Source organism: Euprymna scolopes, chromosome 3 (genome assembly GCF_053919585.1).
Source record: "Euprymna scolopes isolate OS-2025 chromosome 3, ASM5391958v1, whole genome shotgun sequence".
In the NCBI taxonomy this organism is placed as follows: Eukaryota; Metazoa; Mollusca; class Cephalopoda; order Sepiida; family Sepiolidae; genus Euprymna; species Euprymna scolopes.
In genome coordinates, this window is record NC_136484.1 from 193,524,109 (window position 1) to 193,812,466 (window position 288,358).

At 34.5% G+C, this 288,358-nt stretch overlaps 2 protein-coding genes, 1 long non-coding RNA gene and 2 pseudogenes across 5 annotated transcripts in view; 3 read left to right on the forward strand and 2 right to left on the reverse strand.

Moving 5' to 3' along the window:
- Positions 1–31,251: 31,251 nt before the first annotated feature.
- Positions 31,252–169,546, reverse strand: LOC145260438 (uncharacterized). The gene is made up of 8 exons (XM_080118452.1): positions 168,491–169,546; positions 112,557–112,742; positions 108,057–108,146; positions 107,358–107,477; positions 103,429–103,583; positions 88,537–88,889; positions 83,050–83,286; positions 31,252–32,586 (listed from the first exon to the last, which is right to left on the reverse strand). Exons 1-8 carry the CDS (start codon positions 169,544–169,546, stop codon positions 32,444–32,446), a joined length of 2,340 nt encoding a protein of 779 aa, XP_079974578.1. The 3' UTR covers positions 31,252–32,443.
- LOC145265226 (U2 spliceosomal RNA) lies at positions 130,354–130,478 on the reverse strand (annotated as a pseudogene).
- LOC145260442 (14-3-3 protein epsilon pseudogene) lies at positions 169,055–171,718 on the forward strand (annotated as a pseudogene). Its single transcript, XR_013864294.1, has one exon. The product of XR_013864294.1 is annotated as a 14-3-3 protein epsilon pseudogene (transcript).
- Positions 171,719–215,329: 43,611 nt separating this feature from the next.
- On the forward strand, positions 215,330–222,060 carry LOC145260443 (uncharacterized). Its single transcript, XR_013864295.1, has 2 exons — positions 215,330–219,518; positions 221,886–222,060. It is a non-coding gene; the product is annotated as an uncharacterized LOC145260443 (long non-coding RNA).
- Positions 222,061–231,401: 9,341 nt separating this feature from the next.
- The window catches only part of LOC145260444 (E3 ubiquitin-protein ligase HECTD3-like), a 140,079-nt gene continuing 83,122 nt past the window's right edge, over positions 231,402–288,358 (forward strand). The window contains exons 1-2 of one of the 2 annotated variants that reach the window (XM_080118502.1): positions 231,402–232,172; positions 284,615–284,775. In XM_080118502.1, coding sequence (XP_079974628.1) covers positions 284,711–284,775 — 65 coding nt within the window. In that variant the 5' untranslated portion in view covers positions 231,402–232,172; positions 284,615–284,710. Of the gene's footprint in view, positions 232,173–232,289; positions 232,866–284,614; positions 284,776–288,358 lie in introns of those variants that run through there. The other variant, XM_080118493.1, reaches the window with a different exon arrangement.

Consider the following 288,358-nt stretch of genomic DNA (forward strand, 5'->3'; position numbering starts at 1 on the left):
TTTAATGCATATATAATTATATTATATATATTTTAATGCATATATAATTATATTATATATATTTTAATGCATATATAATTATATTATATATATTTTAATGCATATATAATTATATTATATATATTTTAATGCATACATAATTATATTATATATATTTTAATGCATACATAATTATATTATACATATTTTAATGCATATATAATTATATTATACATATTTTAATGCATATATAATTATATTATACATATTTTAATGCATATATAATCAGATTAATTAAATCAAATCGCACAGTTCAACTGGACAAAATATAAATATAATTAGATCATTCTTAGACAATAGAAGCATACAGGTTGTCATTGAGGGACGTACATCCAAGCAGCATAACATTAATGCAGCAGTGTCTCAGGTGTCGATCCTTGGACCATTATTATTCCTGATATTCATAAACGACCTCCCTAATAATATTGTGTCAAAGATGGGTATATTTGCTGATGATACAATGCTATCTATAACATGCATGAGGGAAGAACAGATGTACATAAATCTACGACAATGGCAGAATTGTTAGAAAATGATCCCCAGACTATAGTGGAATATAGTAAATGGATGGTAACATTTAATGCTAGTAAAACTAAGCCGCTCTCCTTTAACGCCTCTCCAATCCCCTATATCCATGAACAATAGCACCCTACCTGAAAATTCTACCTTCAAACTCTCGGCCTAACATTTGCAAGCAATATGAACTGGAACAAATACATAGAGGCTACTGCAAAGAAGGTGGTTTCCTTCTATCAAGCTAGAAGACTACTCACACCTGAGAGTATTCTGTACTTTTACAAGGCCACCATTCGCCCATGTATGGAGTATTGTTGCCACATCTGGGCTGGTGTGTCTACCACTAGTCTTAGATAGACCAAAAAACAGTTGTCAATCTAATCAGTCCCACTTTATTATATAACACACACACACACACACACACACACACACACACACACAAGTTGTCCCTACCCGGCATTGCTTGTTAGTTTATTTACTTTCCATTTGTTGAGATTTTCTTTTGTTTTTCAAAAATATTTTTTGTGTCAATCAAAGAGATCTAACTCAAATACTAAGCTCCATCTGTTTTCTCAAATGGGGATCATTTGGAAATAATTTTGACTCTGATAAAGTATTTTCTGGAACGAAATTAAACTGAATTTCATTTCATTCTTAACATGCTGTAACAATCCACACGAAAACCAGAATTAAATATTGATTTTGAAGGAAGAAAGTTATTGATGACAAACATATAAGACTGAAGATATACTCTCTAACATTCGTCAGGTATTATCTTTTAGGATACATGAATCTAATTTTATATGAGCAAAAAATTGCCACCAAAAAAAATTAGCTTGAATGAAAATAATTATTTTTCAATTTGGTTTTAAATGCGGTTATTTTGTTTTTTGTTGTTTTCATGGGATAGTTTGGTTTTAAATTTCTGTATCGATACAATTATCTCCCTTGAGGATAATTTGCTTTGTTGATAGAGGACCTGCTGATCACGTGATGCCTTAGGTGTATCAGAATTTTTGTAGGAATTTTTGACACCCCTAACACGAAACTGCGAATAAAATATAAAAATCTCGTAATTTCTCAGTTAAAAGTGGGTTATTTATTTTCTTTAAGGATTATACTTCCCAAAAAAAAACTATTAAAGTTGTTTTAAAAGTAATAGACATATTTTTTTTTTTTAAACAGTAATGAATTTTCCGAACTCAATATTTTTCAATTTTTAAACTTTAAAAATCTATCAAATTTTTTCTATTGATTCTATTTTTACGATATTTTCAGGGTCAATGTGAAATTTTATGGTCTTTCCAATAAACCGAATATAATATTTTAGACAAACGTGTTTTTTTAAGTTCACGCCCCCCCCATTTTCAAGTTTCTATTAAAAAGTAAATAATTAATTTACTCACCGAAAAGTAAATAATTAATTTACTCACAAATTGAAGAGAAAAGGTCAATAAATAATATATTAAAATTTAAAACAAAAAAAAAACGTAGTGTTTTTTAGAATTTTACCTGTAAAGTTTGAAGTTTAAAACCTTTTTTTTTAAACCACGTTATTTGTTTTTCTTTTTTTTTTTTTAATGGAACCTTGGTCCTTGCTCCTTTAATTGAAAAAAAAATTAGGGCTTGAATTACATTTTTCGAGGAGTTATAAGCTTGGAAAGACAGGGGGTCGAATAATTCACACCTCCCATTTTGAAATGTTTATTAAAAAGTAAATAATTAATTTATGTACCAAAGTCTTATATATCACAAATTGAAGAGAAAAGGTCAATAAATAATATATTCAAATTTAAAACAAAAAAAAAAGAAATGTTTTTTAGAAATTTACCTGTAAAGTCCGAAGTTAAAAAAAAAAAAAAAAATTTTTCTTTTTTTTTTTTTTTAATGAAACCTTGGTCCTTGCTCTTTTAATTGAAAAAAAATTAGGGCTTGAATTACATTTTTCGAGGAGTTATAAGCTTGGAAAGATGGGGTGGAATTATTCACTATTTTCACAAAATTTCTGACACACCTAGTGATGCCTCCCTCTCTTAGTAACATTAATTTTACTGGGGTTTGATGAGGAAGAAATAAAATAAGAGAAATATTTCAGAAACTAATTTGCAGAAGGAGCATTGAATAAGAAATGGGGTACTCCTTGTTTTGTTTGCAATCTGAATGCAATGTTAAGATGGCTTGGAGCATGATTTGACTAACAGGCCAAGGTCTTTTGTCTCATTGACCTTCTTGAGCCGAGCCGTTTCACTCTTCAAAGTAAGAGTTGAGTCGGAAGAAGAACCCATAGCAATAGGACAGCATTTATCGACATTAATATGTAAGTCTCATTCAATGGACCATTTCCAGACATGTTGAAGGCTAGACTTGTGATTGTAAATCTTACTTCTAAAGATCACATTAGATGTAATCTACCAATTAGAACACATTCCCCCCAATCACACTCAGCATATTATTAATGTAGACTTGGATTCAACAGAGAGCCTTATAGAACACAATTCCAAGCATCCATCTCAGTTGCTATACTGCCATTTATTTGAACGCTGTATATACGATTACTAAGAAGAGATATTATCCACTTTATAAGCAATTTAATTGTTAACAAGTGAGTCTTGAAATGCACATATATATATATATATATATATATATATATATATATATATGCATGCAGATTTTTTTTGTTGTCTTTTAAACGATAATATGGTTCCTAAACGTCTTCAACCTTGAAGATCTTTTTCCTAAAAAGTCGCTTACATTTTGTTTGGATGAAAATAAATATTATTTTATTTATTTATTATTTTTATTTTACTTATAAAAATAATGAATAAATAATATATATATATATATATATATATATATATATATATATATATATATATATATATATAAGAAAAACAAAAGACTAAAAAACAGCAGATTAACAAGATTAAGAAGATGCAATAGATGTGGAATCAAGTTTCAACGTAGGGACAACAATCTGGACTATTTCAAAAGAATCTTCTCTCTACCAATTATAATTAAAGCCGATGCAAAACAGCGACTTTCCGTGACGACAGGTATGTGTTTGTTTACTCGGCTGCACGAAACATCTCATTCGGCCATCTAAATAGATACACCTTACAACTAAAAGCAAAATGTAACACGATATGCAGGTGGGTTTGAATTCTGATAGAAACTTGTATCAGTTTCACTAGAAGTGCTCTGGAGAAAAGGCAGGAATCCAACATTCCCTGAGACAGTTTCATTTTCAAGGTTACTGCAGAGAAGCAATCTGTATAATAACTGCACAATATCCGTTGTCAGTTGTGAAATTATTTCTACAACGAAAAGTGCAAAAATACATTTTTATTTCTTTTTTCTTCATGGGAAAAGGTAGGTCAGAGGTCAGCTAATGAGATTGGATTCTTTTGAGAGAGAAAAATCTCGCAAGTAGATAAGGTTGATGAGCAACAACTATCGAAGGCAAGCACTAATTCCCCCTCCCCCTGAAAAAGAATTTAAAACAACTTAGCAGGTGGGTGTCAGCAATTGCTGGCAAGAGTGTGGGGGTGAGGGAACCAAGCAGTTAGTGGCACTTAACAGATACAGGCATGAACCCACTTCTCCTAGCATTTTTACATATGCAGTAATTGGAGATATCATAAACTTTTCCAAGATTTATATATCTTTGGTTCTGGTTAGCTCCTTCCATTAAATGACTTCATGTCTTGTCTGGAGCAATTTCCATTAAATGCATATATCCAATATCCACTTATACTTATAAAGTTTAAACTTTTCCGAGCTATATATTTTGTTCTTGTTATTTCCTTACATTAAGTGGCTACACTGTTTGTCTGGAGCAATTTCCATTAAATATATATATATATATATATATATATATATATATATATATATATATATATGTCGCAACACACAACTGCAACTACTATGCTGATTTTTTTCAGATTTATGTAATCATGCCCATATTCCTTTTAAAGTTGAAGAGGTCCTCTGATCAGTAAGGGCAGAATAGATTAAAAATTGACATAATAATTATATGAATGATTCTGCGCTACAAAACAGATGCTGTCAAGAACTGAGCATTCTAAAATGCTGAAAGAAATAAACGATAAGATGAACAACATCTTGGAAGTTTGAATAAAACATTTCTGATATTAATAAAAAGCAATATTTATTCAAAACAATTCCACACTCATCTGGTCTTTCTAAACGCTAAATCTTAAATTATTATCGAGTGTTTCAAACAGTGAATTGTTTAAAAAAAAAAAAAAGATAAAATTAAAATTCTACAAAATAAAAAAGGTTTGATTTTGTCTTAAATTACTTGAAGGATTTTATATTTCCAAATTTTGAGGGATTATTTGAGATTATTTATTTATGAAATTTGATTATTCATATCATTTGGATTGTTCTCATCTTGAGTGTTATTTTGACAACATTTCAATCAATGTAACCTCCGACCTTTTTCAGGTGTACATTGTCAAACTCAGGAATTTTCCTGTTAGGGAATCAATGCAGAATTTCGAATGGAACTCTTTATTTAATCCATGGGAGTAGCATGTTTTTGTTTCATCAGCCATGATGGAGTCGAAATCCTAAGTAATTGAAAATTGTATTTTAGTGTTGCCCTCACTAAGGATTGAACCATCAACCTCCAGAAGAGTGTAACTTATAGCTAAATTTTACCAAGTAATTTTTCCACTATACCATGAATCAGATATTACATTGACCAAAACGCTGTGAAATTAACACTTAAGATGAGAACAATATTTTGAAAGATCCATATAATACGTGGATTGAAGCATTTTGTTAAATAAATACTTTTCTTTTGTAAATAAAGAAAATTCAATAAAACTCGCACATATTGAACTAAAAACCATTTTATGTGATTCTTAATCGAAATCTTAATATTTATAAAGAATAAACAGATAAGTAATAAACTAATAAATATTAAACTAATAAATATTAAACTAATAAATATAAGGCAAATAAATATTAAACTAATGAATATTAGACTAATAAATAATAAACTAATAAGTAATAAACTAATAAAATAAATTAATATGAAACTAATAAATATAAGGCAAATAAACATTAAACTAATAAATCATAAACTAATAAAAAATAAACAAATAAATATGAGACTAATAAATATTAAATAACTAATAAATAAACTAAAAAATATAAAACTAATAAATATTACACTAATAAAAACTAAACTAGTAATAAAGTAATTAGTAATAACCTAATAAATAATCTCGACAATTATATAAATGCAACTTCGTCTGCTAGCGTGTGTGAGTTCGTCCCTTATAGACTCCAAAACGGCTGAACAGATTTTCTTTAAAATTTACAGAACTTTAGTATATAAGCCTGGGAGTAATCTAAGTTAAGTTTTGTCTTGGAATACCCTCAATAATTACTGATAATCGACAATCGAAACCGTTATTTTAATTTATCTATCATCAGTAAAGCCATTCTTTTCATGTCATTGCTTAGCAACAATGCTAGAACAATGGGCCGTAAAAATTCTATGGCAAAGACGTCACATTTTGTTTCATATTCTTTCCCTCCTTCGCAGTAGGGGTTCAAGCCTGTCTGCCTACTACCACTTTTTTTTTTTGTTCAACACACACCTCCAAACACCCGGGCAACCCAAGGCACCCAGACTATTAAACTAATAAATAATAAACTAATAATATTAAAATAATAAATAATATCCTAATTTTTATACCCTCCCCCCACACACATATATCTACGTTTTAAGGGGGAAATGTTTAAAAGCCCTTCCTGATAAAATCATGCTTGAATGAAATATTGGTTCAAGGTAAAACATGAATCAACTATTTCTATAACTTCCACTGTAAATATGTATGGCCTCCCTCCCTAAAAACTTGTTTTTCGAGACCAACAGCAAGATTGTTGAAGCAATGCCAGCTGATGCATATTGAGTCGGGTTGATACGACACTTCAGTTGGCTTGCGTGCGTTTCTTTTATCTTTGCTTTTTCATATGATAAGACACAATATTAATATTAAACATAAGCATCTGGGTTCGTTTGACAGCAGAGAAACTGTTTTGGGATTATCTAATGCTGAAACAAAACCAATTACAAAACATACTTTGTAAACAATTTATTAAACAAAAGTTGCTATTTTAACCATAGCAGAAGGGAAGAGCAAGTACATTTAAAAACAATGCATAAATGACTACAGATAGCTTGAACATTTTGTCTTAAGTCAGTCCTATTCAAATGCATATAAGCTTGGGACTGAAAATGATAGGAAATTTGCACAATTTACAGACTAACCCATCTTTAAAAGGCTGTATCTTCAGATCTTTTTAAGGTATTATGATGTAATTTTGAACATATTATCACAACACAATGAAGGTTTAAACAGCTGTACTAACGATCACTTCACTTGGTAACTTACAGACTTATATTTAATTTTCATTTTGACGATTTTAAGTAGAAACATAAAAACAGCTAAAAGATGTTAGCTGAGACTTCATCATCATGTGAAGTATTATTCTGATGGACATTATGCCATTATTATACCATTTGTCATGAAAAAATCCAAGATGGCGACCATAACATGATTCATAGAAATTATTAACGAAATATGGCTTGTTGCATATCAAATTCAAGCAAATTTTGTACAGATTGCAATAATGTTTTCAAGCACATTAAACTATGTCCAATCATTAAAAATCGCAGTACTGTACATATTTTCCATTAACCCTAAGTCCGAGTGGCAAGCCATCCATTGTACAAACCATTTTAAAACCATACATAATTGTCTAAAATAAAAAAAAAATACATAAGATTTATTTCCCATAAAAAAATTTGTTAACAGCCCTAAAATGTTACAATGATCCTAACATCTGAGATTATTTTATATCAAATTTTTATGTAAAATTTATATATTTCATTTCTGTCATATTTTTCATTTTTTTGTTCATATTTTTCAGTGTCTTCAAATGTAATTGCCTAAAAGAGGGAGAATCATTGATTTTGGGAAGGCAGGTGGGACAATTTAGCAGAAATAATTTACAATAAAACCCCAGAAATCTTACCCTACAGAGTGAAACGATAAAGTTGTCCACCTAAAGAAAACAATACTACAGCTTTATTTTAAAACTTTTATTGAAAAAAATCAATTCAGATAACTTGATTATGAAGTAAAGCTGACATCTAATCAATGTAGCCACCTTCAGCCTCAATCACCACCACGATACGGGTCTGGAACTGGGAGCATACAGTAAATTAGGCAGGCTTTGGTGTTGTGGGAGATCATCTTAGTGATGTTCTCAACATATGACCAAAAGAAGTAGACCAGTGGGTTCAGGCTAGGGAAGGATGTGGGCCAGTGAGTCCTTCTGAAGCCAAGCCTGGGTCTCTTTGGACTTGTGGGCCGGTGCAGAGTCCTACTGCCACACCCAGAGCCTGCCAGCGGCCACCTGATTGCACCAGGAGATCACCACACTCTTCAGCACAGGTATACTTAGTGTTGACTTTCAAGTCGACTTGGAAGATGTGAGGTGGGATGATGTATATTTTTCAGATGAGGATTGATGCTTAGTTTTTGTATTTGGTTTGTTTGAATTATTGTTCTTATTTTGGTTGTTCTTTTCCACAATAAAACAAAAATAAAGGACAAAAATAATCATGTGCGTAAATTTAATTTTTATGATTTGTATACATTAGTCTTGAAAACAGCAACGTCATAGTCAGCTGGGAAGCAGTCCTGTGTTACTATGTTTCACAGATGGGCAGTTCTAGGAAAGAAACTTTGCTCATGGAATTTCTGTTTAGGTTTATGTACATAGAGGCCAAAAAGGTTGTATCTAGATGAGTTTTTGTTATGAATATTTTATGGGAAGAAGAGGAATAGATTGAAGTTCAATTGAGCCCATGCCATGAAAATAATGATCGAGTGGAGAAAGATTAGCAACATCTCGTGAGAAAGTGCTAGTAGGAGGGAGAAGAGGACATTGTCCACTAGATTTCAAAGTCAGTTTTGTACTCTGTACAGACAGGAAAGGTTGCTCTGAGCGGAACTTCTCTAAATGTAGCAACAGTGCTCCATTTTAGGATGTATTAAACTTTTATGCAGGTGGAGGACTAACATACGTACTGGAGTGATAGAATGATTCAAACATTTTTTTTTTCATCAACTTGTGCAACGTTTTTGATGTAAGTCTTCAATTTCAGGTCAGGGTTAGGGTTAGTCCCAGAAGCTTGTCAAAGTAGGTTACTTCCTCAAGATGAGACAGCCATTCATTTTGATTGAGACACCGTGAGGATCAGAACGTCTGGATTTAAACATCTTTTAAAAATGTAGAGATATAACATATAATTGTAAGAGAGAGAGAGAGAGAGAGAGAGAGAGAGAGTGAGAGAGAGAGAGAGGCTACGCATGTACCTAGTTCTAAAAATAATACAGAATGGGGGATTCCAAAAAATTTTTTTTTTTTTTTCTTTTCTCTAAATTTGGCAATTTGCTAAAATCATTACAGAAAGACAAAAAAAAAAGCTTTCAAAACTTTTGACCACAAATGCTTTTTTGTTTGAATTAAGACAAATCACCTTTGAAAATCAAATTTCGTTGGATCTAAAAATACTCCATATCGTGGAGGAAGAAAAGAGATGGGAGAAAGACAAAGAAAGAAAGGGGAGAGAGAGAGAGGAAGACAGAGAGATGAAAACAGAGAGAGGGGGGAGATGGGAAGAGGGGGAGAGGGAGGAAGACAGAGAGTGGGAGGAGGGGGGAAGACAAAGAGGAAGGGGAGAGGAAGATAAAGAGAGAGGTGAGAGTAAAACAAAGAAAATAAGTTTCAAAAGAAAAATCTTGCCTTTATTTTTTTTTTACTTTTCTATTTTGTTATCCACGTTACCAGGCAAAAGCAGCTGCCATGCTAGTTAAACTAACAAGTTTATATGATTTAAGTAAATAAAAATATCATCCAACCAACTACAATCATTTAAAAAAAAAACAATACAAATAAATACAGTACCATAGAACATTAATTATTTCAGAAGAATCCGATGACAGATGACGACAGTGGACAGTGTCTAGCCGGCACCAACAAAATTGAAAAACATTGTCCAGAGCATTTGAAATCTTTTAATAATCAAGTGTGAATGACCTGAAAGGAGGCATATAGACTTTTAGCGAACATGAAAAGACTTACAAATGGAATAGCTTAAATGAACAAACAACATGAGGAAAATGAAATCTCATCAAAATTTCAGCTAATTGAGTACGCCATGTTGCTTGTGGGAAATGAGAAAAAATGATGACAAGCCAGGAGGAAATGGATTTAAAATCTCGAAGTTGTGAGATGTAGTCTCTGCCTGTTTGTGGTGGCTGTCGGCTGCTACAGATACCCCCTTGTTGGAAAAGTTTTCGGAAGAAAACCAAAATTGCTTATCGAAATAAAAGAAAGATTCTTTCATGTGTGTCAGTTGTAATTTAGAAAATTCGAAGTAGTGAGGATTTTGTAATATGTCCGTCCGTGACACGAGGCTTGTTGTTTGTGATTGTGTTAAAATTTGTTTTGTAGAATTGATGATTTCTTTAAATTTGAATGTTTCCAGTGGAATTGGAAGTCATTAAGTTGCTCGTTGCTAAATGCCGGTGACGAGTTGTTTTGTTGACGAGTTTACTCCGGTGGAGGTTGTGAAAAAAATAAATGTGTCGAGTGTGTTCGCCAGTAACGCTTTTTTGTTGGTCTTGACTGTTAAGTAAACGGTTATTTATTTTTTCTGTGAAAAAAAATTGTTACTTTTCCGTGAAAAGAATTTTTTTTTTTTCTTGCGAAGGGAGTGTTTCTGGTTGCAACGCCATGTGTGTAAATGGAGTAGAGTTGACCCATGTTTTGTTTGTTGTTGTTGTTATTGTTGTTGTTGTTGTATGCGAGTAAGTAATAGAAAAAGGTAGCATGTAAACTGCGAAAGTCCGAGCCATGTATTAGAATTTTTCGTACATTAAGAAAGTGTTAACTCTTTTTGTAGGCCCCTCTTTCTCCAATGGTTTACTTCTACTTGTGCAGTATGCATGCTGCAGATTTAATGGACATAAGTCCAGTTCAAACAGACAAAGGTTTATAAAAGCTAATTGTAAGAGAGAAATCGTGACAGCTAAGAAAGAATATACTGAAACTACCAGAAAACGAACCAAAGCACAGAAATTAAGAACCCATAAGTTTTGGAAAATCTACAACAGTGCTGTAAATAATGGTCAATCAACAATTCCCCCACTATCCAATAATCATGAGGTTGTTTGCATGCAACCGAGAAGGTTAACATGCTTGCCAGTCGGTTTGCCTCAACCTCCACATTGAACTCAGCAAACCAATCTCTCCTTGGCTTTTGTTTGCGGAAAGACGCCACACTAGATGATCTAAAAATTACCCTTCTCAGGTGTATGCTATCATAAAAAAACCTTGATACCTCAAAAGCATGCGGACCCAATCTCATTCCGGCTGTGCTATTAAAAAAATGCTCTGCCAAGGTTGCTCCATTTCTCTCCAAACTTTACAACAAATGCCTTAACAAATCTTGCTTTCCTGACTGTTGGAAAACTGCTTCTGTGGTACCAATTTTCAAGAATTCTGGCAAAAGAACTGATCCATTAAATTATTGCTCCATTAGCCTCCTCCCACTTTTCGCCAAAATATTTGAGCCAACAGTTAACCAAGTTCTAGTCTATCACCTTACACATGCTAAACTTCTGACCGAATAACAATATGGATTTAGACAAGCCTATTCCACAACATATATACTAACTGTAATCTCTGAATGTATATACCATTCACTGGATAGAGCAGACGAGAGTAGAGCAGTAGCCCTAGATACATCTAAGGCTTTAGACAGGGTTTGGCACGATGGTCTTCTCAGGAAAATCAGATCATACGGTATCACTGGATGAATATTTAACATAATTAAATCCTTCTTAAATAACAGAAGAATCCAGGGTGTGCTCAACAGTCATAAATCTAAACAATGATATAAATGCGGATGTGTGTCAAGGGTAAATCCTTGAATCTTTTTTATTCTTGATATTCATAAATGACCTCCCTCATAAAATTGTCTCTGAGATGGGTATATTTGCTGATGACACCATGCTCTATGACAGGCACGAGAGGAAGACAAATGAACACATATCTAAGGAAATGGCAGAAACATTTGAGGATGATCTCCAATCTGTAGTAGAATGGGGACAAAAATGGATGGTCACATTCAATACTGCCAAGACTAAGCTTGTTTCCTTCAATAATTACGAAAAACTTTCTCTACCACCAATAGCCAAAGACACATTACCTGAAAGTACTTCTTTTAAACTCCTCGGCCTAATGTTTACAGGGAACATGAGCTGGAACAGAAACATTGAGAGTAGGGCCACTGCAAAGAAGGCAAGCTCTCTCTACCGTGCTAAAAGGTTACTTACACCTGAAAGTATCATGTACCTCTATAAGGTTACCATTCGCCCATGTATGGAGTACTGTTGTCACATTGGGCTGGTGTATCTGCTGCTAGTATCTCATTCCTGGACAGGGTTTAAAAGAGAGTCACCAAGCTGATTCATCCTGAACTGTCATCTAAGCATCAGCCTCTGCCCCACCGACGAAATGTTGCATCCCTCTGCTTGTATTACAAGTATTTTAATATGAATGCTCTGATGAACTACAAGCATTTTTACCTCCCTGACGTAAATACTCCTGACAAACCCAACAAGCAGCTAAATCCCACCCCTACACAGTAGAGATCCCTAGATGTAAAAAAAGCCTTCTACTCCAATAGTTTCTTCTCCAGAACTGCTAGACTTTAAACTCCTTTCCGGGAATCTGGGAAACACGACATCAAATTCTTATCAATCAATGAATGTCCGCATTTCAAGTTATGCAATTTCTGACAGCAGACACACAAGGCAAATGTGGTTAGTTTTTTTCCTACCACAAACACCACACCTTTTTTAGGAAATAAAAATACAAAATATTTTCCACCGAAACAAATGAAATCTATTTTTAGTAATTTAATAAAACTAAATTCATGCTGATATTTTTTTCATAAAAACAAAACAAAGCAAAAAAAAAAAAAACTCTTTTCAAACAAATTTGACAACAAAGTCATTTTTTTTAAAATGTTGACAACATACTGACTGAGTTAAAAAAAAAAAAAAAAAAAAGGTAAAAAATGTTTCTGTCTAAATATTTAAATTTTTTCAATGGAGGAGGAGGAGGAGGAGTAGTAGTAATAGTGTAGAAATCTTTTGTGGTCATGATAATATTCTCCCAGGCATTACCTCTTCTTTTCTTATTTTTGTTTTGGCAATAGTAGTGTAATATCTGTTCAGTGATTCTGATACCATCCACCCAAGCATTACCTCTTCCTTGAAGTAGGAGTAAAAAGTATAGATTCATTCCTCATGATAGCATCCTCCAAGGAAAGGAATTGATTATTTACAAGGACAACTCAACAAGAACTTGTTTGCATTAGAATTAAAAACGACCATGTTATAGTCAGCGGGGAAGCAGCTCTGCAGTATTGTGTTCCACAGAGGAGCAGTTCTGGTGGCAAAAAGCGTTACTCATGGAATTTTCGTTTAGTTTTAGGCACAAATAGAGAGTAAGTGAAATTGCTGATAGCGGTTGTAGCTAGACGAGTGTTTGCCAAGAATGTTTTATAAAGGGGAACCATAGAGTGAAGCTCAATTGTTTGTATATATATATATAATTGTTAAATCGTTCTACCTAGTTTTACTGGGTTTGGAACAGACTTATAATCATTAGAACATCTAACATAAATAACATACATATTTGTATCCATTTTTGTCTTCATAAAAAAATAACAGAAAAATAATTTAATGCTGATTTGAATGAAATTAAACTCTCACCAAAAACCTGTACAGATTCCTTAAATGTGGACAAATTTAAAGCATTTTAATTGTACTCGTTCCAGTATTTTAGACCAATTTTAACAAGGGTGGGTGGGTACATGCGGTAGCATTTACACACAATTTCATAAAGCAAATATACATTTCAAAAATAGAACAGCTCCCTCCACTCTCAATATATTAACGTTATATCATTTCCAGATTTGTGAGCTAGCTTTATTTTCCTAAAATAACCTCAATCATAAAAAACTGGTTTAAAAAAGGAAACAATTTCCAACTTTTATGGCCTGAAACAATGAAAAACGTATTATGTGTGTAAAGTAAAGAAAAAAATATTTAAAATTTCAATTTTAGTTTTTATAAACAGCAATATTTATTCAAAACAATTTCACACTCGTCTGGTCTTTCTAAACGTTAAATCTTAAATTATTATCGAGTGTTTCAAACAGTGAATTGTTTAAAAAAAAAAAAAAAAAAAAAGATAAAATTAAAATTCTACAAAATAAAAAAGGTTTGATTTTGTCTTAAATTACTTGAAGGATTTTATATTTCCAAATTTTGAGGGATTATTTGAGATTATTTATTTATGAAATTTGATTATTCATATCATTTGGATTGTTCTCATCTTGAGTGTTATTTTGACAACATTTCAATCAATGTAACCTCCGACCTTTTTCAGGTGTACATTATCAAACTCAGGAATTTTCCTGTTAGAGAATCAATACGGAATTTCGAATGGAACTCTTTATTTAATCCATGGGAGTAGCATGTTTTTGTTTCATCAGCCATGATGGAGTCGAAATCCTAAGTAATTGAAAATTGTATTTTAGTGTTGCCCTCACTAAGGATTGAACCATCAACCTCCAGAAGAGTGTAACTTATAGCTAAATTTTACCAAGTAATTTATCCACTATGCCATGAATCAGATATTACATTGACCAAAACGCTGTGAAATTAACATTAAGATGAGAACAATAATTTGAAAGATCCATATAATACGTGGATTGAAGCATTTTGTTAAATAAATACTTTTCTTTTGTAAATAAAGAAAATTCAATAAAACTCACACATATTGAACTAAAAACCATTTTATGTGATTCTTAATCGAAATCTTAATATTTATAAAGAATAAACAGATAAGTAATAAACTAATAAATATCAAACTAATAAATATAAGGCAACTAAATATTAAACTAATGAATATTAGACTAATAAATAATAAACTAATAAATAATAAACTAATAAATATAAACTAATATTAGACTAATAAATAATAAACTAATAAGTAATAAACTAATAAAAATAAACTAATATGAAACTAATAAATATAAGGCAAATAAGTATTAAACTAATATTAAACTAATAAATAATAAACTAAAAAATATAAAACTAATAAATATTAGACTAATAAATAATAAACTAATAAAAAATTAACAAATAAATATGAGACTAATAAATATTACACTAATAAATATAAGACAAATAAATATTAAACAACTAATAAATAAACTAAAAAATATAAAACTAATAAATATTAGACTAATAAATAATAAACCACTAATAAAATAATTAGTAATAAACAAATAAATAAAAAAAACTGATAAATAATAAATTAATAAATATAAGACTAATAATATTAAACTTATAAAAATTACACTAATAAAAACTAAATTAGTAATAAACTAATTAGTAATAACCTAATAAATAATCTCGACAATTATATAAATACAACTTCGTCTGTTAGCGTGTGTGAGTTCGTCCTTTATAGACTCCAAAACGGCTGAACAGATTTTCTTTAATATTTACAGAACTTTAGTATATAAGCCTGGGAGTAATCTAAGTTTTGTCTTGGAATACCCTCAATAATTACCGATAATCGACAATTGAAACCGTTATTTTAATTTATCTATCATCAGTAAAGCCATTTTTTTCATGTCATTGCTTAGCAACAATGCTAGAACAATGGGCCGTAAAAATTCTATGGCAAAGACGTCACGTTTTCTTTCATATTCTTTCCCTCCTTCGCAGTAGGGGTTCAAGCCTGTCTGCCTACTACCACTTTTTATTTTGCTCAACACACACCTCCAAACACCCGGGCAACCCAAGGCACCCAGACTATTAAACTAATAAATAATAAACTAATAATATTAAAATAATAAATAATATCCTAATTTTTAAATATGCTAATAATTCCCAATGTTACAGTAATCTACAAGAATATCACAGAAACCTTCAAAAGCTGAATTCAATATCAGAATGAAGTTGAAAGATTAAACTTCTTTCTTTGAAGTTAATGGCATGAAATTTTTTTTCAGAACTAAAGGAACAAAATATTTTAAATAGATGAAAGCCGAAAGAATTCTGAACAACTTTCACACAAATTTATTTCCATAATTTACAAAAATGATAATGAGTATGAATAACTTCCTTTCTTTGAATTATAAAATTTTTTTTTTCATATTTACCAACACTACACATACCCCCCCCCCCCACACACACACATATCTACGTTTTAAGGGGGAAATGTTTAAAACTAATAGCCCTTCCTGATAAAATCATGCTTGAATGAAATATTGGTTCAAGGTAAAACATGAATCAACTATTTCTATAACTTTCACTGTAAATATGTATGGCCTCCCTTCCTAAAAACTTTTTTTTCGAGACCAACAGCAAGATTGTTGAAGCAATGCCAGCTGATGCATATTGAGTTGGGTTGATATGACACTTCAGTTGGCTTGCGTGCGTTTCTTTTATCTTTGCTTTTTCATATGATAAGACACATAATATTAATATTAAACATAAGCATCTGGGTTCGTTTGACAGCAGAGAAACTGTTTTGGGATTATCAAATGCTGAAACAAAACCAATTACAAAATATACTTTGTAAACAATTTATTAAACAAAAGTTGCTATTTTAACCATAGCAGAAGGGAAGAGCAAGTACATTTAAAAACAATGCATAAATGACTAGATAGCTTCAATAGGATTCAAACTCATAGAATTTATTCTGTGCCGTGTAGCTTTCCATTTAGAACTATCAAGCACGTCATTTGCACATGGAAGATACTGCAGGAAAACGACGCATAAAAATGTAATGCAACTACTAACGTGTATTAAATTTTAATTTCCAATTCTGCTAACCAAAGCCACTAGGAGGTCGCTAAAGACATGGAAGAGATTGGTTAATAACGACCTCATCGTGGTGGGCGGCACAAACAAAATGGCAACAGAGAAAGTTAAAAGTCATGCATAAAACATCTAATCTAAAACTTGAGCAAAAACGAAAAATAAAAATAAAAAACCGAAGGAACACCACATGAATCTAAGGAAACTGAAACTGCAAGAAATTTTATAAACTGTGATCCCCCCCTCAAAAAGTGGCATTAGCCTCAAGTGATACCACACAAAATAGTTATGAAGGGTCAAAGAGGATGGAAAGACCAAGGAGAGAGAGCACTAACCAGACCATAACTGGATGAGTGCAAGGAGGACTGGGACCTTGGGGAAGCAATACCAGACCAGTTTCTTCTTTACATCCAAGAAACTCAAATTAAACATTATTGAAAAGAGCATAAAAAAAAAGAAATTTAGTTTTTTTTTTTTTTTTTTTTTTTTAAATAAGTCTATTAGAACTGGCCATTCAAAGTATCAAAAAAGTATCACTGAACATTTTGTCTTAAGTCAGTCCTATTCAAATGCATATAAGCTTGGGACAGAAAATGGTAGGAAATTTGCACCATTTACAGACTAACCCATCTTTAAAAAGCTGTATCTTCAGATTTTTTTAAGGTATTATGATGAAATTTTGAACATATTATCACAACACAATGAAGGTTTAAACAGCTGTACTTACGATCACTTCACTTGGTAACTTACAGACTTATATTTAATTTTCATTTTAACGATTTTAAGTAGAAACATAAAAACAGCTAAAAGATGGTAGCTGAGACTTCATCATCATGTGAAGTATTATTCTGATGGACATTATGCCATTATTATACCATTTGTCATGAAAAAATCCAAGATGGCGACCATAACATGATTCATAGAAATTATTAACGAAATATGGCTTGTTGCATATTAAATTCAAGCAAATTTTGTACAGATTGCAATAATGTTTTCAAGCACATTAAATTATATCCAATCATTAAAAATCGCAGTACTGTAAATATTTTCCATTAACCCTAAGTCCGAGTGGCAAGCCATCCATTGTACAAACCATTTTAAAACCATACATAATTGTCTAAAAGAAGAAAAATAAAAATACACAAGATTTATTTCCCATAAAAAATTGGTTTACAGCCCTAAAATGTTACAATGATCCTAACATCTGAGATTATTTTATATCAAATTTTTATGTTAAATTTATATATATATATATTCATTTGTCATATTTTGCAGTGTGTTCATATGTAATTGCCTAAAAGAGGGAGAATCATTGATTTTGGGAAGGCAGGTGGGACAATTTAGCAGAAATAATTTACAATAAAACCCCAGAAATCTTACCCTACAGAGTGAAACGATAAAGTTATCCACCTAAAGAAAACAATACTACAGCTTTATTTTAAAACTTTTATTGAAAAAAATCAATTCAGATAACTTGATTATGTAGTAGATCTATTCAATGTAGCTGCCTCAATCACCACCACGATACGGGTCTGGAACTGGGAGCATACGGTAAATTAGGCAGGCTTTGGTGTTGTGGGAGATCATCTTAGTGATGTTCTCAACATATGACCAAAAGAAGTAGACCAGTGGGTTCAGGCTAGGGAAGGATGTGGGCCAGTGAGTCCTTCTGAAGCCAAGCCTGGGTCTCTTTGGACTTGTGGGCCGGTGCAGAGTCCTGCTGCCACACCCAGAGCCTGCCAGCGGCCACCTGATTGCACCAGGAGATCACCACACTCTTCAGCACAGGTATACTTAGTGTTGACTTTCAAGTCGACTTGGAAGATGTGAGGTGGGATGATGTATATTTTTGAGATGAGGATTGATGCTTAGTTTTTGTATTTGGTTTGTTTAAATTATTATTCTTATTTGGATTGTTGTTTTCCACAATAAAACAAAATAAAGGACAAAAATAATCATGTGCGTAAATTTAATTTTTATGATTTGTATACATTAGTCTTGAAAACAGCAACGTTATAGTCAGCTGGGAAGCAGTCCTGTGTTACTATGTTTCACAGATGGGCAGTTCTACGAAAGAAACTTTGCTCATGGAATTTCTGTTTAGGTTTATGTACATAGAGGCCAAAAAGGTTGTATCTAGATGAGTTTTTGTTATGAATATTTTATGGGAAGAAGAGGAATAGATTGAAGTTCAATTGAGCCCATGCCATGAAAATAATGATCGAGTGGAGAAAGATTAGCAACATCTCGTGAGAAAGTGCTAGTAGGAGGGAGAAGAGGACATTGTCCACTAGATTTCGAAGTCAGTTTTGTACTCTGTACAGATAGGAAAGGTTGCTCTGAGCGGAACTTCTCTAAATGTAGCAACAGTGCTCCATTTTAGGATGTATTAAACTTTTATGCAGGTAGAGGACTAACATACGTACTGGAGTGATAGAATGATTCAAACAATCTTTTTTTTTCATCAACTTGTGCAACGTTTTTGATGTAAGTCTTCAATTTCAGGTCAGGGTTAGGGTTAGTCCCAGAAGCTTGTCAAAGTAGGTTACTTCCTCAAGATGAGACAGCCATTCATTTTGATTGAGACAACATGAGGATCAGAACGTCTGGATTTAAACATCTTTTAAAAATGTAGAGATATAACATATAATTGTAATAGAGAGAGGCTACGCATGTACCTAGTTCTAAAAATAATACAGAATGGGAGATTCCAAAAAATTTAACATTTTTTTTTCTTTTCTCTAAATTTGGCAATTTGCTAAAATCATTACAGAAAGACAAAAAAAAAAGCTTTAAAAACTTTTGACCACAAATGCTTTTTTGTTTGAATTAAGACAAATCCTCTTTGAAAATCAAATTTCGTTGGATCTAAAAATACTCCATATCGTGGAGGAAGAAAAGAGATGGGAGAAAGACAAAGAGAGAAAGGGGAGAGAGAGAGAGGAAGACAGAGAGATGAAAACAGAGAGAGGGAGGGAGATGGGAAAAGGGGGAGAGGGAGGAAGACAGCGTGGGGGGAGGGTGGAAGACAAAGAGGAAAGGGAGAGGAAGATAAAGAGAGAGGTGAGAGTAAAACAAAGAAAATAAGTTTCAAAAGAAAAATCTTGCCTTTATTTTTTTTTTACTTTTCTATTTTTTTATCCATGTTTCCAGGCAAAAGCAGCTACCATGCTAGTTAAACTAACAAGTTTATATGATTTAAGTAAATAAAAATATCATCCAACCAACTACAATCATATTTAAAAAAAAAAAACAATACAAATAAATACAGTACCATAGAACATTAATTATTTCAGAAGAATCCGATGACAGATGACGACAGTGGACAGTGTCCAGCCGGCACCAACAAAATTGAAAAACATTGTCCAGAGCATTTGAAATCTTTTAATAATCAAGTGTGAATGACCTGAAAGGAGGCATACAGACTTTTAGCAAACATGAAAAGATTTACAAATGAAATAGCTTAAATGAACAAACAACATGAAGAAAATGAAATCTCATCAAAATTTCAGCTAATTGAGTATGCCATGTTGCTTGTGGGAAATGAGAAAACATGATGATATGCTCTAGTGCAGGGGTTCGCAACCTTACAGAGCATGAGGGCCAATGTGATTAAATATCAAAATAATTTTTCTGTGCATTTGGAGAAAACAAGTATTAAATATAATATGATTATATTTAAATGATATCATCTATTTTTCCACAAGAATATTGAAAAAAAAAAAGAAAACAAACGCATTTTACAGCAGAAAAATTAAACAAAATAATCAACAAAAAATTCATTTCTATACAGAAACGCAATTACAAATGCAAATGATTTAATAATTGTTATTATGGTTTGATTTGTTTTTATTTATATCTTGCCCTGATCGGCCAAACAAAATTGAGAGCTGAATTTGGCCCGCAGGCTGGAGGTTGCTGACCCCTGCTTTGTTCCCCGACTATGCACATGATAGATGATTTATTACTATAAGAAGAAAAAAAAATGGATAGTGATTAATGTTACTTCTTTACACCCTTCATATTTTACTATGTTTGTGTGATTGCTTAGGATTTAAGATGACTTATTTTTCTCAGTTAGTCATCAAATGATTGCCAATAATAAAATAAGTTTCAGTGAAGCTAAGTATCTTGTTACTGTTCTACTTTTTTTTTTCTACTTTTTGTTTCGAATTTCTTAAATTTTTAACGGTTCAAACTAACATGTAACTTGAACAAACATTTAAAAAAAAAAAGAAAAGAAACTCCCATTCTATAATGACAGGTTAGAAAAGAAAAAAAAAACATTGCTAAGTTAAGTAGATAAATTTCACAGAGATGATACATACTTCTCATATGTCTGTCCAATGCACACAAATAAGTCGGGTGTCTTTTCTCAAAAGTGCAAATGAACACCTTTTCAATGCGATCAATAGACAGTCCCCCCCCACCTTCCCATCATATTGTATTACAGTGGTTCTCAACCTTTTTATAACTTGTGAACTCTGCTTTATTGAATGTCTATCTCCTTTTCATTACAAATGGATTGCCGCCTTTCAAAATCATTACAACACAAAAATATAATGGACACTGCATTTCATTCATTAAAAGTAATTTTTCAGGTTGAATGTGAAACTTGAAATTCTGCAGTCTATTTTATGAGTAAATATTTTAGCTGTTAAACTTTTGCTTCAATCTATTGATTATTCAAAATGTTTGAACCCATTTCAACCCACGGATCATGATCAGTTTGTTACTGATTTTTATTACCTACTAGCAAGGCCACCTGGTGTTGTCAGGTCGTAAAGTGTGCATAAATATATTTTAATTAATACAGAAACTGAGGCATGTTCACATGAGTATTCTTTTCTAAACAAATTACTTCTTGTAAGTTAAAAAACATACTCGAGCTGAGATCGAAACCAAAACGTAAATACATTGAGTCAAGTACGATAATCATTATACCAGCTTGACACGACATTTACAAAGAGTTGTCAAAAAATCTTATTCTTAACATAAAGAAGCCATGTTTCTCAATCACACATGCACAGTCGTGAAAAAGTTAACAGATAAAAATCCAATTACCCCCACATACTAATTTGCTAATTTCAGCCCCTTAACAGCTCTTTTTTCCAGATGAAAATGTATTAAAAAGTTTTCTACATGTCTGAATACCCTATATACCAAATTTCAAGTTTGTAGATAAAAAAATCCGTTGAGTATATAGGTTGAAAATTGTCCTCACACACACACACATATTCTCACTCATATAGACATAAAAATGACACATCTTATCTTACGCCCGTCAGTCACTCAAGTTTAAATGACTTTGTACATTATGAAAATTTATTCCTATAGAATTTTTGTATGCTAACATATCATAAAATAGATATATCATAAAATAAAAATAGACATATCATAAAATAGATATATCATAAAATAAAAATAGACATAAAATTTTTGTATGCTAACATATCATAAAATACTTATCAAGAATAGTTTTAATAATATTGTCATTTATTTACTTATATACATATTTCCGTTTTTATTAATTCATGAGCAGGGAAATCCGATGTTACCCGGGATTTATTTTTTATTTATTTATTTATTGCATTTTCACCCCAAACATGGCACAAGGGAGTATCTGGGATATAATTTGCAGGGATACTATGTAGAGAGCTGAGCAGTAACATGTTTGTTTACATTACACCTAAACTTCTGCATGTCAGTACAGTCAGGGAATCAAGAACCTGGAAGGGACTTCCAAAGTCTAGCAGTCCCAGAAAAGAAACTATTAGAGTAGAACCTTGAATGATGATCAACGAATGTTTCACACTCCCATATTTTTATTGTCATCAAAATCGACGAAATTGCCAATTTTCAAATCAAATCAATTGATTGCTTGCTCTAGCTGGGGACCAAGAAATTGAAATGTATAAAGTGGTTATTATGCCAACCTTCCTAGCCACAAAGAAAATTTTATAAAAGGACGGCTAGAATCTTAAAAAGGTCTCTTGGTTGGAATGTATGAGACAGAGCATTCAATCAGATAACAGGCTATCCTGAACTCAAAATAAGAAAATTTAAACAAAAAAGTAACAAGCCGAGCATGCGGGGTACCCCTCCATGAGTGAATAAGTCTGGAAAGAGAATTTTGAGAGTGACCAAGACATAGAAGAGGAATGCTATGTCAAAGAAGGTGAATGCTGCGATGTATGTTATGCAAAGAGACTGTTTTGCTTGGTGTGCATTGCAATGATACACTTACGGCTGCGAGAAGCATTTATGTTATGATTGTGATGAATCGACAAAAGGAAAACTTGCCATGTACAGGTGGAATCCTTGAACCGAATGTTGTAAGTTTGACATTGAAGGAAATGATGGCTTTGGCATTAGGTATGTCAATCATGATGAAGCTGTATGTTGAGAGTGCTGACTGCAGTGAACCAAGTTATGTCTGTGATTGATGTGAAAAATTGGATTTGAAAAGTTCTGAATAAAAAAAAAATTACTAAATTTTTTTTTTTATTACAAAGGAGTCACCACTTATCAAGGCCCAGAGGCCACTCGAGGATAAGGGTTAATAAGTGTACAGTGTTCAATGAGACAGTGACAGTAATTGTTAGAAGTGGAAATCTGGTAAATTGGATTACTTAAGGGGAACGGCTCGAGAACTTGTTACGTTGGACTTGAAGACAACCATATTATAGTCAGCCGGAAAGCAGGCAAATGGAAAGGAGGCAAATGGAAAGGAGACAAATGGAAAGGAGACAAATGGAAAGGAGACAAATGGAAGGGAGACAAATGGAAGGGAGGCCCACAGGTGAGCAGTTCTAAGAAAAAAGCCTTGGTCATGGAATCTGTTTAGGTTTAGGCATGGATAAAGAATGGTGGAAATTATTGATAGTGGTTTCAGCTAGACGAGTGCTTCTTGTGAATTTTTGGCAAGGGGGGGGCATAGATTGGAGCTCAGACGAGCATTAGCGATGAAAATAATGATAAAGCAGAGACAGGCTCGCAACGTCTCTTCTGTGAGAAAGAGGTTGCTGTGAAGAGAAAAGGGCATCCCCCACTAGGCTACGAAGCCTATTTTGAACTCTGTCAAGGCAGGATAAGAACTTTCTAGCAGCTCCTGCCCAGATGTGGCAACAGTACCCCATCATTGGACGTCCCTGGCTCTTATATAGGTAGAGAATTGCATCAACAGTGAGATTTGTGCAAAATTTCAAAACAATTCCAGAACTGATTATTGGGAAAAGTGTGAACAAATGAATATAGAAGAAATATGAAAACTAATCCTCGAACGCATTGTCCTCTTATTCATTGCAGCGTGATCATTCTTTTAACTTCAAAAAAAGTTAAACTCGTTAAATTCATTTCAAATAAATCTCGACAGAATTCTTGAATCAGCATCTATTGCAAACTCAAACAATGTGGAGGCTTTTACAATCTTTCTCCTTTAACTTTAAACTTGTATTAAAAGAACTTAACTTTAGACACAGGTTAACTTATTTGCAGTAAAGAAAATATCTATAATTATTGATATACTAGCCAAAGTACCCGTCATTGACTGGGTTCAAAAACAGCCTACAGAAAATGGACTCTGATTTATGAAAGTATGATAGGTTATAAAAAGGAAGGGTTGTAAAGAGATAGCTTCGAATTTGGGGGTATCAAAACCAAAGCAAAATATGATGAAAGTAAAAATAAAATAGATAAACCCCATAATTTATTATACCATACCTGTTCACACTGAAACACTTATCACAATATTCTGTGGATCTATATTAAAAAACCTTGTTAAACTTTGTGAGATATTTCCATTCTGTGGAGGTCAGGCGTGAACGAACACCCCATAATTTTATTATACCATATTTCTTCAAACTGAAACATAATTATCAAAGTATACTTACGCAGATAGATATGAAAAGTCTTTATTAAAGTTTGTGCCTATTTCCATTCTATGGAGGCCAGGCGCGAACGCAGACACCACAATTTTATGCAATCCCTATTTAAATTAAAACATACTTATCAAATTATTATTATGTACATATATATCAAAAACACTTGTAAACGGTTTTTTTTTTAATTTTTTATTTCCATACTTTGTGGACCAGGTGCGTATGCAGACCCCACAATTTTAATGAATCATCATTATGCCAGATCAAACATACTCATTCCTGTGTCTCAATACATCTTCTATCATCATATCTGATCAGTTTTCTATAATAGTCAACCATATAGGAGCCTATTCGTGACCAGACATACACAGACGTTCAGCTTTATATTATAGATATAATCAATAAAAACACTAATTTCATTTGAAATTATAACAGCTATATTCATTCCAAAAAGAACAGAAATTGCATCATATTCCTTTCAAATCTATTAGCTATATTACGTCAAAAAATCCCACTATTTCAGAACGCTATATACATTTTGAACTGCTAACAGCTTTTTTTGTTCCGAAATAGAACAAAGACATTTTCACATCACAAACACAAGTATATCTTCAAATATTGTATTGGTATTTTTTAGGAAGTCTTCAAATAAAGATGAAACATTGATGAACATATAATTTGTTTTGTTCCTTTTTCATCTTTCTTTCTCTCGCTCCCATATACAGGGTGCGGCATAAATAACGCCCTTTCTTAATATCCTTTTTTTCTTTATAATATGAATGCAATTTAAAGATAAATAAAAGTAAAAGGTATATCTCAAATTTATTAAATATCTAATTCAATATCCACGTTGGTGATCTTTACAGTAATGATCTTCTGAACTAAAAAAAACGATTTTTGGGAACAAAATTAGTCAATAAAAATAAAATCAAAATAAATTTAATGAAAAAAAGGATACCAACTTTATTAACTTTAAAATTTAACTCAGATGTTCAAAATGTTCTCCATCATGTTCCATACAATTTTGAACTCTACCAGCGACACTTTTACAAACTTTTTTACACTCTTCAATGGTAATTTCATGAAATTTATCTGAAATTGCATTTTTTAATTCCTGAATTGTTTTCGGCTTAAGATTGTAAACTTTATCTTTCAATATACCCCACAAAAAAAAGTCTGGTGGCGTTAAGTCTGGAGATCGTGATGGCCATTCAATTGGTCCCCTTCGTCCTATCCACCTATCTTCAAAATTTTCATTTAACCATTCCCTAACTCTTAACCCATAATGTGGTGGAGCCCCATCCTGTTGAAAAAAAATATCAGTCTGATTTTCAACTCTTGGCCAAAATTCCGTTTGAAGCATATGCAAATAATTATTTTGATTCACAGTACCCTCGAAGAATATTGGCCCTATTAATCCCATACAAGAAATGGCAGCCCAAACTGTTACTCCTGGCGAATTAACATCCTTTTCCAAGATGATATGAGGATTCTCATTACTCCATTACACACAATTATGGCGATTGATATGCCCATTTAACTTAAAGGTTGCTTCATCTGACCACCATATCTTTTCAAGGAAAGTTATATCTTCATTAACTTTATTCAAAAAGATTTCACAAAATTGTAATCGATCATGCAAACTTTGAAGAACACGTGGAATGTAAGGTCTCATCTTTAGCTTCTTCAATATTCTGCGAACACTCCTATCACTGATTGCTAACTCTGTAGAAAGACGTCTACTGGATTTTTGAGGAGTATGCAGCAACGATTCTTGTAGTTCATTGGACTTTTCTAAGCTCGTTGCAACAACTGGCCTTCCGTATCTTTGAGCATCCCTTACACTTCCTGTGGATTCAAATTTTTTAATCAAGCTTTTGATATTTCGGCTTTGCACTCTTGGGATGTCATATTCATCTGATAACAATCTTGCAGTTTTAGCACCATTATTATTGATAATACAATTGTATTGCTTTTACTCTCTGTTCAATTGTTAATCTCATGGTTTAAAAAATACCTGAAAAAAATAAATGTTTAAGAATTAGTTAAAGAAAATATACATAAATATAATAAGATATAAAAGGGCGTTATTTATGCCGCACCCTGTATATATATATATATATATATATATATACACATACTAGCTTGCAGCCTGGCATTGCTTGGCTGTACAATAGGCTTAAACATGATATTTTAATTTATGCAAATTGCGTATGTATTTTTATAGACTCAATTCTCTATTGATTATTATATATTAATATATTAATATATTACACGGAATAATTTGTCTACTAGACTAATTCGCAAAACGAAAAATAATGATAATGTTGTTCATCAAATTCCGTTTGTGTTTGTTTACAATATCATGTCAGCTGATATTTGGCATGATGATGAATGCCCTGGAAAAAAAATCACTTCTGATTAATGTTTAGTTTTAAAATAGGAAAAAGAAATGATTTGCAGCAATTTTAAATGGTACCTCTTCTTTTATCGTAAATTAAACTCCTTAATAAAAAAAAAAAAAAATAAATAAATAAAATAGTGACATACACCCGGGCTAGAACAGAGAATCATTCGATCCGTAGTCGAATGCTCTACCACCAAACTATATCTCCAGAATACAATAAATCTGTTTTTAAAAAGAAATGATTTGCTGAGATTTTATTATCTTCCTTGCCGGTGTAACGTAAAATATTCTCCTGTAAAAATTCTTTCAATTTTCAATACTTATCAGATGAATTTCTGTACAAAACATCTAAGAACACTGTGAGACATAAATTAGCTTTTTTTGAAATTTGCAAAAGATAAGCTCAGCCGTTTCAGAACCTAGGAGGAAGAAACTCACACATACACAAAATAATATTTATATATATATATATATATATATGCGTATAAATATATACATATTTTTAGTTCAATTTAACATAAAATTGGTTTGTTCATCATTAGCAAACACTCTTCACAAAAAGTACATAACCTATTATTGTGGAAAAATAGAGCCAAAGTTGGAGAGCATGAAATTTAGTGACACAAATAAGGGTGGAGTGAGGGAGTACGATTGCCTGCTGATTACATCTGCAAGAAAACTTTAGTTGATGACTGAAGGAGAAAGGGGGGATAGGTTATGGTTAAGCAGCTATAGAATCTTTATCCCTGTTTCATTTTTTTATATAATTTGACACTTACTCAATGAGTTTAAAAAGAAAAAAAGTTTGGGCAAAATTCATTTAACACATGTATTCGTGGGAATTTTTATAGAAAGTCTGAATGATTATTGATTTTCAAAGTAGAGACAGAAGGTGAGAAAGATAGATATATAGAGAGAGAAAGAAAAGGTGGGTGTGGGAGAGAGTGTCAAAGGTGGGGGGGGGGGAGTGTCAAAGGTGGGGGGAGAGAGAGTGTCAAAGGTGGGGGGAGAGAGAGTGTCAAAGGTGGGGGGAGAGAGAGAGTGTGTCAAAGGTGGGGGGAGAGAGAGAGAGTGTCAAAGGTGGGGGGAGAGAGAGAGAGTGTCAAAGGTGGGGGGAGAGAGAGAGTGTCAAAGGTGGGGGGAGAGAGAGAGTGTCAAAGGTGGGGGGAGAGAGAGAGTGTCAAAGGTGGGGGGAGAGAGAGAGTGTCAAAGGTGGGGGGAGAGAGAGAGAGTGTCAAAGGTGGGGGGAGAGAGAGAGAGAGTCAAAGGTGTGTGTGTGGGGAGAGAGAGAGAGAGTCAAAGGTGGGGGAGAGAGAGAGAAAATCAAAAGTGGGGAGAGAGAGAGAGTAAAAGGGGGGCATCAAAGGGGGGGAAGAGAGTAAAAGGGGGAAGAAAGAGAGTCAAGGGGGGATGTGTCATGAGTAAGTTGCTGGAATCCATATTAAATAGTCAACCACCTCAGCAGGAATAACCTTCTTAGTGACATGCAATATGGCTTCCGTTCTGCTAGATTTACAGCAGATGTGCTAATGGTTATATCTCATAGGATTAGCAAATCTATTGACAAAGGCTTCCTTTCTAGGGCAATTGCTCTTGACATATCAAAGGCCTTCCATAAGGTATGGCATAAACGCCTACTTCACAAAATTTCCAGCTACAGTATAACTGGAAATGTTTTCTCAATTATTAAATCGTTTCTCTCTGATAGGCTTATAAGAGTAGTGGTTGATGGGCAGAAATCAGACGCCCACAGTATTAATGCTGGAGTCCCTCAGCGGTCAATCCTGGGCCCAACTCTCTTCCTGATCTACATTAATGATCTCCCAAAACATATACTTAAATCATTCGTTGACATTTATGTTAATGACACGACCATCTATGGCAACACATCAAAGGCCGTAAATGACAAAGTTCTCTCTGATTCTCTCTCCTCTGATCTTGAGCATGTGATACAGTGGGGGAAGAGGTGGCTGGTTACTTTTAATGCACCTAAAACCAAGCTCCTATCTTTACATCATCAACGCTCTGATCCTCATCAGGCATCAATTGAAATGGATGGCTCTCATCTAGGGGAGGCTACATGTTTTGATAAGCTTCTGGGATTGACCTTTACTACGATATTATCTCATTGATAACTGTACACGCAATAACCCTTATCCTCGAGTGGCTTCCGGGCCTTGATAAGTGGTGACTACCACATAAAAAAAAAAGGTGGGGAGAGAGAGAGAGAGACTCAAGGGGGGGGGGGGTTAAAGGGGGGGGAGAGAGAGTTAAAGGATGAGAGAGAGAGAGTTAAAGGAAGAGAGAGAGAGTTAAAGGAAGAGAGTTACGGGGGAGGGGAGAGAGAGTTACAGGGGAGGGGAGAGAGAGTTACAGAGGGGGGAGAGAGAGAGAGAGTTACAGGGGGGAGAGAGAGAGTTACAGGGGGGGAGAGAGAGAGAGAGTTACAGGGGGGGGAGAGAGAGTTACAGGGGGGAGAGAGAGAGTTACAGGGGGGAGAGAGAGAGTTACAGGGGGGGGAGTTACAGGGGGGAGAGAGAGAGAGAGAGAGTTACAGGGGGGAGAGAGAGAGAGTTACCGGGGGGAGAGAGAGAGAGAGAGTTACAGGGGGGAGAGAGAGAGAGTTAGGGGGGAGGGGTCAAAGGGGGAGAGTGAAAAGAGGATGAAAAGGAGGATAGTAACAGCAAAAATAACCAATTAAACTTATTTTCCTTTCAAACAACAACAAAATGAAATGGGGAGAAGGGTAAATATTTAATTGAACAAAGAAAAAAAGATGAAAGGAAAAGTTTGAAAATTTGTATTTTTTTTTTTTTTTATTAAAAAAATGGGTCAAAAATTAAAATAACAATAAATATTTTCAATGTACAAAATATAATGTTACCATTGTTTATGAAAACAATAGTTTTAAACGACTTTTTTTTCAGTTAATTGTTTCTCAATAAAAAGAGCATTTTTTTATAAATGCCAGAGATAAAAATCAAATCTATGATTTTCATCTTACAATCCATTAACAAAATGAATACAAGAAAAATTAGATTATTTGGATTTGATGAGATTAAGAAAAGCAAACAAAACAACTGAGTGGCGGGAGGTCCTTTTCTACAAATTCTTTTGGGTCTTATAAAAAATAACTTGATTTCTATAAAAGAATTTTTTTTACATTAGAAATATACATACATATGGAAGTTATGTTTTTTGTAATATAAGTGTTGTTTAAATTTTAAAATAAAATATGTATAAAATACGTTTGTAAGCCAATTTACAAAGCAATATTATGAAAATAAATATTTGTTCAAAATTAATATTTCAGCGATATACGCCATCCTCAGAATTTGATCCATTTTTTGTTTTTTCCTTGCAATGATGTTAAATCAAAGAAAAAACAGTAAAGAACCTGCGTGCGGGTCTGTTTGTTATTTTGAAACATTAGAAGAAATTGGTGTACGTGATATGAAAACCACAATTGTGTTTTCCATAATAGAATCGTTGTTTAAATACATATATTTCAGATGGAGAATTAATAACCTGTATTATTCGGACTACTGTTCTCACATTTCAGCCGATGTAATCTCTGACTTTCTATAATTGTCTTGTCAAACTCTGGAATTTATGCAGAATTTTTAATAGAACCCAGTGATAACTTGTTCTCATTCCGCCAGAAGTTTAAATTTGTAATCATAAAGACCCGCAACAGATGAAAATGGCAAGTAATGATCAGTCAGAAGTTACAGTCTTCTGGAGGTTGAAGGATCAATCTTCAGTGTAGGCGATATTAAGAATACAACTGCGAATCAAAATGTTTACTTGGTCATGGCTGACAGAACAAGAACCAGTCACACATGATATAACTAAGGTTTCATTTGAAGTTTCATACAGATTTGGCTTTGACAAGATGCACATGAAATTGAAGGTTACATTGTAATAAATATATTCCAAAACGCAAGTAAATTGATCAAATAGTTTTATTTTTAGATAAGAAAATCAAATTTTATGAATATCCAAAAAGTGATTCACCACCATTTTGAAAAAAAAATAAAAAAAGGTGATAACCCAACAATAATTCAAAAGATGTGAGATTTATGTTCTAATGCCTATGAATTCCCATTAATTGTTTAAAAATGATTTTCTTTATAAAAATAAAACTACTTTATCAATTTACATGATTTTTGGAATATAATATTTTTGTTTCCATCACAGGTACATACATTGCACATATATCTTTTTTTTTAATTAAGGAGAAATTCTGGACAAAAACCAAAATTTCTAACAGGACGTTTTATTTAACCCAGAAGAGGTAGCATGCTCTTGTTCCATGAGTTTTTAACTGGCACCAAAACCAACAGAGTCTATGTCACCTTTTCCTGTTGAGTGAGGTATGGCTGGTTTGGGTCTTGTGGAGTTCTACAAGGTCCACCTTCTCAGGCCTTTCTATCTTTTGAGTAGAGTAAATTTATTACTTACTGCCAAAGATGCCCTAATCAGGGAATGCCAATTATTAACAGACCAGAGTGCTCCTCCTTTAGGAATGCTGGCTTAACTCCTCCCAACTTCTGACCTTGTGTCATATCTTCCTGCGGTGGGAAGGAAGTAAATACCAGCAAGCCCTTGTTCCAACAGCCATGATTGAGTAAAAGCCTAAAGCAATTCACAATAGTATTTAGTATCACCCACATTGAGGATTGAACCTTCAACCTTGTTGGGATGGCACCCCTACAGATTCTGACCATGGACTATTCCTGACGTCACTTCCAGTGACTAAGTTCTGCTTTTCAGCAGTCTAAACCCAAGACTCAGAGAGAGAGAGACAGTCGTAACTTTACTTTGTTCTTCAGTAGAGTTCCGACTCAACTCACATCGTTTCTGTATTTTCTGTTTAATATATTTTTCATTTCCAAGTTTTATCGTTATTCTTTGCAACATTTACACCATAACAAACCTCCAGAAGAATAAAGAAGGATAATTCAGTTCAAAGTGACACTCTTCTGGAGGTTGAAGGTTCAATCCTCAATGCGGGCGATACTAAGAATACAATTGCGAATTATATGCTTCTACCTGATCATGGCTGACAGAACAAAAACATTCCACTCGGATTAAATAAAGAGTTCCGTTTGAAATTTATATAAGACTACACTATTACAAAATTCAACAAAGATTTGAGTTCAACAAGATAAACCTGAAGAAGGTCAGAGGTTAGATAAGCCGAAACATTGTGAGAATAAAACTCAAGATGGAAACTATCCAAATAATAAGACAGAAAATTAATGTTTGTTGAACATCATTGAATCGGCCAAATGATCCAATCAGATTTTTAAGAACACAATTGATTCGAAACTCAAATCATGAAAATATCATAGCCAATGAATCCAAAACGAATTTCTCTTTCTCTAAGAAAGTTATTAACGGCTGGCATTTTCCAACGTCAATTACATGTCTATTGGTCAGTTTCTGCTTCTTTGCTTCACACTCATGCCTCATTTGATCCAAAAGGTCAGCAGACAATGGTTCCAACTTGCCTGTAACCAACTCGCAGTCATCACGAAACGTTCGTTGGTGGTCGAGTGAAGAAAATTCTTTGCTTAAGTTTTGCAGATAAAATTGCAGCTGTTGCAACCAACGGGCAACTTTGGTTGCACCGAGTGACACATCAGGTAGGATGAGGACATCATCTGGGAGACGACTGTACAAAAAGTGAATAATTGCTGGAATACAACTGACCTCCCTACAGGGAAAAAAAAAAAAAAAGAAGAAAGTTAACGTTTTTTTCATAATGCATTTATGCTTAAATATTCAACTTGTTAGAATAATTTGCTCCGGAGATTTACGGATTTAGGGTTGCAGAGTTGAACGTTTTCAACAGTGTCAGACTCATAAGAATGCTAGATGTCGAGGGTTTGAATTTTAAATCCAATTTTGATCACTAAATATTAGAAGAATTTAAAATAAGGAGTTAACGTTGGATATTTTGTAATTTAGGAGTCGGACCTTATACTTTTTGACTCCACAACTGATAAAAACTGAATAATATTGAATTAGTTGGTCTCAATTAGTTGTGTTCTATAAGGTTCAGTTGAAATAGGTTAGTTTTCTGTATTTAAATTTAACATTCAGTATTGACGTAACTGAGTAATTTCCACAAGTCAATTTTTTTAGCAGATGCTGAAAGCAAATAAAAGTCAGATTTAGCATAAACTATATATCTATAAAAGTGAGAATGTGTGTGAGGACACTTTTCAACTGGTGTATAGAGTATTCAGACATGTGGAAAACTTTTTAATCAGTTTTCATCCGGAAAAAAAGAAAAAAAAAAAAAGGTCTGCTAAGGGGTCAAAATTGTAAATTGATACTGGGGGGAGGGGGGGGTTATCAGATTTTTATCTGTTTGTTAACTGTTTCACGACTGCACGTGTGCAAATCGTTTACGTTATGCTAAGAATAAGTAGGTTTGAAAACACTTTTTAAAGATTGTGTCAAGCTGGCCTAGTGGTCATTGTACATGACTCACTATCTTTAGTTTTTGTTTTGATCTCAGCTCGAGTATTTTTTATATTTACAAAAAGTGATATTTTCATGCATGTCTCAGTGTTTTTTCATTTTTCTTTTTAACTTCATTTTTCTTTTTAACTTCATTTTTCTTTTTAACTTCATTTTTTTTTTTTTTAAAGGAATTTACTGTTACGTATTAAACGTAACATTAAATTCCTTTAAAAAAAGCATTAAACTGGGAACATCTAGTATGAAAATAAAGTTTGTCGTCATCAGCTTAATGTCAGTTTTACATGCTGACAAGTAAACAACTTTTAAAAATCGACTTCCAAACTAATATCTTTGACCAGATCTTCATCCTTCTTTCTCTCAAGTTAATCATTATCACTTTCTGCCACGTTCTCCCTGGTTTTTCTTTTGCCATCTGACTTTGACCTCAACTGTATTACCCAACCCTAACCCAACAATTCTCATTGATGTTTTCAACAGGATCATCCTAACAAAATCTCCCATTTTACAAACATCTCTCTATACCGTCCAGATTTAATCCTCGCTTAAGGTCATCAGATTTAAACCTCACATCACACATACCATTTCTATCCATGCAACACATATCTCCAACCATCACTGACCAGGTTTTACTTCCATACATCACACTATACACATGCCTAGAGACTTCTTTTGCTAATGTGCTTCTAAGGAGTAATGGCAAAAAGTTCCGAATTCAACAAAAATCATTTCTTTCTTGTGCAACAAATAACAAAAGCTTAATAAAAAAAACTTATCCAAATATACATTCTCTACATAAAAAAAATTAAAGATTCTAACCAACAAAAACATTAAAATTAAAAAAAATTTAAAGATTCTAACCAACAAAAACATTAAAATTAAAAAAAAAATTAAAGATTCTAACCAACAAAAACATTGAAATAAAAAAAAAAAAAATTTCTTTCTTGACCCGTTACTCACTTTTGACACCCAGACTTCTAAGGCGATGGCAGTTAGAACAAAAACAAAAGGTTATGAATCGAGATGACAAATCAAGTTAGGTTGTTTTTTTAATTACGAGGAAACAAAAATTTTAGGATCAATTTTGTATGGAAGCCAAATCTAGAGAATATGTCATGACACAAAGTTAAAAATCACGAAAAGGCAAAAATCTGGCCTCTAAAATGTCTGTTCACAACATCCACTCAATTTATTCTTGATAAAATATTTTATTAAGAAAATTTTAGTCTCACTCTTGTGAGAGCTATTGCTCTCCAAAATAAACTTTCAGCGGACATCTTGTGTCGACTTTTCTGTACAAGAAAGTTTTATTTATTAATTGAGGAGACGATCAATGACAATCTATGGGTAAGAGCGATCAAAGCACGACGATGGTAGCGATTGTGGAATAAGACAACAAAGAGAAGCAAGAGAATCGTGCATGTCATAAAGAAAAAAGAAAACGTAATTCGCACGTTAAAAATACGACGAGAAACTAACAAATTATGACACACCCACACGCGTTTGTTGCGTGTGACAATACGAAAAAAGACAACAAAATCAATCAACATGCGAAAGTCACATAAAATACAGTGAGAAATAGCATGTATAAATTCATTTTTAGTAATGAAAACCTTGCAGATGTCTGAATAATGGTAAATGGAAAAGGAATATAAACAAAGACAAGAATTATTTGAAATCTCTTTTCTAAGCAAGAATTAATTTTTTGTGTTTAAACAGGAAACAGTTTAATTTTTTTTTTTTTTTTGGTTCTCCAACAAAAAGAGGGTGGACCTGTAAATTCACCCTTGTTCGTTCGTCTGTGTACACTTTTCTCAACTACGCCTTGGAATTTTTTTGAAATTCAGCACAAACATTAAACATGATATGAGTTAAAAAGTAACAGAACGGAGTTTCCGGGAAAACTCCAGTTGTACCCCTAGAGATGACTTTTGGGTTAAAATGGCTAAAATTGACACTTGTGCAATTTTTTTTTTTTTTTAATAAAAAAAAAAAATAAAAAAAATTGATGTCTTGGATTTTTATAAGACTTTCTGAAAAGTTGTAACTAACTGTTGCAACTGATTTCTATATAATTTTATTTGTCTATACTCCGCGATAACTCTTGGGTGTGCCCTAGGAGCTCTTTTAGGACTAATAAAAACACTCAATTTTTGGGACTATTTTACCATATCTGTCCAAAATTTTCTGTGTATGTCTATTTAGCAGTTTTGCATGGTGCTGAACTCAAATTTATATATCTTAAGGCCTTGGGGACTTTTGGGCTAAATAGTGGGAGGTGGGGGCAAATGATGGACTTAGTCATTTTTTTTTTTTTTTACTCGTCTTGTAAACATTAATAAGCTAAAGAATAAACACTGAAGAAATTTGTTGACAATACTTTGGTTATCTCCAGACAAATTGGGAATAACCAAATTATTTAGTTTTGTTTTTCTTCTGGAGTAAAAAAATAAATAAATATCACTTTATCAACAACATATAATCAGATCAAGGAAGACATCTGTTCTTTAACGATCCCACTATTTCAACTCAGACAACATTATAAGAAATTTATTTTTGTATATTACACTAAGAAAAAAAAAATTACAAAATAAAAATTTCATTACACTAAATACACCTGTTAACAAAAGTTGCACTGCTTTGAACAATTTACTCAATTTGTATCCAGGAGATCCACCCACATCAAATAAAGTTGACCAGACTTTTACCTATTCATGCGCAAATAGATTAGACAAAGCATGCATGAGTGGTGCAAGCTTTACATTGAAGCATTTACTCAGTTTGAACACAATTTGCGTAGCAATGAAACGATCTGAAAATGTATTAGGTCATCTCTCGCCCCTGTTAAAATATGTGCACAAAAAACAGGGTAAAACTAGGTCAGGACTATAAAACCAGGTTATAGAGGGCAGTGATACTTAAAGGGATCCCTAACGACAGCTTGTGTACAGAGAGAAAAATTGAAGTGAGAAAAGATTAGTGATCACTATTGATAATCGCCACCCAAGCCTATGGTCATGTGATCATCTCCTTCAACCAGAAAATTGCTACTACATGCACATCCATGGTTACGACTGAAATACCTCTATGTGCTGACTAAAAAAAGACAGTTAAAATTTAATAGCCGATAGACATAGCATTCTTACCTTTTCAAGAGCAACCGATATATATATATATATATATATATATATATATATATATATATTATTATTATTATTATATGGGAAAATTAAAAGAATAAGATCGATTCTTTAAGAGGAGACTTATCAGGATCATGCAAAGCTCAACGAATTGCTTTGGGGCTTAGGGTTAGGGTTATATAAAATATGAAGAATGAAAAAAATGCATATAGATTTATTCAAAGCTTCTTTCTTAGAACTGCATGACTGTGGAACTGTTCCATTTTCCTGCTTTCCAACTGATTACAATAAAGTCCAACGTGAACAAGTTCTTGAGCCATCCCCTTAAGTAATCCAATTTACTAAATTTCCACAAACGATTAGTACGAGATTTTCTCATTGACTACTTTAAACTCATTAACCCTTATCCTTGAGTGGCCTCCATGCTTTGATAAGTGGTGAATCCTTTGTAAAAAAAAAAAAAAAAAAAAAAAAAAAATTTTTTAAATGTTACATCAATTAGGATAAGGAAACTCTTTTTCTCTTCATATTATATGTAAAAGGTAATTTTTTTTTTTTTTTTTTTACACAGTGGTCACCACTTATCAAGGCCCGGAAGCCACTCAGGGATAAGGGTTATTGCAAGTACATTACGTTAGTGCGGAGATTTGATGAAGTGTTTACTTAAGGGGGCGGTTCATTAGGAATTAGTTAACGTTGGACTTGAACACATTCAAGTTGTAGTCAGGTGGGAAGCAGGCAGACGGAACAGAGTTCCACAGGTACGCAGTTCTAAGAAAGACGCTTTGTTCATGGAATCCACGTTTTGATTTAGGCACAGATAAAGAGTGGGGGAAATTTTTCACAGTGGATTCGGCTAGACGGGTGTTTCTCGCGAAAGATTGGCGAGGGGGGACCAGAGATTGGAGTTCAAACGAGCACCTGCCATGGAAATAATGATAAAACAAAGAAAGGCTCGCAACGTCTCTTCTGTGGAAGAGAGGTTGCAGGGTAGAGAAAAGGGCATCCCCCACTAAGCCACAAAGTCTATTTTGTACTCTGTCAAGGCAGGATAGGCTGTTTTTAGCAGCTCCTGTCCAGATGTGGCAGCAGTATTCCATCCTTGGACATACTTGGCTTTTATATAGATAGAGAATTGCATCAGTAGTGCGATATCTTCTGGAGCGGTAGAAGGATCCAACCATCTTTCCAGCGACCTTGGCAACAGACTTGATGTATGTGTTCCATTTCAGATCAGGAGTAAAGATCAAACCCAGAAGCTTGTCAAAACACGGGGCTTCTCCCAGACGAGAGCCATCCATCCCAATTGATGCCAGATGGGGATCAGAGCGTTGATGATGTAAGGATAGGAGTTTGGTTTTAGATGCATTAAAGGTAACCAGCCATATCTTCCCCCACTGAACCACGCGCTCGAGATCAGAGGAGAGAGAATCAGAGAGAACTTTGTCATTTACAGCCTTTGACGTGTTGCCATAGATGGTCTTGTCACCAGCATAGATGTCAACGAATGATTTAAGTATGTGTTTAGGGAGGTCATTGATGTAAATCAGGAAGAGAGTTGGGCCCAGGATTGACCCCTGAGGAACTCCAGCATTAATACTGCAGGCCTCTGATCCACATACAGTACTGTTTCGCTGTACCACAACTCATCAGTGCGGCTAGACATACATGTGTGTGTGGCGGATATAAAGATTCAAAATGAATTCTGGGCAAATATTCAGCTAAAACAATTGGACAAAACGTTTTTGTGCAAGTGACTTCATCCCTCCCTATATATATATATAAATGAACTCATTTTCCCCCCATCTGATTTTGACCTTAATAGGATTGAAAATCAAGACATTTCATGCAAATGTAATATGCACAAACTGCAGCACAATATCTTAGGTATGTTATAGGCCTATTACCTCTACACTTCCTCGATAATCGTGGATTCCTATATTTTTTCTGGTGAGAGTCCACAGCAAATCGGTTAGAATCAATGGAAGTTGTAAAATCTTTTCTCTCTAATAAATTCCTCCTACCCCTGCTACCACTTACACCGTTGCAGATCCGTTCACAAGGGACAGTATGAAGAAAGGCTCGTAGTTGCTTAAAAAAAAAAAAAAAAAATGGAATGGCATTTTAACGTTCCTTTTCGTTCTGTTTTCTACTGGGTGAAACATATTCGCTTTATTTTGTTTTGTAGTTGATTAAAAAAACTGGAATGAACTGGGTGAAACGCACCATTGGATTTAAGCGAATTGAAGGGTTATTTATGCCCCCCCCCACACACACACACTTTTCGCTGTGTTTTTCGTTTTTGTTTTTCCGAACACGTCCATTTTTTTCCCCTGATTTATGCTTTCTGTTTTTCCGATGTCTTTTTAAAGAAGTTTTACGTTTGTTCGCTGTTTGTTTTTTGTTTTGGTTTTGCCGATTTTTTACAGGTTAACATCGTTTTTATTTAGACAGATATTTAAACAGGGTTATTTGTTCGCTTATTCTTTACTTTACCACCACCCCCTTACGTACACACCTCTAAATAACCAGGCAACGCCGAGTACCCCCGCTAGTATGTAATAATTCTGCTTTTAACCCCCTCAGTTCGATTGTAACATTGCTGATATGCTTACACTAAATGAAAGATGTAAGTCATCCAAAATTAAATTTTAATACAACTTTGTAAACAAGCAGACAATAACCGGTCGTAGACCAAACAGTCAAAATGACCTTTTGGTACAACTCTGGCTTCAGGAAGCATCTAACCACTGAGCTGAGTGTCGTCAGTAAAGAACTCACTTTTCATCGCAACCCATCACATCACTACCCGGTCAAGAAACAGATTGTTTTAATTGCATAAAAGAAGGGAAGATGACACTTTATAACAGCATTTCTTTTGGTTGTCGTTCAATTTGTGAGGCACTAATTTATTAAGTTTTTTTGTCTTTCCAATCTATCAAGTGGTTGAAATTTTTTTTTTTTTTTTTTTTACAGTGGTCACCACTTATCAAGGCCCGGAAGCCACTCAGGGATAAGGGTTATTGCAAGTACATTACGTTAGTGTGGAGATTTGATGAACTGTTTACTTAAGGGAGTGGTTCATTAGGAATTTGTTAACGTTGGACTTGAACACATCCAAGTTGTAGTCAGGTGGGAAGCAGGCAGACGGAACACGTTATGTCTAATTCAGAAGCAAGTTCTTAAAACAGTTGTGCGTGGATTAGTTTTGACTAAGGCTCTTAAGTGATCGTTTGTCAACATCCGATGGTCAACCACTACGCTTATCATCTTCAAGACTCGTCGCCACCACAGAATTCCTTAAACCACTATTGTGCTGTGTGTTCAGTAGTAGTTCCTGGGTCAAATGATTCGTTGATATCGCAAGTTGTTTCAGCAGCTTTCCGACTTAACTTGAATTGAAATAAGAAAATTGTGCGAATTTGCTTTTTTGCCATCTTGTATTTAATGTTCTGAAAAGACGACACTTGTTTTAAAACGACTGTAATTTAAACAATTAGATAGAGCGAGACACACCCTTTAAAAATAATATATAAATAAAGGTAATGAATCCTGCTTTCCTAACTGCTGGAAAACTGCTTCTGAGGTACCAGTTTACAAGAATTTTGGCGAAAGAACCGACCAATTAAATTATCGCCCCATTAGCTTCCTCCCTCTTTTCACCAAAATATTTGAACCCATAATTAATCAAATTCTAGTCCACCACCTTACAGTTGCTAAACTTCTGTCCAACCATCAATATGGATTTAGGCAAACTCATTCTACTGCAGATATTCTTACTGTAATCTCTGAACGTATATAACGTACTGGATAAGGCAGGAGAGGGGAGGGAAGTGGTCCTAGATATATCTAAGGCTTTTCACAGAGTATAGCATGGTCTTCTCATGAAAATCAGATTCTATGGTATTATTGGACGAATACTTAACATAACTAAATCTTTCTTAAAAAAGAGAAAAATCCTGGTTGTCCTCGATGGTCATACGTCTAAACAATATGATATAAATGCGGGTGTATCTCAGGGGGTCGATTCTTGGATCTTTATTTCTGATATTCATAAATTACCTCCCTGATAAAATAGTCTCTGAGATGGGTATATTTGCTGCCGACACCACGCTCTATAACAGGCATGTGGGGAAAACGAATGAACACGTATCCAAGGCAACGGCGGAAACCCTAGAGGAAAACCTCCAGTCTGTAATGGAATGGGGTCAAATGGGTGGTAAGGTTCAATGGTGCCAAGATTAAGTGCGTTTCTTTTAATAATTACCAGAAGCCTTCTCAGCCACCATTAGTTATGGCTAAAGATACATTACCTGAAAGAACTTTGTTTAAACTCCTCGGTTTAACGTTCACAGGGAACATGAGTTGGAATATATACATCAAGAGCATTGCCAAGACTGCTGCTAAGAAGGTGGGTTCTTTTTACCGTGCTAAAAAGTTACGCCTAAAAATATCCTGTACCTCTACAAAGCCACCATTCGACCATGTATGGAGTATTGCTGTCACATTTGGGTTGTCTCTCACTTGTAGACTAGTTCAAAAGAGAGTCACCAAACTAACCTGTTTTACAATTTTAATGCTGGATGCTCTGACGAACTACAAACCCTTGTACTCCCTTGACGTAGATACACCCAACAGACAACAAAGATCCCCAGATGTAAGAAAGTCTTCTACTCTAATAGTTTCTTCCCTGATAGTAGCCCCCTACATCAAAGTGACACTGTGCCTTGTTTAGGGTGAAAATGTAATTAAAAAAAAAAAAAAAAAAAAAAAAAAGGGGTATTATAACAAAAACTTATTTGAAAATACATCATTCGAAATGAAAATAAAATTCTTCGCAACCTAATAAATGAAATAAATGCTGCCAAAATACAGATAGTACATTAATGGAATAAACTCGTAAACTAATTAACTGATTATTAATTTTTTTTAACAGCTTTAAAGTGTAAGAGTGAGTGATGTGGACTATATTATTATGATAGGTGGGATGGGTGGGGGGTCAGAATGTCACCTTCAAAATAAATATACTTACGAATTCAAAGACTACTGGAGAGATTTTTTTTAATAAAATTTGGAAAACAGAAGATATAAAAAAAATTGTAATAAGTCTTGATCTATTTTTGAAGAGAAATGTATGTGTGTGTGAGGGGGAGGTATCTACTCTTTGAAAATTAATTTACCATAAACTTTGCTCTTCATAAGGAGTAAAAAAATTAGCTTAAAAATGTCTCGATTTGGGAGTTCATTTTTACCTGTATTATTCCATCTGGTGTTATAAATCTCAATCCGGGTAATGCCAGGTACACTCGATAATTTACAATAAAATTAAATGAAAATTCTTACATTTCATAGTATTTGTCCCTTTCAAATCTGTGGAATTTTCTTATACAATCTAAGCTTAAAGTTTATTGCTCGCTTTTCAACCCCCCCCCCTCTTTCCCCCTGCATTCAATACAAAAACATAGATGTGAACAATATTGTCCCAGTTCACTATTTGGGAAAACAAAGACATTTACTTTCCGTTGTACATAAGGATACACAATGGCTTGTTTCATTTAATCTTCTTAAGATTCAGCTTGTGTCTTTCAATCATAGGTGTGTCCCTTTTTTTTGTTTTTAGATTCTTATGAATGGCTCTGCTCAAGGAGAACTCAACCGAAACTTTCTTGTTCTTTCTCAGTATTATTCTTTTTGAGTTCATGTTTTTTTTTGTTTTGTTTTTTTGTTTTGTTTTTTTTAATTTTATTTTATTTTTTTTTTAATTATTCAATTTTCACCCCAAACAAGGCACAGTGCCAGTTTGAAGAAGAGGGCTACTATCATAAGTTGCAGGGATATTATGAAGGGAGATGAGTAGCAAGATATCTGTTCACATCCATCCATTCCTTCAGACTACAGGGTGGCCCCCCAAAACAGGCCCCAACTCTAATTAGGCCCCATTTCTTAATGTTTTGTCCGAATGAAATGAAACTTTGGTCATAACTAGTTTATTATATTCAAAACATCACATCAAAACAAAATATGTTCTAGATGGCCTCCATTTAGCTTTTGTTTTTTTGGTGGGTCACTCTGCATTAACAAAATATTTTCTTTATATCTTCAACCATTAAAATAATAAAATAAATCATTAGTGAACATTACAAAACCAGAAGATGTATTTAATTTTCAGTCATAATATTTTATTCATATTTTTTATGAAATACTCATCAGAAACAAAAATATATTCCTCAGAAAAATAGTTGAAAAGATTTTGTTTTCCTTGGAATCGAAAAAAGACTCAGTAAAAAAAAAAAAAAAAAAAAAAAAAAAAATGTTGATAAAAGAAAATGGGGACATTTAAAGTTTGCAGAAACCTGAGAACACTTAATTATTGCAGTGTTTATCGGCACCTACCACAAAGAAAAACCATTGAATTCAACTCGTGTGTGGAATTAATCTTTTGCTGCCATCTTTTATTATTGAAAACTTCTCTCTCTCTCTCTCTCTATATATATATATAACTAGCAGGCCGGCAGGTGTAGCCCGGTCATAAAATACACATAAATATGATATTTAATTTATGCAGATTCTGCATTTATTATTATTAGAGCCAATCATCTACTGATTATATTGTATCCAATATAGTAAAAAAAAAATAAAAATAAAAAAAAAGAAAGAAACTGAGAAATATGCATGTGAGTATTGTTGTTTTCTAAAGAGTTCATTTCTTGTAAGTATAAAAAAAAAAAACAACTTGAGCTGAGATCGAAACCAAAACCTAAAAACAGTGACTCAAGTATGATAACCATAAGGCCAGCTTGCCACACTCTTCAAACAAAACTATCAAACCTACTTATTCTTAATATAAGGAAGTTTACATGTGAACTATTTGCGCATGCACAGTTGTGAAACAGTTGACAGATAAAAATCCAATCACCTCTCCCCCCAAGTACTAATTTTTCCATTTTGACCCCTTAGCAGCCCTTTTTTCTGGATGCAAACCGATTAAAAAGGTTTCCACCTATCTGAATAGCCTACATACCAAAATTTCAAGTCTAAAGATCAAAAATTTGTTGAGTAGATAGGTTGAGAAGTGTCCTCACACACACACACAAATTTTTTAACAAATAAAAATATGATGCACATCAACTAAAACTGATATTCTCAGGATGTGTTTATCGATGAAAACGCCATTTCAAACTGAAGCATGAGCGGACAGTCGACAGATGTATAAAGCTGCGTGAACACATCTAAAAAAGTTGGGTGTTTCATAACACGCTTTTAGTGTATTTTTTTCTTTAATTTTATTTGGGTGGAGTAATCGCACAGTTTTGGGGGTCACAATGACTTGTCACTTTAGATGTGTTGATGTTGGAGGGGAGGGGGGTACTAACGTTTCAGAAAATAACTAACCTTTTAAAAAATTTTTCTGTTTATCAATCTGAAAAATCTCTCCTAAAGAATTATTACTTCAACCTTCCCCCCTCCTTACCTTAAATTTATTTTTAACGCATAATTAAACAATACTGAACAATTATTACTGAATTATATTGAGTGGAAAAAAAGAATTATGTGAGCACAACAGCTTCCGATTGGTAAATTTTTTTTTTTTTTTTTTTCTCTCATTTTATCAATAAAACCCTAAACTCCCACTTGGAGATGAACTTGTTTGTTGTTTTTGGTAAAAAAAAAAAAAAAAAAAAAAAAAAAGGAAAACAGTAGGATGTCTATAATTAGCAATGGTTGGGAGGGCTTAAATATAATATCCTTTCTCTTATTTTTTTGGTGTATTCTTTTTTTCTTTCTTTTTCAGTATTTTTAGTTGCCCCCCCTCATCCCATCATTTACACATTTGTATATTCTTGGCACAAATAAAATTAAAACAGATTGAATGAAATGCAGAATTGTGGTGAAAGTGCATTATAGATTAGCAAGACGCTCCAAATTTATTGTCCTTGTGCTTAATTTGTTTGGTTTGCTTTATGCCATATCAGCCCTTTTCAGGTGACTTAATGCAAAATCTGATAATTTTGGAAAAAAGATTTTATGCTTCACATCTTCAAGTATTCTTGTTGTTTGGTTTTTTATGGCATCATATAAACTTCTTTTTTGGATTCGATCATTTTGGCAAAAAGTTTTTATGCTTTAAGTTCTTTATGTCTCCAAATATTTATTTACTGTGTTTAGTTTGGTGGCTTTATTTTGGGTTTTGCACAACATAATTGAGTTTTGCAAGGGCAAAAATAAAAACGATGTTTGTGTATTTTAGGTCAGGACGCCAATATCTTCAAACAACCTGATCTGGTAGCACAAAACAATTTGTTACAAAAATTTTATAGCAAATAAATATTCAGCTACTGACTAGCAACGAAAAATAGAATAGAGCAGATTTGACAGGCAAGAAAGTTGTGTGCGTGCGTGCGCGCAGTCTCTTAGAAGACAGAAAGCAAAAAATTGGTTAAGAAAAGCATCGTTACCAAGAACGCAAACAACCGCACAAAAATTGAGAGAAAGCTTAAATTTCAAAATGGCCGGTTGCCATCAAGATCCTGCACCCCCCCCCCCCGTCAACACACACACAAATTGGAGGCGGGGGGGGGGCGTTTTGGTAGAGAGAAAAGAAAAAGGAAAAACTTTTGAATAAAAATTAAATTCTTCAAAGTGGTAACAGTAACTCAAGGGAAAAAATACACAACGAAATAGAATTTCCTGAGTGTGCAACAAAGCATTGAGTATGACCTCATTATTGAATAACCTTTTGCCGGTATACTAAAATCTATATAAAGCAGAACTACTTACCTGTCTCGCACTGATAACCTGCACACTTATCAAAAACGTCTTTAAGCATATCACACACACACACACACTGGGTGAGATTGTCCGTGTGTGTGTACACACGGACAATCTCACCCAGTGAGCAAATACTGAACAAATCAAAACAAACTTATAAACCATCTCTTTAACTTAATAATTATTGCTCTTCGTAATTAGAATAGAGCTCTCTTGGCAATCAATTATGTAAACAAGTATGGAAACATAATTTCCCTTATTTCATGGTGACCCCAAACAAGATGTATTGTCACTTGAACATAAGGAGCTACTATTTGGGATCATGTCTAACAGGGGATTGTGGGGAGTTGAGTAGCCAGATGTCTGTTCACATTACATTTAAACTTCTGCATGTCAGTGCAATCAGAGAAGCAGGAAATAAGGAGGGAATTCCAAAGTCTAGCAGTCCAACTATTAGAGAAGAAAGCTTTCTGACAGATTTCAGTGAAGGGGTGGAACTTTTGTGCTTATTCGGTTAGTTGGGAGTATGTAGGCCAAGAGAGCACAAGTGCTAAGAGTTCATAAAAGCACATTTGACTTTTTTTATTAAAAAAAAAAAAATAATAATAATGTATCAATAACATGAAAATGCTTAAGTAGAAATGATCTTTTGTTTCAACTTGACAGACGTTCACTTTACTGAACTTATCAGAGAACTTACTTGGAAATTGGCCGACTCCCCCCCCCCAAAAAAAATTAGTTAGCCCATTAAAAATTCTACACATTAAGTTTCCAGAATGTTAGATACAGAACATAAGAGAAATAAGATTCTTTCTTATTGTTTAAAAATTTAATATGGCTGTCTTGATAGGTTGAAAAAAAATTGAAATGGCTTATCACAATAATGGCATACATACGGACATTTTTTGTCAATTACATTCGATAATTCGACATCAGAGAACTCATTCTGCTTCATTTGACTTCATTTGCATAAAATGTTAAGACCAAGTAATCTTCATAACGATTATTCCTAAAATATATTCAAGTTATAATTTTCTGATGTCTATCCATTTATAAATTTGAATTCTGAACTTTAACCAAAGAAGACATCAGCAACATAAAAAACCTAAGTATCAAGATTACTTAGTGACTATCATCAACGTTCCCCCCCCCCTCAAAGTGTAAGAAAGTTAAAAAAGTTTTTAAAAAAGGACAAGGAAATAAAAGGAAAAGAAATAAGAAAAGAGAAAAAGAAAAAAAAAGGAACACTTCATATTATAAGGTAAAGGATCAAGATAAGTGGAGTAATCCTGCTAAAAAAGAGTTACACTCTCTCCTACACTTACGTTTTACTTTTTTTAAGGCCAAATAGTTCTTAATGATAAAAGTTGATTATCAGTAATGGTGGAAGTTTGGCAGAATTTGATTATTAAAAAAAAAAAAAACTTGTTTACATTGGACTTGAAAACAACCATGTTGTAGTCAGTCAGGAAACGATTGATCATTCATTTCATATTGTGACCCGATGGGGACCAAGCGATGCCGAGTGACTTTGCTAGTCGACACGAATTCAGAGGAATTCGCACGGCTGAATTCTAATGATGATAATGGTGGTTTGATGTTGTTTTAAACAGAAATGTATGGGGATTTTGTCAGAAAGAAAAAAAAACAAATGATAATTGTTTTTATCTTATTGCTGTTATATATCTGTTAACGAAAAGGTTGTTTTTAACTCCTACTTTGATAAATTAACACCTCAGTGCAATGAGGGTTAAAAATTGGTATAGATAAAGAGGGAGGAAATTCAAAAGAAAAAGGAAAGGGAGTACAAATTAATAGGATAAAAGAAGAGAGGGAGAGGAAAGGAAAAAAAGAAAGAATAACTCCAAAAAGGTGGAAGGAGGAATTTGATAAAAACAAGACACTTGGCCAATTGGTGTCTTCTTTTCGCTCTGGCAGTTGATCCCTTCCCGTGGACTGACGGTAGATGAAGAACGGAGAACTTGGTAAAGGAAAGAAAACTGCCAGCCCCCAAGTTGCATGACTAGGCCAGTGTGTAACTATTATTTGTAAAGTCGAAGACAATAATCAATTCTATGTTAAGAAAAACCAATTAAGTTTTGACTTTCTTTTCTTTAATTGGAAATGCTGTTGTGAATGCAATATATTTCTCCGATAGCCCAGGTGACGGTTGGAAGCTGATTTGAAAGCGGAACCGGAGAACGACCGATGATGACAGCAAAGACAAATTCGACCACTAGACGAAACCACGGGTGACGCCACAGAAAAAACTTTTCTTATTTTAAGTTTGTGCCGAGCAAAATGAATGTTTACTCTTAAGTTACAGACTTGCATGAGTTGTCTATAAAAAAATTGGGTTTGCTAAGGGCATAATAATCGAGAGAAATAGTCAACCACCTCAGCAGAAATAACCTTCTTAGTGACGCGAAATATGGTTTCCGTTCTGCAAGATCTACCGCAGATGTGCTAACGGTTATATCTCACAGGGTTAGTAAATCTCTTGACAAAGGCTTCCTTTCTAGGGCAATTGCTCTTGACATATCAAAGGCCTTCAATAAGGTATGGCATAAGGGCCTACTTCACAAGATTTCCAGCTATGGTATAACTGGAAATGTTTTCTCAATCATTAAATCATTTCTCTCTGATAGGTTCATAAGAGTAGTGGTCGATGGACAAAAATCAGAGGCCTGCAGTATTAATGCGGGAGTCCCTTAAGGGTCAATCCTGGGCCCAACTCTCTTGATCTACATCAATGATCTCCCTAAACACATACTTAAATCATTCGTTGACATCTATGCTGATGACACGACCATCTACGGCAACACATCAAAGGCTGTAAATGACAAAGTTCTCTCTGATTATCTCTCCTCTGATCTCGAGCGCATGGTTCAGTGGGGGAAGACGTGGCTGGTTACCTTTAATGCATCTAAAACCAAACTCCTATCCTTACATTATCAACGCTCTGATCCCCATCTGGCATCAATTGAAATGGATGGCTCTCGTCTAGGAGAAGCCTCATGTTTTGACAAGCTTCTGGGGTTGTCCTTTACTCCTGATCTGAAATGGAACACGTACATCAAGTCTGTTGCAAAGGTTGCTGGAAAGATGGTGGGATCTTTCTATTGCTCCAGAAGATATCTCACTACTGATGCAATTCTCTATCTATATAAAAGCCAAGTACGTCCAAGGATGGAATACTGCTGCCATATCTGGGCAGGAGCTGCTAAAAATAGCCTATCCTGCCTTGACAAAGTACAAAATAGACTTTGTGGCTTAGTGGGGGATGCCCTTTTCTCTACCCTGCAACCTCTCTTCCACAGAAGAGACGTTGCGAGCGTATCCTTGTTTTATCGTTATTTCCATGGCAGGTGCTCATCTGAACTCCAATCTCTGGTCCTCCCTCGCCAATCTTTCACAAAAACCACCCGTTTGGCTGAATCAACTGTGAAAAATTTCCCCCACTCTTTATCTGTGCCTAAATCAAAACGTAGATTCCATGAACAAAGCTTCTTTCTTAGAACTGCACGCCTGTGGAACTGTTCCATCTGCTTGCTTCCCACCTGACTACAACCTGGATGTCTTCAAGTCTAACGTTAACAAATTCCTAATGAACCGCCCTCTTCAGTAAACATTTTCAAATCTCCACACTAACGTACTGTACTTGCAATAACCCTTATCCCTGAGTGGCTTCCGAGCCTTGATAAAAAAAAAAAAAAAAAAAAAAAAAAAAACTCAATGAGGATTGATTCTAAATTGATGTTTTCGTAGGTACCCAAGATATGTCTTTAACACTCAATCCGATAGTGGCCTGGCTCGCGTCGAGCTGATGCATGGTTTTTCTCAGTCCTAGAAGGTTCACCCTCACAAGCTTTACCTTCTCTTGAGAGGGGATTAATTTATCACTAATTGCCTTAAGTGTCACTATCAAGGAATGCCAACAGGGAGGCTCAGGCATTTTTTGTAGATCTGATTGCACTTCTGCCAGTGTGCTGGATTCTCAAAATTTTATCTAATCTCCTGCAGAGAAGGTGAATTAATATACTAACCCTATTAACTATTAAATTAACATACTAACCCTATTAACTATTAAATTAATATACTAACCCTATTAACTATTAAATTAATATACTAACCCTATTAACTATTAACAAAACTAACATAAAAGTTGATAAAAATGATTCTTTACTATGCAGATAGTCTCAAAATTATTTTTTTAACTATATAATAAAGTAAAGTCGGTTTTTATTGTCTTCATTACGGCATAGTAAGCTAATAACCAAAATGTTCATATGATAATCTGTTTCCTTGCTCAATTAACCTCATGTCCAGAAACTATACTTCATGTCTATTTTCATACATGCTCACATTTAATCCAGACTAGCAGGGGTAGCTAGTGTTGCCCGGGCCACATAAAAGAAAAAGTTGCGTTTGACTACACTTGTTAAATGATTGTTTTAATTTAATTTTATTTATTTATTTTTTTTTTTTTTTTACTGTGCAATAATTTATATCAGTTTGAAAAAAAAAAAAAAAAAAAAAATCCATTGATGTTGACTCATTGCTACAAATTCAGAATAGGAGCATGTAAGGGGGAAAAAAGTTAAGTGCTTACGATAAATAAAAAATAAAATTAAAAAAAAGAATTGTGATTTGTGTAATTAATATTTATGCATTTAACAGTAATCTAATCTTTAAATCCACCCTCAGCTAAATCAACCGCCGACAAAAAAATTGAAATAAAAAAAAATGATTTTTGTTTTAATTTAATTAACCGTCAATCTGAGTAAATAATACAAAGTACAAAACAAAAATACTTTTTAACAATATTTAAATACAAAAGCTTTTCTTTAGGCATCACCACTTATCAAGGCCAAGATATCACTCGAGGATAAGGGTTAAAGAGTGTACAGTAGAAATTGGACAATATAGTAATCGTTACTAATGGAAATTCGGTAAATTTGTTAACTCATATGGAACGGCTCATCAAAAACTTGTTTACGTTAGACTTGAAGACAACCATATTGTAGTCAGCTGGAAAGCAGGAAAATGGAAGACAATTTCAGAGGCGTGCAGTTCTAAGAAAGAAGCTTTGCTCATGGAATCTACGTTTATTATTATTTGTATAAAGAGCGAGGGAAATTAATGATAGTGTTTTCTACTAGACGGGTGTTTCTTATGAAAGTTTAGAAGCTTGTCAAAACATGAGGCCCCCCCACAAGACGAGAGCCATCCATTTCAATTGGTGCCAGATGGGGATCAGAGTGTTGATGATGTAAAGAGAAAAGCTTGGTTTTAGATGCATTAAAAGTAACAAGCAACCTCCTTCCCCATTGTACCACTTGCTCAAGATCAGAGGAGAGATAATCAGAGAGAACTTGGTCGTTTACGATCTTAGATATGCTACCATAGATAGTAGTGTCATTAGCATAAATGTCTACGAATGATGTAAGGATGTGATTTGGAAGATCATTAATGTAGATCAGGAAGAGAGTTGGACCCAGGATGGACACCTGAGGGACTGCAGCTTATACCAAAATAAACATTTCAAAAATATTATAATAAAAAACAAAACGTCCGCCATACACTAATAATTCTGAAACAACCCACTAACCAGGGCAATAGTCATGCCATGACGTTGCAAATTTATGTACTTAATGTACCCGAGAAGTGAAGCTGTTCACACATGCGCAAATGTTGAAATTGTTTTAAAAAGAGACATCAGATTCTGTGGTCGTTAAGGAGAAAAAAAATTTTTATTCTAAATTTCACAAATTATGCATTAGAGTTTAAGTTCCTGTCCTTTAAGACAGTACCAGAATCATTCTTATTCGCTTTGGATTTCAAAAGTTTTAGTGGGACATACATACATACTAACAGACATCTCTCCTTTATATAATACATTCCCAGTTCAATCAACCAAAACTTCCAAAGAGAAAGGTGGACATTTTTTTTTTACTTTCTTTTTAATATCTAAAATACCCACCACCAGTTACACGGTGATCAAATTTTCTATTGAATAATAAATACGTTTGAGAGTCATTTTTTATGTTACTGTTTCATTCAGTTATAGAACATAAGTTTTTGATTGAAATAATGACTGTGTCCAGGTCTATGGAATATAAGAATTCCAGTTTCTTTAATTTTTTTTGAACAGTTTTCATTTGAATGTGTGCAAAAGTTTAGTTTTTTTTTTTTTCATTACTAATACTTCTATTAATCTCTCTATCACAAATCTTTTCTTTTTTTCCTGTGCTTACTTTTTATTATTTTCACTGGATTGGTTGGTTGGTTGTTTTTGTTTTACGGCATATCAACCCTTTTCAGGTTATTTAATGCCGAATCCAAAGATTCGGAAGAAACATTTTTTTAATAGAATATATTTGTTGTTTTCACGTTGGTTTCTATTTAACCCATAGTTGGGACCCTAACAGGTACTACCACTCCGGGTCAGAGTGGACCTGGGAGCAATGGTAATTAAAGGGTGGCTCCACACTCCCCAAAGCCCACAAGCTGGGGCCTTACCACTGGATATAACTTAAAGTCATATCCAGGACCCCCATTGAGGGACTTTTACCCTCTGCAAGGGGGCAGTCGGCGTATTCTAATGCCCCACCGACAGGGCCATTTTCACTGGAAGTAATTCAATTATTCAAATAGTATTATCATATTGGGGGAAGAGGGGAGAAACACTTGTAAAGTTATTTCCGTTTGATGTAAAACAATTATTTTACATACACTTTAAGCATCTACTCATGATAACAATTATTTATAATATTTCTAACAAACTTTTCTTTACAAATTGGCTCAGTCTAGAAAAATTCCACATGATATAGCATATGATTTCATTCACACAAAGCAGTCAGAGTTTCGACTTGGTGACTTGATAAAAAATTTTGTTTTTTTTACTACTTGGGATTCACCACTTAACAAGGCCCAAGGGCCACTCGAGGATAAGGGCTAATGAATGTAAGGTGGTAGTGTGGTAATCATTAATGGTATAGATTGGGTAGAATTTGATTATTTAAGGGGACGGCTCAACAGGAACTTGTTTACATTGGACTTGAAGGCTATGCTGTTGTATTCAACCAGGAAGCAGGCTAGCGGAACAGGCGGGAAGGAATCTATGTTGATGGAATTTGCATTTAAGGACAAATAGAGAGTGAGGGGAATCGTTTGCAGGGTTTGTAACTAGTCTAGTGCTTTTTGTGAAAGTTTGGCAAGGGGGAACCATAGATTGCAGTTCATTTGAGCAATAAAATAACAATAGATTTAACTAAGAAACAACTTGTAAATTGCATTTGGAAGTCTTTTAGTGACTTATGCAAATATTTTATTTAAAAAGTTAAAATATTTATAAACTTATTTTACAACAGGGGATACTTCGATTTCTGGAATATTCATTTTTTTTTTTTATATGTTAATAACTGACTTTACTTATTTCAATTAAACATGTCATCATATAGGAAATAAGCCGATAACACTATCATATTTACTCCTAGAAAGTGTTCTTCATATTTCATACCTAATAATAAATTAATTTTGGTGACTAAACTATGAAATAAAATGCTTCTAGACTGAGAAAACATGTTTTAATAACATTTCAGTAGCTTAAAATCAGTATTTTATATTTTCCCAGGCAACACTAGGTTGTGCTAGTTTTTATTTTTATAAAAATGTATGAAAGTATCTCTGAAATGAAAGTATCTCTGAATTTAATAAAATACAGCACAAAATAATGAAGATTCTCTAAATGTATGCAAATTTTTATACCCCTGCCCTAACTAGACGGAATTAATATTTTTCTAGTCCTATAACTTCAGAAGCGTAAGCTGTATTTCACAATAATGGTTTGTGATTGCTTTAAGATAAACCATTTTGCATGGAGTATTGTTATCATACCTGAGCTAGTGGATCAACCACTAGATTCTTCTTGTACTGTACAAAGAATTTCTAACCTAATAGCTTCCACATTGTCTACCAAAATCCAGCCACTGCCGCATCACTGCAGTATTACATCCCTATGCTTGTTTTACAAAGTATTCCGATAATTTTATTGCACTTGTACCCTCACTCCGACATAAATATCTCTGACCCACCTGGCCATCAGCAAAATCCAACCTCTTCACTCTAGAGAACCTAATACAGCAGAAAATTTTCTATTCTAATAACTGCTCCATCAGACCACTCCCTATTTCAAATAACAGTACCAACATGTAGAAATTTAAATGTAATAACATATTGCTGCCCAACTCCCCACCCATGTTAACATCTCCTCACAAATCTGGTCCTTATTATGGTAACCTCTTGCGTTACAGTGAGAATGTGCTTGCTTGGTGTGAACAAAAAATTAAAAAACGTCCCAGGTTGTTTTTGGAGCCAGGACTAGACCAGTATTGTAGCTAGTCTAAGATAATCTGTTTTTATTTATTCGACTTGATCACATCTACACACAGAGTATTCTCCATTTCCGCAGTGTCGTTATCAATAAGAGCCTAAAAAGATCTTGATACTTGAAGACCGTTCTAACACAACCACCATAACTGATATCAGACACTTCAAGAAATTGAGTCGATTTTCAATTCGTATTATCAACCAATTAGGTCACGACATTCCTATTTTTCATATTCGATTTATACAAAAAATTTATACAAAAATCTTTACCAGAAATTTTTTAATTCTTGCTTCAATTAAAACATAAAATAAAATAAAAAAATGCCCACACCATAAATAATCGAATATCATAAAATGTTATTCCATCTCAAAACCATCCTTAGACCAATGATCAAATTCAGTTTACATGCTGGCATGTATTAGGTGACTTTCAAAAATTGACTTCCAAATTAACCTATCTCTGGTCAGGTCTTTATTTATCCCTCTTTCTCTCAAGTCCATCTTTATCACTTCCTCATTGTTTATTGGCCTTCCCTTGACCCTGCTAACTCGTCCATTCTTTTAATGCATCATTGTACACATTTACAGTAGACTCTTCCATTGGGCTATGTTGGTAACCCTCTGCTAGTTAGTCATGACACTGCTAGTTAGTCAACAAAATTCCCCAAACTTGTTCCATCCATTCCTAACCCTGACAACCATACTAACACCTACATCTTCCTGTGATTGAGGTTGTTCAGAAGTTTTGTTACTTTGTGGTATTAAAATAAAAAAATAAAAAAAACTAAACAACCTCAATAACTTCACCATCCAAATATACTTTCTCCACATCCGAGTTATCATTCATCTCCATTGTTTTACACCTCATGCATTTCACAAACTGGTTATTTTCTCTCCCACCAAAACAGTATATCCTCTGCATTTCCTGTGCTTGCAAGCACAACAAAAAAGTTCAGTTGCACCCAACAACCAACATATAGAATTGATCAAAATTCAAGTTATCTATTTCTTCTCCTTTCTTTTGTATAAAGGGCAGTTGTCCGTGTGTATGTGCATTTGTATGCCCACCTATAAGTCAAAAACTACACAATAAAAATCCACAAAGTTGGTATATTCTTGATTAACTTTACCCTGGATGAATAATATCTAAAGTTTAGAAAAAAATGATTGATTTTCTGGGCCAGGTTTCGACGCGGAGTGGGGGTGGGATGTCGGTTTTTCAGTGTTATGTACTAATTTGGAAAGAAAATGCTGACTCATTCCTCAGCAAATCTATTACAAAGCACAGTTGTCTATGTCATGCAAGAGAGGAATCGGCTGGGCAGAAGAGAAAGAGGAGATGGAAAGATAGAAAAACAATCTAAATTTGTTATTTTGAAAGCAGAAGAGCTGTGCTCTGCTCCCTTCATTATAGGGAGTCTCAAAAATAAAAAAATAGTACTCTCACTTGAACTGTTATTAGCATTGTCTGGATAATAATGGTCATCAATTTGAAAATTTGCGAATGATTCTTAAATTGTACTGGACTTTCATATTCAATTTCACTTATGTTCATAAATGTTTTATTGTCATTCGAAGTGTGAGCACATTTTTGCACGTTTCTTAGACACCATGCATTTGTAAGATTCTAAAAGTAAGGTTTCAACAAAATTCAAATTAGAAATTTATTCATCAAAGTGGATAGATATCTATAGTTGATAAAAACTTTCTTTTGTAGCTGTCGCCCAGCAATGAGAATTCCTTCTTTTACTGAAAGTAGAAGTTTATAGAGAGTTCAAATTCACATATATAAACCTGTCAGCATATATATCCTGATTAGGGGTTTAGTTTGGTTGTTTTGTTTTTACAGAATATCAATCCTTTTCAGTTACTTAATGCTGAATCCAGGAATTTTGGAGAAAAGATTTTATGCTGCAAATTCTTTTATCTGTAAATTCATGGCGTTTTGATTTGCTTTTATTTTATTTTATTTTTTTTGTGTGTAGGAAAATTGTTGTTTTTGACTTTACAGAACATGATTGAGTTTTGCAAAAAGAAAAAACAAATAACATTAATGTTTGGTGCATTTAAGGGTAAGAAAGCTAGTATCTACAGATTGGATGATAACACTAACTCTCGGTTAAAGGAGATGACATACCCCATTCCAAATGGTCACCCATCTTGTACCGGCCATTCAACCTCTCCTAACATCAGTGATCTAACAAGAACCAATGTGTCAGCAAGCTTATGTCGAACATATAGACAAGTATATCGATAGATTAATGATAAGTGTTAGTCCTGATTGTGTTTATAGCTATATAGATGAAGGGGGAAGGAGTATTACATTTGATCTTTCCCTGTAAAAAGTGGATTTCTCACATGATTACGTTGAACATCTGGTCCTTGTTTGATGAAGCAGAGGTCATGATGTCTCGTCATGACAAGAATCAGTTAAGAAACATCAAAGAAAAAGATGCAAAAAGTTAATTGTCAGTTAATGAAGTCAGTTCAGAGGTTTCACAGAGACAACTGTGAATTCATTCTCCATCTGTGCTGAGAAAGTCGGCCGTTTTCCCATATGCTGCCAGAGAGTATTCTCACCTTCCTTCAATCCGAACAAAATGAGAGCAACACTTTTTTTAATCTTATTTTTATCAAATCTAAAAATGTACACATATTTGCAATTAATCATTAATATTAGATTTTGTGTTGAAAACAAAACTTATTTACAGACACATGATTTGGAATAATTAAAAACTGGCTCAAAGTTTGAATGCACTAATCAATATTTTTAAAAATAACATTATCTACATAATGACACGCTTTTTTAAGCTTTTTTGTTTTAAATTCTACATGATTTAACCAATTTCAGATTTTAGACTAAACATTTCTTTGTGTCTATTGTATCTTTGGGCAGTTAAAACAGATATTACAAAACTTATTCATTTGATGAGAAAAATCCAATTTTTAGGCTCTGAATTTTTTTTTTTTTTTACTTATTTGTCCACAAGCAAAGTAAAACGACAACTGAGATGTAAGGAACTAGTGAGTTAGGAACCATATTTAAAGTAGGGAGTTGAGCAGCAAGACATCTGTTCACATGACCTTAACTTTCTGCATGTTGATACAGTCAAGGAAGAAGGATACAAGGGAGGGAATTCCAAAGTCTACCAGTTCAAGAGAAGAAACTTTCATGGTAGAAGACTCTCCAGCATTAAAGAACCTCTACAGTCAAGGTGCGTGATTTTTTTGCTCGTCAAGTAAGAGGTATTTATGTTGAGGACAAAAGTTCATTACACGTATCATTCTACAGGGTGGAACGATAAAATTATTCCTCTAAAAAAGTCAACATTATTTCATTTCCATTTGATGAAAACCGGTTTTCTTTTTTGTTGTTGCAAACCATCTACTAGTTGTTGAGTCGTGTACAAATCCCAAGACCGATAGGAGCCTTCGATCATGTTTGAAAGTGACACAATGTTCAACGAGCAAAATCAAACTCATGCTCTTTACCAATCCAAGTATTGACAACAGGAATATTGCCAGCACCCTCAAAATGTAAATCCAGACTTTTCAACGCTTGAGAGCACAGTTCAACATATCCAATGACCCATAATTATGGTCTTTGGTGTGGTTTCAATTGAGGGACATATCATGCCACCTCACATCTTCAAAGTTGGCTTAAAAGTCAACACCAAAGTGTACCTGGATATGTTCAAGACTTAGTTCGAGGGGGAGTGCTACAACATTGTACCCTTATCTCCCTGACCCCACTTCTCCCCCAATCTGAACCTACTGGACTACTTTGTATGTTGAGAACATCACCAACATGACCTCCCACAACACCAAAGCCAGCCTGATAACTGCTATCTGCTGAGTTCCCGCCAGCACCTGTGGAAAAGGCATGCTCCCAGTTCCAGACCAATATCAATATGGTCATTGAGGCTGAAGGTGGCTACATTGAATAGATGTCAACTCTACTACATAATCAAGTTACCTGCATTTTCAATAAAAGTTTTAAAATAAAGTTGTAGTGTTGTTTCCTTTAGGGGCGACACACTTATTGTTCCACCCTATATAAGAAAATTGCACCAATGGAACAGGTGGGGGGGGGGGTTAGTTGACAGTGCAAAACTTAAATTAGAGATTCTTTTGTAGATTATATTCGATAGAGAGAGACTTGTGGTTAATGTGCCAGCTTATATGTGGCAACATAGGCATTGCCAGTTGTGAGTATTTTCATCAAAACATTTACAAAAAGCAGGTTACGAGTTGGTGAAACAATTCATCAGCTTATAGGGACGCTTTCATAAACTTATAGGGACGTGTTCATAAATTTACAGGAAAGCTTTTATAAACTTAGAAAAAGTTTAAGCAAAAAAATAAAAACATAATTTAGTGAAACAATTAAGTAATACACCTATTTTTTAATAGAGTGAACATTGTGTTTTTTTTAAATGGTTTTGCAAATTTGATATATCAATATATCAATGAAATGCAGAAAAATCCACTAAGATGAAAATAAAATCTAATTTTGTGGATTTTTCCTATGTTCCCATGACAAAGAATTATTATCCGCTTATATATGAAATTTATTTATGAAAAACATGGATGTCTCCAAAAAAATAAAAAATAAAATAAACAAATTTTGCTGTATGTTAGACTAAATTTATATCAAAAGAATGCTTTCTTAATGGTCTTGTTTAAATCGTAGCCATTGAACGTTCAGTTGCTAAAAAAGAAAGCTCGTTTCTCTAACCCAATATTTTGCACAACAGACACACAGACACATAATTAAAGAGTGGATCTATCATCACTACCGAAGAACGACTGCTATTATCAAATGTACACGGTTGCCAGCCATGACACCTGCCTCAACACATTTTTACTATCAGCAAGTAAAAAAAAAAGAAAAAAAGAAAAAAGCCTAATGCAAAGTGTGTATGTGTGCGAACAGCATGGATCGATGAATCAATGGGAAAATTTTATAGTAAAAGAATGAAGAGCAGAAAAAAATAAAATTAAAAACATTGGGGTCACAAGACAATTTATAACGAGTTATCTCCCCTTCACTGAAAGTAAGTCTTTTCTTCCATTCAAACACACACACACACACACACACACACAATGTTGAATCACAGAAAAGCTTTGGTTTAATAAAAATATTGTTATAGAAGTTCATATGGACATAATGTAATTGTTTAAAATCAATTTAAGGGCTGACTTCTAAAAAAATAAATAAATAAATAAAAAAGTGTTAAATATTATATTTAAATGGTTTTCCTTTTTCAAATTTAATAGGGAATTTTAATTTTTGCTTAAGTAAAAAAGTTTAATTCAGTTTTAATTCAGCACTATTCCCTATAATAAAGATAAAAATAGATTAACAAATATGCATACAAGAATAAGGTCACATCCCTGTATTTAATTCCAAATTTCTTCTTTGCTTTTTATATGGACTAAATTTTAATAAAAATTAGCGGGATCTTGTGGAAATTTCATGGTAGTTTCTACATTAACTTGTATAATTTATTTGGAAAAAATATTTTTAACAGTAAATGTCAGATTCAATTTTAATAAAACATAAGCCTTACTATTCCAATATAAATGGTCAAGGTCTTTAAAACAATAAATATCTTTTTTTGAATAAAAATAATTGTCAACTAAATATTCTTTAAATTAATAAAACTTTTTAAATGCATTTATTCAAAACTAGTGAGGCAGGGGCACCCGCCTTTGTCTAAATACGCTTAAATATATTTTTATGCAGATTTCACATTTATTATTACAAGTCCAATTCTCTATTTAATATTATATTGTACCTAATATATAGTACTGATTTCAAAAGTTAAAAACAAAAAAAAGTTAAAAGAAATGACTGGAGTGCTTTCACGGAATCAAAAGTAAAACATTTAGAACTCCAGCAAAAAATAGATAAAGACTTAAAATCAAACCACTTCAAGCTATGAACGAATTTGCACGTGCGCAAAAGTAATAGAAATATGTTGGCAATTTGAAATGAACATTTTGCATTTCAACCTGCCGACATTTCTGTATATGTTATTCATCCATCTAAAAGATTTTACTTGGTGTATGATTACTATTTCCTGTTAATTTCAGTAGTTTAGGAGTTTATCGGTTAAATATCTTTACACAGACATGCACATATCTATTTTATTTACATAGATTGTGCTGTTTTAATTGACAGAGCGACACAATCTGATTTTGAAACAATCCATTTTAAAATGGGTAAAATCGGAATTGGTAATGTAATCGGATGGCATTAACATAAAAACAAAACAATCACCAACTTTGCAGATCGGATAATGTTTTTTTTGTTTTTTTAATGTGAAAGGCAATAATGCATGTACGAACATGAAACATTTATATAGATTGTTGCGCAGTTTTGTATTATAATAACGGAAAAACATTGGATTTCAATTGAAACAAACGGTACCTACATAATTATGTCTCAAAATAGTAACATATCCAAAAATTACAAAAAACGATAATGTAGAAAAATAATTATTAGTGAAAAAAGAAGCTTACTAAAAAAAAAAAAAAGAAAAAAAAAAGATAAATTGACAGGGGAGATAATTAAGTTCTGTTGCTTATGTCATGTGATGAATGTAATTCAAAATATCAAACAAATTTTATTCCTCATCCAAACTTTATTGAATACTGTTTTTCATTAATAATTATTTTCTTAACTTATCATTTTCCATAATTTTTGGATATGTTACTATTTACAACATGACAATTATGCAGGTACAATTTGATTTACTTAAAATTCATTTCTTCTTTATAATATACTAGCAGGGGGTACCCGGCGTTACCCAGGTGTTTGGAGGTGTGTGTGGTTTTGGGTAAATCAAAACTCCCTTGGGGGGTTGGGGGGGGGGGGGGGTAAAAATAAAAGGTTTTGGTAAGTTAGTATGAGGATCGAACACGAAATCTTGAGGCAACATTGGAAATTAAAGTGTGAAAAAAAAATTGTGCGACGTTAACCAGTGGGCCACCACGACAAACTAACGGTGGCCCGTTTGAATTTAAGTAATAAAAACAGAATTGAACCTGTGGCCGCAGTAAAAGTTAACTCTACTAATGAGGTTGTAGAAGTAGCGGACTAAACTTTTGCTCTGCTTCTATTTGACCTCATTAAAAATGAGGTCAAATAATAGAAGGAGCGGACTTTACTTTTGCTGCGGGGCAGCTTTTGGGTTTGTTTACCTAACTTTGACTGTTTTTTTCACCAAGATGTTGGGGAGGGGGAAACCAGCTCCCCATTTTCCAGATTGAATAGTAATTGTCTGATATATGGAGTTTGGCCCCACATTGATCAAAGCTGATTTCTTCTGGACGTTTCCCAGCACGATTGCCTGGAACGCTGCCTTAGCTTTGAATTAGTTTCGCTTTTTATACGAAAAAGCTGAACAAACACAAGATGGGCTGAAGTAGCAATAATTTTGTAAAAATTGACGTAAATAAATCTAGAGGCGACCCGCATTCCCAAATCGTAGATATTATTATATAGGGGGTATATAAACAGTTCTAAGTATTGGTGTCTAACTGTCCCGTGGAGAGGCATTGTAAATAGGAACACCATCTTGAAAACAGTTTGAAGAAAGGAAGACAATTCCAGATAATTCAAACTGTCAGGATTTATTAACATGGGGGGAGGGGGATTGGAAAAACTAATATTCGTTTAAAAATGATTTTCTTTATAAAAATAAAACTATTTGATCAATTTGTGATTTTTAGTATACAATATTTTCTTTTTGGACAAGAATATACATCATAAAGGTTTATCTTTAGTTTGGGATTTTAATATAGGGAAAATCCTGGACAAGGACTGGCTTTTCAACGATTAATGTCTCTACTTACAATGTAGTATCTGTTCTTCAGATGCGGCACTTCTATTTCTTGTTCTCTTTCGGTGGAGGAGAAATCCTTCACGACTGAGACAATTTTTATTTTTATACCTTTTCTCCACGTTAAAAAACGACCCTGGTGTCTAACTGTCCCGTGGGGAGGCATAGTAAATAGGTACAATGTTTCTATTAAATCAATTTCTGCCAGTTTAAAGTTGACAGTTTGATTACATTTATTATCACATGATTAAATTGTGGGACTTTATAGAAAGTCTTCTATTCACTTGCCTCTCCATGAGGGCAGAGTGAGACATGGAGTCAGTTTTAATGTATGGGGAAAATTCAGCTCCCTAAAAAGAGACACTGAATTGAAACTTTTTTTTTTTTTTTTTAAATTGTCTCAGTCTAGAAGGATTTCTCAATCATTGTTGTGGACAGAAAAAGCATTTTTTTAGAGGCATCGCTTATCAAGGCCTAAAGGCCACTCGAGGATGAAGGTTAACAAATGTTCAGTGGTAGTTTAGTAATCATTAATGGTGTAAACTGGAGAGAATATCAGATCAGAACTGATGCCATATTCTAAAAGTTGTTTCATGTCAACCATTGCCGCATCATTTTATGCCAAAACAAATATTTCATAGATTTATTTGTTTTGTAAATGTCGGATATTAAAAAACAATCAATAAATTAGTTTCTATTAAACCGATACAGATTAAATGTGAGATAAAATGGTAACTCAGGAGCAACTCGACACCTCAGAAAACTCCCAAAACTGAGGACTCATCATTGAATATACAGTTTTGTACCCTATTCAGAATTTTTTCTTTTGCAGAGGTGTGAGTGGAGTATAGGGTTAAGAAATAGGAAAAGAAATAAAAACAGATTGATTGCAAGGTGCTGAGATAGAGTAGATCATGAACACTTTGCTCAACGATGTTGAAGACAGTTTAGTGTTGCTTCATTTATATTGAAATCTGATATGAATTGGATAACATAAAAAGCAAGCTGATGGATTCACCACAACGTCTTACGGAAAAGCTTAAATTATTGAAAAATTGTTTGAGAATGAGGAAAATCTTAAATGATAAAATTTATCAGTGTCAATCTGATGATCAACAGTAGAAAAAAAAAAATTAGAATAGATTTACAGTTCCCTAATGTTAATGGTCTTCCTTTCCTTTTAAACAATTCGGCAAGAAACACCCATTTTACATACTGGCATGTGTTGGACAGCTTTTAGAAATTGACTTCCAAACTAAACTCTCCCTGGCCAAGTCTTTATTTAGCCCTCTTTCTCAAGTTCATCCTAACCACTCCCATATTTTCCTTGGCTTTTTCTCTGAAGGCTATCCCTACTACCTCAACTGCACTACATCTATTAAACCAAGAACTCCCATCTATTCTTTCATCATGATGGTATCAGCAAAGTCTCCTGTCCTGCACACACATCTAGACTATCCAGATTTATCTTCCTCTGAGGTCATCAGAACTAAGTCTTTTAGACTCACATTACACATCGTATCATTCTCATATGATTTCTCTCCATGCAACACATGTCTTCAACCCTCACTGGCGGGCAGGTTTCACTTCCATTCATCAGCTTGATAGACTCTTTTCGTTGACTGTTGGTTATAAATGGTAAAAGTTCTCTGAACTTACTGCATGTACTTCTAATTCTTGCTACCATACTAGCATCTGTCCACCCCTAGGCTTGAATGGCATCATCAAAAAAAATGGAACGTTCCGGATGCAAATAAACTGATGATTCAAAGTAGAGGAGGGAACAGATCAAGTTAAACCCAACATCCAATAGTTTGCCATTAATTTACCAAAATCAAGAAAAACTAGAAATCGTTCTAAGTGATCACCTACTGACTTTCATAATGAAATAATCATACATACAATGCGCAGGTGCATTACACCGCAGCTAATGTGCATATTATATGCATTTGTATTAAACAGGAACATCAGGTGTTTGGGCGAATTTCAGGAAACGTGAGGGTTAAATAAAAATGAAGATGTCTCTACAGCCAATGATTGATGTACATAAAGTTTGTTTCAGGCATCAGAGATTTTGAACATGAAAAAATGTTTCTTAAAGTCATGGAAATAGTACTGTGCTATTTTCTATGTAAACATGTTCACAAATTCAGTTTAATAAAAAAAGGAAAGAAGTTTTTAAATGTCTCACAAAACCTTGCACCTAAAATGTTGGTAAATTCATCAACTTTATATTTTGTCATTTTAAAATGTTTTTTTTGTTACATTAATCAAATTCTAATTTTTTTTTAAATAAGAAATAAGGTCAAAACCAAAAATAAAAAAATTCAGGATTATTATATTCCAATGCAACTTCAAATTTTGTTTTGAGAATGATAGATTTCAGAAAATTTTCTAACTTCTGAGATTTTTTGGTTTGTATCATTTCAAATAAAATGTTTTTCTTCTCAAAATGATTTTGGCTTTATTTTAATGTTTGGTATTTGTTTAGAATTACACTTGATTAAAAAAACAATACAAAAAAATCTTTGATGTACTTGTCATAAAATGAAGATACCATATTCTAAAAATTACGTAAATTGATCAAGTCATTTTTTGAATTAAGAAAATCAAAATTTACGATTTTTAACGATTAAAAAGTTTTAATTATTTTGAATACAAAAAAAAAAAAAATCTCTATAGCTGAATTGAATTGTTACTTTTGAATTTTAAAACAAAATGGCAGCTCCTGAACCCTGTCTTGCTTATTTATAAAATTTGATTTTCCTGGTTTAGCGTTCAATTTCAAGATAAGTGCAGATCAGTCCTTTAGCTATCACTACAGAAAAAATAGATTTGTGTTCTTGTAACATTCAGTTCTTCCGTAAAAAAAAAAAAAAAAAAAAAAAAAAAATCAGCATGGCTGGATGACTCTTACAAATCTTCTTGTCTTTTTCAGCATTCACCCTGGAGCAGTTGGGCTGGCTCCGACCAGAGAATTTACGTACATCTCAAACAAATGCTGACCAAGCATGATGGACAGCCACCGAAGTAGATACAAGGGTTAGCCAATCTGGGTTTCAGTGTCAAACTCCATAAAGGCAAGGATCCAGGATCAGCTTGGCATTCTATTTCACTGTTCTGAGCTACAATTCGTATGAATCTCACATGCAGGGCAACTTACTGCTTACTTCTACGATAGTCTCAGTCCTCTCATGTCATGGGTATTGAAGAGTAAACTCATTTACATCTACATTATCTAATTAGCAGCAGCAGTCCTAACAAGAGATCAAGACTGGACAACCATCTTTAGGTTCTAATCTTCATGTGAATTACAATATTTTTGGTTAAATTTATTTATTTTTGACTTCTGCTTTGTGTTTAGTCTTGCCTGTGTATATCAAAAAAAAGTCCCTTCAAATCAATAGTGATGTAATTGATGTAATATTTTTTATTGTATAAAAAAAAAAAATTATGTAAAGATTAAAAATATTTATCACAAGATATTAAAAACATTTAAAAGTGAAAACGAGTTTTTTTATGTAAACTTAAAATATATTATATAAAACGGTTCTGAAATAATTTTTACAATTCAAACTACACAATAAAAAAATAAAAAAAAATAAGGCGCTTTATTAAAAATAAAACTTATATAAAATGGTCCTGAAAAAAATGTTTTTTTCAAACTACAGGCTAAAAAAAAGGAAATTATAATAATATAAAACATAATTAAAAATAAAACCATTTTGAAAAAGTATTTTAAAGTAAAGACCAGTTTTGTTTATAAAGTTTGAAAATTAAACTGAAATCATGGAAATATTAAACAGAAAGGGACTTTCTTCAATATACATTAGCAAGGCTTAAATAAAAGTCCAAAAGAAACAAGTTTAACATAACCACTTTCTCGTTTAATGTCTAAGAAAAGGATTTTTAAAGAAAGAAAAAATAAGGCTTTCCTATAAAGAATTTATAGGCATTTATTAGCAATATATTGTGTACAGAGTTGAGCTTATGTGGTGAATAGTAAGAAATGTGAATTTTATTTTTTATACAAACTTAATACCAGAGTGGATCTTGGTGACTTTCTTTTCTACAAGCAGAAAGCAACAATAAAACTATCAACTTGATGTTATTTATCCAACGAAACTACAATAAGCATTACACAATCATTAACATATCAGTTATTAAGTTTTTCTAATATATAATTAAGTTTTTAATTATTAAGTTTTTCTAATATATTATTAAGTTTTTAATTAAGTTTTTCTAATATATATTATAATGCCTTATTGATAGAATTCTATTCCAAGCAAGCAACAAGAAAAAAAACCAGCAGAAGAAATTATTTCTGTAAAATACTCAAATTTTGATTGGTTGATTCGATTTGGTTGTTTTGTTTTTGTTTTTTTTACATAGGCATCACCACATTATCAAGGCCCAGAGGCCACTCAAGGATAAGGGTTAAAGAGTGTACAGTAGAAATTGGACAATATAATAATCATTAGTAATGAGAATTTGGTAAATTTGATAACTTATATGGAACGGCTCATCAAGAACTTATTTACTTTAGACTTGAACACAACCATATTGTAGTCAGCCGGAAAGCAGGAAAACGGAAGACAATTCCACAGGCGTGCAGTTCTAAGAAAGAAGCTTTGTTCATGGAATCTACGTTTAGGTTTAGGCACAGATAAAGAGTGGGGGGAATTATTGATAGTGTTTACAGCTAGATGAGTGTTTCTTGTGAAAGTTTGGCGAGGGGGGACCATAGATTGAAGCTCAGTCGAACACTTTCCATGAAAATAACAATACATCAGAGACAAACTCGCAACATCTCTTCTGTGAGATAGAGGTTGCAAGGAAGAGAAAAGGACATCTCCTACGAGGCTACAAAGTCTATTTTGAACTCTATCAAGGCAGGCCAAGTCCTTTCTAGCAGCTCCTGCCCAGATGTGGCAACAGTATTCCATCCTTGGACGTACCTAGCTCTTATATAGATAGAGAATAGCATCAGCAGTGAGATATTTACCGGATCGATAGAAAAATCCCACCATTTTTCCAGCGGCCTTGGCAACAGATTTGATGTACGTGTTCCATTTAAGATCAGGAGTAATGGTCAAGCCCAGAAGCTTGTCAAAACTTGAGGCCTCCTGAAGACGAGAGCCATTCATTTCAATTGATGCCAAATGTGGATTAGAATGTTGATGATGTAAAGAGAGAAGCTTGGTTTTAGATGCATTAAAAGTAACCAGCCACTCCTTTCCCCATTGTACTACGTGCTCAAGATCAGAGGAGAGAGAATTGGAGAGAACTTGGTCGTTTACTGTCTTAGATGTGCTACCATAAATGGTAGTGTCGTCAGCATAAATGTCTACAAATGATGTAAAGATGTGATTTGGAAGATCATTAATGTAGATCAGGAAAAGAGTTGGGTCCAGGATGGATCCCTGAGGGACACCAGCATTAATACTGTGAGCTTCTGATTTTTGCCCCTCAACTACTACTCTTATGAACCTATCAGAAAGAAATGATTTAATAATTGAGAAGACTTTTCCAGCTATACCATAGCTAGCGATCTTATGAAGTAAACCTTTATGCCATACCCTATCAAAGGCTTTAGATATATCAAGAGCAATTGCCCTAGAAAGATTGCCACCGTCGAGAGATTTGCTAATCCTATGCGATGTAACTGTAAGCACATCTGCTGTAGATCTAGCAGAACGGAAATCATATTGAGTGTCACTAAGAAGGTTATTTTTGTTGAGATGGTTGATTACTTCTGTATTTAACACAGATTCCAGCAACTTACTCATGACGTACAGGAGACTTATTAGCCTGTACTGAGAGGGGGATGAGCGATCACCTGAATTCTTAAATACAGGGCATACTGATGAGATTTTCCCGGGAGATGGGAAACTATTCTCCTTAAGACAACATTTAAACAGTTTTGTAAGTATGGGCGCTAGTTCAGGTTGAAGTTTTTTTGAGTACTATAATTGGAATACCGTCAGGGCCAGTTGCTTTACTGAAATCAAGGTTTTTGATTAGCTTGGCAACATCACGTACAGATATACGTATATCACATAGCGTGTTTATTACGAAGCACGTTTATTTTGATAAGCTTTTATCCTTCAAGTACTTTATATCTTCAAATATTTATTCATAGTGCTTGGTTTGGTTGTTTTGTAGAGGGAAATTTTGTTTTTGCTTTGCAGAACATGACTGTATTTTGGAAAGGGAAAACAAAACAATAACATCACTGTTTAGTGCATTTTAGGTCAGAAAGCTGGTATCTTCAGACTGCCTGATAGCGCCAGGTTTATTGGTCAAAGGGATCGCAACCAATCAAAAACAGTCATCTTAGGAGACGAACATTTGCCAAATAGGTTTATATAAGTGAAAACCTAAGCATACCAAAAAAGAAGGATCATAATTTTCCAAATTTTTACACATGGCATTATCTGCATTATGTTTGGCAGTCAGTGAGTAAATGAGCACTCAACCTACACCACAAAAAACAAAAAAAAAAAAATACAGGATGGAAGGATAAAACTGTTATCACAGAAAAGACGATATGATTCCATTTCCGTTTGACGAAAACCAGTTGGCCAGTTGTGTACAAATCCCAAGAGTGATAGGAGCTTTCTATAATGTATGAAAGTGACAATGATCACCAAGCGAGATTGGAGATGTGCCGCTGTACAACTCATGCTCTCTACCGATCCATGTTATAACAGGACCATTGCCAACACCCTCAAAATACATCGCTGGATCGACACAAATAGGGACGTGGCCAGGATGATTAAAATAAATTTCCAACCACAGTTATGGTCTTTGGTATGATTTCAATTGAGGGCCACATCATGCCACCTCACATCATCGAAGTCAGCTTGAAAGTCAACACGAAAGTGTACCTGGTGCAATCGGGTGGTAGACCCTGGGTATGGCAGCAGAACTCTGCGTGGGCCCACAAGTCCAAGACCCAAGCTTGGTTTCAGAAGGAGTGCTACAACTTCGTACCTTTTTCTCATTACCTTCTCTCCCCTAACCTGAACCCACTGGACTCCTTCATTTGGTTATACGTTGAGAACATCACTAACATGACCTCCCAGAAAACCAAAGCCAGCTTGATTGCCACCATCCACCGAGTATTCACCAAGCTCCCACCAGAATTTGTGGAAGAGGCATGCTCCCAGTTCTGGATCAGTATCAAGGTGATGATTGAGGATGAAGGCAGCTACATTGAATAGATGTCAGCTCTGCAACGTAATAAAGTTACCTGAATTGATATTTTCAATATAATTTTTTAAATAAAACTGTAGTGTTTTCTTTAGGGCGACAATTTTATCATTCCACCCTGTAAAGTATGCACAAAAAAAAAAAAATAAATAAATAAATAAAAAAAAAAAAAATAATTACCAAGCATGAAGTTTGTCATAGCAGAAAGTCCACTTGAATTCCAGCAATGGTAATTCCATGTGGGTAAGTTGTATCAAATGGTAATAAATCCAGGTAATTACTTCCAGTGAACTTTGGTAAGAATATCCAAAACAAATTAATGTTCCGAAAACACATACAAAATGTAAACTTCCAAATGTTTACACTTATACAAATTTAAGAAATTTTACAAACATCCAAAATGGCAACCCTTTTACTTGTTTTGGTCAATTTTTCTAAGGATCGGATGATCTACCGATCTGAAAGGGGAAGGTGATATTAAAATTATCTATAAAGAACACATCTTCTCCAATCCAAAGGAAATTTATTTCTCGATTTGAATAAATTCATCTTGGATATGAAATAAAGATTTACAGTGTTGAAAAATACCCCCCCCCCTCAAAAAAAAAAAAAAAATTTTTTTTGTAAATTGAAAAAAGAAAGCAAAAGATTTGAAAATTTTCAGCATAAAAATTTATCAAGTAATGAGACACAATGAGGTATCTTTCTAGTGAAATATTGATTACATTAAATTAATTAGGAAACTGAATTAAAAGAAAGACAGATCAACATACTTTTAAGTGAAAGTGTAGACAAATATTTTAATTTTTTTTGTTTTTCATTCAAAACAGTCAATTTTTTTCTTTGTTTATAAAAATGGTAAAAGGCATATCACTTGCAATCAAAGGCAACACTTCAAAGGCCAGCAATGACAAAGATCTTTTTGATTCTCTCTCTTCTAATCTTGAGAACATGATGCAATGGGGAAAAAGGTGGTTGGTTAATTTTAATGCATCAAAAACCAAGCTTCTCTCTTTTCATAATCACTGATCCCCATCACACTCCGATTGAAATGAATGGTTCTTGTCTTGGGGAAGCTCCACGTCTTGACAAGCTTCTGGAACTGAGCTTCATTCCTGATCTGAAATGGAACACGAACATCAAATCTGTTGCCAAGATTGCTGATAAGATGGTTGGATCACTCTATCGTTCCAGTAAGTATCTCACTGCCGATGCAATCCTATCTGTATAAGAGCCAGGCACGCCCCACAATAAAGTACTGTTGCTACATCTGGACTGCTTTGAAATTTAGTAGGTGATGCCCTTTTCTCTTCTCTGCAACCTCTTTTTTTTGGGAGGGAGGAGGATCGAATCTAAAGCCCTGAGGCAAAGTTTGAAAATAAAATCGGCCAGCCAGAATGAGTTAGTGAAAGATGTTTGAATTTATTTAAGAACGAAATTGACAGGTGCACGGCCGGAAGTCGTCGAGCGTTAAGACAACGACGACGTAGGTTTGTTTGTTATAAGCAAAGTAAAAAAAGAAAACAACATTAACACTTAAGCAGGAAAAAAAAAAAAAAACTAACGTAAGGCAAACGAAAACGTGAAAAATGGCTTAAATAAGCCTGTTTTGATATTAAAATTGAAAAAAAAAATCGGTGGGTACCCGGGTGTTTTTGGGTGTCGCTAAGAATAAACAAAGTAAAAAAAAAAAAAAGCAGAAAAACGAACGTTACATGAAAAATGGCTTCAATAACACTGGTTCAATATTTAAATATTAAATTTAAAAAATCGAAAAAAACATCTCACACCACGATTCGAACCCAAAATGTTTAGATAATGAACCAAGGCCTTAACCAACTGAGCTAACGCGATGTACATGAAATTTGTTTGGTTTTTCAACTATTTAAAGTAAATCAGGTCACGACGTCATCTGACGCATGTGTGAGATATTACTATTTATAGATGATATAAAAAGTTTTAAGTTCTGAAGCGAGCGAGCGCTTCTCTGAAAGAAGCCTTTTGTGGACATTGAGGAAAAGCGTGCATACATACATACATACATTTTCGCTTTTATATATATATAGATTATTTATATATTAATGCGATAGCATTAATATATAAATAATAATATTGATTATAATAATATTAATTAATATATAAATAATAATATTGATTAACACGATAGCGTGTGTTATTTTGTGTGTCACACTCCCCAGAGCCCGCAAGCTGGGGCCTCACCACTGGATATAATTTAAGGTCATATCCAGGACCGGGTGCTGTAAGGAGACAAGGAAAAGAAATCAAGAGGCAGAACTGTAAACAGTGGCAATCCCCACAATCATGAAAACTTTGCATAAGTGCAGTGAGACAATGCCAAACCTTTTGTTGAAGGGAATATAAACGTCGATAGTGCGTGAGTGTTAGTGATTAACACTTTATATCAGCTGTCTTTATTTGATCTATAACAACTGAAGACAACCATGTTAGATATCGGCCAGGTAATACAGATAAATTTATTCATGTCAGGATGTTTTAAGAGGAAAAAATGTTAGAAAACAATTTTAAAATAGTTTGACCTCTACAGTTTGACATGGTCTTATGTAGAGGTCACTTAAAGAGCTTGAAAAATAGTATCATTTTTTGTCAAGAATCATGAGTGAGAGAGAGCACACCAAGTTGGTAGCCAGAGGGAGAGAGATGGCTTTCAGATCAGGATGGTTCCAAGTAGAGGAGATCAAAACGGTGATAGTCAGAATCAGCGTTGCAACTTTCCAATGGGGAAATATCTATAATAAAGTTGCTGAAAAGACAATGTTACATGTCTGGTGTTAAACTGTATCTGTTAATATATTAACACTGTCCTAAGTGTTAAATGAACAATAGCAAAAATAGATTAAACAAACACACATATATACACACTTCATATAGATTACTGTGATTATATATATATATATATATATATATATATATATATATATATATATATATATATATATATAAACTGTGTCAATCACTTTATTGCAGATTAGTAAAATATCAATATTTCACTAAATATACGTCGCAACAAAATGAAAATTATATCAAACAACTGCTTTAAGTTAATTATTTCCCAAAATGTTTATTCAAATTCATGCGATATTCATGAAGTTATGACATTTTATTCTTTATTGTGGAATTTCCACTGTCCATCGCTTTATTGTAGGTTTCTTAAAATGTTGTTTTAGGGCAAAAATACAATGTCTTTTTGTGCGAACTTGATTTTTTATTATATTTTTATTATATTTTTCTGTCAAATAATGAGAAAAAGCACATGTTAAGCTTCAAATAAATAAATTATTTATCGACATATTCACCATTTTTTTTAATTAACTTTAAACCTTTTGTCTCGCAGGGAAGTCAATTGTTTTATCTCAAAAAGGAGTTATGGCTCTAGCAACATCAACTAGGTTCGTCCGCATCCTTTGAAGTAAATTGCTCTCCTCCCTCATAAACTCCTCTTTTTAATATTGACCAGAGATATTCAATGGGGTTATGGTCTGGAAAACACGGTGGTCAGGTCATGAGAGTTTCTCCAAAGAAGCCCTAGATTCGAGGAAAGCTGTAGTCGCCCAAACAAATGTGGATGTTGCATTGTCATGCATAAAAATCATCTGAAAGTGACGTGACAATGGTAGGTCATCTAGCCATGGTGACAAATGTTTATCCAAAAAGGCAGTGTACGCATTGCTGGTAAGTGTTATACCCTCTGGAACTCTGTGAATGGTCCAACCAACTTATCCCTAATGATTCCTGCCCAAAACATGACTCCACCTCCTCGTTTGCGATGAACTCTGTAAGGCGTTGAAGTTCCATTAGAGTTCCAAACTTTGGCCCATCCATCTGGACCGTCAAGAGTAGCATGGGTCTCATCTGTAAATAGGATATGTTGGAAATCCATTTTTATGTAATTCTGTGCGATGTTGTTTGCTCAATGGAGGCCTTGGAATAGTTTTGATGTTTCTTGCCATCTTGTTCAACACATCGGGCCTGTCTGGATCTTGGAGCGATTCCAGCTCTTGCAAAAATGGAAGCACTAGTGCTGTTTACATTTTGGTTGACTTCCACACAAATTTTCTGAATATCACGATGTGAAAGGTTTCTCCTGGTGCCCTTATCTTTTCTGGATTTGGTGTTGGGGTTCACGAATGAAGCCAAAGTTATTGGATCCCTATCCAGCTCCATAGCTAAATCTTTGATGAGCAATACTTCTGCAAGTCCAGCAATAATTCTTTCCTTTTTCAATAACCGTTAATCGCCCTTTTTGGCATTTTAAAAGACCTGCAATAAAGCGATGAACAGTATAAATTACACGATAAATAAAATGCAATAACTTCATGAATATCGCATGGATTTGAATAAAATTTTGGGAAATAAATAACCTTGAAACAGTCATTTGATGATACAATTTTCATTTTTGTGTGACGTATATTTAGTGAAATATTGATATTTTACTAATCTGCAATAAATCGATTGACACAGTTTATATCTGAATTACATTGATCAACTTATTAGGCTAGTGCTCTATATCAGGAATAGAGTATATACACTGATGATACCTTTTTAATTTAATGGACCTTACAATCCATGAATTTGATTTTAATGAATTTCTAGGAAATTGTAGACACCCCCATCTCGAAATTTGTTACACATCCAGAATAAGATGAGAAAATAATTTTTTTTTTAATTTAATCATCAGCATATATGAATCTGAAGATTCTATTGTTAGCATTGGTTTCCCTGATATTGTGATAATGTCCTTAGATGTAACAATGATGATTATAGTAATAGTGATGATGGAAAAAAAGAACATTGTTAAGAAAGATTGTTATCATATCAATTATTTGAATCATAAAAATCTCAAAAAAAAAAATATTAGAAATGGCATCTTTTGGCAATTTGACAAGTCTCATCTCAAATGTCCCCCTTGTTAAGGAAAACAAGTAATCTTATTTCTAAGGTGGTCAAATTTATTTGTGGTTACCCGAAATATAGGCCAGATATTATGAGTTTATTTAGATAAGTAAAAACAAGATGGTGGATACGAATTCAAGTGTCCATTAATTGTTGTTCAGGAATTCAGTTATCTCCAAAAGATAATCAATGTATTTTTTTTACTTATACAAAATGGCATTTGGGAAAAACACTTTGTTATGCAAATGAAGAAAGGGAAGAAGGGACCCTCCCACATGAGTGATGGAGAGAGGTACAGACACAATGGAGGGTGAGGGCAATGGACCCTCCTGTTGGGAGTGGCCCTCAGCAGTACAGATTTGATTCTTAATATAATGAAAGGCTAAAATAGCCATGAGGACACACTCTGCCTGACCGTCAGGGAACCAATACCATTCAGAGAAAAACCCTCGACTTAAATCTCAGTTCCAAACCACTGAATCCACACTGTAAAGAGACAAGTCCCCAGATTTAAGGTTGACCACCCCAACTTTACTAATAGAAGATGCCAATTCCCTAGCATCTGTATTCGAGTCAAAAACTTAGGAATAATGAGTTTTGTAATTTTCAGTGAATAATTTTATTTATTTTTTTTTTTTTAACATTTTCATCCCAAACAACGCATAGTGCCACTTTGATGGAGGAGACCATTGTGCCATATACTGTCAAAAGCCTTAGATATATCTAGGGCTACTGCCCTCCCCTTTCCTGCCTTATCCAGTGCATGGTATATATGTTCAGAGATTACAGTTAGAATATCTGCAGTAGAACAGGTTTGCCTAAATCCGTATTGATGGTCGGACAGAAGTTTAGCAGGTGTGAGGTGGTTAACTAGAGCTTGATTAATTGTGGATACAAAAGCTTTGGTGAAAAGAGAGAGGAGGCTAAGGAGGCGATAATTTAATGGGTCAGTTTTTTCACCAGAATTCTCGAAAAGCACAGAAGCGGTTTTCCAGCAGTCAGGAAAGCAAGATTCGTTAACGCATTTGTTGAAAAGTTTGGAGAGAACTAGAGCAACCTCAGCAAAGCATTTTTTTTTTAGATGATACTGGACGATAAATAGTGCAGGTGACGATGAACGAGAATAAATAGTGCAGGTGACGATGGACGAGAATAAATAGTGTAGATGATGCTGGATGAGAAGGGGTGATTTTCATATCATCTAGTGTGGTTTCTGTCCACAAAGGAAAATAAGAGAGGGAGTGGTTTGCTGAGCCCAAAGCAGAGTTTGAGGCAAACTGACGGTCAAGCATGTTGGCTTTCTTGGTTGCCATGCCAACATCATTGTTATCGACTGGTTATTCTTTTCTTTTTGTTTGAAATGACCTCTACTTTGCAGTGACGTCGACTTGAGAGACCAGGACTCAACAGATTGCATGCAATCAAAAGCATGTGAGGAGAATAGCAACCTGTCTGACTAGACCCTCTCATCAACCAGGACTCATCAAAAAAACAACCGAGTCCAAGCGACCAAATGAGACCTAAAGCGGACAAATCTAGTGATATCACTCGCTGGACGTCATTTCGAGAGAAAGGGGTACAATATTTTTCTAGTCAGAATTTTTTCTAGAAAGACATTCAGGATTATTTGTGAAAATTATTTGTGCGATGAACTGGATTCAAACTGGGAACATCGGGTTGTCTATTCATGTCGTTAACCATTATGACATCCCAATTTCCCTTTAAACCAAATAAAAATAATCTTTTGACGAACAGTATAAACTGTGAATTTAAACTTGATTAAAAATAAATATTTTTAAAAAATACATCTTTATAACATTTACCAAATTGCTATTTTGAGCTTTTGTCGTGTGCAATATGTATACTATTTTGTCGTGTGCAATAATATGTATACTATTGTCGTGTGCAATAATATGTATACTATTGTCGTGTGCAATAATATGTATACTATTGTCGTGTGCAATAATATGTATACTATTGTCGTGTGCAATATGTATACTATTGTCGTGTGCAATATGTATACTATTTTGTCGTGTGCAATAATATGTATACTATTTTGTCGTGTGCAATAATATGTATACTATTTTGTCGTGTGCAATAATATGTATACTATTTTGTCGTGTGCAATATGTATACTATTTTGTCGTGTGTAATAATATGTATACTATTTTGTCGTGTGTAATAATATGCATACTATTTTGTCGTGTGCAATAATATGTATACTATTTTGTCGTGTGTAATAATATGTATACTATTTTGTCGTGTGCAATAATATGTATACTATTTTGTCGTGTGTAATAATATGTATACTATTTTGTCGTGTGTAATAATATGTATACTATTTTGTCGTGTGCAATAATATGTATACTATTTTGTCGTGTGTAATAATATGTATACTATTTTGTCGTGTGCAATAATATGTATACTATTTTGTCGTGTGCAATAATATGTATACTATTTTGTCGTGTGTAATAATATGCATACTATTTTGTCGTGTGCAATAATATGTATACTATTTTGTCGTGTGCAATAATATGTATACTATTTTGTCGTGTGTAATAATATGTATACTATTTTGTCGTGTGCAATAATATGTATACTATTTTGTCGTGTGCAATAATATGTATACTATTTTGTCGTGTGTAATAATATGTATACTATTTTGTCGTGTGCAATAATATGTATACTATTTTGTCGTGTGTAATAATATGCATACTATTTTGTCGTGTGCAATAATATGTATACTATTTTGTCGTGTGCAATAATATGTATACTATTTTGTCGTGTGCAATAATATGTATACTATTTTGTCGTGTGCAATAATATGTATACTATTTTGTCGTGTGTAATAATATGTATACTATTTTGTCGTGTGCAATAATATGTATACTATTTTGTCGTGTGTAATAATATGCATACTATTTTGTCGTGTGTAATAATATGTATACTATTTTGTCGTGTGCAATAATATGTATACTCTTTTGTCGTGTGCAATAATATGTATACTATTTTGTCGTGTGTAATAATATGTATACTATTTTGTCGTGTGCAATAATATGTATACTATTTTGTCGTGTGTAATAATATGTATACTATTTTGTCGTGTGTAATAATATGTATACTATTTTGTCGTGTGCAATAATATGTATACTATTTTGTCGTGTGCAATAATATGTATACTATTTTGTCGTGTGTAATAATATGTATACTATTTTGTCGTGTGCAATAATATGTATACTATTTTGTCGTGTGCAATAATATGTATACTATTTTGTCGTGTGTAATAATATGCATACTATTTTGTCGTGTGCAATAATATGTATACTATTTTGTCGTGTGCAATAATATGTATACTATTTTGTCGTGTGTAATAATATGCATACTATTTTGTCGTGTGCAATAATATGTATACTATTTTGTCGTGTGTAATAATATGTATACTATTTTGTCGTGTGCAATAATATGTATACTATTTTGTCGTGTGCAATAATATGTATACTATTTTGTTGTGTGCAATAATATGTATACTATTTTGTCGTGTGCAATATGTATACTATTTTGTCGTGTGTAATAATATGTATACTATTTTGTCGTGTGCAATAATATGTATACTATTTTGTCGTGTGTAATAATATGTATACTATTTTGTCGTGTGTAATAATATGTATACTATTTTGTCGTGTGTAATAATATGTATACTATTTTGTCGTGTGTAATAATATGTATACTATTTTGTCGTGTGCAATAATATGTATACTATTTTGTCGTGTGCAATAATATGCATACTATTTTGTCGTGTGCAATAATATGCATACTATTTTGTCGTGTGTAATAATATGTATACTATTTTGTCGTGTGTAATAATATGTATACTATTTTGTCGTGTGTAATAATATGCATACTATTTTGTCGTGTGCAATAATATGCATACTATTTTGTTGTGTGCAATAATATGTATACTATTTTGTCGTGTGCAATAATATGTATACTATTTTGTCGTGTGCAATAATATGCATACTATTTTGTCGTGTGCAATAATATGCATACTATTTTGTTGTGTGCAATAATATGTATACTATTTTGTCGTGTGTAATAATATGTATACTATTTTGTCGTGTGTAATAATATGTATACTATTTTGTCGTGTGTAATAATATGTATACTATTTTGTCGTGTGCAATAATATGCATACTATTTTGTTGTGTGCAATAATATGTATACTATTTTGTCGTGTGCAATAATATGTATACTATTTTGTCGTGTGCAATAATATGCATACTATTTTGTCGTGTGCAATAATATGCATACTATTTTGTCGTGTGTAATAATATGTATACTATTTTGTCGTGTGTAATAATATGTATACTATTTTGTCGTGTGCAATAATATGTATACTATTTTGAAATCTGTTTTTATGTGAATTTAAAGTAAACAGTTGATACAGAAACATGTTATAATAAATTATTAAAGAGTAATAAAAAAATAAAGAGTAATAAAAAATGCAAGAGAGCTATATGCCCAGTCTGTTAAATCCAAGGTAGCTGATCAGCGGCTTGGTTCCCACCAGTTTTGGCAAATAGCAAATAGGATCTGGAACAGAAGTGTGCGTTCTATCTCAACAATTATCAATGGACCAGAGGTTATCTCGTCAGCGTCAGACAAGGCCAAACTATTTGCAAAGAACTTTGCAGCTAATTCTACCCCATGCGAGGAAGGCCATCTACTCCCCATATTTCCTCCTATAACACAGAACAAGCTAGGTAACATACAAATATCCGTGCATGAGGTCGCCAAGCTAATCAAGAACCTAGATTCCAATAAAGCAACTGGCCCTGATGGCATCCCAATTATAGTGTTAAAAAAGCTTCAACAAGAACTTGCTCCCATACTTACGAAACTATTTAAGCGCTGCCTTAAGGAGAAGTGCTTTCCGACTCCCTGGAGGACCTCATCAGTTTGCCCTGTATTTAAAAATTCAGGTGATAAGTCATCTCCTTCTCAGTACAGACCAATAAGTCTCCTGTGTGTTATGAGTAAGTTGCTGGAATCCATATTAAATAGAGAAATAGTCAACCACCTCAGCAGGAATAACCTTAGTGACACACAATATGGTTTCCGCTCTGCAAGATCTACCGTAGATGTGCTGACGGTCATATCCCACAGGATTAGTGAATCTCTTGACAAAGGCTTCCTTTCTAGGGCAATTGCTCTTGACATATCAAAGGCCTTCGACAAGGTATGGCATAAGGGTCTACTTCACAAGATTTCCAGCTACGGTATAACTGGAAATGTTTTCTCAATAATTAAATTATTTCTCTCTGATAGGCTCATAAGAGTAGTGATAGATGGACAAAAATCGAGGCCTGCAATATAAATGCTGGAGTCCCTCAGGGGTCAATCCTGGGCCCAACTCTCTTCCTGATCTACATCAATGACCTCCCTAAACACATACTAACATCTATGCTGATGACACGACCATCTACGCGTGGTTCAGTGGGGGGAAGATGTGGCTGGTTACCTTTAATGCATCCAAAACCAAAATCCTATCCTTACATCATCAACGCTCTGATCCCCAGCTGGCATCAATTGTGATGGATGGCTTTCGTCTGGGTGAGGCCCCATGTTTTGACAAGCTTCTGGGTTTGACCTTTACTCCTGATCTGAAATGGAACACGTACATCAAGTCTGTTGCCAAGGTCGCTGAAAAGATGGTGGGATCCTTCTACCACTCCAGAAGATATCTCACTACTGATGCAATTCTCTATCTATATAAAAGCCAAGTACGTCCAAGGAACAGCCTATCCTGCCTTGACAGAGTACAAAATAGACTTCGTGGCTTAGTGGGGGATGCCCTTTTCTCTACCCTGCAACCTCTCTCCCACAGAAGAGACGTTGCGAGCATATTCTTGTTTTATCGTTATTTCCATGGCAGGTGCTCGTCTGAACTCCAATCTCTGGTCCCCCCTCACCAATCTTTTACGAAAAACACCCGTCTGGCTTAATCTACTGTGAAAAATTTCCCCCACTCTATATCTGTGCCTAAATCAAAACGTGGATTCCATGAACAAAGCTTCTTTCTTAGAACTGCACGCCTGTGGAACTCTGTTCCGTCTGCCTGCTCCCCTCTGGACTACAACTTGGATGTCTTTAAGTCCAATGTTAACAAATTCCTAATGAACCGCCCCCTTAAGTAAACACTTCATCAAATCTCCACACTAAGGTAATGTACTTGCAATAACCCTTATCCCTGAGTGGCTTCCGGGCCTTGATACGTGGTGATCACTGTAAAAAAAAAAAAAAAAAAAAAAAAAAAAAAACATGGCTATTTCACTTTGCATGTTTGAGCCATCCGACATCCAATTGTAACATTCTGCTGGGGGACATCTACCATACAATGCAACATGTTTAAATGTCGAATATCAAATGCAGCAGCAATTCCTCAGAACAAATACAAAATAGTTCGTAATAAGTCATACACAATCCACTATGACTATAAAATTCCTATAACTATTAAACCTGACATAGTTATATGCGATGAAACTGAGAAAGAAGCAACCTTAGTAGAAGTTAGTGTCCCAATGATGTTGGGTTAAACGGAACTGTGATTGTAAAAATAAACGAAATACCAAGATCATATGAACAACATAAAAAGAAACTGGAATCTTTGGAAGATTTCTATTATTTCAGTAATTGTATCAGCAGCTTAGTAACAAAAAAGAATTTCAAAAACTATTAGGCCAAATATACCCAATGAACCAAGTGCAAGAGAGATACAAACAATAGCAATCAAAGGGGCATTTAGAATCTATAAAAGATCTCTTGGTTGGAATGCATAAGATAGTGGTAGGATGCCTTATCTCCAGCTACAAGAAAATTATTAAGTTAGCAAGTTATACAAAGACTAGAGAAATTAAGAGCACAGTATAATAAATATAAGTATAATACACACACACATATATATATATATATATATATATATATACACATACATACAGACACACACATTCAATTAAATGTTATTAAAAATCACTAACAAAATAAATAAAACCAAAAAAATATTGTTTACTAATCATATGAATTTCAAAGTCTGAAGTGTATGTCATTTGGTCAATCATATTGAATTAATTTTAGAGGGAGGTACACATTTTCGTTTTTTTTTTTTTTTTTTTGCTAATGCAAAGAATCTATTAATAAAATTCAGTGAACAATTTGTGTTTCACATCCCTATGTAACTAACACATTGATTTATTGAAATCAAAATGCAATAACACAAAACGGAATCCTAAAAATCGTATTGAAGATAATTTTATTAAAACATTTAAATTTATTTCAGCTTATTTGTAAACAAGTCACTCGTTTTAATTTTTGTTGTTAAAATTATTCAGACGACCGTCCTTATTATCAGTGTTATTCTTATGCAAGATGCAAGCAATAATCGGAAATACAAGCTATCAATCCTCATCCTCAAGATTCAGAAACTTTAAAAAAAAAAAAAAAAAAATTATTTTGTGTCCCTTAAAAATTGAAAACATTTGTGAAGTATATAAAATGTTGAAAAATGATTTCTGGATTTAAAATTATTACATCTTCATGTATTAACAAATTGAAAGTTTTGGAAGTAATTGTTTTCTTTAATGAAGAAAGACAAAACTTAGATCAACTAACAGACAAGCACCAGATAAAATGAATATGGAAAAAAAAAAGAAAGAAGAGAACAGGGGGAGAAAACGGGAGGAGGGGAGCGAGAAAGAGAACAGGGGAGCGAGAGAGAAAGAGAACGGGGGAGGGGGGAGAGCGAGAGAGAAAGGGAACGGGGGAAGGAGAAGAGAAAGGGAAGGAGGGGAGGAAGAAGAGAACGGGGAAGGGGGGGAGAAGAGAACGGGAAGGGGGGAAGAGAAAGAGAACGGGGGGGAAGAGAAAGAGAACGGGGAAGAGAAAGAGAACGGGGGAGAGAGAGAGAGAGAGAGAGAGAAAGAGAACGGGGAGAGAGAGAGAGAGAGAGAGAGAAAGAGAACGGGGGGAGAGAGAGAGAGAGAAAGAGAACGGGGAGAGAGAGAGAGAGAGAGAAAGAGAACGGGGGAGAGAGAGAGAGAGAGAAAGAGAACGGGGGAGAGAGAGAGAGAGAGAGAAAGAGAACGGGGGAGAGAGAGAGAGAGAGAAAGAGACGGGGGGAGAGAGAGAGAGAGAGAAAGAGAACGGGGGAGAGAGAGAGAGAGAGAAAGAGAACGGGGGAGAGAGAGAGAGAGAGAAGAGAGAGAAAGAGAACGGGGGAGAGAGAGAGAGAGAGAGAAAGAGAACGGGGGAGAGAGAGAGAGAGAGAAAGAGAACGGGGGGAGAGAGAGAGAGAGAGAAAGAGAACGGGGGGGAGAGAGAGAGAGAGAGAAAGAGAACGGGGGAGAGAGAGAGAGAGAGAAAGAGAACGGGGAGAGAGAGAGAGAGAGAAAGAGAACGGGGGAGAGAGAGAGAGAGAGAGAAAGAGAACGGGGGAGAGAGAGAGAGAGAGAGAGAAAGAGAACGGGGGAGAGAGAGAGAGAGAGAAAGAAGAGAACGGGGGAGAGAGAGAGAGAGAGAAAGAGAACGGGGGAGAGAGAGAGAGAGAGAAAGAGAACGGGGGAGAGAGAGAGAGAGAGAAAGAGAACGGGGGAGAGAGAGAGAGAGAGAAAGAGAACGGGGGAGAGAGAGAGAGAGAGAAAGAGAACGGGGGAGAGAGAGAGAGAGAAAGAGAACGGGGGGAGAGAGAGAGAGAGAAAGAGACGGGAGAGAGAGAGAGAAAGAGAACGGGGGAGAGAGAGAGAGAAAGAGAACGGGGGAGAGAGAGAGAGAGAAAGAGAACGGTGGGAGAGAGAGAGAGAGAAAGAGAACGGGGAGAGAGAGAGAGAGAGAAAGAGAACGGGGAGAGAGAGAGAGAAAGAGAACGGGGGAGAGAGAGAGAGAAAGAGAACGGGGGAGAGAGAGAGAGAAAGAGAACGGGGGAGAGAGAGAGAGAAAGAGAACGGGGAGAGAGAGAGAAAGAGAACGGAGGAGAGAGAGAGAGAAAGAGAACGGAGGAGAGAGAGAGAAAGAGAACGGGGGAGAGAGAGAGAAGAGAATGGGGGAGAGAGAGAGAGAAAGAGAATGGGGGAGAGAGAGAGAAAGAGAATGGGGGAGAGAGAGAGAAAGAGATGGGGGGGGGAGGAAAGGAATGGGGGGGAGAAAGAGAATGGGTGGGGGAGAAAGAGATGGGGGGGAGAGAGAAAGAGAATGGGGTGGGAGAGAGAGAGAGAATGGGTGGGGAGAGAGGGAGAGAATGGGTGGGAGAGAGGAAGAGAATGGTGGGGAGGCGATGAGAAAGGTGTTGGGTAAGGAGTCGGGGGTAAGGAGAGAATTGAAAGAGAGAGGGGGGGGGGTCTTTACCTTGACAAAAATGCTGATGAAGCACATGTGGTTGGAGCTTTTCGATAGTCAACCGAGCATCCATAAATTGTCGACAGTCAGTGCGAAAAAGGAAACATTTCAGCAATGGATTCCAGGATAATTCTTCAAAGGATTTCCAATGTTTTTCTAGAAAAGTCAGCTGACTTTTCTTTGTTCGAATTTCCACTTTACATCGACTTTGGGTAGCGTTTAATAGACAAGCCGTCCGAGATAATTCTAAAAACAAAAAAGATTTTATTGTTATAAAAGTTTCAAAGATAATAAGTGGGGACTTCCATGTAAAAAAAAAAAAAATAAAAATAAATTTATATTCTTATCAATTTTAAATATTTCACACTGAAATTCACATTTTTTTTTGTTTCATAAGAAATGCTCGAGTCAAAAAAAAGTTGTTTTTTTTTAATATTTGAACTACATTAAAAAATGAAATCTAATATTAATGTAATAACTGATTGATTGTAGAATCGGTTGAATGAGTTCATGTTTAATAAATAAGGGTAAACTTTTCATTAAAAAATTAATATTAAAATAGAAATTTTTTTTTTAAATATGAAATGCGAAATATTCAAAAATGTAAATCTCTTGAATTTCACACTGGAACGAACAAATATTTTTTGTTAGAATAATCAAATCAATAATCAATCATTATTCAGAACTTTTCTTTTGTAAGAAATTAATTTTATCAACATGGCAACATTTTTTATGATCAAAATATAAACAGTCCTCAAAATGTAATTTGTCCATATTTTTAATTTCAAATAAAAATTTTTATAAATTTGAGATGAGGAGAATTTGTATTTGTCAAACCATTATTCTCATTTTGGGAGTTATTCACAACATTTCGTAATTTTATTAACATTTCGGGATGTTATTCACAACATTTCGTAATTTTATTCACAACATTTCGGGATGTTATACACAACATTTCAGTTAACGTAATCCAAGTGGGATAGCTGGCTACCCTGTGGGTTAATTAAATAAATGGTCCTATTTGAAATTTCATACAAATTCTTGAGTTTGACAATACACACCTGGAGAAACTCATTGACTAAAAACATTCAAGTTGAGAACAGTAATCCAAACAACGCAAAATATCAATCGTCATCTCAAAAAATTCTGATAAGGAATTTTGTTTTTCTAACGATAAATTTTTGTTTTTCTAAGGAAAAAAAAAAAAAAAGCTTCTCCCATCATGCTCTGCCTTCCCAAGATGCCCTTCGTGTGTATACAAATACGCTGGCCATCCTTTCCTTCTTTCCCAAAGAGCGATGCAGATATGCCCGGTACGTTTTTTTTTTTGTTTTTTTTCTTCTTTTTTAACCATATACCCCACACTAATCCTATGGGATATAACTTAGCACATCGGCTGTAGATCTAGCAGAATAGAAACCATATTGCATGTCACTAAGGAGGTTATTTCTGCTGAGGTGGTTGACTACTTCTTTATTTAATATGGATTCCAGTAACTTATTCAGGACACACAAGAGACTTATTGGTCTGTACTGAGAGGGAGATGACTTATCACCTGAATTCTTAAATACAGGGCATACTGATGAGGTTTTCCAGGTTGTTAGAAAGCACTTCTCCTTAAGGCAACGCTTAAACAGTTTGGAAAGTATGGGGGCTAGTTCTGGTCGAAGCTTTTTCAACACTATAATTGGAATGCCATCTGGGCCAGTTGCTTTACTGAAATCAAGGTTCTTGATTAGTTTGGCGACCTCGTGCACAGATATTTGTATATTGGATAGTGTGTTGTCTGTTGTAGTAGGAAATACAGGGAGTTGATGCCCTTCGTCGCATAGGGTAGAGTTAGCTGAAAAGTTCTTGGCAAATAGTTTGGCCTTGTCTGATGCTGATGAGATGACTTCAGGTCCATTGATGATGGTTGGGATAGAACGCACGCATCTGTTCAGGATCCTGTTTGTTATTTGCCAAAACTGGTGGGAACCAAGCCGCTGATCAGCTACTTTGGATTTAACGGACTGAGCATATAGTTCTCTTGCATTTTTTATTACTCTTTTACAGTGATTGCTGCCAGCCCTGAAAGCAGCTTTAGTCTCAGTGCATCTATTACATTGGTAGCTATGGAAAAAGTGATTTCTGTGCGCCATAGCAGCACATTCTGGTGAGAACCATGGTTGGCTGTTAGGTTTTTGTTGGAATTTTTTTGATGATATGAATCGGTCTATGCCTACAATTAACCATTAGGTCAGGTCTGATACTATAGAGGATACATCCTTTTTAAACATGGAATGCAGAGGTAGATCAGATATAAATGTACGGAAGATATCCCAGTCAGCCATAGAGTATCGATATACAGTATGGTGGAGAGGTACATCTGAAGACATATTACATTTCATTTTTATCTTAACTGATACAATTGTATGATCGGAGGATCCCAGGAGAGATAGAACGGAACATGAACATAGCTCAGGAGAAGTTGTGAGAAAAAGGTCTCGAAGGCTTGCATACTGACCATTAGTACCGGGCACACGGGTGGGTTCGTGAACAATCTGAGTGAGGTCATAGGCAATGGCAAAATCATGACAGAACCTCCCCTCATCATCTGTCTTATTTGAGTGGGTCAGCCATTCCACATTATGGACATTGAAGTCACCGCAAATGTGAATGGTAGCCAAAGGATGAGCAGACAGGATGAGGTCAATTTTCTCAGATATACTCTTAAGGACAGTAACCCCGCTGTTGTGGGGATGATAGAGAGCAAATGTGAATGCGGTGGTGCAAGCAAGTGCAACCCGGAAGCACATATAAGGTAAATTAGGGTCTTCTCTGGAAATATTTCTACCACACGGGAAGCCATCTTTAATGCAGGCGCATATTCCATCTCCATGGCGATCTTGGGGGTCAGATTTAGATGTTAAGTTAGAGTATCCTTTTATTATGAACTCATCTAGGGAAGTGGTTGGCCCTATGCCAGTTTCGCTTAGAAAGAGTAAGTTCGGTTTTGTCTCCTGTAATTGGGTTTCAACCTCTGGAAGATTGGCGCATAGACCCCTGATGTTGGAGGAGACATGGTAGTAAGGGACTACGTTGGAGGATGGGGTTCTAGGTTTATTCGTGTTTTTTTTTTTTTTTTTTTTTTTTAGATATTTCATGTTGAGTTCTTGGGGTTTGTGGAACAGGTCGACAGACTTGGTTAGAGTAGGACAGAGAGGGAAAGTAAGAGACAAAGAGAGGAAATTTTTTTTTTATTTATTTATTTTTGTAGCACATCAGGTAAAGCCGTAACAATTACCCACTAGTATGGCATCAAGAGGCCCCACCAGACACTATTTTTTTTGGAAGCCATAAATTATATTTTTTTCCTTCATCATTCTTGCTCCCCACCCTCCTCGTAGCCCTAAATTGGGAGATGTTTGGGGAGAAACCAATGCGCACAAACATCTTAGGGATACAAGGATGATATACTCAAACAATGAATGTATCTGCTTATGACGGTTTCTTTATTTACTTGGACCCAGCAAGTTATAATAAAGGATATTGTCGGTAGCATCAGGTTTCACTATTTGATTGGCCCTTGCCATCGCCTTCTCGTGTCAGTATGTTTTTTGTTTTCATTTGTTTTTTTGTTTTTTCTAAAGGTGTTTGTGTGTGATGTACTTTTATTTCTCTTTTTGTGAGGGTTTACAGTTATTAGGGCTTGGCATGACTAGCCGATTGATCGGGTCGGGCCTTCCCGACCGCCCGCCTAATCAAAGTAAGGGCCAAAGTGGAGTGTTGTAGACTCACGGCCACTTGGATCTGTGTCATGAGGTTCTCAGCCACCAGAATACCGTTCTAGAACATTACGGGTCGCCACCCATGGCCAACAGGTGGCTCCATTGAAGGACTTTTACTCTTTGCAGGGGGGGTGGGGCAGTCGGTGTATTCTAGTGCCCCACTGATGGGGTTGGGAAGTAGGGAAAGGGAAGGGGGTTGTTTTTTGTTTTTGTAGAACATAAAGTTTTACAAAAGAGAATAGAAAACAAAAAACAGAAAATCAATGTAGGTGCATTTCGTCTCGGGAAGCCTGATCTAGTGGCACCAGTTGAGAAAGTGGGATAATAAAAACCTGGCCAGAGATAGGTTAGTCTGTAAGTCAATTTCTAAAAGCTGCCCAATGCATGGCAGCATGTAAAACAGACATGAAACATGTAAAACGTTAAACAGAATCTGGTCATTGATTTGAAAACGACTTTGGAATAGAAAGACTTTTTAATGAGACGTTATTTGGCATTTCAGTCATACTTGTTTAGAGAGCATAAAAGAATAAAAATGTTAGTCCCGAGTTACATTGGAGAATATATTAGAATGTTAGCTCGTCATCGTAAATATACAAACAATGCTGGTGTGATTTGTAAACGATCACATATGTTCTCCTTCCTGCTGTGCGCATATACAAATCACTTTCTACTTTGAAACATCAGAACAAGAAAATAAAAGACAACAGATTTGGTAAAAGAAAAACAAACACAAAAGTGCGGAACAATATTCTATCGCAAACACCGTTTTTGTTTTTTTTTTATAATTCCAATTTATCAGATCTTTTTCTAGTAGAATCAAAGTTTAACTCGTAAAAATTATCCCATTCCATCTGTTGTCGTGAATGTTGTCTTCAACACTATTTTCTTTTGTTTTGTAGATGCCCCCCAATTTCGAAGATGCAATTGCTGTGTGGATAAAGATTGCATTGCTTATTCAGCAACATTTAGGCTTGCAATGCAGACAGAAATTCATTATGGCATATACAGATTATTTACTGGCACATTTAATTATCAATTAATCTATATTGTTCATTAAGCAAACAATATTTCACCAGAGTTCATTATATCTTCACAAAAATGTCTAGTGATTTAAAAACAGACTTCAATTATTTAGATTAATATTATCGATGTTTTGCCTATTTATACACTTTTCAGAGGGAAACGTTTCATTTAGAAATTTCCATGCAAAAGCGAATTTTATTTTGCTACAATTTATGAATTCCCAGAATTATCTCCCCTTTACAAGTCGATTTTGATATGCAACAAGAAAAAAATATGATGGAATCCGAAAAGACTTTTTTTTTTCGTCTTTTTTTACAAAGGAGTCCCCACTTATCAAGGCCCGAAGGCCACTCGAAGATAAGGGTTAATGGATGTACAGTAGTCTTTGGGACAATATTGTAGTAATCATCGGTAGTGGAAATTTGGTAAATCAGATTAAGAGGATAGCTGATCAAGAATTTGTTTCTGTTGGACTTTAAGATAACCATATTGTAGTCAGTTAATAAGCAGGGAAACGGAACAGAGTTCCGCAGGAATGCAGTTCTAAGAAGCTTTGTTCATGGAATCTACATTTAGGTTTAGAGGGAGAAATTATTGATAATGGTTTCAACTAGACAAGTGTTTTTTGGGAAAGTTTGGCGAGGGGGGAACCATGAAAAAAAAAGGAAAAATAAATAAATAAATGAAAGCTCCAACTTACCATTAAACGGTAACGACAGCTCAGTTTGCAACAGAGAGGCACTGGCACTGATCACCTGCTGCATTCCAAAATCTATGGTTCCACAAGGATGCATTATAAGGTGCAGTTTCTTTAATTCTTTGTGTACCGTATGCAACGAGAGAAGAACCAGGAACTTGCGCGTCGGGTGAACAGTTAGATGTGGGAATGGATACACGACACACACGACAGTCAAGTCATCTTTGATAGCATTATCATTCCCAAAGAAACTTTTGCCACACAAAGTAGAATACTCTGAAGAATTAATGACAGAATCATCGGAAGCAAGATTTTCACTGCTGCTGGTTATTAACAGAGAAGCTTTCTTCAAGAATCTGCAGAGAGAAATAGTTGACCTTTTTATTATCGCCCAATGTGTAGATTCCATAACAATCGTCTTCTCTTTAAAAAAGAATATGTGTAGCACTCACCACAAAGGCCAAATGTTGGAACAGGCAGGGGTTACTTATTTTATGTTGCTTTTTACCAACTCGAACAATATTTGTCACCATCACAATATTCAGTTTAATGTCTGTCTTACATGCTGGCACATGTCAAACAGTTTGTAGAAATTGCCTGTACTTTTTTTTCTTTTTTAAACATTGTATTTTAGCAAAAGATAATGTGATTCTTTTACAGCTGATTTTGGTGAAAGTACCAAGTAATTAACAAAGCCTCCCCCTCCCCGTGTTAAAAACAGATTTCTAAAAACCAATGGGCATGACAGTAAAAATTTAACAAATTAACTTCCAAACTAACGAGCTATCATATATATATCCCTTTCTCCCATGTTTTCCTCGGTCTTCTCTCATGATTGACCTTGTTCTACCTCTAACCCAAAAACTCTCACCCACTCTTAACAAGACTGTACTCTACTGAAGTGGGTTGAACTGGTTTCCTCTGAAGGAGGAAGTTTCATAAGAATATGAAATTCACAACTGTTCCCCAGCCACATGTATATTCCCTTCAGGGAAGAAGACGTTTAGATTTTCCAGCTTTCGCAAGGAGATGTTAACGTCATCCTAGCTGGTATTCCCAAATGGTCACCCATCTGGTACTGGTCAGGCTCAACATTGCTTAACTTTAGTGATCCAATGAAAATTGAGTGTGTCAACGTGATTATGACGGTACTATCCATGTCTCCTGTTCTGCGCACATCTTACCATACCATTATGCACTTTCAATCAGTGGCCGTCAGATTTGTATGCATGTACAAGAAACAAATCTAATTCTATCCTACCTGCCCGTCCTCCATTTCTTTTGTTGGTTTATAGTATTTGTGGGAAGGTATCCTGAAAACGATTATCAACGTTAAATTTAGGGAAAATATTTTGACATCCCCACCACCCCTCACAAAATGGGGTATCTATTCCAATAGCCATTCTTAACATGGGGAGGTTAGGGTGTTCATTTCAAAAGCCATTCTTAACATAAGGAGGTTGGACAAGAGCAACAACCTTACTTTAGTTTTTTTTTGGGGGGGGGGGGGGGGGCTTCCACCCGGCAACGCCAGTTAACGAACCCTGCTAGTATATTATAATATTCAAAAACAAGGTTACATCAAAAGGAGGCCAGTGATATTGTTGTCCAGGATTGCCAGATTGGCCTTTTTCAAAGCAACATACGGACTAATTAAAGAATAAGCAGAATACTGCATAAATTATATAAAATTCGTTGTCCCAAATGTTTTAATATATTTTCTCTGAAATATTGTTACAGAAGGCAATGGAAAATATCAAATACAGAGGATGCGTTTTACACATATTTATTTTCCGATTAACTTAGTGGCAGATCATCATATTTGGTTTGATACCAGTTTTCCATGTTGGCTTGGATTACACCACAAAAATACTATATTTTTAATTTACGAAATCTCCATTATCCTTAATTTATAGTTTGTATATAAATTCTATGTATTAAAATAAAGACAGTGAATGACAAACTAAATTAAAAATTGTTAAAATTGAAAAAGCAAAAAATTCAATTACAAAACAGCAAAAAAAATATAGAAAACAATTAACAACAACAATTGTAAAACATAAAAAATACTCATTACATTAATCCAAGTAAATTTCAGAAATCATATTAAAATTATCTTGGTTTATTATCAGAACAAAAGCATTTGGGAATTCTCTTTAATTTGATCCCAAAATGCAATTTGGTGCATAAAATTCTAACTAGAAGTTTGCAGTCAGAGAAATTACTGTAAGAATTAATTTCAATAAAGTTATCAAAAGAATAATTTAAAAACTGATTTTTTATTTTTTATAAGATACAAGATTGTGACATGTTGCATTTTATTCTCAAAACATTTTTGTTATATCTTTTTTCCACTTGTATTTGATTCCTTTTTTTTTTTTTTTTTTTTTTTTTTTATTACATTTTCAACCCAAACAAGGCACATTGCCACTTTGGTGTAGGGGGCTACTATCAGGGGAAACATCTACTGGGGTACTATGTAGGGATTTGGGCAGCAAGATGTTGGTTCACGTTGCACTTGAACTTATGCATGTCAGTACAGTTGGGCAAGCAGTGACCTGGAATGGAATTCCAAAGTCTAGCAGTTCTGGGGGAAGAAACTATAGGATGGAATACTGTTGCCACATCTGGGCAGGAGCTGCTAGAAAGGACTTGTCCTGCCTTGATAGAGTTCAAAATAGACTTCGTAGCCTCGTAGGAGATGTCCTTTTCTCTTCCTTGCAACCTCTATCTCACAGAAGAGATGTTGCGAGTTTGTCTCTGATGTATCGTTATTTTCATGGAAAGTGTTCGACTGAGCTTCAATCTATGGTCCCCCCTCGCAAAACTTTCACAAGAAACACTCGTCTAGCTGTAAACACTATCAATAATTCCCCCACTCTTTATCTGTGCCTAAACCTAAACGTAGATTCCATGAACAAAGCTTTTTTATTAGAACTGCACGCCTGTGGAATTGTCTTCCGTTTTCCTGCTTTCCAGCTGACTACAATATGGTTGTCTTCAAGTCTAACGTAAATAAGTTCTTGATGAGCCGTTCCATATAAGTTATCAAATTTAACAAATTTTCATTACTAATGATTATTATATTGTCCAATTTCTACTGTACACTCTTTAACCCTTATCCTTGAGTGGCCTCTTGGCCTTAATAATGAGTTGATACCTATGAAAAAAAGAAAAAAAAAAAAAAGAAAAAGTCCAATGTGAACAAGTTCTAATTGAATCATCCCCCTAAGTAATCCAAGTTACAAAATTCCCACTGTTTACTATGCTAAAATCACAATGACTAATGTATACCTATTAACCCTTATCCTCGAGTGGCCTCTGGGCCTTCATAAGTGGTGACACCCTTGTAAAAAAAAAAAAAAAAAAAAAAAAGTAGAAAGATTTTTTACATCTAGGGATCTCTACAGTGTGGGGGTGGGATTTTGCAGCTTGTCGGGTCTGTCAAAAGTGTTCACGTCGTGGGGGCACAAGTGTCTGCAGTTCATCAGAGCATTCACCATTAAAATACTTGTAGAACAGGCAGAGGGATGCAACGTTTCGTCGATGAGACAGAGGCTGAAGCTTAGATGCCAGTTTAGGGCCTATCAGATTTGCGACTCTTTTGAACCCTGTCATGGAGCAAGAGACTAGTAGTCGATGCACCAGCCCAAATATGACAGCAATACTCCATACATAGGCGAATGGTGGCCTTATAGAGGTACAGGATACTTTCGGGTGTTAGTAGTTTTCTAGCACGGTAGAGGGAGCCCACCTTCCTCGCAGCGGCCCTGGCAATGCCCGCGATGTAATTGTTCCAACTCATGTTTCCTGTGAACATTAGGCCAAGGAGTTTGAAAGATGTACTATCAGATAAAGTCTATGGCCATTGCTATAGGTGGCAGAGAAGGTTTCTTGTAATTATTGAAGGAAACCAGTTTAGTCTTGGCAGCATTGAATGTGACCATCCATTTTTGTCCCCATTCCATTACAGATTGGAGGTCATCCTCTAGTGTTTTTGCCATTTCTTTAGATATGTGTTCATTTGTTTTCCTGTCATGCCTGTTATAGAGTGTGGTGTCATCAGCATATATACCCATCTCAGAGACAATTTTGTCGGGGAGGTCCTTTATGAATATTAGAAACAATAGAGGTCCAAGGATAGACCCCTGAGGCACTCCCGCATTTGTATCATATTGTTTAGATGTACGACCGTCGAGGACAACCTGGATTTTTCTCTTATCTAAGAAGGATTTAATTATGTTAAGTATTCTACCAGTTATACCGTATGATCTAATCTCCCTGAGGAGACCCTCATGCCATACCCTGTCAAAAGCCTTAGATATATCTAGAGCTACCGCTCTGCCCTCTCCCGCTTTGTCCAGTGAATGGTATATGCGTTCAGAGATTACAGTTAGGATGTCTGCTGTGGAACGGGCTTGTCTAAATCCATATTGTTGGTCGGTCAGAAGTTTAGTATCTGTAAGGTGCTGGACTAGACCATGGTCAATTAAGGTCTCAAATATTTTGGTGAAAAGTGGGAGGAGGCTAATAGGGCGATAATTTAATGGGTCAGTTCTTTCGCCAGAATTTTTGAATACTAGTACCACAGAAGCAGTTTTCCAACAGCCCGGAAAGCAAGATTCATTAAGGCATTTGTTGTAGAGTTTGGAGAGAACTGGAGCTACTTCGGCTGAGCACTTTTGTAATAGCACAGTTGGGATGAGATCGGGTCCACATGCTTTTGAAGTATCAAGGTTTTTTATGATAGCATGCACCTGAGCAGGGGTGATTTTCAGATCGTCTAGCGTGGCGTCTGTCCGCATAGGAAATTGAGGTAGGGGGTGGTTGAGAGGGCCCAGTGTGGAGTTTGAGGCAAACCGACTGGCAAGCATGTTAACCTTTTCGGTTGCTGAGTAAACAACCTCGTGATTGTTGGTTAGTGGGGGAATTGTTGATTGCCCATTATTTACTACACTGTTGTAGATTTTCCAGAAGTCACGAGTTCCTAGTTTTTGTGCTTCGATGCGTTTTTTAGTGGTTTCCGTAAATTCTCTTTTAGCTGTCGCTATTTCTTTCTTAACGTTACTTCTAGCTTCTATGTACTTCTGTCTGTTTGAACTGGACTTATGTCGGTTAAACCTGCGGAATGCATGCTGCCTTTGGGCAATGGCAGTTGCACAAGTCGAAGTAAACCATTGGGGAGAGTGGGGCTTGCTATAGAATTTCATATGGGAACATGCGCTTCGATTGCAGTTTTGAACCATTCAGTGGTCTCGGTTGCACACTGTTCAGCAGGAAGAGAAAAAATATTTCCCCATGGGGCGTCTCTGATAAGATCTCTGATGGCTTCCCAGTCAGCCTTTTTATAATATCTCGTTTTGTGCACTGGCTCTTCAGTTTTGGGTCTAGAGTTTATGGCAATTTCAACCGTTATCACTGCATGATAAGCGTTCCCAAGTGGGCTGTCGGCTTTCGTTACACAATTATCAGGAACTGTGGTCAAAAACAGATCTAAAAGTGATGCGTGTTGTTCTTCCTGATCAGGGAAACGGGTTGGAAAAGTAACAATTTGCGATAGGGAGTGAGATACAGAGAAGCTATGAGTAGCGCTGCCCGCTGCATCTGTGTAAGTAGAGAATCCAAGCCAGTTTTTGTGATGGACATTAAAGTCACCAAATACATGTACTTGGGCGCTAGTGTCGAAGGAGAGTGCTGTGTCTATGCTGTCAGATACTTTGTTTATTATGGTGCAGTCTTGGGTCGAGGGAGAGCGGTAGAGAAAGTAAAAGTAGCTAATGTTGTGTTACATGATTAGTCTAAAGCACATAAAGGCTTGATCATCCGTTTCTAGGTTTGTTTCTCTAGTCAAGGGAAGGGTATTACGAATGTAATCTCCAAGTCCGTGCATATGTCTGTCAGAGTCCTTACGGCAGAGTGGGAGATATCCAGGCATGTTAAAGTAGTTAGAGGGGATGGAGGAGTGTAGGTTAGTCTCACTTAGTGCTAAGATATCCGGGGTATTTGTTAGGAGAAATGCTTCAACATCAGCTAAATTAGTTCTAAGCCCATGGATATTTGTGAATGTAAGCCTCAAGGGAAGAGGCAAGTTGGATTTGTTTGACCCTAAGCCTGGTTTAAGCTTATTTTTAGATTGTACTGTCATCATATTTTTTAACGAGTTTCAGTTAGGTTAGGGGGAGCCGAACAGGAGGTTATGCAGAGTATCACACATGCATCACAAGTAGACCATTAGCTGACCCTCCATCAACTAGGACTGTGGCCTCAGGAAAGCCCACCAGGGATGAGTGCAGGGTCCCTTTCCATGCGCGCCATGGCACTACAAACATCCTGATATTATACAACTGTTGATGGAGCAGCCGCTCTAAGCGCTACCAAAGAGTTAGGGCTCCTGTACTACCAGTCGGAAACAGCAGCCAGTAACTGTCAATCCGGTACCCTCAACCCATCAGAGGAAGGTCAACCCAATCTAATTGCTCAGGCATATATGGTACTCAAGCATTCTCAAGTGCCCAGCTTTAGGGGTGGGGTGTGTTGGGAGTGGGGAAACAGCGTTCATTGCCCTACACAAGAAACAAGATCTACCACTGGGTGTTTTTGTCGAATCACTGTGATAGTATCTCTGCACCTGACTAATAGGCAAAGAAGGAGTATGGAAGCCGGGCGATAGGCAGAACCTATCTACTCCTTAAGCAATTTAGGTTTGCAAACCGGTATTTCTGAAGCATTTTTTATTATTCTACTTTTATAGATGAATTTATCTTATTTTATGAATATCACTCAAGACAAGGCATGAAACCACTTGATGTAAAGAACTAAAAGAAAAGAAAATAACACTACAGTGTCAAAAACTACCCAATGATAAGTGTTATATGAATTCTGTCCAAGTAAACAGCAATTCTTCTGCCTCTGTCAGAAACATTGTTCATAGAAGGTGAGATGTGAAGGACAAAATAAGGGAAGACTGCAAAAAAAATAAATCTCTTGGCCTTCGGGTCAAGATGCTGCACTTCAATTTCTTGTTCTCTGTCAGTGGAGGAGAAATCCTTCACGACTGAGACAATTTTTATTTTTGTTACTTTTCTCCACATTAAAAAACGACCCTGGTGTCCGTCCCGTGGGGAGACATTGTAAATAGGAACAACATCTTAAACAATTTCACAAAACCTCTAGAAAGGCACACATGTAATACTTTAATATTTTAATAAATAAAATAACATTAATAAGATATCAGTGACCCCCCCCCCACCTTCCTTGTACACTGCCATTTCCTTTCCGAACACCTATTCTTAACCTATGCTCTTGATCCATCATTTCATCAAAATACGAAGATGAGGGGCTCCTATGTCTTACACAACAATTTATCAGTCTGTACAATTGTCTATAAACTGATATCATCAAAAATTAGATAAGCTGTTTTAAATTTCCTCTCTTGACAAAATTGCCAACCGAAATACAAACGGATTTTCCTTTACGATAGAGGATTGAACTGAAGCAGTATACTTAATATGTACAATACGTGCATACTAAACTAAACCACCTTTGCTACCTATATATAATCGCCTATAGTGAATCCTCATCAGCTCACAACTTTCTGTATCCCAAGACTCTTAATTTCTCAAATCTTATATCACCAAGACATCCTTCTGAATAGATACAAGAATTCTTCTGAGCAGCATAACATCCAGTGATCATATATCTAATCCTCATGAAATTGCTTATATTACTCTGAATATTACCTTAAATTTTCATTCTATCCCTAAGCTAAGTAGAACACCTCATAATACTCTATTCAACTACTTTTAAAATTAGATAAACCCAGTTGCAATATTAGAAGTGCTTCGTCCCTGACCTAGACTACAGACTTGTACAATAAACCATGAAACTATTATACCTAAAATTCCTCTCAAAACTGCAAAATACTGATGCTTGTATACTAAGTACATACTATAGATACTTTACCTCCAAGATAACTGCCTTGTCTGTTTTGCATGACAAACCTTTTTATTTTTTACTTAAATTCTCTTTCTCCTGATCACTAACAAATCAAACTGCTCTATTTCCCAAGTTGCCACTAAACCTAATCCGTTTCACGTAACTTAGAGGGGTCCTTGCTCTCCGCCCTTGACCCTAACAGACTCGTAAATCGATACCCACTAACACCTAAAAATTTCCTAGGCATACTCCTGATTATAACTCCTAACCCATAACCAAGCTTCTAAGTAAATACTTACTAGCCATAGTCCTATACATTGACTTAAAGTAATCTATAATGAACAGCAACCATTAATATCTCTTTGTTAAGAGATAGTATTGCAATAATTATTACACAAACTAAACCGGTACTCATTGAAATACAAACTTCCGGATATTAAGAGAAAGACGAAGTCATCCTCCTTCGTTGTAGTCTGAAGGCAACGTACTCAAATTGTCTAAAATTCCATGCATTTGTATACAATACTACTTATCCATCCATCTGTATTTAACTATACTTACAGAATATGCAATAACCTATATCTATCAGGTATAACTGTACTCCATATCAAATGTTCTCTTGTATCTATACTGAGCATATCTTATCTTTCAGTCTTACTAAATATTCGGTTTGGGCACCAAATCAGAATTTCTAAGAGCAAGTAAATCATACTTTAACACTTTATCCTAATCCTAAACTTACTAAACCATATCTAACCATACATTCCTAAACCAACTAAACCATATCTAACCATACATTCCTAAACCAACTAAACCATATCTAACCATACATTCCTAAACCAACTAAACCATATCTAACCATACATTCCTAAACTTACAAAACTATATCTAACCGTACATTAACTCGTCTCTCTCAATCCAATACTGTAGAAAATTTAGCTGCTTCCACTGGATGAATTTTTACCTATACCCTCTCCCAGTAAAAATGAAAATGGAAAGCATAATAATGCCCTTTTTTAACCACGTTTGAGTAGTGAAAATTTTCTGTAGAAGCTAACCTAAATGCCCGATTTTTTCAGGAGATATTAACCTAAATAACCAATAAATATTAAGTACCCATGCGGGGTCGCAGAATACATGGATTAGGACCCAGGCGCGGGGCGAACCCACTCGGAGCTGATGGACCCGTAGGTCTTCCCAGGTCATCCGTCTAGGAGAAGGAAAACTGAAACTAAACCTAGGGGAGGGAGGCCTCTTCAGTACTGGACGACAACCTTCCTAGAGCTGGTGACTCAAACAAATCACCGGTTGGCCAGGCGTAGAGGTACTATCACAGGGACTCGTCTGAATCACCCAGTGGTTGACCTTGTTTCCTGACTAAGGCAATGAACGCCGCTTTTTCCCACTCCCGCCACATCCCATCCCCCTAAACTGGACACAGTGGGGTGCTTCAGTGCCATATATGTCGGTGCAGTTGGACTGGGCTGGCTTTGCTTAATGGATTGAGGGTACCGGACTGACAGTTCCTGGCTGCTGTTTCCGACTGATAGTACAGGTGCCCTAACTCTTTGGTAGCGCTAAGAGCGGCTGCTCCATCAACAGTTGTAAAATATCGGGATGTTTGTAGCGCCATGTCGCGCATGGAAAGGGACCCTGCACTCATCCTCGGTGGGTTTTCCTGAGACCACAATCTTGTGGGTGAGGACAGCTGATGGTCTAGTTGTATTGCATGCCTGGTATTCTGCACAACTACTTGTCCAGCACCCTCACTCACTCACCCTAACTGAAACTTTTAAATAAAATAAAATGAAATGACAGCTCAAGCAAAAGATACGTTTAAACCAGGACCAAACTCAAAGAAAACCAACCTGCCTCCTCCCTTGAGGCTTGCATTTACTAATATCCGCGGGCTTAGAACTAACTTAGATGATGTTGAGTTATTTCTTCTTGTAAACACCCCGGATATCTTAGCATTAAGTGAAACTAACCTTCACTCCTCCATTCCCTCTAACCACTTTAACATGCCTAGTTATCTCCCACTCTACCGTAAGGACTCGGACAGACATATGCATGGACTTGGAGTCTATATTCGTAACACCCTCCCCCTGACTAGAGAAATAAAACTAGAATCAGAGGACCAGGCCTTTATGTGCTTCAGACTAAATATGCAACACAATATTAGCTACTTGTATTTTCTCTACCGCTCTCCCTCAAACCAAGACTGTACCCTAATAAACAAAGTCTCAGACAGCATATATATAGCACACTCCCTCGATAGTAGCGCACAAATACATGTATTTGGTGACTTCAATGTCCACCACAGTAACTGACTAGGATTCTCTAATCACACAGACGTAGCTGGTAGCGCAACACATAGCTTCTCTATATCCCATTCCCTATCTCAGTTACATTTCTGACACGTTTCCCAGACCAGCAAGATCAACATGCCTCACTTCTAGATCTCTTTCTGACAACGGTTCCCAATGACTGTACAACAAATGCCCACACCCCACTCGGGAATGCTGATCACGCTGTGATAATAGTAGAAATCAGCCTAAATTCTCGCCCTAAAACTGAAGACCCACTACTCAAAACAACGAGGTATTACAAAAAGGCTGATTGGGAAGCCATCAGAGATGCCCCATGGCAAAATATCTTTACTCTTCCAGCGGAACAGTGTGCAAATGAGACCACTGAATGGTTCAAAACTGCAATTGAAGCACATGTTCCTGCACGGAAATTCTATAGCAAGCCCCACTCTCCCTAATGGTTTACTTCTGCTTGTGCAGCTGCCATTTGTCAAAGGCAGCATGCATTCCGCAGATTCAACCGACATAAGTCCAGCTCAAATAAACAGAAGTTTATAGAAGCTAGAAATAATTGTAAGAGAGTGATAGACACAGCTAAGACAGATTACTCTGAAACCACCAGAAAACGCATCGAAGCACAGAAATTAGGAACCCGGGATTTTTGGAAGATCTACAATAGCGTAGTAAATAATGGACAGTCAACTATTCCCCCACTATCAAACATTCATGAGGTTGCTTGCACGGCAACTGACAAGGCTAATCTGCTTGCCAGTCAGTTTGCCTCAAACTCCACACTGAACTCGGTACACCACTCACTCTCTGATTTTCCTCTGCGAACAGACGCCACATTAGACGATTTGAAAATCACCCCTTCTCAGGTACATGCCATTATAAAAAACCTAGACACCTCAAAAGCATGTGGACCAGATCTCATCCCGGCTGTGCTATTAAAAAAATGCTCTGTCGAGGTTGCTCCAGTTCTCTCCAAACTTTACAATAAATGCCTTAACGAATCTTGCTTTCCCGACTGCTGGAAAACCGCGTCTGTGGTACCAGTCTTCAAGAATTCTGGTGAAAGAACTGGCCCACTAAATTATCGCCCCATTAACCTCCTCCCGCTTTTCGCCAAAATATTTGAGTCCTTAGTTAATCAAGCCCTAGTCCAGCACCTGACAGCTGCTAAACTCCTGACTGACAAACAATATGGATTCAGGCAAGCCCGTTCAACAGCAGATATCTTAACTGTAGTTTCTGAACGTATATACCGCTCATTGGACAAAACAGGGGAGGGTAGAGCGGTAGCCCTTGATATATTTAAGGCTTTTGACAGGGTATGGCACGATGGTCTTCTAAGGAAAATTAGATCATATGGAATCACTGGAAGAATTCATAATGTAATTAAATCCTTCTTAAGTAATAGAAAAATCCAAGTTGTCCTTGACGGTCGTACATCTAAACAATATGACATAAATGCGGGAGTACCTCAGGGGTCTATCCTTGGACCTCTATTATTCCTGATATTCATAAATGACCTCCCTGATTAAATTTCTTCGGAGATGGGTATATTTGCCGATGACACCACTCTCTATAACAGATATGAAGGGAAAACAAATGAACACATATCCAAGGAAATGGTCGAAACACTAGAGGATGACCTCCAATCTGTAGTGGAATGGGGACAAAAATGGTTGGTCACATTTAATGCTGCTAAAACTAAGCTTGTTTCCTTCAATAACTACAAGAAACCTTCTCTACCACCAATAGCAATGGCCAAGAACACATTGCCTGAAAGTACTTCTTTTAAACTCCTCGGCCTAATGTTTACAGGGAATATGAACTGGAATAGATACATTGAGAGCATTGCCAAGGCTGCTGCAAGGAAGGTTTGCTCCCTCTACCTTGCTAGAAAACTACTTACGCCTGACAGTATCCTATACCTCTATAAGGCAACCATTCGCCCATGTATGGAGTACTGTTGTCACATCTAGGCTGGTGCATCTGCTACTTGTCTCTCGCTCATGGACAGGGTTCAAAAGAGAGTCGCAAACCTGATAGGTCCTGAACTGTCATCTAGGCTTCAGCCTCTGTCCTATCGACGAGATGTTGCATCCCTCTGCCTGTTCTACAAATACTTTAATGGTGAATGCTCTGACGAACTGCAAACACTTGTACCTCCCCAACGTAACTACCCCTGACAAACCCGACAAGCTACTAAGTCTCATCCCTTTACAGTAGAGATCCCTAGGTGCAAGAAAGCCTTTCACTCCGATAGTTTCTTCCCCAGAACTGTGGGTCTTTGGAACTCCCTTCCAGGATTCTGCTTTCCCAACTGCACTGATATGCAGAAATTCAAGTGTAATGTTAACAAACATCTTTCTACTCATCTCCCTTCATAATGACCCTGCTAATGAAGTCCCTAATAGTAGCCCCCTGCTTCAAAGTGGCACTGTGCCTTGTTTGGGGTGAAAATTGAATTAAAAAAAAAAACAAAAAGATGCAATCCTGACATTAGTTTCATAAAAATATTTTTTTTTTTCTTTCAATTCTGGAGTTGTGTTTAATGTGCAAATTCATTGTTGGCACATAAGATTTTTTAAAATGATAGATTTTTTTTTTTCTTCTAAGTAATTATCAGAAAAAATATTGGTGACATCAATTTTGAAAAAAAAAAAAAAAAAAAAAAAATCCTCCACCCCACACAATTATTTTACCAAAAGAACATTGTAATATTTTGCATTTATTTTCAAAAGAAAAAAAAGCTAAATTTATATGAATGAAAGGAGAAAAACTTTTAAGCAGTTATCTCCCTTTATTTTAGTTGTGGGTTGGAAATAAGATTTCTAAGAGAAGCTAAGGCAAAAAAGTATCGCCATGGATACAATCTAACGTCTGCAGCACATACGATAGAAAACAAGTACTTTTTTGTTTTTTCCCTTTATCATTCATGCTACATAAGTTTTGTTTTTTTTTAACTTGTAAAAGTTTCTTATACAAAATTAAAATAAACACTACCCATCTCCAAATTCAGGATAAGTAAAAGTTGGCTGAGGTGACCTAAAATGCGTTTAGTTTTTATCTTAAAATTACTGGAAAATTATAATTAGATATATTTTAAATTCCAGTTTTCTATTTTTAAATATAAAATTTAAAATTTTGGCCTCATAATTATAAATTTAGTAACCTTAAGATGTACAACACAAAATACGATTTCTTATCCTTCAATTGAAAATAGAATATTTTGACAACAGAAAGTGGGAGTAGTGCAACACTCTTCTCGACTTGGCATGCTGTGTTCGAGTTCTGCAGAGGAGTTATAGAATTACTTCACTAAACTCCAACAACTTTAGCAACCGCAAATAATGTTAAAGCCAGTTGCCCATTGTTAATTCTGACATAAAACAATTAATTTCAAATAATCCAAGAGAAGAGATCTGAGAATTCCTTATGTCTAATAAAACACTCATCAACACGATTCTAAATAGTCTGCGGATTATTAACTATGACAATGACCAGTTTATCAATAAAGGAACCAAAATTGAACAATAATTGATACGATGCATTAAAATAGACATACTTATATCTGCTGCATAAAAGGTGGAGCATTTACTACAAATTATCTAAAAGAAAAACATCTTTTGCACCAAACAGATGAGGACATTAGTTTATTTTTTAAACTATTTCATCTAAAAACTAGACAAATTTTTTTTTTTTAATTTGAAAAAAAAAAAAAAAAAAAAAAAAAAAAAAAATGTAAAATGAGAATAAAGAAACAAAATTAAAAAATATTTTTTAAATTAAATAAAATTTCAAGTGAAACAATTTTTGTTATCTTAAAAATTTCAACTATGTAATGGATGCCGTTTCAACTGATGTAATAGCAAAAATAACGTGCTGTATAATTTTGGGATTTAGTTTCTTTTAAATAGCCGAGCATGCAGGGTCCCTCTCTATCAGGGAAAAATTTACTTTCACCATGACTAATGTTTGTGCAAAATTTTTTTTAAATCTAAGCGTGGTTATTGAGAAAAATACAGACAAACAAGAGTGAATTACTAGGTCCAATCCCTCTGTCGGGAGTCCAATAATTTGTTTTAATTCTTGCAGTAACAAATAATAAAATCCAACAAATATTGTTACAAATTAAACCAAAATACTTTATTATTTGGCTTAACACAAGATGTCTATTATTTGTATGTGTTTTTAATGATAATATTTTGTAAAAGTCCAATTATTATCAAGGTCATGTTCTCCTTTTCTGGCTTGGAATGACATTGGCTATTATCGCAAAGGCAATTATTGGCAGAAGTTTGGTTTGGTTGTTATATAACTAACTCTTTTCAGGTTATTTAATGAATCAAGTTTTTATGCTTCAAATTCTTATACATGCAAATATTTATTCTTAGAGTTTAGTTTGGTTGTTTGGGCATCAAAAAAAAAGTATAAAAAATATATAAAATTAAAAAGTAAAAAAATATAAAATCAAAGAAAAGTAAAAAAAATATATTTATAAAAACAAAAATTGAACAGAAATAATAAAGCGCATTATTTTTGCCACTCCACAAATTAAAATGCAAGATGAAATATTAGGCAACCATTACAGAGTTGATATGTTCAAGATATGCGTTTTTTTGGGGTTTTTTTTTTAATTTACTTCGGTTTACTGTATCTGAAGTCAACACCCACAATCCAATGGTCTCCATAGACTTTCTGCCACATTTGAAGAATTTTCACGGGATGAGAATCGTATGTTTGTTTTGCACGGGAAACTCTTTGGGTTGGACCTTCTATAAATGACATCAGTCCTGACTGAAATTTAAAAAACATTTTTCTTTTTTTGGGCAATTCATTGACTAAGCATGCATACCACAGATTTAACCGACATAAGTCGAGTTCAAACAGACTGAAGTATATAGAAGCTAGAAATAACGTTAAGAAAGAAATAGCGACAGCTAAGAGAGGATTTACTGAAACCACTAAAAAACACATCGAAGCACAAAAATTAGGAACTCGTGACTTCTGGAAAATCTACAACAGTGTAGTAAATAATGGGCAATCAACAATTCCCCCGCTAACCAACAATTATGAGGTTGTTTGCTCAGCAACTGACAAGGCTAATATGCTTGCCAGTGGCTTTGCCTCAAACTCCACACTGGACCCTTCCAATCACCCCCTACCTCAATTTCCTTTGTGGACAGATTCCACGCTAGACGATCTAAAAATCACCCCTACTCAGGTGCATGCTATCATAAAAAAAACCTTAACACTTCAAAAGCATGTGGTCCCGATCTCATCCCGGCTGTGCTATTAAAAAAGTGCTCAGCCGAAGTAGCTCCAGGTCTCTCCAAACTCTACAACAAATGCCTTAATGAAGCTTGCTTTCCGGCCTGTTGGAAAACTGCTTCTGTTGTACCAGTATTCAAGAATTCTGGCAAAAGAACTGACCTATCAAATTATCGCTCCATTAGCCTCCTCCCACTTTTCACCAAAATATTTGAGACTATAATTAACTATGCTCTAGTCCATCACCTCACGGATGCTAAACTTCTGGCTGACAAACAATATGGATTTAGACAAGCCCGTTCCACAGCAGACATCCTAACTGTAATCTCTGAGCATATATACAATTAACTGGACAAAGCGAGGGAGGGCAGAGCGGTAGCTCTAGATATATCTAAGGCTTTTGACAGGGTATGGCATGAGGGTCTCCTCAGGAAAATTAGATATGTATCACCGGTAGAATACTTAACATAATTAAATCCTTCTTAGATACGAGAAAAATCCAGGTTGTCCTCGACGGTTGTACATCTAAACAATATGATACAAATGCGGGAGTGCCTCAGGGGTCTATCCTTGGACCTCTATTGTTTCTAATATTCATAAAGGACCTCCCCGACAAAATTGTCTCTGAGATGGGTATATATGCTGATGACACCACACTCTATAACAGGCATGACAGGAAAACAAATGAACACATATCTAAAGAAATGGCAAAAACACTAGAGGATGACCTCCAATCTGTAATGGAATGGGGACAAAAATGGATGGTCACATTCAATGCTGCCAAGACTAAACTGGTTTCCTTCAATAATTACAAGAAACCTTCTCTGCCACCTATAGCAATGGCCATAGACTTTATCTGATAGTACATCTTTCAAACTCCTTGGCCTAATGTTCACAGGAAACATGAGTTGGAACAATTACATTGAAAGCATTGCTAGGGCCGCAGCAAAGAAGGTAGGCTCTCTACCGTGCTAGAAAACTACTAACACCCGAAAGTATCCTGTACCTCTATAAGGCCACCATTCACCCATGTATGGAGTATTGCTGTCATACTTGGGCTGGTGCATCTGCTACTAGTCTCTCGCTCCTTGACAGGGTTCAAAAGAGAGTCGCAAATCTGATAGGCCCTGAACTGGCATCTAAGCTTCAGCCTCTGTCCCATCGACGAAATGTTGCATCCCTCTGCCTTTTCTACAAGTATTTTAATGGTGAATGCTCTAATGAACTGCAAGCACTTGTGCCCCCACGACGTGAACACCCTCGACAGACCTGACAGGCTGCAAAATCCCACCCCCACACAGTAGAGATCCCTAGATGTAAAAGATCTTTCTACTCCAGTAGTTTCTTCCCCAGAACCACTAGACTTTGAAATTCCATTCTAGGTCCCTGCTTCCCCAAATGTACTGACATGCAGAAGTTCAAGTGTAATGTGAACCGACATCTTGCTGCCCATATCCCAACATAGTACCCCAGTAGTTGTTGCCCCTGATAGTAGCCCCCTACACCAAAGTGGCAATGTGCCTTGTTTGGGATGAAAATGTAATAAAAACAAATTACTACCAGAACAATAATAGAAACTCGCTATGAAGCAAGTGAACAACAAAAGAAGATGTATTTGAGAGGAACAGCTTACCTTATAGGCTTGTATATACTGATGTTTATTAGCAGTTTTCTTTTCAGATAAAGTTAATGTCAAGAGAGAAATAAAGCGCCTTTCTAGGGCTTTACTAGTCTAAGTTTTATAGGATGGTGCTTTGGTGGGGGAGGTATTTCATAGCATATCTTTTAAAACTTTATATAGTCACGTTTTTCGTCTTATAGATATTGGGTCATCACTGTTTCGGGGCCTTCCAAAAGTAACGCATCCTATTTTTTTATCCAGCTTGAATGGATCATAGGAGATTGCAAATTGCATCGTTATGATGCCTAAACTTTTGCATTTATAACCTGAAAGTTTAGTTTCTCTGTTGCAGATATTGACAGTGTGAGACTCTAAAAAAGCAACTTGTTATTGACGTGCATCAGAAACAGAGATGTGTCATTGAATTTTTGGCAAAATTGCATTGAGAATGGTGGTGACTATGTAGAAAAATAAATTTTGGAGCACAAAAGGTGGCTTGTTCTAATGGTACCACTCCTGTCTTCATAGTTCTTTAATTTTTCCAGTTAAAAAAATTTCTTAAATAAGAGGCTTTACTTTTGGAATGACCCTCATATTTATCCATTTTTAAAAAATAATGTTTTCTATTCAAAGCAACAATACGTCAAATGAGTTAAAAAAGACTAAAAATCATTTGCTTTTACTGTTATTCTAACAGTTTTAATTTTTACTGAGTTAATAATGCTTCAAGAACTGATATCGATAATGGCATTAGATTGGAAGTGCCGATTTGAAATTGGCGTTAGACTCTTAGATCAAAGATCAATGTTATGGACAACTTTGGCCGTAATTATTACTTCCTATACTGGTGATAGTGTAAACATGAAACCTGTGTCTATAGGTAATAAATAATGTTTATTAAAATATTATTCAACCATGATTGGGTTTCTTTAAGAGAGTTATAATAAGTTGTCAGCTTTAGCGTAAAGTAATGTTCCGGGGTTTGCTCTTAAACACCGTCTTTATATTTGTCCGTTTGCTGCAACATATTATTCCAGATTAAGAATACTCAAAGATAAAAATCAATGTGTTTAACAAGGTTTCTATAAGAGTGCTCAATAATAAATAGAACTAGATATACATTTTTTTAATTTATATTTGAATTCATGTTTAAATATAAAAAGTTAAAATAATTTAAAAATGTTTATTATGACTTTGTAGTTTGGTATTTAATGCCAAGAATTTATGAGAAAAGAAAAAAAAGATTAATCTCTCTCATATACTTTTTATTCGTATTTAATACGAATAAAAAGTATATGAGAGAGATTAATCTTTTTTTTCTTTTCTCATAAATTCTTGGCATTAAATACCAAACTACAAAGTCAAAAGTGGGTTCACAATCAATCAAATCACTTTGTTCACTGATGGTTGTGTAAGAATGAATCACTAGTGTCTCTAAGTAAAATCAATATTTGTTAAAATATTTAAATATGATAGATGGAATAAATTAAGAATTCCTCCAACCTTTCGGTTCTTTGTTGCCTTTCACAAAATTGTTTGAACTAACAAGGAAAACAGTGTCTGCTCCTTAAATAGTGTACACAAATTTTTCACTAAAAAAATTTCAATTTGAAAGACTAAGTTCCTGAAATCATAATAGATGGACATCATAAAATTCTTAAAAAATTTTTTAAGCTTACTTTTTTCTCATTTGGCAAAGAAAAAGTCTGAAGACCCACAAATCTCTGCCAACATTGGTTTATAAAATCATTTCGAATCTTTAACAGCCGCCGTTTTTCTTCCAATCTCGAAATATCCATCTGCAAAAAAATTAAATATAAAAAAAATCATTTCTTGATGAATTAAAATATTTCAATTATTTTTCAGGTTTCTCTGATGAAAACTAAACTTTTGATGTTCTTTAACAAGGCTAACAATTATTATCGAGTGAAACTGGTTTAAAAAAAAATTTTTTTTTTTAATTAAGATCCATGCCGCTTGTTGGGTTGTAAGTATGTATGCTGTGGTGGCATGAGTGCTAGGAGTTCAGAGAACATTCCATTAAAGTACTTGTAAAGTAAGCACAAGGATTCAGCATCGAAGTGATGGGACAGAGGTTAAGAGCTTGGTTGACAGTGCCGAACCTATTAGATTTGAGACTTATTTTTGGATGCTAAGAAGGCAAGACTAGCAGATACACCAACCCAGATGTGGCAACTCCATGCCTGGCGAATGATGGCTTTGTAGACATATGATACTGTCCAGTGTGAGTAGTTTTCTAGCACGGTATAGAGAGCCTATCTTTTTATTATGTGGTCATTTCCACACTTGTAAAGAGAGAAAAGTGAAGTCAAAATATATACGTACACTACTCATCTAGTGAATAAGATCCTACTTACCTGTATTTTATGGTTGAGGGCTTTCTCTACGGCTTCTGGGCATTCTGTGACAGTACCAATGGGAGAAACAATATGGCAATCACTGTCTTCCTGAAAAATTATTCATAATGGACAAAAAAAATGTTAAATACTAGAAAATCAAACCCATTTACTTCCAATTTATTTCAATTATTTGTTTTGTGTTAATTAATCAACCATTTGGGAAGATGGCATGATATTATCTAGCACCATCTCCCTTTTCTTCAGTCTGGGAACCTCCACTATTAAACATGAGTCACCTTTTTGTAATCTAATCAAAAACTCCTGGAGAAAGATTGCCAGTTACAGAGTAAATGGTCTAGCAAGTACCAAGCACACCTGACCGAACAGAAACCATAAGACTTGCAGAACAGAGGACTATAAACTATGCTTTATTAGAAGAATGCTGTTAGAAACCAAGGAGATTTGTATGAAATATACCAGGCAGATGACAAAACTTCAAAATAATTATTTTGTCCACAAAATATTTTTTAAAATTCTAAAGTTTTTTTTATTTTGGATTTATCAAAATATGGTGAAACCCAAAACACGAGAGCTTTCCAACACAAACTTCCGTCAGCCATGACTGAGTAGAAGTCCTAATAATTCACAATTGTATTTTGAGTGTCGCTCACACTGAAGATTGAACTTTCAGTCTCAAGAAAAGTGTAACTTAGAACTGAATTTCACCAAATACTTTATCCACTATACAACGGGCCCTTAACGAAAATAATTCGTGAGACCAGTAGTTCAAAGAATCCAAAAACGGATAACTGTTTTTTCATAAAGAATACCAGTGGCTTTTAAAGGCTGCAAATTCAAACTTGTATCGTTTCAGATTAAAAACTACAAAACTTTTCAAACAAAAAAAATGTAAAAAATAATTCATTTTTTTTTTTTTTTCATGAGTTTATCATTGCACAAAACTGTGTTTACATAAAATGAAGGAATTAATCTAAAAAAAACTTTCATTTCAAAGCACTTATATTTAGAGGGAAAATTTGTTTAGCTAAAACTCCCAAGTGTTATGACTAGTGGTGGGACGATTAATTGGAATCGGAAATCGTAAGAATCGTGTATTTTGGGAGGTATCGGAATCGGAATCGCATCGTTAAAAAATACCTTAATTTTCCGATTCCTTCATTACGATTCTTTTAGTCTGATGTTGAAAAAAAGAAAAAAATGTCCTGATATTTCTAACCGCAAGAGAGAAATGTAGCATGTTATAAAAAGAAACCAAAGAAATTCATTATTAACAGGGCAATGCTTAGTGCCCCTCCCTTACAAGATTCATTCATTCAGATCTATTGTAATCAAAACTACAAAAGAGTTAACTTGAAAAGTATGCAGGGCTCTACATTGCGAGTAAAAATTTAAAAAAATACGCTTATCTTTTTGGCGACTGTTTTTTTTTTTTACTGAAATCTTCTAATACTGAATGAAAATGCTTTTTCAACTTATATTTTCTTAAAATAAATCGAGCAAAGTCAAATTATTTAAACAGTAAAAGGTTTAATAGAACAATATTTTTTTTTCTTTTTTTCAAAGAAGGCTTTTGAAAGAAATATCTCTAAAATGAAATTGATCACGTATTATTTTGCAAAATTTTGAAATTTGGACCAAATGAAAATTCGTTGAATTTCTTGAAATCTTTTTTTAACTCTTTGGTCCACGACTTAGCAAAATTACCAACTAGTCACCCAGAGCAGTTTTATTAGTAAGGGTCTTTTTTTTTTTTTTTTTTTTTGCCTAAATCACCATCTAGGTGTCACCAATTTTTTTAACCCTCCTTAACTTCAAAGAGTAAATACAATATATACAACTAAAAAAATAATTTTTAAAAATGCTGATTCTATTAATGAAAAATTCTTTTAACTAGAAATTAAAACTTAGGTAAAGATAGCTAACTGACATCAACAGGAGCACTGGTTAACTACTGAACCAGTGTGAACCACGTGGAAACGTGTGGGGGGGCGGGGCGGAAAAAAGGAAATTAAATGATGATAATAAATTATGATAACCGTCTTTAAAAGGCACTAAACTCCTAAAATTTACTTCTTTAAAATTTTAGGCGGCATTCCCCGGCGATTTTAAAGAACTCTCTCAAAAAAAAAAAAAAAAAAAAAAAAAATTTTAAGTTTGGGAAAGATATATTTATTATAACCGAATTCCTGTATGAAGACTGGATCTACTTTATTGGACGTTAATTTGTGAGATAAGTAATTTTTCAATGTTTAATGTTTTTAAAGTTTCAATCATCAATTAAATTTTTTTAATTGCGTTTTATTTTCAATTTATTTAAAAAAAAAAAAACAGGGTTTATTTTTCAAGGTAACAAGCTTCGAAAGAAGTCTAATTAAAAAAAAATCACTTAATTTTTAATTTCGACAACCCTGAGAATTTAATTATTAAAAAAATATTGAAATGTGACATTTTTTTTATTTAACATTTCTATTAGTTCAATTAATTTTATTTCAATAATTCATTTCACTCAACAAACTTCACCATTTTTTGTTTTGTTTTGTTTTTCTTTTATCTTTTTCTGTAATTTTGGTAATTATTTTTGCTCAATTTTATCTAGTATTTCATTTGTTTTTATAGTGGTATCGTTTTTATATGTGTTCCTTTGATATACCCTATTTCAAAATTAGTTTGGCTAAACTTATTCTTTACGTAAGAACCAACGTGTAAAAGCAATGAAAAAGTAAGAAAAAACAATAGGTGTTAACTACACTTTGTGAATTATGCACGTTCATTTATAAATTATTAAATTAAATATTTATCTTTTTTTATATTTAATTAGTATATATTTTCTTTCTCTTCCGCAATATTTTTTTTATTTAATTCATTAAATCTGTAAATTATAAGGACCAAAATAATGAATTGTGTTAATTTATTCTCTAATTTTCTTGTTTTTGTTCTGTAATATAAATTCTATTTTATTTGTTTTTGCTCTGAAGGATTAATTCTGTTTTCTTTGTTTTTTTTTTCTGTATTCCAATTAAGTAAAATAAATTTTCTCTAAAATAAATTTTGCTAATTTTTCCGTTTAGTTTACTATATAATAATTTTATTTAAACCAAAACACGACTGTGTAGGCATAAAATATCTCTTCCAAAGTTAGAGAACATATTTGGGAACTACCCGATCATAAGTATAAAACTACCTGGTATATTTCAAAACAATAATTCCCTAGGAATCGGAATCGTACTTGGTATCGGAATCGTTAATCAATATTTTCCTGGAATCGGAATCGGAATCGTATAAAAATTAGGAATCGTCCCAACACTAGTTATGACCATCAAAAATATGCATATGAGATCAACTAAACTGATTCACGATAAAAATAAAATCTTATTCAAAACATTTGTAGTTTGATGGAATAAATAAAATTCGTAGATTTTTTTTTTTTTTTTTTTTAATCCTTTGCATTAATTTGTAAATCAAATTTTTTACCATTTACTTAATTTGTCTTCCTGTTTCATTTCAGATTGGGATCATTTGGTATGACACACAATGCTTCCATTCAGAAAAACATACCTATATATATATATATATATAGGATGGTTACATACCCAGGCACTTCAAAATGTTACTACTAAAAAAAATTTACATTGTTTATTTTTGGTTGTTTATTTGTATATATAATGCTTCCAGTATTTTTAATCTTTTAACGTTTAAATCCATATAAATGATTTTTGTGTTTTCAACTAAAACCTTTTTAAACTGGGAATGTGGGCTGCCATGTTTTAGGTGTTGAGAAATTGAACTTTTGTCGGAAATATTATACAGTGAATTAAAGAATATCAAACAGGTCTTGATTAATAATCAATATTCCAATTTCTTAGTCGATAAGCAAATTAAGTTAACAATTAGAAACTTAGACCAAACTAATAACCAAGTTAACAATCCCCACCCTATCAATATATATCCCAAGTCAATAATAAGATCCAATTTATCATCTACTATAAAAAATTAACGATAATCAAAACTGCCTGAAGACGACTGTTGAAATTCAGCGGAAAGTACTTGCAAAAAACAACCAAAAGAAAAAAATAGATGGACGAAGATGACTATGGAACTTTCTTGCACAGATTAAACCGACAAATAAGAACGACAATTCGAAAAATTGAAAAATTACAAAAAAAGCTCATTAAGCAAGAACACTGTGTGCTATTCAACAATATGTGTCCGAATGAAAACATGCTGCCTAAATACATAATACACATAAATGTTTATCTGCATTTATGTTGTATGATAATAAAGAAAACTACTTTTATGAGCAAAAAAAAAAAAAAAAAAAGAATTCATACGTTTTGCAAAAAAAAAATTAAAAAGAAAAAATATCTTCGTACAAAAAGTTGAGAATGTTTGATGTCAAAATTTGTAAATAGTTTATAATAATTTCATTATTATGTCATAATTTTATTATAATGTCATAATTTGTAAATAGTTCATCTGTGGAGTGTGAAAATAACTTACGTTTGGATGGATTTTCGGTTGACTTTCGAAATGGCAGGAATCCAAGTCTGTCAAAAGCCAACGATTTGTAAAGAGATTTGGATCTTCATTTGTTGGCGGCAATTGGGCAAGTAGCAACTGAGAATTTCCGTTTTGTAAAAAGTCGTCAATGAAGGCATGTGAAAAACCGTCCAGTATTGAATGGACCTGAAAATGGAAACGAGACACAAAGTTGCATGTTAGGAAGTGAAGAGATTCAGATTTCTGGACAGGCGTCCGAGGCAAGCTCTTCTCCTGAATCTGCAACAATCTGTCTGATGGCTACTTTGGTCACTATTTGTCGGAGTACCACCGAGAAGTGTTATTGCAATAACGTTATTTTTGTCCTTCATCAATGACCTGCTGACATTAAGGAACAATGCAACATCTCATTTTAACTATAATTTTAACCTAATTGTGTTTCTAAGTTCTTCTGCAGAGGACACAAATTTCTGTGTCACATCCACACTCTTACATGGCATCGATATACCTGCAGTCGCTGCTGCTTTTTGTGTCTAAGTGGGCAAGAGACTGGGATATACTGTTGAACCCAGCAAAGACAGTTATGCAATTGTCCTCTAGATACCTCTCTCCTGGGATTTGGTTTCAAGATACATTTGTGCCATTCTCGAAATGTCATATCTGGGAGTAATAATATCTAGCAATCTCAGGTTTGATGACCACTTGTCATATCTCCAATTAGGTTCATTGGGAGCTTTACGTGTTGCATATCCCGAGTTACCAAATCCCTCATGAATAGCACTTACTGATTAGGCTTCACAAGACAACGATTCATTCCCACTTCGAATACAGGTTCCTAGTGTTCATCGGAGTTGGCAAAGAGCTCTCTGATTTTCTTGAACATCTACAGTCATGCTATCAAATATATACTATATATTCCCTACCACGACACTGTCTGCTCTGGAGTACATGATCTGCTGGGATTAGATCTGCTACTTGCCAGGATGTAACACTTGCTTCTGTTGCCTACAGAATATTTCTTTATTCTTGCCCCACTACAATGCCTAAATACTGCCCTGTTCTATGGCTGAACAGACTAAACCTGCAACGATATACATTCACATTAGACCACCTGCATAATCATATCGATATTTGCTCAGAAATTTATTAGTGATCTCCTTTTGAACTGTATTCTGCAGTCTTAAACGTGCTGCCTCAGAATTGTGAATGAACAGGTCTGTCATATTTTTGTAGTTCTGTATTGTTTAACTCTCGTAATGTTTAACTATCGTAATGCTCCCAAGTTTTATACATTTGCTAATCAGCTTAGGGACCTCTGTTTATTGCTAATGGTTTCATGACCATGGCTAAAATAAAAAAAAAAAAAAAAAAAAAACACACCCATATTTTCGCTGTACAGTGCGAGATCATCACACTCATTGTGTTGGTCCAAATTTGTTTGCTTCAGTGTTGCAAACAAATTGTCCTAAACAAAAACTATAATTTTAGTTTAAAAACAATTAACACAGTTTGACTTTTTTTTTTAGTAAAATGGTACTCATTTTCCTAATTTGAATAGGAGGCTTGCAAAATGAGAAATGAGAAAAACCCACTGCTGTGTTATGCTCAGGAGTCTCAACTATAACCGCCTCCTCATCTCCTGGAATCTTCACTCCTAACCCTTGGAAATCTTAAATTCTGATTTTTGTCAATGGTCATCATTCAACCACTCAAAAGCTGACTATTCAAGATATTCAGAGATAACAGACGATGTTGATTCAATGAAGCTTATTTACAAATAATCTTGAACATTACTTTTCTCAAATAGGTTGGTCCCGGCATAATTCTCCACTCAATGAGATACTTATTTTAGTGTTTTACTATACATGTGTACAGTTAAATCAGTCCTGATTAATGTACAACCAATTGTTGCTGCTGCTGCTAACTTGCTATTCAAACAAATTCAACTCTCAGAGGATCTGCTGGGTGCATCAGCACAAAATATCCTATGTCCATACCTAAAAAGTTATTTACAAAATTAATCTTTTTTTTTTTTTTTAAATATTGTCTCTAAAGTCTGGAAAAAACTACAATAATGTTTGGACTAAAATCTTAAAAATAGTATTTTTCATTAAAATTTGAAAGAATTTGAATTCTTTAGCATAATGTACAGATGTAAAAGAAAAGTATAAAGTATATAAAAAGTAAACAAAATAAATAGAAATATATGAAATCCTTAAAGATGGAGGCATTTTTTTTTTTTTTAATATATTGTGCCATTTTTGTTAAAAAAATTTTAATATAGTGTGCCATTTTTTTTTTTTTTTTTAATATAGTGTGCCACTTTTGGGAGAACTGGGTTTTCCCCACATTTAAAACCAACCTTGTATGCAACTCCACCCGTTTGGAGAAGCCAGTAAATAACTATTTTTATTGTAATTAATGGGACGTTCCAGCCCAGATCATCCAGCCCTGACACCATCACCCTCAGAATTTTTTCCTATGAACACCTCATAAAATTTAGATAAAAACTAAGAAAAATCTGCATTTTCAGTTATATATAAGCAAAAATTCATGCAGTGGAAGCAACTAAATTTACAACTGATTGGTTTGAGATGGAGGAGTTAATTTTTTTTTTTTACAAGGTGATCACCACTTATCAAGGCCCGGAAGCCACTCAGGGATAAGGGTTATTGCATGTACAGTACGTTAGTGTGGAGATTTAATAAAAATGTCTACTTAAGGGGGCAGTTCATCAGGAATTTGTTTACGTTGGACTTGAAGACATCCAGATTGTAATCAGGTGGGAAGCAGACAGACGGAACAGAGTTCCACAGGCGTGCAGTTCTAATAAAGAAGCTTTGTTCATGGAATCTACGTTTTGATTTAGGCACAGATAAAGAGTGGAGAAAATTTTGGACTGTGGTTTCAGCTAGACAGGTGTTTTTCGGAAAAGATTTGCGAGGGAGGACCAGAGATTGGAGTTCAGACAAGCACCTGCCATGGAAATAACGATAAAATAAAGATAGGCTCGCAACGTCTCTTCTGTGGGAGAGAGGTTGCAGGGAAGAGAAAAGGGCATCCCCCACTAAGCCACGAAGTCTATTTTGTACTCTGTCAAGGCAGGATAAGCTGTTTTTAGCAGCTCCTGTCCAGATATGGCAGCAGTATTCCATCCTTGGACGTACTTGGCTTTTATATAGATAGAGAACCGCATCAGTAGTGAGATATCTTCTGGAGCGGTAGAAGGATCCCACCATCTTTCCAGCGACCTTGGCAACAGACTTGATGTACGTGTTCCATTTCAGAGCAGGAGTAAATGTCAAACCCAGAAGCTTGTCAAAACACGGAGCCTCACCCAGATGAGAGTCATCCATCACAATTGATGCCAGATGGGGATCAGAGCGTTGATGATGTAAGGATAGGAGTTTGGTTTTGGATGAGACGACAATAACTACGGATGGCAGTGATGGCTGAGAATGCAGTTAGGAGATTCGAATTCCTATCCGTCGCGGTTACCACCTGATGAAGGCCAGAGGAATAGTTGGCCGAAACGTTGTGAATAAACAAAACCAATAAAAGATCAAAAACAACAACTAATAAAGATGAGAATAATAGTCCAAAATAAAAATAAATTAATATGTTAAAGTATGATTAAATTGATATTAGGAATTAAAGTAAAATTTGATGCCCGACCTCTGGATATTTAAGATTATAGGAGTGATAATAAAATGTATCTATTCAATATAGATCTTTGACAGGTTTTGGTGGCTGGCATTGATTGAGGTTATAAATAAGAATGAACAAGACCTCACTTGCAAATTCCTGCATCCACATAGACCATCAGCTCAATTTCATTGGCATGATAAGGGACGGATTCCATTGAAAAAGGTAATCATTAAGATTGTGACACAAAATACATCAAATGGAAGAACATATTTCATCACAAGGGAAAGAACAAAACCCAGAACTACTTTGATAGATGTCGAAAGTACTTGGACTATTTACTTCTGATGATTTTTGTATATGTTCATTTGCATATTTCACAGTAATGCATACGTAATCTGTTGAACCATCCAAATTCTCCTGGCATTTAAGATGGCAAAACCAAAATTTCTGTAAATACAGGGTTTCCCCCACTTGAGTTCCAAAGGTGCGGACACACACGCACTTTTTGAACAATCATCTGAAATCCATAACCCCCTGGGGAGGGGGTAAGGCGAGGTTTTTGAGCCATTTAGTCCAAGATGATTTGCTTTAAATTTGTTAGGAGTCTTTTAAAAGCTATTTTAAAAGCTAGAGAAAAATTTTACAACTGAGGTGGGGAATCCCCCCTGCCCCCACTACAGTGGGAAACCCTGGAATAAGAGTAGATTTGCTGGTCTGCAAGCTCTCACTTGAAATTCTGACCTATGTTTTCAGCAAAGCTTTCTGTGTTTTTGTTCTACTACTGTTGCAAATATTGCAATTATCTTAAACTAAGAAATTTTTTGAAAAATACCAATACACCAGAATAGTGGCAATGCCACGAAATTTTTGATTTCATAAATTTTCATCCTATGTTATTTAAAAAATCCAAAAGTTGTTTCAGGAAAAGTACTGCGATTACCCTTTTTGTTGCTTTGCTTTAGGGGGCTGAACGACTTCTTAAAATTGCCATGGTGGCACATGAATTGGTAAAAATAAGGTCTTTTCTTTCATTTAGTGGTGTTCTAACTATTATTTTTAGATTCCTCACTCTTGAAAACATACTTGGGTGAAATTTAGGTCCAAGAGGATTATTTTTAGCCCCAAAATTGCAAATTTTCAAAAACGTCCAGGTTCTAAAATAAGGTGTCCTGATGGCCTGATTTCTAATTTCTGAACCGAAATAAACCCTCTGAAACAAAAAAAAAAAAAAAGAAAAAAATGGGTTCCTTTATTGAAATATAGCTGAAAATGCAGATTTTTTTAGTTTTTACCTAAATTTTCTGAGGTGTTCATAAGAAAAAAATCTGAGTGGGATGGTGTGTAGGGGACTAGGATATATAAATACCCCAATACCGTTACAAGACAATAATGAAACGAATGAGGAATTGAAGGAAACAAAGGCTCAGTTAATGGATAAGATAAACGTGGTTTATTTGCTATTGAAAGAAATGAACGTTTTAGTTACAATATGTCCGCACGTATGTGGCCAATGTTCGTTGCAGGACTGGTGTTGTAGCAAGAAAAGGAAATGTGTTTATATCTCAAGTTCGGGTCACTATTGTTTGTTCGCGCGTGGGAAGAGAAATAATTGTTGTAGGAAAATTGAGAATGATAGTCCAGCGTGTGTATGCATTGATACGGAATGAACTTGAGTAGGGTAGTATAATTAAACAAAGCGTATTTATCTTTTCAGACGACGGGGGTGGGAAGTGAGCGGCCGGTCGTGCTACTTCGGTGATATGTGTCAGGCTTTTAACTGGAGAGCGACGACTACATTTATCAATCTAGCGGCGCGGCGTTTTTGCCTCCTGTGTTTTTCTTCTTTTTCTTCTTTGGTTTGTGTAAGATAGGCATTGTTAGAGTTGAAGGCGTCTTGGCTCATAACGTGAGAGCGGAGTTGGCTTCAGTTCACTGGTGCCTTATTTCTTCTTCTTCTTCATCTCTTTAGGTCGGGTGGAAGAATGTCTGTGCGTTCACTGACGCAGCTGGGCGAATCTCCTTTTCTTTTCTTTTTTTTCTTCATTTCTTTAGGTCGGGTGGAAGACTGTCCGTGCGTTCACTGACGCAGCTAGGCGAATCTCTCCTTCTTTTTCTTTCTGGTCCCCTCCTTTTATAGTCGTAAACCGGCTCCCAGCGGCTGTGATAATTTAGGCCTTTATTTTCGGCGGGGAGCTCTGCCATTAGTTCATAATTCTTTTTATGGTTTCTTATTTTTCTTTTTCCAAACGGAAGCGATGCGTGGAGCCATGTGCAAACGAAGATTTTTTATTTTGTCTTTTATGCTGGAGACGTTAGCATCCGGTTGGCATGTTCCCACACACATCGCCACCCGAAATAGCGGAGCTATTCCGAGAGTGCCCGTGAGGATTTTAGTGGATTGGTTGGTTGGTTGGTTGGTTGGTTGGTTGGTTCGTTGGTTTGTTGGGTTGGTTCGTTGGTGGGTTGGTTCGTTGGTTGGTTGGGTTGGTTTGTTGGTTGGTTTGTTGGTTGGTTCGCCATTTATGGCTCAGAGGTTTTTTTTTTTGGTTTTTTTTGGAGGTTGAGGAGTTTTTTTTGGGGTTTTTTTTTTGATTTTTTGAAGGATTCCAGTTATTTTTTTAAGCATTCAAATCATTCTTAAGGTCATTCAATTCATCCTTAAGTTCAGTAAAGTCATTCTAAGTCATTTACTTAAGTCATTTCAGCCCATTTTTCGGTCATTTTAGTTTATCTTTAAGAATTTCATGTCAATCCTACATTCATGCATTCATTCATTACACGAGAGCACACGACTAATGGCTATCAATCTTATTTTTTTTTATTTTTTTTTTTTCAGGTGATTACATGTGAACACTCTTAAAAATTTGTCAGGGAGGAGAATATGAATTCTACTCGAATTTAGTATTACATGTAACTTTAACATAAGCTCAGAAATTCTAGTCTTCTTTTATCTAGTGTTTTAGAACAGTTCATAAAATATATTTGTTCAGATAAATTCTGTGTTTTTTGTGGAGGGAGTATTTTTTTTAAGTGATTTGAGTGTGGTTTTATGGTCATTCCAGTCAGATTTGGTGTTAGTGGTAAAAAATTACATTTATATAAGAAAATGTTCCTCAGTCTAAACTTAAGTTCTAAATTAAATACTTTTTTTTTCTTTCAAGTTTATTTAGAATGTTCACTAACACATAATCGCCTAAAAAGTAGAATCTCATTTTGGAGGGAAATGATATAATTAAGGATGTTATTATGTCTCATTCTTTTTACTTATTTTCCCACTGAAGCAGATTTAGATACAAGATTAGTTCATAATGTACAGAATCCAGTTCTCCAAGTGACATTCTAAATTGGAATAAAAATTGCCTTGGTCTAGAAGGATTTTTTCACTGACCGTGGATAGAAAAGATAATGTCTAATATCAGAACAATTACAGGAGCCTATTATGCTTCACTTTTGAGGAAATTAAGGGAAGCTATCAAAATCCAGAGGGGGGCAAGATCAACGAAGGTACCCTCCTCCTGCAGGACAATGACATATCAAAGACCTTTGATAGAGTATGGCATAAAAGTCTAGTTCACAAGATCTCCAGCTATGGTATAACTGGAAATGTCTTCTCAATTATTAAGTGATTTCTCTCTGGTAGGTTCCTAAGAGTAGTGGTTGATGGGCAGAAATCAGGAGCTCACAGTATTAATGCTGGAGTCCCTCAGAAGTTCATCCTAGGCCCAACTCTCTTCCTGATCTACAGTAATGATCTTCCAAAACCACATCCTTACATCATTCGTAGACATTTATGCTGATGGCACTACCATTTATGGCAGTACATAAACGACCAAGTTATCTCTTATTCTCTGATCTTGAGGACATGGTACAATGGGGAAAGAGGTGGCTGGTTACTTTTAATGCATCTAAAACCAAGCTTCTATCTTTACACCATCAACACTGATCCCCATCTGGCATCAATGGAAATGAATGGCTCTCGTCTCGGGGAGCTTTCATGTTTTGACAAGCTTCTGGGCTTGACCTTTACTCCTGATCTGTAATGAAACATGTACATCAAATCCGTTGTCAAGATTGCTGGAAAAATGGTAGGATTCTTTCTATTGATCCAGTAGATATCTCACTGCTGATGCAATTCTCTATCTATATAAAAACCAAGTACATCCAAGGATGGAGTACTGTTGCCACATCTGAGCAGGAGCTGCTAAAAACAACTTATCTTGCCTTGACAGAGTTCAAAATCAACTTCGTAATCTAGTAAGGGATGCCCTTTTCTTTCCCCTGCAACCTCTTTCTTATAGAAGAGACATGATCCTGTCTCTGCTTTATCGTTATTTTCATGACAAGTGTTCGTCTGAGTTCCAATCTATGGTTCCCTTCACCGATCTTTCACGAGAAACACTCGTCTAGCGGAAAACACTATCAATAATTTTCCCCACTCTTTATCTCTGCCTAAACCTAAACAAATTCCATGAACAAAGTTTTTTTTCTTAGAACTGCACACCTGTGGAACTGTTCCGTTCGCCTGCTTTCCAGCTGACTAAAATATGGTCGCTTTCAAGTCCAATGTAAACAAGTTCTTGATGAGCCATCCCCTTAAGCAAATCCAATTTACCAAATTTCCACGACTAACCATTACTACAATATTGTCCCACAGACTACTGTACACTCTTTAACACTTATCCTTGAGTGACCTCTAGGCCTTGATAAGTAGTAACTCCTATGTAAAAAAAAATCTCCAAAATAAATGAACTGGATAATCTCTTCATATAAAATGCTAAACATTTATCTAAAACATTAAAAATATTTCTAAATAGAATTGTGAGTTATAGTAAAATTTTTAAAAATTCTGATCTAAATACCGTTTTGTCGAGTCTGAACCGACATTGTAAAATGTTACAGTCGCACATTATACAGAAAAAAAAATACTTTAAAATGAGAAAATGGTAAAATTGTTTGGAATAGCAGCAAAATCCCACCCTTACACTGTAGAAATCCCTAGATGACGTAAAGCTTTTAATGCTCAATTCAGTTGACTATACAATTTCAGATTATTGTACTATTTTTTTTAATGCTCAATTCATCCGGGATGGGGATGGGGGGGGGGGTAGTATACAATCTGTTGTGTGATCACAAGACCATCTTATCAAACATTACCTCCTTCTTTCGGTCGTCATATACCTACAAAAAAAATAAAAAAATTAAAAAAATGCAACAAAAGAGTATCTTTTTGTTAGTTGCTCTAAATGGATGAATTCTAACAACTAATTCCACAAAAATTGATTTTCTCCTCCCTCCCATATTCAAATTATCATTCAGACTTTTTAAGATTCTGTATCTGAGATGTTTATTTTTTTAGCACGTTATCGTCTATATTATGCATGTTTGTCTTTAGATGGAAATTGCTCCAGACAAGGCACAAAGCTACTTAATGTAAGTAGCTAAAAAAAAAAAAAATAAATAAAAAAATAAGTCAATAAAATACCACGGCTAAAAACTAGCCAACGATAAATGTTAAGATCCTAATCCAGAAAACAGTAATTCTTTTTCCTTTGTCAGAAATATCACTCATGGAATGCGAGGACTAAAGGACAAGAAAGGCGAAGGTTATGAGGTTGTCAAAAGTAAAACCAAGGTCCACTTTCTACCATACTTTTGGCAAGCTCCACAGTTGCATTTGATAACTGTGTGCGCAACTAACATATGATCAATAATTTTCAGAATTTCAACGAGTTTTGATTTTCACAATTTCTTTTATTAAGGTTAGTTATTAACAACATGGACTGATGACATCCAATATTAATTATTTTCAATCCTCTCATAATATTCATCATTCAATTTGCTGTTATACTTGGGCAAACTATCACTAGTGCTATATCAATCCTGAAACAAATGCAAGAGAAGTATTTTAGTGCGTTTGTGAATCTGGAGAAAACTTTTGAGAAAGAATACCAAGAGATTTTGTCGGGTGTGCATTGCTTAAACTAGCGATTAGTGAAGGTCGTTGAAGCAGTGCACATAATCATGTTAAAATAAACAACTCATTAATATTAAAGTAGGAGTACATCATGGCTCTGTACGGAGTCTATTGGTTCTCATTTGTGTCTTAACAGCAGTCTACGGAGTTCTGCATCGGTCGTCCACATGTTGCATGCTGATGACTTAGTATTTGTCTGTGAAACAATGAAGGATTTGTCAAGTTCAAAACTTTTGCATTTTCACGCCAAACAAGGCTGACCTTGCTGGTAGATTCTCATAATTATGGGAACAGGCAAAGCTCTAGATCCCAACAGTTGTGAAAAGACCAGCTGGTAAGAGCAAAGATCAACTACAGTATTTTCTACGAATTAATAACAGACTTCAAAAGTAAACCTAGCATTCTATATTACATGGGAAACGTTGATTTGGTAGAAATAAGAGAGAGAGAAGAAAAAAGGAAGGAAATTAATTTACAGAGAAAAGAAAGGAAAATTATTACATTAGATATATTACTCTCAACAAAAGACAGTAAATGATGACTTAATAAGTTTTCGGATGATTAAAGTCTTCTTGTCACTGCCAGAGGAATCCACATTGTTTTGGGATGCAAGCGCCCTGAACTTGCAGTAAATAAAAAAATAAAAATAAAAAAAAAAAGAATCGACAACTCAACTGCACCCACACGAAATTAAAAAAATGTTAAATTGAAAACACAGACTCAAGCCATCCAAAACATATTTCTTGAATCAGAAAGAATCATAGCTACACATTTTAACTATTTGCATATGGACTGTGTGTGTGTGTGTGTGTGTGTGTGTGTGTGTGTGTGTGTGTGTGTGTGTGTGTAATTGGAATATTTAACCAAAAATTTATCTTTATTTTAAGGAAACAATTATCAATGACTGATTAATCATTTCTTGCCTTTTTCATATTTTGAAACGAATTCAGTTTTTCACAAATATCAAACCAAACCTTTGTGATGAGATCACATGTCCCTTGCCTAACAAATCCCCATTTCCAACGTTGTGTGTTGCGAATTTGTTCTTTATCTTCTCTCGTTCTGGTTGTGTTGTCTTTTATGCGTTAGCGGTTATCAAGGGGCACGCAGGATTCAGAAGAGCAAAACAAAGTCAAAACCAAACAAAGTCAAAACCAAACAAAGTCAAAACCAAACAAAGTCAAAACCAAACAAAGTCAAAACCAAACAGAAAACACAACTGACTGACCGACACATTCGGTATATATTGGTTAGACTTTGGTTCTAGGTGCGTGTGTGACACCCTCAACACTCTAAATGATTAAATCCACAAGTACATTATGTAAATGGCCATATCTGTCAGTTACGACCAGCTCATCTCAGTCTTTTAAACGTCTCTCGATCTGGTCGAAACCACGATTTGCTTTCAGCTGTGTTCAACTCATAACTGAATACTTAACCATCAACTGGACTGTCATAAAAGTGTTGCAAAACAGTCTGCAAACCACTCCTCCACTCATAAAAACTCATTAACTGTTGCAAACACATAGCCACTCTCCCAATGTACCCACAACCAAATCTAAATATGTCTACATCCATTGTTTGATTCTTTTGTTACAGTCATTGCTACACTTACTTACAACCTTACCTGAGCTTTTTATCTGTGCTAAGGAAAAAAATTCTGATCTATTGTCTACTGATAAACCCTATTTCCGATTTATTTTAATAAAGAAAATTTTTTTTTGTTATATTTTGTTTTTCTTTTCTCTCCTACTTCCTAACATTGGGGGGGGGGATATTGATGGTATCACAATCTTATGACAATTGTATCTATGCTTGAATTATTTTTTTCTGTAGAACCTATATACATCATCTCGCTTGCTGTAAAATAACTCTAAGTTCCAAACCTGGTATATAGATGATGCCACTAATAAAAAATTATTTTTATAAATTATCTAGTTTCTAATTGGACATGTAAAAATTTGAACCCAATTGAATTATTACTTTAAAAATTAAAATTATTTAAGTGAAGTTACTATTGTTAAAACAATGGCCAAATCGAAATCATTGCATTTCTGATGAGAAAAAATACTATTCAAGGAAAGTAATGGAATGATAGGTGTCAAAAACATTTAAGGTAATATATTGTACAGATACAAATGCTGATATAGCTCATGTCGCCCAAATTTAATAACTGTACCGGAAGACAGACCGTCCACCAAATGGTTTTGATCGACAGTAAATTGAAGTTGCATGAAATAACAGAGAAGTTAAAAGATGTCAGGATGCAGCGTATTCACATTTTACATGAACACCATTTTACAATACACAGCATTCGATGAGAAAGCCATGTTCGAAGTGATTAATCGTTCGCAACCGTTTCAACAGAAACAAAAAATAAAAAGGAGTTTTTACATCAATATGCGACAATGGATAAAACATGGATCCACTAATTCACTCTATGGTCAAGTCGACAGTCAGGTGAAAGCTGTCCAAAATAAACATGAAATCAGCAGGTACGGTTTGGACCTTTGTATTCCATTTCATTACCTTGGGAAAGAGAGCACCAATAGCAAATGTTATATAGCATTTGAAAGAGGAAATCTCCACAAAAAAGGCCACAAATGAAAAAAATGCTCTTTCACCAAGACAATGTACCATATCACATTTCACGCACAAACCCCGACAAGCAGCTAAATCCCACCCCTACAGTAGAGATCCCTAGATGTAGGAGAGCTTTCTACTCCAGTAGTTTCTTCCCCAGAACCGCTAGACTTTGGAATTCCATTCCAGCTCCCTGCTTTCCCAACTGTACTGCCACGCAGAAGTTCAAGTGTAACGTGAACTGACATCTTACTTCCCAACTCCCTACATAGTACCCCAGTAGCTTATGTCCCTGATAGTAGCCCCCTACACCAAAGTGGCAATGTGCCTTGTTTGGGGTAAAAATATAATAAAAAATTATTTTAAATGATTTCAAAAGTACATAAATTGTATTTAGCACACACCTTATTCTTCATCATTCTTATTATTTCGCACACACCTTATTCTTCATCATTTTTATTATTTCGCACACACCTTATCCTTCAGATCTAGCGCCCAGCAATTACCGAGACATTTTGAGGTCAAAGGTAAATCATTATACAAAAAGAGAGCAGTGGAACAAGTATATCACTCAAAAAGTGACCATGTTGATGAATCAACTCAAATGTTCCATAAAAGTTGCTTTCTTAGAAAGGCCCAGGACTTAAGGGATGTGTTATGGACAGAGAGACATTATCATAGGAGTATAGACAGATGTGAATGATAACTTAATATCAGTCAGATGGATATCTCAGACAGATAAAGTCACTTAGAAACGTTTAAAAAAATCTCAACAATCCAAAACTGGTCAAACCAGCTGAATTCACGGACGAGTTTAAGTTAAACAAAATCCTGGGAGAGGCTCTCATAAAATTCTTTCATGATGAGGTCAAATTGTTTTTGTTTAAAGCATACAACTAAGGATTTAAATATTTACATAAGTTATTTCGACAAGAAAAGACAGGAGACTCCAAAAATAGCACAAGAAGAAAAAGAAAAAGAAAAAAAGAAAAAAAAAGAAACCGGTTTTCTGACTGAAGTAATGAAGCCCTCTGATTTATAAATGAATAAAATTATTTGGATTAATCGGACTATTGTTCTCATCTTGAGTTTTATTTTCACGTTTCAGTTGACGTAAACCTTTGACTTTCTTCAGATGTATCTTGTTGAACTTGGGAATCTTTCTTGAACTTGAGAATTTCAAACGGAATCCTTTATTCAATCAACAGGTGTAGAATGCTCTCGTTCCATCAGCCATGACTGGATAGAAGTCCTAAATAATTCGCAATTCTATTTTTAGTGTCGCCCGTACTAAGGATTGAACCCTTAACATCCAGAAGAGTGTAATAAATAAGTTCCAAATGTTTTTGACACCTATCAATTTAAAATAAGTTCCAAATGTTTTTGACACCTATCAATTTAAAATAAGTTCCAAATGTTTTTGACACCTATCAATTTAAAATAAGTTCCAAATATTTTTGACACCTATCAATTTAAAATAAGTTCCAAATGTTTTTGACACCTATCAATTTAAAATAAGTTCCAAATGTTTTTGACACCTATCAATTTAAAATAAGTTCTGGAAAATAAACAGAGTTATGCAATATCACTTTTCTTTTCCCTGCAACCTCTTTCTCACAGAAGAGATGTTGCGAGTTTGTCTGCTTTATCGCTGTTTTCAAGGAAAGTGCTCAACTGAGCTCCAATCTATGCCCCCCCCCAAATCGCCAAACTTTCACAAGAAACACTTGCCTAGCAGAAAACACTATCAATAATTCCCCCTACTCTTTATCTGTGCCTAAACCTAAACGTAGATTCCATGAACAAAGCTTCTTTCTTAGAATTGCACGCCTATGGAATTGTCTTCCGTTTTCCTGCTTTCTAGCTGACTACAATATGGTTGCCTTCAAGTCTAACGTAAACACGTTTTTGATGAGCCGTTCCATATAAGTTAACAAATTTACCGAATTTCAATTATTAACGATTACTATATTGTCCAATTTCTACTGTACACTCTAACCCTTATCCTCGAGTGGCCTCTTGGGCTTGATGTGGTGATGCCTATGTAAAAAAAAATTACAAATGAATTTCACCAAATATTTTATACACTTCGTCACGGGTCGTTAGTTAGGACTTCTCCCTAATCAGGACTGATAAAATGACGACACGGTAATTCTGCGGATTAAAGAAAAGGTTTTGTTTGAAATTCTCTGTACATTCCTAAATTCAACAGAAAAACTCTAGAGTTCAAGAAGATACACCTGAAGAAAGTCAGAAGTTACGATGAAAACGTGAAAATGACACTATAGACAAGAACTCCGGAAAATCCAAATAAGCAATTCTCATCTGAATAAAATTAATTTTCTTAAACAAGAAATAATTTTAAATACATATTGTCAATTGCAATATTGCAAGATAATTGACAAGAGACTGCAAATAATTACATCAATTTTACAGTAAATTGATTTGAAAAGCCACCCCTGCTAACTTCACCACTAACTGCTGTTGAGTTCAAGTTTCTTTGAATCCGAAAAAGTTTTATCATGTCCCATCATTAGCCCCATTTTATGACTATTCCATATTGGATTACTCTGGTTATTTTCCAAAACTTATTTTAACTTGAAATTTTTCATAACTTTATTCAAATTACAAAGCCATTTTCATGTAGGTCAAACAAATCAGCTAAGAAAGAAAAAAAAAAGAAATAAGAAAAAGAAAAAAAAAGAAAGAAAAAGAAAAAAAAGAAAAAGAAAAAAAAAGAAAAAAAAAGAAAAAAAGAGAAAAAAAAGAAAAAAAGAAAAAGAAAAAAAAAGAAAAAAGAAAAAGAAAAAGAAAAAAAGAAAAAGAAAAAAAAGAAAAAAGAAAAAAAGAAAAAAAGAAAAAAGAAAAAGAAAAAAAAGAAAAAATACTCCCCCACAAAATAACTCAGAAATTATAAAAAAGTTGGGAGGGTCTTTACAGGAAATATGAAGAAAACCAATAAAGTTATTAACATGTACAACTCAACTCCTTGTCAATTTTTTGGGGTGTGGTGTGAGAATGAGGGGGGGGGGGAGAGAATCTAAGAGAGCGAGGAGGGGGGGTGTTAGAAAGGACAGCGGTTAAACAATAAAAAAGGAAGTGCTTTTCTATTTTTAATTAATCATTTTTTATAAAAGATTACAACACAGAAAACAATTCTTCCTCCTTTGTCGGAAATATTGCTCATGAAATGTGAGGATTAAACGGCATAAGGGAACTGTCTCGGCAGTAAAGATGCACTGATAAGCAAATTGGCCGATTACTGATTAACAGGAATTCTAATGTCAATTCATCATCAAATGTTGTTGCCAGAAATTGAACAAATAATAATTAATCATAAACTTAACACCTTTTTATGCTTGTCGTCTACACCATCATTTTAAATAAAAGACATCGTGCTGCTAACATGTAGCTTTTTGTAACTGTATTTGAGGCAGATACAGATAAGCATGTGTAAAATTATTCTTTCTCATTCAATCGAATTATTATTTTGTACATTAAATCATTGTCAAAGAAAATTATTATGTTGAGGAATTGTATGGTAAATTGCGACCATGTGCGAACTGAATATAAAGCATTCTTCATCAATCATACTCTTGTTCCTCATTTTTGGACTTGTTCTACCATTGCATTTATTTTTTCTGGTTTAGATAATATTTTCTTGACGTAAATTACTAATTAGATAGGAGACATAAGTAATTAAAATACAGAAAAAATTAAATATTAACAGCCATCAACCATTTATGGCAACCAGTTTGTGCAGGAAATATTTTGATGTGACTGGATAGAGGTCCTAAGTAATTCGAAATCATATTTTTTATTTTTTGCAGAATCTGTCAAACACTCTGCCTCTTTAGTGAAAGCATTAGCGAGAATGTTTTGGGAAAAGTTAGTGTGTTAATGTAAGAACCGATGAAAGCGTTTGGAGTCTATGCTAACACAACCTGCATAATTTTAACAAAAGGAATTTTCTGTTCTAATAGGTGGCGTCCATATTGAATGTATCTAAGTATTATGTACAAGAGGCGTGCAATAAGTAATGCCCCTGACCCAGTTCCCATAGCAGTAGAGCAACGAAACTTGGTACAGTTATTAGTCTTTCTCTACATAGGAACCACCCAGAGTTATGCATTTCTTCCATCGTTTGATGCAGCTCTGGTAATCGTTTTTGTAGAACACCCCAAGTTGGTCCTCCAACCACAACGTGACTTCAGAAATCAAAGCTGCATCATCTGGGAAACGCTTTCCTTTCAAAAACAACTTCATGGCTGGGAAGAGGGGGAAGTCAGAGGGTGCAAGGTCAGGAGAGTAGGGAGGATGGGGGAGGATTTCATAACCACACGCCCGTGCTTCTGATCTGGCAACATGTCCTGCAGGAGGAGGGTACCTTCGTTGATCTTGCCCCCCCCCCCCACCTCTGGATTTTGATAGCTTCCCTTAATTTCCTCAAAAGTGAAGCATAATAGGCTCCTGTAATTGTTCTGATATTAGACATTATCTTTTCTATCCACGGTCAGTGAAAAAATCCTTCTAGACCAAGGCAATTTTTATTCCAATTTAGAATGTAACTTGGAGAACTGGATTCTGTACATTATGAACTAATCTTGTATCTAAATCTGCTTCAGTGGGAAAATAAGTAAAAAGAATGAGACCTAATAACATCCTTAATTATATCATTTCCCTCCAAAATGAGATTCTACTTTTTAGGCGATTATGTGTTAGTGAACATTCTAAATAAACTTGAAAGAAAAAAAAGTATTTAATTTAGAACTTAAGTTTAGACTGAGGAACATTTTCTTATATAAATGTAATATTTTACCACTAACACCAAATCTGACTGGAATGATCATAAAACCACACTCAAATCACTTAAAAAAAAAAAATACCCCCTCCACAAAAAACACAGAATTTATCTGAACAAATATATTTTATGAACTGTTCTAAAACACTAGATAAAAGAAGACTAGAATTTCTGAGCTTATGTTAAAGTTACATGTAATACTAAATTCGAGTAGAATTCATATTTTCCTCCCTGACAAATTTTTAAGAGTGTTCACATGTAATCACCTGAAAAAAAAAAAATTAAAAAAATAAGATTGATAGCCATTAGTCGTGTGCTCTCGTGTAATGAATGAATGCGTGAATGTAGGATTGACATGAAATTCTTAAAGATAAACTAAAATGACCGAAAAATGGGCTGAAATGGCTTAAGTAAATGACTTAGAATGACTTTACTGAACTTAAGGATGAATTAAATGACCTTAAGAATGATTTGAATGCTTAAAAAAATAACTGGAATCCTTCAAAAACAACTTGAATGGCTTTGAGACTGACTGGTTGTAAAGTAGGTGATCATTTTACATTAAATTAATACAGAAAAGTGATCCCCCACTTTAAATTACAATAAGTACAGCATGTAGTAAGAACAGATACTACACTTTGATGATGGCACAAAGGGGTAAGAAAAGCTGTATTTATTTGCTCCCCCACCGAGCAAATTAGGCACAAGGCCGATTTTTAATGTGAGGAGTGAAGGGGAAATGGGGGCCAACTCCCCGGGGAGTAGGGGAGCTGGATAGTGACAATTGGTATGAAGGGTTGGCCCTACATTGACCAAGGTCTTATATGTGGGGCTACCCCCACATATGGTCTTTGCTTGCAGTATCTGCCAGAACAGATACTACACTTTGATTTTGGCCAAAAGGCCAAGAAAAGCTTAAAAAGCTAAGAACAGCATCTATTAACAGACCTTTGATCTTAACCAAAAAGACCAAGTACAAAAGTGTTACGGACAGACCAACCGATTGACGGAGTGATTATAGAGTCGCTTGCACACGACTAAAAACTAGAATCTCACTTTTGTTTAGAGGGATTTGCTAAAGATTTACATCTACTTCAAATTTTTTTATATAGTAAAAACTTAACTTCTGTATTTACATGAAAATATATTTCCTTTCATATTTAAATTTATAAGAAAAACATCTTAGTAAAATACATTTTAAATTTCTTTCAAATATGAGCTTAAAAGCAAATTTTCAGTCTTCATTTGTGTATTTGCATCGATGGAAGGAATATAAACTTAACTGACAAAATTGTTTTAATTATATTTTTTTTTCTACTGATATTAATATTTTTTTTTCTACTGATATTAATATTTTTTTTTCTACTGATATTAATATTTTTTTTTCTACTGATATTAATATTTTTTTTTTACTGATATTAATATTTTTTTTTCTACTGATATTAATATTTTTTTTTCTACTGATATTAATATTTTTTCTTCTACTGATATTAATATTTTTTCTTCTACTGATATTAATATTTTTTCTTCTACTGATATTAATATTTTTTTTTACTGATATTAATATTTTTTTTCTACTGATATTAATATTTTTTTTTCTACTGATATTAATATTTTTTTTTCTACTGATATTAATATTTTTTTTTCTACTGATATTAATATTTTTTTTTCTACTGATATTAATATTTTTTTTTTACTGATATTAATATTTTTTTTTCTGATATTAATTTTTTTACTGATATTAATATTCTTTTTCTACTGATATTAATATTTTTTTTACTGATATTAATATTTTTTTTACTGATATTAATAACTGATTTATTTATTACTCGCTTTGAGTTTATTGCCTTTTTATCCACTTGCTATTATATTAAGAACTTGCTTTTACGACTAGTAAACCCTACTAAACAGACAGGAGATTCCAAAATGTGTCTAGCGTAAAAACGTGAAAAATCTCAAAGTATTTGACGTATTTTTGTCAGATTTGTCAATGATGGCAAAAAAACAATTTTTTATTTTTTGACACAAGTAAAATAAATTTACATTGTTTCTTTTTATATTATTATGATGTATAATTTTCATTTTACTGGGTTTTTTTTTTTTTTTTTTACAAGGTAGTCACCACTTATCAAGGCCCGGAAGCCACTCGGGGATAAGGGTTATTACGTGTACAGTACGTTTGTATTGGAGATTTGATAACGTGTCTTACTTAAGATACTTGTTTATGTTGGACTTAAAGACATCCAGGTTGTAGTCAGGTGGGAATCAGGCAAACGGAAGAGAGTTCCACAGGCGTGCACTTCTGAGAAAGAATCTTTGTTCATGGAATCTACGTTTTAGTTTGGGCACAGATAAAGAGTGGGGTAAATTTTTGACAGTGGTTTCAGCTAGACAGGTGTTTATCATGAAAGATTGGCAAGGGGGGACGAGAGATTGGAGTTCAGACAAGCACTTGCCATGGAAATAACGATAAAACAAAGACATGCTCGCAACTTCTCTCGTGTGGGAGAGCGGTTGCAGGGAAGGGAAAAGGGCATCCCCCACTAAGCCACAAAGTCTATTTTGTACTCTGTCAAGGCAGGATAAGCTGCTTCTAGCAGCTCCTGCCCAGATGTGGCAGCAGTATTCCATCCTTGGACGTACTTGGCTTTTATATAGATCGAGAATTGCATCAGTAGTGAGATATCTTCTGGAGCGGTAGAATGATCCTACCATTTTTCCAGCAACCTTGGCAACTGACTTGATGTACGTATTCCATTTCAGATCAGAAGTAAAGGTTAAGCCCAAAGCTTATCAAAACATGGAGCTTCCCCTAGACGAGAGCCATCCATTTCAATTGATGCCAGATGAGGATCAAAGCGTTGATGATGTAAAGATAGGAGTTTGGTTTTAGATGCATTAAAAGTAACCAGCCACCTCTTCCCCCACTGTACCATGCGCTCAAGATCAGAGGAGAGAGAATCAGAGAGAACTTTGTTATTTACGGCCTTTGACGTGTTGCCATAGATGGTCGTGTCATCAGCATAGATGTCAATGAATGATTTAAGTATGTGTTTTGGGAGATCATTGATGTAGATCAGGAAAAGAGTTGGGCCCAGAATGGACGCCTGAGGGACTCCAGCATTAATACTGAGGGCCTCTGATTTCTGCCCATCAACCACTATTCTTATGAGCCTACCAGAGAGAAATAATTTAATGATTGAGAAAACATTTCCAGTTATACCGTAGCTGGTAGACCCTTGTGCCTTATCAAAGGCAATAAGTACTCATTATTTTATCTTTTGCACCAACAATGTAAAATTAAATCCAACAAGTTAAGGAATAGTTCTTGGAGTTGAAAATTAGACTGAAATTTTTCCAGCACCCTGATAAGTTCTGATTTTTCCAATTCCAGATTCCAATTGTCCCAGCACTACAGCCTACAGTAACAAATCCAAACTTAGAGGAGGTAAAGGCCAAGTTAAACCTGGAGACTGCAACTGCAAAAGAAATACAAGAAGCACAATCTAAACTCAAAAGGAGTAAATCTCTTATGAATAAGTGCACAAAAGAATTTGATCGTTATGTAGCTTTACCACTATTCGCAAAAGGTGATGATCCATTTCAGTGGTGAAACAAACTGATTTTACCACTACTGAGTAAACTGGCTTCAAAATATTTAAGCGCACCACCTTCATTCGTGGAGATGTGTATGAATCTAGTTTCTACTTTACAACTTTAAATACTGATGAGACTATGAGAGCAGCAAAAATAGAAGAGAAAGTAGAGCAGCAGCAGGTGCAGAGCAGAGGTAACCATTGCAGCATGTTCCAATGGAAGCAGAAATTCACCTTAATAGTTATTCACTTAAGAATTGGAAATTGTATTTTCATTTAATAAAGCAGGGCTCTACGGACAAATTTACTTGGCATTAATGAAATGGTTTAAATTTAATAGGAAAGAGAAAAGTAATTAATCAGCTGATTACCGATTAAGTGGCCAATATGGCTGATTACATGTGCACACCTATTTGGCAGTATTAGAAGGGGTGGAGGATTAAGTGGACAGGAAATAACCAACTTTATAGATTATTACTATTTAGTCATCAAAAGAGTTTTTTTTTTTTTTTAATTTCATTGTCGATTGTGTTCATGCGAAATGAAACTCAACATGAAATCAAACGCTCTCAAAATCAAATATTAGTTTGACAAACACTGAATTGTCTTTCAATTGAGCCGAACAGGCACTTCTCACCGAGAAGTTGGCAGGTGTTTGTTTTCTTGGAGTGGCTTGACATTTCCAGGTGCCTACAGTAACAAAGCTGAACTCTTACATTTGGTTTGAAGAATGACGTCGATGCCAACCATCCAGAAAGAACTGTTCCACTTGAATGGTGCGATTTGCAGGCACAATCTTCAGGAAACGAGACTGTATTTACGAAATGGGAATTCACTGTCACAGGAGACGAGGGGAGGAGGTCTTGGACAACACCCCACCCATGTTCTACACAGACCACCTGACCTCTAGCTTTCACATTGAAGATAAGTGAAAACATTTTCCAGGATACTAAGATTTTTTTTTTTAATATAGAAATGATATACAGAGATATAAAAGAGAAATCATCCTCCCACACCAAGTTGTATAGGTAGAGGGTTTGTTACACAATAACATTAAAGTTAGGTTTTTGTCCAGATTTCCTAAATTAAAAAATGATGGCAACAAAAATGTCATATTCCAAAAATCACTGAAATTGATAAATTAGTTTTATTTTTAAATAAGAAACCTTATGAGTATTCAAGAAGTCAGAAAAACAAAGGGAGATAACTCAACACAATTCAAACTTGTGAGATTTATGTTGTAATGCCTACAAATTCCTATTAATTGCTGAAAAATGATTTTCTTTATAAAAATAAAAATTACTTTATCAATTTTTACATGATTTTAGGAATATAATCTTTTCATATTGTCATGGTACGTTTTTTTTTATTTTTGGTTTTTAATATACGTAGAATTCTGTACAAGAATCAAAAATTATTCAAGGTATTTTTTAGTGGTGGGACGATTAATCGGAATCGTTAATCGTAAGAATCGTGTATTTTGGGAGGTATCGGAATCGCATTGTTAAAAAATACCTTAATTTTCCGATTCCTTCATTACGATTCTTTTAGTCTGATGTTGAAAAAAAGAAAAAATTTCCTGATATTTCTAACCGCAAGAGAGAAATGTAGCATGTTATAAAAGAAACCAAAGAAATTCATTATTAACAGGGCAATGCTTAGTGCCCCTCCCTTACAAGGTTCATTCATTCAGATCTATTGTAATCAAAACTACAAAAGAGTTAACTTGAAAAGAAGTATGCAGGGCTCTACATTGCAAGTAAAAATTAAAAAAAACGCTTATCTTTTTGGCGATTGTTTTTTTTTACTGACAAATCTTCTAATAGTGAATGAAAATGCTTTTTCAACTTATATTTTCTTAAAATAAAACGAGCAAAGTCAAATTATTTAAACAGTAAAAAGTTTAATAGAACAATATACTTTTTTTTTCTTTTTTTAAAAGAAGACTTTTGAAAGAAATATCTCTAAAATGAAATTGATCACGTATTATTTCGCAAAGTTTTGACAGTATCCAAACCTTAAGTTATTAAATAACCCCTTCTTTAATTTAAGGGTAATTAATTCAATTCAGTCAAGTTTTTTTTTTATTTTAATTTCATTGAAATAAAATCCATTATTTTTTTTTTTTTCTCCAGAAAGATAAAACCCTGAATTTGATTATATTAAAAGCAGAATAATATAATCTTTTTTCTAGAATTTTAAATTGAAAATTAAAAGTGTTTTGCGCAGTTTTTTGCCGAACGAAAAAGAAATTAATATATATTTTTTTAAAAGGTTTTGTAATCAATTCATTTTTATGTCTAAATAATATTTACGATTAATTAAATAATTTCATTTTAAAAAGTATTTATAAATAGAATTTTACTAAGGACTTATAGTTTAGCAATATTGAACCGCATCAACCATGTGTGAATTGAACACAGTCAACCCCAAAAAAAATTCAAAAGAAAATGCGGGTTTGTATTACTGTACACAGATTCGAAAAAGTTGTCAAAAAACAAATATATAACAAATAAATGTTATCAAAGGCAAGATAAGTTATTTTTCTACCTAACTGGATATATTTTTTGAGTTTTTATTCAATGTAACATGTTTATTCAGCTCGAAAAGCATACAGTGTTTACCGATGTATTGGAAAATTCAAAATGGCACCCAACACTCTCTTTAACACGGTAAGTTCAGGAAAAGATGTTATAAATAATAAACTATACAAAATACTGCTAGAAACTCGCTCAATATATGTTACCGTGACATATTTTGACATATATTCGGTGTTTTTTTAATAGTATTTTGTCTAGTTTATTATTTGATAATATTTGTTTGTTATATATTTGTTTTTTGACAACTTTTTCGAATCTATGTGTACAGTAATACAAACCCGAAAATGCATATTTGCATTTCATTATGTAAACTTTTATACATTGGTTTCAAAAATTAAATTCTATAAGTTTTTTTTGTTAACTACCGGTTGGTACAATTTACCGCCCCATCCCTTTATATTTTTTTCTTTTTGTCTTTTTTAGCGGATTATTTTCAATTAATTATCCAAATAAGTGACTAGCTTTAAAACAAAATTTAATAGTAAATTATTTGTTTACAGATAAACTGAATTTTCTAATATGGCCCAAAGTCCAAAAAAGTCTTTTTGAAGTTGATGAAGATGAGTTGAAAGCCATTTGCAAAGCTTGTCAAATTAAAATATCGCAAGGAATAAAACCATCTAACATGACCACAACCAACATGTTAAAACATTTAACTATGAAGCATCCAAATAAATTGGAGGAGCAAAATAAAAAAGAAAAGGAACAAAAAATTATCAACTAGTCACTCAGAGCAGTTTTATTAGTGAGGGTCGAAATCGCAGTGTCTTTTTTTTTTTTTTTTGCCTACGTCACCATCTAGGTGTCACCATTTTTTTTTTAACCCTCCTTAACTTCAAAGAGTAAATACAATATATACAACTAAAAAAATAATTTTTAAAAATGCTGATTCTATTCATGAAAAATTCTTTTAACTAGAAATTAAAACTTAGGTAAAGATAGCTGACTGACAGCAACAGGAGCACTGGTTAACTACTGAACCACGTGGAAAGGTGTGGGGGGGGGGGGGGGAAAGGAAATTAAATGATGATGATAAATTATGATAACCGTCTTTGAAAAGCACTAAACTCCTAAAATTTACTTCTTTAAAATTTTAGGCGGCACTCCCCGCCGATTTTAAAGCACTCTTTCTAAAAAAAAAAAAAAAAAAAAAAAAAAAAAAAAAAAATTTAATTTTTAAGTTTGGGAAAGATATATTTATTATAAACGAATTCCTGTATGAAGACTGGATCTACTTTATTGGACGTTAATTTGTAAGATAAGTAATTTTTTCAATGTTTAATATGTTTTTAAAGTTTCAATTATCAATTAAATTTTTTTAATTGCGTTTATTTTTCAATTTATTTTTAAAAAAAACAGGGTTTTAAATGTATTTTTCAAGGTAACAAGCTTCGAAAGAAGTCTAATAAAAAAAAAATCACTTAATTTTTAATTTCGACAACCCTGAGAATTTAATTATTAAAAAAATATTGAAATGTGACATTTTTTTTATTTAACATTTCTATTAGTTCAATTAATTTTATTTCAATAATTCATTTCACTCAACAAACTTCACCATTTTTTTTTTTTTTGTTTTTTTTTTATCTTTTTCTGTAATTTTGGTAATTATGTTTGCTCAATTTTATCTAGTATTTCATTTGTTTTTTATAGTGGTATCATTTTTATATGTGTTCCTTTGATATACCCTATTTCAAAATTAGTTTGGCTAAACTTATTCTTCACGTTAGAAACAACGTGCAAAAGCAATGAAAAAGTAAACAAAAATAATAGGTGTTAACTACTCCTTGTGAATTATGGAGGTCTGAAGAACTGCCGTCACAAATACAACTATCAATAACTAAACAAAAAATCGTTTTTGAAATTCCTTTAATTGTAACTTTTCCCTATACCTACCTTTTGGTATAAAACACAAAAACTTTCGATTAATGATATTTCTCATATATGGTCGTTAACTTTGGAAAGGTTATTTTGTATCTACGGCGCCATGTCACGTGGTATATTGTTTTTTTTTCATTACGCACGTTCATTTATAAATTATTAAATTAAACATTTATCTTTTTTATATTTAATTAGTATATATTTTCTTTCTCTTCCGCTATATCTTTTTTTTATTTAATTCATTAAATCTGTTAATTATGAGGACCAAAATAATGAATCGTGTGTATTTATTCTCTAATTTTCTTGTTTTTGTTCTGTTATATAAATTCTATTTTATTTGTTTTTTCTCTGAAGGATAAATTCTATTTTCTGTATTCCAATTAAGTAAAATAAATTTTCTCTAAAATAAATTTTGCTAATTTTTCCGTTTAGTTTACTATATAATAATTTTATTTAAACCAAAACACGACGGTGTAGACATAAAATATCTCTTCCAAAGTTAGGGAACATATTTGGGAACTACCGACCATAAGTATAAAACTACCTGGTATATTTCAAAACAATAAATTCCCTAGGAATCGGAATCGTACTTGGTATCGGAATTGTTAATCAATATTTTCCTGGAATCGGAATCATATAAAAATTAGGAATCGTCCCAACACTAGTATTTTTATTTAAAGTTGCTTTGCATTTGAAAAAAATTTTTTTCACCATATTATACATTAAAAATTACATTGTAAGATGGTGAAAAATTTTTTCACCATATTATACATTAAAAATTACATTGTAAGATGGTGAAAAATTTTTTCACCATATTATACATTAAAAATTACATTGTAAGATGGTGAAAAATTTTTTCACCATATTATACATTAAAAATTACATTGTAAGATGGTGAAAAATTTTTTCACCATCTTATACATTAAAAATTACATTGTAAGATTATAAAAAATTTTTTTCACCATATTATACATTAAAAATTACATTGTAAGATGGTGAAAAATGTTTTTTTATAATCTTACAATGTAATTTTTAATGTATAATATGGTGAAAAAATTTTTTTTATAATATTATACATTAAAAATTACATTGTAAGATTATAAAAAAAATTTTTTAATTAAATAGTACATTTGAATAATTTATTTGTTCAATTTTTAACATAGGAACTCAGTTTTCAGTTCACCCACTTTATGTTTTGACTCCTTCAGTAAAAAAAATCCCATTTATAAAAAACACCATTTTGGATTTTCACCAGCTTGTGAGACTAAGAAATCAACCACTGTCATGGATGTGTCAGAAGCAGAGATGCATCAATGAATTCCTCCATGCAGAAAGAATTGAACCGATCAACATTAACCGGTGCCTGTTGAATGTTTATAAACCCTATGCAGTTGATGTCAGTGCAGTTAAGAGACGGGGTTGTTGATTTCATAGTGTAATAGATGTGAATGACAAAGCGCGCTTCAGACAAAAGATGGGCAAAAGCGCATTAAAAATGGTAGAAAAATAAATCCTGGAGCACAAAAGGCCGCTCGCTTTGATGATACCGGTCCTATTTTTGTAGCTTTACCAAGGTTTAATTTTTAAGCTAAAAAAATAGGAGGCCTTACTTTTGGAACAACTCTCGTATTTTCACTAGAACTCTTAAAATTCAAACTCTTAATTTAAACATTTGCTGCAAATATAGATATCCGAAGATAACAAAAGTGAAAAAGAGTTAAAATTATGCGATTCTAGTGCGATGAGTAGCAGGAGAGTCAAAGCATGGCTCAAGATTGGCATACATAAAAAAGAAGCAACAAACACATATACATTGTGGGAACTCGTCTTGTTGAACATAGTGCGTGCGTGTTGTTAGGAATATCAGCTAGAGACCCAAACACCATTGATTGTTGTTGAATTGTGTCAGTTCTAATGACAATCTTCTTTGCCGAATGCCAAGATTCTTCTAGTGTTGACTCAACAATCTTCTTGAAGTGTTATTAGTGATGGGACGATTCCAATAGTTTTCCCCGATTTCGATACAATTACTGATTCCGATTCTTTATAAATCTCTACTTATTTTACCATTATTACCAGTAGTGGGAGATTTTGGTTTAAACAAAATCAAATAAAAAAGACAATTAAAAGAACTGTTTTGGCATCGGAAAATAGACAATTTTTCTGATTCCTGATTCTGATTAATCGTCCCAACACTAAGTGTTATACGTCCCTCAAATGTATTTACCTTCAGTAAAGTACTTTTACAGTCCAGTCTTTTTATCAGTTAATCTCAACTAACCACTGGAACTGGTTACATCCAGCGGTCCCCCAGCTCAATCTCCAGTCATCTGGCATCCCCAAAAAGCTAATACCTAATTGTCATAGCATAATTACCTCAGTAATTCAAAGGATCCACTAATCATTTTATCAACCTACCAGATTATATTTTAGTGTGGTCTCGGCTTGGAGACACTTCATAATATTTCAACAGTACATCATCAGTTAATGCATGTATACATGTGTAATGCCTAAACATCTTGCTTTATATCATTCAGCTAATCCCTGTACGGATATCTATGGCAGGGTTAAGTTGGTGACAGCAATGATTTGATAGGAACAACTCGTGTGGTGTAGCTTCTGAACAGCCAGTGTTCAAAACTGTAACAACTGATTTTTATCGTTAAATTTTTTAAATTTCTCATACATATATAAGTTGTATACAGCACAATCACGTTGATGCACCGGTTCTTGCCAGATCACCAAAGTTGAGCAACATTGAGCCTGGCCAGTACCAGATGAGTGACCATTTGGGAAGTATAGGCACTGTAGGTACCGCGCAGAGTCGTATAAATTTCCAGGTTAGTATCTGGGGGCGCATTAATTCACTGGGAGAGATGCATCCCTAATCTTTGTTAAGACATGCATTTAGGAGAAGGAAACTGATGTAAAAACCTGCGGTTTACTGTATACTTTGTCCTGTGGCAGTCGTCTGCACTGACAAAGGTTAGCAGTAATACCAAAAAGTGTGGTTGGTTCTACACAAAGCCTTCACCACCAAAAACAAATCATCTGTGTGGATTTCTGAGCAACTTAGTTCTTGTGGTGGAAAGTCCACTATATTACTAGCTGGACGCCCGGCTTTGTTCGGTCATATAATACGTTTAAGCATGATATCTTAATTTATGCAGATTGCATATGTATTATGAAAGAATCAATAGAGGATTGATTCTATTACGAGGAATAATTTGCCAGGTGGACTATTTCACAAAAAAAAATAAATAAAAAATAAATAAAAAAAAATTTAAAAAATAAATAATGATAATGTAGTTCAAATTCTGTCTGTGCTTGTTTACAATATTACATCATTTGATATTTGAGCTCGAGGATGAATGCCCTGGAAACTCACTTCTGATTAACGTTTAGTTTTAAAATATGCAAAGAAATGATTTCCAGCAATTTTAAATGGTACCTTTCATTTTATCGTAAATTGAATTCATTAATAAAAAAAAAAATTCAAATAAAATGGTGAGGTACACACGGCCTTGAACAGCTCTACTACTGAGCTATGTTTCCAGATGTCAAATTTTTTTTTCTAAGAAGAAATTATTTGTTGAGATTTTATTATCTCCCTTGCCTAAACCTAAAACATTCCCCTATAAAAATTATTTTTTATGTATAAGAAAAAAACTTTAGGATCAGATGTTTTCGATTTTCGACGAATTCATGTATAAAACTATCTATGAAAACTGCTAGACATATGAATTACGTTTGTGAAATTTGCAAAAGACAGGCTCAGCTGTTTTGGAACTTATAAGGAACGAAGGAACACACACAAAGTGACTTTTATATAAGGGTAGATATATATATATTGGATATTTTTAAACCTTTTATGTTTAAAAAAATTTAATTTCAAGTCCTTAAACAATTAATCTCTTGCGATGACTATATTACTTTGCTTTCATAAATTCATAATAATTCTAAGATTACTTCAGGGATCATCAGTTGATTACCACTAAAAACTGTTCTGGGGATTGTAAGAACATACACACAGAGGAAGAGAGAATAAGAGAATGAAAGTACAAATAGTTTTATGAGGTTCGGGTCGAAGCAGAAGTTTCTTGAGTTCTTTAATTTTCTCAATACTGACAGCTCATTGTAAATTAATAGAATCACCAACAAGGACAAACCGAATTGGTGATTTTGAATTCCAACATTTGTAGAGATTTTAATAGTTTGCTTTTATAATTTTTCAGACCTGATATTTAAAAATAAGGTTGAATAAAATTAGAAAACGATTCATCTTGGTTGAAGAAATTGTGAAATCCTTTTAGCGTGAGAAAAAGTCAAATATGAAATATTTATAAATTCTATCAGTCTGAACGAACTTGAATTTCAACCATTTATCTAACGAGATTAGCTGACAATTCTAAACAAATACACATTCATATTATTAATCTGCCTAGAGACAGGTGTGTGTGTGTGTGTGTTTATATATATATATATAGATCAAAGTATAGAGCAACCCTTGTATAAAAATTCCCGTCAACAAAACAAGAAACTCTTTAGTCTTAAAAAAAAAAAAAAAAAAAAAAAAACAGCAGTTCAGAATTTTCATTTTATCAGAAAAAGGTCTATACTCGTGATAGCAGATGAAAAACTATTTAAAAAAAATTTTAAAAAGAGTTCCTTGTTGGTCTTATGTAACAGAACTAATTTTTGGGTGGGAGTTTTAATATGCATTTTTTTTTTTAATTATATATATATATATATATATATATATATATATATATATATATATAAAGTAATGTGATTTATAATTTAAAAATTTAAAAAAAATTTTTTAAATTTAAAAATCAAATTTTAATTAAATTAAAAATCAGTTTCATAAGAAGGAACAACAACAAAGTCAATTATCTGTACGATCGTTTCGGAAATCCGTGCTTTTTATTTGTGGTATACATGAAGTCACGTAGAACAATTATACATAGTTTTTTTGGTAAGCACGGTCTCCTCATCAGCAAATTTAGGAGGATTTCTATTGAATTGAAAAGACATATATATATATATATATATATATATATATATATATATATATACACACACACACACACACACACACAACAATGTAAAAATGGTGATTTTTTTTTTAAGTGAAATCTTTTTAACAAAAAAGATTTTGAATCCTTAAATTTGCTGGTGACTTTTTTTTACATTTATGTATTCCAATGTTGAACAGTATGAAATGTATTTTGAATATATTTATACAAAATGTAATTTATATTTTTATATATTAATACTCATCTTTAATACTGAGCATTTCTTAAAGATATATTTCTTTGATTGAAAATTTGGCAACTATTGGTTATTTTGAGTTCATGATTTAGCAATTAATCATCAGAAATTGACGCCCAAGCAGTGATTGCGAATTGCAGATGTATGATAAATTTACTGACAAACATTTGATGAACTAAGAATTTCAGAAACTGTCAATTGGCTACCTCGCTTGTGCGATTTAACCCCACTAGATTTTCTTTGAGAATATGTAAACTCCCATGTCTACACTGATAAACCAGATACAATAGATTCCTTGGAAAATAATATTTGATGCATTATTGTCGAAATAAAGTCCAATTTGACATGTAGAGGTTGCAAAAATTGGACCTTTAGATAAGGGTTTCCCAAACTTCAGAACACCATGGAGTCCTGAGGAAAGCAAAAGTTTTTCATAAAGCACTAACAAGCTAATTTCTAAAATGTGAAAAATAATTGTTTCAAATTTTAACATTAACTAATGATAATGTTTACAACCATTTTTTTCTTTTTGATTAATAAAAATTTTTTGCATTTTTTAAAATTCATTTTTCTGTGATTTATTGTAATTGAAAGTTTTCCACCTCTATAAATAGAAAAATAAATAAATACCCTTTATGTATAATGAAAGAATTGATGATCTGTTTGTGCAAAATTTCTATGTTCTGATCCCAACAAGAAAGTTTGCTTTAAGAGAACATGCAACAAATTAATGTTTCTCTTCAATAGACTGTACTGGTGTTAGTTGTCCAAGTGTTAAAGAAACGGTCCATAAAAAAAAAAAAAAATTGACTTTTTTTTTCATATTGTTTACTGATATGTAGGCAGGCCTCGAGGTTGAATAGCAGAATGAAAAGTGATTTTGACACCGAGTTGGAATCTTTCGACCAACAGTAATTATACACTAAAGATTTCATGAACATGAAACACTGGTGTCTGCTAATATATATAGAAGCGAAAATGTGTTAGTGTGTGTGTGTGTGTGTATTTTTTTGTAAGTCCGCCAAAGGCTTTTTTCGCCGGGCTTCTCAGCCGGCTCACTCCTTAAAACTTTATATGCTGTCTAAATCATAATATCTATGACTTTAGAATGGGGGTCGCGGCTATTTTTAATTTGCTCAACTTTTACGAGCTATTTACGTCTTCGTTACACTTTTCAGTATAAAAAAAGCAAATGATGGAGCGGGAGAAACAGAAACTGGCTTGTAGCGCAAAACTATGTCAAACATCATGCGATGTAACTTTCTTGCACCTGTTAATTTCACTTTATAAATGTTAACTTAAAACACTTATCAATTCCTCTCCCTTCGTGGCTGAGATGGTTAGGTTGCAGGTTTTCCATTTCGTTTCCACCTTCGCGTCAAGGCTTCAGGGTCCAAGCCTACCTTCCTACTAAAACTTTTTTTCTTTTTTTCTTTCTTTTACACCTCCAAACACCCGGCCAACATTTTATTTTTATTTTTATTTTTTTTTTAAAACAGAGTTGTTTTGATCTACCCCGCCCCCAATACACACCTTCAAACACCCAGGCAACGCCGGGTACTCCCCCCCCCCGCTAGTCTATATCTACAAGTGAGCATGTGTATGTGTGAGGACAATTCTCAACCTATATACTCAACAAATCTTTGATCTACAAACTTGAAATTTGCAATATAGGGTATTCAGACATGCGGAAAACTTTTTAATCAGTTTTCATCAGGAAAAAAATTATGTAGGGGGGGGGGGTCGTATTTTTATCTGTTTGTCAACTGTTTCACAAAACTCTTTAAAGATCATGCTAAGCTGGCCTAATGGTTATCATACTTGACTCACCGGCTTTAAGTTTTGGCTTCGATCTCAGCTGGAGTATTTTTTTTTTTTTTTTTAATTTACAAAAATTGAACTGTTTAGAAATAACATAATCCTAACATGCACAAGTCTCAGTTTCTGTACGAATTAAAATATATTTATGCATATTTTACAACCGGGCAACGCCGGGATGGCCTGCTAGTAAATCTATATATTTTTAAAAGTGAGAATGTGTGTATGAGGACACTTCTAAACCTATATACTCAAATCTTTGATCTACAGACTTGAAATTTGGTATATAAGGTATTCAGACGGGTAGAAAACTTTTTAATCAGTTTTCATCCAGAAAAAAGGATTGCTAAGGGGTCAAAATTGAAAAATTGGTATGTGTGGGTGATTGGAATTTTATTTGCTTTCAACTGTTTCACGACTGCGCATACAGTTGTGAAACAGTTGAAATCATCCTTATGTTAAGTAAAAGTGGGTTTGAAAACACTTTTTAATGATCGTACTTGACTCAGTCTTTAGGTTTTGATTTTGATCTCAGCTTGAGTATTTTTCTTTTTTTCTTACAAAAATTAACCGTTTAGAAAAAACAATACTGACATGCACATGTCTCAGCTTCTTTTCGTTTTTACTTCATTTTTTTTAAGGAATTTAACATAACGTTTAATATTTACGATATTTCTGTTTATAATAAGAATTCTGCATCAAATGATATTCATGCACATTTTACAACAGAGCAATGCTGGGTAGCCCCGCTAGTATATACATAAAAATATTCATATGTACACACTCACACACTTGGCTCAAAAATATCAAATGACTTTTACAGAAATGAGGGGAAAAAAATACATTGTCATGTGTGAGTGAGTGCATAAAATGAACGGGCAAGTGTTAAAATCCTTTCAACAATGTTCGATCATTTCCTTTAGAGCATAAAGTGAATTCATTGTGCATCCAGGAAGGATAGAGAACAGCAATCAGTCTGTTTAGGATTTCAACAAATGGCAAGATTATCATATCTGAATTAGGTTTTTAACTAGGTTGGGGGAGGGGGGTAGCATTTCAACCCTTTTTTAAGTTGATGCAGATATTGAAAGCAGATACACTAATATGGCTTTATGTCAATTTGCATAAAAGCATTTAAAAGGTTATATCTGACACGTTACTATTTCTGAGCTTTTATAATTCACCCAAAATTGAGATTTATTCAGTCGTATTCTTGCAGAATTGCCGGAATTCACCCATGTTTGGATGATACAGCAAATATAAGGACTTATAAATTCATTATTATTATTAACTTTATCACTATTATTATTAACTTTATCACTATCATTATTAACTTTATCACTATCATTATTAACTTTATCACTATCATTATTATTATCATTATCAACTTTATTATCATTATCAACTTTATTATCATTATCAACTTTATTATCATTATCAACTTTATTATTATTATTATTATTATTATTATCAACTTTATTATTATTATTATTATTATTATTAACAACTTTATTATTATTATTAACAACTTTATTATTATTATTATTAACAACTTTATTATTATTATTATTAACAACTTTATTATTATTATTATTATGGAAATTGCATTCCTCTAAACTTATAATGTCGATTGCTTCTAATGTTTTATGGGTTATCAGAAGATGGAGCTTACCTTCGCTCCAGATCAAATGAACACCTCTCCTGCATTAAGTGCCTTCGGTCCAGAACCAAAGCTCAACAAGTTACCATCAGGAACCTATTGTTTGCTGATGATGCTGTGGTAGCATCTCACGTTGTAAGGATTCAAAAACTTGTGGACAGGATTTGCATTGCTTGCTTAGAATTACGCTTTAGCCTGAAAAAAAACTCAGATCATGAGCTAAAGAACCCCATCATCTTCCATCATCAACATAAATGAGCTGTGCTTAGACATAGTTCATCAATTCCAATATCTCAGGTCTACAGTCTCAGACAACCTATCTCTTGATGTAGAACTCAACAAGCATATTAGGAAGGCATCCACCACTCTTGCAAAATTGACAATTCAGGTGTGGGAAAATAAACATCTCACCATCTCCACAAAAGTGAACGTTTACATGGCCTGTGTCATAAGCACCCTTCTGTACGGCAGTGAAGCATAGACAACCTACAGCCACCAAGAACAGAAACTGCAGAGAATTCTTAGAATTTCTTGCAAAGACAAAGTTTCAAACGAGGCTGTGCTTATACGAGCTGGTATCCTCTCCATGTTCACCGTCTGTCATCAAAGACATCTACGCTTAATCGGCCAAACGCACGGACAATGGACGAATCCTAAAAGACATTCTCTATGGTGAACTCACAACTGGCAAAATGAAAATTGGTCGTCCTCATCTATTTTGACGTGTGCAAACGTGACATGAAAGTGTGTGATACTGACCCTATCAGCTGGAAACCTTTGAAAACTATTGATAACTACATTTGAAAACTAAAGGCCAAACCAAGAACTGGAGGAGACTATTCAGGAAGACCAGTGAACAAAATTCAACACACCCTCAACACGGCATCTTCACCTGCGACGTTAGCAACTGACAACATATGCTAAAAATAGGCTTATTCAGCTGCAGAAGACCGTTCAATCATCTCTACAAAGTGTAACCCCATAGTCTTCCAGACAATGGGGTTACGTTTGTAGAGATGAAGAGTTGGATAGATTTATTTACTACAAAACTTTGGATCTTAAATTATTTATGTGAGTACAATATTTTTATAGCTATTGCTTCTCATGGGAACCTCAAGTCGATCACAATAGGTTCAATTTATATGTAAATATTTTTAAAAGTTTTTAATCTTTAATTGTATTTAATATATAATTAGGGAACTTGTTTTAGATTTTTTTTAAATTCAATTAGCAGAGGAGATTAGTTCCACATAGTTTAATAGCTTTTTTTGTTTTTAAACAATGGTTATTTTGTAACAACACAGGCATTTGCTCTTGTAATTTAAGAGACTAGAATTTAAGCTGGTTGGTGTTTTATAAGTAGAAATGTTAAACATTTTTAAGTGTCAACAAAAATGGGATATGTTTAGTTTTAAAATGATTTTTTTTGGAGAAAGGTTCTGTATTATGTCTCTAGATTTTAGAGATGAGGATTATTACGTATCATTTGTAGTCTTCAGACTACTGTTCTCATCTCGAGAGTTATTTTCACAATGTTTCGGTCGATGTAACCTCTGACCTTCAGCTGTATCTTGTCAAACTAAATAATCTTTCTTTCAAACTTGAGAATTTGCACGGAGCATGTTACCCCCACGGATACAATAAAGGGTTCTGTTCAAAATTCTAGAGTTCGATAAAATACACCTGAAGAAGGTCGGAGGTTACATCAACCAAAATGTTGTGAAAAATAGCACAATGAGAACAGTAATGCGAATAATCCAAAACATCCTGCAGTTTATATATTTCGTCAATATAGTCACCAAAAATAAATATCAACATAACATGTAAAATGAGGATTTATGTTATCAAATTTTGTTTTCTCCGTCTGCCATACAGAATCTGCTAAAAGTCAACCCCAAAAACCAAACCCATTGAAACCGTCAATTTGAGTATAAATGTTTCTCTAAGAGTCATAAAAGAGACTGCAAATAACTTTAATATTTTTTAATTGCATGAAGAGACAAATTATTGATAATTATATCAATTTTTTTTTTACATTGTACATTAGTGAATAAGCTTTCTACATGAAGCAATAATTTTATTATTTAGTTGTTTGGTTTGTATGATTTGTAATAGTTCTTGTATGAACTTAACACTATATTTATTGGTTAGATACAGGCTGATACATTCATTTAGGGGTTTTGTTAATGAATATAAAAGAGAAAGATTAAATCTGGATAGTATAGGAGAACAGCGAAGAATAAGCCAAGTATGCAGGGTTCCCCTCTACAAGTGAAAAATTTACTTTCACCATGACTAATGTTTGTGCTAAATTTAAAAAAAAAACAAAAAAAAAAATGTGGTAATTGAGAACAGTACAAACAGACGGATGAACAGGAGTGAATTTTTTTTTTTTTTTTTTTTTTTTTTTTACACAGTGATCACCACTTATCAAGGCCCGGAAGCCACTCAGGGATAAGGGTTATTGCAAATACATTACGTTAGTGTGGAGATTTGATGAAGTGTTTAATTAAGGGGGCGGTTCATTAGGAATTTGTTAACATTGGACTTGAAGACATCCAAGTTGTAGTCCGGAGGGAAGCAGGCAGACGGAGCAGAGTTCCACAGGCGTGTAGTTCTAAGAAAGAAGCATTGTTCATGGAATCCGCGTTTTGATTTAGGCACAGATGTAGATATATATAATTACTAGGTAGAATCTTTCCTTTGTTGGGGCACCAAGAAGAGGCTTCAATTGTATGGCCAAGTTGAACGAATAAACTAAAACAGTTAATGTAGTAGAGTCAGTTGGAGGGGATGGCCACAGAAAACATGGGAGAAAGTGATAAGAATGGCCTTGAGAGAAGGAGGAATAAATGAAGACATTTCCAGAGATAAATTAGTTTGGAAATTAAATTTTAAAGTTGTCCAACACATGTAAAACAAATGTTAAACCGAATTTGATCATGAAGGACTAATTACATTGCACGTTAAAAAACGACCCTGGTGTCTAACTCTGTCCCGTGGGGAGGCGTAGTAAATAGGTACATTCAAAGTAATTGAAATTTTGCAAAGAAAGACAGCAATATCTTTTAAAAAAGAAATTTTAATCTATTTGTTGATTAGCGTAGTTTCAAGAATACAATAAACAACAAAGTGAACTCTTCCTCCCCAACGTTCGTAAAATGTGTTTTTGATGATCTAAGCAGTTCAAGTCACACTAATTTGTATTCATAAAAATGTGGGTTTTATTACGAAGTATCATTTATTATATAGATGAGGTTATATTTGATTATGAATAATCAGAAAAAGCGATCACCCTTTCGTACCAAAGCTGTAAAATTCTCAACGTAACTCATGTAGGTACAGGAATAACATACAGGAATGTAAAAATCTAGAAAATGAACAATGTTTCTAACAAAAGGGAAGAGAATTGCTGAACACTTATCGTTGGTAAGTTTTGATTTTGAATTGTTTTCTTTCAGCGACTTACATCAAGTGGCTTCATGTCTGGAGTGATTTCTATATAAAATATGCACACACACACAAAATAGTATACAAGATAAGAGATTCCAGTAAAGCAACTGGCCCGGACGGTATTCCAATTATAGTACTCAAAAAACTTCAACCTGAACTAGCGCCCATACTTACAAAACTATTTAAAGGTTGTCTTAAGGAGAATAGTTTCCCATCTCCCTGGAAAATTTCATCAGTATGCTCTGTATTTAAGAATTCAGGTGATCGCTCATCCCCCTCTCAGTACAGGCCAATAAGTCTCCTGTGCGTCATGAGTAAGTTGCTAGAATCTGTGTTAAATACAGAAGTAATCAACCATCTCAACAAAAATAACCTTAGTGACACTCAATATGGTTTCCGTTCTGCTAGATCTACAGCAGATGTGCTTACAGTTATATCTCATAGGATTAGCAAATCTCTCGACGGAGGCAACCTTTCTAGGGCAATTGCTCTTGACATATCTAAGGCCTTTGATAGGGTATGGCATAAAGGTTTACTTCATAAGATCTCTAGTTATGGTATAGCTGGAAATGTCTTCTCAATTATTAAATCATTTCTTTCTGATAGGTTCATAATAGTAGTAGTTGAGGGGCAAAAATCAGAAGCTCACAGTATTAATGCCGGTGTCCCTCAGGGGTCCATCCTGGGCCCAACTCTTTTCCTGATCTACATTAATGATCTTCCAAATCACATCCTTACATCATTTGTAGACATTTATGCTGACGACACTACCATTTATGGTACCACATCTAAGACAGTAAACGACCAAGTTCTCTCCAATTCTCTCTCCTCTGATCTTGAGCATGTAGTACAATGGGGAAAGGAGTGGCTGGTTACTTTTAATGCATCTAAAACCAAGCTTCTCTTTACATCATCAACATTCTGATCCCCATCTGGCATCAATTGAAATGAATGGCTCTCGTCTTCAGGAGGCCTCAAGTTTTGACAAGCTTCTGGGCTTGACCATTACTCCTGATCTTAAATGGAACACGTACATCAAATCTGTTGCCAAGGCCGCTGGAAAAATGGTCGGATCTTTCTATCGATCCAGTAGATATCTCACTGCTGATGCTATTCTCTATCTATATAAGAGCCAGGTACGTCCAAGGATGGAATACTGTTGCCACATCTGGGCAGGAGCTCCTAGAAAGGACTTGTCCTGCCTTGATAGAGTTCAAAATAGACTTCGTAGCCTCGTAGGAGATGTCCTTTTCTCTTCCTTGCAACCTCTATCTTACAGAAGAGATTTTGTGAGTTTGTCTCTGATGTATCGTTATTTTCATGGAAAGTGTTCGACTGAGCTTCAATCTATGGTCCCCCCCCTCGCAAAACTTTCACAAGAAACACTCGTCTAGCTGTAAACACTATCAATAATTCCCCCCACTCTTTATCTGTGCCTAAACCTAAACGTAGATTCCATGAACAAAGTTTTTTTATTAGAACTGCACGCCTGTGGAATTGTCTTCCGTTTTCCTGCTTTCCAGCTGACTACAATATGGTTGTCTTCAAGTCTAACGTAAATAAGTTCTTGATGAGCCGTTCCATATAAGTTATCAACTTTACCAAATTTTCATTACTAATGATTATTATATTGTCCAATTTCTACTGTACACTCTTTAACCCTTATCCTTGAGTGGCCTCTTAGCCTTGATAATGTGTTGATACATATGAAAGAAAAAAAAAAAAAAAAAAAAGAAAAAGTCCAATGTGAACAAGTTCTAATTGAATCGTCCCTCTAAGTAATCCAAGTTACAAAATTCCCACTGTTTACTATGCTAAAATCACAATGACTAATGTATACCTATTAACCCTTATCCTCGAGTGGCCTCTGGGCCTTGATAAGTGGTGACACCCATGTAAAAAAAAAAGAAAAAATAAAAAATGTAAAAAAGTAAATCAAAATCTGAAAAGGTTAAGAGTAGAAATTAAAAAAAATTATTTTCTATAGTTATTCTATTGAAGTATCGCTTTTATATTTTTTATCTCTTCTTCCTCCCACATTCTAAATTAAATATTTGACAAATTCAAATAGCATTGGTAACATTCCAGTTGTACAACAATTATAAAGTGTAACCTGTTATGACTGCGACAACAAATTGAGAAGAGCTGGTGTTAAGGAGAAACTTGGTTGACTGGAGGCGAAGCCATTGAAGCCTTGTAGTTGCTAATGTTACGCTTCGCTGAAAGGAGACAGAAAAAAAAAATCTCAAATTACTAATTTGTTTCCATTTTATTGATGTTACATATTTCAATCGTGTGTAGATATGAGAAAATTAAGTGGTTAATGACAACCTTAGGAGAAGAGGGGAGAGGGTAAAAGGAAGACAGTGGAGTGGGCAGGGAGAAGGGAGACAGACAGAGGGGGAGACAGACGTGGGGGTAGGCAGGGAGAAGGGAGACAAACGGAGGGGAGGAGACAGACGTGGGGGTGGGCAGGGAGAAGGGAGACAAACGGAGAGGGAGCACAGAAGGATCATCTAATCAATTACTGGCCAAGATATAAGTACTTATTTTTCTTTTTCAAAAAGTGTAATTTGCTTGAAGTGAGTGGTTTTGCTACATATTCAACTAATAAAGTTGCTTTAATGAATGGGTGTTTGTGGTCGGATCTGGTATTTCTTATATAGCTTGACGCTTTCAGCTTTCCTTCCAACGTTTCTCTAAGACGGCTCTACCAGTCAGTATTTATGGCTAAACCAGCCAACTATATTCTTGTAAAGAGGAAAAACCCGGATATATTCTATATATATAAAAGCGAAAATGTATGTATGTATGTATGTATGGGTGTATGTTTGGATATCTGCTAAAAACTTTTGACAGACGCGACAAATTCACAAACTCTGTATCACACCGTAGCTGCATCCTTTGCTCGAAAAATATCGAAAAATTGGGCAAAAACGTTAACTTTTTCACCCCGAAATCGAGACTTTTCGACGGGGGGAGGGGGGGGGTGTTCAACAAAAACGGTCCTCTCGTGACAATGACCGATTCTACGCATGCTTCAGATAACGTCGTGACCTGATTTACTTTAAATAGTTGAAAAACCGAACAACTTTCATGTACATCACGTTAGCTCAGTTGGTTAAGGCCTTGGTTCATTATCTAAACATTTTGGGTTTGAATCGTGGTGTGAGAGGTTTTTTTTTTTCTTCGATTTTTTTAAATTTAAATATTGAACCAGTGTTATTTAAACCATTTTTCACGTAACGTTCGTTTTTCTGCTTTTTTTTTTTTTTTTTTTTTTTTACTTCGCTTATTCTTAGCGACACCCAACAAAAACCGTCCTCTCATGACGACGACCGGTTCTATTCATGCGTCAGATGACGTCATGACCCGATTTAGTTTAAATAGTTGAAGAAGTGACTAAATTTCATGTACGTCGTGTTAGCTCAGTTGGTTAGTGCATTAGGTCATTATCTAAACGTTTTGGGTTCGAATCATGGTGTGAGATGTCTTTTTTTTGATTTTTTAAATTTAAATATTGAACCAGTGTTATTTAAACCGTTTTTTCACGTAACGTTCGTTTTTCTGGGGTTTTTTTTTTTTTTTTACTTCACTTATTCTTAGGTTTTCATTAACGCCCCCACCCCCGACCACACACCCAAAAACACCTGGGTACCTACCGATTTTTTCAATTTTAACAGACTTATTTAAGCCATTTAAGCTTATTTAAGCCATTTTTCACATGTTTTTTTGTTTTGGTTATAATGTTCGTTTTTCTGTTTTCTTTTTTCAATTTTTACATTTAACATCATTCGTTTGCCTTACGTTAGTTTTTTTTGTGAACTGCACACCCGTGGAACTCTTCCATTTCCCTGTTTTCCAGCTGACTACAATATGGTTGTCATCAAGTCCAACGTAAACAAGTTCTTGACGAACCGCTCCCTTAAGTAATCCAATTTACCAAATTTCCACTACTAATGATTACTAAAATATTGTCCCATTTACTACTGTACATTCAATAACCCTTATCCTTGAGTGGCCTCCAGGGCTTGATAAATGGTAACTCCTTTGTATATAAAACAAAAAATCCTTGATATTGATGCAAATATATCAGTTTAAAAGTCCTTACAAAGTTAAATTAGATTAGAAATAGAGGCATGATACCACAAAATTGACAACTTCAACGGCAATTAGAAAATAGACAAGACACTTTGAATATTAAGTAAAAAAGAAAAAAAATTATAATTGTGATATGAATTACAGAGGAAGGGGGGATAAAAGCTGTAAAATCAAAAATAATTTTTAAAATGATTCAGCAAGATCATTCCAATGATTGGGATGGCCTCGTGTTTCCGTAAAAAATTTGGTTTTAAAAGTCTCTTTACGATATGTCTATCAAGAGATAGGTTTTATCTGCTTTTTCACGACCAGAGAAAAGAGATAAGCTAAATAATTGGAAAAGATAAGTATTTATAGGAAGCATCGATTATAGCCGGAGGGGGGAGGCAGGATGCTGAAGTCAAAAGAAAAAATATAAATATATCTGTCTATATAAAATTTTATGAAATATTTTATGTATTGGTTTTCAGTATTTACTTCAGTGATCAATACTTGAGTAGAACAAAATATATATATGGCAATTAAGCTACACAATTTTTGACATTAGCCCGACAAATCCCTGAGTATGAAACGCAGAAAATTTGTAGCTTAATTGCCATAAATATATATATATATATATATATATATATATACATACACACACATACAGTGTCCCAAAAGACAAAAAAAAAAAAAAAAAATCATAATTTTTTTTTTTTTTCAGATCATCTGGAGTAACCTTTCCAAGGTCATCAGGAGTCGTTACACCACAGAAGAGTGGATATTTATCATAGAGTCGTATTTTCGGTTGAATGAGTAAATATCAGAAACTCCAAGAGAATTTCAACAAAACTTCAACACAAGAAATTCCCCTACTCCCAATACAATAAAAGCTATGGTGGCTCGATTTCATGAGCAAGGGTCTGTATGTGACTTTCCTAAATCTGGTAGACCCCGTACGGCAAGATGTGATGAGAATCGTCAGAGATTAGCAGAGAGTGTGAGCGAGCATCCATCCACATCAGTATTTGTTGTTTTCAAGTCGGTTTCTATTTAACCCATAGTTGGGACCCTAACAGGTACTACCACTCCGGGTCAGAGTGGACCTGGGAGCAATGGCAATTAAAGGGTGGCTCCACACTCCCCAAAGCCCGCAAGCTGGGGCCTCACCACTGGATATAGTTTAAGGTCATATCCAGGACCAAAATAGAGAATTAGTCAACCACCTCAGCAAAATAACCTCACTGACATGCAATATGGTTTCCATTCTGCTAGATCTGCAGCTGATATGTCAACAGTTACATCTCATAGGATTAGCGAATCTCTTGATGGAGATTTCCTTTCAAAGACAATTGTCCTTGACATATCAGTTTTTTAGGGTGTGTCACATAATCTCCAGCTACAGTGTAGCTGGAAACATCTTTTCAATTATTAAATCATTTCTCTGATAAGTTCATAAGAGTAGTGGTTGATGGGCAAATATCTGAAGCTCACAGCATTAATGCTGGAGTCCCTCAAGGATCCATCCTGGGCTCAACTCTTTCTAATCTACATCGATGATCTCCCAAATCACAGTCTATGATCATTCGTAGACATTTATGCTGACGACACGACCATCTATGGCAACACTTCAAAGGCAGTAAATGACCGTTCTGATTCTCTCTCCTCTAATCTTGAGCAGGTGGTGCAATGAAGGAAGAGGTGGCTGGTTAATTTTAATGCATCTAAGGTCAAACTTCTATCTTTACATCATCAACGCTCTGATCCCTGTCTGGCATCAATTGAAATGAATGGATTTCATCTTGAGGAGGCTCTATGTTTTGACAAACTTCTGGGCTTGACCTTTACTCCTGATCTGAAATGGAACACGTACATCATATCCGTTGCTGGGAAAATTCTACCGTTCTTCGATGATTTTGACTTACAAGTAAATTTGACAAGTTTTATTTGCGCACAAGCAGAAAGGCCCAGCTTATAAAATTAACAGTAGGTTCTTTGATCCTCATTCATTTCCGGGCAACATCAGGTGTCTCTGCTAGTTGTTGATATAATTGAACGATTTTCTTTCTCATCAAATCTTTCTTGGAGTTCATATATTATATCCACTGTTCTTTCTGTATCTCATAAAATTGGTTCTATCGCTCGAGACTCCAATCTTTTTAATTTTGACACCGTAACCTTTTTTTTCTGGATAAAAACGAATTAAAGTTTTCCACAGGTTTGAATATCCTACATACCAAATTTCAAGTATGTAGATCAAAAATTTGTGGAGTACATAGGTTGAGAGTTGTCTGCTCGCGCGCACGCACACACACACACACACGTTTATAGATATACTAGCCTGGGTGCCTGGCATTGCCCGGGTGTTTGGAAGTGTGTGTTGAGCAAAAAAAGAAATTGGTAGTAGGCAGGCAGGCTCAAACCCGTTAGCATTACAAGTGTATGCTGATTTTCGTGGACATGGACAATATTACTTACCTTATGTGTTTCAACAAGTCATATCTTTTTTATTTGATAACAAATCGGTATATATCATCCATTTCCATATAAATAATAGTTTCAGAATTGTTTCCATGTATAATATATAAATATTTGATAATTATTAATTCTGCAGAAATTTCTTTAAAATGTTATCTTTTATAGAAATTTTAATCCACTTAACGGGGAAAACGGCTCGCTATGCGCTGACCAGCGCTCAGCTGACTAAAGTCAGCGCATTAACAAATTTCGTTTGTATTCTCTTAAAAATAAAAAAAAAACTTTTCTGCTTTCAAAACGGAAGCAGAAAAATCGATTTCATTTTTTATTGAGTTTGTCAATTTAAAAAAATTATTTTCAAGTCTTTCAAATTTGATTTCCAAATACTATTTTGTTGTTTTTAACGCTTTTAGTACAACGTTAAAAACAACAAAATGTATTAAGTACGTTTCCGTTATCATGCTATTTATAACTTCTTACTTGTACTTAAGGTACAATTGTTTTTTAGTAGTCAAAAAATATAAAACAAATAAAAAGGTACCTGTGCACTTATGCCACCATGCTGAAATAATAACCTTATTAAGAAACCCATTCTTAATATGGGGAAGGAAAGGTGTTTTCTTAACTATTCTGTACTTTCACCTAACAATTAAATAAAAAAAGATATTGTGAAACTTGAATTTATTTTTTAACTCATTGTCAAGATCATTTTTTTGAATCTGTAAAACAAACATTTTTTTTTTTTTACTGAAGATATTTAAACAATAATAATAATTAGGTGGTCCTTTTAAGGTTTTCAGATATGCTGAAAACGAATATCACATTTAAATTTTCCACAAATAAGTAGCTTTCCAGATATTAAGCAATGTCATTTCTTACGTTATTGCTGGTGGCCATCTTAGTATGCACGTTTGTGCATAGTTTCTCGGGGTTGCACGCTCGCGCATACCAAGATGGCCACCAGCAATAACATAAGAATTGACATTGCTTAATATCCGGAAAACTACTTATTTGAAGAAAATTTAAATGTGATATTCGTTTTCAGCATACCCTAAAACCTATAGAAGTAATCATTTTAAATGTTAAGATAGAAACAAGGTAAAAAATTACTGTTTCATTCCTTTCTTTAAATAGTTGAATTTTCAGTATTACAAATAGAATAGAAATGACAAAAATTACCATCAACTGGTGAATATATAGTTGTTGCTTATCAGGATTCCTGGTACTGTGAAAGTTATATCGAGGATTCATGTAGAGTACGATTTATGGTTGCAGCTAAGAAAATAGGGGTATATTTTGGACCAGATAGAGAGCATTTACAAAATTGAAAACTGGATTGGTCCCAAAATGCATAAGTTCTGGTCAACTATGGGAATTTCCATCTTTTACAGAAATCCAAATTCTATAAGAAAAATTTTCTCCGATTTATTTCCAAGATCAATTTTTTTTTTTTTTTTTTTTTTTTTCAGTGGTCACCACTTATCAAGGCCCGGAAGCCACTCAGTGATAAGGGTTATTGCAAGTACATTACCTTAGTGTGGAGATTTGATGAAGTGTTTACTTAAGGGGGCGGTTCATTAGGAATTTGTTAACATTGGGCTTGAAGACATCCAAGTTGTAGTCCGGTGGGAAGCAGGCAGACGGAACAGAGTTCCACAGGCGTGCAGTTCTAAGAAAGAAGCTTTGTTCATGGAATCCACGTTTTGATTTAGGCACAGATAAAGAGTGGGGGAGAGGTTGCAGGGTAGAGAAAAGGGCATCCCCCACTAAGCCACAAAGTCTATTTTGTACTCTGTCAAGGCAGGATAGGCTGTTTTTAGCAGCTCCTGTCCAGATATGGCAACAGTATTCCATCCTTGGATGTACTTGGCTTTTATATAGATCGAGAATTGCATCATTAGTGAGATATCTTCTGGAGCGGTAGAAGGATTCCACCATCTTTTCAGTGACCTTGGCAACAGACTTGATGTACGTGTTCCATTTCAGATCAGGAGTAACGGTCAAACCCAGAAGCTTATCAAAACACGGGGCCTCTCCCAGACGAGAGCCATCCATCACAATTGATGCCAGATGGGGATCAGAGCGTTGATGATGTAAGGATAGGAGTTTGGTTTTAGATGCATTAAAGGTAACCAGCCACGTCTTCCCCCACTGAACCACGCGCTCAAGATCAGAGGAGAGAGAATCAGAGAGAACTTTGTCATTTACAGCCTTTGATGTGTTGCCGTAGATGGTCGTGTCATCAGCATAGATGTCAACAAATGATTTAAGGATGTGTTTAGGGAGGTCATTGATGTAGATCAGGAAGAGAGTTGGGCCCAGGATTAACCCCTGAGGGACTCCAGCATTAATACTGCAGGCCTCCGATTTTTGTCCATCGCCCACTACTCTTATGAGCCTATCGGAGAGAAATGATTTAATGATTGAGAAAACATTTCCAGTTATACCGTAGTGAGGTGATATGTGAATGCCACTTTCGCCCAGAGTTAAATGAACACCAACCTTCCAGTGATGTGTGTCAATGGAGTAATGCGTGACACATGGATTGACTCAGGGTGCCAAGTCTCTTGTGGGATTTCAGTTTGTAGTCCACCAAATGGACACAAGACAAAGGTGATGACTAGCAGGGCAGCAACCAAAGTGAATCTGCAGGCGAATAAGAGGATCCCTGTAGTGGTGGAGATGCTAGCCATGGATGGAGATCTATTTCCTGCACAATCCACCTGTTGAATAAATGAGCACAATGAGGCCACTTTCTCAAACAGTTTCAAGTGTCTGCACTGCTGTCACAGTGAAAATAAAACAATCCAACCTCAGTATCATATTTGACCCACTTCTTGGCCACAGTGGTCAATGAGACATGTAATCCTAAGCATATTTTTAAGTTTGGTGGCTTTGGGTCATAAATTCCAAACATTGGGAGGAGGGGGCTTTAAATTTTAAACTCTACAATTTCCACATTTTTTTTTTAATATAAGATTTGTCTTGATAAGTATTCACCATTAAATATTAATTATATCCTGATATTTTAAAGGTTAGCAACACAAAACTTTAGTGGACCTGTACAATGCACCTCCACTCCATATATTTTTTTTCTTTTCATCTTTTTTTTTCAATGCATTATCAATTGGACACTAATCTTCCATATTAAAAAAAAAAAAATTTTTTCAATATTTGTAAGAGGATTCTCAGTTTCTAAAACAATGTTCTAGTAAATTGATCCTCCCATATTCGAGCCACTTGACAAGAATATGCACATCCTTCTTATATAAAGGGTTTTTCGGTTATTAATCTAAAGGCAATGATTTTATCCAATGTATTGCATGTTGCTTTCACTGGTCGCCATGTTTGTTTTAACACTCAAAAAAAATGAAATTCATGTGCGCAAAAACAAACATGGTGACCAGTGAAAACAATACAGAATACATTGGATAATAAAGGCCTTAATATTATTATCCTTAGATTAATAAATGAAAAATAAGGGAGGGGGTGCATGTTTTCATGGTTCCAATATGGTGGGGTCAATTCACTAGAATATTGTATTAGAAACTGAGGATTCCTTTCAAATATTGAATTCTTTTTTTTTCAAGGGAGGGGGAGGGGATAACATGGTAGATTAGTGTTCAAAATCGATAATAAAAAATCGAAACATGAAAAGAAAAGTACAAGGAGGGAATATGCTGTATAATCCACCCTAGTTTTTTCATGTTAACAGCCTTAAAAATATTAGGAAATAATTGATTATGCAGTGAGACCTTTTCAAGGCAAATCTATTTAAAAAAAAAAAAAAAAAAAAAAAAAAAAAGGCAAATTCTTTAAGCCTGAGACTTCTTTTCCAGCCTGTGTGCCACTTTTTTAAAAATGTTTATTTTGTAAAATAAATAAACAAGTTTATTTTTTATTTGAAATAAAAACAAAACGAATTTAGTCAGTCACAACTCAGCCGAGAGTTTTTTTGTTTTTTTTTGTTTTTTTCAAATCAAATTTTACAAGTGATCTTTTTTTTTTAATCTGAATTTTTTAACAATAGCAAAAAAAGTAGAATAAATCCCTGAAGTAATGTTTCCAATTCCGTGTGCCTCTTTTGGGGGAACTAGTTTTCCCACATTTAAAACATCAGTGTCTAACTCATGGGGAGGCAAGTAAATAACTTTTTTTTTTTTTTTATATAATTGATTTCTATCTATATATATATAGAATTTTTTTTTTTTAATTTTTTTTTTATACATGGCGGGGGGGGGGGGCACAACTTATCAAGGCCCGAAAAAAGTCAATGTGTGCTGCTTGTTCAACTTGCGAAGGGTGTTTATTCCGGAAGTCATGGGGGAGGTGATACTAAGAAAATGCCTTTCAGAATTACCACCCCAACTTCCATGTTAAAAACAGCTTTCAGAATAAGCACCCCCTAACTTCCCCATATTAAGAACGAAATAAAGACCCTTTGCAGGTTGGAAAAGCAGCGCACATCGCCACATTGCTGGTTATGTTGGGCGAACATCCTTGCATCTTTTGACTCGTATAAACCAGCATGTTCCATCGAAGATCAGACAAGGGAGGATGGGGGTCTGGTAGTCTCCCTCCTTCTGCAGCCTTGGACTCTGCTATTGGCCAGCATTTGGTTGACAACCCATGCTGTGCCGATAGATATAAAATTGAATGGTTCGAGGTACTACATAGAGCGGACTCCAGAAACCATTTAAAGATTTTGGAGTCTGTCTATTGCGGTGCGGAAACCTTTGTGCCGGCAGAAAGAAACATCTAACGCATTGTTTCTCTTTGGGGAACTGTGAATCTTTTCTCCCCCCCCCCCTCGTTGTGCCATTATTTTAATCATTTTTTAAACGTTAAACTTTATTTTGGTGTCCCCGTAATTTTTGGCACATTCAATAGTTCCCCATCAGAACTCTTTACTTTCGACATAGTATTATTATTTTACGCTATTGATTTTCTCCTGATGAGATGATAGCTGAAAGCGCTCTCGAGAGACTTCCGCCCATTATATTTAAAACTATATATATATATATATATATATATATATATATAGCGGAGGTACCTGACGTTGCCCAGGTGTTTGGAGGTGTGTGTTGGGGGGTGGGGTAAAGAATAAGCAAAGTAATAACCCTGCTTAAATTTCTTTAAAAAAATAAATTAAAAAATCAGAAAAACCAAAATAAAAAACAGCATACGAACATAAAAAAAATACATCTGATAACTCGGATTAAACGTGCAATCTTATAACGACATTGTCACTTCATCCATTGTGCTATGGACGTGTGGGCGAATGTAGGTCGGATTTTATAATATTTAAACGAATTCAAGGTACGTCTTTTGCGCATGTTGACGCATGCGTAGAAACCATCTTGTCATGAAGGAACAATTTTTTTCCACCCCTCCAAGGGTCCGGTTGAGGGTGAAGGAATGAATGTTTTTGGCCAATTTTTCGATATTTGTCGTCAGGTTTGAGCTGGAAAATGATACCAATCTGTTGAAAGTTTTTGCGAGACATACAAACACACATTTTCGCTTTTATATATAGACTAGCGGGGGTACCCAGCGTTGCCCGGGTGTTTTCAGGTGTGTGTATAGGGGGGGGGGGATAAATAATAACCCTTAAACGATATTAAAAAAAAATTAAAAAATCGGAAAACCAAATCAAAAACAGCGAAAAAAAAATTTTAAAAAAAATTTAAAAAAAAATAAACGCTGTGTGTATGGGGGGGGGGGGAGTAAACTAAAGAAAAATAAAGAAACGTTGCCCGCGTGTCTAAAGATGTAAAAGAAAAAAAAAATAGTTTTGGTCGTGAGGCTGGATTGAACCCGGAACGCGGAGGTGAAACTAACTCCAACCACTTAACTGTGTAGGCCAAGAGTAAGAGGAATTGATTATAAAATAAGGGTTATAAAGCGAGTGAAAGAGGTTTGATTGCCAGATAGCCACTAAATGAGGTCATCGCGGGAGCGTTACGAGATGACGTAGCAGTATTTCGTTTCCTGTCTAGACATCTCTCTATCTGTCTCTCTCTCTCTCTGTTTGCATTTGTGTATGTGTGTCTCTCTCTCTCTCACTTTGTCTTCCTTACTCTAAAGACTGGAAAATGGCGTCTGGCTGTAAAACTTTTGTAAAAACTTCGATCGTTAATATTTTTTGTAAGCATATTTTTTTTTTTTACTTCACATTTTTGGCTTGTTATTTTTCGTTTAACTATCGTATCTCACTATTTTGAATGTGCTAATAACTTTGGTAACGTTGCCATAGCGTAGAAGTTCATAGTTTAGCTTGTGTAAGGGTTATTTTCTTTTTTACCGATAACATGTTTTTTTAAATTCATACTGCCTTTAGAGCTGGCTGACGTCAAGATCGCGTGACATGACTCAGCGGGTTTTAAATACAAGTTGACCCAAAATAAACGGCCCCGTGTATACTTTATGTAGAAGAGTTGGCGCCAGTATTTTTGGGGGCAGTTATAAATAGATTTAAAAATATGAAATGTTTAACATTAAAATGTCACTTTTTTGGGGGAGACCCCCCCCCCCCCTGCAGAAAATCTCTCAGTTGACGCACTTCTGATGGTCCTTTTGGGCTAATTTTTCGTCCGGAGGGTAGGGCTTTAATATGATACCAAGTTTGTGAATTTTTGTTCCATCGGTCAAAAGTTTTTAGCAGACACACATACATACATTTTCGCTTTTATATATATACTAGCAGGACTACCCGGCGTTGCTCGGGACCGTATAAACAATGAAAAAACAAAAGCAGATATTGAAAATATGTTTTATTCTTAGGGGAGAGGAATGTTTCATCTCAAGTTTTAGCGTTACAAACAAACATTTGTCTTTTATATATATAATGACAGGTTTTTTGGGGGCCCCCCCTCGAAGATAACTGATCAGTTGACCAACTTCTAGTGGTCTGTTTGATGTGAAATTTCGATATTTGTCATCCGGGTGATTGGGCTTCGATATGATACCAAATTTGTCAAGTTTGGTTCTGTCTTTCAAAAGTTTTAGCGTTACAAACAAACATACATACACACAGACGTTTGGCTTTTATATATATAGACTAGCAGGGCTACCCGGCGTTGCTCGGGACCGTATAAACAATGAAAAAACAAAAGCAGATATTGAACATATGTTTTATTCTTAGGGGAGAGGAATCTTTCATCTCAAGTTTTAGCGTTAATGACAGGTTTTTGGGGGCCCCCCTCGAAGATAACTGATCAGTTGACCAACTTCTAGTGGTCCGTTTGACGTGAAATTTCGATATTTGTCATCCGGGTGATGGGGCTTCGATATGATACCAAATTTGTCAAGTTTGGTTCCGTCTTTCAAAAGTTTTAGCGTTACAAACAAACATACATACATACATACATACACACCGATTTTTGCCTTTTATATATATAGAAGATATATATATATATATAAGATATATAGATAATTCAAAAGCAGTCTGAAGCATTCCATACGTTGCTATGGCATTTTCTCTAAGTTTAAAACAGAATTTTATTGCATATCGTTCTTTTAAAGCAATGGTTCTCAACCTTTTTTTTTAATCATAACTTTTTCTTAATGTATTTTGGTGAACCCTTGTAGCTTATTTTATTTTTCAGTAATGTAAAGAAAACCAAAGAACATATATCAACAGTTTATCTTGAAGGAAGACTGAACCAATATTAACGTTACATATACCATGGGGGTCCACATGGACCCCGGTCGAGAACCATTGTTTAAAATATCCTCACATCCAGATTGCATTTTTGAAATGCACCAGTTGTGACAACCAGTCTTTAGTAGTGTGTATTCCAATTCCTGCTGTAGCTGTTCGTTTAAACCCGAAATCAAATAACTGACCAATTTTTATAAGATATAGCAATAACATACAAAATTTTCAAGAATCTACGACAATTTTAAATGCTTGTACAACAAAGAGTCTAGAAACTTAAAGCCACCTCGTACCTTATATAGACATTTTGTGTTAAGTCATTTTTATTTCACTTTGTCTTCGTTCCAACTTTTTACTACCTAGCTTACGAATGCCATGTTGGATTTATGCCAGTGTATCCCCTAATAATTTAAAAAGTGTCTATTATTTCATACGCAATACTAAATTGATTTTTAACAAAGATGTTTACTGAATGTCACGATAAAGAAAAAGGACATTTTTAACAATAAAGGGGGGGGTTAAAAAATATACAACAAATTGTAAAGTGGACTTAAAAGTTTACTGAATCAAAGACTAGCGCTGAATTTATAACACCACAGGACGACTGGTGTTCCACTTATTCCCAACCTGTCTCATCAGTCATTCCCATTCTCTACATGCCCTGCCACCTTACAACTGCACTACCGGTGTTTTGTGGTCACTTGTTTGAAAAGTTCTGTCTAATTGGGAGTTAGTCCTCGCATTTATGGAGAGAATGGTCTTTGTGGCCGTGTTACTCTCATGCTGCATCATGGGATCAGACTTGTTGGTTTGTGTCTGATCGGGTCTTGGTTATCCACTTCCATATCTGTGGCAGATGTGTCATCTACCATCATTACATCATCTTTTACACATCCATCCTCTTGTGTATGTCACACGGGAATACACTGTCCTCCATTCTTGACCTTTGGGGGAGGTGATTAAAGGAGTGGTTGCATGAGCAAATCGGGCATACCCATGATAGGTTGGATCTTCCAGAAGAAACAACGATTGCATAGTGTGATTCTGCCGCTTCTATCCAACCGTATTGTCTATTACCCATGGTCTCGACAACTCTCCCATTTTTGTCCATCGTCTTCCATCCTTTTAGCGCATTGAGGTGTGATGTCCTCCCACACCCTTCACACGGTTTCTTTTGAGGGGTTCTGGTTTCCTCCCTTTCCCCGAGATGGTTCCTCCTCATACATTACTGAGCCAAACATCGAACGCCCATTTAGGCTGCTATGCAATGAGGAGTTGACATATCCATTGTCTGTAGACTAAACAGTCTGTGGAATTTCTGTTCCACTGTTGCCAATATATTGGCTTCTGTCAACAACTAGCACTGGTATTATTTTTGCAAGTCCAGCTATGAGTTGGCTAGCCACCATGTCCTCAGAATAGCTTATAGTTAGTCTGCAGCTCTCGTTAGAACACTGGACAGTAAAATTGCAAAACCATGCTTGGGACCAAAGCTTTGCTAAAACTTTTTCCCTGACCTGTTTCATCAGTTGTTTCGATTCTCTACACAAATGTTACCAACCGCAAACTACTCTTCTACCTACTTGGACGTGTTTTAAAGTGTTTTTATTTTGTTTATACTTTAAAAACTAATCTCAAGTTCGTTGAATTAGAAAAACAAAAGCGATCTTTAACAGCCATTTTGACGTTCGATAATTGCTCAAAAAGTGAGATAATAAAATACTGAAAAAAAAAAAAAAATGTAATGTTCTACGAATATTTTGTAGAATTTACGATTTTTGAACAATTATTGAGTTCAAATGACTAACGAAACCGCCATTTTTCATCATTCGAACTAAATGAGGATAGTTATTACTTTTGTTGCAAATCAAACAAACGCTTTAAAATAAGCTAAAACAAACTTATCCAAGCAGGTAGAAATAAAGATTTTGATAACTTTTTTTTTTTTTTTTTTTTTTTTAAATCATTTTTGCTTCGTTTGGTTATTGTTAAAAAAAAAAAAAAAAAAAGAAAAGAAAATGCCCTGACAAACAATTTCACTCTAAACAACAGATATTGAAATGGTTAGCTCCCAAGAGGATTGCCAAATCCTCTAACTACTTTTATCGGTTTTTCACAGCAGTGACAGAGCAAATTAAAATTTGTATAAGGCAGATTATTTTGTATATATTAATTTGGTTTCTTTGTGTGTGTGTGTGTGGGGGGGGGGGTATTACCTGAACTTAGGGTTCCTATTTACAATGTCTCCCCACAGGACAGAGTTAGACACCAGGGTCGTTTTTTAATGTGGAGAAAAGGAACAAAAATAAAAATTGTCTCAGTCGTGAAAGATTTCTCTTCCACTGACAGAGAACAACAAATTAAAGTTCAGCATCTGAAGAACAGATACTACACTTTGATCTTGTCCCGAAGGCCAAGTAACATTTTACCTGAACTTAGGGTTAGTCGTAGAGTATGTTTTGTAAGAAACAAAAAAAAAAAAAAAAAATCTATTTATTTAAAATGAAATATTACAAATTACATTTAGGTGACTGAAAATAGAAAATTGCGAAAAGTAATTTACCATTCAGTAGAGTTTGAACTCCGTGCAATACAAAGTACGCTCATAATGAACTTTTAAGCTTTAAAATAGCTCTCAATTGAAGCATTCTAATTAAATAAGTTAGTTCTATAATAATTTGGTTTAATGACCAAACAATACGGTAATAATTAGGTTACATGATCACAATATTAGGTTCTTTATGATGTACGTACCTGTACAGAACGAAAATGTCAGCTTCCAAAAATCATAAATTGATCAAATATTTTTTTAGATATAAAAACATCATTTTGTAATTATTTTAATAGTAAATCGTAGCCATTACAAGGCTGATTGTGATATCTAGTTCGAATTGATTTTTCTCTCTCCCTTTATGGGTTTGTATTATACAGAGATACGAAAAAGTTGTCAAATAACGAATATATAACAAATAAATGTTACCAAAGGCAAGATAAGTTACTTACCTACCTAACTGGATAAGTTTTTAGGGTGCTTGTGCATTTTTGCCTCCGCGTTATTTTTAAAGTTTTTTTTAGGTTAAATTCCAGTGTCACCATACAAAACACCCTCCCTATGTTAATAATGGCTTTCAAAAATTTTATTATTTCAGCACGGTGGTAAAAGATCACAACTACTGTTTTTAGTGTTTTATTTAATGTCAAATATTTATTCGGTTCGAAAAACGAGTAATGCTGAACGCTGCCGGAGAACAAGAAAAGATGGCCGTGCGTGCTCTCCCGTGCTGTTCTTCTTCAGATGCTGCGGTTTGCTGCACTTCAATTTCTTGTTCTGTCAGAGAAGTCCTTCACGACTGAGACAATTAATTTTTGTTCCTTTTCTCCACGTTAAAAAACGACCATGGTGTCTACCTGTCCCGTGGGAGGCATTGTAAATAGGAACCCATCCAATAAATGTTACTGTGACATGGGGAGGTTGGGTGTGTTTATTTCCGAAAGCCGTTCTTAACATGGGGATGTTGGGCGTACTCTCGTATAAAACAGAAATACAGATTTTTTTTTTCTGGAAGGACAAACAAAAAACTTTCTAATACACAAAATATGCGCATACAACAATGGCCACCACTTATAACAAATAATTACGTTGCAATATACTCGGAAAAAATACTTATTTGCGGAAATTTTAAATGCGATATTCGTTTTTAGCACATCCGAAAACCTGTAAAAACGTTTTAAGGTAAGTTTTGTGACGTTGGTCTACCAAGCCACAAGTACCGTTAAATTATCAGTTGTTATGAAACAACAATTTGGGAAATTCTTAACCAGATTGGGTTACCCAATCTGGTTAAGAATTTTTTTTGCTTGTTGAAAGATAACGAAGTTGATCAATTATTAAATAAACATGCATGAAGCTTTAACATTTAAAATGTCAAACAAATGAAATCTGGAAAATAATCTAAGTTTTTGTTTTAGCAAGTAATCTAAAGATTGTAAATAATATTTAATATTAAGCAGAATACCGAATGTGCTGAAATTCGGTTATCTATGTTTACGCTCCCGACAAAACATGAAGGCACCAAGTTTAGATGTAATAAACTTAAAAAAATATCACTTCAAAGTCAAAAACTTTGAAATGATAGAGTCTTAGATGGATAGATTCCAAATCAGAAAACGTCAATTTTCCCCCATTAGGTCACAAACATTGTTCATGGAAAAGAGAAGTGAGCGTTAAGAGGCTGACGAAAGTAAATCAAAGATCAATTTTCTATTTAGAAATATATTCTTAAAAGGGAAAGGGGTATTTTCTCACCTAAAATATGCAGCAAAACTTTAACTGAAAAATTCGATCTAAAAATAGAGCACGGTTCGTAAACTGCATAAGTATCAAGTATAAAAAATGCATTCAATTATGAAAAAAAAAAAAATCACTTATACCTTTGTAAGTTGGGCAGTAATTATGTAAACTTTGTGTTCGTTTGTTACGATGACGGGAAACCAAGATGAAGATGCTGGCCCAGGTGATGAGGCTTCTCGACTTGGAATAGCTGATAGTTGGGAAATTCCGATTCTGATATTAGGAAATAACTGAAAACATCGAGTTAACTTTCCGGCATGGAATTCTATCAGGTAACCATCACAGACAACAGCTAAAAGGCGAATATTCAATAAGCCGGAATTATCCGAGCGAACTTTAACTTCGGGTTTGCTAGTGGTGCAAGCTAATACGTGAACATGTTGGACGGTCGCCAAATAAGGTTCGGGTAGTATTTGTGAAATATCCACATTTTTGAAGGAATCCACTGGGATTATAAATTCAGTAGCAAAGGAGGTTTCCTTACCTGTCGCAACATTTATTCTACGTCCGACGACAAGTGAGAGTCCTCGAAAATGATGATAAAATACTAAAGGAGAAGTTTCCTTTACTTCTTGAAAATGTGATAATCTGTCATCAGGTTCATCTGACAAAGGGTGGGATTTTAAGGAAAGCCGACAAACGTCGCCGAATAAACAACTGGCCACATGAAGATGGGAATTGTTCACCCATATTATACCAGGGCCATCTATCAGTCGAGGTTTATTGGAATGGTCAAAGGACGGCATTTGGTAACTTTTAGAAACTTTAACATACTTTAGAAGAACCAACTTATCATGATAACTCGTCACAATAAGAAACGAAACCTGTTTTTGTTTGCAAGAACTAATAAGTGCACAAACGATATTTTTGCCAGTGTTAATTTCGATTATGTTTCTGGCATCCAGTATTGTCCATTTCGATGCAGTAGGAAGTGCGGGGAGGGAAAGAGTTTGTTGGGAAAAGCCGACTATATTCAAACTAGGGTTATTGAATGCGACAATGTTTTCCTCACTTCCACCTGCTGATCGCCTAGAAATATTAAAAACTTGGTCGACAATGTCTTTCTCATTGTTCGTGAGCCGAAAACGATGTATTAAACTATCGCCAGTTGTTATTAAATACTGGGTAAGGGCCATTTAAATAAATAAAATTAACAACAGTCGATTGTTTTTGGTAGAAGGTTTGTATTTAGATTTAAAAATGGGTTGGGCTAAGAAGGAGGGGGGTTAGTTGGCGCGAGATTAAATTTTGCGCGTAAATTTGCGTCACGCGTTTCCGGCTAAAAAAAGAGCAAGGGCAGATAACTCGTTGAAGAAGTCGACGAAGAAGGAAAAGAAAAGACAAGGGCAGATAACTAGTGGAAGAAGGAGAAGAAGAAAAGGAGGAAGAAAGCGACTTTATAGAAAAAGAAGATCGGAAAAGCCGTCGTCGAGGCGCATTTTTTATTCCGCGAATCAGTGATCAGAAATGGGGGACAAAGACGAACTCCTTTACAGGGCCAGACTGGCTGAACAAGCCGAAAGATACGAAGAAATGGTGGAGAGCATGAAAACCGTAGCCGACAAAGGTTCAGAGCTATCGGTAGAAGAACGTAATCTTTTATCGGTGGCTTACAAGAATGTCATAGGTGCTCGGCGGGCCTCTTGGCGAATAATCTCCAGTATGGAGCAGAAGGAGGAGTCGAAAGGGAATGAACAACGGGTTCCTGTGATTCGCGACTATCGGAAAAAGATTGAGGCCGAACTGAAGGACATTTGTACTGACGTCCTTAAAGTCCTCGACGAGACGCTGCTTTCTAACGCTACTACTGGCGAGTCTAAGGTGTTCTACTTCAAAATGAAAGGAGATTACCACCGCTACTTGGCCGAATTCGCCACCGGTAACGATAGGAAACAAACCGCCGAATGTAGTCTTCAAGCGTATAAGGCGGCTAGCGATATAGCGACTACCGAGCTACCGCCAACCCACCCGATCCGACTCGGCCTGGCACTTAATTTCTCCGTTTTCTACTACGAGACCCTTAGCAATCCGGAACGGGCCTGTCGGCTCGCCAAGGCGGCCTTCGACGATGCCATTGCTGAGCTGGACACGTTGAGCGAGGAGAGCTACAAGGATTCCACGCTTATCATGCAACTTCTCCGGGATAACCTCACCCTGTGGACATCTGACATCCAGGCCGAGGAAGCTGCCGAGCAGAAGAGCGAACCAAAGTCGGAGCAGCAAGATGGGGCCGAACCAACCCCGGCCGAGGCCCAATCTTAAGCTTCTAAACTTTTTTTTTAATTTCTTTCTTCCAACCTCTATTCTTTTCGCCCTCTTCTACACTCGATCTATTGTCGTTTCTTAAAAAAAAAAAACTAATTCTTGCTACTATTAGTAAGTAGTAGTAAGTCTACTTTGAACTATTATTACACACACGTTAAGTAAAAATAAAAAAAAGAAAAGAAAAAAATGTAGTTTAGCTAAATTCTTTGCTGTTGCTAATATTCTTCTGTTGCTGAATTGTATTGTAGCCATTATCAGAAGCCACGGCTACTTCAGCAAAGAAGGGGAAAAAGACGAAATATTAAGGATTAAATGTAGTATTGTCTTTACTTCATAATTTCATCGTTTTTTGCTGTAATGTTCTGTAATGCATTCATGTTATCTGTATAAAAATAACGAAAATATAATGTGTGTGCCGTTATTCCTATTAAACAAAAAAAAAACGTTAGCCATCCAATTTGTAGGACAAGTGCCGAACGATGGTTCTCTGAATTTTCCTCCTACGACGGTTTTTTTTTTTTTTTTTTTTACTTAGCGCTTTTTATTAATTTCTATTGTTCGTCCTTTTCGGGATGAAGAAAATTAAATTTATTTCATGAGAAAAAAATTAGTGCGCCCATCCATACAGCAGGATCTAAAATAATAAAGAAGCTCCCTTGTGTTCTAAAAAAAATAAAAATAAAATAAAAAAATATATATAACCGCGGCATTAAGTTAACGTATTCCATTTTGTTACGATCCAAAAATATTTAATCTTAAAATATATCTTTCGCCGGGTTTTCTTATTACGGGCGGGTAAATATAATAGAGCATCTAACGAGGGCGTGGCAGGTGCATACAATTATATATTAAAAAAAAAAATGCTATAAAAATCATCTAACTTAAAATATATATTCATCTTGTATCGTCTTTTTTATACTAAAAAACTGCATAATTTTTAATTTAAAATTAAATCCATAAAATGGATTATTTTCTCTAGGCTAAAAGTTAGTATTTTAATTTTAAAACGAGTAGTGTCATTGAGTTAATTGAAAAAACAAAAACCTGTTAAAATATAAAAAAAAATAAGGGGCCCGAATGAAACCAGCATTTTTTATTTGTTTGGCTTTTCATTTCATCGGAGCTTTTTTTGTCATCGGTATATTTAAATGTTTCCCATTATAAAGCTTTAAAAAAAAAAAAAACGTTCTCATTATGTGCGTCACGGTTGACTACTATAAGTAAAAGTTGTAATAAACATCTAATCTGACCTATGACAACTCCTAATTTTCTTTGCTATTAACATGAGTAATGTTAAATCTGCTTTTACTAATAAAATGTATTTTTCATTTATTCCATTTTTGACAAATTCATTAATTTTAATTCCTTTCGAAATCTTAGTTTATTTTTAATTATGATTTCAAAAGCATCTTTTAGACAATTTCTACTGCCGTGTAAAAGAAAAGAAATAAATACCATTCATTAAAGAATAATTCAAACTTGTTTCTCTTAATTTGCTTTTGTCTTCGTTTTTAAATGGAACCTGTTTTCTCGTTTAATCTCTAATTTTTATTAACAAATTAAATTTTAACTTCGATGCGTGTGATTATTATAATTATGGCTCATGACAAGGCGTCGTCATAGTAGTGGTGTTGGTGTACTACCTATACAAAACGCTTTTTTTATATTTTGTTAATCTTTTATTTATTGAAATCTAATTCTACTTGAAACTGTTTTATTTTGTGTCTTGCTTCGGTTTAGGTGTGTGTATATATATATATATATATAATATATATATATTATATATGTTTCTGTTATTCTGTAGAAATGGCACCTCTCCTCTTCTGTCGCCTCCGCTGCCGCTGCGAAAACACTTGCTTCTCCACTGCTGCTATTTGGCAGTTGTGTGTATGGCGGAGAAAAGAACGCACCGACCACGACCCGTCCTCATCGTTTTCATTGTATCAGTTATTTGTAACCCCCCCCCCCCATAAAGCCTGCTATGTCATTTGGTCGCTCTTTCTACCTGTAACCTGCTAGTAATTTAATACCGTTTGTTCTTTTTAATCCGTAAAAATTCCGTTATAAACGTTCGTGCTAAAATTCATTATTCGGACTACTATTCTCGTCTTAGTTATCTCTGCAACGTTTCGGCCGATGTAATCTCCGACCTTAGGTGGATCTTCTCGAATCTTTGGGAACTTGGTTTAACTTTGTTATAAGTACAGAATTTTGAACTGAACCCTTTATTTAATCTACTGGATAAGATTGTTCTGGAAACGTTGCGAATAAAACAGACAAGCTGAAAATAGTAGTTTGAATTAGCGATTTTCAACTCTTAATTGCGGAATGTTTTTCTTAGTCGTTTCATTGAACTTGAATGTCTTGATTTAAAATTCAAGATTATAACTTTTTTTTTTCCTGACACAAATAAGTAACGAATTTATTAATACTAGTTTCTTTATCTTTCTACATTTTACGGGGGGGGGGTATTTTTAATGGGAAAATTGTTTCATATGAAATTGAATTTTTATGTCAATATCTAATTCAATAATCGAGTAATCAATGACTAAAATGTTTAATTTATTGAATCTTATTGAACTCGTTCAAATTAATCTTTTCATTTATAAATTGGTTGAAAAAAATCTAAGTTGCTTCTCCCCCCCCCCCCCACTGGATTTCGTATTTAAGCGGACACTTTCGATCTACGTTTTCTTTTTGTTAATTAAATTCAACCAGTCTTCGTTTGTCCAACTTGATTATTTTAAATCTAATTTCGATTTTATTTTCAAAGAATCAGAAACTCGCACTTGCCTCTCACTATCACCCTTTAATCAATATTGCATGACATTTTTTTTTCTCACCATAATTTCTCTTTAGAATAATCGTTTTTGTATTTTACGCTACATTCTGTACCATTTTCATTTCTACGTAACTTGTATGTTTTTAAATTATTCATCTTTTTTACATTGACCATACAGCTTTTTGCGGAATTGAACTGTTGATTATATTCAATTTAGCTGATATTATCTATATCTTGTTTCAATCTTGGCTTTTATAAAATTTGATTCTGGCATTTTTCCATAAAATATCCTTATATATAATTTTTATTTATTTTTTTTTAAGATTGCGTTAATCTTCATAAGTCTGCAATTATTGCATAATATTTCTGGGTAAATGGCGATGAGAATTAAGTTTGGGAAGCTTTTTTTTTTTTTTTTTTTTTTTTTTTTCTGTTCCCCTCCCCTTCTTTGGATCTTTTTTTTTTTCCCCCTCTCTCTCTCCTCTTCTCTATTTGCATCATTGCGCAAGAGCAGATAATCCACGCTAGTTTGTCCGTTTCTATAAATTACTTCCCTTTGCATTGACCTTTTTTGGAAACGCTCGTTTGTCGAGCACCTTTAGTAACACGCGAGAAAAAGTGAAAGCCTAATTTTTAAATTACGAAATTAAATCCATCAGAATGAATTATCTTGAGCAAATTTAATTTTCTAATGGTTAAAAAAAAAATGGATGTGCTGTCCAACATCGAAAGCGTTTAAATTGTATAAAATGCATTTAAATTACATTTCTATAAACCAGTTTTATAACAATTAATAAATGATACTAAAATTTACCTTTTTAAAATCTTCATACAGCCAACAAAGCAAGGGTGATAACTGTTACCAAAGGCAGGCTAAGTTACTCTTCTATATTTTATTTCAAAGTACTTTTACTTTAAAATAGTCAAGTTGGAACGAAAAACAGAATGGTCTCGAGCCTCTAATCGCTCAAAAGTCGAAAATTAAACACTGGCAGAATGTTAGATTTGCCACGATTGGTGATACTTATTGGATGTTCCTATCGGTATTAATTTTCGATTCTCTAGCTATTATCAATGCTCGACTAAGTCTCTTACGAAACGATTGCTTTTGGTTTCACTTGAGTTTAAAAATACAAAACTTATCCATATAGGTAGAATAGTAAGTTAGCTCGTCTTTAGTAATACTGTTTTTATTATTTTTTTTTTTTTCACACTTTTTCTGCTTTGTTGGTTTTCTGTAAAATCACCTACAGTCTTATTTTAAATAACTTTCGAGCAACGTCGGATATGCGTAACTAGTTTTATGACTAAAAAAAATTTGTTAGATTAATTCCAAAATCATGTAATTTTTATAAATAGAATTTGTTTTGTGCTAAGGAGTGGCTTAGCACTCGCCCTGTTGCCACCACATGGGCCTCTTCCATCTTTATCGATTGTTTATAATAATCGGAGTAAATAACTTATTCTCGTAATGGAATCAAATTTTTAAAATATCTTATTTTTCTTTTTAACTTGTACTTTCCTAGTTTATTTAAATATTTTCGTCTCCGCTCTTAAAACTATTAACGGGGTCTCGTCATGAATAGAAGCATATTATCTCTGTCTCCCCTGCTCGCCACTCCCAAAACATCTATGAGCATTGGTTGACATTTTTATCCTGTTGAGAAGAAAACCGACTTAGTAGTAAATCCACTTTCTCATTTCGAATTCTTCATTTTCATAAACTAATGATCTCGTCCACTGTTTGCTTTTCAATTACAATCTTTTTTTTTTTCGAATCAAGATATAAAATTTCTTGTAAAATTTAAAATTTTCCATTTTAAATATAATCGTTTTTAAATTAATGATTCGACCATTTTCTATATCTCGAGTGTCTCTCGTACTTGCGTAATGGTGTATGTTGGTGCTTTTATAGATCGGCCTCCATGGCGGCCGATATTTGACTCCACACGTTAAAATCCGTTAACGACAATGGGACAATGTTAATCCTGGTTTCTGAAACGGAAACGAACTATATATATATATATATAATATATATATATATATATATATATATATATATATATATATATATATATATATTTGTAGCACTGTTTTATTTTTATTTTTCCATGGAGTCGGTTCTTAATTAAAATTCAACCTAATTTGAAAAAATCTTTGCGTATTTGTCATGAACACATTTTTTATATTCCAAACATCATGTAAATTGATCAAATAAATAAAATCAAATTTCATGAGTAAGCAAAAACTAGCGTCGCTATTTCGGAAGGGCAGAGAAGTCCACAATAATTCAAACTTGCAAGGTTGGCATTGTAATGCTACCAATTTTACATTAATTTCTTTAAATTGTTGATTTTTTAATGACATTTCCGTGGCGAGTATGTACACCAAAGATTTTTTTTTTTTTTCTTAATTAGGTTAAATTCTAAATAAGAACCAAATTATTTTCTGGCATGCAGAATTTTTTCTCTCCGTTTCGAAACTTTCATTTTATGCTTGCTTTAACGGAAATCATTAACGGATTTTAGTACCGATCCATTTGGCATGGCTTTTTTTAATGCTTTCTAAATTCTATTTAGTGCTAACAAATTTTCTCATTTTATAATTTTCGGAGTTTTCAAGATTTTTTTCTTTCAAATTTCGAAAATCATTTTTTATGAATGCCTACATTTACGGCAATGTCTTCGTTAACGTCGTGCAGTTTTAGTCGAATCTTTGAAAATATATTTTCTTACATTAAAATTTATTTTATAATTTTCGTATTGTCTATCTTTCATTAACCCAAACACTAACCCTAGGTTCGGGTGGCAATACGGAAAGTAAAATATACTAGGTTTTTAGATGCAGAGATTTTCTTAGGCGTTAACTTTTGTAATTCTCAACCCTATAAATATGCCTTTTTATTTTTCTCTTATCTCGTCAATCTTCATTTTAGGAAATTAATATTTAAAGTTTACAAAGATTCTACAAAAACTGTGCAATGTTAAAAGAATCTAGTTTATTTTCGTTGAACAAGTTGGCATTTGCTTCCTCTCATTCCCCTCCTTTGGGTTGGATTTGACGCTAAGTTTTCATGTTAGATTTCTGCAATTAAATGTACAAAAAAGGAGCAACAATTATGGTCGGCATAACTTTATGCACGCCTCTTCCCTCGCCTTATTGTCTCCCTCTATCTCCACCCTGTCTTAAATGTGTAAGATATATACTGGTCGATTGCATCCCAATGACCAATGGAAAAATATCTATCCACTATCTTTTTCCGGCAAATGCGTATATTTGACATCTCTTCAGAGCCGATCAAATATTTGATCGTCTCTGAAGAGATGCCAATAAACTGAAGACAATATTTTTTGTTACTGGTTGCAAAACATGCGTAAGCTGGAAAGCAAAAAATACAGGCATTTGCCGGAAAAAGAAAATTCCTCTTTGACTTGGATTGTTTCCTTTTGGTTATTGGGATGCAACCAAACGGAATATGATCTGGTCGGAAACATAACTCCGTTATGCTTATCTGAAACAATTTGAACGATGTTTTAAGATATTTTTCATTTTTGTTAGAAAAATCAAAAATATGAAGACATGCCCCCAAAATTTTAGAATGAAAAATATTTGCAAAAATAGAAATTTACAATTTCTTTAAATGTCCCCATTTTATTTTAAGGGTTAAATTGCCCTCATGCCCCTAGCTAATTAAAGGTGCTAAGATTCTCCATAAAATGATGCTATTTTTCTGTAGTAATCCTTAGATGTCGAAAGATTTTCTATTCTAATTTCTTGATCGCTTGTCTTTAGAAATCTCACCATATCTCCCAGGCTGATGTGCAAAAATTTCAATTTGAGCAAACCTGCTTTGCAGCACAACTTTCTACTTAGGATGGTCTCTATCAGATGTACACTTCAGTGGCAATATATCTTGTTTGGGATGAACAAAAGTACAAAAAATAAAAACTAAATTTAGTTGCGCGGATGTTGACAAGAATCTTAAATTGTATTTAATTAAAAAAAAAATAGTTTGAGAATTACAATCCTTGACTGTCTATTATCACTGTCCACCATCTTGCCAAATATCTGAGCAAGTCAACTGGCCATTTTAATTATCTTCCAATAGCTCTACTCTTACAAGGAACACCTTAAATGGTGTAAAGCAACTGACATATCTGTTTATTATTCTAAGGTCACCAGGGAGTTTATTGTAGATGTTTCATTTTGAGGTGTGAGTAATGGTTTCTTGTTGAGCATTTTTTTTATTTATTTTTTTTTTTTTTTTTAATACCACTCCTCTCCCTCTCTATACCAATGTTTGAATGGGCTTGGCCAAATATCTTGTCCATTAATCCTCCCTTTGCAAGTTGTCATATTTTTCTATATGAGAATACAAACAGAAGCCTGAATGTTCTTATGGCATCTTAACTTCAATACTTTTCATTTCAATACAACCTACATTTTAAGCATTTATTCAGTCTTCAAATATTCTAGAAGAAAAAAAACTTGTAATGATGGCACAATTTACATAAACACGTTATTTATTCAGTTTAACTTATAGGGTGTGGGTTCATACCTTTTTGCAATACTGGAATGAACTCTACAACTTTGGTAATCTATAAAGTAAGTTGAAAATTAAAGCTGTGATAAGTATCCATATCACAGACTTATAGAGATTGGTTTTGCATGATAACCTGTTTGTATAATTGGATAACTCGGATGTGAAGAAAGAGTATTTGGATGGCAGAGCTGTTGGATTTTTTTTTTTTTTTTTTTTTTTTTTAATGGATTAGATGGTGCTAGTGTGGTTGCAAGAGTTAGAAGTGGATGAATTAGGATTGATAAACTTTTGCTATATAAATCTGCAAAGCATTATCAGTGTTGACTAACAAGTCATGCGTATGAAGTGTGGTGTATGGCAGTGAAACCTGGCATTGCATATAGAAAAGTATGAATGTGAAGACTTGCTTAGATCAGGAAAAATTTGATCTGAACAGTTTAGGGAGATGTTGGAAATCAATTAAGTCATATAACATGTCGGCATGTAAAATGTTACATCAATCGTTCATCTGGATTCACTAGAATTATTTTGGCATACATCTAAATATTTAATATCCTTTAAAAGGAGGTGTTTATATCCATGTACCGATTCAAGCTTTATTTTTATTTTTTTTCTCCCTCTGGTATTGATATTAAAAGCCTACTTTTTTTAATTTCAAGAATTAAAATGAACTTAATATACTCAGTCATGAATATGCAAGCAACTACATGAAGGTTCACTAATTTACATTTTTTTTTTTTTATAAACGAGCGTTAATTATTATGCATACTTGCATAGAATTTAAAATGAAAACTTTCTAGCCCACAAATACTTGTGCAAAATGTCTACCAAACTCCTTTCTGAATATTTAGTCTACAGTTGAAATTTGATATAGAGGGTGTCTGGATCCGTATCACTTTCAATTTGACTTTTAGTTGGCAAAAATTGTTAAGGGGTTAAAATTATTAACAGAAGCTGTAAGTCCCATTACTTTTGCACATGCGCCAAATTAAACCTTCCTGGCTCGAAGTTGCTTCATGTTTAAATTTTCGTATCCATCTGTCTGTAGTTCAAATGCTAACACTGGAGAGATAAATAACTAATGCTGGGGCAATAGATGTTCTGGTTTTAATTCTAAGGGATGGTACCCAAGTTAATCTTTTGAAATCATTGCTATATATTTGATATATGTAATCATTGCTATATATTTGATATATGTAATCATTGCTATATTGGATAATAATCGATAGAGGATTGGGAGAATTGGCTTTATAAAAAAAAGTCTGCATAAATTAAAATATATCTATGCATATTTACAACTGAGCAATGCTAGGTGGCCTATGTGTTATGCAACAGTATGTAAAGTTGTTTATTTCTTAGTTGATGTTTTTGTTAAATTATGAAAACAAAAAATGTTTCGAAATTGAGATAGATTATTTGGATACAGACAATTTTCTCATTTTGGGTTATTGCTATAATTTTTCAGTCAATGTAAGTGCATCTTTTAAAAAAATTGGGGCAGAAATTAAGACTGAACCCTTATTTAATCCACAATATGTAAACTTTTCTCATTCTGTCAGCTATGACCAGGTAGAAATGTCAATTATTTGTACTTATTAACATCTGTAGTATTGAACCGTCAGCTGGCAATCACTTAGAACAGATTGTTAATGTGTTTAAGGAGGGAATTCCAAAATTTGGAAAAAAATTCCCCTTGCTTAAAACGTGAAAATAACTACCAAATTGAGAATAAAAATTCAAATAAGACGAATGAGATATTTAACATTTTAATTGAGTTTTAAATTGAGTTTATTTAGAATTGTTTTCAAATTGATTTCTTTTCATATTTTTCATGGAATTGATACATTTTAGGATAAACTGGTTAAAATGGCTGATGTTTATAATCTCTATAATTGAACTTTTTCAACAAGAATGAACTATTTTGCTCAAATATTTTCTCCAATATTTAAAGAAAAACTGAAAGCACTATAAATTCCAACTTAAATACATTTCTTTAAGATGAATTAGAAATTATATGAACAATATTTTTTTTTCTTAAAGTACACTTTTTAACACGTTTTAAACAAGACTTTCTGGTTTACTTTCAATCTTGCAGAATTTTATCATAACTCTGTCTATTCTAAATATTGTGTGTGTAAAGAAAATAGTTATTTGTATTTCATAATTTGAGATCGTTTAAATACCAGTATCTGTTAGTTTATTAACTTGAATTTTGTAACTAAGGTTAGAACTTGGACATTTATCATTTTTATTCATTTTTAATTAAAAAGGGTTTCTCTTCAAAAAGAAATCATGCTTTGGTTGAAAAGTAGTTGTTCACTTGATTAAAAGTATGTTTAAAAAAAAACAAAAAAACTTTAAACTTCTGCAATTAAGGACATCAAGTCAAATGTGTTGATTACAAATCTATGGGTAGTTTTGCTCTTAGATCCGTTGTTTAACTGATGCTGCAACGTACGTATAAACAACTTTATATTTGTTAGTCTTTCCCTTTTTTTTTTTTTTTTACTCACAAACTATTGGACCAATCTGGCTGAAATTTTGTATGGATCTTTGTGTACTGAACTATATTCGTTTTTCAATGTACAGTTAAGATTGAGAGCGATTAGTATTTAATGCAAAAATTAGCACTAATTTAACCAAATTCAAACATTTAATTTGACATAAAGCAATCATATGAGATGGACTCAAACTTTTGCACATTTTTAATGTGCTAAAAAGTCTAATCAGTTATTGAAATCAAAATTCTGATCAATTAAGTATCAATATTTTAATAGTTTCTTGTTTGACTAAAATGTGTGCATATTGTGCGCAGTTGATAGAGCAGTATTTCTGCAAATGTTCTGAGCTGAACTAAACCTAAAGTATAAATCGTGCATGTTAACTTGCTATTTTGTATATTACCAGTTGGAACATTTGACTTTGAATATTATAAAACATAATGGCCTTCTTACTGAAAATGAAGGCAGTTTTTTTGTAGATGAAGTTTTGCCAATCGTTTGCATTATTTATAATTTACACAAGATTTTTTTGATTAACTCTTAGGAAATGTTAATGTTGAAATCTTTTTTTTATTTTTTACTTAGGGAAAAATGATTTTTTTTTCTAACTAACGATAAAATGATTTTTACTAAGTTTAATTTCTCAGATTTTTATCTTTTATTTTGTTGCCAACTACTGGAGCTCAAAACAGTCACATTATCTTTATCTGGAGAAAAAATGTACTGTTGTAAATGTAATTTCTAATTGACTTTTTAACTTAGATGCTTTTTTTTTTTTTTTTTTTTTTTTAGTATTAAGCAAAAGCGTTAGGCTATGTTATTTTTCAGATTACGATGTGGAATGCAATGTTTTTCTGGACCCTGGTTATGGAATTTGCCCCCTGCCTTAGTGTTATTTATGTTGTTTGATTATATGCATGTGTATTAGTTACTAATTTTTAATGACGTATCCCGGGTTTCTACTGTATCTAATTCAATAATGGATTTCATAATTATTTTGGTCTTACAACATTGGTTCCTTTGCTCCTTCCTAATGTATCTAAGTGTTCCTTTTCTAACCTTCAACCCATATACTATCGTGTTGCCCAACAATCAGCTAAATTCCAACCCTTTACTGTAGAGTTACTCAGATGTCAAAACTTTCTATTCTAATAATTTATTTCCTCAAACTATTATTAGCCTTTGGAATTCTCTCCGTTTCCCTGCCTGCACCACCACCTCCATGCAGAAATCTAATGTGTACGCACATCTTGTCGCACAATTCCTTAAGATATCTATGAATATGGCTCCTAAATCAATAGCTTTTTACATATCGCTGCTAATATGCTTTGTTTGGGGTGGATGACAACTTTTTTTTTCAAGATACCCATTCGGGCATCTGCTATCATTCCAGCTGGTAATTTTGGCACAATTTGATGTGCCATCCTTGTTTTTATGTTGTTGACCTCGGCGAGGATGATTAATTAATGTGATACTTAGTTTTTGTTACCTGGACAATACTTCATCCTACATTTTGATTTTTGTCTAATACGAGTGTGAGTCACTGCTGTACGGAAACACCTTGACTGGAAGTAGATCGGCATATGTAGAAAAAGTGTAAAAAAAAAAAAAAAAAAAGTCAATTTACACGTACAACTCCGAAGCACAAAAGTTAGTGTTTTTGATAAAAATTATTTTTGTATTTACAAAGTTTACTTTGTGGTTAAAAGAAACTTTTTTTTCTCTGAATGTTGAATTATTTGGTTTACGACTTCAGTGGATTTTAAAGTAAAATGTCTTCCAATCTGAGCTTAAAAAGAAATAGTGGCGCTTTATGATATCAGAATTTTACAATCAAAATATTGAGTTTAAGTGAAACCAATGGTATCTACTGAATTATGTCACAGTAATGAACATATCCAAAATTACAAAAAACGATAAGATAGTTTTCGAAAACAATTAGCGAAAATTGAGTTTTACTACAAAAAAAAAAAGTTTGAATTGTAACAAAGGAGGTAATTATTTTCTGAAAACTTAGGCCAGTATAGCAAAACTCAATGTTTGCTAATTGTCTTTGAAAATTGTTTTAATTAATAATTTTCTACCTCATGGTTTTTCATAATTTCTGGATGCATTCATTACTACGACACAATTGAGTAGATACTGTTAATGGTTTTATTTGAAATTCAATATTTCGATTTTCAAGTTTTGCTCGAATAATGAAATGCAGAAATATTCAAGCAATGGAGAAACTTAGCTTGGTTTCTCTTCAACTCATCTAAAATCCTAACCCTGAACTGTTCAGTTTGCGACAAGCATGGTTTAATTTTGACAATATCTGCTCATTTGTAGAGTTGATGATTTTCATTCTAAATCTGTATGTGAAGTTGGCAAGCTAATCAAGAACCTTGATTCCAGTAAAGCAACTGGCCCTGACGGCATTCCAATTACAGTGCTGAAAAAGCTCCAACCAGAACTTGCTCCCATACTTACAAAACTGTTTAAGCGTTGCCTTAAGAAGTGCTTTTCAGCACCCTGGAAAACCTCATCAGTATGCCTTGAATTTAAGAACTCAGGTGATAAGTCATCTCCCTCTCAGTACAGACCAATAAGTCTCCTGTCTGTCATGAGTAAGTTGCTGGAATCCATATTAAATAGAGAAATAGTCAACCACCTCAGCAGAAATAACCTTCTTAGTGACACACAATATGGTTTCCGTTCTGCTAGATCTACAGCAAATGTGCTAACAGTTATATCTCATAGGATTAGTGAATCTCTCGACAAAGGCTTCCTTTCTAGAACAATTGCTCTTGACATATCAAAGGCCTTTGATAAGGTATGGCATAAGGCCTACTTCACAAGATTTCCAGCTACGGTATTACTGGAAATGTTTTCTCAATTATTAAATCATTTATCTCTGATTGGCTCAGAAGAGTACTGGTTGATAAGCATAAATCAGAGGCCCACAGTATTAATGCTGGGTCCCTCAGTGGTCCATCCTAGGCCCAACTTTCAAAACACATACTTAAATCATTTGTTGACATCTATGCTGATGACACGACCATCTATGGCAACACTTCAAAGGCTGTAAATGACAAAGTTCTCTCTGATTCTCCCTCCTCTGATCTTGAGTGCATGGTACAGTGGGGGAAGAGGTGGCTGGTTACTTTTAATTAATCTAAAACCAAGCTCCTATCTTTACATCATCAACACTCTGACCCCCATCTGGCATCAATTGAAATGGATGACTCTCGTCTTGGAGGCTCCATGTTTTGACAAGCTTCTGAGTTTGACCTTTACTCCTGATCTGAAATGGAACATGTACATCAGGTCTGTTGCCAAGGTCACTGGGAGGATGGTGAGATCCTTCTACCGCTCCAGAAGATATCTCACCACTGATGCAATTCTCTATCTGTATAAAAGCAAAGTATGTCCAAGGATAGAGTACTGCTGCCACATCTGGGCAGGAGCTGCTAAAAACAGCCTATCCTGCCTTGACAAAGTACAAAATAGACTTTTTGGCTTAGTGAAGAATGCACTTTTTTCTTCTCTGCAACCTCTCTCCCACAAAAGAGACGTTGCAAGCCTGTCTTTGTTTTATCATTATTTTCATGGCAAGTACTCGTCTGAGTTCCAATTTCTGCCCCCCCCCCTCACCAATCTTTCACGAAAAACACCTGTCTGGCTGAAACCACTGTAATTAATTTTCCCCACTCTTTATCTGTGCCTAAATCCAAGCGGATTCCATGAGCAGAGCTTCTTTCTTAGAAATGCACACTGTGGAACTCTCTTCCATTTGCCTGTTTCCCACCTGACTACAACTTGGATATCTTCAAGTCCAACATAAACAAATTCCTGATAAACCGCCCTCTTAAGTAAGACACTTTATCAAATCTCCAATACTAACGATTACAACGATACTATCCCATTGATTACTGTACATGCAATAACCCTTATCTCCGAGTGGCTTCTGGGCCTTGATAAGTGGTGGCCTCTCCTTGTAAAAAAAAATACAGTGATGCAGGTGGAAAAATACAATCGATGTGGCCAGAAAAACGAGATTCATGCAGTTCAGGCAGTGTTTTGGGTTATTTTGGTGCTTGTCTAAATAAAATTTCTTGTAAATTTATAGATGGTCATCAAAACCTTTTGAAAACTGTTTTTTAATTTTGCACAAACATTAGTCGTGATGAAAGTCAATGGAGCTTTTTCCAGACTTATTAACCCGTGAAGGGAGACCCTGCATGTTTAGCTTGTTAAATGTGCAAATTGAATGGCGACATCTTAATAGTTTTATTTTCTTATCTTGGTGTTGAAAGCAAACCTCAAATGTTCACTTGATATAAAATTCATGTCTTGTAACTTAGAAAATGGTAAAAAAAAAAATTTTGGTAATTAGGTAGGATCGAACCCGAAGTTGGAAAATAAAATGTGAAAAAAACATGACACGTTAATCACTCGGCCAGCAAGAATGAGTTACTGAAAGAAGTTTGAATTTATTTAATTAAGAAGAGAATTGACAGGTGCCCGCACTAAATGACATCAAGTGGAAGTCGTAGAGTTAACATTTCGTGCGAGCGTTACGACGACGACGTAATCAATAGCTATTCAGCAGTGAACATTTTCTGCGGGACAGTTTTTAATGAGGTCAATAACCCGGTTTGTTTGTTTTTTACCTAGCTTTGGGGAAAAACAACTCCCCCGTTTATTAGGGGAGTGGTTCGTCTTGAAATGAAAGCAACCATCTGATATGACGATGGTAAGCCGAGATTGACCAAACGTTACATCACTTTCTAGAGACCACTGACCGTGGCCCAGGATTTGAATCAAGTTTCGCTTTTTTTATACCGAAAACTGAAAGCAAACATGCGGCGATCTCAAAATGTTGAATATTTAACGTTTCAAAGTCGGGCAAATTAAATAGACAGGCGACCCCTGTTGTTAAGTTGGAGATATTATCATTTTGACGTGATATAAAAAGTTTTTAAAATGAGCGACGGCCTCAAAGCCGCCGGGAAAAATTCTTTTGCAGACATACACAAAAAGAGAACATACGTACATACACAGATTTTCGCTTTTATATATATATAGAATATCAGATACAACTTTCCATTAGATTTTATTCAAATGGAAACATTCTTTGTAAAACTGAAATTGTTTTACAAGTAAACCTTACAATGTAAATGCACTCTTTAAAAAGATGTATACATTGGGTCACAACCAAAAATATTTCATTTGAAAATTCAGAAACTGAAACATCTTAAGACATTCTTTTTGCATAACTATTTTCCTTATTAATAATATAGAATTTAAGACTTGTTTAATTTGTAGTTATGGTTTGTACAAACTAGTGATGGGATGATTCCGATACAATTTCTGATTCTAAAAATTTTTTTTTCACTCCTAAATAATTTACTTTATTTTTTTTTTTTCTGATTATCATAAAAACACAATGTGCATGTATTTTCACCAACAAAAAAAATTAAAATCGTCTAAAAACCAAAAATATACTTGTTTGATCAGATTTTAGTTTTACTGATAGTTTAAATCAAATTTTTCTCATTAGAAACACTTATGAAAAATTAAACTTTAAACAAGTTTAATATAAAAAATATATTAAAAAAAATTGTAAATGGGCACAAAACTTTACCACTCTCAAAACGCACACAAAAAAAAATTGATTATCGCAACGTTAGTACAAATATGTAAATTGGATTATCGCTGAAAGTCAATTTCCGTAAATGTTTAGACATTAAGAAATATTTGTGGCAGAATTCAGATAAACTGATGGGCGAGAGAGAGATTGGAGATTTGTTCAATAGATGATAATTTTAATTAATTGTAATAAGTGTGTGCCCCTCTCTCTCTCTCTCTCTCTCTATCTATATATATATATATATATATATATATATACTAGCAAAAGTACCCGTCGTTGACAGAAAATGGACTCTGATTTATGAAAATATGATAGGTTATGAAAAGGAAGGGTTGTAAAGAGATAGCTTCGAATTTGGAGGTATCAAAACCAAGGCAAAATATGATGAAAGTAAAAATAAAATAGATAAACCCCATAATTTATTATACCATACCTGTTCACACTGAAACACTTATCACAATAATCTGTGGATCTATATTAAAAAACCTTGTTAAACTTTGTGACATATTTCCATTCTATGGAGGTCAGGCGTGAACAAACACCCCATAATTTTACTATACCATATTTCTTCAAACTGGAACATAATTATCAAAGTATACTTACGCAGATAGATATGAAAAGTTATTATTAAAGTTTGTGCCTATTTCCATTCTATGGAGGACAGGCGCGAACGCAGACCCCACAATTTTATTATATCATCCCTATTTAAGTTAAAACATACTTATCAAGTTCAAGCATAGACTCCACTTTATCAGACCCACAAAATCAAGAAGGCGTGCCCCAAGGCAGCATATTATCAACAACTATCTTTAACATAAAAATCAATAACATTATAAAAGAACTCTCTCCTGATATACATAGCTCCTTATATGTAGATGACTGCTCAATCAGCTACAGATCTAAATACACTCACACTATTGAAAGAAAACTACAACATAATATAAATAAAATTAATAAATGAGCAACGAAAAATGGTTTCAAATTCTCCAAAACTAAAACAAAATGCATCCATTTCTGTAACCAACGCAAACTCCACCCTGACCCAACCTTACATATTGAAGGCAAAAAAATTCCATTTGTAAATGAATACAAGCACCTGGGAATCATTTTTGACAAAAAACTAAATTTCATTCCACACATCAAAACCAAATGTAATAAAGCATTACAACTCCTACGAGTCATTGCCCATACAGATTGGGGAGCTGACAAGAACACACTACTCAAACTATATAGAGCATTAATTAGATCAAAAATAGATTATGGTAGCTTCATATATCAATCCAAAAGAAAGTCATATCTAAAATCCCTCAACACAATATGCCACTCTGGACTAAGACTAGCACTATGAGCATTTCCAACCTCCCCTGTAGAAAGCCTGTATGCAGAAGCACATGAAACTCCTCCAATGCTCAGAAATCAAAACCTTGGTCTAAAATACTACACAAAACTTACAGCCAATCCCACAAACCCAGTACACAATAGCACTTTAAATCCAAACTGTAAACACCTTTTCGACCAAAAAGAAAACGCAATCAAAACCTTTGGACTTAGAATAAAACCGATTTCCAAAGAAGCAAGTCTACCCATAACTAAAATTTATGAAACTGTCCTACTCAAAACCCCTCCCTGGAAAATCGTATCCCCTAACATCGACCTAAGTTTAAATAAATATGAAAAGAAACATACTCATCCAATAACTTATCATGATGATCTCGATAAAATCAAAGAAAAGTATCTAGACCACACACATCTATACGGATGGGTCTAAACAAAATAACGCAATAACCAGTGCAGCAATACTCAATAAATCAATCAAAAAACAATCAAACCTCCCAAAAGAAACCTCAATCTTCAGTGCTGAAATACATGCTTTAATCCTAGCTCTCAAACTCGCCTCCAATAACAAAAAAAAAAAAATTTATAATCCTTTCAGACTCCCAATCTACTCAAAGCGATTCAAAAAAAAAAAAAAAAAAAAAATGGACAACCTCCTAATCACAAAATTACTCCAAAAATTAACTGAACTAAACAGTAAAAAAGAAATCATTTTCTGCTGGATACCGAGCCATTCCGATATTAAAGGTAATGAATTAGCAGATTCTGCAGCAAAAAACGCCTTAAATCTCCCAATCAATGCAAATTTTAAAATTCCATACATAGATCTAAAAAGACGTATCAACGCATATACAACAGAGAAATGGCAAACCTACTGGAATGAACACCCTAACAATAAACTGCACGAAATCATGCCAAAAATCAAAAAACAAGAACAAAATACGAAACTAAACAGAAAAGAAGTCAAACTAACAAGAATAAAAATAGGCCATACTCACTTAACTCACTCATATCTCCTAAAAAAAGAAAGCCAACCCATCTGTATACCTTGTCAAACACCACTCACAATCAAACACATATTAATTGAATGTACTGAGTTTGTAACCGTAGGAAATCGATTCTACAAAGAAAACAATATTAAAGAGTTATTTGATAAAAACAATCCCCACACCATACTCTCATATCTTAAAAAAATTGGCCTTTATAAAAAAATTTAATAAGAACCCTTTATACAACTGTCCTGGATATGACCTAAAACTCTACCCGATGGTGAGGCCCCACCTTGCGAGCCTTGGGGAGTGTGGAGCCACCATTTAATTGCCATTGCTCTCAGGTCTACTCTGACCCGGAGTTGTAGTACCTGTTAGGGTCCCAACTATGGGTTAAATAGAATCTGACTTAAAAAAAAAAAGTATATACTTCATTAAAAATCGTTCCTCAAAATAACTAGATTCAGCATTAAATAACCTGAAAAAGGTTGATATGCCGTAAAACAAAAACCACCAACCAACTTATCAAAGTATTATTATGTACATCTATATCAAAAACACTTGTAAACGTTTTTTTTTATTTTTTATTTCCGTACTTTGTGGACCAGGCGCGAACGCAGACCCCACAATTTTAATGAACCACTGTTGGGCCAGATCAAACATACCCATTCCTGTGTCTCGATATATCTTCTATCATTATATGTAATCAGTTTTTTAAAATAGTCAACCATATAGGAGCCTATTCGTGACCAGGCACACATAAACACACAGACATTCAGCTTTATATTATAGCTATATATATATATATATATTAGTATCAATATTTGTTCTCAAGCAGATAAAGTTCAATATGCGAAATAAAACAAAAAATATAAAAGGACATTGAGTTAAATTCTATAGAATTACAACAAAATTATTGTTTGATAAAGGAGTACAAATAGTTTTTTCCTTAAGCCATTCATTGAAAATCATGGCTCATCTCAGATGAAATGTTATTAGCAAAATAGATGTGGGTAATTATAAATTTTGCTTATAGCATATAAATCGAAAATTAAAATGGTGTTAAAAAAAATACAAATTGAAATAATGAGGATACAGGAAAAAATTTACTGAATAATGGTATATTACAGAATAAATCATGGTTTTTCAACTTGGAGTATTTTTTTTTTTTTTTTTTTTTTTTTTTTTTGTAATTCTACATAATTTAACTCCAATATATATTCAATAGAAATTCTATCTATCTATACTCCTATAATTTTTTTTTATTTTTTTTTTATAATAATATTCATATTAAAAACCCTTTTCCTATTTATTAAAAAAAACAAAAAAACTTTGCATTCACTAGCAAAATATCTACATAATTTGCATATTTGAAACATTTATTTTAAATTATTCCCACTTAGTTTCTTCGGTTTTCTAATGGGATGATCATTTTTAGTTGACTCTTATGTGTAATTATATTCATGCAGATATTCTACATGATTTATACTTGCGTAAAAAGGTTGTAGCAAACACAAACCTCTTTCTATATATATTTATGTGTGCGTATATATATTTGTTTAAAAACATTTTGCCCAACAAACTCCTGTCAGTTTTTGGTCTACACACATAAAACTTAATATATAGGGTATTTGAACTCATGCAAAACTTTGTATTTGGGTTTTATCCAGGGAAAATCGGTGTGAAAAAAAAAAAGTCAGGTGAAGGTCAAACAATGGCATTACAAACATGCATGCATAACATAATAGCTATTGGTTCATGTTTTAATTTTTAGTCTTGCAGCATGTTTTCACAGCCAGGCATTAACATCAAAGGAAAAAAAAATCATAACCTAAACACTTTGGTTTCGATTCTTAGTGGTGGTGCATGGGTCTTTTTTTTTTTTTTTTTTTTTTTTTTTAAATCATTACTATATATTGGGTCCAGTAAATATAATATATATGAACACTGCATTAATCAAAATATCATATCATTATGACTGAGTAATGTTGGGCAGCCTGCTAGTGTAAAATATATATATATATATATATATATATATATATATATATATTAGAAAAATCTTATTGAAAATTTAAAAAAAAAAAAAAAAAATCCTTAAGGAAGGTATACAAAATTTTAATTATCCAACACCGAGTACAAATAAACAAGACCTTATTCCATGGAGTTTTGAAAAATACAGTTCTTTTCATCAGAGTAAAGAGGTTTGCAAAATATGCAATAAATGTTCCAGATGCATTGAAAGAAACTACAAATATGAATTTAATCATACTTTTATATATACAAGCGGTACTAGTATTCTAAAATGTTTACCAATCTTGTTCTGACCGTACTCAATGTTGCTTATCTTTGGTGATATAACAGAAATCTGTTAACATGACTGTGTATATTGGACGTGAAAACAACCATGTTGTAGTTAGCTAAAAAGCCACCCTCACGATATGGTTCTACAGACGGGCAGTTATAGAAAAAAACTTTGGTCGTGGAATATAGAGAGATGGAGAAATTGCTGATAGTGGTATATAGACAAGTGTTTGTTGTAAATGTTTTGCGAGGGGGGGGGGGTAGATTAAAGCTCGATTAACATAACTTGCCATGAAAATAATAGTAGACTTGCAACTTCTGTTCTGGAAAAGAGGCTGCAAGGAGGAATTGGTCACATCAAAGATTTTTGGCTTCATTACATTACAATGTTTGTTGGATGTACCCAGATGTCATTGGATATGTATCTGAGGTGTTGATGAATATCTAGTCCGGACCAGCTGGATTGTACCCCCACATCAAGTAGGAGCACCAGCATCATCATGTTAGGTTTAACGTTCAGTTTACATGCTGATATGTGTTGGACAACTTTTAGAAATTGACTTTCAAATTAACTTTTAACTACGGTTTTATTTCTCTCTTTCTCATGGGTTCATTTTGATCCCATGTTTTCCTTGTCAACATAATCGATTTCAACTATTCTACATCTAGTAACCTAAGCGCTCTTATCCATTCTTTCAACGTGACCATACCATCAAAGACTACTCTTCGTCCCACATCTCTCTATACTGTCCATATTTAATCTTTTTCTGAGGTCATCAGATCTAGGTCTTGCATTGCATCATTCTCATATCATTTCTTTCCATGCAATGCCTGTCCTCAACCCTCACTGACAAAGTTCTGTATACCATTATGCTATGTACACATCTAATAGACTAGTGATGCTCTGCTAGTTAATGATGACACAAGTTCTTTCTACTCCCTAATTCTTGAAAAATTTCACTTAACACCTGCCGCATTGAAATACACTTGACAGACTATAATGTCTAACTTTGTTAAATAAAATACTTTATATTAGTCTCATGTAAAACCCACGATTGAGCAGTTTATTGGATGTTTGTTTTTCAAATTATGTTATACATGCTGTATGGTTTATCAGAACTGTTCAAAGTAAAAGATTGTTGAATTTAACAACAAAGCGTATATAAAAAAAAAGAAACTGGAATCTTAGGAAGATCTCCATTATTCTAGTAATTATAGAAGCAACTGGACCCATGAAAAAGAATTTCAAAAACTACCTGGTAAATATACCCGGTGAATCAAGTGCATGTCACTGTCACTTTTCAGAGTTCTGTATTGTCTATCATGTTTGAAAGTTGCGTGCATTCACTAATTAGCTAGCCTGTTTCCCCCCCCCCCATTGCTAACAGTTTTTATGACTGGGTTTAAAAAGTTAAAGAAGATTCAAACAATTGCACTTAAAGGAACTATTAGAATATTAAAAAGATCTGTTGGTTGGAATATATGAGATAGCAGGGGGATGTCTGGCATCTGGGAGGATGCCCCATCCCCAGCCTGAACAAAATGATAAAAAAAAAAATTTCCAATATTATGAAACTTAGATATTTTAATGTGGATGATGAACGTTTTCTCATCTAAACAAGGCCGATAGCCATTAGTTGCGTGCTCTCGTGTAATGAATGAATGTGTGAATGTAGGATTGACATGAAATTCTTAAAGATAAACTAAAATGACCGAAAAATGAGTTGAAATGACTTAAATAAAAAGTAAATGACTTTAATGAACTTAAGGATATATTGATTGACCTTAAGAATGACTTGAATGCTTAAAAAATAACTGGAATCCTTAAAAAACAACTTGAATGATCTGGAGAATGACTTGAATGGCTTTGAGACTGACTGGTTGTAAAGTGGGTGATCATTTTACATTAAATTAATAGAGAAAAGTGATCCCCCACTTTATATCACAATAAGTACAACATGTAATAAGAACAGATACTACACTTTGAGATATTAAATTTTTTATTCACAGGAAAAAAAAATACAGTTGGGAAAATGAACAAAAAAGTGTTACGGACTGACCGACTTATAGAGTCACTTGCACGCGACTAAAAACTGAATTATTTGATGGGAATGTTATAATTGATTGCTTTCTCCAATTCATCTACAAATCTATGGTAGATTAAAATATGGATGACTTAAAATACAAGTTTCGATTAAAACAATTTTACGTTTCACAAAGTAAAGCGACATTCATTACATTTAGAAGAACGTTCAACTGAAAATTATTTTTATGATAAAAATAAACCTGATAGCTATTAAACATTTAATTTGCTTCGACATGTTTCCGAGAATTCATTTTGACTTTAACCAGAAATCTGCTTGCTTTTCTCCAATTGGAATTCTTCAAAAATCTTGCCATTAACTCGTTTAATGAGGACATTCACTTCCATAGAAATGAAATTTTGAAAAATCTGAAAATACAGAAATCGTATTAAAAAGTGTATGGTGCTTATTTAGAATTACACTTGATTTAAAAAAAAAAAAAAAAAATTTAGTGTGTACATACTCGTCCAGGAACGAGGATATCATTCGAAAAAGCATGGAAATTAAGTCGTTTGTTTGTTTTGTTTTTTTTTAAGAAAATCAAATTTTATGAAGAAGCAAGAAGGCCAGAAGCAGCCATATTGATTTAAATTTTGCCTGCAAGGGTGACAACTCAATTCAACTACAGTAACTTCATATTTAAAATAATAACTTTTTAATTGCAAAAAAAATGATTTTATTTAAAAAAAAAAAAAAAAAGAATACTTTATCAATTTATGTGAATTTTAGAATATAACATCTTTGTTTCGTGACGAGTGTCTACATCATAAATATTTTTTTTTTCAAGTGATATCTATAATGTAAATCTCACCTGTCTGTTTAGATGTATGTATGTCTGCCTAAAACTTTCTACAGAGGCGACGGATTTTTACGAGATCAGTATTGTTTTGAAGCTTGGCCTTTCGGACGACAAATATCGAAAATTGGCTAAAAACATTAATTCCTTCACCCTCAACAGGGCACTTTTCTACAAGGAAGGGTCGCTTCTTTTTTTTTCTCCAATATTTTCGAAAGTCATCCCCTCTTTTCAATTGACTAGCCTTAATTTAAACCTTTGCCATTTCTGAAAGAGGTCATATTTTTTTTTTTTTCACATTCTTTTCTTCCTGCTCAGTATGGGTTCGAGCCTGCCTATTACCACTTTTGTTTTTTTTTTTTTCTCAACACACACCTCCAAACACCTGGGCAATGCCGGGCACCCAGGCTAGTTCTAAATAATCATCAAATATATTTTCTGTTCATTTTAGTTGTTTTTTTTTTTTTTTTTTTTTTTTTTAAGAGAAAGAGTGCAATTGTCAATTGTTTTGGTTTATTCAGTGATGCGAGTCTTGTTAACTTATGGAGTCCAACATTATATCTCATCATTTCTCTGTTTATCAAGGTTGTTAGTAAATAATGCAGGTTCAATCACTGGTTCTGTTTAACAAATACAGATGATTCCAACAAGTGTCTTGTGACATTGGTCAGATATTTGCATCTTTAGATAAAATGTACAAAAAGTTTCTCTAAAACTTTGTTTCTGTTTTTGGCCTTTTTCAAAACGAAAGACTTTTTAGTTCTTGTCCAGAATTCTCCCAGATAAAAAACAAAAAATTTTATGATGTGTGACGAAATGAAAATATATTCCAAAAATCAATTTTTTCCCCCTCTCTTTATTAAGCCATGGTCATAAAACCATTAGCAATAGACAGAGGCTACTAAGCTAATTAGGGAGTGCATAAAACTTACATTGTGAAAGTTAGCCAATATTCATGTAAATTGATCAAAGTTTGATTTCTGAAAAAGAAAATCAATTTTTATGAGTATCCAAGAAGTGATTGCTTTGCCACCATTTAAAAAAAATATCTTATAAAAACAAAGGAAATAATTCACACTAGATTTATGTTGTAATGCCTACAAATTCCCATTAATTGCTTAAAAATGATTTTCTTTATGAGTTTTGGAATCTGATATTTTTTTGTTACGGGTATGTACATCATGCAGATTATTATTTTTTTTTAATATAGATATTAATATTCTTGACAAGAACCAACATTTTTCTGAGTTATCTCCCCTTAGAAGTAAAGAGTTGAGACCAAGATTTACAACTTCTCCCAAGTAAAACCACAATGGTTAGCAAGAAGCCTTCATTAACTCTTAAGTACATCGAATTGTCACGATTGTATTACAAATGTTAATAACTGGCATTAGAGTCGACCAATTTCCCAATGGTTAATCATCGTTTACCTGCGTAATTGTATGGCCGTCGTTAATAATGCTGATAAATCGCAATCATCCACACTTTTGTTAAATGACAGTTTCAGACGAAAAAAAAAATACTTGTAAAGTGCTGAAAAATGACTTTAATATTTAAATATTTTTAATCCATACATTATTTAAACAAAATATTTAAAATATATCTTCTAGCCAATATTTGTGTAAGCAGTTTAAAATGTCCTGATAAGATTAAAGTTCTTTTTAACCTAAGGACATTTTTATCTTTTTGTTCAATCTTCATTTGCTCTCCCCCCTACCTTGATCCAAAGCTTTTGTAAACACTAACATTTTTTCTTACTTGGAAGGTAGGGGATTAAACTTGTCACTTGTTCAGTGAGGAAGACATATACTGTGTCTCAGCCGCAACGTTTCTACCATCTTTTCATGTCTATCACAAGTTGCTTTATCTCTTCGTTTCATACCCAGCAATGTTCTTGACAAATTTTAAGTATACTTTTCTACTTTCTGTGTTTGTGTATATTCAACATTTCTTTTTCTTAGAGACTCTTGTGGTTATTGTGTAAGTCCGTGTTGCGCAAAGGTCGAGTGGTGGTTTCCAGTACATGTGCTGAAACATGATCAAATCGTTTTTCTTTCTAGTAGCTAAAGAATTTTTTTTTTTTTTAACATCGTTTTTGTAAGAGTTGAGATTTTTTTTCCAAGAGAATCAGTGAATCAAGCAGATGCAGTTTTAAATTTAAGCATTTTTGTCTCCACATTTGATTCAGGTTTTTTTTTTTATGTGGAATTCAACTTGCTTTTTGTTTATTTTTTATACGCTTGTGTAAGAGTTCAGAATCCTGTCAGCAAGATAGAGAAAATCAAAGAGTCAAAGAGATCAACTTCGGTTTAAGTGGGTGTTTCTGACATCTACATCTGATTCAATTTCCAAAGTTATGTCAGTCTTTATAAATTGACTAAATAAATTCTTTCATTTGTTTTATATTCACTTAAAAACAAGTATTCCACATCTTGGTTCCTTAAATTACACCGGGCAATAATTTTTTTTTACTTTTTGAATGTTGTCTAGACTTCTACAACAAATTTATGGTATTTTTGCTGAATCAGAAACTGATATCTGTTTCTCTTCATCAGTTCAGGTTTTTGTGCGAAGTTCATTTGAAAAAGATCAAATCTCATGACAAAATCGATTTCATTTTTGTGGCATTATCAGCTGATTTCTGCCAACACTAAATATGTTTTTAAGAGAAAAAATGTTTTGCCAACAACATATATTGATTACATGATAGAAACATCGATTGCTGTAAACTGAATGGTGGACATTAATAAAGGTAAGTACATGTAAATTGCATGTGGTTTCACCATTAGTCAAACTTCAGGGCTTGAATTCCTGGAATTCTTAGTGGCAAGGAAGTCTCTCTTCAGATTCCAACAGTAGCCAGCAACCCTGATACTTGGTATCCATCTCTTTCAGATCCTGCTAGAATCATTCCCCCTTCTTCGTCACTTATTGAACCCAGGTTCTCATGAAACCGATCCATATGTGAAAATACTGCATCTTGGACAAATGTTGTGACTCAGGTTTCTGAAAGCAGTCAGCATATTATTAATTTATTTTTATTTCGGACTATTTTTCTCATCTTTATTAGTTTTTTTTTCATCTTTATTAGTTTTTTTTTTATCTTTATTAGTTTTTTTATCTTTATTAGTTTTTTTTATCTTTATTAGTTTTTTTTCATCTTTATTAGTTTTTTTTCATCTTTATTAGTTTTTTTTCATCTTTATTAGTTTTTTTCACCTTTATTAGTTTTTTTTTTATCTTTATTAGTTTTTTTTTCATCTTTATTAGTTTTTTTCATCTTTATCAGTTTTTTTCATCTTTATTAGTTTTTTTCATCTATTAGTTTTTTTTCATCTTTATTAGTTTTTTTTATCTTTATTTGTTTTTTTCATCTTTATTAGTTTTTTTTCATCTTTATTAGTTTTTTTTCATCTTTATTAGTTTTTTTTTATCTTTATTAGTTTTTTTATCTTTATTAGTTTTTTTTATCTTTATTAGTTTTTTTTATCTTTATTAGTTTTTTTATCTTTATTAGTTTTTTTTATCTTTATTAGTTTTTTTAATCTTTATTAGTTTTTTTTATCTTTATTAGTTTTTTTTCATCTTTATTAGTTTTTTTTCATCTGTATTAGTTTTTTTTCATCTTTATTAGTTTTTTTTATCTTTATTAGTTTTTTTTTATCTTTATTAGTTTTTTTCATCTTTATTAGTTTTTTTTTATCTTTATTGGTTTTTTTTCATCTTCATTAGTTTTTTTTCATCCTTATTAGTTTTTTTTCATCTTTATTAGTTTTTTTTATCTTTATTAGTTTTTTTTCATCTTTATTAGTTTTTTTCATCTTTATTAGTTTTTTTTCATCTTTATTAGTTTTTTTTCATCTTTATTAGTTTTTTTTTATCTTTATTAGTTTTTTTATCTTTATTAGTTTTTTTTCATCTTTATTAGTTTTTTTATCTTTATTAGTTTTTTGTCATCTTTATTAGTTTTTTTTATCTTTATTAGTTTTTTTTCATCTTTATTAGTTTTTTTTCATCTTTATTAGTTTTTTTTCATCTTTATTAGTTTTTTTTATCTTTATTAGATTTTTTTATCTTTATTAGTTTGCTTTATCTTTATTAGTTTTTTTTTATCTTTATTAGTTTTTTTTCATCTTTATTAGTTTTTTTTTATCTTTATTAGTTTTTTTTCATCTTTATTAGTTTTTTTTCATCTTTATTAGTTTTTTTATCTTTATTAGTTTTTTTATCTTTATTAGTTTTTTTTCATCTTTATTAGTTTTTTTTCATCTTTATTAGTTTTTTTTATCTTTATTAGTTTTTTTTCATCTTTATTAGTTTTTTTATCTTTATTAGTTTTTTGTCATCTTTATTAGTTTTTTTTATCTTTATTAGTTTTTTTTCATCTTTATTAGTTTTTTTTCATCTTTATTAGTTTTTTTTATCTTTATTAGATTTTTTTATCTTTATTAGTTTGCTTTATCTTTATTAGTTTTTTTTCATCTTTATTAGTTTTTTTTTCATCTTTATTAGTTTTTTTTCATCTTTATTAGTTTTTTTTTCATCTTTATTAGTTTTTTTTTATCTTTATTAGTTTTTTTTATCTTTATTAGTTTTTTTTATCTTTATTAGTTTTTTTTCATCTTTATTAGTTTTTTTTCATCTTTATTAGTTTTTTTTTCATCTTTATTAGTTTTTTTTCATCTTTATTAGTTTTTTTATCTTTATTAGTTTTTTTTATCTTTATTAGTTTTTTTTTCATCTTTATTATTTTTTTTTATCCTTATTAGTTTTTTTCATCTTTATTAGTTTTTTTTCATCTTTATTAGTTTTTTTTCATCTTTATTAGTTTTTTTTATCTTTATTAGTTTTTTTATCTTTATTAGTTTTTTTTCATCTTTATTAGTTTTTTTTCATCTTTATTAGTTTTTTTATCTTTATTAGTTTTTTTTCATCTTTATTAGTTTTTTTATCTTTATTAGTTTTTTGTCATCTTTATTAGTTTTTTTTATCTTTATTAGTTTTTTTTCATCTTTATTAGTTTTTTTTCATCTTTATTAGTTTTTTTTATCTTTATTAGATTTTTTTATCTTTATTAGTTTGCTTTATCTTTATTAGTTTTTTTTCATCTTTATTAGTTTTTTTTTCATCTTTATTAGTTTTTTTTCATCTTTATTAGTTTTTTTTTCATCTTTATTAGTTTTTTTTTATCTTTATTAGTTTTTTTTATCTTTATTAGTTTTTTTATCTTTATTAGTTTTTTTTCATCTTTATTAGTTTTTTGTCATCTTTATTAGTTTTTTGTCATCTTTATTAGTTTTTTTTCATCTTTATTAGTTTTTTTTCATCTTTATTAGTTTTTTTATCTTTATTAGTTTTTTTTATCTTTATTAGTTTTTTTTTCATCTTTATTATTTTTTTTTATCCTTATTAGTTTTTTTCATCTTTATTAGTTTTTTTTCATCTTTATTAGTTTTTTTTCATCTTTATTAGTTTTTTGTCATCTTTATTAGTTTTTTTTATCTTTATTATTTTTTTCATCTTTATTAGTTTTTTTTCATCTTTATTAGTTTTTTTTCATCTTTATTAAATAAAGATGAAAAAACAGCAGTTTTTTTATCTTTGTTAGTTTGCTGTTTTCTCATCTTTATTAGTTTGCTGTTTTCTCACCATTATTAGTTTGCTGTTTTCTCATCTTTATTAGTTTGCTGTTTTTTCATCTTTATTAGTTTGCTGTTTTCTCATCTTTATTAGTTTGCTGTTTTTTCATCTTTATTAGTTTGCTGTTTTTTTCATCTTTATTAGTTTGCTGTTTTTTCATCTTTATTAGTTTGCTGTTTTTTCAACTTTATTAGTTTGCTGTTTTTTCATCTTTATTAGTTTGCTGTTTTTTCATCTTTATTAGTTTGCTTTTTTTCATCTTTATTAGTTTTTTTTCATCTTTATTAGTTTTTTTTTTTCATCTTTATTAGTTTGCTGTTTTTTTCATCTTTATTAGTTTGCTGTTTTTTCATCTTTATTTGCTGTTTTTTTCATCTTTATTAGTTTGCTGTTTTTTATCTTTATTAGTTTGCTGTTTTCTCATCTTTATTAGTTTGCTGTTTTTTCATCTTTATTAGTTTGCTGTTTTTTCATCTTTATTAGTTTGCTGTTTTTTCATCTTTATTAGTTTTTTTCATCTTTATTAGTTTTTTTCATCTTTATTAGTTTGCTGTTTTTTCATCTTTATTAGTTTGCTGTTTTTTTATCTTTATTAGTTTGCTGTTTTTTCATCTTTATTAGTTTGCTGTTTTTTTATCTTTATTAGTTTGCTGTTTTTTCATCTTTATTAGTTTTTTTTCATCTTTATTAGTTTTTTTTTCATCTTTATTAGTTTGCTGTTTTTTCATCTTTATTAGTTTGCTGTTTTTTCATCTTTATTAGTTTGCTGTTTTTTCATCTTTATTAGTTTGCTGTTTTTTCATCTTTATTAGTTTTTTTTCATCTTTATTAGTTTTTTTTTCATCTTTATTAGTTTGCTGTTTTTTCATCTTTATTAGTTTGCTGTTTTTTTCATCTTTATTAGTTTGCTGTTTTTTCATCTTTATTAGTTTGCTGTTTTTTCATCTTTATTAGTTTTTTTTTCATCTTTATTAGTTTGCTGTTTTTTCATCTTTATTAGTTTGCTGTTTTTTCATCTTTATTAGTTTGCTGTTTTTTCATCTTTATTAGTTTGCTGTTTTCTCATCTTTATTAGTTTGCTGTTTTTTTATCTTTATTAGTTTGTCTGTTTTTTTATCTTTATTAGTTTGCTGTTTTTTCATCTTTATTAGTTTTTTTTTCATCTTTATTAGTTTGCTGTTTTTTCATCTTTATTATTTTGCTGTTTTTCATCTTTATTAGTTTGCTGTTTTCTCATCTTTATTAGTTTGCTGTTTTTTCATCTTTATTAGTTTGCTGTTTTCTCATCTTTATTTGTTTGCTGTTTTTTTTATCTTTATTAGTTTGCTGTTTTCTCATCTTTATTAGTTTGCTGTTTTTTCATCTTTATTAGTTTGCTGTTTTTTCATCTTTATTAGTTTTTTTTCATCTTTATTAGTTTTTTTCATCTTTATTAGTTTGCTGTTTTTTCATCTTTATTAGTTTGCTGTTTTTTCATCTTTATTAGTTTTTTTTCATCTTTATTAGTTTTTTTTTTCATCTTTATTAGTTTTCTGTTTTTTCATCTTTATTAGTTTGCTGTTTTCTCATCTTTATAAGTTTAGATACAACACTAATATTTGGTTTTGTGTCAAGTCCGTTTATGTTGAGCTTCATGGTTCGATATCATGTTGAGAAATACCCTCCTGGTCCTTGCAGGGAGATGCTTTTGGGCCACTTCTATGTGGACAACTTGGTGAAAACTCATAATTCTGCTGAAGTTCTGGTGCAGCTGTATTTGGAGGCTGTTTCTGTCATGAGGGAAGGTGGATTTTCTCTGAGGAATTGCTGTAGCAACAATGAAGTGCTTGTTAAGTAAATGTTGCAGGATAACAATCTTTCCTCTCATGATTCGGACACTGAAAAGGTGCCAGGCTATTTGTATAACCCCTCCACAGACAAAATGCAAGCAAGTTCTTGCATTGAAGGAAGATCCGTGTTCTCTAAGATACTTTGTCTGTGAATTTCTCTGTGTTTGACCCCCTTGCCTTTACGCTCCCTGTTAAAGGTAAGATCCTTCTTAGTAAATTGTGGAGGTTAAAGGTATCCTGGGACCAGCTGGTCCCACCTGATGTTATGGTTGACTGGGAGAGGTTGTATAAAGATCTGATATGTATTAGAGTGCTTGAATTCGACCGTTACGCCGTGGCTTCCGATTCTTCAGACACTTTGATAGTGATGTCTCGAACCTGGCCTATGGACTTGCGGTATATTTACATCAGCATAGTGAAGCCAGACTGATATTTGCTAAAGCCAAGGTTGTTCCCTCTGTTAAGAGAACTTTACCCACCTTGGAGCTGTTAGTGGTGTATTTATGCATGAAGCATATTTCTGCTTTGGTGAAAGTACTTCCTTTGGAAGTGGTCAATTCTGTGATTACCGCTGTAGATGCACAGGTGGTATTGTCTTGGGTTTTATCTGACAATATTAATACAAAATGCCAATTCACTCGTAATCGTTTAAAAGACATAAAAACGATGGTCAAAAATCTTTGTCATTAAGGTTTAACAATCCTGGGCCCAATCCTCTTCCTGTAATAAAAAAAAAAAAAAAAAAGTCCCTGAACAAATTTAAAACAGTTTTTACACGTTGGTTGTTTGGCCCTGAATGGTTAAGAGGAGATAAGTTAACCTGGCCTAGTTATGATCTGAATTGTCTTAATCCGGATAGTCAGATGTTGATTAGCATAGTTACTGGTTGTGAACTTGTGATTCAAAACTGTTATATAATCGAAGTAGAGAAGTTCTCTTTACTGAATAAGCTTATTGGAGTTTTGACTAGTTTTCCGATTCATATAAAAAACGAGAGGTATTGTTCTGGACTCTGGTATTAAGGCGAGATTGTACTTGCTCAGAATGACACAAGGACTGTTCCTTTCTAAGGAAAATGATTATTTGTCTAGGTCTGATGGCGGTGGAGCCCCCCTCCCCCTCTTTGGTTTCTAAATTTAATTTGTATTTGGACGATGAAGGATTGAGTCACTCACGAGGTAAAATTGATAAATCTACTTATGCCGTCCTTCATCCTATTCTGCTTCCCAAGTCTTGTCACGTTACAAGTTTAATAATCATGGATTGTCATGTCAAACGTAAACATCTGGGAATTGCTGCTACTCTTAGGAAACTCAGAATTTTGGGATATTGGATAGCCAAAGCTAGACAAGCTATTAAAACGGTGATATCTTGCTGTGTCATTTGCAGAAAATATAACTCTCTTTCCTTTAGATATCCCAAGGTTACAAATTTGCCTAAACACCGTGTTAATCTAGTTAAGCCCTTCTTGCACACCAGGATTGATTTTTCTGTGCATTTGTGGGCGCATGAAGTGATGAAACCAAAAATAAAATGTATATTTTAATCTTCGCCTGTTTTGGAACTGTTGCATGATATGAGCACTCAGTCCATGGTTTTAGCATTTGTGAGATTTAAAAAATTTTATGGAGTCCCTTTTCACATTTATTCAGATAACGCAAAGTCCTTTGTTGCAGGTTGCAATCTTGTCAAACAAGTTTATTTGTCTGACGAATTTAGAGGGACAGTTGATGCTCATCTTATCAAACACCAAACGATACCCTTATATTCTGCTTGGTACGATGCTGTATAGGAAAGATTGATTCGAGTTGTAAAAAGTTGCTTTTTCAAGGTTATACGATGTAAGAAGTTGAGTTATTTTCACCTTTTGACAGTTCTGTCTGATATACAGGGATCTGGCAACAATCGGCCCTTGACCTATCATTGCTCAGATGATTCTAGTCTGAAGGTGATTACCCCAAATGCCTTTGTGCATCCCTTCTTTTTAACTCTATGTTTTTGTCCTTGGAAAAAGATTGCTTCCAGGATAGAAACTTCCAGTAAGTATACCCACCTTTCTCTCTCATTCTCTCTCTACCTATCTCTCTTTCTCTTTCCTTTCCTTCATACTCTCCCTTCAACAGTTACTACTACAAGGAACCTTGTAAGCCAGTTGAAGGTTTTTTGGCAGCCCTATGAGGTCACAAACATTTTTGCTGTCATTATATTTAATAAATTAGATTTCTCCTTTTTTACTTTTTTTTTTTTTTTTTGTTTCTTCCTTAATTGTTTCAGTGTTTTATTTGTTATACTTAACTTGTATTTAGCTACGAAGAATTACCTTCCACGGGAAGAAGTGAATAAAAAATTTCTTCAGATGCATGGACACATCTAAAAATGTTATTGCAAACCTAAATGAATAAAACATTTTCTGAAGGTGATGAAGTATCAGAAACCTGGTGATTCTCAGAGCCGAACATATAACCCTTTTTTTAAAGCCCATAATCTTATAGTTTTTGATATATTGAAGGAGTAGTGCTAGGAAAATATGAGAGATAGTAGTAAGGATTGATTTGAGAGAAAGAGGGTTAAATAAAGACCTGGTCAAGATAGTTTACTTCGGAAATCAATTTCTAAAAGCAGTCCAACACATGCCAGTATGTAAAACTGACTTCAAACCAAATATTCAGAAAATTGACTGTTTTTATCTTTTTACCTCCTCACCACTCCCTTTCATTTTTTTTTTTTTTTTTCCTAATTCACGATCTCGGTGGCATTTAAATTACAAACTAAAAAAAAAACCTTATGAATTTAATTATCAAATTGCAAAAATTGCAAGTCCTTTGGCACATTATGTGTTCTGTTACTACACTTTAGTTTTCCTGTCCTCAGTTAGTGGAAGAAAAATCCTCATATGGGGCAATTTTTTATTTTGATCCTAATTCAATGCTTTTTTTTTTCTTTTCTTTTTAGTTAGATTTCCCCCACATTAAAAACCTTGTGTCTTATTTCCCCTTCTGGAGAGGCAAGTAAGTGCTGACATCAGCAGTTCATCTCCACAAAATGAAAACATTTCTTCACGCATTTCATTTGTTTCATCTCTATTTACACACACTAAAACAAAGGAAGATGCATTTATGAAAAATTCTTGTTAAGTCTTAATTTTAATCTGTCCTAGAACAGGGTAATCAATCTATATTCTTCACCTTCACTTTCACTGTGTCCGTTACCGTTGGGGTGCTACAGATAATCTGTCAACCAGTCCTCTTCATCATTCCCTGTCCTCTGCATGTTTGACCGCCTTGCTCAGCTTCAATCCTGTCCATTCTGTGATGTTGTCTTCCAATCTCTTCTTCTCTTCCTTTCTTCTTCCTCTGACTGTTCCCTGGAGCACTGTCTTAGCAAGTCTCTCTCGTTACATGGCCAAACTATTTTAGTTTGCGCCTGTGGTGAAAAGATCTTCATAAGGACCAATGGCTTGCCTTATTCTGTTTTTGACTTCTTCATTGGTTATGTGCGCTTTGTTAGACGTACCAAACAATCTTCTGAGACCTGAATCCTTTTCTGTAATTCCGCTGTAAGGGTATGTTTCACAAGCATACAAGAAAACTCAGTGGACAAGGGAACGCATGAGTCTTATCTTTGAGCTGAACTTGATTGCCTTGTTCTTCCAAGTGATGTTCAACTTAACCAGTGTTAGTATATCTTTCCTTCTTTTCTTTTATTGCTATAAATTTGGTGTTTTTTTTGTTTTGTTTTTTTGTGTATTGATATTTGTGTGTGTTGATATTCATATTAAAAACCTTTTTTTCTATTAGTATTTATTTGCTTTCCCACCAAAGCAAAATTGTGACACAAGTGGGGTTAAACCAGCTCCCTCCCCCAAAAAAGCCAAAATGGTCACTCGGGTTGGGACCAAAAATAATAATTGTCCCAGTATAGAGGATTTCCCCTCCATTGACTGGGACAAATTACCTTAAGTGCAGCATCTGCAGAACAGATACTACACTTTGAGATATTAAATTTTTATTCACAGGAAAAAAAAATACAGTTGGGAAAATGAACAAAAAATTTAGACATTAGGCCAACTCAAAAAGAAGCGGGGTGGGGGATGTTGGTTGGTCCATCTCCTTCTATTGGAAATTTTAAAAGATTTCTCTCTCGGCCAGCATCTTTTATCCTGGTTACTCTTTTAAATTTGAATTTGTGTGTGTGTGTGTGTGTGTGAGAGAGAGAGAGAGGAGGGGGGGTCCTATTTAAACCCAATTTTAAAATATTGCTTATTTATGTCAAAAAATACAAAAAGGATAACAATATTAATAAAATTTCATTTGTGTTGAGGGACATGGAAAAAAAAAAACAGGTTAGTAAGGCCCTCCCAACCCCGTCTGAAATGCTAGACCAGCCTTTTCACTCTGGTTTGTAAAGGAACCAAGGTTTCACGGGCAGCCTCTAAATGGAGGGAGGGAGGAGTCCTGGGCAGTGGGGAAAAGAAAAAATTGGTGGTGAGAGGGGGGGATGTTAGTGTTAGACTTGATTTGCTCTAAGATGGGTTCAGTTTTGAGAGGGGGGGGCAAAAGAAAAAATTGTTGTTTTTGGGGGTTGGGAGTCTTGGAGGCTTTCTAATAAGGGAAACAAGATTTATTCGGCAATCGAAAAAAGCGTGATCAGTTGTTTCTGCAGCCGTCATCCCGCCACAGGGGCAGGCCGGCGACTCCAAAAAAACGGAACTGCATTGTATATTGTTGAGGGGAAGCACGTTTCGGGCCAATTGCCAGGTCAGAGAGAACTCCGAGTTGTTCAGATGATTCGAACCTGGCGCCCAACTCCATGCAGAGCGGATCTCACTCTGCTGTTAACCCAAACGAGCGCATAGCGAGTCGGAGGTGGCGCCCCTTCACTAGATCCCTGTGGAGTTCCCTACGGGTGGCAGTCACAAGGTCACTGGATCCTGGTAGTCATTTTAGTGCAGCTTGGTACTCTTTTAGGAAGACTGAATCTCCCCACGACTCTCAATAGAGGGGTCGAAAATGAAATCGGGAAAAGTGGCAGTGATCGCAGGGTGCCACGGTTGATCATCTTGGAGGTAGTGGCTAAGGAAGGCCAGCCCCTCGGCGTCTCGATGACACTTCAAGTCCAGCATTCCCCAACCTCCCTCACACGGACGTTGAATAGAGACCTGTCTGCTCACCCAATGTCTTTCTCTGTTCCAAAGGAGTGAGAACAACTGTTAGGTGTTGTGCAGGGAAGTACAGCCAGTTGGTAAAGGATGAGAGGGAAGATGTATGTGGCGCACGCCTCAGCTCTACCCTTTAAGGAAAGTTTCCTAGGAAGCCACAAGTTGACCGCAGCTTCCACCTTTGACCATACCTCCGACCAATTCTTATCGAGCTGGAGACCCGGTCCGAACCACAATCCTATGAGATTTAACCGTTAGCACATCTGCTGTATATCTAGCTGAGGTGGTTGACTACTTCTTTATTTAATATGGATGACACACAGGAGACTTATTGGTCTGAACTGAGAGGGAGATGACTTATCACCTGAATTCTTAAATACAGGACATACTGATGAGGTTTTCCAGAGTTTTGGGAAGCACTTTTCTCTAAGGTAACGCTTAAACAGTTTTGTAAGTATGGGGGCAAGTTCTGGTTGAAGCTTTTTCAACACTATAATTGGAATGCCGTGAAGGCCAGTTGCTTAACTGGAATCAAGGTTCTTGATTAGCTTGGCGACCTCCGGCACAGATATTTGTATGTTACATAACGTGATGTCTGTTAAAGGAGGAAATACAGGGAGTTGATGGCCTTGGTTGCAAAGGGTAGAATTAGCTGCAAAGTTCTTGGCAAATAGTTTGGCCTTGTCTGATGCTGCCAAGATGACCTCAGGTCCATTGATGATGGTTGGGATAGAACGCACGCTTCTGTTCAGGATCCTGTTTGCTATTTGTCAAAACTGGTGGGAACCAAGCCACTGCTTAGCTACTTTGGATTTAACGGACTGAGCATATAGCTCTCTTGAATTTTTTATTACTCTTTTACAGTGGTTGCTGGCAATCCTGAAGGCAGCTTTAGTCTCAGTACATCTATTACGTTGGTAGCTATGGAAAAAGTAATTTCTGTGTGCAATGGCAGCAGCACATTCTGGGGAGAACCATGGCTGGCTGTTAGGATTTTGTTGGAATTTTTGGATGATATGAATGGGTCTATGCCTACAATTAGCCATTCGGTGAGGTCTGTACTATAGAGGACACATCCTTTTTAAACATGGAATGCAGAGGTAGATCAGATATAAATGTACGGAAGCTATCCCAGTCAGCCATAGAGTATCAATATACAGTACGGTGGAGAGGTACGTCTGAAGACCTATTACATTTCATTTTTATCTTAACTGATACAACTGAGTGGTCGGAAGATCCCAGGGGAGATAGAACGGAACATGAACATAGCTCAGGGGAAGTTGTGAGAAAAAGGTCTAGAAGGCTTGCATACTGACCGGTAGTATTGGGCACATGGATGGGTTCATGAACAATCTGAGTGAGATCATAGGCAATGGCAAAATCATGACGGAACCTCCCATCATCATCTTTGAGTGGGTCAGCCATTCTACATTATGGACATTGAAGTCACCACTGAGGATGAACAGATAGGGTGTGGTCAATTTTCTCAGATATACTCTTAAAGATAGTAACCCCGCTGTTGTGGGGGCGATAGAGAGCAAATATAAATGCTGTGGTGTAAGCAAATGCAACCCAGAAGCACATATAAGGTAAATCAGGGTCTTCTCTGGAGATATCCCTACCACACAGAAAGCCATCTTTAATGCAGGCACATATTCCATGCCCATAGCGATCTTGGGGGTCAGATTTAGATGTTAAGTTAGAGTATCCTTTAATTATGAACTCATCTAGGGAAGTGGTTGGCCTAATGCCAGTTTCACTTAGGAAGAATATGTCTGGTTTCATCTCCTGTAATTGGGTTTCAACCTCTGGAAGGTTAGAATGTAGACCCTTGATGTTGGAGAAGGAGACATGGTAGTAGGGGTCTACATTAGAAGATGGGGTTCTAGATTTATTCGTGTTTTTTTCTGGAGATATTTCATGTTAAGGTTTTGGGATTTGTGGAACAGGTCGACAGACTTGGTTAGAGCAGGACAGAGAGGGAAAGTAAGAGACTTTCACAGAAATCAGCACTCGACTAGTAACAATCACTATATATGATTTCCTTCACCCTCTACCTGTACCTAAATATACACATAGATTCCATGAATAAAGCTTCTTTCCCAGAACTGCCTGCCTTTGAAACAATTTCATTAACATTCAAATCCAATGTAAACAAATTCTTGTTGAGCCGTCCTCATAAATAATCAAATTCTACCCAATTTACACCATTAACTATTACTACATTACCACCTTACGTTCATCAACCCTTATCCTCGAGTGGCTTTCGGGCCTTGATAAGTGGTGACTCCTAAGTAAAAAAAAAGTATTTTCCTTAATTGGGGAGGATTTTTATAAGCCTGATGTGCCTTCCTGATGCCAACCTAGTAATGGGGACAGGTGCCTTTATCGAGACGCTATGTCTAGGTGATTGCCTATAAATGAGATAAAACAAATTGGGATCAATGATTGTTAATCAATGATTGTTAATGATTATCAAATGCTTGATGAATGCAATTGCTTTTTATTTTACTTTAATCTTTTTATCCTTCAGTAGTAACAGTTGTTAGTTTGAAGGTCCATATTCTCCAAACATCCACTTTTTAATTTCTTACAATGTCAGAAATGGAAACAGAATTTATTGATATACTAGTAGATAATATACATCTAACTTGAATGTTTTTATCACACTGACATTGATATTAAAAGCCTACTTTTTCTATTTAAAAACTACCAGGGTAAACTTTTTTTTTTTTTTTTTTTTTTTTTTTTTAATATACTTAGTTATGGATATGCAAGTGACTACATGAAGGATAACTAATTTGCATATTCCTTTGAAAAACGTTAATTAATTACTTATTCATATTTTATGTTTCTTATTAGATGATTGGTTTCATTTCACTATTTATGCTGAATTCTATTTAAGCATACTTTCTGCATTCTGTATAATTGCGTAAAATTTAAGATAAAGACATTCTAGAACTCAGGAAATATTTTTATATATAAAAGTGACCTTGTCAGTGTGTGTATGAAAAGTGTACCAAACTCCTCTCTGAATATTTGGTCTGCAGGGTTGAAATTTGATGTATAGGGAATTTGAACCTGTAGCACACTTTTTTTTTTTTTATACGGCAAAATTTGTTGCTAAGGGGTTAAAATTGAAAACAAAACAGTTGACCTTGGCACGAGTAGTTGACGAGATCTATGCACAAATTTACATATGTAGGTCAAACAACATTACTTTGAACCATTTATATGCATATGGTGTGACTCAAAGGTTTAAGAATCAGACTGGAGAGTTGAATGTGTTGGCTTCAATTCTAGCCAATGGCACCCAAGTTATTTTTTTTTTTTACTTTTCGAAAACACTTCTATATATTGGGTACAATATAATAATCAATAGAAAATAAATAAAAAATCTCCATAAATTAAAATATCATATTTAAGCTTGTTTCATGACCGGGCAACGCCGGGCGGCCTGCTACAAATTTTAAATTCATTAAAAAGAAATCATTCTGGACAAGGCATGAAGCCACTTTATGTAAAGGCCTAAAAAATATATAATAATACTTCAAGGTCAAAAACTAACTAATGTTAAATGGATAGATTCCAACCCAAAAAACAATTCTTCTTCCTTTGTCGGAAATATTACTCATAGAATGTGATGCGACGAAGGCCATCAACTCTCCATATTTCCTCCTATAACAAACAACACGCTATGCAACATACAAATATCTGTGCGTGAGGTCGCCAAGCTAATCAAGAACCTCGATTCTAGTAAAGCAACTGACGGCATTCCAATTATAGTGTTGAAAAAGCTTCAAAAAGTCTCCTGTGCGTCATGAGTAAGTTGCTGGAATCCATATTAAATAAAGAAGTAGTCAACCACCTCAACAAAAATAACCTTCTTAGTGACATGCAATATGGTTTCCGTTCTGCCAGATCTACAGCAGATGTACTAACAGTTATATCTCATAGGATTAGTGAATCTCTCGACAAAGGCTTCCTTTCTAGAGCAATTGCTCTTGACATATCAAAGGCCTTCGATAAGGTATGGCATAAAGGCCTACTTCACAAGATTTCCAGCTATGGTATAACTGGAATGTTTTCTCAATTATTAAATCATTTCTCTCTGATAGGCTAATAAAAGTAGTGATTGATGGGCAGAAATCAGACGCCCACAGTATTAATGCTGGAGTCCCTCAGTGGTCCATCCTGGGCCCAACTTCTTCCTGATCTACATCAATGATCTCCCAAATCACATACCTAAATCATTCATTGACATCTATGCTGATGACACGACCATCTATGGCAACATATCAAAGGACGTAAGTGACAAAGTTCGCTCTGATTCTCTCTCCTCTGATCTTGAGCATGTGGTAGAGTGGGGAAGAGGTGGCTGCTTACTTTTAATGCATCTAAAACCAAGCTCCTATCTTTACATCATCAACGCTCTGATCCTCATCTGGCATCAATTGAAATGGATGGCTCTCGTCTAGGGGAGGCTCCATGTTTTGATAAGCTTCTGGGATTGACCTTTACTCCTAACCTGAAATGGAACACATACATCAAGTCTGTGGCCAAGGTTGCTGGAAAAATGGTAGGATCCGTCTACCGCTCCAGAAGATATCTCACTACTGAAGAAGAAACAGTAGAGACGTTGTGAGCCTATCCTTGTTTTATCGTTATTTCCAAGGCAGGTGCTCGTCTGAACTCCAATCTCTGGTCTCCTCTCGCCAATCTTTCAAAAAAACACTCGTCTAGTTGAAACCACTGTAAATAATTTTTCCCACTCTTTATCTTTGAGGTGCCTTCAAAACGTAGATTCCATGAATAAAGCTTCTTTCTCAGAAGTGCACGCCTGTGGAACTCTCTTCTGTTTGCCTGTTTCCCACCTGACTACAACTTGAATGTCTTCAAGTCCAACATAAACAAATTCCTGATGAACCGCCCCCTTAAGTAAGACACTCTATCAAATCTCCATTACTAACGATTACTACGATACTATCCCATTGATTACTGTACATGCAATAACCCTTACCCTCAAATGGCTTCTGGGCCTTGATAAGTAGTAATTACCATGTAAAAAAAAAAACGATATAAGGGAAGCAAGGGTTACAAGTTTGCAAAAAGTAAACATAAAGTTCACATTGTGCTTGTCTAAAATATTAAATTATAGCCATGTTTCAAGTTAAACATTTTAATGTTGACATATTTGGATTTTGTGGATTTGGAGAAAACTTTTGAGAGTGTTCATAAATATTTTGTGGTAGGCTTTGCATACATTGCAGGAAAATGAGTTGTTGGTGAAGGTTATTCAAACAATCTACTGAAATGCTTAAAGTCTTGTTAGAATTAACAGCACATTTACTGACAACTTTAACGCTAGTGTAGGAGTACATCTGGGGTTTGTACTGCATCCGTTTTTATTTCGGTCTTGTTCAAATCTTAGCAGCATTGTGTAGGAGTTTTGTGTCGTCTGAAAGAGATGCTACATGTTGGTCATTAAGTGCCTGTGAAACAATGAAAGTTCTATTCACGAGGTGCCTTCAATATGTTGCGGACTGGTGCAGTCACACAAATCTTCTGCGTCTTCAGTTCCTCGCAATTAATTGTGTGTACAGTTCCCACATTGATACCAAACTGTTCACTTATTGTCTCTATAGACACACGACGGTTCTTATCCATGAAATTCTTTATTTGGCCAATCAACACTGATGTTTTGACTTCTTTACACCCACACCCTCATCATCCCTCATAGATCCTCCCTCCTTTCCTTCCTTGAATCTCTAAATGACACTCAAAAATTGATGCTTGATTCATGCAAAATGGCCCAAAAGCAATCTGAAGCACTCCATACGTATATGTGGCATTTTTGCAAGTTTAACACAATTTTATTGCATCTCGTTCTTCTAAAGTGTCCTCACATCAAAATTGCATTTTTGAAATTCACCAGCTGTGGCAATCAGGCTTTAGTAGGTTGTATTCCTGCTGTAGTTATTTATTTGAACTTGAAATCATAAAAATTGGTCATCTCATAACATGTATAGCAATAACATACTGAATTTTCAAGAGTCTATGACAATTTTAAATGCCTGTACAAAAAAAAAAAAAACGTCTGGAAACTTATGGAAGGTACGTCATTAGTTAGACAGAAGAATTCTATGGCAACTAAAAGTCTGGGAGTAAATGTTACATTAAAACCAATGGGTTTTAGTGTGGAAATCCCTCAGAAAGTGAAACATTCCTCGGCTCAGTTTATAAAAAGGGATTTAGGTGCAACTCAACTTTTTGTCGTACTTGTAAGCATTGATTATACAAGAAGTGCAGTGGAATTGCGGGTAGGTTACGACAAGATAACCAGTTTGTGTGCAAGAAGTGTCCGACAAAGAAGACGGATACAAATCGTATAGTGACGATTGAGCAACGATGTGGAGAAAATATTGATGTTAAAACTATTGAGTTTCTTGAGAAGTTTTGTTATCTTGCCATAGCATTGGAACATGAAGAGAAACTGGCGCCAATGATTGGAAGAATTAAGATTGGATCAAGTAAGATCAGGGAATTTCTGTCATAACTAACTAGCAGATTGTTACTGTCGACTAACGGAAGAGTCTATCGTGTATGTGTATCTAGTGAAGATGTATAGACATTTTTTTTTACAATGGAGTCACCACTTATCAAGGCCCGGAGGCCACCCAAGGATAAGGGTTAATGAGTGTACAATAGGAAAAAAATCATACTAATCGTTAGCAATGGAAATTTGGTAAATTAGATTACTTAACGGGATGGCTCATCAAGAATTTGTTCACATTGGACTTGAAGACGACCATATTGTAGTCAGTTGGAAAGTAGGAAAGCGGAGCAGAGTTAATTGAAACCTGGTCAGTGAAAGTTCAGGAGAGAAGAGTATATGAGAATGATAATTGAATGGGTACTGTGAGTCTTAAAGACCTATTTAGAGCTGATGACCTCAGAGGGAGATCAAATCTAGAAAAATGTATGCAGAACGGTGGATTTTGTAGGTAATGTCATGTTGAAAAATAAATGAGAGTTCTTGGGTTTGTAGATTTTATAAAATACTTAAAACGCCATGATTAAACATGGAAGTTACGAAGATGGATTTGAGAAAAAGTGGAATAAATATCTGGCCATATCTGGGGTATTTGTTGTAGTTATGTTCATTTCTATAGAGAACAAACAAACTTCCTCTTATATATATATATACTACTAGTAGGGAGACCCGATGTTGCCCAGGATTGAATGATACTCAACGAATGTTTCACACTCCCATATTTTCAGCGTCATCGAAATCGATAAAATCACCCGTTTTTCAATCAAATCGATTAATTGCCTCCTCTACTTAGGGACCCATTGCAGTGCATGGGGAGGAAGCTTCACATGCTTCCCCACTTAGTCCACAATACATTGTAGTCTACATTGCACTGTAGAGAACCTACTGTTGATTTCATGCAATTATTTTTAAATATAATGGGTTGAATTAAAGTTTAAAATGTAAAAGTCAAGTATTATGCTTCAATTGTGCACTAAGCAGAAATATTCATTTAAAATGTGCCCCCGTCATATCAAAGAACTTACTGCTTGTGCAGTGATAATGGCTTGAATTAAAGTTCAAAATGAAAAGTCAAGTATCATGTTTATTTTCACGCACTCTCATATAAATCGGACATGATGCAACTGCCATCGGTGACTGGATGATAAAACAACTCATCTGCAGCAAATTATTCGACCATCTCGAATATTTGTTTATATCCAAACGTCTTTGTTGGGTTCGTTGTGTCGACTTTGCACGTTTTTGGAAAGCTACTCTCCCGCTACCATCATAAGCGGAATACGCATGAGTGGAAAATGGAACGTGGCAGCCACATGACTATTGTTTCTCTTATTTTGGCCTTTAGCCCTCACATTCCATGACTGATGTTTCTGACAAAGGGGAAAAATTGCTGTTTTCTTGGTTAAAGTCTAACCTTGTAACACTTTTCATTGGATAGTTTTTTTACCTTGAAGTGGTATTTTTTAGCCTCTTATTTCAAATGGCTTTACACTTTGTCTGAAGTGATTTTCATGAAAAAAATATTAATACAAACTTGATAGAATATCTCATTTTTGAAGGAGGATCATTAATCAGAAATCAGTATTAATGGCATAGTGAACAAAGGACTTGGTAAAATTCAGTTGTAAAGTTACACTCTTCTGGAGGTTGAAGGTTCAGTCAGTGCGAGTGACAATCAAAATACAATTGTGAATTACTTAGTTATGGTTGAGAGAATAAGAACATGCTACCCTTTTGGATTAAATAAATGGTTCCGTTTGAAATTCCATGCAGATTCTGAGTTTGACAGAAAGATTGCTGAGTTGAACAAGATACAACTGAAAAAGGTTGAAGGTTACATTAAACAAATAAAATTGTGAAAATAGCACTTGAGTTGAGAAGATTAAAGAATCCAAATAATCCAAATAGTCAAGTAATCTGTGCAGATGAATTGTGTCCCTTTCACATACTCGACGAGCAGCAAAATCTCACTCCTTCACTGCTGAGGTCCCTAAATGCAGGAACACTTTTTACGCTAAGGGTTTCTTTCCTTGACCTGCTAGACTTTGGAATTTCCTCTTTATTTCCTGCTTTCCTGACTTTACTAACACACAGAAGTTTAAATCTAATATAAACAGACATCTCGCTACTCAACTCCCCACAATCCCTGTAAGACATGATCCCAAATATCCCTGACTTCCGTGTGGCAATACACATTGTTTGTAATGAAAATAGTTTAAGAAAAACACAAACTGGTTATTTGCAATCGCTAGATGCTATAAAACCTTCTACTCTAATAGTTTCTTCCCTCAAACTGCTAGACTTTGGAATTCCCTTCTGGGTTCCTGTTTTCCTAACTGTACTGACATGCAGATGTTCCTCCCTTCATAGTATCCCTGTAAATTTAGTATCAAATAGTAGGCCTTTACGTCAAAGTGACACTGTGTCTTCTTCGAGATGAAATAATAAATAAACGATTTCATCTATATATAATAAATCTCACCTGTCTGTTTAAATGTATGTATGTATGTTTGTATGTCTGCCTAAAACTTTCGACAGAGGCGACGGATTTTCATGAGATTGGTATCATTTTGAAGCTCTACCCTTCGGATGACAAATATTGAGAAATTGGCCCAAAGCGTTAATTCCTTCACCCTCAACTTTTCTACAGAGAGGAGTCGCTTTTTTCGCTGATAATTTCAGAAGTAATTGCCTCTTTTCGGTTGTCTAGCCTTAATTTAAACCTACGTCACTTCCAGTTTGGCGAGGGGCACAGCAGCTAACACGTCACTTTTTTTTCCTCCTTCGCGGTACAGGTTTGAGCTTGCCTACTTACTACCACTTTTTTTTTTTACGCTCGCAATTTTCCTGTTTTTTCTTGCTCAACCAGCACTGTTATACACACCTCCACTTTTGTTTCTGCCTTCGCGTCACGGTTTCAAGCCTGCCTGCCTACTTCAACTTTTTTTTTTTTTGCTTAACACACACCTCCAAACATCCAGTCAACGCCGGGTACCCATGCTAGTGCTTAATAAAGTTCATAAAGAAAAAGTTGAGAAATTATCATTATTGTTGTTGAATGGAGTTTTCATGGAAATGCGATGATCTAAAAGTTACAGGAGCAATATTTGATCAAACTGTACGAATTAAAAAAGAAATGATATGGGAAGCTGTAAGATGAAGAAGGATAAGGTTGCAGAACCCTCAGGTGTTGTTTCAGAAATGTTGAAGGTTGCGGGCGAAACAGGGATTGAGATGATCACAGATTTGACAAACCAGATCATAAAAGAGGTCATCTCAAAAAGACTGGAAACTCAGTACAATTTTAAATTCTTATGGGCGTAAAGGGAGAGCACTAGATCGAGGTAATTACAGAGGATTAAAATTGATGGATCAGGTCATACTTTCTCCACATCAGTAAATAAGAAGTCAAATAAGCATAGATGAAATGTTTGGATGAAGTGCAACTGGCGCCATGTTTATCCTGAGACAAATGTACGAGAATTTTTTTTATCTGAAGAAGAGATGTTTTTTGGTGAGTTTTGCAGAAATTTGGGACAAATGAGTGGTTGATGAACAGAGACATGCAGGAGAGGGGGGGAGGGTACCCAAGCACCTGCCCTTTTTACTTCTGTTTTAAAAGTGCCCTTTTCAGAGGAATGTATTATAGGCTTGTACCCTACTGGTGCTGTTTTTCTCACTTGAGCATCTGCGCTAAAACAGTTCTCTACACATCACTGTTGGTGAAGGTTGTTTAAGCAATGTACAGAAATGTTCAAAGTCATATTAGAATTAAGATCACATGTAGTGCCAATTTTTTTATGGTAAAATAAGAGAACATCCGGGTTCTGCACTGAGTCTGTTGCTTTTTATTTGTACCTTAAAAGCATTGTCCAGGGAGTTTTGTATGGATCATGTGAACGAGTTATAATAAGATGATGAATTAGTGTTCTTACCAAGACCAAATTGATGATCAGTGATTTTAGTGTGATGGAAAACCCTTAGAATGAGAAAAGTTCTGCAGCTCAGTTTGTGAAAAGGGAATAAGATACAATTCAATTTTTTTGTGATAAGCACACAAGAAGTCACAAGAAGTGCAGCAGAATTACAGGCTGAGACAAGATAACTCGTTTGTGTGTAAAACAATGGAGATGGACGTAAAATCAGACGAGAATTTAGTACATATAGATTAATTAAATTAAGTACATACAGATAGCAAAAAAGCATTGAGATTATTTGTGACCTGGTGACACCATTGAAGCATAGGGAGAGGCAGATGATATTTTATGCCCTTTTTCCATTGCTCAAGAGTCAGATGCTTTTTTTGTTCTTTTTTTTTATTTTGAAAGCTCACGCTCAGGTTCTCATGATTCAGCAGATCAACTGTCTTCAAAAGTCTGAAAAAAATTTAGATTGGTGAAAAGTTTTGTTTTATTAAAAGAGTTAAAAGACTGGGTTGCAAAAGATTGGCCGGATTTTAGAAAGTCACAGATGGGATACTCACTTCTCATGGCATAAATTAATAAAAACAAAAAAGATAAGGATACCAGTCAGAGTAACGAAAATGTTCCAGAATTTTGGATAACAACGTTTGGAAAAACAAAAAACTTGAGTCGCTTTTTTTGTGACAGAATCAACTCTTATTCCAGACTTTAGGAAGACTGGACAATGATCAAAATTTGATTATCAGATAATCAAGACAATGATCAAAATTTGATTATCAGATAATCAAGACAATGATCAAAATTTGATTATCAGATAATCAAGACAATGATCAAAATTTGATTATCAGATAATCAAGACAATGATCAAATTTATCAACAAAGAATATCAAAGTGCAACAAGCCATGCAGAAAGACAGGTATTTACATCTATGTACAGTTTGAATGTTTAAATGAAGATATTTTTTTTTTACAAGGGAATCATCACTTATCAAGCCTCAGAGGCCACTCGAGGATAAGGGTTAAAGAGTGTACAGTGATCAAAAGGACAATATAGTAATCGATAGAAGTGCAAATTTGGTAAATTTGGTTACTTAAGGGAAACGGCTCATCAAGAACTTGTTTACGTTGGACTTGAAGACGGCCATATTGTAGCTGGAAAGCAGGTAAACGGAAGAGAGTTCCACAGGAAAGATATGATAGATATCATCGCTGCAACGTATGTACAAACAAAAATTCTTATTATTTCCTGAATTATTCTGCCTACTCATCTTTAATTTTATTCACACAACGTTTCAATCTATGCAACAGACTTCTTCAGATGTATCTTTGTTAAGATATTGGCTGGGGCAATGCCAAGTTAGCTGAGCGATTATTATTATGATCGTTATTGATATTTGTAAAAATAAAATGCCAGAAAGAATGTTATCAAAACGAAATAAATATTTACAGATAAATTATTTATGTTAAAATAATTCCCCAAAATGTTAAGTTGATAAAAAAAATGTTAGAACAAAATACATGATGAAGGTAGATCATCCGTCTGGGTTGCGTGGAATTAATGACGCAGTGAAATTGGTGATATATGTTATTTAGAGTTTGGAGTCAGATGGAACAAGTTAACATGAAAGATATTGTCTCCGCATTTGGAAGCTGGGAAAAATGTGACCTTAGCATAATATAGAAAATTACGTCTTGCAGTTTCGATGGGACGTCAAGAATAATGTTACATCAAATGCATCACCTATGGTTGTTTGATTTTCTTCAGAGGGAGATGAACTCAGAAAATTTTTTTGAAGAAGGCTGGAGGTTACATCAGTAGCAATGCTGTACGAATAACACTTATGAGGAGAACAGTAGTCCAACGAATTATCAATCCTCATCTCAAGAATTCAGAAACAGAAAATTTTCTGTTGAGATGAAAGTGACAATGGCATACCTTCTGCTGATTAGATTTAAATTAACATTGATGATCCGTACTCGAATCAAGTCTCCTTGCATCCTCTATTGTTAAAGGTGAAAACAGATTTAATCTTTGGAGGTAAACGTAGAGAGTCACGTCACTATCATGTTTGTAAACTATTGAGTAGAAGATATTTTTGAAGGAAATGTTGCTTGGATGGCATAGACTTTGTTGGTGTGGTCACGTTGAAAGAACAGATGAGAGGTTTTCGGTTTGTAGGTGTAGAACAGTTGAGGTAGTAAGGGAAATGATGAAAAACATTGGAGGAAATGATAAAAATTGAACCAAAAGAAAGAGAGATAAATAAAGACCTGGTCAGAGATAGGTTAGTTTGAAAATCAATTTATCGTTTCAGATCGTTTAGATGCAAAATAAAATTTTATAACAGTAAAGTTTTGTCCATTCTGCTATATGGAAGTGAAATTTGGCATCTCAAAATCAGCCAAGAGAGGAAAGTAGACATGTTTGATTCCAAGTGCATTAGAAGGATTCTAGTGATCAAATGGAGCGATCAAACTAGCAATTAAGAAGTCAGAGATTGCACTAATCAACAGGTAGTATTGTTAGTAATCTGCAAACGACATCTAGAGTACTAAGGTTGACTCCAGAGAGAATTACCGACCAAGTGATCCAGTGGATCTTTGATAGAAAAAGAAGAGGAAAACCAAAAATGAAGTGAACAATTGAGAAAGATTTGATTGCAACAGGAAGAAAATAGAGGAACGACGTGGGTTGAGCTTCAGACTGAAAACGATCCCATACTTTGACTGCGTTATGTGTTACAGCATACGGCGGGAATTCCCAAGTCTATCAAGTAAATTATCTTCACTCTTTATTTTCACTGAATATAATTCCATTAAACAAAGTGTAAATGGTTTCTTTTTAAAACCTTGTATAAGTTTTGCGCCTCAAAGGATATTTTCATATACTTAGCATAATTTTTTATCCATACAAATATTTTAAAACCTACTAGTAAGCCGTAGTTAAAACACATATATGAGCCATAAAAAGTAAAATAATAATAGTGAAAACATTAGGAGAAAGAAAAAAATAGAATGATGCAGGGGAGGCAACTCTGTATATTTAGTTTTATAAAATCTACATCCATGCGAATAAAACATCAATTACTTAGTACAAAGTCAAAAGTATCGGTCCACTCAGACTTGCTGAAGGCTTGGGACGTTGCTCCATGTAAATCAGAGTTTAGAAATAGAACAACATGTTCCAATGAAAGCTTTAAAATACAGGGTGGAACGATGAAAGTGTCGTCCTAAAGAAAATAACACTACAGCTTTATTTTAAAACTTTTATTGAAAAACTCGGTTCAGATAACTTGAATATGTAGTAGAGCTGACATCTATTCCATGCAGTCGCCTTCAGCCTCAATTACCACACTCTTCAGCACATCCAGGTACATTTTGGTGTTGACTTTCAAGCTGACTTCGAAGATGTGAGGTTGCATGATGTGGCCCTCAATTGAAATCACACCAATAACCATAATCGTGGCCGGAAACTTTGTTTTCATCACCCTGGGCACATCTCTGTTATTTGTAGCAATCCAGCGATGCATTTTGAGGGTGTTGGCAATGGTTGTGTTCTCATAACTTGGATCATTAGAGAGCATGAGTTGTGCAGTGGCGCATCTCACGTTTGTCCAGTTCAAGCCTTATAAAATCAAATTCTAGGAGGTGAGAGCCACATGTCTGGAAGCCATAATGATGTCTTATGGTTTGTCAAACACTTGCTGCTTTGACAATGACACTCCATGATATGTGGGGGAATCTCATGTCTGTTGAAATCAGATGTGAGTGTGTGTATGACTTCTCACAGTTAGCCTTGAGGAATGTGATATAGTTGCAGTTGAAGGACAGGCATGATTATTCTGTTGCAGGACTTGTGGTATAGAAGGAAATGCGTGTTCATCTCATGTCTGGGTGTCACCAATTTGTTGCGGACTGGTGGATATATTATATATATCCCCCAGTCGTATAAAATAGGAAAAATGAATTGAATTGAGAAAGGAATGAACAACGCGTTTATTTAATTAAACAAACTAGAATTTATTTCATGTAGAAACAAATTAAATAAAAGGGTACAGCATGTATTTAGTTTGGCTCATGTCTCTCACTGTTAGCTGGTGAGAGGGAAAGTCTATTGTTGTATAGAGAGAGAGAGAGAGAAAGTCAATCCAGGCCATGGAGATAGAAAGTGTGTAAGATGTACCTACTGTCAGTTGGCTCTTGCCCCACACATAGTAGCAGGTGACGTGAGGCGCGCGGGCACGCGCCCCGAAAGGGAGCGATTGGTCCATCGACTGCCCAGGTCGGGAGCCGAATCGAAAAGAAGGAAACAGCTCAGGTCTCTCACTTTTGTAGGTGTTTCCGGGCGTTCTTCGTGCATGTGTGGATTTTCTTTAAGGCGAAGTGACGTTGTCCATATGTGCGTACATGTGCGCGTATGTGTGTGTACATGTGTGTATGTTAGCATGTGTGTGTATGCACATGAATGTGAGTGTATGCACGTGAACGTGAATATATGTACGTGTGTGTACGTGCGCACGTGTTTGTGTGCGCATATGTGTATGACAAGAAAAATGGCTTGAGATGTGAACGCGTGTTTTGTGTGAAACTAGAAAGGGCTCACACAATTCCTCGATACCTCAGAGGAAGAGTGAGTCTAATTTTTTCCCAGGCACCACTGCTTGGAGGCATGTGCAGACATACCGAGACATATTCGAGAAACTAATATGTATAAAGTCGAGTAGATAGATCATTTATGAACTATTAGAAGACTTGAATGAAGTTGTATGAGTATTCACAAGTCTGATTGGGTGCTGTTATGGTTTTAAATTATTATACCTGTCCCTCTAGTATTATCACTTCCAGCTACCCCTAGTGATAATAAAATACTGCAGATTATTCTCCTTAGCAATGTCAGTGCATTAAGTTCCATCCTCAAACAAAGCAATGTGGAATGCATAAAAATGCCAATAGAGTAGTAAAGAAAGCCATGAAAGCCATGTTTTGAGAGAAATGCTGGAAAGAAAAGAAATAGCAGAGTTCTCTTGGATACCTAACAAAGCTTAACCAGGAAGGGGGTCTCTTCATTTAAGATACTTGAGTTCATATCTGAACCCCAAAAAACTGATATTTAAAAATACATTATTTTTTTTTTTTTTCAGTGATCATCTAAATGATAAGAAAAAGGGGAAATATTGTTAACTTTACCCAGTTGTGTCCCTTGAACACTCTCCACAACAGAGAGTTATCTTCCCTATCGGAGACAGTGTAAAATGAACTTTCGAAATATATAGCGCGAGTGGTACGCACGTGTTAAATAAATGCTCTTCTACTCTACTCCAGTTGTCCGTGTTTATTTGTTTTTACAATGACTCTCGTCAAGAACATAGCAGGGGTATTCTTTTAGCTAATAAAACCTATATTAATGGTAAACCAGTTCCTAAATACTCTTTCACTCACTTCAGGTGTAAAAGATGTGTCAGTACTATCTTCAGCGTAATACCTTCAAGCAGTATCCCAATTAGTTTGCGAGTAATATACTTTTTTTCGTTTTTTTTTTGAATCCTTTAAAAGCAGTGTATGTGGATAAATAAACTACTGCCACTAATAAAATATCAAGATAATTTAAAGCTTTATAAAGCACAACAAATATAAATGCAATATATGAACGGACAAGCAGATGAGAAGGGAAAATAACTTACAGCAACAAAGTTTACTTTTTAAAATCGTTTCTGTGCATATAGAGGCAATTAGATGCATTTCCCTGAATTTATAAATTTTGATCCACCTTGAAAAAGCCATTCTTTTTTTTGATAAAAAGTTTGAATCAAAATCCGTGACAGAGTTAACATTTACTTTGCAACAGTTAAATGCTAATAATGCATTTCTACACTTTTTTTTCTGTTTTTTATTACATTTTCACCCCAAACAAGGCACATTGCCACTTTGGTGTTGGGGGCTACTACCAGGAGTAACATCTACTGGGATACTATGTGGGAATTTGGGCAGCAAAATGTCTGTTCACGTTACACTTGAACTTCTGCACGTTGAGGAAGCAGGGATCTGGAATGGAATTCCAAAGTCTAGCAGTTCTGGGGAAGAAACTACTGGAGTAGAAAGATCTTTTACATCTAGGGATCTCTAATGTGTGGGGGTGGGATTTAGCTGCCTGTCGGGTTTGTCAAAGGTGTTTACGTCGTGGGGGCACAAGTGATTGCAGTTCCTCAGAGCATTCTCCATTAAAATACTTGTAGAACAGGCAGAGGGATGCAACATTTCATCGATGGGACAGAGGCAGAAGATTAGATGCCAGTTTAGGGCCTATCAGATTGGCGACTCTCTTTTGAACCTTGTCTAGGAGCGAGAGACTAGTAGCAGATGCACCAGCCCAAATATGACAGCAATACTCCATACATGGGCGAATGGTGGCCTTATAGAGATACAGGATACTTTCGCATGTTAGTAATTTTCTAGCACGGTAGAGAGAGCCTACCTTCTTTGCAGCGGCCCTGGCAATGCTTTCAATGTAATTGTTCCAACTCATGTTTCTTCTGAACGTTAGGCCAAGGAGTTTGAAAGATGTACTCTCGGATAAAAAGTCGTTGGCCATTGCTATTGATGGTCTTGTAATTATTGACGGAAACTAGTTTAGTCTTGGTGGCATTGAACGTGACCATCCATTTATGTCCCCATTCCACTACAGATTGGAAGTCATCCTCTAGTGTTTCTGCCATTTCTTTAGATATATGTTCATTTGTTTTCCTGTCATGCCTGTTATTGAGTATGGTGTCATCAGCATATATACCCATCTCAGAGGCAATTTTGTCGGGGAGGTCATTTATGAATATTATGAACAACAGAGGTCCAATGATAGACCGCTGGGTCACTCCCGCATTTATATCATATTGTTTAGATGTACGACCGTCGAGGACAACCTGGATTTTTCTCTTATCTAAGAAGGATTTAATTATGTTTCGTATTCTACCAGTGATACCGTATGATCTTTTCCTGAGGAGACCATCATGCCATACCTAGTCAAATATATCTAGAGCTACAGCTCTGCCCTCCCCAGCTTTGTCCAGTGAGTCGTATATATGTTCAGAGATTACTGTTAGGATGTCTGCTATGGAACAGGCTTGTCTAAATCCATATTGTTGGTCAGTCAGAAGTTTAGCATCTGTAAGGTGATGGACTAGAGCATGGTTAATAAAGGTCTCAAATATTTTGGCAAAAAGTGGGAGGAGGCTAATTGGACGATAATTTGATGGGTCAGTTCTTTCGCCAGAATTCTTGAATACTGGTACCACAGAAGCAGTTTTCCAACAGCCCAGAAAGCAAGATTCATTAAGGCATTCGTTGTAGAGTTTGGAGAGAACTGGAGCTACTTCAGCTGAGAACTTTTTTAATAGCACAGCTGGGATGAGATCAGGTCCACATGCATTTGAAGTGTCAAGGTTTTTTATGATAGCATGCACCTGAGCAGGGGTGATTTTCAGATCGTCTAGCTTGGTGTCTGTCCGCATAGGAAAGTTAGATAGGGGGTGGTTGAGAGGGTTCAGTGTGGAGTTTAAGGCAAACCGACTGGCAATCATGTTAGCCTTCTCAGTTGCTGAGCAAACAACCTCGTGATTGTTGGTTAGTAGGGGAATTGCTGATTGCCCATTATTTACTACACTGTTGTAGATTTTCCAGAAGTCACGAGTTCCTAATTTTTATGCTTCGATGCGTTTTTTGGTGGTTTCAGTAAATTCTCTCTTAGCTGTCGCTATTTCTTTCTTAACGTTATTTCTAGCTTCTATTTACTTCTGTTTGTTTGAACTGGATTTATGTCAGTTAAATCTGCAGTACGCATGCTGCCTTTAAGTAATGGCAGTTGCGCAAGTCAAAGTAAACCATTTAGGAGAGTGGGGCTTGCTATAAAATTTCTGCATGAGGACATGTGCTTCAATTGCAGTTTTGAACCATTCAGTGGTCTCATTTGCGCACTCTTCAGCAGGAAGAGAAAAAATATTTTCCCATGGGGCATCTCTGATAAGATCCCTGATGGCTTCCCAGTCAGCCTTTTTATAATATCTTGTTGTTTTGAGCACTGGCTCTTCAGTTTTGGCTCTAGAGTTTAGGGCGATTTGAACCATTATCACTGCATGATCAGCGTTGCCAAGTGGGCTGTCAGCATTTGTTATACAATCATCGGGAACTGTGGTCAAAAACAGGTCTAGAATTGATGCGTGTTGCTCTTGCTGATCAGGGAAACAGGTTGGGAACGTAACCATTTGTGATAGGGAGTGAGATATAGAGAAGCTATGTGTTGTGCTGCCTGCTGTGTCTGTGTAAGTAGAGAATCCAAGCCAGTTTTTGTGGTGGACATTAAAGTCACCAAATACATGTACTTATGTGCTAGTGTCAAGGGAGAGTGCTGTGTCTATGCTGTCAGAGACTTTGTTTATTATGGTGCAGTCCTGGATCGAGGGAGAGCGGTAGAGAAAATAAAAGTAGCTAATGTTGTGTTGCATGTTAAGTCTAAAGCACATAAAGGCTTGATCGACCGATTCTAGGTTTGTTTCTCTAGTCAAGGGAAGGGTATTACAAATGTAAACTCCAAGTCCGGCATATGTCTGTCAGAGTCCTTACGGCAGAGTGGGAGATATCCAGGCATGTTAAAGTAGTTAGAGGGGATGGAGGAGTGTAGGTTAGTCTCACTCAGTGCTAAGATATCCGGGGTATATGCATTCACGAACATCCGTGGGCTTAGAACTAATTTAGCTGATGTTGAAGCATTTCTCCTAACAAAGATATCCGGGGTATTTGTTAGAAGAAATGCTTCAACATCAGCTAAATTAGTTCTAAGCCCACGGATGTTCGTGAATGCAAGCCTCAAGGGAGGAGGCAAGTTGGATTTGTTTGACCGTAAGCCTGGTTTAAGCTTATTTTTAGATTGTATTGTCATCATATTTTTTAAAGAGTTTCAGTTTAGATAAGGGGGAGCTGAACAGGAGGTTAATCAGAGTATCACACATGCAACACAAGTAGACCACAGCTGACCTTTCTTCAACTAGGATTGTTGCCTCAGGAAAGCTCACCGGGGATGAGTGCAGGGTCCCTTTCCATGCATCACATAGCACTACGAACATCCCAATATTATACAACTGTTGATGGAGCAGCCGCTCTAAGCGCTACAAAAGAGTTAGGGCACCTGTACTACCAGTTGGAAACAGCAGCCAGGAACTGTCAATCCAGTACCCTCAACCCATCAGAAGAAGGTAACCCAATCTAATTGCAGAGGCATATATTGTACTCAAGCACTCCCAAGTGCCCAGTTTTGAGGGGTGGGATGTGTCAGGAGTGGGGAAAATGGCGTTCATTGCCCTAGACAAGAAACAAGATCTACCACTGTGTGTTTCTGTCAAATCACTGTGATAGCGTCTCTGCGCTTAACTAATAGGCAAAGAAGGAGTATGGAAGCCGGGCGATAGACAGAGCTTATCTACTCCTTAAGCAGTTTAGATTTGCAAACCGGTAATTTGTTTGAGTCATCCAAGCATGGAGGGGCCTCCCTCCTTTTAGGTTTAGCTTCAGAGTTTTCCTTCTCCTAGACGGATGACCTGGGAAGATCTACTGGGTCTGTCAGCACTGAGAGGGTTTGCTCCGCGCCTGGGTCCTAATCCAGGTATTTCTGCCACCCCGCATGGTTAGTTAACGCACACACACACACACACACACACACACACACACACACACACACACACACACACACACAGTCATAAGTATATATACTCTGAAACTAACACACACATACACATAATGCATTAGCTCTTTCACACTGTCGTCAAAAAATAAATTTATACACTTATTTAATACTTTTAACATTTCTTACTGGAACTTTTACAGTCGAAAAATAAATAAATGCAACTGATTCATTGTTTCCAGTGTTATCAGGTGCTCTGAGTAATAAAACACAGATGTTTATGAATATTTTATCCCTTGTCGTGCCGATAATTCAACATTACTAGTAAAACGGGATGTTTGCATGTCTGAAGTCATGTGACAGAAACGTCCGCTAATCTTGATGCCTGATGCCATCTCGTCTGTCACTGTCAATCACACTTTGCCCTACAGACATTTATCAGACATTATGACACACTTTCTCCAGCTCCAACTCCTGTACAACCCCCGTTCCTTTCACCAGCCTCTGCTTTTCATACTCTTTGTTCCAGCATCTGATCTCCAACTCCAGCAGCTCCAGTTCCAGTGCCCGTTGACATTTAGCTCCCATTCCAAGGCTAGTCAATGTTGATCCCCTTTTTCCAATTTTCTGAAGATCTAGTTCAAGATCACATCTACATGGATTGAACAGAGACATTTTATTATACCTCAAGGACATCCAGAGTAAATCATGTGAGATGCCCTTTCTGAAGTCCTGTTTCAGTGATACCATTCCTGTCCTTTCCAGCCTTTTTACTTCCAGTGATGTATTTTTGCCTGTGTCTAATTTCTTATTTGTAAGAGTGATCACCCAGATAACTGGCCCCTGCAAATCTGAAACTATTTTAATTGACACAATTTATTGCCAAACTGAAAAAGTGAGCAATTGTCAATAAATATATTTTTTGTTTCAATTCAATTTATTTGGTAAAAATAAAACAATTAATTATCATGTAGGAAAAAGGTTGTAGACATTTACACAGAAGAGGCCACAGTAAACCAGCAAATTCACCTCTTCAATCTTGAATTGTGTTGTTGAGTCTATTTTAAGTTCTAGAGATTTTGATTGAGGAAGTGACCAGTTTAAGCGAAATCAATGGTGCAGAAGTGAATCATAGTTATTGAGGTATATCAAAATGACCATTGATGTGATTGTAAGCCAAAATGAGGTCACTGCATAATTGTTGACACCAAAGAGAGAAAAGTTTAAATTTCTTGTGTTGGTTTTCATAGGGCAGATCTGATAGACTTTGCACTATTCGAATAGCCAGTATTTGAACTCTATCACATATTAGATATGGAGAAGAGGTCTAACAGTGATCTATGAATAAAAATAATAAACCGGATGTTGACTCGTCGGCTATTACATACAAAGTGCACAAAAGTGTCTTTGTGCATCAGCTCCACGCACCTTTCCACTGAATAATAGAAGAAACCAAAATGGTAATGGCCAAGTGATTTTATCTTCAATGATCACATGAACCAACACTGAAATCTCGACGATCATATGTGTAATGATATCACTGCTCTTTCGTTTCAGCAACTTTTATATAGACTCTTTTGTCCTGGTTTCCTGATCTAACTTTTGTATGCACTCACGCATGTGTTGCGGACCAGGATATAAATACCCTAACTCGCTACAAGAAAAAATAATGAAACGAATTGGATGAAGGAAACAAAGAACTCAAATGCTGGAATAAAATAAACGTCATTTATTTTCTGTTGAGAAATGAAAGTCTTGGGTGTACACGTGTTCATTCAGCCGTTGACGACTACGCGCGTGGAAAGAGAAGTGAGTGATGTAGTGGAAAATGGGAACGATAGTCCAGCGTGTAGACACAGAAAAAGATAGAGGGTTGACATCAGTGTTACGTTGTTGCTCTATAATAAAGTGTTGAGTGTTTGTTGTGTCATCTCTAATAATGGATTAGAAGAGATGACGTGTTATATTATATATTTATGTTGTATCATAAAGGGAATCGTGTGTGAGTGACATGTATTTTCAGAACCTACCTCTGCTTCTTCGATGTTGGACCATCTGGAATTTCTCGTCCTGGAGGGAGACTTGATACCTGTTTTTGGATGAAGATTCAATCACTCCAAGACAAGGAATTAGTTCTATAGTTTATTTCACTTTTCCCAGATGTCCTGCAGAAGGTGGAAAGTGAAATCGGCCTGTGTGGGTTCTTCTTCTACACACGTCAGCGTTCGTCCCCCCCCCCCCCAGTGAAGAGGAGGAGACAACGGGAAGCCGTTCGCTGTCTTCTGAGTACAAATCAAATGTCAACGATTCAGCTAACCTGATCACATGACTCGCACGCAATCCAATCAGCTGATCTGCGGTCAACGTGTCTACACTATAACTCACCTCTTCCCCTCTCTCTCTCTCTCTCTCTCTCCCCCTCTCTCTATTCCTTAACATTCCTGCCACCATTATTTATAAAAATGTATGACGGAGACATACATTTTTTTACTACCCACTTTTTCTAAGGGAATCCTAAGCTCACCCGACTGGCAAAGGAACTGTCATACCATCATTCAATAAATCATAAATAAAATTACATCTACAAATAATACCATGTGGCACAAATCCTTGTGCCCTCGAAGGTCAACAACTCTCTGTGACCCCATTGCCTCCATCTCGCATCTTAGGATCATGCAGAGATCACGATATCTCTCGTCACGCTATAACGCGTTTCCATAAGCACATGACTCATACGAGATAAAAGATTTTTCTTATAATATTACGAGAGCATTTTTTTCTGTGTTCTCATATGTAAAATCAACAATTCGTTATCTGTATGTCGATCGAACTATCTGTTTTTTTTTTCTTATTTCTCTTAATTTAGCATATAATAATTTTAATTTAATATAATTTTAATGTGTCTTTTTTTACGGTTGCGTATATATATATATGTATTTTTTTTCACTGTTCAATGAAAGGACCCTATGTTGTTGTTTTTTTTTAACTGACCGTATATCTTTTATCATTCATTACGGCATAATCAGTTAAACTGTGCACCATGTTAGCCGTCAGCTACGCGGTGGTGTTCTCAGGGACAAGTTGTATCTATAGAGAGAGGAAGAATGTATAAAGAGTACGTACGGTCTGATAGCTTTTTGTCCCACATAGTAGCAAGTGGTGTGAGGTACGCGCGTGCACGCGCATGCCGAAAAGGCACGCTGTCGGTCTGTAGACCGCCCAGCTAGGAAGCTGGTCTGAAAAGAAAGGGTTGGAAACAGCTTGTCTCTTCCTTTTATAGGTGTTTCTGGTGTGTCTTTTGCGCATGTGTGGATTTCCTTTGGAAGGGGAAGTGACGTCGTCCGTGTGTGCTTAAGTGTGCGCATATGTGAGTACATGTGTGTACGTTAGCGTGTGTGTATATTCATGTGAATGTGAGTGTATGTACGCGAACATGAATATATGTACGTGTGTGGACGTGGGCGTGTATGCTTGTGTGCGCGTATGTATATGACAAGCAATATAGCTTGAAATGTGAACACATGTTTTTGTGTGAGACTAGAAATGGCTCGCGTACATGCGCATAGCAATCTTTTAATAAAGCGGGAAGCCATTCTTAATTCAGTTCCTTTCTTAACAAGACACACGTGTTCCAGGTCTCATTATTACACACGCAGCATGATAATATGCAGATTAGACGATCTTGGTCTGTAGATAAGCAAGCCATTTTAAGAGCGAGAGCGTTTATATTTTCTTGAGGAAGGTGAGCTGTGCACACGTGCTATGTTGAGGTGTGATGTATTATTGGAAGCTGAGAAAACGCAATAAAGTTAAAAGATGGTGTGAATTACAGTGTCAGAGAAAAAGACAGTGCTGTACCGGTGCAAATGAAAAGTGCATACAAAAACTGAGAACTGCAAGTCTTGCCAATTGAAGGCAAAATTTGCAGAGAAGAAAAGGAACTAAGGTAATAGGTAAAGAGAAGGTCAAGCACCAACGATCTTTGGCCAATTCCGACTCTTATAGATTTTGTAACATGCTAATATTCCTCCATCATGTCCAAAAGTGATTTATCAAACATGTCATTAGAAGTGCATAGTCGGTACATTAAAATCCCTCAATATGAGCGTCTCTCTAGCATTTGGAGACAGCTTTCATGGCATTAGGGAGACTTTGGTCATTGGCATCTGTAGAACTTGGACTGCAATATGCAGAAAGTAGAGCAATATTTTATCTGTCTGTGTTTATATTGCAAAGAACAGTATCAAATTTAATAGATAGGTGAACATTTGCAGAAAGTTGAAGGTGGTAAACTTGATGTTTGTCTTGTGTTAGTTTAAAATTATAATTTATTATTACATTCGTTTTTTTTTATTTTTATTTTTATTTTTTTTCATCTTCTTCTTCTTCTTCTTCTTCTTCTTCTTCTTCTTCTTCTTCTTCTTCTTCTTCTTCTTCTTCTTCTTCTTCTTCATTTGTATTTTTTTGTTTTACATAATTTTTTTTTCGGTTGGTATAAAATTCGAAATGAAGTCTGTAAATAAAAATCCAACTTTGAAGCGAATATTGGAAATTTCACCTTATTTCCTCGATTTCCCTTCCTTAGTTTGAAACAATGTTTTATTTAATGAAAATAAATATAACTTGTTTTCTTGCGTTGAAAAAATATATTGTAGAATAAAATAATCAAATAAACGAAATAGTGCTTATTTAAAATTAAAGCTATCTTCATAATAAAAATAAAGAAAAATCTTAAAAAAAAAACTTTATGGTGTACAAGTACAACAACTCGTCACCGAATGAAAATGTCATATTCCAAAAATTACTTAAATTGATCAAGTAATTTTTTTAACTAAGAAAATCAAATTTTATGACTAAACGCGAGGCTATGTTTTGGTCCGCCATGTATTTTAGATAAAAAGGAGACAACTCAGTACTCCTTGGGCGTTGAGTTCCATGGCGACCAGCACAAAAAACAAGCGTTGCTCCCTTCCTGGCGCATGCGCACGTAACATTTTTTATTTACTGACGTTGTCGTAGTAACTAAACGATTATTTGTCACATTATTTATTTATTTTGGAAAAAAAGTTTTACTCTTTATGAATATTAAAAGAAAAAAGTTACTAAACATTTATTAATGATATCTCACTTTTACAGACATTTGTTTTTTAATTTCTTTTTAAATGACGACTTTTATCGACTTTTTTTAATAGCATTTGCGGATGGATAAAAAACAAAAAATAACTAAACCATTTACTGATAATTTCTCACTTTTACAAATAGTTTTAGCAAATAAATGTTATCAAAGAAGTCAAGATACTGAGAAATTGTCAGTAAATGATTTAGTTATTTTTTTTCGTTTTTTTACCCATCCGCAAATGCTATTAAAAAAAAAAGTCGATAAAAGTCGTCATTTAAAAAGCAATTTAAAAACAAATGTCTGTAAAAGTGAGACATTAATAAATGTTTAGTAACTTTTTTTTTTTAATATTCATAAAGAGTAAAACTTTTTTCAAAATAAATAAATAATGTGACAAATAATCGTTTAGTTACTTAAGTTTAATTAGTAAATAAAAAACGTTACATGCTGATCGCCATGAAACTCAACGCCCAAGGAGTACCGACAACTCAATTCGAACTAACGAGATTCCAATCAGCCATGGCTATATTTTACTATTAAAACCGCTAAACACCGTAAAAAAACCAAAACGATTTTCTATCTTTAAAGAAACTACTTGATCAATTTACGTGATTTTTGGGATATGACATCTTTGTTCTGTGACGGGTATGTACACCATAAAGATTTTTTTCTGCAGTTTATTTATTTATTTATTCAGCAGGAAATTACGTAAAAAAGTTTCCTGAATGGGAAACTAAAAAAATACGAAAGTTTCAAAAAAGTCTAGCTTTACAAGAACAGGGGGGGGGGGAACAGAAAAAAAAACTTTAATTACTGAGTGTGAATAACTTCTCTCCTGTTGTTGTTTTTTCTCATCGCCGTCCTCCTTAAACTATCTCCATTCTTCTCTCCGTCCAACTCGAGCGAGTTTCCGGCTCGTGTGTGTCTCATTTCTTCGACTGTTTTAACTCCATTCCACCCGAACTCATAGACTATATTTCTTTAAAAAAATTGAAAAGAAACCCAACTGCATGATCTGCTCGTGTGGTTTGTCTGGTCGTGCTATCTTTCAGGATGGCGTTTGCGAACGATATCAGCCGTCGTCTTGGCCGCATTCGTTGTTTGCACCAATGTATCTCGTGTCTAAAACAGGCCCGGCCCCTACCCGAGTCGATCTGTTATGTCCCCGACCGGGTCGAGTACAAATGCACAGCTGGCACCGTGGAGATGTACCCGAAACCAGATCTCAACACACAACCCATAGAATGTTCACCCATGAAAGGTGTGCTCATCTCGAGGGTGATCGCCGGTGGACACGAATTCGCCAACAACCAAGGCAAATGGATCCGTGTCAAACAGGTGGGACTATTACGAATTATTATTTTTTGTTGTTGCCAAAAAAAAAAAAAAAAAAAAAAAAAAAGCATAAATAAATAAATTTAAAATAATAATAATAATCAATGTTTATATTTCAGCTGAAGATCCCATCGACAAGTTTTTCGGCGCTTATTCAGATACAGTCGACAGATCGATATAGGGTTTAAGCAAAAACAGTATTACATACTTAATTGTCATGCCGAAAAGAGTAATATATTCAAAAAATTACGAAAAATCGAGTAGAAATTTATTTCTAGTTAAAAGTAATTTTTACGGGAAATTGGGTAAAATCGCATTTTCTTATGCGTTATAAAGTAGGCAGTAGGAGGCTATACACAGGGGACATAACTCGGAACGAATATTTTAGGTTACTTGTGTCCTGGCTGCAATATTTGTTGTCTCATGCACTTATTGATCCGTGCTAAAATAATAACGTTATTGCCATTCTTAGCATGGGGAGAGGAGGGTGTTTTGTACCTATTCTATACTTTAACCTTACAATTGAATAAAAATACATATAAAACTTTAATTAAATTGGAAATACGATTTAAAAAATAGCGCGGATCAGTAAGTGCATTAGCACCCTTTTTTATTACTAAAACATATTAGCAGTTGATTCTTCTGTTCGATGAATTTTCGTAATTTTTGGATATATTACTATTTTCTACATGACAAGTACGTAATATTGTTTTTGCTTAAAACGATATTTAAAAAAAAAAAATCGATTTGTCGACTATAGTTTAACAATCACCTTTTTTTCTTTCATTTCACACACACACACACACACACACACACGTATATTAAATGAAAAATGAGAAATAAAAGTGATATAAAAATCATATCATCAAAATATAATGGAAAAGTGAAAGAGGAAAAAGAAACCTCTTTATGCTTCCGATTCTGATATATTGTACCTATTTTTTTATTTTTTATTTCTTAATTATTTCTTATACTTTCATTCTCATTTCATATCTAAATGTTCCTATTTACAATGCCTCCCCACGGGACAGAGTTAGACACCAGGGTCGTTTTTTAACGTGGAGAAAAGGAACAAAAATAAAAATTGTCTCAGTCGTGAAGGATTTCTCCTCCACTGACAGAGAACAGGAAATTGAAGTGCAGCATCGGAAGAACAGATACTACACTTTAGGCTAGTTTTTATCGATATTGTATAATTCTGGCCCTTCCCCTTTTTTGATGATAAGCATTTAGCTTCGAAATGCCATGGCCTAAAGAGTTTTTTTTTTCTAAATTTCCCATTAATTTTGCCTTATTGTTGTGATGATATAAAGTTATAACTTTTATTCCTTATCTTTTATTTATGATATTTGCTCCTCTTAATAGCGTGGATCTTTTCTTATTATGATAAGTTTTGCTTTGTTAAAGATATATTATTTGATAACATACTTGTATTATATATATATATATATATATATATATATATATATATATATATATATATATATATATATATATATATAATTGATGACAATTTAAAGTTAAATAAAGGAAAAATTATTTCATGTATCTACATAAAATATTATGTATCGATTCTCAGTAATTACTTCCATAGTGCTCAATACCGGAGTAACTAGGTTGCCATATATATATATATATATATATATATATATATATATATATATATATATATATATATATATATATATATATATATATATTTTAAGACTAGTTTTTTCTGTGGAAAGCAACTTTCTGGCGAGGATTTCTTGTTTTAACTGACCATTTATCCGAAACATCGCGACCATGTAAATTTGTTTGAATACCTTTAACCTAGAAACAAAACACGTTGTTGTTATTCAGGTGAGGTTCCGCATATTTTCTTGTCCTGCTTTCATTAAAATCAATCGATATTATTATAGATCGTTAAATCATTTTCTAAGCAATTACATGTTAACATCCTGAAAATCTAGGCGAAAAATATTTTAGAAGTTAGAGTGGGTGATCAGTTTTAATATATAAATTCAATGTTAAAATCACCCCCTTAATTCTGGTCCATCCTTGCATTTAGGGCAGTTAAAAGTCATTGTTAAAATGTCACGGTTAGCTACGATTCTTGACACTTGTCAATGAGATTCTAATTTTTTAGACGATTACATGTGAATACTGAATAACCTTAAAAATTTGACAGAAAGGTGCTTCTACACAATATGAACTAAACGAAACTGACTTTTGCTGAACTAAACCTAAAAATTATGTAAGAACTGGTTTATGGCTTAGTGCTAATAGAACAAAAACAACAGTTTGGGTTAGAAGTATCTAAATTATTTTAGTCGGGTATCTGTTTCGTATATAAATTAAACGTAAAATGGTCTCCAATTTCCGGGACATTCTAACGTTTTAGGGCAGTTAACCATTTTATTTTATTTATTTTTTTGTCATGGGAGATAAATTCTATGCATTTTGTGTGTGGGGGGGAGTCTTTTATTTTATTTTTTAAAACCCATATCGCATGTGTTAGGAGCTTGCCACTGTAAGTTAGGGTTATTGATAAAAAGGTAGTAAATTGCTTAAAAAGTTTGAATGATCCGGAATTGGTGATCATTTTTTTTTTTTTTTTTTTTTTACCTTAAATTTACATACAGAACTAATTACTGAAAAAATTTTTCTTTCCACCAAATTATTAGAGTGTTCAAACGTAATCGCATAAAACAAAACAAACTAAAAAAGTAGAATTTAATTTTTCTTTCCACCAAATTATCAGAGTGTTCAAACGTAATCGCATAAAACAAAACAAACTAAAAAAGTAGAATTTAATTTTTCTTTCCACCAAATTATCAGAGTGTTCAAACGTAATCGCATAAAACAAAACAAACTAAAAAAGTAGAATTTAATTTTTCTTTCCACCAAATTATCAGAGTGTTCAAACGTAATCGCATAAAACAAAACAAACTAAAAAAGTAGAATTTAATTTTTCCTTCGGAATTCAACTGAAGAAGGTGTTAATCCACAAATTTACCGATTTACATTATTTTCCTTAATGAAATATTTGATCAATAAAGCAAAAAAAAAAAAATCGATTTTTTGGGAGAAATTAATTAAAACAATATTGGCCATTTCGTACCGATCGATTTTTTTTTTCGATCATAATGTGTGACCAACTTATGAAATGAACTATTTTTTTTTTCATAGTAAAAAGGGTATTATTGGAGATTATCAGCTACATCGGCCTTCGTTTTCCTCAAAATGAGATTCTATTCTTTGTAGGCAATTACGTGTGAACACCCTCCCTGAAAAATTAGACATAAAGAAAAACGCGCACCACAATTATTTTTAAAGTTAAAGTGGGAGATCAGTTTCATGTATAAATTTAATGCAAATAGATCCCTTTTATTTATTTTTTTTTTTTCATAGACCATTCTATTGTTTTATAGCAATTAAAAGTCAATTATTAAAGTTCCGTAACTTATCTACAATTCTCTATTTAAGCCGTAAAAAAGATAAAATGAATGTAATATTACAACATGACTACAAAGTTCACGTTTTTTAGGTGTGTTTTGCGTTTTATTTTTTTGAAAATAATGTCAGTGAAGAAATGCGTAGCAGCAAACAATCGAGTCCAAAATTTCATTAGGTGTCATTATTCATCCTTGGTATATCGTATAATATAGTGATAACAAATGTCTATTCTACTCTTTACTAGAATTCTCTCAGTCACCACAATACCGCATTTACACTAGGGTACCCTTCAACTTGGATATCTCCAAATTGATTGGATATTTTAGTGTTCATATATATTAGTGGCCTGGAAAGGCCACAGGGGGAGACAACAGAAGCCACAAAACTAAAGCTGGCCTACAGGGCACTATATGTATACAGATATAGGCAAATTTGAGCATATTTTATTGGTTTGAAAATATAGGTTCTTTTTTTACCAATTGTCATAAAATTTGAGTCATAGAATAGGATTATAATCTTCAAAAAGCCTTCAGATTTTTCATGTTAGTCCCATAGAACAAAAGATATGAGCATTTCAATATTCAATTTTGCTACAAGTGTAGATATATATATTTCCCTCAAACCTCTGGCCTTGATACCACATCCTGTCTGCACATCCCTCGGCTAACATCCACATCTGTGGTGACTTCAACGTCCGTAACATGGAATGGCTGACCCATTCAAACAAGACAGACGATGAGGGGAGGTTTTGTCATGATTTTGCCATTGCTTATGACCTCACTCAGATTGTTTGCGAACCCACCCGTGTGCCCGATACTACTGGTCAATATGCAAGCCTCCTAGACCTTTTTCTCTCAACTTCTCCTGAGCTATGTTCATGTTCCGTTCATTCTCCTCTAGAATCCTCCGACCACACCGTCGTATTAGTTAAGATAAAAATGAAATATAATAAGTCCCCAGATGTCTCTCTGCACCGTACTGTATACCGATACTCTATGGCTTATTGGGATAGCTTCCGTACATTCATATCTGATTTACCTCTGCATTCCATGTTTAAAAAGAATGTGTCCTCTATAGTATCAGATCTGACCGAATGGTTAATTGTAGGCATAGACCAATTCATACCATCTAAAAAATTCCAACAAAAACCTAACAGCCAGCTAACTCAAATATAACAGTTTGACGAAGAAATGGAAAGAGCTCACTAAAAAAAAAGTACAATGCAACGGTTGACCTTTCTAAGGAATACAAGTTTTGACGAACGAAATAGTCATAAAAATGGATTTCACGCTAAAGAGAAGTTCGACTCAAGCGGAAAAAATAGTAATTCAGCAAACATTGGAAAGCTGTAAAATATTTTACTCGCGGAAGTACAACACTAAAAGAAAGAAACAGTTGTTTCCCAAGTTCCAAGAACAAAAACTGCATTCAGGTTAAAAAAAAAAGTAACCTCGATTAATAGTATTTTATTTACTAAAATACTAGTCGAAAAAAACAAAAAACAAACCAAAACCACTAATTGCAGTCTCAAAGAAAAAAAAGAAGAAAAAAAACTCGAACGTGGCAAAAGTGACAATTTACGCCGTTTCTCTTGGAATGCATCTTGAAAAAAAAAAACCCAACAAACTGTAAAAGTGAATTTTTGTTTTGTTGTAAAACGACAAACAGATTCGTATTACTAAATTACGAAAAGCAAACGTACAAGAAAGTAACATACGAAAAAAAAAGTTCACCAGTGGATTTCCTAATTGCTGTTCTCCGTTAGCAAAACATCAACTAAAGACTTTTTTAGTGAACCAAAAATATTTTTCTCTTAGGTATTAAAAAATACCACAGTTAAACTAAAATCAAGGAAAGAATTTTTTTTTTAAACTGAAGTTGTCACTGGATAACGGATATAAGACAGTAAAACGTCACGTAAGAAAAAAAAAACAAAAGAAAGAATTAAATGTAGTCCATACATTTTTTTTTTCAATTGTGACTCGAGTTGAAAAATTAATTTTCTTGTGGAAAGAGTTGTACTTAAGTTCTGCTGTTACTTATTAGGAAGTGCCTAAAACTGAAAAGTCAATCGTATTGGTAAGGTCAGTAAACGCCTCAGTTTTTTTATTTTGTGGTTGGATGAGCTTGACTCGCTAGCGAAGTGAGAAAATATTATTCGAGCAACAATATTATTATTATTGAAAACTCTGAACAATTTTTTTTGTAACACAAGCCATTTTATATTTTAGAATACACTAAAAAAAAAATGGAAGATTTATCTAGAATGTTAATGCAATTTTTGCAGACGCAGCAACAGGCACAAGCCGAGCGAGATGAACGAAGAGATGAGAAATTATTGAAATGGCAACTGGAACAAGAAGAAAGGCAGAAGAAATTACAATTTGAACAAGAAGAAAGGCAGAAGAAATTACAATTTGAACAAGAAGAAAGGCAGAAGAAATTACAATTTGAACAAGAAGAAAGGCAGAAGAAATTACAATTTGAACATGAAGAAAGACAAAATGAACGTTTTGCTAAAACACTGGAACTACTAAAGAATAATCGAGAAAATGTCGACAGTGCTAATTTCTCCCATACAACTAATTTTAATAGTATGAACACATGTAATTATGTGCCGGAGGAAGAAAAGAATTTTGAAGCATACTATACAAGATACGAGAATGTCTTTCAACTGGACTGCAAAAGTTGGCCAAATAACCAGAAAGTGAGCCTCTTACTTAGAAAGTTGGGTGTAGCAGAACACAGTAAATTCGTAGATTACATATTACCTAAAAAAACTACGGAATTAGATTTCATGGAAGCTGTAAAATTACTAAAAGAATTATTTAATCCAAATATATCTCTTTTTCATAAGAGATGGTTGTGTATGAATCTAAGGAAGATGAACAACCAAGATTATTTGACATACGCATCAGTTGTCAATAAAAACTGTGATAATTTTAAGCTAGCGGAACTAACAGAAGATTTCAAATGCCTAATCTTCGCACAAGGGTTAGTTTCCACAAAAAATGCAGAAATATGCAGATGAGTGTTGTCTAAGCTGGAATCTGAGCAAGATTTAACACTTCAGAAATTAGCAGAGGATTGTGAAAGGGCCATTACACTAAAAAAGGATAAAAAAAATATACAAGAATCCAGAGTGGCATATGTAAGAAAGGTTACACACCAACCAAGAACTATACAAATAAAAGCAGTCAAAATAGAACGAGATATTCCAAATATAATAATTATAATTATAGTAAAGAATATAACAAGTCTCTCCCTGGATATAACTGTAAGACATGTGCAGAAAGACATTGGGAATCAGATTGCCCTTATAAGAAGAAAAAATGCTACATTTGCAAGAAAGTCGGACACAAAAGCGATTGTTGCAGATATAAAGATTTCACTAGAAAGAGAGTACAGCAAACAAAATCAAATGAAAAATTAGACAAAAATCAGCGAAAATACATAAAAGTGGAAATATTTAAAACGCCAATAAAATTACAACTGGATTCAGGATCCGATATTTCTATAATAAACTTGAATACATGGAAAAAGTTGGGTAAACCAACCATGATGAAAACAAGTAACTCAACTCGGACGGTAACTGGTGGTGAGATAAATTTTTAAGGAGAAGTTATCCTTCCGATACAATTAAAAGGGATTACGAAGAAATTAAAAATGTTCGTATTGAAAAAAAGCGAAAATCTGTTTGGAATAGATTTGATTGAGAAATTTTGACTGTGGGATAAGCCAATCAATACATTCCGTAAAAAAATAGAATGTACTACTCCAACAACAGAAAATATAAATGAGGAATTAAAAAAATTATTCCCTGAAGTATTCATGACTAAATTAGGTTGTTGCAATAAATTTAAGGCCTCGTTTGAACTTAAAGAAAACACCAGCCCAATTTTTAGAAAAAAGCGAAATTTTCCGTTCGCTGGGTTGGAAAAGATTAATAAAGAATTAGACAGATTGGAGCAGACAGGAATACTATCAAAAATAGAACACAGCGACTGGGCAGCCCCCACCGTATATGTAAAGAAAAAGAACGATGAAATCAGAGTGTGTGCAGACTTTTCGACAGGTCTAAACTCTATATTACAAGATTACCATTACCCTCTACCAAGCCCAGAGGAAATATTCACAAAGTTGAATGGTGGTAATATCTTCTCCAAGATAGACTTGAGCGACGCGTATTTACAAATACCGGTCGAGGAGAATTGCTCAAAAATACTATGCATCAACACGCATAAGGGATTGTAAAAATACAACCGGTTGCCCTTTGGCATCAAAGTAGCGCCTGCCATTTTTCAGCAAGCAATGGACACCATGCTAAGTGGTATTGAGTGCGCATGTGCATACCTGGACGACATTGTTATCAGAAGCAAATCCCTAGAAGAACATAAGGAGCATTTAAAACAAGTATTCGGGTTTAAAGTAAAAGAAAATAAATGCGACTTTTGTATGAGCGAAATTAAGTATCTTGGACATATAATAAATAAACATGGGCGACGTCCAGACCCAGAAAGATCTGCGGCAATAAAAAACATGCCAGCACCTAATAACGTAACAACTTTGCAGAGTTTCTTAGGACTCGAAAATTATTACCAATTTTTTCTTGAAGGGATGCATAATTTGCGAGCTCCCTTAAATGAGCTGCTAAAAAAGGACACACCTTGAAACTGGACGCAAGAATTTCAAACCGCTTTTGACAAAATAAAGAGCGCACTAACATCTGAATTATTTCTAACTCACTATAACACAAAATTAAATATAGTCGTCGCTAATGACGCTAGTTCCTACGGCATAGGAGCATGCATTCAACATATCATGCCTAATGCATCTAGAAAGCCGATAGCTCACGCTTCGAGAACGCTGCTTCCAGCAGAGAAGGTGTATTCACAGATTGAAAAAGAAGCGTTGAATATAATCTTTGCAGGGACTAAGTTCCACCGATATTTATATGGTAGACATTGTATACTTGAAATCGACCATAAACCATTAGTTACAATCTACGGATCAAAAAAAGGATTGCCTGTATACACCGCAAATAGATTGCTGCGCTGGGGTACGATCCTACTGAATTACAATTTCCAGCTACAACATCTAGCATCAAAAAAGATTGGGCATGTGGATGGACTTTCAAGGCTGATACCACAGAAACATAATTTGGAAGAATCAGTGATTGCAGCAATTGTGAAAAATATGGTAGCAAACATCATTAAAGAACTACCGGTAACATTATCGGACATTAAAAGAGAAGCCGATAATGATGAATACATAAATGATATAAAAGAAAAAATTATAAATGACAAAAAGGTTCAGGAAATTCTTTCCATATGTAACGATGTGTTATTATACAGCGAGAGAGTAGTAATACCTAAAACGTTGCAGAAGAGGATTTTGAGAGACTTCCACACAGGACATCCGGGGATAAATCGGATGAAGTCTCTAATGAGAAGCTACATATACTGGCGTAACATTGACATCGACATAGCTACAACAATAAATAGATGTAAAGGATGCCAGTTAGCGGCAAAATCCCTACCTATAGTACACAAACCTTGGCCGAAAACCGACCACCCATGGTCGAGAATCCACATGGACTTCGCTGGTCCAGTAGGAAAAAATTACTACTTAATTGTAGTAGATAGTTATACAAATGGCCTGAGGTAATGCGTTGCAGGAATCCAACAACGAACAACTCAATAGGATTCCTACACGAGTTATTTGCACGATTTGGTGTACCAGACACACTGGTCACTGACAATGGAACTCAATTCACATCCACAGACTTTAAGGAATTTTGTGACACGTTCCAAGTAAAGCATATCACTACTCCTCCATACCATCAAAGGTCAAACGGCCTCGCGGAGAGGTTCGTGGACACGTTAAAACGTTGAAAAAATCCATTGGGATACCAACAGAAAAAGCTTTGCAACAATTTTTGCAAATATATAGGATAACACCGCACCCTAATACACCGTCAAACATATCACCAGCTGATTTAATGTTTGCCAGAAAGGTGAAATCGGCGTTTAATAAACTATTGCCAAGACAGGCAATTGTCCGAAACACTACACACATGATAAGAAAGAAATATAACTCGGGAGATTGAGTATATTTCAAGTGCTACAGGAATAACACCTCTTACTGGGAATGTGGAGTAGTGGATAAACGCATTGGTGATTGTACATACATGATTAAAGGTCCACAAAATATACATAAAAAGCACCTGAACCAAATAAAAATACGCCACATTCAAGATAGTGATTATACAACAGTAGTCGAAGAGGAGGAAACCATGGACATCATATACAAATCCTTTAATTTGGAACCGCCTCAATATACACCTGAGCCCCGAAGATCAGGTAGAAAAAGAAAGTTTAATGAACCATTAATGTTAAATCCCAAGAGAAAAAGATATTGAAATCTGTGTGACTTCAAATCTTGGGAGGAGGGTGTTGTGGTGGTACCCATTCATTTACATATGTGGATAATATTACACATAAATAGCAAGACTCAGTTAGTCTGAGTGTGTGTTAACCAGAAGCCACCGAATGCCGAGCCGAGAGCAGATATGTTCTCCAGCCAAGACTCTCTTACCTGACAACCATTATGTAAATATACTGTAAATATACTTTTCCTAATACACTTCTTATTGATCTACCGTTGTTTGTTGAGTCTTCATTTGTATTGCCTTATACGTTACTTAGTTCAACCTGCAAACATAACAGTTGGCGACGAAGATGAACGTCAAACATAACACTATGGATATATCTATACTCGTCGCCAAATTGAATATTGAAATACTCATATCTTTAGTTCTATAGGACGAAACTACATGAATATTTGCAGGCTTTTTGAAGATTATAATACTATTTTGTGGTTAAAATTTTATGACAATAGGTAAAAAAAAGACGTATATTTTCAAACCAATAAAATATGCCCTAATTAGCCTACATTTGGATGTATAGTGTCCTGGCAGGCAAGTTTTAGTTTTGTTGCTTTTGTTGTCTCCCCTGTGGCATTGCCAGGCCAATAATAGATATACCATTTTTGGGGGCAATTTTATAAGTTCGAAATTTCAGCGACTATTGATCAGAATTTAACAAATGAAGGTTCGTTGGAAAGCTAATGACCTAAATTGTGTAGTGGGCTATGTGACATTTGCCCTTAAGGTCGCACATATTGTTTAAACAAGTGGGGGGAGGGATCACTTTTCTATATTAATTAAACGTAAAATGAGCACCCACTTTACAGCCACGTGAGTATTTATTTTACGTTTACTTTGGTTGACAATGGCTCTTATTGGTGAATGGTGAACCTGGAATCTTACATCCTTAGCTTTTAGATTTTCCAATTTCTTTATTTGGCGAGACTTAACCTCCTTAGATTCTTTTTTATAGGATATGTCCAGGTATTCTTCGATGCGGATTTTGTCATCAGTCTGAGATATACTCTCTAGGATTGGGGTAAGCTCATTTGAAATTTCGGTCTGTAATTGATGTCTTTCCATCAACTGTTGTGACTTCTGTCTCTGACAAGCTCGTGCCCTACTCGTTTTACAATCCTTTGTGTCTGTCTGGAGCTGACTGGTAGTTTCAACATTAAACCTGATAGCACTAGCTTAAGATCACGGCATCATAGGAATGTGATGTGGTTAGTCCTGCTTGCCAGTTTTTGGTAGAGTTTTTTGATGTTTCCATTTTTATATTATTTACTGAAAGTTAAGCTAATTAACTTTTGTTAATTTACTAGCAGTTTAACCCTGCTTTGCTCAGGCCCTATGTACTGTTCATAACTTTATGTGCATATATATATATATATATATATATATATATATATATATATATATATATATATACTAGCAAAGATACCCGTGCTTCGCACGGAGCTTTGTTGCGCACTCGCGTACCAAAATCTGTGGGCACCTTTCCAGTAAGTTGATGTTGTAAGAGCAACGATTGCATAAGGTGATTAACATTTTAACTACCTCTTGTAGTGACTGAAATTCAATTAGGAACTTCACAAAACATTTTCATCAAAAAGGAAAGTTACTTGATGTTACATAGTAAATTTTTCATTGAAGTCATTTTCAACTCTTGCTTAAATTTTATCTTGCACATTCAATACTAAAAACTTACCACAATCAGATCATGTCAGTTTTTCCTCATATCCATTTCTCGAACTTTTCACTAAAGAGCCTCATGGTAAACTACATTTCTGCTGCTTTGATTTGGAGCCAGAATGTAGAGTTTTTCTGAACTTCCTGTCCGGCTGATGGAGACGTAGAACATACCGTGACTGAAGCAGTCTGATGTCAAGTCTACGCCAATGGTGTTAAATGTCTGACCTTGACTTTTGTTTATGCTCATTGCAAAACACACCTTCACAGGAAATTGGAGTCTCCGGAATTTAAATGGAAGTACTGAGTCCGATGGAACTAAGGGGATCCTTGGCAGTAGAACGGTTTCGCCTTTGTAGGGACCACAGGAAATGGTGGCCTCAAGTACATTGGTGTGCAATCTGGTGATAACACATCTGGTTCCGTTTGTTATTTTTGGCGGTTCCAAGGATCGAAGAATCATGATTGGCGATCCAATTTTGAGATTTAAAATGTGTGGAGGCATTCCAGATATCTCCAAAGAGTTTAAAAACTCCACAGGGTAGTGAACAGCTTCATATTCATTAGTAGCTGAATCAACTGACTTGTATTGCTTTGTGTCTCCTGGAAATTCATCCATTATTGAATTGTTCAAATGATTCACATTGCTGTTTAATGGCGAAATAATAGCCCTCTCAGCAAGCCAATCCGGTGATTTTCCATTGTTTTGCAGGTCTGGGTACACTTTGTCTTTCAGTTGCTTCTGATTACCGACACATTTACCAAGCGCAGTTGGAATCTTAATTGTGTCAGGTGAAGAAGTGATAGGAAACTGACCATTACCGATTTGGAGAAGCAATTTTGAGAAGTCTGCTGCAGCTGTGTTATCAGAGATATAGGCTCTCATATTAGTAGTCAGTCTCTTCACTATAACGTGCCTCCAGAGATAGGATTGTTTCAAACTTGCATTGACAATGTTAGCCCTTGTGCCATTTTTAACCACTGGGAGGATTTGACGGAAATCACCGCAAAATAAGGTTGGAATGCCATCCATGGGATTCTTGTTTCCTGTGATGTCTTGCAGTGTTCGGTCAATTGCTTCATAAGCACTCTTGTGCGTCATTGGGGCTTCGTCTACAATGATTGCAGAGGTGTCTCTAATTACATTTGCCAAGGCTGAGTTACCAGTAATTTTGCAAACTGGCTGATCCATTCGATGAGTATCCAAGGGTACTTTAAAAGTGCTGTGAAGAGTGCGGCCACCTTGTAGTAGAGTAGCAGCAATGCCACTGAATGCTGTTGCAAGCACAATCTTTCTCATGGATCTAATCTTTGCAAGGATCAAATTGATTACAAAAGTCTTGCCCGTACCACCTGGAGCATCAAGAAACATCATGTTTTTGTTCATTTCACCTTGTGCTTCCAACATTGCCATGAATGAATTGTAAACTTCTCTTTGAGAATCGGTCAGTTTTTCTTGCATATTTTCTGCTTGTAGGGAAGTTCTTCAAGATTATAAGTAACTTCACGTTGATACTCTCTCGTGAGTCTTTCATCTCTCCCTTGCATTGGTGCAGGTAATCCATAGCTTGCCAATGGTTGACCGCACATAAGGAGAACTTTTTCTTCAATTAGACAAAGAGTTTTATTGTAGATGTCCTCATTAAAATCTGCTTCTGGATTGTTAACTTCTTGCCTGTATCTGTGAAGAATGTCTTCAGATATTACATCACGAAAAACCATCCAGATCTCAAGAGGATTTCTTGGCTCACAGGCTGTTAAAATTATCACAAATAGGCTTCGCAAATTTGAAGGTGATTGAGTGGCACTTGCCTCTCCTACTGCTTGATGCAAGTGATGGTCATTTTCTAGAAGGCCTCGAGTAAGGCACGCTGCTCTGTATGTTTCAAACACCTGACCATTGTATGCTCGCAAATTTTGAAATGAAGTTGGACCAGCAACCTCATTGAGCAACAGGCGTAAGAAATAACACTCCCCTGCTTTTGGACTAATCGTGTAGATTCTCCCAATGCATGGTGCCTTCCATACATCATCATTTTCAGTACCTTCAACTTGTACCCCACGCATTCTTCTCATCCATTTCTTTGTCGATTTGTTCCAAGTGTAAAACTCAGGGACTTCTACGTATTTGAGACCCCTTGCAAAGTCATCCTCATGGCAGAGTTGAAAAAATGCTGTCAAAGTTGTGGCAGGCGGTGGACCTTGGGCTCGTTCCAGAGCAGTATCAGCTGAGAACATGACACGCTGCCCATTTTCAAGATGAACAGAAAGTTGTACAATTGGGGGGAAATGTTCATGGATGGGATGTTCCAATATCCTCCAGGCTGCCTCTGAACTGCCGACATACCTTGCATTCTGGAACTGCTGGATCTCATCCACAATGTGACTTTGTACTTGGCCTTGTTGGTTAGCTGCTCCATCAGTTCTTTGTAGTTCAAACACTGCTTGATCACATCCTTTATTCACGTATTTGAGGACATATTTGATGCTTTGGATCGAGCTGCAAATTTCTACGTTAATGTGAGCGTTGAACTGCTGAAGGAGGACCTTGTTGTACGGAACAATCCACTGGTTTGTTATTTCTTGATTAACATACCGACCATTTCTCTTCATCCTTATTGTACCAGTCTGGCCTCCATCTTCTGGTTTTCTTCGCCTGTACTTGGGGTAAGAGTCTTGGCCTTGCTTGGTACACTGAAGAAATTCTTTTGGGTATTTTTTGGAACATTTGTTGTCAATCATACATGGACAATTTGGATTAAATGGTCCACAAGGTCCATGCACCATATGTGCCATCACTTTAGCATGAAGATCAGGATCTTCCTCTTTGTCAGGGATCTCTGCAGATATGCAGAGATCCATTTTTTCTGGTAGAAGTTTGTCCTCTGGGGCCTGCCAGGTGAGGATGTGTGCATGCGGCAGTCCTCTTTTTTGATATTCAATACTGTACAGGAAAGCCCTCAACCTGCCAAATCCTCCCTTTTTAATAAATTCAAGTAACTTTTTTAGCTTCTGCCTGAAAACCCTGGCAACAATATCTGGACGATCCTGAGGGTCTTGCCCTTGAAGACAATTTTCTGTAATTTCTGTCCACTTTGGATTTGTTGTGAACATGATGAAGAGGTCGGCTCGGCCCATTCGCCGAACATATGCCATGGCATCACTTTGACGCTCAAACATGTATCGAGGGCCTCCTGTATAAGTTGCCGGAAGTACAACTCGTTGACCAAACTGTTCTGGATTCCCATCCTCCCTAAGAATTGAATCTCTCAAGTTGCTATAATTGCCAGCTCTCAGGGTCTGTTGCTCACGCCTCAGGAACTGTAAACGTTCTGTTTCAATCTTGCAGTACACATCCACCAGCCATTGTTGAAATAGCCTTCGGTACCAGAGAAAATAGTTTCCAGGCCGAGTCATTAAATGGTACGAATAAAATTGCTGTTGGGTAACTTTTCGCCCATTGGATGCCTTCATGTAGATGTTGTAAGATGGAGAACCATAGGGGTACATTAACGGGTACATTAAAGTATCGTAGAGGGGATGTAGTTCGGAGATCCATTTTAATGTATCATTTCTAAAACGCAAGACAATATCCCGGTTAGCTGTTGGTTCATTCTCCATTAATATTCCAATCTCATACGTTGTTGTTGGAGCATTGAATCGCCGTGGATGCTCTTCTTGCGGCCTTCGGTCTTCCTTTATGACAACTTTATGTTCTACCAAGTGTTCTTCTTCAATCCTCTCCTTTGTTGTTTTCAGCTGACAAATAAAGCTGTTGTTCTCATGTAAAAATTCAGTCAGACTTTGGAGAATGTCTCTATTGAGTCTACTGTCACGTCCCCGATTATGTAGTTCCTCTTCCAGACTATCCAAGAAGTAGACTTGAATAAACTTTGCTGTTTCATCTTCAGGTGGTAAAAGACTCCCAATCTGGTGGCAAACCTGGCCTCGAATTCTAAAAGAAGGATTCCACCCATGTACTGCCGCAATTTTGTGACCAAATGATGTCATTGCAAAACAATTGTTATAACTGCGTAGATTTTGCAGAAAATCTTTAGAGATGGGACCATTGCCGGAGAGCAAATCTTGAAGCAACTGAGGCAGTGGTGGAAAGCTATCAAGCACAACTTTGCCAGAAGAACAACAACAACCAGGGGTTTCTCCTTTAAATTTTACAGCTGAGCAATGTTGACATACTTTGTCCATTTTTCCTATATCAGCTGTAGTGAGAGAGTCATTTTTGTTGTAGAGCAATCCTTTTCTATTGCAGTGTTCTATTTCATGGTGTCTTAAAGCAGTCATTCGTTGTCTAGCTGCCTCGTTTTCTGTCAATTGCTGGGGCAAAGTCATACTCTCTCTCCATGCAGCCTCTCGTTGTTGCCCTTGGTATAGGCGAAAGCTTCGTTGGGTTTCCGATTCATTCTGATGTCGTTGAGCCACTCTCAACTGACCTTGTGTACGTCTACTTACCTCATATAATTCATTCGATCGTAATATTGCTTCTCTTTCCAGTGCATATCTTTGCCTTTCTTGAATTTCATCTTGTGATGAATTTAACCGCCTTACAGCATGTCTAGTTCTGTCAGCTTCACGTTGGGTTTCTCTTTCCAAATCTGACAGTCTTGCTCTCCTTTCTCTTTGACGTATCCTGTTAAGTTCTAGACGTCTTTCTCTATCTGAATTGTTTTCATTGGAGCGAATTGCAGCAACTCTTAGTCTATTAGCTTCCAATCTTTCCATTCTTTCTTCCTCACTTTCGTTTCTACTTCGTTTGGGTGGCATAATTTCGGTTTTAAACGGAATTGTTTAACGATATTAATGATTGTAAATTAATTAAGCGTAAAGGAAATGTATACTAACTGAAATGGACGAACTATAAATAATATTTCTGAATAGTACAATTATAAACAATTATATTGTACCTATTTACTATGCCTCCCCACGGGACAGAGTTAGACACCAGGGTCGTTTTTTAACGTGGAGAAAAGGTACAAAAATAAAAATTGTCTCAGTCGTGAAGGATTTCTCCTCCACCGAAAGAGAACAAGAAAATGAAGTGCAGCATCTGAAGAACAGATACTACACTTTGATCTTGACCAAAAGGACCTACGTGTGACTCATTACTTCCGGGTGTAAACGTCACAGTCTAAAAGTAATAATTAAAAAAAAAAGTAAATGTAAAATAAATGTAATACCAACTTAGGTTAACTAAGTAAACAGTACAATTAAAACAGTTCTATTAAAACAAATAATTACTAAGATCTAGGTAATTGTTAGTCTCATTGTTATGGTTTTAAAGAAAAAAATGTGTAAAAAAAAGTTCTGCTTTTGTGAGTACGTGTATTTCTTTTAAATTACATAACCTTTTTATTTTATTATTTATATCTCTTTTAAATTTATATATTTTGTTAGTAAACTGGAAGAAATTCAGTTGAATAAAACCTTGTTCGTGTTCTTTACGTTAAACTCATATTTTTATAAAAGGTTCATCCGGTTTAAAGAAAGCACTAAGTTTAAATAAGACTGGAAATAACTAATTCAATATATAAATAGAAAAATGAAATAAATATAAGGTTTAAGTCTTAAGATAGTAATAATCAAAATGTAATAAATTATTTGTAGTTCAAATCTATGATAAACAGGCTTTCGAAATAGGCTCGACCAGAAAGATTAAATTGGAACGAAATTATAATCTCCGTGCCATTTTCAAAACAACCCTACAAAAGTAACGATATCCTGCAGTTGGTTAAATGACAATGGTTGTAAGAAAAATGTAAAAGAAAATGCGCTTATCTGTTTATTTTGACCTGTTTTATTTAATTAAAAAAAAAAAATTGGCTATAACTGGAAGAGAGCGTTATGTTTTGGGGGTTGTTTAAAAAATAGAATGGAAATAAAGTTAGTTCCGTTTTAATTGTCTTTAATTGCGGCAAGCGCTAACAAAATCGAAAAATCACTGTTTACATTCGAAATGTTAACTTTTATAGGTTTACAGGTTTGCTGACAAGGCTGGGGGTGTTTAATACAATTATTTTACTAAATTGATTTTTTTCATTTAAAAATAAAATTATTTATTTTTCAATAAAGTTTTATTTTAAAATATTTGTTTTCGTTTATTTATATAAAATTACGATAGTTAAATTGTATTCTTTCAATTATATTGGCAAGTAAAATATAAAAGATTAAAACGGAACGAAATTGAAATTTCCATTACATTTTCAATACAATCCCAAAACATAAAGCTTTGCTCGCCAATGAATTGTTTTGATAATATACGTAAAGTGAAATAAATCGAATATAAAATTAAATGAAAATATATTAAATAATTAAATGTTAAATAGATTTTGTAAATAGTACAGTTGAAATGATTAGAATATTTCCAATATGTAATAAGGTCGAGGTAATTAGTTAAAGAGATTTAATATAATGTGATATGCAAATGAGCATAAGTCATTCGATATGGGGGTGGTTTATAGACTAGTATATAAAGAAATTATGCATAGATTCTTATGTCTCCTATAACAGAAACATCCTAAAATGGGTTCTAATGTTTCTCTACCAGGAGAGATCTACCCTCTTACCTCCTTTATATTTCGTTGATGATGGAGAGCTGTACACACAGACAGAAACACACGAACCCTATTACTTTATAAAAATATAGATACAGGGCTCTATATTGCGGTTGAAACAGTCACATTTACAAGTGATTTTTCAAAGTGGTGACTAGAAATAATGAAACAATTATCTTTTGGCGATTATATTTCTTTCACCGACAATCTTCAAAGCTCACTACTCTATGAAAAATATCTTTTCAACTTTTTTTTTTTTAATATAAAACGAACAAAGTTAAATTATTTAAAGAATTAAAATTTAATAGAACAATATACTTTTTTTTTTAAAGAAGGCTGTTTAACAAAACATCTGAAGAAATTAGAATGTTTATACCTTCAAGTATCAACATGAAATTTGTTGTATATTTAGAATTACACTTATTAAAAAAAATACAGAAAAATCTTTATTATGTACATACTCGTCACAGAACGAAGATGTCATATTCTAAAAATCATGTGGGTTTGGCTAGTAACTTTTCTATTTGGATAGTAAACGAAAATATTTAGTTGTCAAAGATCAACTAAAGATAAATTTGTCCATAGAGCCCTGATATATATATATATATATATATATATATATATATATATATATATATATATATATATAAAAGTTTGACTCCTGTCCAGATAACCTACATCTAAAATTTCAAGTATTTAGACCCAAAATTGGCAGAGGAGTTTGGTAGGGTCTGCAAAGGTCAATTCTTTCAACTTTGACCTCTTGACAGCCAAATTTTTGCCCCAAAACTGATTAAAAAGCTTGCTGCATGTCTGAATAGCCTTTATGTAAAATTTCTAATGTTTAGACCCAAAATTGGCTGAATAGTTTGCTAGACACCTCATAGGTCAAATCTTTTAAACTTTGACTTCTTGGCAGCCAAATTTTTGGCCAAAAAAACAATTTAAAAACTTTCCCTATGTCTGAATACACTTTATGTAAAATTTCAGTTGTTTAGACTAAAAGTTGGCTAAGTAATTTGGTAGAGATTGCAGAGGTAAAAATTTTTTAACTTTGACTCAAATTTTGATCCCTTAACATTTATTGTTTTGGGCTCAAATCAAATTAAAAAGTTTGATCCATGTCCACGTAACCTACATCTAAAATGTCAAATGTTTAGACCTAAAATTGGCGGAGGAGTTTGGTAGTGTTTTCAAAGGTTAAATCATTGAACTTTGACCGCTTGACAGACAAAATTCTGCCTGAAAACCAATTAAAAAGATTTTCCCAAATCCAATACCCTTTATGCCAAATCTCGAGTCTGTAGACTGAAAATTGACAGAGTAGTTTGAGTTTGGAAGGGAAATGTACACACACACAGACAATTTCACTTTTATGATATATAGATTTAAAATCTAAGGAATCTAAAATGGATTGAATCATTTGGTTTAGTGATGCCAATACTCTGTTGACTGTCCCAAACCATAAAAAATGGAGGCAGCTGGGAGTGTTACCATGGCTTTAGGACATAAACTGACCAATTATTAATCAGGATGAAGTTTTGATTTTATAATTAACTAGCGGCATTACCCAGGTGTAAAAGAAAAAACAAAAACTTGGTAGAGAGGTAGGCACGAACTTGAAGCCTTGAGGCGAATAGCCTGATAACTTACCATGACGCTACGCAAGCAGAGAAGTGAGGAAGGATGAAATTAAACGTTTAAAAAAGCAGGTGATTAAACGAACGTGAACGTTTGGCTTTCTAGGTCAAACATCACGCCATAGTAGTAGAGAAAATGAAATCACAGCACAAATTTTTTAACATAATAAAAGATTCAGACGACTTCGTTTCATAAATCGGACATATTATAATCTAGACAGTATATAAAATGTTGAAAACAAAACAACAATTCTACATGAAATAATTGATATTTTCTAATTTTTTAATATTATGTGTCCAAGAGACCGCTCTTTAGGTTCATGATTGTTTGATGCAAGTGTAACATGAACCGACATCTTGCTGCCCAACTCCCCACCTAGTACTCCTGTAGCCTGTGTCCCAAATAGTAGCCCCCTACATCAAAGTGGCAATGTGCCTTGTTTGGGGTGAAAATGTAATTAAAAAAAAAATGCGGATGACAAAAGTTTTTAGCGGACATATAAACACACACACACACATATAAACACATATATAAACGCACGGAAGACTGATATAACAGAAGATAGATAACAATTTATTTCAGTTTGAATCTTATGTTTTACGATTGCGTTAAAATTTTTTCCTGAAAACATTTTTAATATTTTAAAAGTTAAATGTTAGAAGCAATTTTTAGTTTAGTAAAAGCACTTGTTTTCATATAGGAGTGTGTGAATTAAAGATGGGTGGGGAGGATATAATTTGGTCCTAACAAGAGAGTCATTGTTGAATCTATGAATGAATATTTAAAAACTCGTTTTCCTTGTGAAAGTTTTCTTGATCAAGAACACTTTTGATTTTGAATTTTGCCAATCCCTTTGTAAATGTTGGGCATAGAGAGGACAATCAAATGTCATTCTTTGCCAAAAGAAAACACAAATATCAGACATGAATCATTTTTTTTTTCTTTTTACTTCACCACAAACAAGATATAACGTTCCTTGGTCTTAACCCTTATCCCCGAGTGTCCTCCAGGCCTTGATAAGTGGTGACTTCCTTGTAAAAAACAAAACAAACAAAAAAACACAATTTGTTTATAATTTCTTACTCGATCCAAACAAGGCAAATTGCCATTGAGACACAAGAGGCTAATGTGAATTAGGGACAATTTTAACAGGGACACTCTAAGTAGAGAGTTGAGCAGTGAGATGTTTGTTCACATTACATTTAAATTTTTTGCATGTAACTACAGTCGGGAAAGCAGGAAACGAAGAAGAAATTCCCAAATATAGCAGTTCAAGGAAAGAAACTATCACAGTAGAAGGCTATCCAGCATCTTGGAGACTACAATGAAGATGTGAGATTTTGCTGGTTATTCTATTGCCATACTTCATCTCTTCTGTCTTCGGTCAATAAAGGAGGAATCCTTCTAGACTGAGGTAATTTAAATTCTATCTCATAAAGAGGTAAGAAAATAGGAACAAGGTATTGCCACTTACAAAAGGCTACTGTGATAGGGGTTAGATTTATAGTTATAGGAAGCAACCTGGGTGGGGAGTTAGGCAGCAAGATGTTTGTTCACATTGCATTTAAATTTATGCATGTTGGTATGGTCAGGGAAACAGAACAGGAAGGAAATTTTAAAGGCAAGCACTCTGAGGATAGAAACTTTGGGAGTAAAAAATCATCCAACATCTAGAGATTTTTACAATGATGGGGTGGGATTTTGTTGCTATTCAGATAAGTTAGGGTGTTTTTGTTGAGAGGATAAACTTTGTCAACTAAGCTCCAACCTGTCCCATTGCCGCAATATTGCATCCCTATGTTTTACAAATATTTTTATGAAATTTGCTCTGATGAACTTGTTGAACTTGTGCCCCCTCGACGTACATATCCCCGACTAATCCACTTAGCAACAAAATCTCACCCCATCACTGTTGAGGTCCCTAAATGCCAGAAAGCTTTCTACTCTAATAGTTTCTTCCTTCAAACAGCTAGACTTTGGAATTTCCTTCCTGCTACCTGCTTCCCTAACCGTATTGATATGCAGAAATTTAAATGTAATGTAAACCAACACCTTGTTAATATTTCCTAGGCATGATCCCTTACATACAAGTGATATACCTTGTTAGGTGTGAATGTAAGTAAAAAACAAAAAAGCAGTAAATTAATCGTAGGACATTGTAAAACAAGCACTTTCTTTTTTAAATGGGTCATCTCATGCTTAAATGTCAAATTGCATTTTCGTTGCTCGGGTTCAATGGACATATTATTAGATATCTCTTTAGAATTTTTCTTGTTTTGTTTTCAAATCTTTTAGAAATTTACACAATAAAACCACAATTAGGCATGAATGAAGTATTATTGCCACATTTAGTTTGGTGCATTTGCCACAAATCTCTCACTTTTAAACAGGATAAAAAAAAAAAGTTTCCAATCTAATAGGTTCCTCATTTTGTCAACTAAGCTCCAACCTCTGTCCCATTGTTGTACCTATGACTATTTTATAAATCTTTTAATAAAATGTGCTCTGATGAGCTCATAGCAGTTGTGCCCTCTCAACGTATGTACTGTCGATTAACCTGATAGGCAGCCACACCTTCACTGTTGAGCCCCCTAGATGTGTTCGATAAAGGAACTTGAAGATTGTGCACACACACCCCCCCCCACACAAATTCCAGAGAACAAAGAAAATACCATGTCGTACTTTGACACATATATTGACCTCTGATGAAACAAAGAAAGAATTTGTCAATAAAAGTGAAAGGTTTGACAAACAAAAAACTACAGAGTGAGAGACGCATGATCGTTATGTCATTAGCTCGTCAACATCAATGTCACCTTTCACCTTTCACCTATGGTCAAGACGATTACTGCAGACAAAATAATAATTAAATAAATAAGTTTTGTTATGAAGCCATCTTTGTGTTTGATTGTCAAAATGGCTGGAACAAGCTATTTATTTAACAGCACGCGTCTTTGCAGAAGTGCAGCAAACATGATTTTACATACGTGACAGCGATAAACAGATAAACAGATAGATAGACAGATAAACATACAGATAGACAGATAAACAGATAGATAGACAGATAGATAGAGCGTTACAAAGAGACAAACAATACAACGGATGCAGGAAAGCCTTCCACTTAAATAGTTTCTTCCTTCGAACTGCTAGACGTTGGAATTCTCTCCCTGTTTCCTACTTCCCTGACTGTACTAATCTTTAAAAGTTTAAATGTAATATGAACAAACATCTTGCTGCTCAACTCCCCACAATTCCCTGTAAGACATGATCCCAAATAATAGTACTTCATAACCAAGTGGTCATATTTCTTGTTTGGAGTGAAATAACAGAGGAAGATTAAATTGCAACAGATAAGGTGAGGTGTTTAGAACAGGAGACTTTGATGTTATAGTCATGTTAAAAGAATAGATGAGAGTTCTTGGGTTAAAAGATATAGAACAGTAGATATAGAGAGTTCTTGGGTTAGTAGATATAGGGTCAGTTTGCAGGGGAAGGCCGAAGGAAAACATGGGAGTAAGTGATAAGGATGGATTTAAGAAAATGAGGGATAAACAAGAACCTGGTCAGAGATAGGTTACTTTGGAAAAATTAAATGTCTGCTTGACTTTTTAATCTTTCACAGTAATCAACTCATAACTTTGAGAAAATATTTAGATGTTGAAATTGTTTATAAGAAATTTTACAAAATGTTGTTTCCCAATTAATCCAATTAATCCAATTGAAATCTGAAAAACATTTGTACATGTAGAGAATATTTATTTCCAGAACTTGATTTGAATATTCAAAATTCTATTGGATATATTTGGAATATATTTTACCATAATGCCACTTACGCTATACAGAATTTTCTGTGCAGAAAATTCTGTATAGCGTAAGTGCCATATATGTATTTTCATAATTTACTACATAGCGTTACTTGTGTATTAAACACGAAGTAAATATTGAAAATTGACACACAAAATATATCTCCTTATACAATTTCATGTGGATACATGAAATGTGTGTGTGTGCATGCATGCTGGACAATTTCCTAAACAAATAAACATGAATCATTATGAATTTCGGAATATATATTCTAGGCAACTTAGTGCATAACATTGCCATATTATTATTTACTCACTAGGAGTAGTCACACAGGCAATCATCAAAGATTTCTCTTTGAAACCAACCTGTGGTGTTCTCATGAGTCTCGGTGACAACAAGTCTCGCTAGATTTCCAGTACTTTCTACCCCTTTCGGATAACCTTTGCAGATGAATTTGCATTATTGCAACAGCTATTATTATTATTTATTTGTTTCAGTTTTTTTTGTTGTAAATTTTATCATTTGGGGAATGAGCTATGCCAAACTTTTTCCCCTCTCGCTTAAAAATAATTTAGGTACAAAAATTTAATCAAGAAAAGAGTTGCTCCTCATTAAATTTTCAATTATATTAAGTAATACATTTGATATTTATTATTTTGCAAATTATATTTTCATCTCCAGTTGTGTACATAATGCAGTAATCACTGTTTCCTCTAGAAGTTAACTTTCGAATTCCCTTCCTGTTTCCGTAACTGTACTGATATGCAGAAGTTTAAATGTAATGTAAACCAACATCTTGCTAATCTTTCCTACGCATGGTCCCAAATAGTGGCCCCTTAAGTCTAAGTAGCGATATGCCTTGTTGGGGATTAAAAAAAGGTTTCGTCAATCTGTCTGTGTGTCCTATTTTCTTCAATAGAAGAAATTCTATTGCAAATGTAAGAATCGTTCTCTGTCTTCGCAGCAATCCTCTGTATGAACTGATATGCTTTCCTTAGACTTAAATTTTGATGCTAAAAGATGGTGGTCTATTTGTATAATGAATTTTCATGTAAAATCTACAAATTTCTTACCGTAAATATTATACCCAGTGGTTCTTTTACTATTTGGCTGTATTTTTTTTCCATTGCCAATAATGTTTTTGGTGTAGAAGTTACAGCTTTCACAGGGTTCGCACAGACTTGAAAAGTCCTTGAATTGTGAATCTTGAAAATACTTTATTTCTATTATTAACGTGAAAAATTGTTGAAAATATGGAAAATGTCTTGAAAATACCTTGAAAATCGTATTCTTTACGTCCAGTAAAATCTAGTGTCTAAATATTAAAAATAAAATTGAAATAAATACTATTAAGAATTAATAAAAATATTAAATTATTTAAGTATTAATAAAAATATTAAATTATTTTTTAAGTATTAATAAAAATACCATAGAAATATTTTTTAAATACTGAAACTAAAATCAAAATACATTGTTCTGAAATTACATTGTACTATTGTGAATACGGGAGTTATGTCACTCTTTCACAAAAGCATCTGATGTTTTCCATATAACAACATTGGTTAGTTTTGTGATAAAGGGAGGTAACTCTTGTATCCACAAATTGAAAGTTTAAAAGTAAAACAAACACAGCATAGATAAACTACAATGGGAAGAATAACATTTGTGCTTGTTTGGCCAAATATTGGTAAAGGGGCATGAATATGATTGTTTGGATTCATCGGACTACTGTTCTCATTTTTAGTATGATTTTCACAATGTTTCATTCGATGTAACTGCCAACCTTCTTCAGCATACACTTATCAGGGAATGTCTAACCTTGCAATCTGCTATAAAAAGTTGACATTAGTCCGGTTGCATGCAATTATAGCAATTATTCACTGAGACAAGGTCTTCCTCAGTCTGCTATTCTTCCTAGTGCTTGGCATGTTCAAGCATGTTATGGAGTTGATGCAAGAGCTGGCACGGCTGAACTACATAAATCATCATCTCACTAATACCAAGATGCATTGTTCAAGGGATCATTTCCTCCAGTTTGCAGTCACACATCTATCTGATCATGGCGCTACGATCATTACATTTGAAACCCATATCTCACTGTTATGCAAGATGACACTTAACACAAACTGAAAAAACTTTGCTCCGAATCTTGAGGGGAAATTTCTCTAGATGTAAAGAATTTACCGCAATTTCCTGAACCTTTCTCAAGCAACATGAGAAAGAGCAGTGATAGCAATTTTGCAACCACCAACATTCAACACCTCAACTAGTCAGGATGCCATTAACATCTATATAGACTAAATCTTAGTAATTGATTAGATGTTCAACATCCTGACATTTGTAACAAATGTAATCCATGTCAACTATAAGTATGACATTTTTGAATTTTTGAGATGAGGATTGATATTATTTGGATTATGTGACATAATGGATAAAATACTTGGTAAAATTCAGTTGTAAATTACACTCCTCTGGATGTTGAAGTTTCAATCAACGCTAAAAATACAATTGTGAATTACTTAGGACTTTTAACCAGTCATGGCTGACAGAACGAGGGCATGTTATTCTTGTGGATTAAGTAAATGGTTGCATTCAAATTTTTGTGTAGATTCCCAATTTCAGCACGATACACTTAAAGAGGGTCAGAGGTTACCCTGACCAAAACGTTATGCAAATAGCAGTCAAAACGAGAACATTAATCGGAATAAACAAATGACCAGTATATGACCAACACATTTCTTGTGGGATGATACTTGGGAGCATTCAATGGAGTTTGTACCCACAGCTATGTGCCAGACAGCACAGAGGAATCTGCCAGCATTTTGCAGAAGGTTGAAAGCAACACTGAATATTTAAAAAATTATTTTCATGTTGACCATCGGTGCTTTGCTCTTCATGCCAATCTTCTGCATCTGCAACCTGGAGATGCACCTTCTCCATTGAATCTGAAATAAAACAAGATAATCTACATGCAGAAGCTCCCATGGAACACCAGAATGGAACTCACTCGACAGCATCTCCTCCTGATGGAGAATCCAGTAATTTCTGAAAAAGGCTTTATGCTTCAAGCTCCGTATGCTTCAAATATTTATTCATGATGAAGAACGATGAGCTGAGTTTCTTGATGAACCGTGACGGCCACTTCAAACTACTTAAAAAATTCTATATATATATATATATATATATATATATATACATATATACCAAGAAAGACCACTTAAATAGGGTGGAAGTTACATTGTTCAAAACATTGGAAAAATAACAAGATGAGAGTAAACGTCCAAATTATTCTAATATTCCAATAATACAAATTATTCCAATATTCCAATAATACAAATTATTCCAATATTCCAATAATACAAATTATTCCAATAATACAAATTATTCCAATAATACAAATTATTCCAATAATATAAATTATTCCAATATTCCAATAATACAAATTATTCCAATAATACAAATTATTATTCCAATAATACAAATTATTCTAATATTCCAATAATACAAATTATTCTAATATTCCAATAATACAAATTATTCTAATATTCCAATAATACAAATTATTCCAATATTCCAATAATACAAATTATTCCAATAATACAAATTATTCCAATAATACAAATTATTCCAATATTCCAATTATTCCAATAATACAAATCATTCCAATATTCCAATAATAAAAATTATTCCAATAATAAATAAATTATTCTCATCTTAAAAATTTCTTGAAGAAATTTGCAGAGTCTGAATTTTTTACAAATGGAGTTTAATCTTGTGTAACCTTTTTAGTCAGATTAAAATATTGGCAAAAATAAAATGAATTCTTTTCAACAAAAATTTGGTCTTTACAGAAAAATGATTCCAGAAACAAAATTTGTAGATTTTCTGGTAGGATATAATTCATATATAATTATTGGCAATATATAATTTGTATATAATTATTAGCAATATATAATTTGTACCTAACTATTAGCAATATATAATTTGTATATAATTATTAGCAATATATAATTTGTATATAATTATTAGCAATATATAATTTGTATATAATTATTAGCAATATATAATTTGTACCTAACTATTAGCAATATATAATTTGTATATAATTATTATCAATATATAATTTGTATATAATTATTAACAATATATAATTTGTACATAACTATTAGCAATATATAATTTGTATATAATTATTAGCAATATATAATTTGTATATAATTATTAACAATATATAATTTGTACATAACTATTAGCAATATATAATTTGTATATAATTATTAGCAATATATAATTTGTATATAATTATTAGCAATATATAATTTGTATATAATTATTAGCAATATATAATTTGTATGTAATTATTAGCAATATATAATTTGTATATAATTATTAGCAATATATAATTTGTATATAATTATTAGCAATATATAATTTGTATATAACTATTAGCAATATATAATTTGTACATAACTATTAGCAATATATAATTTGTACATAACTATTAGCAATATATAATTTGTATATAATTATTAGCAATATATAATTTGTATGTAATTATTAGCAATATATAATTTGTACATAACTATTAGCAATATATAAATCACATATAATTATTAGCAATATATAAATCACATATAATTATTAGCAATATATAATTCGTATACTTTTCACATTCAATAATTCTGAATTTCTCAAGCAATATTCAAACTATTTATTCATCTTTTCATGTAGAATATGTTTTCCTTCTATTTTTTTAAATATGCTGTTAATAGTAATTGTTTTTCTGGTCCGTATTAATCGAATTCGTTGATTACAAAATCTTGAGAAAAAGAGTTAAAAAATTATTTTAGTTATTTTTTTTTGGAGATTTTTTCTAAGAGTTTTGAAAAGATTTCTCCTGTTGTTCAAAGGTATCTCAACACTGTTTATTACGATGCAGGCAGATTAGCTGACCTAAAATATACCGGAGATTGATGTTTTTTCCTTCCATTTCACAAAATTCAATCATACTCTGCAAAGTAAAAAAACCCCAAAAAAAAAACATAAACAACCGTAATAAATGCACTCAAAATTCAATGTTATATAATGTTATATATATATATATATATATATATATATATATATATATTTTACATGAGAGTCACTACTTATCAAGGTCAAAGGTCACTCTAGGATAGGGTTAATAAGTGTCAGATTGACAGTGAGAAAACAGTGTGATGATCAGTAATGGTGGAAATTGTCTGGAATTTGATTATTTAACAGGATAGTTCAACTAGAACCTGTTTACATTGGACTTGAAAATGACCATGTTGTTATTAGCTGGAAAACCGTCCATGATATAAAGTTGCACATGTCGGCAGTTCTATAAAAAACTTTGTTCATGGAATTTGCAGTTAGCTTTAGACACAATAGAGAGTATAAAAAATTGTTGACAGTGGTTGTAACATGGTAGCGTTTGTTAATGTTTTGCAGGGGAACGAGGGTGATAGATTGGAGCTCAGTAACGATAGAGCAGAAATCAGCTCGTAACGTCTCTTCTGTGAGAAAGAGATTGCAAGGAGGAAAGGGCATTACTAGATTGTGAAGCTGGTTTTGAATTTTTTGTCAAGGCAGGAAATATTGCTTTGAGCAACTCCTCCCCAGATCTGCCAACAATAGCACTCCATCTTATGACGTATTTGGTTTTTATGCACATTATCATTTTTTCGGATAGTAAGGAGTGTCTGTCGATAAGAATTCCTACATTTCTATATATAAAATTAGGTATGTATATATGTTCTTATATTTCTATTTATAGGATTCACTACTGAACTAATTAATTTATCATTATGAATTTTGGAACATAACTGCTAAGCATAAGGGTAGGTAATATGGTCTATATTTAGTTTAATTTTATACAGTTGAGAGCAAAGAGGTGGGGGGAGGCTTTGTGAAAATCCAGAAAGCTCTGATTGTTGTGAAATTTTTACAATAAACATTAGATATGAGAATAAATATTCCCCCAACTTCAATTTCTTTGGAGTATTTTAAAGGGTTTTAGGAGGCCTAATACGGACACAACTTCACATTTGAAAATTCAAATATTTCAGATTTGCATTAAATGTGATCCATAGTTATTAGACACTAATTAATCAAAATTCCTTGAATTTCAATTACTTAAGACTCCTCAAGTCTAAGCTTAAAAATTTTAGACATTTTCTTGAATTAAAATTATGAAATGGATTTTGACCAAAATTGGAATAAGGATTCTAGACATACCTGATTCTCGGATGGTCAGAATGTGAGAGAATATATAATCATTTCCATAGCCAGACAATGTCGCAGCTCACAAGAGCCATGACAGCCAACAAACTAGAAATCTAAGACTCGAGTTTTGGCCTCATTTTGGGCACATCTGAACTTGGATTTGAAACCTGAACCTCTTGCATACGAGGCAACCACTCTACCAACTGAGCAAAACCTGCCACACACACAAGAAAGCCTACTGACACAGATCAAGTAAACCGCGGCGAAATCCGACAGTGGATTGAACCTACCTCTTACCGAACAAAGGACACGGTCATCCAACCAGCTAAAACGAAAGCCAATGTCTCACAAGTAGGAATATTATACAAAGATGATGCCATCACGACACGCTAACCTAGTGAGCACTCAGTAATAGAATCTTCAGAATGTGAGAGAATATATAATTATTTTAACAGTCAGATAACATTGCAGCTCATAAGAGCCATGACGACCAACAAACCGGATGTCTAAGACTCGAGTTTCTCATCATTTTGGGCTCATTTGAGCTCTGAACCTGAAACTGAAACCTGAGCCTCTTGTATACGAGGGAAGCACTCTACCAACTGAGCAAAAGGTGGATTGAATCTGCCTTGTACAAAACAAGGGACGTGGTCATCGCAACCAGCTATAACCCAAGCCGATGTCTCATAAGTAGGAATTTTAAACTCGTAAGGATGATGAAACTCTCACCTCTTGCATGCGAGGCGAGCAATTTACCAACTGTCAGATTTTGCACTGGTTTGCTAGATGTGTGTCAGCAATAATACTAAAAAAGGAGAGATTGTCAATCTTTCTGAATTAAATCTTTTGAGAAATATTACATAGCTTTAGTTACAGACATACATCAAAGCTCATTTTCTAATCAAATGAATTGAAATATTTTCCCATGAACTTGTTTTTTTTTTCATCTGAAGCGAAGCAAGAATTAAAAGTTGTATTTGTAGAAACAACAATTATTAAATGGTGGTCAGCTTGTAAGACAAGTTTTTTAAATTTAACAAAAAGACACTCAACCTCCCTCTCTCTTCTTTATGCCTCCCCCCCCTCTTTCTATGCTTCCTCTCTCCGCCACTTCCACTCAATACCAGTTCTTGTTTAAATATTAGTTTTCAGTTGAAGAAACTAACATTTCAAATTTGAGAAAAAACTCTCAATGAACAAAGTTTTTAATTTTGAGTGTGAGAGACTGACAATTGTAAAAATTCAGAAAACAGAAAACGAATGATAACTTGTGAATAAGCTCTATTCATTAAGAAACGCAGATATGTAGGCTGTAATAGAAAACTAAGAAATTGTTAAAAGTTTATACAAACAATGTTAATAATGACATTCACCCTAAGTGGAACGTGTTCAAGGTCGAGTTATGGAATGATGCATAAAAGTTCAAGTATCTCTGTTTTTTTTACACGATAGGGATGGACACGTTGTTCTTTAAGAATGAGTTCTGATAGGTTTTTACCCGGGTAAAACTAGATAGGTCCTGAACTGTCATCTAAGCTTCAGCCTCTGTCCCACCGACGAAATTTTGCATCACTCTGCCTGTTCTACAAGTATTTTAATGGTGAATGCTCTGACGAACTGCAAGCGCTTGTGCCACCACGACGTAAATACCCTTGACAAACCCGACAAGCAGCTAAATCCCACCCCCACACAGTAGAGATCCCTAGATGTAAAAGATCTTTCTACTCCAGTAGTTTCTTCCCCAGAACCGCTAGACTTTGGAATTCTATTCGGGGTCCCTGCTTCCCCAACTGTACTGACATGCAGCAGTTCAAGTGTAGTGTGAACCAGCATCCCAGTAGCTTATGTCCCTGATAGTAGCCCCTTACACCAAAGTGGCAATGTGCCTTGTTTGGGGTGAAGATGTAATAAAAAAATAAATAAGAAATTTTATCGACGTGTAAATTTTCACATGGTTCTTCGGATATGCCTGGTTTAAATGAGGCATCTGGTTGTAGAGATTAAGTTTCCGGTGAAATAAATTATTAGCATTTGATGATATATCTCTTGTGGTTTGGGGCAAGTTGTCACAGTGACACTGTTTCCTCCCTTCCACTTGGAAGTCTTGACATGGATATATTGAGAGTTGCATATTAGCAACTTCATCACTGAATGGTTCATATTTAGATAACTGTCGGGTTTCATTTCATCAAGACCAAGCCTGGATTCAAAAGCCAACTGTTAAGAGAGGTGCCAGATGTTGATTTCCGATTGTACTGGAATATTCGCTTGTGAGGTGTAGCGTTAGTTACGTTACATAATAACGAATGAAATGAAAGGCATCAGACAGAACTGATTACCAATGAGAAATCGTTTGTCTTTGCGACTTCAACGTCAGCCATATTGTTTTCCATTTAGTCATTCTATCTAATTGTGTCCCTTTGGGCTGCTCATTGCTGTTCCCTTTTTATGCAAAGAATCTGTTAGTTTTGTTGAAAAGAATGATAGAACAGTTCCTAACAGTTTGTCAAACTTCCTAAGGGAGGTTACGCAGACGTACAAAAACGATTGTGTGATGCATCGATGACAAAACGTGTTGCTCATTCGGTTGAGTCAGTTGATAAGCAAACCACTCGAGAAAATGTTTTTTGCGGCTGCATTATCTTTCTCAGGACAAAATATTACGTCAAATGTGCGGGCTGAGAGTTTGATTCCCAGCGTTTTACCTTCATTCTTTATTTTGCTTGAGTATTTCAGATCATACATGAATGCTATGTTTTGCTCAAGTGTTTCAGATCATACATGAAGGCCGAACCAATAAGATAGTTATGCCATTCATGCACTGCTTCGGTGATGGCATGTGCTTCTTTTTCAACCAAAGAGTGATGTTGCTCACTACCTGAAAGAGATTGGGATAAGAAAGCTGTTCTGATTAAGAGTGGCAGCCAAGGCAATGTCTGAGAGATCCATTTTTATGGTAAGAATTATGTCGAAATCGATTGTTGTAAGTGAAGCGTGTTCGACTTCTTCTGTGAGGTTGATGAAATCCGTTAAGCAGGATTCAGATAGAGGGAAGATTTGATTCTGTACTAGTCATCAAATTTTACCTGAGAAACGAGGAATCCATTGAACATAATAAGAAAACATTCCAACAATCTGCTGCTGTGATTTATCATCTTGTGGTGGACGTAGATATCTTAAAGCACAAAAGCATTCAAGATCTGGTTTTATAACTCCAAACAACGCTTCATACCTTTTCTCAGTTCGTATAACGTTCTTATTCTCGTTAAAACTTATGCCATACTTCCTGGCAACATCCATGAAAGAAAGGTTTTCATTCCGGCCGCATATAGTGATGTTATCGACATGTGTTCACGTGTCAGCAATCTTTTCATGTTTTATTTATTTATTTATTTATTTTTTTTTACATGGAGTTCACCACTTATCAAGGCCCAATGGCCACTCAGGAATAAGGGTTATTTGGTGTACAGTAATCAAAGGGATAGTGTAGCAATAGTATTGTAGAATTGGTAAGGTGTCATTACATAGGGGGGGGGCGGTTCATCAGGAATTTGTTTGTGTTGAACTTGAAGACATCCAGATTGAAGTCGGGAGGGAAACCGGTAAGCAGAACAGAGTTCCACAGGCGTGCAGTTCTAAGAAAGAAGCTTTGTTCATGGTATCTACGTTTTGATTTAGGCACAGATAGGGAGTGGGGAAAATTATTGACGGTGGTTTCAGCTAGTCGGGTGCTTTTTGAGAAAGATTGGCGAGGGGGGGACCAGAGAATGGAGCTCAGACGAGCACCTGCCATGGAAATAACGATAGAACAATGACAGGCTCGCTACATCTCTTCTGTGGGAAAGAGGTTGCAGAGTAGAGAAAAGGGCATCCCCCACCAAGCCACGGAGTCTATTTTGTACTCCGTCAAGGCAGGATAGGCTGTTTTTTGCAGCCCCCGCCCAGATGTGGCAGCAGTACTCCATCTTTGGACGTACTTGGCTCTTATATAGATAGAGAATTGCATCATTAGTGAGATATCTTCTGGAGTGGTAGAAGGATCCCACCATCTTCCCAGCGACCTTGGCCACAGACTTGATGTATGTGTTCCATTTAAGATCAGGTGTAAAGGTCAAACCCAGGAGATTATCAAATCCTGGGGCCTCCCTTAGCCATCCAGAGAGAGCCATCCATTTCAATTGATGCCAGATGGGGATCAGAGCGTTTATGATGTAAAGATAGGAGCTTAGTCTTAGATGCATTAAAGATAACCAGCCACCTCTTTCTCCACTGTACCACGCGCTCAAGATCAGAGGAGAGAGAATCAGAGAGAACATCATCATTTACGGCCTTTGATGTGTTGCCATAGATGGTCGTGTCATCAGCATAGATGTCAACGAAAGATTTTAGTATGTGTTTTGGGAGATCATTGATGTAGATCAGGAAGAGAGTTGGGCCCAGTATGGACCCTTGAGGGACTCCAGCATTAATACTGTGGGCCTCCGATTTCTGCCCATCAACAACTACTCTTATGAGCCTATCTGAGAGAAATGACTTAACGATAGAGAAAACATTTCCAGTTATACCGTAGCTGGAAATCTTGTGTAGTAGGCCTTTATGCCAAACCTTATCAAAGGCCTTTGATATGTCGAGAGCAATTGCCCTAGAAATGAAGCCTTTGTTGAGAGATTTGCTAATCCTATGAGATATAACCGTTAGCACATCTGCTGTAGATCTAGCAGAGCGGAAACCATATTGCGTGTCGCTAAGAAGGTTATTTCTGCTGAGGTGGTTGACTACTTCTCTATTTATTGTAGATTCCAGCAACTTACTCATGACAAACAGGAGACTTATTGGTCTGTACTGAGAGGGAGATGACTTATCACCTGAATTCTTAAATACAGGGAATACTGATGAGGTTTTCCAGGGTGTTGGAAAGCACTTCTCCTTAAGGCAACGCTTAAACAGTTTGGAAAGTATGGGGGCAAGTTCTGGTTGTAATTTTTTTAACACTATAATTGGAATACCGTTGGGACCAGTTGCTTTACTGGAGTCAAGGTTCTTGATTAGCTTGGCGACCTCACACACAGATATTTGTATGTTGCATAGTGTGTTGTCTGTTATAGGAGGGAATATGGGGAGTTGATGGCCTTCGTCACACAGGGTAGAATTTGCCGCAAAGATTTTGGCAAATAGTTTGGCCTTGTCGGATGCTGTCGAGATGACCTCTGATCCATTGATAATGGTTGGGATAGAGCGCACGTTTCTGTTCAAGATCCTATTTGCTATTTGCCAGAACTGGTGGGAACCAAGCCGCTGCTCAGCTACTTTGGACTTAACGGATTGCGCATATAGTTCTCTTGCATTTTTTATTACTCTTTTACAGTGGTTGCTGGCAGTTTCTGAAAGCCGCTTTAGTTTCAGTGCATTTATTACGTTGGTAGCTATGGAAAAAGTGATTTCTGTGTGTGATGGCAGCAGCACATTCGGGGGAGAACCATGGCTGGCTGTTAGGTTTTTGTTGGAATTTTTTGGATGGTATGAATTGGCCTATGCCTACAAGTAACCATTCGGTCAGATCTGATACTATAGAGGACACATCCTTTTTAAACATGGAATGGAAAGGGAGATCAGATATGAATGTATGGAAGCTATCCCAGTCCGCCATAGAGTATCAGTATACAGTGCGGTGGAGAGGTACGTCTGTAGATTTATTATATTTCATTTTTATCTTAACTGATACGACGCAGTGGTCGGAGGATCCCAGAGGAGACAGAACGGAATATGAGCATAACTCAGGGGCAGTGGATAGAAAAAGGTCTAGAAGGCTTGCGAACTGACCGGTACTATCGGGCACACGGCTGGGCTCACGGACAATCTGAGTGAGGTCATAGGCAATGGCAAAATCATGACAGAACCTCCCCTCCTCATCAGTCTTATTTGAGTGGGTCAGCCATTCCACATTATGGACATTGAAGTCACCGCAAATGTGAATGTTAGCCGAGGGATGAGCAGACAGGATGTGGTCAATTTTTTCTGATATACTCTTAAAGACAGTTACTCCACTGTTGTGGGGGCAACAGAGGGCAAATATAAATGCGGTGGTGTAAGCAAGTGCAACCCGGAAGCACATATAAGGTAGATTAGGGTCTTCTCTGGAGATATCTCTGCCACATTGGAAGCCATCTTTAATGTAGGCACATATTCCATGCCGGTGGCGATCTTGGGGGTCAGATTTAGATGTTAGGTTAGTGTATCCTTTAATTATGAACTCATCTAGGGAGGTGGTCGGCCCTATTCCAGTTTCGCTTAGAAAGAATATGTCAAGTTTCGTCTCCTGTAATTGGGTTTCAACCTCTGGAAGGTTAGAACGTAGACCCCTGATGTTGGAGAAGGAGATATGGTAGTAGGGGTCTACGTAGGGGTTCTAAGTTATTAGATTGATACACCGAATGGAATACAGCAGAATTGATATAGATGTCCACAGGCTTTGAAAGCTGTGAATTCCTTCTTTTCTTGTATTGATATGCATTCTGCAAGTTGAAGTAAAAACAGAATTTTATTTTTTTGGCTCAGTTCAATGATTCTTGGTAAAGGATAAGTATCAAGATATGTGATCTGGTTGATGGTCTGGTTATAGTTGACGACAAAACGTTTCTTGTGTCGATCATTAGTGATTACTAGAATCTGTGTTCTCCAGGGAGAGTGAGAATGTTTGAGAAAACCGTCTTTTAGAAGGTCATGATTTTTAGATTGTATAAGCTGCTGATAGGTCGATGAGTGTCTACTGGATTTTGTAGCAATAAGCTTGCAACCAGGCGATAAATGTTTGAATAATGATGGAGACACAAGAGAGGACACCATTATCACGCATACGGAGAAGGGATCTCTGTAACCTCCAAAAGGTATTTTTACCTTTGAATGTAGTTTAAGTAAGACGTCTGACCAAAGAGAAGAAAGGACTGAAAGTTTGAAATGTGGGTAGGTAAACTTTTTAAATGCTAATGCCACATAGTAGTGACCTAATGTTCTTCTTGAAAAGTCTGTGAACACCATAGATATCTTTGTGCAAGAAGTTTTGTGTCGGTCAGTCATACTTATGGATGATGTTCGAAAATATATAGCTTTCCGAGCTACTAGTACGTACAAGGACCTCTACGATTAATTATGGTTTTTGACAGACGATCAGGTGATGTAGTAGTGACGACAGAAGCAATTTGATTGGCAGACTAGGCGAAAATGTCCCCTATTGCCACAGTTATTATAAACTACATCACGGGCAGGAGACACTTAATGCGTGAATGTCAAAGATTACCACAGGAGAAACATTTTCTCCAGTTGCAGACAAAATGTTTTCAGAAGTACAAGAAACCTCGTGAGTTACTGATGGTTCAACTGTGACAGCACATGGTATCGGATTGTTTTTGGGCTGTTTCTCAAGAATGAAAATGGTTGAAAAAAATGAGCTACTTGTTTTTTTTTTTTTTTTTTTTTCCACTTAAAAAAATTTCTACAAAACCAAAACAGAAATTGTTACGGTTGTTTTTTTTTATTTTCGTTATTTTTTTATCCGGTGATTTTATTATGTTTTAGTGTTTTATTCAGTATTTTCCTTGAGTAGCGTTGTTACATTTTGATAATCGGCGACGCTCGGTGAAAGCCAGCAATTGACGTCATATTCCAAACAAAGCCGAGCGGCCAGTTAGTTATGTTTGGTTCAAATTCTGCACAGGTACCTGGGACACTTTTAACTACTGTTTAATGTAACCTCCAATCTTTTACACGTGTATTTTATTGAGTTTTTTAAATAGAGATTGATTATTTGTATTATTCGTTTTCTTTGGACTGTTTAATGTGTTATATTATGCCGGGGGAACATTGGGTTGCTTTACTGATAGTCAATTTACGAAATCGACTATTATTATTATTATTATTATTATTATTATTAGATAAGTAAAATGTTAGATAATAAACATTATTGTTTTGTAAATGTTAGGTAGAAAAAGGTATGCAGAGAGAATATTTGTAAAGGAATGTTTAGTAAAATATTTTGCTTAGAAACAAGAAAAGAAGGTGGTGGACATAAGTAGAGAGGGGTGTTCAAACCTAGGAATAAAAGCAATAAATTTAGCCAGAAAACGTGACCGAAAGTCACGTGCTGGGTTTTTGTGTGCTCAAGTGACATAAGCACAAAGGAATAGTTACATATATACAAGAGAGTTAGGAGTTAAAAGGAGAGAGAGACAGTCATAATGGCCATGACGGTAAAACAGAATCTAAGACAAGTGTGCAATCTTCCAACAAGGAAACCTAACGAAATAAAATTTATCTAAAAAATAACTAAAGACTCCTGGTCGTTTCTTTGGAAGAAATGTTCTTTGCAGCTTGTGGCAAATTTATCAACCGAGACCCCAGATGAATGAAGGTAATGTTTCCCTATTTGGCAAGAAGTAATTCTCCCAGATGTTCTGTCCTTTTCTTGTTAAGAAAATTTTTTTTTTTTTTTTTTTTACATAGGCATCACCACTTATCAAGGCCAAGAGATCACTCGAGGATAAGGGTTAAAGAGTGTACAGTAGAAATTGGACAATATAGTAATCGTTAGTAATAGAAATTCGGTAAATTTGTAAACTTATATAGAATGGCTCATCAAAAACTTGTTTATGTTAGACTTGAAGACAACCATATTGTAGTCAGCTAGAAAGCAGGAAAATAGAAGACAATTCCACAGGCGTGCAGTTCTAAGAAAGAAGCTTTGTTCATGGAATCTACATTTAGTTTTAGGCACAGATAAAGAGTGGGGGAAATTATTGATAGTGTTTTCTGCTAGACGGGTATTTCTTGTGAAAGTTTGGTGAGGGGGGGGCATAGATTGGAGCTCAGTCACCATGAAAATAACGGTAAAGCAGAGACAAACTCGCAACACCTCTTCTGTGAGAAAGAGGTTGCAGGGAAGAGAAAAGGACGTCCCCTACGAGACTACGAAGTCTATTTTGAACTCTATCAAGGCAGGATAAGCCCTTTCTAGCAGCTCCTGTCCAGATGTAGCAACAGTACTCCATCCTTGGACGTACCTGGCTCTTATATAGATAGAGAATTGCATCAGCAGTGAGATATCTACTGGATCGATAGAAGGATCCGGCCATTTTTCCAGCGGCCTTGGCAACAGATTTGATGTATGTGTTCCATTTCAAGTCAGGAGTAAAGGTCAAGCTCAGAAGCTTGTCAAAACATGAGGCCTCCCCAAGACGAGAGCCATCCATTTCAATTGATGCCAGATGAGGATCAGAGCATCGATGATGTAAAGATAAAAGCTTGGTTTTAGATGCATTAAAAGTAACAAGCTAACTCTTCCTCCATTGTACCACTTACTCAAGATCAGAGGAGAGAGAATCAGGGAGAACTTGGTTGTTTACGGTCTTAGATGTGCTACTATGGATAGTACTGTCACCAGCATAAATGTCTACGAATGATGTAAGGATGTGATTTGGAAGATCATTAACGTAAATCAGGAAAAGAGTTGGGCCCAGGATGGACCTCTGAGGGACTCCAGCATTAATACTGTGAGTTTCTGATTTTTAAGAAATGATTTAATAATTGAGAAGACATTTCCACTATACCGTAGCTGGAGATCTTACGAAGTAAACCTTTATGCCATACTCTATCAAAGGCCTTTGATATGTCAAGAGCAATTGCCCTAGAAAGGTAGCCTCCGTCAAGAGATTTGCTAATCCTATTGGATATAACTGTAAGCACATCTGCTGTAGATCTAGCAGAACAGAAACCATATTGTGTATCATGAAGAAGGTTATTTTTGCTGAGATGGTTGACTACTTCTCTATTTAACACAGATTCCAGTAACTTACTCATGATGCATAAGAGACTTATTGACCTGTACTGAGAGGGAGATGAGCGATTACCTGAATTCTTAAATACAGGATATACTGATGAGATTTTCCAGGGTGATGGGAAGCAATTCTTCTTAAGACAACGTTTAAACAGTTTTGTAAGTATGTGTGCTAGTTCTGGTTGAAGTCTTTTGAGTACTATAATTGGAATACCATCAGGGCCGGTTGCTTTACTGGAATCAAGGTTTTTGATTAGCTTGGCAACATCATGTACAGATATTTGTATATCACATAGTGTGTTTTCTGATACAGGAGGAAATATTGGGGGTTGGCGGCCTTCGTCTCAAAGGGTAGAATTAGCTGCAAAGTTCTTAGCAAAGAGTTTGGCTTTGTCTGATGCTGACGAGATTACCTCAGGTCCATTTATGATAGTTTGTTGTTAAATGTTATATGCGCTGTTGAACTGTATCAATACGTGTAATGTATTTATGTAAGCATTTATGAACGTTAGATGGTTTGAAAAAACTTCAAAATATACACAACTTATCATATACACACACATATTATACCCTGCCACAATATAGCATATTCGTACTGGCGCCGTAATGTCATACAGAACACCCTCGACAATATAACAAATGTAAGCTCCAATATTTTCATGTGTATCTTGCTGAACTTGTGAATAATATGGCGTAATAAATAGTGATATGTAGTGAAAAACACAAATAGTTTTAAGGCTGCTAAAATTTATACTAAAATTATCTGTAAAGACCTGTGGTGTAGTGGATAAAATACTTGGTAAATTTCAGGTGTAAGTTACATTATTCTGGAGTTTGAAGGTTCACTCATACAGGCGACACTTAAAATACAATTACGAATTGGGACTTCTATCAAGCCATAGCTGAATGAACAAGAGCATTTTAAATAAATGGTTCTGTTTAAAATTCAAAACTGATTCCTGAGTTCAACAGAAAAATTCTAAAATTCGACAAGATACACCTGAAGAAAGTCAGAGGTGACATCAATCGAAACGTTGTGAAAATAACACTCACGATGAAAACAATTGTTTGAAGAATGCAAATAAGAATACATTTTTATTTAAAATGATTAAATTTGTGAATTGAAATAAAGGCAGACACAAACAATTATTTTTACTAAAGAAACTTATTTCTTCTTAAATAGTTTTTACACTGACAATTATTTTAAAAACAATCCATTGTTTTTATTAACAATTTTTATCTATCTATCTATCTATCTATCTATATATATATATATATATATGTGTGTGTGTGTGTGTGTGACCTTGTCTGTCTGAAGAACGTTGTGCATCACTTATCCTCGAAAAAAAAAATGAAACATTTATTTTATTAAAAAATAAAATAAGCATGCGTACGAAATAATGAAAGAAAGTGAAAAAAATGTATTTAAATTAAAGAAAAATTATTTAAGTAAAATAAAATGAAATAATGAGTAAATAAAAAAAGCCGGCAGCGTCCTTAAAGCGTCTTTACACAAAACGTGTTTGTGTCGGGTCCAGTCATGGTGTCTTAACTTTTTTTTTTTTTAGCTTAGACAATTAAAATGAAAATATTGAAAAGTTGAGAAAATAATTTTCTTTATCAACCGTATGGAAAACAAAGCTGAACATGTTCGATTTTTTACACTAAGTCACCAAACTGGGTTCAGACAGTAAAAAAAAACAAAAACAAAAAAAAAACTACCTGATATATTTTTATGATATATATATATATATATATATATATATGAAAAAAAAAAAGAAGTTTTACACTAACCTGCACAGGTTTGAAATATTTTCAATGATAATTTTCTAGGGACGGTGCTATCCAAAACAAATGGCCAATTCTCTCAGGACAAAATTTGACTACTTTCCGACTTCACAGAGCTTTGGAAATGAGTGAAATTTCACACGGGTAATACACATGACGCTAAGGTGTAACACACGTGACAACAGATTCCTTAATTTTCAGGGTGTCAATGAAAAAAAATTTATCGAACAACTATTGTAATAATTAGAATACTCCCTAAAAATGTAGAAAAACCTGTTTTTATCAAAAAAAAAAATAATGGCACAATTCGCAGAGTTTATACATTGTTTACAAATTTTTCAAATATCCTTCCTGTCTGAATGTAATGCACATGACGCTAGAAACAAGACTATTCTAAAAAGAATGGTCAAAAGTATGGGGATTTTTTATGTACTACATAAAAGAGTAATGGTTTACGAATACATAAAAGAGTAATGGTTTACGAATACATAAGCCAAAAAGAAAAGAGTAAAATATAAGGGAGATTTTAAATAAATTTTATCGATGAAAACCTGTCTGAACTGTAACACACGTGACAGGGAATGGCCCTTTTAGAGTAGAAGGCTTTCTGGCATCTAGAAGCTGTTAAAGTGAAGGGGTGGGATCTTGCTGCTAGATGGGTTTGTTGAGGGTATAACCACAACACGCACATTATTAAAATATTACCAAAATTTAACGTTTCTACTAGCTGTGCCAGCTTGATGTTGGCTGGTATCAATTACATTCCAAGTTCTTTCGTAAATAATTCTATGTTCTTCTTTTTGTTATATCTAGTATCTAATATATACGCCACAATAATGTTGACATACCAGTTCTCGCCAGGTCACCAAAGTTAAGCAACAATGAGCCTAGCCAGTCCCAGATGGGTGTGTTGCACTTACTCATAGAAATACCCAGGCTGGTATCTGCGAATGCATTTAACTAATTGGGGAGATGCACCCCCAAATTAAGACAGAAAGCAACAAGAAACTACCGTCTTTACTTGTCTTCCCTAGATTACTATAGCTCAACAATTTGGAGAGTCGTGATTGCCAACGCTGTTAAAATAGCAGGGTTGATGATGATGATGATTATCTAAGCTAAACAAAGAGTAAGAGTTATTCCCCTTGGAAGAGGTTTTCTTTTTAAGTGTTTACTTTAGAATGTCTCCATATCTAAATTACAAACCAGATTATTTATATTTCAAAAAACAATTGTAACAAATTATGTTAGTCTGTTGTCAATAACATAGTAAAACAATAGCAAATAACAATTGGCTAGTCAGAATCAAAGTTTGATTTGTCAGCTTAAATACTGTTTAGGCCCAAATTTTAAAATCCAGCCAACATAATCTATCTTTATATCTATAAAAGTAAGATTCTGTGTGTGAGGAACCTTCTCAACCTATATGCTCAACAAATTTTTGGTCTACAACTTTGAAATTTTCCCCTACAAAACAACTAAACCAAACCAACAAGAAAAAAAGACAAGACAGAAGTATACTCTTTAAGAACAAGATGGCTGACGGCCACTCATTTTATTCACATTGGTTGAGAGTTTACATTTTAAACGGAAACAACTCCCAGTGGTGCAAAACGTTTGCTACTATACAAAGGGAGACAACTTCCAAGGGTTTTGAGAAGTCGGGGTTGGACATGCTGTTCTTCGCTATTTTGTTGGCTGGTTTGGGTACAATGTGTCGTCGATTGTGTCGTCGAATGTGTCGTCGATTGTGGTCAGATTACTGTCCGTTCATTTTTGCTCTGTAGAACATAGGAACTTGGTGTAAATACTGTTCCAACAAGGATAAGTTCATGAACTTGTATACCATTTTGGAGTGGTTTTAGCTTTATCTGATAAGTAGTGCATGGATCGTTGTTGGGCCTTTTGGGTTTTTTTTTCCTTTGCTTTTGATATTGGGCCATTTGGATTTTAGTAGACTTGGGTGAGTTGGGTGTCGATTCATTAACAGTTCACTGGGACTACACCTACAGTCCATTAGTGCTGCTCTGTGTACAAGCAAAATAAGAAAAAAAGATCATTTTCCTTTTTTAACAATGCTTTCATTGATTTTAGACAGGCCTCTACTGCTCTATTGCTTTGAAAGTAGTGAGGACTGTTTGTGACATGCTGAAATCTTTAGTCGTTTGCAAATTTGGTCAAGTCTTTTGAGGGGTATTAGCTTCCTGGGTTTGTTCTTGGGATGACAGGTACCCTGTGCCTGGAAAAAATGGCTTTCAGATGCCTTATAGCTCTGGAGGCTTTTGATGTAAACATGGAAACCGCTGCATATCAAAAGAAGTAGTCAACAACTATGACGTAGCTGTGATCTATCAATTCAAAAAGTTCAGAGGTTAGAGTGTGCCATGATCTTATCAAAAACTCAGTTTTCATGAGTTGTTTGGGTGGTTGATACCTTAGCTCAACACATTTTCTGTTTTCTACTGCTCTTTTGATTTGGTCAGATAATTCTGACCACCATATGAATTGGTTAGTTCTTTGTTTACACCTGGTAATTCCCTGATGACCTGAATGGATTTTGGCGATCATAGCAATATATGGAGATTTGTAATAAATATCTGTCCTCTTCATACACAATGTTTGTGTCTCCTTTGAAGTGGTCGTTGAACTCTGATATAATTTGACAAGGGCTTGCTTTCTCATCTAGTATAGACACTGTCTTGTAATGGTGGAACCGTCAAATCCATTTTTCACATAATTTATGTTGGTCGAACATAAAAGGTTCTAGCAGGCTCACTAGGCTGGTTATACTGGTTTTTTTTTGTGGAATTTATTTTTTTCATGCTTTTGGGCTAAATATTTTGTTCAATTCCTTCCCTTATTCTGACAGCATATTTTCCTGATAAAAAACTTATTTTTTTATCCAGAAAATAAGACAAGACAAACTATACTCGTTAAGACGAAGATGTTTGCTAACATAACAATGATATAGCAACTTGTAACATAACAAATTTTACCAAAATAACTGAATCCAAAAAGGGTTGATATGCTGTAAAATAAAGCCAAACTAAATATCATGAATAAATTTTTGAAGATATAAACAACTGGACCTCATCCCAGCTGTGCTATTAAAAAAGTGCTCAGCCGAAGTAGCTCCAGTTCTCTCCAAACTCTACAACAAATGCCTTAATGAATCTTGCTTTCCGAGCTGTTGGAAAACTGCTTCTGTGGTACCAGTATTCAAGAATTCTGGCGAAAGAACTGACCCATTAAATTATCGCCCTATTAGCCTCCTCCCACTTTTTGCCAAAATATTTGAGACCTTAATTAACCATGCTCTAGTCCAGCACCTTACAGATGCTAAACTTCTGACCGACCATCAATATGGATTTAGACAAGCCCGTTCCACGGCAGACATCCTCACTGTAATCTCTGAACGCATATACCATTCACTGGACAAAGCGGGAGAGGGCAGAGCGGTAGCTCTAGATATATCTAAGGCTTTTGACAGGGTATGGCATGAGGGTCTCCTCAGGAAGATTAGATCTTACGGTATCACTGGTAGAATACTTAACATAATTAAATCCTTCTTAGATAAGAGAAAAATCCAGGTTGTCCTCGACGGTCGTACGTCTAAACAATATAATATAAATGCCGGAGTGCCCCAGGGATCTATCCTTGGTCCTCTGCTGTTCCTGATATTCATAAATGACCTCCCCGATAAAATTGCCTCTGAGATGGGTATATATGCTGATGACACCACACTCTATAGCAGGCACGACAGGAAAACAAATGAACATATATCTAAAGTAATGGCAGAAACACTAGAGGATGACCTCAAATCAGTAGTGGAATGGGGACAAAAATGGATGGTAACGTTCAATGCCACCAAGACAAAACTGGTTTCATTCAATAATTACAGGAAACCTTCTCTACCACCTATAGCAATGGCCAACAACTCTTTAGCTGAGAGTACGTCTTTCAAGCTCCTTGGCCTAACGTTCACAGGAAACATGAGCTGGAACAATTACATCGAGGGCATTGCCAGGGCCGCTGCGAGGAAGGTGGGCTCTCTCTACCGTGCTAGAAAACTTCTAACACCTGAAAGTATCCTGTACCTCTATAAGGCCACTATTCGCCCATGTATGGAGTATTGCTGTCATATTTGGGCCGGTGCATCGGCTACTAGTCTCTCTCTCCTTGACAGGGTTCAAAAGAGAGTCGCAAATCTGATAGGCCCTAAACTGGCATCAAAACTTCAGCCTCTGTCCCATCGTCGAAACGTTGCATCCCTCTGCCTGTTCTACAAGTATTATAATGGTGAATGCTCTGAAGAACTGCAAGCACTTGTGCCCCCACGACGTGAACACCCTCGACAGACCCGACAAGCTGCAAAATCCCACCCCCACACTGTAGAGATCCCTAGATGTAAAAGATCTTTCTACTCCAGTAGTTTCTTCCCCAGAACTGCTAGACTTTGGAATTCCATTCCAGGTCACTGCTTCCCCAACTGTACTGACATGCATAAGTTCAAGTGCAACGTGAACCAACATCTCGCTGCCCTAATCCCTACATAGTGCCCCAGTAGATGTTTCCCCTGATAGTAGCCCCCTACACCAAAGTGGCAATGTGCCTTGTTTGGGGTGAAAATATAATTTAAAAAAAAAAAAAAAAAAAAGCATACAATTTTTTTTTTTTCTTAACAAGATTTTGCAAAAAAGTGTTGATATTTTTTATTTTTTCTTAACAAGATTCCGCATTAAATGATCTGAAAAGAGTTGATATTTTTTTATTTTTATTAAATTTTAACCCCAAACAAGGCCCAGCCACTATTTAGAACATAAGTTGCAGGGAGTTGAGTATGAAGATATCTGTTTATATTACACTTGAACTTCTGCATGTAACACACTTGGGGAAGCAGGAACCGGGAAGGGAATTCCCAACTCTAGCAGTTCTGGGGAAGAAATTATTAGAGTAGAAGACTTTCTGACAACTGGGGATCTCTTCCTTTGTAGGGGTGGGACTTTGCTGCTTGTCGGGGGTATTTACATTGATGGGATTACAAAGGCTTGTAGTTCATCAGAGCGTCTACCATGAAAACATTTGTGAAACAGGCAGAGGGATGCAACGTTTCATTAATTGGGCAGAGGTTGAAGCTTACATGACAGTTTAAATGAGACCTATTAGGCTGGCGACTCTTTTGGACCCTGCCCAGGAGTGAGAGACTAGTAGCAGATGCACCAGCCCAAATGTAACAACAATAGTCTATACATGGGTGAATGGTGGCTTTGTAGTGGTACAAGATACTTTCAGGCATTAGTAACTTTCTAGCACAGTAGAGAACGAGCCCACCTTCTTCGCAGCAGCCTTGGCAATGCCCTCGATGTATCTGTTCCAACTCCTGTTCCCTATGAACGGTAATTGAGGAGTTTGAACGAAGTACTTTCAGGTAATGTATCATTAGCCATAACTTTTGGTGGTTGAGAAGGTTTCTTGTAATTATTGAAGGAAACAAATTTTGGCAGCATTGAATGTGAACATCCATTTTTGTCCCCATTTCACAACAGGTTGGAGGCTTTCCTCTAGAGTTTCCCCCATTGTCTTAGATACGTGTTCATTTGTTTTCCCCTCATGCCTGTTATATAACGTGGTGTCGTCAGCAAATATGCCCATCTCGGAGACAATTTTATCAGGGAGGTCGTTTATGATATCAAGAATAATAAAAGTTCAAGGATTGACCCCTGAGGTACACCTGCATTTATATCATATAGTTTTGACGTACGACCATCAACGGAACCTGGATTCTTCTCATATTGTTTTTATAAGATTATTTTCAAATTGATCCCTATGTCCCTATTGTTTTTATAAGATTATTTTAAAATTGATCCCTATGTCCCTATTATTTTTATAAGATTATTTTCAAATTGATCCCTATGTCCCTATTGTTTTTATAAGATTATTTTCAAATTGATCCCTATGCCCATATTGTTTTTATAAGATTATTTTCAAATTGATCCCAATGCCCATATTGTTTTTATAAGATTATTTTCAAATTGATCCCTATGCCCATATTGTTTTTATAAGATTATTTTCAAATTGATCCCTATATCCCTATTATTTTTATAAGATTATTTTCAAATTGATCCCTATGCCCATATTGTTTTTATAAGATTATTTTCAAATTGATCCCTATATCCCTATTATTTTTATAAGATTATTTTCAAATTGATCCCTATGCCCATATTGTTTTTATAAGATTATTTTCAAATTGATCCCAATGCCCATATTGTTTTTATAAGATTATTTTCAAATTGATCCCTATGTCCCTATTGTTTTTATAAGATTATTTTCAAATTGATCCCTATATCCCCATTATTTTTATAAGATTATTTTCAAATTGATCCCTATGTCCCTATTATTTTTATAAGATTATTTTCAAATTGATCCCTATGTCCCTATTGTTTTTATAAGATTATTTTCAAATTGATCCCTATATCCCTATTGTTTTTATAAGATTATTTTCAAATTGATCCCTATGTCCCTATTGTTTTTATAAGATTATTTTCAAATTGATCCCTATATCCCTATTGTTTTTATAAGATTATTTTCAAATTGATCCCTATGTCCCTATTGTTTTTATGAGATTATTTTCAAATTGATCCCTATATCCCTATTGTTTTTTTTTTTTTTTTTTTTTTTTTTTACACAGTGATCACCACTTATCAAGGCCCGGAAGCCACTCAGGGATAACGGTTATTGCAAGTACATTACGTTAGTGTGGAGATTTGATGGAGTGTTTACTTAAGGGGGCGGTTCATTAGGAATTTGTTAACATTAGACTTGGAGACATCCAAGTTGTAGTCCGGAGGGAAGCAGGCAGACGGAACAAAGTTCCACAGGCGTGCAGTTCTAAGAAAGAAGCTTTGTTCATGGAATCCGCGTTTTGATTTAGGCACAGATATAGAGGGGGGGAAAATTTTCACAGTGGATTCAGCTAGACGGGTGTTTTTCGTGAACGATTGGCGAGGGGGGACCAGGGATTGGAGTTCAGACGAGCACCTGCCATGAAAATAACGATAAAACAAGGATAGGCTCGCAACGTCTCTTCTGTGAGAGAGGGGTTGCAGGGTAGAGAAAAGGGCATCCCCCACTAAGCCACGAAGTCTATTTTGTACTCTGTCAAGGCAGGATAGGTTGTTTTTGGCAGCTCCTGCCCAGATATGGCAACAGTATTCCATCCTTGGACGTACTTGGCTTTTATATAGATAGAGAATTGCATCAGTAGTGAGATATCTTCTGGAGTGGTAGAAGGATCCCACCATCTTTCCAGCGACCTTGGCAACAGACTTGATGTACGTGTTCCATTTCAGATCAGGAGTAAAGGTCAAACCCAGAAGCTTGTCAAAACACGGAGCCTCACCCAGACGAGAGCCATCCATTTCAATTGATGCCAGATGGGGATCAGAGCGTTTATGATGTAAAGATAGGAGCTTAGTCTTAGATGCATTAAAGATAACCAGCCACCTCTTTCTCCACTGTACCACGCGCTCAAGATCAGAGGAGAGAGAATCAGAGAGAACATCATCATTTACGGCCTTTGATGTGTTGCCATAGATGGTCGTGTCATCAGCATAGATGTCAACGAAAGATTTTAGTATGTGTTTTGGGAGATCATTGATGTAGATCAGGAAGAGAGTTGGGCCCAGTATGGACCCTTGAGGGACTCCAGCATTAATACTGTTGGCCTCCGATTTTGCCCATCAACAACTACTCTTATGAGCCTATCTGAGAGAAATGACTTAATGATAGAGAAAAGATTTCCAGTTATACCGTAGCTGGAAATCTTGTGTAGTAGGCCTTTATGCCAAACCTTATCAAAGGCCTTTGATATGTCGAGAGCAATTGCCCTAGAAATGAAGCCTTTGTCGAGAGATTCGCTAATCCTATGAGATATAACTGTTAGCACATCTGCTGTAGATCTAGCAGAGCGGAAACCATATTGCGTGTCGCTAAGAAGGTTATTTCTGCTGAGGTGGTTGACTACTTCTCTATTTATTGTAGATTCCAGCAACTTACTCATGACAAACAGGAGACTTATTGGTCTGTACTGAGAGGGAGATGACTTATCACCTGAATTCTTAAATACAGGGAATACTGATGAGGTTTTCCAGGGTGTTGGAAAGCACTTCTCCTTAAGGCAACGCTTAAACAGTTTGGAAAGTATGGGGGCAAGTTCTGGTTGTAATTTTTTTAACACTATAATTGGAATACCGTCGGGACCAGTTGCTTTACTGGAGTCAAGGTTCTTGATTAGCTTGGCGACCTCACGCACAGATATTTGTATGTTGCATAGTGTGTTATCTGTTATAGGAGGGAATATGGGGAGTTGATGGCCTTCGTCACACAGGGTAGAATTTGCCGCAAAGATTTTGGCAAATAGTTTGGCCTTGTCGGATGCTGTCGAGATGACCTCTGATCCATTGATAATGGTTGGGATAGAGCGCACGTTTCTGTTCAAGATCCTATTTGCTATTTGCCAGAACTGTAGGGAACCAAGCCGCTGCTCAGCTACTTTGGACTTAAAGGATTGCGCATATAGTTCTCTTGCATTTTTTATTACTCTTTTACAGTGGTTGCTGGCGGTTTCTGAAAGCAGCTTTAGTTTCAGTGCATCTATTACGTTGGTAGCTATGGAAAAAGTGATTTCTGTGTGTGATGGCAGCAGCACATTCGGGGGAGAACCATGGCTGGCTGTTAGGTTTTTGTTGGAATAAAATAAATAATTAATTTTATAAAAACAATAGGGATATAGGGATCAATTTGAAAATAATCTTATAAACACAATAGGGACATAAGGATCAATTTGAAAATAAAGATTAAGATTATTTTCAAATTGATCCCTATGTCCCTATTGTTTTTATAAGATTATTTTCAAATTGATCCCTATGTCCCTATTGTTTTTATGACATTATTTTCAAATTGATCCCTATGTCCCTATTGTTTTTATAAGATTATTTTCAAATTGATCCCTATGTCCCTATTGTTTTTATAAGATTTTCAAATTTATCCCTATGTCCCTATTGTTTTTATAAGATTATTTTCAAATTGATCCCTATATCCCTATTGTTTTTATAAGATTATTTTCAAATTGATCCCTATGTCCCTATCGTTTTTATAAGATTATTTTCAAATTTATCCCTATATCCTTATTGTTTTTATAAGATTATTTTCAAATTGATCCCTATGTCCCTATTGTGTTCATAAGATTATTTTCAAATTGATCCCTATGTCCCTATTGTTTTTATAAGATTATTTTCAAATTGATCCCTATGTCCCTATTGTTTTTATAAGATTATTTTCAAATTGATCCCTATGTCCCTATTGTTTTTATAAGATTATTTTCAAATTGATCCCTATGTCCCTATTGTTTTTATAAGATTATTTTCAAATTGATCCCTATATCCCTATTGTTTTTATAAGATTATTTTCAAATTGATCCCTATATCCCTATTGTTTTTTAAGATTATTTTCAAATTGATCCCTATATCCCCATTGTTTTTATAAGATTATTTTCAAATTGATCTCTATGTCCCTATTGTTTTTATAAGATTATTTTCAAATTGATCCCTATATCGTTATTGTTTTTATAAGATTATTTTCAAATTGATCCCTATGTCCCTATTGTTTTTATAAGATTATTTTCAAATTGATTCCTATATCCCTATTGTTTTTATAAGATTGTATTTTTTCATAATAATGCGAAGATATAAGACAGTTATTTAATTAACAAGACAAAAAAAGATGGCCCACATCAATTTCTATTATCTTCCTACTCCGAATAGCATATTCCTTACATGATGCTATTGTTATGAAAACCATTGTTCTGCAATAATGGTTGTGGTTGTATGGAATTCACCCTAGGCGGGTTGAACCGGTTTCCTCCAAAGGAGAAAATGTCAAGGGGATATTGAATTCACAGTCGCCTGTAATGTTTGCTGAACCGTTCCATATAAGTTAACAAATTTACCGAATTTCCATTACTAACGATTACTTTATTATCCAATTGTCTACTGTACACACTTTGACTCTTATCCTCGAGTGGCCTCTTGGCCCTAAGTGGTTATGCCTTTATAAACAAAAAAAAAACAATGTGAATAATTCGATTAGTTAAGATGGACAAGAAAGCAATCCCATAATTCCTCATCTCATTTGCATATATTTCTAATGTTTCCTTTTCTCTCGTCATTTCTGAGTTGATTCCTTTGATATTTTTGCAGAGACCATTAAACATTAAATGTTATAGAATATCCAGATCATTTACAGTTTCTTTGTTCTCTTTCAGGTTAAACCTCGCAACTGTACAAATTATTTGGATGTTGCATCTGAAAGTTGGGTGTTACTTTATGGTAAAAATAGTACCACAGAAGACGTGCCATCGATGGAACCAGTCCAAACCAAAAATTACAGTTTAGCGAGATTTTCCAAACCATTCAAATTGTCAAAGTAGGATTTTCTATTTTTTGTTTCTTTTATTTAAAAATAAAATTTTTATTGAATTATTAGAATTATTTTATTTAAATGAATTTTGGCTGACAAATTCGAATTCCAATTATTTGGCAAAAACAGAAAACAAGCATACGTCAATAGAGAAAATATATAGTCAGGCAACACTCGTCTAAATTCATTTTGCATTTTTTTTGTTGTTAGTGCATTTATTACTTCACTTAGAAATTTATTCCAAATCCGCAGATTGTGATTGAGAAAGTAGCCCTGCTTCAGTTCAATTGAAATTGGCAGTGAAATAGTTTCTTATCGTGTTTGCGTAGATCTCTTTCTGGTCCAGGAGTGAATAACAAGTCCTGAAGTATATCATAATGACCCTTGATAAGATTGTAGGCTAAAATGAGATCATTGCATAATTGTTGGCACTCAAGGGAAAAAAGGTTGAGTTTTTTTGAGTTGGCTTTCATAGAGCAAATCCAATAGACCCTACACCGTTCGAATATACAGTCTTTGAACTCTCTCCAGATGCTGGTTATCACATATTAGATATGGGAAAGAATCGGATGAAGAACTAAAAGAATATCAAACACAGGATGGATAACATTACTTTTATGTCTGATTACAAAGATTGTAATCAAAATAAAATGATACTAAACCTTATGTTTAGGATCCTTATTTCAATTTTGATCAAAATTCATGACATGATTTTGATTCTAGAGATCTAGAATTTAAGCTTTGAGCTTAAGGGTTCTTGACAAGAAATTGAATTTCAGGAAATTTTGGGTAATTGGAGTCCAGCAATAATTAAATTTAATGCAAATCTTGATTTTTGACTTTATATTGCAGTTAACATCTGTTTTACATGTAAGACAACTTATAGAAATTGATTTTCAAACTAGCATATCTTTGCTCTTTATTTATCTCGCAAATCTATCCTTATCATTTCTTTTCATGCTTTCCTTGGTCTTCCTTTGCCAACTGACCATGCTACTTGAACTGTTCTATATCCACCAACTTAAAAACTTTCAGGTGTCCTTTCAACGTGGTCGTATCATGAAAATCTTCTATTCTGCACACATCTCACTAGGCTGTCCCAGTTTACTCTTCCTCTGAGATCATCAGATCTAAGCCTGTCTTCATATTACACAACTATTGTATCATTCTCCTATCATTTCTCTCTATGCAGTATATGTATTCAACCCTCGTCATGTTTCACTTCTATACAGCATTACACTGCAGACACATTCCTGAGAGACTCTTCTTTTGGTTGACACTAACGGTAATGCTTTGCTGGTTAGTAATGGCAAAAGTTCCATCCATTCTTAATTTTTGCAATCACACTTGCACCTCTGCCCTGTGCTCCAATAGTTTTGCCATCCAAATATGAGTTTCATTTGCCTCCATTTTTACACATACATAAACTTGTTAGTATCTTTCAATCTTGCTGTAATTTCACTGCTTAATTCTTACAACCAAATGTTTGAAGTTACTGATGGCTTTCCACACTACAACCACCGAGCATCATTTTGATCTTGGTCTTATTTGCTCTTAAACCTTTACTTTCCATCCAAGCCTTTAACTTAATAACTTTAGACTTTTTGTTTCACAGGCATGTGCCAAATCGTCAGCGTATAGCATCTTTTCCAGACAACCTTTATGAAACTTCTTAAATAATGGTTTTAAGATATTTTCTTTTAATATCATTTTCACCCCAAACAAGACACAGTGCCACTTTGAAGTAGGGGCTATTATCAGGGACATAAGTTGCAGGGATATTATTTAGGGAGATGAGCAGCAAGATGTCTGTTCACATTACACTTAGTTGTGGTTGTCTCACCACGTTTTGGCCTGCTTTGGGTAGGATTGAAATTGTTATCTTCAGACAATGCTCACCTGGAAGTGTAGAGACTCGATGCCTCTATCCACTGTGCCACGAGCCCCAAAGAATAGTTGGTCGAAACGTGGTGAAACAACAACTATGAAAGATGAGGATAATAGTTTGCAAATAAATAAATATACAAATTGTTCATCTTAAAGGATTCCAATAAAAAATAATATAAAATACCCACAAGGTTGATATTTTCTTGAGCAGCATTGCCCTTGATGAACAATATCTAAATTTTTTTTTAAATTATTCATTTTTCTTTTTTTCGTTTTTACATTTTCACCCCAAACAAGGCACATTGCCACTTTATTGTAGGGGGCTACTATCAGGGACATAAGCATCAGGGGTACTGTGTAGGAAGTTGGGCAGCAAGATGTCGGTTCACGTTGCACTTGAACTTCTGCATGTCAGTACAGTTGGGGAATCAGGGACGCGGAAGGGAATTACAAAGTCTAGCTGTTCTGGGGAAGAAACTACTGGATTAGAAGGCCTTCGTACATCTAGGCATCTTTACTGTATAGGGGTGGGATTTAGCTGCTTGTCAGGTTTGTTGGGAGTATTTACGTCGAGGGGCACAAGGTCTCGTAGTTCGTCGGAGCATTCAGATATAAATAAAAGCAATAGATTATATATTATTTATAAAATCAAAAAAAATTTATTTATTTATTTATTATTCCTTGGGGGTTGGGTGGCACAGTGGATACAGGCACTGAGTCTCTATGGTTCTAGGTGAGAATTGTCTTAAGATAGCAGTTTCAATCCTACCCAAAGCAGGCCAAAGGATTAGTTGGCCAAAAACGTGGTGAGATAACAACAAAAACTATGGAAGGCAATAATTACTGGGGATACAATTAAAAAGAAAAAAATGAATGTACAAAAACAAGAGACTCAACACAGAACGTTGATGTATTCTTTAGCATTAAATGTGCTGTTTATTCTACCATAACTTCTCTTGCATTTCTGTACATTGAATAACAACCTTCATCAACCACTCACTTGACTCTAATTTATGCAAAACCCACCAAACAACTTGACACTCTGTCAAAAGCTCTTTCCATATTCATTAAAGCAAAATACAGGTTCTTCTTCTTATCAAAATACTTTTCTTACATTTGTCTCATTATAAATATATATAATTTGTGGTACTTATCATTATAAATATATAATTTGTGGTACTTCTCGTTATAAATATATATAATTTGTGGTACTTCTCATTATAAATATATAATTTGTGGTACTTCTCGTTATAAATATATAATTTGTGGTACTTCTCATTATAAATATATAATTTGTGGTACTTCTCGTTATAAATATATAATTTGTGGTACTTCTTGTTATAAATATATATAATTTGTGGTACTTCTTGTTATAAATATATATAATTTGTGGTACTTCTTGTTATAAATATATATAATTTGTGGTACTTCTTGTTATAAATATATATAATTTGTGGTACTTCTCGTTATAAATATATAATTTGTGGTACTTCTCGTTATAAATATATATAATTTGTGGTACTTCTCGTTATAAATATATAATTTGTGGTACTTCTTGTTATAAATATATATAATTTGTGGTACTTCTCGTTATAAATATATAATTTGTGGTACTTCTTGTTATAAATATATAATTTGTGGTACTTCTCGTTATAAATATATATAATTTGTGTTACTTCTCATTATAAATATATAATTTGTG

Excerpts from the sequence above, each read along its gene's own strand:
- LOC145260438 (XM_080118452.1), bottom strand. The coding sequence starts at position 169,546 with ATGGCCCTTACCCAGTATTTAATAACAACTGGCGATAGTTTAATACAT. Across the intron at positions 103,584-107,357 it reads CTTTGCCAAATGAGAAAAAA|TCAGGACTGATGTCATTTAT; the intron begins GTAAGCTTAAAA and ends TTTAAATTTCAG. Across the intron at positions 88,890-103,428 it reads TTCAGATACAGTAAACCGAA|ATTCTTGAAGAAAGCTTCTC; the intron begins GTAAATTAAAAA and ends TTCTCTCTGCAG.